At 42.6% G+C, this 288,358-nt stretch overlaps 1 protein-coding gene across 1 annotated transcript; it reads right to left on the reverse strand.

Annotated features, from left to right (window-relative positions):
- Positions 1–4,834: 4,834 nt before the first annotated feature.
- Positions 4,835–222,258, reverse strand: LOC126162085 (putative inorganic phosphate cotransporter). The gene is made up of 11 exons (XM_049918359.1): positions 222,125–222,258; positions 187,914–188,203; positions 165,980–166,057; positions 155,548–155,703; positions 119,245–119,329; positions 98,583–98,803; positions 94,396–94,542; positions 67,645–67,777; positions 55,756–55,911; positions 34,241–34,326; positions 4,835–7,900 (listed from the first exon to the last, which is right to left on the reverse strand). The coding sequence occupies exons 1-11, from the start codon at positions 222,126–222,128 to the stop codon at positions 7,697–7,699; spliced, it is 1,560 nt and encodes a 519-aa protein (XP_049774316.1). The 5' UTR covers positions 222,129–222,258; the 3' UTR covers positions 4,835–7,696.
- Between the last annotated feature and the right edge of the window lie 66,100 nt (positions 222,259–288,358).

Consider the following 288,358-nt stretch of genomic DNA (forward strand, 5'->3'; position numbering starts at 1 on the left):
ATCAGTATTCCAGAATCAGATCTCGTATACGATCATTGTGAGAAAAGTTACTATTTTCGTCAAAGTGGTGACAATGTTTAGAATCTAAAAATTTGAATGCCTCTTTGTTCTTCAGAGAGGAATCTTGATTTTAAAAAATCGCTCACTGAGCATCAGGCGACACAAGACATCTCTTGGGGCGCCACAATTGTAAGATTTCTACGATTATACGGGGAGTAATACATCTAGCAGCGATCGCTGTGGGCGCAAAGCTAAGATTGCCGCCCAAGTGCAACATTTGTATACAGTTCGTATCACAGTTAGCAGCGAAATCTGACACGGGGGAAATTGTACGACGGTAAAAGGCGAGGAGAGGATAGAAAAACCGCTTTTTCTCGAAAATGTTTGAGAACCTGCCCTACCTGCCGTCAGTGGCACCAAGGCAGTATCGGAAGTCTCTGAAGAACAAAGACATTTTCTCTTTCTACATCCCAATAGCAGAACTTTGCCAATGACGTTCTCAGCAAAATGGAAGGAGACCTACTTTTAAGGCCATAAGCTTACAGAGGAGCTGTCACTTTACCAAAAAACTCTGGAGCATGGCCACTTCATCCCACTTTCTCTTCAGACAGTATCTGCAGTTTGATTGTGCCCACAAAAGGCGCCAATGAATATCGCTTTGGCACTTGCTATCTAGAGTCCCAGTCCTCACCCCACGTCCCACTCCACCCCACACCTCTCTACCCCATTCTTCGCCTCGATCACCATTCTGTCATGTGTTCAGTTATCGCTATTGTTTACCTCGAAATCATTCCCCAGCAATAGTACAAGTGCAGAGGTACAATTTAGCGTTCATATTACCCGCCACATTGTAACTACCTGCTGCTAATATCAACAATGCTTGTTCTTCACGTGTTTTATAAGTGTTGTACTTGTCACTTTCTGCTGTGATTTCTTTGTTCTCTCAGTACATTGTGCAGACTGCTTTCAGCAAGGTGTAATATCCTAACTTTCAGTTGATGAACTTTTTAACGTTAACCTCTTTCTTTCTATACTGTAATCTCTGTCTATCCCCTCTGCCTATTAACTAATCTATTTGGAGGCCCCTGCAAGTAGGGCTGAATTCGATATACGATCAAGATTGAGATTTAAATTGACTGTTTGCTAATGGACAGCGTAAGATGTGAAGGTTCTATCCTTCCCCCGCACCACGAAGATCATAAGTTCCCTTTTCCATGTCAGAGAGAAAATAATTACTTCATCCAACCACGTTACAATGTGCTCTTGCAAAGGAGCTCAAATCACTTTAACTCGTGAAGGCTCGACAGCTAGATGGTGTACCTCCCACGTTTTGTATGAACTTTGCAGTGGATTAGCTTCAGCCTTAACCTTAGTTAACTGGAGATACGTCACGCGGAAAACTGGACCTACCAGCTGAAAGAGAACACAGACTCAAAAGACATACAAAAAAGGTAGAAGTAAAAAAATTGTAGAACGTATCCTCGAATGAGACAATGACTTATCTGGAATAAAAAATTTCCATGTATTCTGAAGTGGCATATAATTCAAAGCCCTAGTTATGTTCTTTACACATAATATGTAAGAGATACGGCTATAGGCCATTTGGTTAATTCGTTGTTTCTGCACCTTGGACGACTTTTTTGTTCTTTATGGCAGTTGGCAAACGAATTACTTTCATACAGACAAGAAGCTAGAATTGCAACTGGATCAGCACTTCTTAACAGTGTGACTTTGCTGTCGCATATCGCTATGTGAGATTGATTCATTTTTGGCACCATTTTGTGGTTCATTTTATTTAGAGAATACTGGGCACCTCTGTTAGGAGGAAAGATTTGAGTTTTTCTCACTGGGGAGGTGTTCTCTCAGCATGGTCTCTGGATCCTCTTTGTCGTCAGGAGGCAGTCGGTGAATCTCATTACGAAGGCCAAAGGTCCCCTGTCAGTTTTCTCAGAAGGAAAGTGTGCTTCGTACTTTTCTCTGTAGAGCCAGCACCTCTCCCAGTGCTGAGTGAAGGGGCTGTGCTGCCACCACTACCATCTTCAGAGAATAACTGAGCAATCCATTTTTGTCTGTTCTGTTCAGACATCAAAGGACGAAACACCGAGACATCACCAAGTCAGTGTGGAAGGGTCCATCGCTTTCACTCCGAACTTTGGCGTACCCAGTTGAACTCAGTCTCCCTGCCAGGGTGCTTGGTGCGAAGAAGCTGACCAATCGATGGGACACTGCTGTATCTCAGTACCAACCTCTTACAAGATAAGGTACATTTTGTATACCAAAGGTGGGAAGTTTCTGCAGTTTTCCTCGATTTTTCATGAAATAAGCGATATTGTAATCTGATACATTGGCAACGGCTCTGAGTTCTCCCCGCCAAATAGTTTTTTTTTTAATGTTCACAGTTATGGAGGGAGATCTATGTTTTGTAGTCAGTCGACCACTGCCCACCGTAGGGGTCCCTCATTTCTGTGTCATTGATTGGTGCTGATGGGCCTGTGGAATGTTGATTTTTCAGGAAATCTGTCATAATTTTAGCGGTGCGATCCATATTCTGAGCATCTCATTACTTGCTTGCTTTCTCACCCAACTAACCTTACTTATTTTGTTTATAATTTGTGGCATATTGTTGTATTGTGAACTTTGATTTGGCGAGCTGCCTAGATGAGCAGATCTTGTTGCATTTTCTCCATACACTCTTTTGCTATTGTTGGTACCTGCCACAGTGTGTAACGCCGGAAACAACATATCCTCCCATTTCCATCTATTGTACTATAAATTTGTTTTCCTTATTTTTGTTACCTGAATATATAACATTTCTGTGTCTTCGTATATTGTAATTGTTTTACTATTTGTATATATATATATTTATGCATTTATGTCGATGTATAATTGGTTTGTTTCGTAAATATTATTTGTATTTTTACGCTGGGTCTTCCCTAGGGAAAACTGCTATCGAACGATTACATCGATAGGTCGGGTGAAGAATCAAAGTGTGTAGGATCTTTGGTAGGGTTAACTCTGCCGCGTGGAGCGCGGGCAGAGGGAGTCTGGCTGGAGTAGCGAGTGGAGCAGGTGTGTTGTGTGAAGCTCCCGCGAGTTGCCGCGCTTTCGGGGTTTGGCAGCATGTAATTGCGCTCGACTTGCGATGATAGTTTCTGACATGGTGTCGCGGACGGGAAGCATTAGCTGGCGCACATCAAGAGCCCGTTTCGCCTGGTGCCCGTGTCGAGAAGAAGGCGCGCCAACATCCAGCTTCTGCAACAGCGACGGCCGACAATGAGTGACTGTCGCCACCTCCTCGATCGACGGCTTCAAACCTTCAATCAACCAACAAGGAAGACTGGAAGCACGTAAAGTTTTAGAACTGTATGGCAGACCTCAGCTTTTCAAACTTTTAAAATTGTTGCATAACAAAATTACAGCAACTTAGCATGAACGTTTGTTGCTCAATTGTCCCAATTGCATTACCAAGCAGGGTCCCTTCCTTTTCCGGAATGAACCCGAGTGTCGTTGAAATTCAAATTCGATTTCACTGCTTTAATTTCAAAGTTCAGTTAAAGTATTCATAGCTGGCTACAATATTTAGATTACACAAGCACAAATTGAGAGTTCGAGTTTTGTTACCGTATTTTAGCTTACCTGTGACTGCAGCTCAGCTTGGTACGTACTAAATTTTACTATTGTTAATTGTTCAGAATCATTTAATTCAAGTTCAAAGTTAAATCTCTTATTTTTAAATGGCGTAGATTCAAGTAGCTTTTGAAATGATTGTTGAGGTAGTCCAAGACTAACCGTATTTTACTGAATTTCGATGTGCTTCAGAAAGAAAGCTCACTATTAACTTTAGTCACTAAATTAACTTTCGATTTTCCGGTTTTATTAATTCTTTTGCTAAATTAAGTCAGAGTGTAGCGAAATTTATTACTTCTGACAAACTTTTAGTTTTCACACTACACGTGTCAACCTTCAGTTGCCACGCTTATAGTGCTAATTATATGTGTAATAACCTTTCTTTTTCAGTTACTATAGTAATTGTCCTTAGGACTGGCGACCATAATTTCCCCCAAATCTCAAATATCTAATTACCGCTAGTTAATTGTTAACGTAACGACCGCACATTTACTGTCTTTATTAACTTTACCCCTTTTCAAAATTAATTTCCACCAGTTTCATCAGCATTTTTTCTTTCATTTAGATGTAACCCTTTCCTCTCTCTTTACCGACAAATTAACCTCGGTGACGATTGCTTTTCCCAAATTTCCATTAGGTACACGCGGTTTAAATTTTCACTGTCATTAAGGTCGATAAGTGAGGGGGGAGGTTACAAGTGTTAGCATTGTTTTACAATTTCAGAAAATTTTGTTCTCTATTAATTTATATTGTGATTTTTCTCAATCATTAAAGCAAATAAAAATCTGTTAATCTGTCTTCACTCAGATTGCAAGATCCTTTACATTGTCCTACAAATCCTCCATGGTTAGGCAGCCCTTTAAAAATCAATATATTCTGGTGCATTTCACTGTGATGGCGTTATCATCGTGCAGTGACCAAACTCAACAGCCAGTTACATTAAGAATTCAGAGAAAAGAAATAGCATTGCACTCGATTTTCCTGTGTGATCAAACATTTGTTTTATAACGAGCTCTGCACTTATTATGCTCCTCGATTCTTATCCAGAAGCAGTACACGGCTTTCAGTAGAAAGAACATTGTCCTGGGCCTAGAGACTCTCCATGAATTGTAAGTAAACATATATCTCAAGATGTACCCACAGTAACTAAATGAACATACAATGTAATAACAAGTATTTGTGAGGAAAGACAATTTTTATCTGTACTTTCTGTATTCAAATACATCCATGTTTGCATTTATTAATCATCAATAAATTAAGGTATACCTTTCTCAGTACTGTTTTTACTTAATAAGGAACTCCATGTTTCCACTATTCAAGAAGTAAGACAGTGTTCACATTAACTTCTTATGTTGTCATCTCTTCTCTCTAGGTTAGCAGAAATGGAACTGAGTTCTCATTAGCACATTTTACATACACTATTCGGTGAATTATTAGAAAAACTATCTACAGCCAGTTGATTTAAAATGTGAAAAGTTTCAAAATATTTGCATTTTGAGTATGTATGATTCATCAAATCAAGATTTTTAGCACTTGAAAATTAACGAAACGCTTTTCACAGAATGTAGTGGATTACACTTTTAGCAAATCTCTCATTATAATAGATAAAATACACTGTGTGACAGGTTAACTACAACTTCTGTAGAACAGAAGCCTGACTGCAGTTCAAAGTTTAGGAGGACATGAAAGGCAAGTACAGGTTGAGAATGATGTGCGACATGGATGTAATATGTTCTGCACTTTACTCAGTCTGTACACAGAGCAAACAGTAAATGAATCAAATAAGAAATGCGATATGTGAACTGATTTTCAGAGAAAAAGCTTTAATGTTTGTTGAGGGCATTCTAATTCTGCCGGTTATGGAAAAAGATTTGGATAGTCAAACATTGATGAAAGTAAGACAAGGTTAATGAAATGTAGTCGAATTAAATCATGTAATCCTGACAGAACTAGACTGAGAAGCAAGACGCTGAAAGCAATAGGCAGGTTCTGCTATTTAGACAGAAAATATCTGAGAATGACAGAAGTAAAGAGTGTATAAAATGCAAACTGGAAATAGCAAGGAAACAATTTTTGAAAAAGAGAAATATGTTAAAACTGAATATCAATTTAAGTTTTAAGTCTTCTCTCAAAGTATTTGTTTTTTAAGTCTAGCCTAATACAGAAGTGAAACATGCACAATAAACCATACAACAACAAGAGAATAGGTTCTGAAATCTTTTAGTACAAACGAATGCTTAAGATTAGATGGGTAAATAGAATAACTTATAAAGAGATACTGATCGGAATCAGAGTGAAAAGATTTTTGTTGGAGTCAGGGGAAGTGGGAGAAGGAAGGTTAAAAACTGCAGTGGGAGACCAAGGCATGAAAAGAGTAAAAAGGTTCAGCTGGATGTAGGGGCAGAGATAAAGAGACTTGTGTGGGATGAAGTAGTGTGGATACTGTTTGAAACCAGTCTTCAGGCTGATGACCACAACAACATTGGTGCAGATGCACTGGAGTACTGGATTGAAGATCAACAGGAAATGATAAGATGGTTGCTATCAAGTCTATAGGAAATGTAAGACAATTTTACAAGTTGTTTAGAAGATTTGTATTTGGAATGATAAGTGGTTTATTTATAAGTTATTTGCATTTCCCCAACTAGGGAGCCAGGCAGTTGCCAAGTTGTCACTCTTCAATAGTTGCTTTATAAATTTACAACTTTAATCTAAGAGACTGAAGAAGGTAAAATAGCTGAGTTTTATGAGAAGATCATCGTGATATGATGTGCATTTTCTGCTTTGTGAGTGTGGTATGATGGGGTTTTATGGTAAGTATGGGTGAGGACTGAGATGTGGGAAGTATTGGAGTGGGTATTATAAGAAAAATGATGTTGGACTTGTGTATGGGAAGGATGTGATTGGTCAGGTGTAGGTGTTATGATACGAATGGGACACTAGCAGGGCAAGAAAAGGGAAAGATATAGCCTTTTTTTGGAATGGGAAGGATAGGTTATGATTGGAAGAAAGGCTATATTGAAGAGATGAGTTCAAGGCTTGGGAGGGAAATTGACAGAAATTATGTTGGGAAAGAACATGGAACGTTTGGAAACGAAGGGATGGTGAAATGTCATGACAGACATGCGGCAGGAGGCTAGTGTCCTCAGGGATAGGGGAGACTATGGGGTACTGGGACTTATGGAAGATTTAGGAGAGCCGAAGGTGTTCTTAGTGTTTGAGGAGGTGTGAGTATTTGGTGAGCTGGTACAGCATACAAGTGGGAGAAGGGAGTCAGATCCGCCAAGCAACATGGAGCGCATATCATTCCAGGATTACGTGCAAATAATAAAACTGGCAGAAACAGAAGTCCTAGTTACATAATGGTCATGGGGTTTAGTATCCATGTCAACCTGATTACTAGTTTCAGGAGTTTAACCTACTGTGGGCTTTCTTTGAGATTTTTAGTAGGTCAGGGTCCAGGTTAGTTTTTGAATGAATGTTTGTGCAAGAAATATTACTGTTCTGTTTTGTTGGGACAGGCAGTGGTGATATGGATTGTCAGACTAATGGGTGATTTTTCCTATAATTATTGCCTGGGTTTTTGCAAGATTGATGGAAAGGTCTCACCGGTTACTCTACGAGGTGAAGTTGTTGGGATGGAGTTGGAGCGTCCATTGAGGTGAATGAAAGGTAGGATGAGCTGCGGAGACGGCAGTTTCTACAGGATTTCGAAGCATGTACACAAGAGGGAGTTCTTTTGGGTCGTTGACCGAGTATAAGAGATAAAGGAGCGGTGATAGAACGGATCCTTTGGGCACACCTGCAGTTTGATGGATAGTTCGGGAACAGTGTCATTGATTGTCATACAGGATGATAAGTTAGTTAGGAAGACTGCAATAGGCTGGATGTAATTTACTGGAAATGTGTACCGGTGGATTTAAACAGTAGACCAAAATGTTAGACACAGATGTGGTCTTCTTAAAGACTACCAAGATTATATGTACTGACTATGGAAGGTCCCCTATTATGAAACGCTCGTAGAGAGTACAGTGGTATGTAGGGGTGTTTCCTGACAGTAAGTGGCAGCCTAGGTGCACCCCTTGTGGTCGTTGTCCTCCTGGAGGGGCTGTTTCTCGGCTGCGACGCCTTCCCCTGCACCTGCGCCTGGCTGCCCACAGGGTGGGTCCCAGGGCTGCCGCTGCGTCGTTGAGAAGAGTACATACATCAGACCAGGGAACGACACCAGCGCCGCCACCACCAGGAACACCACTCGCCACTGCGCCGGTGTTTGCTGCGCAAAGGGATGCACTCAGTCACATGTCTACTGACAGCCATGGCGCCAGCTCCATCACACGAGACCGGTACGTACAAAATACACACACCAGTCAAGTACACATTACTATCGTAAACAACAGCGAAGTTCAAGTACTATATACACTACTGGCCATTAAAATTGCTACACCACGAAGATGACGTGCTACAGACGCGAAATTTAACCGACAGGAAGAAGATGCTGTGATATGCAAATGATTAGCTTTTTAGAGGATTCACACAACCTACAACGTGCTGACATGAGGAATGTTTCCAACCGATTTCTCATACACGAACAGCAGTTGACAGGCGTTGCCTGGTGAAACGTTGTTGTGATACCTCGTGTAGGGAGGAGAAATGCGTACCATCGCGTTTCCGATTTTGATAAAGGTCGGGTTGTAGCCTATCGCAATTGCGGTTTATCGTATCGCGACATTACTGCTCGGATGGTCGAGATCCAATGACTGTTAGCAGAATATGGAATCGGTGGATTCAGGAGGGTAATACGAAGCACCATGCTGGATCCCAACGGCCTCGTATCACAAGCAGTCGAGATGACAGGCATCTTATCCGCATGGCTGTAACGAATCGTGCAGCCACGTCTCGATCCCTGAGTCAACAAATGGGGACGTTTGCAAGACAACAACCATCTGCACGAACAGTTCGACGGCGTTTGCAGCAGCATGGACTATAAGCTCGGAGACCGTGGATGCGGTTACCCTTGACGCTGTATCACAGACAGGAGCGCCTGCGATGGTGTACTCAACGACGAACCTGGGTGCACGAACGGCAAAACGTCATTTTTTTCGGATGAATCCAGGTTCTGTTTACAGCATCATGATGGTCGCATCCGTGTTTGGCGACATCGCAGTGAACGCACATTGGAAGCATGTATTCGTCATCGCCATACTGGCGTATCACCCGGCGTGATGGTATGGGGTGCCATTGGTTACACGTCTCGGTCACCTCTTGTTCACATTTACGGCACTTTGAACAGTGGACGTTCATTTCAGATGTGTTACGACCCGTGCATCTACCCTTCACTCGATCCCTGCGAAACCCTACATTTCAGCAGGATAATGGACGACCGCATGTTGCAGGTCCTGTACGGGCCTTTCTGGATACAGAAAATGTTCGACTGCTGCCCTGGCCAGCACATTCTCCAGGTCTCTCAAATTAAAAATGTCTGGTCAATGGAGGCCGAGCAACTGGCTCGTCACAATACGTAAGTCACTACTCTTGATTAACTGTGGTATCGTGTTGAAGCTGCATGGGCAGCTGTACCTGTACACGCCATCCAAGCTCTGTTTGACTCAGTGCCCAGGGGTATCAAGGCCGTTATTACGGCCAGATGTGGTTGTTTTGGGTACTGATTTCTCAGGACCTATGCACCCAAATTGCGTGAAAACGTAATCACATGTCATTTCTAGTATAATATATTTGTCCAATGAATACCCGTTTATCATCTGCGTTTCTTCTTGGTGTAGCAATTTTAATGGCCAGTAGTGTAGTTTCTGCTCAGAAACGGGCCATGTCAACTCCAAGGGGCTATTCCAAGAACGGAACTGCGCTGCTGCTATAGTTGCAGATTCGAATCCTGCCTCGGGCATGGATGTGTGTGATGTCCTTAGGTTAGTAAGGTTTAAGTAGTTCTACGTCTAGGGGACTGATGACCTCAGATGTTATGTCCCATAGTTCTTAGAGTCATTATTCCAAGGAATACTGTACAACACAATGTGGAAAAGATTATGTGTCTGTGGTACGCCACTTCAATCTGCTTCCTGTGGTCAACGACTGGTACCTCTCAACAATTTTCCCTCTCAACAATAAATTTCCCTTCATTACCAAATTAACTGTTCATCTCCATAACTGAGTGGTCAGCACTGCAGAATGCCATGTGAGGTGTCACGGTTCGATTCCGGCTGCGTCGGAGATTTTCTTCGCTTAGGGGCTGTGTATTGTGATTGTCCATCAACATTTCAGCCTATCAACATGCTAGTCGCTGAAGTGGTGTCAGCTAAAAAGAATTGCCCCAGGCGACCAGTCTACCCTTACAAGAGGCCGCAGTCACACGTACATTTCATTTCACCAAATTAACTAATCCTTGATACACAGGCTGTGTCAGATCAACCTGTCCCTCAGTAGTTATTCGATCTCCTACTCGATACTAAACATTCTTGTGTAATACTACACATTAAAAACTTCTAACCTCTTTTCGTCCATACCTCTTAGTGCCCACCTTTCACTTCCTCCCTAGATGAATCTGAATATATCAAATAATGTATATGTGGTGGCTGTCCGTTCGGACATGTCAAAAAAGAACAGACACACCACATGTAATTAAGGTCATGATGGTAAATGATTTCTTCAGTGCAGATGCACACAAAAGCCGAATTCTTGCAGAAATCGGCAAAATGCCGCGAGTTGTGAGGTTCATGAGCAAGGACACTATATCAGTAGTGTGTGTTATAAATTGACAATTTGGATCTGATAGGAGGCGTGCTAGGGTAGTCCATGCTGGTGTGGTGACCACTGTGTCCACGTCCAGATGGTGCAGTAATCAGGGCATTTTCCCACCAAGCAGGGGACCTACGGTCGAATATCGATCTGCCACAAAGTTTCAACTTGCACTACTGATCTAATTCAATGCTTACTGGCAGCTAATGTCCTTAATTTCTTTGTATCTTTTGTATAAGCTACTAGACATAGTTCACGTTCAACATACGAAAATTGGAATAAGTTGTGCTATATTTCAAAACTGGCGAGAAGAAGGATTTGAGCGTTCACGATGAAGCAACCAAAAAGGGCTTAAGAGACAAAAGGGTTCCCCAATCTTTATACTCTCATGAGAAATTGAATTACCTACTATCACCCCCCCCCCCCCCAATTATCGTCTGACGACGGTAGCAACGTGTCCTAACATGGATTCAACGAATACCGAATATGCTGAACAGTCTTCCTGATGAATGTGACCTCAATTGTCACCCGCATCTCATGGTACGAGGTCATGTGGTGTGTGGTACCACAGCAGCACCCTCAAATTCGTGGTATTCTCTCTCTCTCCCCCAGAGAGCAATATGGAGTTGGCAATTATTCGCACACCACCAATGGCTTTGAGAGCTTGTAACCCCAGATGCCACCGTGAACATAGCCCTCATCGAATAACATGGGCAACACCTCCGTCACAGTTATGCTCTGCGGCTCAGAGTCAGTACTTAGTTTTCTGTGAAGAAGTACCTTCTTGCCATACTAGTTGTCGCATCCTCGCTGCAGACATGCTATCCTTTGGAATCCACTTTGAGTGTTTGTTTATAACCACAGGCGTCCACTAATGGGCACTTGCCTCCTCCTGGAATCAGAGGTACCTGTGGTAGTACTCGAAGACATGCTCACAGCTGCGAACCACCTGCATCTCTTCATGCTTAATGTCTTCCCTGACGACGATCTCATCTTTCAGCAGTATAATTGTCTGTGCCTCGGAACCAGGACAGTGCTACAGTGGTTTGAGGAGCATTGTAGTGAACTCACTTTGATGTTTCGGCGAGCAAACTCATATGGAACCCATCTCGGTTTCTATTGGGCGCCATCAACGCGTACGCATATCAGCGGCCGACACCCATTCCCATTTCCAGTTCCCACAAGGACATATCCTCCAACTTCCTAACCTATTGCACATCTTAATAACATCAGTATTTTAGCTGTTATTGGTACACTAGCAACGTCTGTGACAACTTGTGGAGAATTTGATATAGCAGAAAGATTGTAGTAGACTGAAGAATATGGACATGTCCTCCTGTATATGAGTTCACCCACTATCATCTATGGACCCGAATATGTCAGTAAGAAAGAGAAAAGACCAGTTTTGCCTTCGAAGAGAGGGAAAAGAAGTGCGGCATTTCGAGATCGAAATTTTACTGTCTCCAGGATTTGGCACTTCCCCTGATCTCTGCTTGTTGCAAGACCCTGAAACTTGCTGTCACAGAGCTACGAATTCTGCAGCCAAGCTGGAAAGACTGTATATTAATAGTTGAATCCCAAACTGTTAAGATTCGATTGTACCTGCGAAACTCAGGGTGGATGTGAGAGGTTTTCCACACATCTAGTCGATTACTGGGCATAGGTGACCTTCGCACAAACAAGCCAAAACACGTTCGTTCTACTTTAATTATGTCAGTCAACTTTCAAGTAACAGATTGTTACACGTACATTACGACCACTGCCCACCGCAACGTTGGACGCCGACTGGTGGCGTTGCAGGCACGTAAGGCAGTAACAGAAATATGTAAGCGGAGCAGACACGGACGGGGGATCACCCAAGCGAAGATAAGGGCTGCAAATGGGGAAATTAATTGAGACAAGCGGCTTAGAAAATTGACAGATCATTATTAAGCGGGGCCTGTGAACAAGTGTATCGAAAACGGCGAAGCTGTTCGAATGTTCATGGGCTACTGTCGTGAGCATCTACAAAAAGAGGTAGGAGGACAGTGACCTCTAGGCGCTAAACGGTTGGACGTTCACGACTTCACACAGAACGTGGGGTTCAGAGGCTTATCTGTTCTGTAAAGCAGGATAGATGGTGATCTGTGGTATCTTTGCCGAAGGAGTACAATGCTGGTGCATGCACAAGTGTTTCGGAGCACACCATTCGTCGTATAATGTTGAACAGGGAGCTCTGCAGTAGATCTCCCCTACGTGTTCACATGTTAACGCAATGACTGTAGTGACCACGGGACCACCGGGATTCGACCATCGATTAGCGGAAAAGTGTCGGCTTTTCGTGTGCATCACATTTTTGTTACACTAGGTCGATGGCTGTCTCCACAAACGCCGTCATCGACGTGAGAGGCGGCTCGAAATGTGCAGCGCGGCAGGTGGGAGCAGTATTATCCTATGGGAGACATTCTCCTACGCTTGTATGGGACACATGGTAGTAATCGAAGACATGCTGACACCTGCCAACCACATGCATCCCTTCAGGCTTGAGGTCTTCCCTGACGGCGATGTCATCTTTCGGCAGTATAAATGTCCTTGTCTCGGAGCGAGAACAGTGCAACAGTGGTTTCAGTAGCATTATAGTGAACTTATGTTGATGTCTGGGCAATCAAATTCGCCTGATGCAAATCCTGTAAAACCCATCTGGGTCGCTATCGGGCACCATCACCGCGCACACAAATCAGTGGCCCGTTATTTACGCGAATTACATGACCCGTGCATAGACATGCTACATACCTCCACAAACCTATCAACGAACTGTCGGATCCCTGATACTCACAATCAATTATGCATTTCGTTCCAAAGCCGGACAAACAAGCTGTTACGTAGTTAATCATAACGTTTTGGCTCATCAAGTGTAAAATTACAGGGTCAGTCACCAACACGATCAGATGTGGAGGTTTGTGGGTGAAGTGTTACAAATAGCATCAAAAGTGAAAGATTTTTAAATCTGATCAATTTTTCCCACTTCAACGAGTATTAATCAATGAAGTTTTTACTGGTTACTTTTGTCGACATCCTTCAGGAAGTTTTCAACAATTCTGATTTTTCGTGTTCCTGATTTTTAACTTTTAATGTCAACCTAACATTATTATATGACTGAAATTTTTTGTGAAAATTTTGTAGTTTTCTTTTCTAGTTCATTCGATGCTATGAATTTAATTATATGACGAATCAGTCTCAATCATAAACTCAAAGAGTTGACAGCCATATTTGTATTAATAATATAAAAACATATGCTTTATATATGCTAGTTAACTGCTGTCGGGATTGGCTAGCACTTTGACGGATCACCGTCCGGGTCTGCCGAGTGCTGTTGCCCTTCTGAGGCCAACTACGGAGCTACTTGAGTGAAAAGTAGCGGCACCGGTCACGAATACTGACAACGACCAGGAGAGCGGAGTGCTGACCACATCTGGTAACGCCTAAGGGCTGAGGATGACACGGCGGCCGGTCGGTACAGTTCAGCCTTCAAGTCCTGTTAGGACGGTATTTGTCTGTTTACAGAAGCGAATGCTTTTTGGGCTGCAAAGTAATCCACATGCAACGAATATTTAGTGGCTTCAGATGCAATACGTTTTGTGTAGTTTGTGTCAGATCTAATGGCGTGACACTTTCTCAAGCTCCAAGAGGGGTAATATTCTAAAATTACCAATTTTCATGTTTATGTAAACCCCTCTTGGATAAATTTCTCCGGATGCCCTCGCTTGTGACCCTGTTACTCTAACTTTTGCCAAGGACTGGTCTCTCTTGGAACGCTCCTACACCAGTTTTTCCTTTAGCCTACGACAGCGTCGCTGTAGGCTTTACGTTTTTTGTGTCTGTATTCGATTTCCTGCAGCTTCTACAGTGCTACTGTAATAAACTTGTGTTAGTGCAAACTACGTCTGCTATTTCCCGTGTGGAATTACAGGCCTTCATTATGCTTGTAACTGCAAAGATAAAACTACAGTGTAAAAGTATTTCACAAGCTGATCACAACGTAACGTAGTTCCACTAGACCTAATGCACGCATTACACTTCCCAGAACTGTGAAAACGATTTACAGTAACATAGCTAACAGATTTTTACTACAGAGGAAAGTGTCTTTATTTGTTTACTGCCTTCTGTAGATCGTTCGTAATAACAAAGAGATCGCGGTAGAAGAGATGTGTTTCACAGTAGCGAAGAAAATCTAGTGTTCGTAGCTGTTAAGGTTACATTTTAGAGCTCATATTTACTGGACTTTTTCCTGGTTTTGGTCCATAGTTCTACTTCTCAGTATATGGAATACTTTTTTACACCTTGTCTATGTACAAGCATCAGCTATTTTACAAAACTTCCACCCAATCTTACGAAATAACGACGCATTCTGTAAGTAAAGAAATCAGCTCTGTCAAGTTATTGCTTCTGCCTTAGGGAGATGTTATTAGAAAGTAAGACACGTTCGGATTGGAGAAAAATTGAGAAAGAAATTTCTCTTGTCTTTTCCAAAGGACTTTTCTCGACATTTGTCTTAAAGTACTTAAGGAAACCGTAGAAAACTATGTAAATCTGTTTTGCGGTCAGTGTTTTCAGTGCTTGTCCTTTTGAACATGGGTCCAGTGTCATACCTGGGCCACACTGCGTCTGCTATTAGAAGACGCTAATGTAACATCTTTGGCCTCCAGAGGTACTTTGAGATGGGACAGACGTATGAAAGCTATTGTTTACACCGCTTATGGCGCTAACGGAATAGCAAAGACGATATAGATGAACTGATCAGAAAGACATTCTACATACCAAGATACTGTAACTAGATATTTAAGCTCGGATTTAAAACGTTTGTAATTTAACTCGTAATGATTTGTGAATTTGGTTTATAATACCTGATTCGGATTGCAGGGTTGTTTGAAGAAGAAGGAGGAATCATAATCTCGAAAAGTATCATGATCTGTCGCATCCGCTCCAGGATGCCAGAAATGGCGCACCCATTAGGTGCTGCACTAATTCTACAAGGGTTTTTCATCGAAACTACGACAGATACAGAAAGCTTATAACGCAGTGAAATACAACAAGATATCAACTACAGACTGTCATTTTTTCTCTGTAAGTACTAGGGAGCCTAGGTAACGTTAGTACTTTCCGAGACTCGAATAAGGGAAAATCATCAGGTCTCCTTGCCTTGATAGAGAAGGGGGCAACGTCTGTACAGATATTGTACAAACGGCCAGCGTGGCAGGGACCGAATATCCACACAAAAAGGAGACCCGTTCGGTTCAAATGCAAACAACCTCTTCAAGTGTGGGTGATAAGGAGGAAACTTGGGCATTCTCATGACCAAGGAACATGAAACCATTCCTACAGGTGGATGAACCTACTATGGTCAACGGCATAGGACGCGGAAGGCGCCAAGTTGTAGGCCCTAGTGGTGTTCCTTTTCAGACTGGACGAAACTAGAGTGGAGAGCCGCCAGTCTATAGCTTCCGTAAGACAGGAGATAGAACAGAAAAGTGTAATTTTTCCCACAGGGTCACCGCCATTCGCTACACAATTTTGACAATGATGAAAAAGTGCCGGCATGCCGTGCCCGTAAAAACCGGAACCAGCTCAGGCTACCCTCTGCCTTAAAGGCTTGATAATGTCACGTCATCGAATATGTTGGCCTCGGAGTCCATCTTTCATGGGCCCAAAGAGACGTAAATCTGAAAGTGCTAAATCAGGATTGTACGGTAGATATTGAAGGGCACTCGAGACGAATTTGGCAGTGAGTTCCATGGGCTTAAAACTGTTGTAGCACCTGCCGTTATCGTGTTACTAGTGGAAGTTTCTCTTCTGCTTTGGCATGACTCTCGAATTCAATCTAGTGAGTGTTGTCTTGTAGCGTACTGAAATGACAGATGCTCGGGATCCAAGATATCCTAAAGAACCATACCCTTCTGGTTCCGGAGGGTTGTACACATCACTTTGCCTGCAGATGGCAAACTTCTTTGTTCTAGAATTCGCATCTCAAGTCCAAGGACTGTTTTTTGGATTCTGGCTCATACTGTTGACACCGAGTCTCGTCTCCGGAGTTAGAAAATCAGTTAGAAAATCGACGCTTTCAGTCTCATATTGATCGAATCAATTTTTTTGTTATCATGTGTAATAATTTGCAGGATTCATCTTTCACACACGTTGCAATAACGAAAGCTGCATAACACCTTATAAATAATTGCTATTAAAAACAGTCTTGATCACGATTTATTTAACAAGGTGACCGGTTTCGACCACTACTGTGGTCATCTTCAGACCATTGAGTAGGAACCTCTTTCTGTTGGAGACAAACCGTGATCAAGACTGTTTTTAATAGTAATTATTTATAAGACATTGATCACTGCTGTTCCCGTAATGCATTCAAAAGTAATGCATAACACCTTGTCTAAGGCATTGCAGACAACATTCATTTGTGGTTCAAATGGCTCTGAGCACTATGGGACATAACATCTGAGGTCATCAGTCCCCTACACTACTTAAACCTAACCAACCTACGGACATCACACACATCCATGCCCGAGGCAGGATTTGAACCTGCGACCGTAGCGGTCGCTCGGTTCCAGACTGAAGCGCCTAGAACCGCTCGGCCACACCGGCCGGCATTCAGTTGTGTACACAAGTTCTTGGACGTAATCTGCCGATCGTCACGGATGGGTTGCTTGAGACACTGTTCATTATGAGAGATTGCCGGTGAGAGGTGTCGACCATGGAGTGGATTTCCGTTGGCACAATTTCTTCAGCAGTGAGGAATCCAACAATCTAGCGACTCATCTCTGTTTTATATGCTCTCCGATGTCAGACGCCCCACACACACACACACACACACAAACTCTAAGTTAAGTTTTCTGTAAAGTTAGTTATAGTTTTTATGCAAAAGATGAAACAAGATAAAAATATTTTAAAGATTTCTGTTTGAATACATACGATAACAGAGGGGTCAGGTATACCTTTACTCAGCTTACAACATTTAACGTTTACAGAGAAAGCTTTCATTGCACACAATACACGATAGTTCAAACATTCATGAAACAGGATGGGCATCAGGAACGTGCAATTTTATTGCATGATAGTCTCGGGATTCATGACCAACAGGTACGCCCCAGTGAAAATGTTAACCTTATTACAGACTTCTGTATTCAGATCACCGAGTCCTCGAAAATACTGTACCGAAACTATGGCCGTTGACTCGTCTTCCAACAACCTGACGGCTAAGTGGTGGTAAGCATCTTAGGCCGCAACAGACCGTCGCAGGGTAGCCTAGCTACTGGACGCTGAATGAGTGGTAAACTTAAGACCGCGGCAGACATTAAGGAAATAACGTGTTTCCATAAATACCACTTGAAGTACGGCTTTAATACTGAATAGTTTAGATGTACAAGCGTCAGCTATTTTACAACACTGTAAAACAAAACGTTAACCTTACCTGAGAGTTAATTAGCCTTCGGCAGAACGCTTTTTGACCATGCTTTTATCTGCTTTTGGAAAAACTGGTTTGGCACGTCGGCAACTTAAGTACTACAACTACAAGGCCAGTAATGAAAAAGACAGTTAAATGAGTTGTAACGCAGAAGTATGCAACCTGAAAGACTGCCACCCACCTGCGTTGTGAGTTCAGTCTCCCAAGTTATTGCAATTCGAGTTATTGGAGTTTTCATAAATTCTTTAGTAATTCTTACCGTGTTATCCTGTAATTTGTGTCACTGTCTGATTTCATTACCGAAATATTTTATGAATTTTACACTATATAAAGGGCACTATCACTCATCACAGCTAACAAGTGACTGCAGATGATAACTGTGTTCTAATAGGACATAAGAGATTGTATTGTTAACAAATAACCTACGCTAAATAAGGTTTATGTACAATTGTTCATGAATGTATGGCTATGCAAACTGAATTAAATGTAAATTTCTGAGCGAGCTTCCTCTCAAACAATGCGCAGGTGAAACGGCCATCAGTCAGTCAGCACAAGATCCTATTTTCAAAATCATCTGTATAATTTTTAACAGAACCTGTTCTTCGATTAAGCGAAATAGAGCAGAAATAATTTTTAACGTTTCAAAGTGAGTGAATATTTCGAAATAAGATAAAATTAAGTATGTAGTCCTCACAATACACAACTGTGCTTCTACACCAAGTGCTTTAGCAATAATATACTCCCCAGTCACATTAATGTGACTGCCAAAAGGCTGAATAACCACGTTTAGTAGCGCAGATTTCTGTGAAACGTGCAGAAAGAGAGTTAATGAGGTTCTGGACGGTACCGACAGGGATGTGCAGCCATGCAAACTCCCGTGGCATGGCCAGCTGCATTAGGTCTCTCGATTGAGGATGCATGGCACAAACAGCGCGACCGAGGTGGTCCCATAGATTCTCGAATGGGTTTAAATCCGGAGAGTTTGGTTGCCAGATAAGCAATGCTCTTTGAACCACGCATCGTATGCTGCGTGCTTTGTGACACATTGCATTATCCTGCATGGTAGATGCCATTGTGTCGAGGAAAAACAAACTGCATGGAGGGATGGACATGATCCCCAAGAATACACTCCTGGAAATTGAAATAAGAACACCGTGAATTCATTGTCCCAGGAAGGGGAAACTTTATTGACACATTCCTGGGGTCAGATACATCACATGATCACACTGACAGAACCACAGGCACATAGACACAGGCAACAGAGCATGCACAATGTCGGCACTAGTACAGTGTATATCCACCTTTCGCAGCAATGCAGGCTGCTATTCTCCCATGGAGACGATCGTAGAGATGCTGGATGTAGTCCTGTGGAACGGCTTGCCATGCCATTTCCACCTGGCGCCTCAGTTGGACCAGCGTTCGTGCTGGATGTGCAGACCGCGTGAGACGACGCTTCATCCAGTCCCAAACATGCTCAGTGGGGGACAGATCCGGAGATCTTGCTGGCCAGGGTAGTTGACTTACACCTTCTAGAGCACGTTGGGTGGCACGGGATACATGCGGACGTGCATTGTCCTGTTGCAACAGCAAGTTCCCTTGCCGGTCTAGGAATGGTAGAACGATGGGTTCGATGACGGTTTGGATGTACCGTGCACTATTCAGTGTCCCCTCGACGATCACCAGTGGTGTACGGCCAGTGTAGGAGATCGCTCCCCACACCATGATGCCGGGTGTTGGCCCTGTGTGCCTCGGTCGTATGCAGTCCTGATTGTGGCGCTCACCTGCACGGCGCCAAACACGCATACGACCATCATTGGCACCAAGGCAGAAGCGACTCTCATCGCTGAAGACGACACGTCTCCATTCGTCCCACCATTCACGCCTGTCGCGACACCACTGGAGGCGGGCTGCACGATGTTGGGGCGTGAGCGGAAGACGGCCTAACGGTGTGCGGGACCGTAGCCCAGCTTCATGGAGACGGTTGAGAATGGTCCTCGCCGATACCCCAGGAGCAACAGTGTCCCTAATTTGCTGGGAAGTGGCGGTGCGGTCCCCTACGGCACTGCGTAGGATCCTACGGTCTTGGCGTGCATCCGTGCGTCGCTGCGGTCCGGTTCCAGGTCGACGAGCACGTGCACCTTCCGCCGACCACTGGCGACAACATCGATGTACTGTGGAGACCTCACGCCCCACGTGTTGAGCAATTCGGCGGTACGTCCACCCGGCCTCCCGCATGCCCACTATACGCCCTCGCTCAGAGTCCGTCAACTGCATATACGGTTCACGTCCACGCTGTCGCGGCATGCTACCAGTGTTAAAGACTGCGATGGAGCTCCGTATGCCACGGCAAACTGGCTGACACTGACGGCGGCGGTGCACAAATGCTGCGCAGCTAGCGCCATTCGACGGCCAACACCGCGGTTCCTGGTGTGTCCGCTGTGCCGTGCGTGTGATCATTGCTTGTACAGCCCTCTCGCAGTGTCCGGAGCAAGTATGGTGGGTCTGACACACCGGTGTCAATGTGTTCTTTTTTCCATTTCCAGGAGTGTAGATACATTCTTATTTTAATCTATTGTGCCTTCCACAACGGCATGTTCGCCCAGGAAATGCCACGAAAACATACCCCAGGCCAGGGGCGGGCAAACGTTGCACGCGGCTCATGAACACACAGCGCTACACGTGTGCTGCTCGCGTGCAATCGTCGAACGGGACAGTGCCGACAGCCTGCAGGTTGCGGCAGTGTAGTACCAGGCTAAGCTGCGGACGTTGAAGCGAAGCGACCACTACATAGTGAACGTTGTATTTCAATAACCGGAAAATGCAGAGTGAATCAAGGAAACGGAGAATTGGAGATCTGCTATCTTTTAAAAAGGAATGGGAGGATCATTTGTTCTCTGTGGAAAAAACGTGAAAATTGGAAATGTATAATATGTGACACTATTCTCGCTGGTGAGCGGAAGTTTAATATTGAACGCCTTATAATAAATTTCAGTATGTTGCCGTTCTTAGTGCAATAAAAGAGGAATTTCTCAAGCGATTTGGGGATATATCTTACTTATCCCAAGGTTTTGAATAGTTCTCGAGAGAATCTGGTTTCTGTAGATGATATTCATCTCAGTTTGCAAATGGAATTAATAGATCTACAGTGTAATTCTCGTCTGAGAGACAAGTTCCTTTTGGCAAGACGTGTAATAGATTTTTATCACGACTTTCCACAGCAAGAGTTTCCTCGTCTCCATCGTGAAGCCATGAAGATAGTCAATGTTGGGCTCGACATACTTTTGTGAGAGATTTTTTTCTGTTATGAAAATTAATAAGTCTCGGTTAAGAGCAAACATCAGTAATGAAAATTTACGTAACTGTTTGCGTTTGTCTGTATGTAGAAATTTTGTTCCAGACGTTAAACGTATTGTAAACTCCACCTGTGATAATTAAATAAAACGTATCGTAGGTAATAGGTGCTCTTTCAAACCATGATTACTTTCAAGCACTCCTACTAACCTTATTCCTTCATTTAATAAAGCAGGCCAGGAAACAAAACGCATTACAGGGAAGAAACGGAGAGACGGTATGGTGGGGAGGGATGAGAAGCGGGTGGCCAGCTTGCCCCTGTGTGCACGCAGAACACCTGTTAACTGCACACGTGCATGTGCACCGCACACGTGCAGAATTCCTGCCCGCCCCTGCCCCAGGCCATAATGCTGCCTCCTCCGGCCTGGAGTTTTCCGACGACTGTTGCAGGGTGTCTGCTTGCAGACGTTTCACAACGTTGGAGCATGAAACGTGATTCATCTGAATACACGTGTCGCCACTCATTGGATGTCCAGTTACGATAAAAGTGATTGACAACAGCCAGCAGTAGTTCATGAACGCAACAACGTTCGCTGAACGATTGTTGAGGAGGCACTGTTGCTAGCACATGGTTCATCTGGGCGGTCAGTTGCTCAACAGTTGCACTTCTGTTCGTGCGTGCACATTTCCAAAGGCGTCGTCCACCCGTGTCCTCTATGACCAGTGGTGCGCCACAGTTTCCTTGGCGCCTGTTTTGGATAGCGCAGTTTTGCCATGCACGGTAAACTTTAATGACGGCGGCACGCGAACAGTTTACAGACTTAACTGTGTCGGAAATGCTACCACGCTTGGGCCGAAAGCCAATGATGATGCCCTTTTGGACGTCAGATAACTCGCTCGATTTCCGCATTGCAACGATGTTTGCAATTTTTCTCGCATCCCGTGGACACCCTTACTGCACGTTCATGGCGGACATAGGCGGTGGTCACGTTAATGTGATTGGACCGTGTAATTATTATGATTCTCAATTATAGGCGTATTTTTTCCTCATTTCTGTGGCTGAATCATTAATGGAATTTGTAAGTTATCAGTTACCGACTGGATCGCGGTTTATGTTACAAAAGGAGCAGGAGCACAGTTTCACATGCTATGATATACCTGTAACCTGAATGCGAAAGCTCATCTGGACTGTTTAATTCATGCACAATATTTAATTTGTAAGGATATAGATCTACGTGATTTTTGACAGTGTTTTCTTCACGACCATCTCATAACTACTAGATGTACAGATAAACGGCATTGACATTTCATAAGACTTTGTTCCAGGCTTTACTTCATTTGAGCAACGTTTTCTGGTATTCGAACTCTTTTCGAGTCGTTACGGTTTTTGCTCGTTACAGAGCCCATTTCGGCTATTTTAACGCTACGTTTTGCATTGAAGACTTTGCTTGAGGTTTTGCCGAAACACTTCCAGTCTTGAACAGTCATGCAAAACGTTCCTCACACTTTTTCCATGAACTGTGCTTTGCTTAACACTCTGAAATGGGAACGTGTTGTTTCAGCACGAGCATCATTTTGTGTTGCATTCAACTGGTCACTAAACACGTCTGCTCATTTAACTCACTCTAACATAATGACACAACGATGAACTCGGGACAGAGCATGCAGGAGGAGCGCATGCGCAGACATGTAAAGCCAACCGACTGGCGCGACGAAATAACGGTTTCCAAATATTCTGCGCTGGGCAGTTCTCCTGTTCATTAGGAAGCGTCATTTCCGCGTCAGTCTTATAAACACACTCTAAGAAAAAAATAAGACGCAACACGAAGGAATTATCCGGATGGGACAGAAATCAGTAGATGTGACGTACATGTACAAATAAATAAATGAATAAAATTTCAGAAAAACTGAATCATTTATTCAAGAGAAAGAGCTTCACAAATTGAGCAAGCCAGTATTGTGTTGCTCCACCTCTGGACCTTATGCAAGTAGTTATTCGGCTTGCCACTGATTGATAGAGTTTTTGGATGTCCTCCCAGGAAGAATCTGTTAATTACTGTTCAACTGGCGCGTTAAAACGACAAAATCCAGAACTGGTTGGGGGCCACTGCCCGTAACGCTCCCAACGTTCTTAATTGAGGAAAGATCTGGCGACCTTGCTGGCCAAGGTAGGGTTTTGCAAGAACAAAGACAAGCTTCCTTGGGTTCAGGTCGAAGCGGGACTCATCACTGAAGACAATTATACTCCAGTCAATGAGATTCGAGGCCGAAAACGTGTCTGCAGCGACCCGGAGAGCAGTAAGATACCAACACGACTATCACCTACCGTACTGCCAGACAACCACGAGTGACAGCCAGGGGTGCCATTTCTATTCACAGCAGCACATATTTTGTTGTCATCCGTGGAACCCTTACAGCACAACGGTATGTCGACGACATTCTACGCCCTGTTTTATTGCCCTTGATGGCAAGCCATGCTAGGCTTACATTTCAGCAAGATAATGCCCGCCTTCATGTGGTAAGAGTTTCTACTGCTAGTGTTCGTGCAAATCAAACCCTACCCTGGCCAACAAGGTCGCCAGTTCTCTCCCCAATTGAGAACGTTTAGAGAGCATTATGGGCAGGGCCCTCCAATCATCTCAGTATTTTATCGATCTGACACACCAGTTGGACAGAATTTGGCACCATATCCCTCAGCCGGACATCCAACAACTCTGTCAATCAGTTCAAAGTAAAATAACTGCTTGAAAAAGCTCCAGAGTTGGACACACACATTATTGACTGGTTTAATTTATTAAGCTCTTTCTACTGAATGAATTATCTATTATTTCTGATATTGTAATTATTTGTCTGTATGTTTATGTACGTCATATCTACCGATTTCCGCCCAATTCGTATAACTGATTTTGCCCACCTAGTAGAACTATCCGTTTGTGGATGCAAGTGACTGTAGCAAATTAATGTGGTAACTGGTGCTGGAGAAAGCAGAGCAATATGACTACAGTGAACATAGTAGAAGACATGACCATACTCATTTTCTGACTGACAGCAGTTTTGAGAACTGTTAATTACATTGTAATGAGAACATGTGTTAGAAATATGTGGCTTTCCTGCGACATTACTACTTGTGAGACTGATCGAATGCTAAGAGCTGTGGGGTATTGGGGCAAAGAGATTTCTGTGGCACATCATTTGTGCGGGTTACATACAATCAGGGGTAAGCAAAGATTCAGGATCAAATTAGCCCCTTCCTTAACCTAATTTTATGCTAATGGATTCGTGACCCCCTGAGGGTTGATTTATGACCACCTGGGGATAATCCATCCTCCTGAGAAACTCTTCATCTGTCCCCCTCCTCACCCCTGTGGGAAATTGTCAAACACTTCCCCTCACCCAAACTAGTACACCTTTGATATCAAATTAATAGCCTAACTAGCTAAACTGATCGTTTAGTTACTCCTTCCCTTCCTGGGCAATCCATCAGCCATTCTCATCTGAGAATTGGCAGGAAAAAGACTCAGTCTGTGCTGGAGATGGAGGATCTAATGACACAAAATTCAAGTCAGTCGACATAATAATGAATTGTTCAATTCAGTTAGTGTTTTCTTTATTTAATTATTCTGTAGGAGATAGGGCTCCACTTTTCCCCCTCCCCCATGAACTGGCTGGAAAAAGACTTAGTCTGTGTTGAGCTGCTGGAGAGGGAGGTACTCTCAATGTGTTCAATTATCATACTCCTGGATTGTCCTACAGGTGCCTCCACATTCTGCTGCCCTCTCTCCGCACTTTCAGCCCCACCTCTCCCCCACCTTTTACGATCATATGTTCGCCTCGAAGTTTGCAAACTGACTATGGTGCTCAAAACTACCCTACAGTCGCACCCACCTGCCCCTACAATTTCTCCCGGCCCCGAGCCCTTACTTTTTCCAATCGCATTTGTATATGTTCACCACGACATGGCTTTTGGAATAAATAGATCTCTGTTCGACAGAGACGCTAGATCAATTTTTGGTGGGGAAAATGCAAAGGAATTGGAATTACTCAACGTTACACTTTCCCCAATTTCCTGATTTAAGTATACAACTGTCACTTCTTGCAATGTAAGAAAGATCATTTTGTGCATTAAATAATGTCCTGGCAGACAAATGCGTGAATCTAAATGAGAATTTAGAGTATTATTCTTCATATGGCTTTTAGTGACTGGAGCCTCCAAAGAGATGCTCGGCTTGCCTTCGATGTAGCTCTGTTCCTTTAAGCAGAGGGGCTGCGTCTTTAAGGGGATTGGAACCCCTCACTAAAGAGAGGCATTCGGAAGGAATTGGTTGTGGCCTATGGTAAGAGACCGAAACCGGCATTTGCGTAACTTGAAAATGGGAAGCCACTGAAGACCATTTTCAAGATTCCCTGCAGATGTATGCAAGACATTTCGCCACCCGAATCCAGGTGTTGCTACTTCATCGGTTCAACACGCAGATTTATCCCAAGTCGGTGGAGAATTTAGAAAAAAAATGTTTGTTGTACATTGTTTTAAAATGAAATGAAATAAAATCCATCACAACAAAAGACTACACTCTGACATTGCATGTTTTTCCTTTAATTCTGCGTGTTTAGTCATTTGACAGTGAAGGAATGCAGGCATATTTTAGGATCTGATTGTGCATATAAATGCTCGTTTCAGTTATTGCAGTATTACAAGAGCATAAAGAGATTTTTACGAAAGGGAGAGGGAGGTATGCATGGTGCAGTCGACTCGGACGAATTCAAGCAACCCACTGATAAAATCTCGAAGAAACAAACGTACTACAGAATGTACCATCATCACTTATTCCTTCCAGTCTCCACAAACCTGTTCCCTTCGTTCTTGGTTTTCATAACTGAGTATATCTCGGGTGACCAAATCGAGCGATATTTTGCCATTTGGGCTACTAATGATGAAATATTGAGAAATTTTTGTAAGAAAATGCAACCATCGCCATTAGAACGACATTTTTCTTAATCAACGTGATTTCCGTGCGACTCAGACAAATCCGAATGTATTTTTATGCTCTAATTTCAATTTAATGTTATCTGTAACGATATTTACCGCACCGCTATCTTGTGAAATAGTGAAATATTACAACCCTAAAGTTCTGCCAACCTCCAAATAACGACCCCTGTGATGGTACAGGTAGATAGAAAGATGGTGGATACATATTTCCAGCTTACCACCACGTTAGCGCACGAATCAAAATCGGTTTTTCTCTTTTTTCTTCTTACAAATTTACCCATAATTAGAAACTATCACAGCAGCACACAGCACAACAATTATAAACGGTAGCACTTAACACTAAATTCAACTGAAAGTAAAAACCAAGTTGATTAACAAAATAACAACTCAAGCGAGACCAACAATTGATTTTGGCTAAAATCAGGATGGACAGTAGTCTACAGTGTTATGGATGTATAGACGGTCTACATCTATTGTGGGCCTTGCTGACTATCGATAAAGTGCAACCCTTTTTCGTCATGTGATGGAAAATCAAAATATGTTTTAATTCCACAACAAGGCAACTACGTCGTGAGTAATTTCATTTAGGCGATAGGGGGAGGGGTGCCTGAATCTCCTGCCCCCCCTCCCTCCATTTGGCTACCCCCTTGCAGTTGGCACTGTGGTAGTACAGTTTGGAATTGTTTTGTGTAAAACAAACACATGAATAAGAATATGAAGTAATTGTTAGTATGCTAATTGGAAAAGGAGCTTTAAAAACCGGTAATTATATGCAAAGCGTATTCTAAATCAGAAATCATAATGATCTTAAAACAAGATGGAGGATATTACGTGAATCTATAGAGTGTAAGGTATGTTGCTTTTTTAAGTGTAAGGCCATTTAATTTTGTACATTGTTATACTTGATTTTTAAATCTATTACCATACCAACTTGGTTCTATCCACTGCGGATACGAAATTAGTGACGTAGTCTAGCCAAAATCGGTTACCGAAATAAATGCTGTACCAGTGATCTTGGCTTTACGATGTTTTCTTCTGAATTCATTTTCTCATTGTCTTTGACAACTTCGAAAAGTGCCCATAGTTAACAGCAGAAAGTGATATAATTGAAGTAAAAAATTTTAAAAAAATTTCTGTCGCAGCAGGATGACTCATGACACTTTTTTTTCCTTTTCTTGTTTTTAACAACAGCATCGTGTTAAAATTTCTTCACAGTTTGCCCTTGTAAGTATACAGGGTGCAAGTGAAATGTATTAACAAACCTTGAAGATCGATTTCTCATTTGAAAACAAGAAAAAAAGTCGATGTAAACGTTCGGCCAAAAATCCTTCGTATTTCGGTTGTTAGGGAAAATTTATGTTGAACGCGTTTAGAGATGCAATCCATCGACATAAGTTTGTAACCCACACTGAAAATTCATTTTGATAGATAATAAATGATGGTAAGTGAAGCTGTCAGCAATCCGAAGATTGTTTTGAACGCCACACTGCTCCACTAGGCATGGTCGTGTTGAGGTGGTACACATTTTTTTGGGGGGGGGGGATGGGGGTTGACTATTGCTGTGCCGACACATGACTTTCCTGAAAGTCTAGTGTTGACACCTTCACTCAGTCTTTAGGGTTCCGCACCTCAATCGCTAGAAACGGAACCATCATAGCATCACTTTGTTGCCCGTCTGTCTGTCTGTTCGCACCACTGTTCAAAACTATTAATGTACCAAGCTGCAATTTACGTCACATACTAAGGTCTGTGTGGTCCCTTGGCGACATAATAAACGTTAGCTTCTAAGTCAATGTAGTCAAAAGATACAGCCATTTATGTCACATATATTGATACTGCCAAACTCAATCATCAAAGCCTGTAGGATTCTTCCCTTTGACCTATAATCATGAAATGTGGCAAGAAACAAAGTTTCACAGTACAAGTGTACGAAAAATTCCAAAACTGTTAATTTGTAATTATATCACCCCAAAAATTTTTTTGTCATTTGTTATCAGTCTGTCTGCCTGTTTGTCCGCCCGTCCATCCGTACGTTACGAGCCCTTTTTCTCAGGAACAGGTAGACATGTCCAGCTGAAATCTGTCGCACATACTAAGGTCTATGGTCCCTTCGAGGCATAATAAACGTTAGCTTCTAAGTGAGTTCAAACAAAAGATACAACCATTTATGCCACAGATTTTCATACTCTGAAGCTCACTTATCAAAACCTATACGGTACTTCCCGTTGACTTAGAATCATGAAATTTCGCAAAGAGAAAGGTTTCACATTAGAAGGAAAGTGAAAAGATCAGAAAATGATTAATTTGTGATTATATCACAAGGAAAAAAATTTCTTTTATCATTTGTTATACGGCTTCGGACTGGAAACTAAAACATTCTCAAAAGTCTTGGAATCTCTGCGACCGATAGGTTGTCAGTATCAATGTCGATAACAGACAGACATGATGGAACTTGCGAGGAGTAAAAGAAAATGTTTAATTATTACTCTGAAAAAAAAAACACCGTCAGAACAGGCCTTGAAGGCCCAACAGTACCGACCAGCCGCCGTGTCATCCTCAACCCTTAGGCGTCACCAGATGCGGATACGGAGGTGCATGTGCTCAGCATACCACTCTCGCGGCCGTAGTCCGTTTCATGACCGGTGGGTGCCACTGCTCTTCAGTCAAGCAGCTCCTCAATTGGCCTCGGGCTGAGTGAACCGCGCTTGGCAACAGCAGTCGGCAAGCCCGGACGGTGAGCCATCCAACTCCTAGTCAAGCCCAACGGCGCTTGACTTCAGTGATCTGACGGGAACCGTTGTTACCACTGCGGCAAGGCCATTGGCTTGAGAAAAAAAGTTATGTAATTAATGTACAGATCGTTGGTAGACACTTGTCTGCAAGTGTGGTGCACACTGAAATCCCCGCGCCACAGAACCAAAGCACGCCGCCTCAGGGGACAAAGCAAAATGGTTCTGCCCACTTATGGAGTGCCGTACCAATACGTTTTAGGCGGCAGAGGAAATATTGTAGCTGTGACATGCCGGTCTGGATGATTTGCTTAGACGTCTATATAACTACCCCTTATAGATGTCATCTTCAACGAGTACGTCGTCCTTCACCGGCCAGAGAGGACTTTTGTCCATTGTTTGTTACACTGACTGCCAACCTCTTATTTCTTCCGCCTTGTTTGCAGCTGAGGCTGCATTGTAACGACACGATACAGCAAATTTTCACAACCATCGTTTGTGTGAAGATGAAGATCCTGAGGTGTCAGTTAACGTGTTGGAGGTTAATATATGGGTTCGGGTTGTAGGTGAGAGTCTGGCAGGTTCGTACACTCATCCAGCTTGTCTAACAAGTGCCATCATCAAAGATTTTCGCAGATCTGCTACAGGATGTAAGCCTACAGATAAGAAGAAACATGTGGTTAATGCGTGATGGGCCACGACCACGTTTTACGTAACACTGGTGGAGTTGCACTGGATGATACTACCAAACAGATGGATAGTTTGGAGGGGTGTGGGAGGAGGGTCGCACCACATTTTCGCAGTTGGTATCAAGTGACTGGGGCGAGACACGCAAGGTTCAAATGTTCATGCAGGCAAACAAATTAAATCCTATGGAGCAAATCTTGATGTATGATGGGAACTGCTAGTTTTGTTCGAAGTCGCAGTTCCTCGACGTGTCCAAGAAGCGGATGAACGAACACTCTGTCTTTGACCCAATACTCAGAAGTTCATTGGGGTTAAATCGGGTGGTCATGGTGGCCAAGATTTTGTTCCACCATGTCCAGTCCAAGTCGGCACATTCCTACGGAGATACGCGACAGCTACATGATGATAATGTGGTGGCGCGTCATCTTGTTGGAAAATAAATTCTGTACCCATATGCTGTTGTACTTGAGGCATTAGATAATGGTCAAACATGTCGAGGTACGGTATAGCTGTTACAGTTGACTCAGCAAGAAAGAAAGTACTGTAAATCTTGCTACAACTTACGGCGCAAAAACATTTACCTTAGGCGAGTCCCGTACATGTTGCAAACAATTGTACCAATGAATAACAGCTTGTCTCCGAGGTGGTACCTTGCGATACTTAGTCTCTGAAACGTATTAGCGGATTTGGATTCACTGCGTACGCTCTGCACCGTTATACGACTGCATGCTTACTGTAGAAATAACCCATTCACGCATACCACTTAGCGGAATCGTCGGGAACTAACACCGTTAGGCGCGAATAATATTTGAAGACATTCTGCATTCTGTGCTCTATCAAACATTTCTGTAAGTTATTTATCCTTTTCCCAATCGAAGGTTTATTTTGCATAACTAATTTATAAACACCAAGTATACACTATCGGGCTCCTCGCATCAGAAAGCGGCTCAGTATTCAACCGTTCCGACTACCCACCTTTACAAACAGCCTGCATTCAATGAGATTTCGTCCCCTTCTGCCTTGCAGTGACTAATGGTAAATGGCTGGTCTTTTCAGGACTATGTGGCCAATACAGTTTTATTCACTGTTGTCGGTAAGAACACTTCTTAGTGTTTGGCAGCATGGGACGTATCTCCCAACTACCCCTTCTCTGCCCTCACGTATAAGTTGATCCTCTCTCTCTCTGACCTCGTTGTCGACGGGACGTTAAACACCAATATCCTCCTCCTCCTTCCTCTCTCTCTCTCTCTCTCTCTCTCTCTCTCTCTCTCTCTCTCTCTTGGCCTGATGCCTTCCGAGATGACCACACTACACAGAGATAACAAATGTCATTGGACAATGATATGCACACATACAGATAGCGGTAGTATTACGTACACAAGGTATACAAAGCTAGTGCATTGGCGGAGCTGTCATTTGTAGCCAGGTGATTCATGTGAAAAGGTTCCGACATGATTATGGCCAGAGGACGGGAATTAACGGACTCTGAACGTGGAATGATAGTTGGAGTTACATGCATGCGACTTTCCATTTAGGAAATCGTTAGGGAATTCAACATTCCGAGATCCACAGTGACAAGGATGTACAGAGAATACCAAATTTCAGGCATACATCTCACCACGAACAACGCAACGGCCGCCGATGTTCACAAACGACAGAGAGCAGTGGCGTTTGGGTAGAGTTGTCAGTGGTAACAGACAAGCAACACTGCTTGAAGTAACCGCATAAATCAATCTCGGACGTACGACGAACATTTCAGTTAGGATAGTGCGCGAAATTTGGAGTTAATGGCCTGTGGCAGCAGACGATGGACGGGGTTATCTTTGCTAACAGCAGGACATCGCCTGCAGCACCTCTCCTCTAGACGACTGGAAAACGGTGGTCTGGTCAGATGAGACCCGATTTCATTTGGTAAGAGCTGATTGTAGGGTTCGAGTGTGGCGTAGACCCCGTGAAGCCATGCACCCAAGTTGTCAAGACACTGCGTGAGCTTGTGGCGGCTCCATAATGGTGATGGCTGTGTTTACATGGTACAACTGAATCGATTATTGACTGGAAATGATTACGTTCGGCTACTTGGAGACCAACTGCAGCCATTCACAGACTTCGTATTCCCATGAAAATGCGCCTTTTCGTCAGGCCGCAGTTGTTCGAGATTGGTTCGAAGAACATTCTGGACAAATCGAGCGAATAATTTGGCCACTGGCATCGCTCGACACGAATCCCATTGATCGTTTATGAGACATAATCGTGCACACCGGCAACGCTACCACAATTATGGACGGCTTTAGAGGGAGCATAGCTCAATATTTCTGTAGGGGACTTTCAACGACTTGTTGAGTCCATGACACGTCGAGTTGCTGCACTACGCCCGACAAAACTAAGTCCAACACGATATTGGGTGGTATGCCGTCACTCTTGTCACCACACTGTATATAAAGGGTGTTTCAACATTCGTATCACAGGTTCTCCATCTACATCTACATTTATACTCCGAAAGCCACCCAACGGTGTGTGGCGGAGGGCACTTTACGTGCCACTGTCATTACCTCCCTTTCCTGTTCCAGTCGCGTATGGTTCGCGGGAAGAACGACTGCCGGAAAGCCTCCGTGCGCGCTCGAATCTCTTTAATTTTACATTCGTGATCTCCTCGGGTGGTTTAAGTAGGGGGAAGCAATATATTCGATACCTCATCCAGAAACGCACCCTCTCGAAACCTGGCGAGCAAGCTACACAGCGATGCAGAGCGCCTCTCTTGCAGAGTCTGCCACTTGAGTTTGTTAAACATCTCCGTAACGCTATCACGGTTACCAAATAACCCTGTGACGAAACGCGCCGCTCTTCTTTTGATCTTATCTATCTCCTCCGTCAACTCGATCTGGTACGGATCCCACACTGATGAGCAATACTCAAGTATAGGTCGAACGAGTGTTTTGTAAGCCGCCTCCTTTGTTGATGGACTACATTTACTAAGGTCTCTCCCAGTGAATCTCAACCTGGTACCCGCCTTACCAACAATTAATTTTATATTATCATTCCACTTCAAATCGTTCCGCATGCATATTTTATAGAAGTAACTGCTACCAGTGTTTGTTCCGCTATCATATAATCATACAATAAAAGACCCTTCTTTCTATGTATTCGCAATACATTACATTTGTCTATGTTAAGGGTCAGTTGCCACTCCCTGCACCAAGTGCCTATCCGCTGCAGATCTTCCTGCATTTCGCTACAATTTTCTAATGCTGCAACCTCTCTGTATACTACAGCATTATCCGCGAAAAGCCGCATGGAACTTCCGACACTATCTACTAGGTCATTTATATATATTGTGAAAAGCAATGGTCCCATAACACTCCCCTGTGGCACGCCAAAGGTTACTTTAACGTCTGTAGACGTCTCTCCATTGAGAACAACAAGCTGTGTTCTTCAATCTAGCCACACAGCGGTCCGATATTCCTTAGGCTCTTACTTTGTTTATCAGGCGACAGTGCGGAACTGTATCGAACGCCTTCCGGAAGTCAAGGAAAATAGCATCTACCTGAGAGCCTGTATCTAATATTTCCTGGGTCTCATGAACAAATAAAGCGAGTTGGGTCTCACACGATCGCTGTTTGCGGAATCCATGTTGATTCCTACAGAGTAGATTCTGGGTTTCCAGAAATGACATGATACGCGAGCAAAAAACATGTTCTAAAATTCTACAACAGATCGACGTCAGAGATATAGATCTATAGTTTTGCGCATCTGCTCGACGACCCTTCTTGAAGACCGGGCCTACCTATGCTCTTTTCCAATCATTTGGAACTTTCCGTTCCTCTAGAGACTTGCGGTACACGGCTGTTAGAAGGGGGGCCACTCAGGACACTTAGTAGATAAAGTTTTGATAACTAATCAACGTCGAGAAACATGCTGTCTGGACATAAAATAAATTTGAGGATAGGTTCATTCTCAGATCTCTCACTTCACGGTACGCCGACAAACTGAGAAGACGGTGCCGCCGTCAGTCACTGTTGTGATCCTGACATCACACACCGTTTTCATCATACTATAACAACGCTGCGAGAAACTGGTACGTTGCAACTACGAGGGCTGAGTACAAGAGAACCCGACGTCGAGTATTCGAAACGTTGTCTCTGCCATGGGGTGCTGTTGGTCAAACAAATTAAAGTTCGTTGTCTCCGCTGTGTGCGTACCGTGAAGTGGGAGATTTGAAAGTGATCCGATGTTCTAACGTATTTTACAGCCAAACAAGACTTTTTTGGACAAGGGCTCCTTATCAAAACTTCGTATACTAACTCCCCTCTACAGTTCCTAGCACTCTGTAATAGGAATTGTTTAACACCCTAAATAATTATACACTACATAAAATAATGGAACGCTGTCCATCATTTAGCCTTAGTATTCTAGAATAAATGAACTATTCAGCGATAAAAAATCTTTGATCTCTTATCTTGTGACCTGAAACGCCTAACATATAATAAATATAAGTTCAAACATCTTAAATCGTATCTACTTGTCCATTCTTCCTGCCACCAAAGAAGAATTGCGGAAAGTGAGAGACATCGCAGTTAGGATCCACGGAACATGCAAACAGTTGTCGACATTGTGAAGTGCAAGACCTCCCGTTCGATGTAAAAAGATACGCTCGAGGCCCTAAATTTGCAGATTTCAATTACAGAATAAATACAGTAATCTGTTCTTACAACCAATTGTACTTACATCCTGGTACGTAAGATGGCCCACCATGATTGGCGAGATGAAACCCGGTGTCACACATATCATGTTCGTGAGAGCCAGCAGGATTCCTGCAACACAACGCCAAGGGTGAACTGACTAAAGAAAAAAATCTTAATTCACAATGAAGCAAAGTGACAGTTTTGTAATTGTATACAGGGTGACTTTTCCATCGTCTTCAAACTATAGATATTGGTGGATGAGAGGATACGGAACAGAAAAGGTGTAATGAACTTATGTCAGGAAATACATGGTTTCCATGTTCGAGACCATTTATTCAATCATACATTGTTACAGAGGCTGTGGTCTAATACCCCCTCCTAGGGGGTGGTACTGTGCCTCATACGTCAAGCCCTAGCGCCCTATCCTGCCATAGTAATTGGTAATGTTGTGTCTGAATCACTACTCTTGCTAATTCACCTTGTAGTCGACGTGATACGGTGTTGTACACAATGGTTCCATATTCGAATCGAGAGTTTGCTGACATGGTGCTTACTTACGGAAAGGCAAATGGCAACGGGCGACGGCAGCAAGGTTGTATCAGGAGACCTATTCCAGCCGACAACAACCACAGCATTCAATGTTTGCAACAGTGTTTCACCTTTTATCAGACGGGGTCGTTTCAGGAATCAGGAAATCATGAAGGACGTAACGGAAATGTTCGGACATCAGACTTTGAGGAAAATGTGATTAACACCGCCGTGTCGGTTCAAATGGCTCTGAGCGCTATGGGACTTAACTTCTAAGGTCATCAGTCCCCTAGAACTTAGAACTACTTAAACCTAACTAACCTAAGGACATCACACACATCCATTCCCGAGGCAGGATTCGAAACTGCGACCGTAGCGGTCGCGCGGTTCCAGACTGTAGCGCCTAGAACCGCTCGGCCACCCCGACAGCGGCGCCGTGTCGGTACCAGGCAGTTTGCCCACCAGTACAGGGTAAGCCAGACGACCGTGTGGAACATTTTCCATGACAATTGTTACTATTGTTATCACTTACAGCGTGTGCAGGGCTTATTAACGGCAGACCTTCCACGTCGGGGACAGTTTTGTCACTGGTTTCTTCACCAGGCAACCACAATTCCGGGATTTGTGTAATCCATCCCGCTAATCGATGAGGGCATCTTCACACAAAATGGTATCTTCAACTTTCATAACAATCTGTGCGATAGTATACAGAAACCGCACGGTATGGTGATAGTGAATCACCAGCATTGGTGCAGCCGGAACGTGTGTGCCAAAATAATGGACGACGGTATTTTGGGACCAGTCTTCCTTCCACGTTGCATAACATGCGGAACTATTGGTGTTTCTTGCGGATGAGTTTGCCTCCCCTACTGGAAGAAGAGCCACTGATGATTCGAACGGTTATGTGGCTGCTACACGATGGTGTCCCAGCCCACTTCGCCGTTAACGTCCGGTTGCATCTCAGTGGTGTCTTCGCTGGTCGATGGATCGGATGAGGGGGCCTAGTTTCATGGCCTGCTCGTTCACCGGATCTCAACCCGTGCGATTTCTGGTTATGAGGCCATCTCAAGAGTATCGTGTACGCAGAGCCCATTCCAGATGTGCAGCCACTGTAGCAGTGTATTCATGCTGCCTTGGACACTGTTTGGATGCAGCCTGTCCGATGTGAACGTTTGAACAGAAATGCTACGACGCGTACACGCTTGCGTAGAGGCACATGGAAACCATTTTTAACGCCTACTGTAACTGTGACGGCATGGTACAGCGCAAAGTACGATTGAATAAATGATCTCTAGCATGGAAACCATGCATTTCCGGATAAAGTTCATTAGACTTTTTTGGTCCGTGTCCTCTCATCGATCAATCCCTAGAGTTTGTACACGGTGGAAAAAAATCACCCTGTATAATGTATGTCATTTACTTTCTGCTGTATTTTTATAAAATTCAGTTCCAGTATGTCATTTTATTCACTGTGTATGAAATATGTAATATTATATCTTATATAAAAAGGGCCATATTATTTTTCGAACAGTCTAAGTTATTTGTCATTCTGTTAATGCTAGCCACGCACTACTATACAAACTAGATAAATATTCCTGTTAGTTGCTAATAATCTCCAAAGTTACCTAGCGTTATTTATTACATTGCAGACATTGCATATTAAGCAAGGAACATGATACCATGCAATTTTTTGTCATGCAGAGTCACGTATGAAGTGTTATATGTGTATAATCAGAGCTGGAATCAGAAGTAGTTTTGGAAAGCATAAGAAAATTGTAACTTATTTTTTTTAATAATTTCCGATACAGACGAATGGACGAGTCGGCCGCATGGCGAATGCTGCCTACATCACTTGATCAATGAAGGTGAAAATGTGTGTGTTATGCATATAAATGCGAAATAGAAGCCATGTGTTACAGAAAAAATAAGTTCACTTAAATATTAATTAAACATATATCTACAGCTCGCCAAATAGGGTAACAAAACGTTTTGTCATTTTGCACGGGGCTGCTGCAGTGTTCAAAATCCAGTGGACAAAAACGTTGTATTACTAAAGACAAAAAAATTAGAAATATGTGACGTCAGTTTAAGAAAGCCCAAAATGTCTTGGCACAAATAAAAATGCACAAAAAGTATCTGGTTGCTGTATTTCTTCAAGCAATTTAATTCACAACTGCAGAACTCACGACGATTATCATGGATAACTAAATTTTCAGTGCTCACTCTCTCGTGGCATAATGTCTTTTGTAAGCGTTTCTACTGGACATCAATACTGCGTATTGTGTGTCTGACATGACTTGTCTAACTTACAAAGAGGCACACTATGAATGCGTATTAGCCGTATTGTCACGTTTGTGTTGTTGACGGCGATGGTAGCGAAGGATGATGGTATCAGCACATGCCTGCTTCTCTCCAATAGGGGTCGTCGAATTTAACGCTTGCATTCGAAGGACGGACAGGCACACGGGTCGGGTGGTGAACTGGAAAGAACCTGGACTCTTATTCTGGAGAACGGTGCTTCAAATCTCAGTCCAGCCACCTACATCTAGGTTTTCTATGATTCTCCCGAATAGCTTAAGGCAAATATCTGGATCGTTCGTTTGAAAGGCAGTCGTCAATTCCCGTTCGCACCTTCCATCGATTCGTATACGTGCTCCATCCTTAATAACATCGTTTACGCAGGGACTTTAAACCCACATCTTTGTTCTTTCTTCGAATTAACATATACACCTGCCCTCACTACACTAAACACTGCAGGCAGATTTGGAATTTGTATGTCTAGAGATCAGTAACTTAACAGCACCATCTTCCTCCCACGTTAGCCAAATACTGACAATAAAAATTACTCCCAGCAACGAGATTAGAAATTTCTGTCTTGGGTCGACCAACACAGTAAACGCGTTAGTGACCTCGGCTAAAAAAGTCGATGGTTTTTTTTTTCCATCCATGTCCACGATTATATAATACATATTCGAAATAATGGCAATTTATACGGTATCAGGCATACTTCTCATGCCCGAGAGAACCATTGCATATCATCAAACCACAAACATATTCGCCAAGTTTTTCGCCTTGTCTGGAAATTTTAGTTTCGTAAGAAAAATGATATGTTTCAGCAATTCTCTTGGCTTAGTCTGAGTCCTTTTACTAACTTCCTACATGTCAATTATGTTACAGCTGCTCTGTCCCATACAAATCACTTTTATACCGAACTATACGCTAGCATTTTACATGGGTGTAAAACGATTTCTAAAGCACACACTGATAATGAGTTGGGTTTATATGGTAACAGGTGCCGTGTAACAGAACGGGATGTATACTCTCGCGGAAATCAACTCTGGTCAGCTTTAGATGCAATTACATCAGGTTTTTTTGTATTCAATTAGACACTGAATATTTGCACCCATATGAAAACCCTTCTTGTATGCAGGTGTGACCACTCATTACTTACATCTCCTGCACAGGATTATTTGTGATATTTAACCATTCAAATGGGAGCTAATTCAGCTGTATAAAATATGTTTTATGCTGTAGATGCATTGTGAATCCTGCGTTCGGACGCAGGTGAGTTGGTTACCCTTTGCTCACAGTTCCATGTGGTTTTGTCTTCGGTCACGCAGATTGAGGCATCACTGGGAGGGGGGGATCCAAGGTACGTTTAGCACGTCTCACATGTTCCTCGATTGGTCCACTAATGTGGTCAGCCCAGTTACGGTCCACTCTGAAGTTGACCCCTCACCTGTGCTCGAGTGGAAGGTCTTTTAAAACTGTGTCAGGCAGCAAAAGAAATTCAAGGGGACTAACTGAAAGGACTTTCTGACGAACAGGTTTGAGGCGCTGTCTGAGGCTGATAAAAGATCTTGAGCCAGATTCAGTCGCTTCAGCAGTAGTCTCTTGTTCTGCAAACTCGAGGCACTCACAGAGGACGGGATTATTGGTCATTGGGAGCTCCAATGTTAGGTGCATAGGGCTTCCTAGGCCATTGGATGCAAAGGAGGGGAAGAACCGCAGTGTGCACTCTGTATACACACAGGGGGGAGTCATCCTAGATGTGAAACGGGTCCTATCTGATGCCATGAAGACCATAGGGTGCAGGGAACTGGAGGTGGTAGCTCATTTTTGTATTAAAGATGTGTGTCACTTTGGAACAGAAGATATTTCCTCTTCCTGCAGCTGTCTGAAAAGCTACAGACAGTTGGTCTTGCTTGCAAGATGAAGGGGGACATCACCATAACGTAGCAACACTGACAGGAATGAAGGCTCATACCGCTCTGCAACTGGGTTTGCTGCAGATCCCTTGACTTGCGTTGTAGGCTGCAGGGGTGTCTGAATCTGCTTCGTAGATCAGGAGTCGACTACACAGATGAGATGGCTATGTGGGTAGCAGATAGTGGGCGAAATGGACTGGGCTGTCTTTTAGGTTAGAGGGTTGCAGAAGTGTAAAAACGTTCAGTCTCAAAGGCTTCAGGTCAAATGCTGCAGGAAGGTAGACCTAGGAAACATTGGTATTATATTTTTAAATTGTCGTGGGTGTGTTGACAAAGAATCAGAGTTCCAAGCGCTTATAGGAAGGACTAAAGCAGTACTCGTTATGGACAATGACATCTGGAAGCCAGAGGTAAGTTCGGACAAAATTTTTACCAAGAACCTAGAGGTATTCAGAAATTAAACTCTGTCTGGACAGGCCTTGAAGGCTCAACGGCACCAAACGACCGCCATGTCATTCTCAGCCCATAGGCGTCACTGTACGCTGATACGGAGTGGCATGTGGTCAGCACACCGCTCTTCCAGCTGTTGTCAGTTTAAGAAACCCGAGTGGCTGCTTGTCGATTAAGTAGCTCCTCAATTTGGCCCACGAGGTTGAGTGCATCCCGCTTGGCATCAGCGCTCGGCAGACCTGGACAGTCTCCCGTCCAAGTGTTAACCAAGCCCGACATCGTTTAACCTGACGGAAACGATATTGTCACTGGGGCAAGGCCGCTGGCCAAAGGTGTTCAGAAAGGATAGAGTAAATTCACATGGTGGTACCGTCTTCGTTGCTGTTAGAAATGGTTCAACTTTTAGTAAAAATTGAAGTAGATATTTGCTGCCGGGCATTATAGCTAGACGTTATACCTGGCAACCAGAAAAATTAATAATTAGTTCTTTTTATCGACCCCGACATTCATATGATGCAGTTGCTGTAAGGTTCAAGGAAAATCTAAGTCATTTCGAATAGGTATCTGTCTCATAAAATTAAATTTGGAGGTGACTTCACTCTGTCCCCGACATGCTGTCGAAAATACTTCAATAAAGTCGATGGCAGACATAAAACATCGTCCAAAATTGTACTAAACGCTTTCTCCAAAATTGTGAGCTATTAGCTCAGGAAACCACTTTAAGTGTAAATGGTTACTGTAACACACTAGACCTCTTGGCAATCAACAGCTCACAGCAAACAGACCGTCATGATGAATACAGGGGTTAGTGATCACAGAATCATTGTAGCGAGACTGAATACCGCCTCTCACCCAAATCCATTACAAATAAACGCAAAATACCTGTATACCTAAATGCTATGTAAGCGTAGACCACATGTGGTTTAAATTCAAAGAAACGTTTTTGGTGGCATCTGAGTGTTTCATACCAAGTAAATTAATAAGAGACGAAACAGAAACCCTTGGTACACAGAACAGGCCAGGACACAGTTGCAGAAACAACGAAAAAGCACGCGAAAACAAAAAGAAAGTCTCAAAGCGCTCAAGTTTGACAGAAGCACGAAATCTAACTCCAATTTCAATGAGGGATGCTTTTAATAGTTTCCACAACGAAATTCTGTTCCGAAATCTGGCAGACAATCCGAAAAGATTCTGGTACACCAGCGGCACCACACAATCAATACCTTCACTGTGCGATAGCAATGGTAATGTTACTGATGACAGCAGCTCTAAAGTGGAGTTACTAAATGTGGTTTTCGGAAATACCTTCAGCAAAGAGGATGCAGTAAATATTCCAGAACTGAAATCAGTAACAGCTGTCAACATGAGTAACTTAGAAATAGATACCCTGGGTGTAGCGACAAAACTTACATCACTTAATACAGGCAACTCTTCCTGTCCAGACTGTGTATTAAGCACATTTATTTCGGAGTATGCTGATGTAATAGCTCCATATTTAATTATCATATACAACAGCTTGCTCGACGTAATGTCCTTACCTACAAATGCCGCATCAATTCACAAGAAAGGACACACGATTAGAGGACTGCTCTGAATTACAGAAACACAGGAGTCACATCAGTTTGCAGTAATATTCTGGAACATATGTCGATTTATAGCATTATGAAATATATCGAAGAAAACGATATGAATGGCAAAATGCTTTCTTATGGGAATGAAGATGCACTGAACTAGCGGGCACAGTTTGATCTGTATTAGCGGCTTTTCGAAAAATGCCGAAAGAAAGTCTGTAGTTGTCCACAGCAATACTGAGGTCCAAGTAAACTGACGGTCATTATTTTCTAAACCACAAGTGCCGCCGACTTTTTCATGAAGACAGCGAATTATATCAGTGATTTGTTCGTCAGAAATATCTGTTTTAATAGTACGTAAGACATCGCTTTTTATCAATGTAATTTTACGCAAGTAACCGTTGTACGTCATGAAAATTGTCTTCTTGGTTTGTGTGTGTTTTTGTCATACCTAATTTTCTATGTATTATTTTACAGGATTTAGCAAAATTTCATTGTGATGAATACACGCCTAACAGATGTCGAAACCTAGGTCAACGTACCTACTAGTTATGTGCAACCGGATGGCTGTATAATTCTATGTTGAGAATGTTGTGAAGCACAACTCGCCCTATGTTCACACGGAGTAATGAGTGCTATTGACAGCAAACCCCAAGCTGATTCCAAATTTTCAGGCTTCCAGAAGGCTTTTGACACCGTTCTTGAAAGGCGGCTTCTAGTCGAATTGCGTGCCTATGGAGTATCTCCCCAATTGTGCCACTGGATTTCTTCTCAGAAAGGACACATTTCGTAGTAACTTATGGGATGTCATCGGGTGAAACGGAAGTGATATCTTGAGTTCCCAAAGGAAGTGTTAGACATAGTCTGCTGTTTCTAATCTATATAAACGATTCTGGAGGTAATGTGAATAGCTGTGTTAGATTGTCGGCACGTTATACTGTCGTTTACCGTCTAGTAAATTCGTCAGCATATCAATACGAACTGCTAAATCATTTACACAAGGTAGCTGTATGGTGCAAAAAGTGACAATTTACCCTGAACAATAAAAAACGTGGCACCCTCCTTAAGAGTACTAAAAGAAAAACCGTTAAATTTCTGTTGCACAATAAATAACAGATGTAAAGCTTGTCGATTCAACTAGATACCTAGGGATCACAATAATGAGCAACTTAAAACTGCAATCCTCAATCAGAAAATATTGTGAGGAACACGAACTAAAGACTGTCTCTTACTGGCAGAACGCTTAGAAGATTCAACAGATCTACTAAAAAGACTATCTGCACTACGCTTGTCCGTCCTGCGCTAGAGTATTTTTGCACGGTATGAAATCCGTACCGTGTAGGATTGATGGAGGACATCGAAAAAGTTCAAAGAATGGTGGGTCTTTTCTGTTGTCACGATATAGTATGTGACTTGAAATGTGAGAAATTTTTCAAAATGTCCATATGCTCGCACCTATGGGAGCCATGGCATTTTAATGTAAGGTGTAGGCGTATTTCATGTCAAAACGCCAATAAGCTAAACCCACATTTTGTTTATTACGTTGACTTGCTTAATAATTGTTTTGTTGAGACTATAAGAGACTGGAGCTTCTTTATTTTAATGTTTTCCAATTCGTATACCACTGTACAAGCGTTGGGATTGGGTGGCCTTGCGTGTGGGTACTGCCGTGTGCAAAGAGCCCAACGAAGGCGGACACACGAAACAGCGGATTGATGGGAGAGAGTCGTTATGGTAGACGCAAGCGTGTGAACACGAGTGAGATACATTCTGGTGAAAATGTTAAATGGTCCTTCATAAATGTGAGTGGTATCGAGGCAGAAGATACTTGGGCTGGACAACAGGAAAAGTATACTTATATGGATATGGTGTCCGAAAGAACAGACACCATCCATATAAGTATATAGTTCTGTCAATACCGGCCATGACCTCCTTCTTCTGTGCGGTTGCACACATATTCCCCGAACTCTTACGGGACTTGGTAAGAATGTCTTCCACGAGTAATGAGTGTGTTGGTGTGGGACACTACGAATGTAGTGTGTGGACATAAAGGGTGAGAATGTGGGTCTCGCGGGAGGCGTGAGCGAAATACTCCCTGCAGTCGAGCTATCCTCTGTGCCCTCGGTGGCTCAGATGGATAGAGCGTCTGTCATGTAAGCAGGAGATCCCGGGTTCGAGTCGCGATCGGGGCACACATTTTCACCTGTCCCCGTTGATATATAGCAACGCCCGTCAGCAGCTGAAAGCATTAATATAATCCTAACAGGAAAAGTAGTTTAAATAACGCAAATAGCTGGAGTGCAAGAATTACCGACCACTTTGATGGCAAATGTGGCGTGTACCTATCCAGGACTTAATGGCGTCGAAATGTACAAAGGCGTACATCTAACGATGGCTATCAGTACGCAGACGTGAAGACATCTTCCAGCCGTCTGTCCAGCTCAACTACAGCATCTCAGATCATGTCGATAAAAGGCAAGGCAGAAAACTGTTGTTTAATAACTTTCAGACAGGTTCAGAGAATCACTAGTCAGTAATTTCAATTTATGATCATATTAGCAACAATAGACAAACTCACTGAAATTCTAGTAAAGCTATTTTACTTTAAACAGCATTCCTCTTTCCTAAAGTAAATCCAATTTAAATATCAGTATAAATAACCAAGTAAATTATTAGCACAGTATAAGGAAAAAATCTTGTTATTTTAAACACAGTAATATTCTATGTTATACGCTCCTTCAGAGCAGGTTTATCAGTGAAAAGACAATATTATCGCTTTTTATAGGTCAATTATTTTTTAAAATTACCTTTCCTTTAATGAAAAACCTATCTAAAAGAATTATTGATAGTTAACACAAATTCAGTATATTCTTGGTCACTGTACATAACAGTAGCACTGCATCAATAGCAAGTGCGCCATGAGCAATAAAAGTTCATTTTACTTTTCCATCTTTTGTTAAAATTAAATTTCAGGTTAAAATTTCGCTATTTTCATGTTTCCTTCAGAGCTGGCGACGTGACAGTTTATGGTAAGTGATCACTGTTCTCGTCGGATCTGGCTGAGAATGTCTGCTGTTACGACCGCTGAATGGAATCCAAAACGCAGAGTAGAGTGCGTAATGTAGGCTGTGCAACTGTGTATGAGAAATGTCGCGTTGCAAGGGGAGGGAGTGTCACGGATATGATACAAGAGTTGGGGTGGTGGTCATTAAAACAAAGACGTTTTTCGTTGCGGCGTGATTTTTTTCGCAGAATGTCAATCAGTAGCTTTCTTCTGCGAATGCGAAAATATTTGTTTGACCCCGACTTACATAGGGAGAAGTGACCATTTTAATAAGTGTTCATATTTCCTACGTGCTTCTTGGGAGTGGAATGGTCAAGAAATTGTTTGAAAGTCATATTTCTTCCGAGCACTTGCATGTGAATTGTAGAATAGTGATGTACATATGGAATGACGAGACATAGAGGTTTACAGAAACAAATGCCTGGGTCATTTCGTGGAACTTGGTGTTAGTACGTTTCACATAATAAATCATTACACGTCGCATTTTTTCCCTAATGAATTATTCACATTCTAATTTTACAAGTGATAATTTAAATAAGAAAATCAGTCAACAGAAATAATAGTCTGTAACGACGCAAGGCACTGCTTATCATAACAGACATAGGTAATGGCCAACAAACTGAAGTTAGACATAGCATTGCATTACACACATATCACACTTGGACAAAATAACAAGGTACGGAACAGTAATAAGCGGACGAAAGCACGCAGTAATTTTTCCATATCTCAGTGTGCAAGCGACATAGAACTACTGACAATAGACAGAGACCTGCGTAATATACACAGTTTCAGATGCGTGTTAGGCAATTACCCTACCTGACTGACAAGATCGATGGCAGGTGATTCATCAGTAGCTGTATTAATTATTCTTGACAGTAAGTTAAGCGCATGCAAAAGAGATAATCAGCTAAATGAAGCAGGTTGCTAAACGCTAAGTCTAGTCTATTCCGTAACGTAACGTAGTACCACTACAAATAGATAACTTCCTACACTGAGACAGATAGCCGCTGAAGATCGATACAGAGGTAAATGCTCAGTAGTTAAAATAATTCAGATATGAAGATATCTACTGGCGGTGGCAGAGATTGGTTTTCGGGGGAAGGGGGGAAGCACTGATCCCAGCTAGCACTCTCAAAACTTTTACAGATGAGAATTATACGAGGGTTGGAACTTTAACAGTCGCAACTTTTTCTTTACAGCTCGTACAAAATAGACCCGTGTTTCAAAGCTTTACTGACCTTCAAAGTAGTCACCAGCGTTGTGTATAAACCGTTGCCAACGATGTGGAAGTCGTAGGATACTCTTAACAGTGCCAGTTGTGTTGACAGTTCGAGTGGTGCCGTCTAATGCCCGACGAATCTGTAGCAGTCCTGAAGCCGTGAAGTGTTTCCTTCAGTTTAGAGGTAGAGTTGAGCTCGCGAGGGCTTAAGTCAGGGAGGTACAGTAAGTTGTATAGCACTTAGCAGCCCTATCAGTCAAACACACCAGTAAGAGCTTTGCTTGAGCATTGTCCTGCAAAATGATGGTCAGGTCCTGCAGAAATTGTCATTACTTCTGTCTCTAAGCTGGTCGTAGGTTGTGTTCCAAAAATGAACAGCATAGAGACAGAAGTGATGACACTTTTTGCAAGACCTGCCCATCATTCTGCAGGACAATGCTCAAGCACGTACAGTGCAACATTTTACTGATTTGTTTGACTGATTGGGCTGGTAAGTGCTATACCACCTACTGCACCCCCCTGTCTAAAGCCATCGTGAGTTCAACTCGATTTCTAAACTGAAGGAAACACTTCACGGCATTCGCTTCCGAACTGCTACAAATTCATCGGGAAATAGACCGCGGCGCTCGAACTGCCAACACGACTGGCACTGCTAAGAGAATCCTACGACTTCCACATAGCTGGCAACGGATTATACACAATAATGGTGACTACTCTGAAGGTCAGTAAAACTTTGAAACACGTATCTATTTTGTACGAGCTGTAAATAAATAGTTGCCATTATTAAAGTTCCAACCCTCTTAATATATATATATATATATATATATATATATATATATATGTGTGTGTGTGTGTGTGTGTGTGTGTGTGTGTGTGTGTGTGTGCGTGTGTGTGTGTGTGTGTGTGTTTTCAGCAATAAAAGAAGTGTAATAGCAATGAGTTACAAAGAAAACTAAATCACTTACAGGAAACGGAGTGTTAAAATAATAAATGTTAGTAGTTAAGATGAAAATAATAGAAAGATAGGAAAGAGATTAGCTGCAAATTTTCTTTTAGAGTTAAAGTAAAATGTAACATATAAATTCTGGTTCATGTTGTTGCTATTCCTGGTGGAAGGACCTCGGCAGAAACGTCGAACCTGTCGCACCTGATGTAGAATACAACATTATGTCTTCTTATTTTGCTATGCACGACTGTGTGTATTTGTTTCAGCTATCTAAGAAGTATTACTATTTATTACATCTTTTAATTGCTGCTGTAGGGCATGCCCATTGCACTATTTGTGATAGTATATCTACACGTAATTCTATATGTTTGTACATGTGATTTTATGTTGTATGATTGTGCGCATGATGCTGTTTCCCCTCACTAATGCCACAGGCGTGAGGGAAGCCTCGGAACTTACACTTCGAGCCTCACGTCCCCGTACGGCGTATTCCTTAGAAGTAATGAGTGTCTCTATTCCTATATTAGTCATTTTCTTTTAGATTCTTTTTCAAGAGAAGCTTAGATACACGAACCAATCGCATGCTATGTCTGCTTTGCTTATAATTATCTTATTTATGTACTTTAGGTGTCGTACTGTTGTGTGTGGCGCAGTGGTTAGCACACTGGACTCGCATTCGGAAGGGCGACGGTTAAAAAAAAAAAAAAAAAAAAATGTTCAAATGTGTGTGAAATCTTATGGGACTTAACTGCTAAGGTCAACAGTCCCTAAGCTTACACACTACTTAAGCTAAATTATCCTAAGGACAAACACACACACCCATGCCCGAGGGAGGACTCGAACCTCCGCCGGGACCAGCCGCACAGCCCATGACTGGCGACGGTTCAATCCCGCGTCCGGCCATCCTCATTTAGGTTTCCCGTGATTTCCCTAAATCGCTTCAGGCAAATGCCAGAAGGGTTCCTTTGACAGGGCACGGCCGACTTCCTTCGCCATCCTACCCGAATCCGATGAGACCGATGACCTCGCTGTTTTGTCTGCTCCCCCAAATCAATCCAATCCAACTCAACTCCTTGTGTTATGAGTATGTATCAAATGTTGTCGTCGTTGTTGTGTTTATGTCGTTTTCTGTATCTGCATCTACATTAGTTTCTGTGACGGTGTCTCGATCCTGTTGTCGTCTAACTGTTTCAGATCTGCCGTATGGATTACCCGTCTGAAGACGTCATGCAGTGTTCTTGAAATCATATCAGAGATTCTACCTAGAGCACACCGTTTGTCTATGTCTTTGATGTCACTATATTCTGTCTCAGGTCGTACGTTTGTAAGTGTGCTGCAGTGTAATGCCGCGCGTTCAGGAGACCCATGTCTCACATGTGCATGTAGCGCTCTGGCTAAGGCCCATGCGGTTCAAATGTGCTGCGTACGGGCCGTGGCCGATCAAACAGTGGACCATGCAGCAGCTTGGATCCGGATGCTTCAGCTTCAGCCGTTCCCATGCACTGGAGAAGGAGAAAACGCGACGGTCTTTGTCGGTCGTTCCCCAGTCCCTTTGCCATATGTTAAGGCGCTAGCTGTTTAATTGACACATGTATGTGATATTTCCCCCTGTTCCCATTGTCGTGCCACCCCTCTTCAGCCAGTAAGCCGCTTCTATGTGGCGGACAGCGACGTCAATGAGGCAAGTCCCCAGAACCACCAAAGGCTTTTATTGATGTGGTGCCAAAAGCACACTACATTCTCAGTAGTATGGTCATCTGGCTTCTGCTCTGTTTCTATAGGTCCCAAGACACACACAGTACGCCTACGCACTTTCTGCAAAGCATACTATACCTTCATAGAGAGCTGTGTGATACGTTCGTAGCGTCCTCAAACGTAGTCTGTATTTTGTGACTTTAGCCTTGCAAGCTGGTGCGTTAGTTTCACCACTTCGTCAACTCTCAGTCTGATATGCACATTGAAAGTAAGTCGTTCGTTATTATGTATTCCTAAATATCGCGTTATTTGTTTCATTTTTATTTTAACGCTATCCAGTTTAATAATTGTGTTCCGTTTCAGTGCCCCTTTGAGTAACATATATTGTTTTGTATGCAGCTATTCTGAGTTTGTTGCGTCTACACCAATTTCTTATACTTATGAGAAGTTATGTAGTTTTGTTTTCTAGATGTATTGATGAGTTTGCTGATATAACAACTAATAAATCTTCTGAATAAGCGACTACCCCATTCATTCCGTCATCCGCATCCAAGCTGTTTAAGCCTGGCTCGACAGCAATGTCTCAAAATACTGGTCCACAGGTTGAGCCTTGCGTGTATTTTCTTGACTAATTTCTGGTGGCAATAATCTAGTAAGCTGTTATACGTACAGGGCAGTTGGTAATTGCATCTCCCTCAACCTAACGAACAACGCAGACCACCAAAAGTGTGATGTCGATTAAAGTTGCAACTGCATATTTATCGTTTTCGTTTTCGTTTGTATTGTTTCTAATGCGCGGTTGACTGCCTCAGCTATTGATCTTTTTGCCGTAAAACAATACTAGTGTGGCCTTAGGCCAAAGAGCTGCCTGTGTGATCGTAGTCGATTACAAAGATGCCGCTCTTTTATGTTAGCCCCAATGTTCTTAGGAGGCAGACTGGTCTGTATGTTTTGGGGTCGGTTGGGACACTGTCCTCTGACTTCTTAACAATGACCACGTTGTCTGTTTACCAAAAAGCAGGGAGTCTTACCTGTTGTAAGGCGTCGTTTGGCATGTTCATCACAAACTGAGTGAACTGTGTGAAAGTATTTTTAAGAGCTCCCGAAAGGATTTCGTGTGGGCTGAGCGCTTTTCTATTTTTTTTAGTCAGTCTATCGCTAGTCCTACTTCACGGGCGAAAGGGATGGTAACACTAACACTTTCGTAAACATTGCTCATCTGGTCACTTTAAGGCCACATGGTGGTGTTGATCGTGTGTTTCTTCGTCATCAGGAAGCAGCTAGCTGAGCAGAAACTCTGCCGAGCATCTCCAGCCCTATGACGTCAGACCGACTGCCTTTTTTAATGTTGACAGTAATTTTGGGGTCTTCATTCTTTCTGTCTGTAACTTAAACGCCCCCCCCCCCCCCCATACGCTGTCCTCTATTTGTGTTTTAACAAAGTAGTCGCAATGGTTGTGTCTTGTTATGTTTAGTTCTTTTTTGTATTTTTGTTTCTCTTCACTGTACAGCTAAAGTCAGAATTTTCGCACTTTTGCTGTATCGGCTCTTTGGTAGTATCTTCTTTTATCATGTGAATCTTCCGTAGTCTTGTCAAGTCTGCAGACCATGGTAGTTTATGTTCCGTCCAGCTTTTGCTCGCGGAATGGCTCCTGACTGCGCGCTCTCTCTTTATTTTTTATTTTTTGGTAAGTCTGTTAGAACATGCGTTTTGTAGTCTATGCTACTTCGGATATCGTGTAGTGGAAAATCTTCTCTGTGACTCTGATTTTCTGCCAGTTTTCCCTACCTAGAAGTAATCCCTGATGTTGTGAGGTCGTGGTGTGTGTGTCCACGTACGTGTCTGTATTTTGTTTCGTCCAGTACTTCCCATTTTGTTAAGTGTGCTAGTGAGTTTTTGTTTGCTAGTCATTCATTACTGACTCCTCCAGCGTTGCTACAATATGTTGGTGCTTGTACTTGCCTAGTAATACAAAGAGGTTGCACTCATTTATGATGTCAACTATTACATGTTCTCTAGTATTTATTCTATCAGCATAGCAGAGCGTAGAGCGGACGTTAATGTCTGTGAGTATTAGTAGACTTCTACCTACGGAAAATTTTGCATCTTCTCTGCTTAGGTCTGCAAACGGTTCGATGTCATACGAATTCTGTGCGTGCACTGAAGTGTCGCGACCGTTTGGCTGTGGCTTTGTGCTACTAAAAGTGCTGTGTAATCTTTGTTATCGTGAAGGTCGTGTTTGTTACTGCTATTTCAGCCTTTGCGTGTTTTGCCCTTGTGACGGTGGACGGTCGTGTAATGTTTTGGCAGCCCTGTAATTTTTCCACCACACATGTATTGTTGCCGGAGACAGAGTATATCCGCTCCTGCTTCGTCCACGAACCTACCAAGTTCGATGCCTACTAATGAATTCCTCATACAGTTTAACTGTATAATCTTGAGAATGGAGATTTCGTGTTAGAGAAACACTGAAGTGTAGTCTCCTTGGCGTTGAGGTATACGCATTTATGTGCTCTTACAAAGTAATTTTGGACTTCCTCTTAGTTCAAGCTCTCTCCCATCCGTGTACATGTTACTCCCAAGAGATCACAGAGTTCATGTTTGTCTGTTGGGATGTTTACATTCCGGAGGATCGTGAGACGTGTAACTAAGCTCAGTGCCGTTTGAAATCTATCTCTGTTATCGAGCCTACAGACACGTAGGTTTTTCACACGTAGGTTTTGCTTGGTCTCGTCATAATGAATTACTCTGGTTTTGTCACGTCCATGTTTCTGATCTGCATCTGGTGATACGTCCTCATGATTGTCCTTATTAGTTACCAGTGGGCCTGCAGAATCTGTATCTGTTTATTTGTTTGGGATACTCTGCATCTGCTGATAATATACGTAACACAGATGACTATAAAATGGTTCAAATGGCTCTAAGCACTATGGGACTTACCATATGAGGTCATCAGTCGCCTAGACTTAAAACTACTTACACCTAACTAACCTAAGGACATCACATACATCCATGCCCGAGGCAGGATTCGAACCTGCGAGCGTAGCAGCAGCGCGGCTCCGGACTGAAGCGCCTAGAACCGCTCGGCCACAACGGCCGGTAGAGATGGCTGCAGATTGTCTCTGTTTGCATCGTTTGTATTTTTATGTATTTATATGTCTGTGTGTATCTCGTGGCTGCATGTGTGTGGCATCTACACTGCTGTTACCTTCGTTCCAGCTAACAGTTGCTGGCGTTTTATTAACCTTTGATTTGTTTGTATACTGCTCGCATGTTACTGATATTTCTATTACAGGTACCTGAATGTGTTGAATATCTGTAGATCCTCCGTACGCAAAGCGAACTGGCTTTATGTGAGGTCTACATTTATATATACTTATTATACTTTATTATATTATTTATATATACTTATAAGAAGTCAAAAGGCATAAGATTGCATGATCTGGCAGGCCATTCCTCGTTGCACGCAAATGGATAATTTTTTGAGGGAACTTTTCATTCAGCACAGCAATCGTTTCACGAGATGTCTGACATTCCGCACCATCCTTTTGAAACCAAAAATCGTCATTTTCATCAATAAGAGGGAAAAACCCGATCAGAAAGCACGTCTCAGTAACGGTCGCTGTTCTCATCATTTTCAAAAGTGTACGAGCCGTTTACTCTTCCTGCCCGGAGCCCACACCACACACCACACACTCGTGGGTTCTGGTTGCATCTCATCTTCCACAGTCACTCGCAGATTTTCGTTACCCCAATTTCTACTGTTCTGCTTATGGACGTACCCACTGAGGTGGAAGTGTGCCTCATCTGAGAAAATTATTCTTTTTGCGAACTTCTCGTTTTCCGATTGTCGAACCAAGACCCATTGAGGAAACTGATGTCTCTTTCCATGACCTGCAGGCTTCAACTCTTGTGTAAGTTGGATCTTGTACGTATACATTTTCAGATCTTTTGAAAGGATTTCATGCAGTGAACTTGGTGATAAATATAATTGTTGAGCTCGTCAGCGAACCGATTTTCTGGGGCTTACGGTCACATTGTCACGCACGACACCAATGTTTCCTTGGGTTCGAACAGAACGCTGTCGTCCTGTTTTCTTAACGTTTGAAGCCCGTGGTCTGCAACTTCCGGATCAAGTTCCGAAATCATGGTCCGGTTGGACGAGCATTACGTCCGAGTGTCGCAAGCAAATCACGAACAGTTGCGGCGGGGTTTCACTGTTTTCATAATACCTTTTTCTCATCTGAATACGTTGCTCAGTTCATCTGCTGCAAAACGAAAATAGACATCAAACAATAATGCTCACCAGACAAAAGCTATCAGGACACTAATGGGAAGGATCGCAGATAACAAACGAAAAAACCACGGCTGCCAACGGTCATATGACAAAATGGCCCACGCGACTGCTACGGTCGCGGGTTCGAATCCTGCCCCGGGCATGGATGTGTGCGATGTCCTTAGGTTAGTTAGGTTTAAGTAGTTCTAAGTTCTAGGGGACTGATGACCATAGATGTTAAGTGCCATAGTGCTCGGAGCCATTTGAACCATTTTTTTTAACAAAATGGCGTACAATTCAAATTAGTTCTTACTTGCCGGACACCCGTTATTTAAGTAGAGTTGCGCTGTCCCCTCCTGTCCTTAATTCTAAGCATGCTTCTCCACCACGACTGTCATTAAGGGGGAAGCCGAGGCGAACTAAGGCTGCAGTAGAAACAGAGACTGACTTTAGGCAAAGGTTAGCATACCGAACTGGGTCACAGGGCTACTCGTTCTAAGCCACTGAATACAAGTCCAGTATCTGCGAGGATGCTGTTCATAAACGGCCATTTTTCATCCGCTAAAAGATGAGTGTGAGCCGTGGGGGAAACGCTGGCGCCAATGATTCTCTATCAAGTCGGGACATCAATCCAGGTCGTTCTGGCATGCGTGTTTTCTCTTTGGTTTTCCTCCTCTGGCCACTACTTAAGCGCGGCGCTTCCGGCAATGTGAGTCTTGGTTTTCCGCTCCGGGGCGCTAGAGGTCGTGCTTGCCCGTGGTATGGGCATAGGTTATGTTGTGGAGTCTCGCAGTGACCGTTACGTGGGGCGTTGGTTTCTCGCGGCGCTGTGTTACGATTTGAGAAGTGTGTCGGCGCCTGACTGGTGGTGATGGACTCTAATGTACTACCAAGAGTGTATATAGTACAACTTGATATTGGATGCCTATGACCGCTATGTGGAGTCTCGTCGCTTGCTGCTACTAACGATGGGCACCCACTATTTTCTTTGAAGTGGCATTAGTGATCAATCTGGCCGTAATTTGTGTTCACAACCGGAAACAGTGTGTGACTGTTCCGCTGAGGCGGAAATAAGGAACCCACTCTTAGTTCTGGTAAAAATATATACTGAATAGCGGTGTTCAGAGCATAAAACACTGCCCAGTGACGAGAGTACAAAGCGTGAGTAGTGTGAAACCTGCACGAGTCATTCCAGCACAGTGCGCAGGCCACGTTTTGTATTAAGACAGTGGGTTTCTAAAGTACTTAAGCATCTTGTGATTTATACTGTGGTCTCCATTTGAAGGGGCCGTCACCCTTGTGTCTTGTATTATACTTCTAATGTTCTTGATTTGGCAGGCCGTTAACTTCTCCTGACTTCATGCTCGTAAATGGGAGAGCTGCCTGTAAAGATTTCGAATTATAAACTGTAAGGAGTGAATAATTTTCCAAGTCATTTATTTGAGGTTTTCTGTTAAGGGCGTTAAATTTAAAGGGGTCATAACCCTGGAATTAGAGTGTTTTGTGTTGCCTCTTTGGTTTGTTTATCTGTCCTTGTGTTTTTTTTTAATGTTCCAGTCTACAACTAACGACGGGCACAACCATTTCCGGACTGACCAATAGAGGGGGCGGGGCCTTCGGCGAAATGTGTTCGGACGCCATCAGCTCGGCCAGCTACGTTTTGGTGACGCTCTACACTACTTGGCTGTATCCTGTCAATGTCGCTGCTCGCCCCAGTGGTTAAGAGAAGTTGAGCATTTTTGGCTCGCTATTATTTGGGGATTTCACCCATTAGGGTGTTCGAGTTGCCCCAAGGTGCGTCCCCTGTTCCGAGTAACTGGTTTCTCTTGCATTTGTGTGGGTCATCCGCCGGGGTGTGTATGCTGTTGCATGGAATTTAAAGTGAGTATTAAAATATCTGTTTTGCACATATTTGGTGTTATATTTGGAAGGAATTCCACGAGTAGTTCCGTGAAATAGCTTTATTTTATTAGTGGAATTCCGTTGATCTATTTAATGGGCCAGCCGGAGAGGCTGAGCGGTTCTAGGCGCTACAGTCAGGAACCGTGCGACCGCTACGGTCACAGGTTCGAATCCTGTCTCGGGCATGGATGTGTGTGATGTCCTTAGGTTAGTTAGGTTTAAGTAGTTCTAAGTTCTAGGGGACTGATGACCTGAGAAGTTAAGTCCCATAGTGCTAAGAGCCATTTGAACCATTTTCTATTGAATGGACTAAGCGTCCCATTGCTGAAATTGCTCTTTAACAGGTTGTTATTAAATTTTCTGTACTGTTGCTTAATGCACCTGCGAGTATTTGTGGGGAATTAGGATCTTCACTCATATTCATTGAGATCCATTTGCTTGTTTAATTAAAAAGGAAGGATCTTTACTTAACTTGTTTCATTCTATGTACTCATGTAAAGATTGCATAAGGGCTTTGATTATCCTTGATATTGGTGCCTATTGGAAAGCTGGTTTTGTAAAAGATTTTGTAAGACTGTTTTGGGGACATGTGTAATAAATCTTTGTGGACTAAAAGCCTGTGTTTACGTTTTCTGCTGAGCTCTTGGTGACTGTTGAAGAATTGTAAATTTCGCGTCCCAGAATGCCTCTTCAAAAGTTCCTAATATGTATGAAGATAGTAACTGTTCCGAAAGAACAGATACCAATGATGACCATGCAGCTTCTCTAGAAATAAATGATAAATAATCGAAACCCTAAGCTGTCAACAGGTGTTGTTGATATACATCAATGGGGACAGCTGAAAATGTGTGCCGGGACTCGAACCCGGTATCTTCCGCTTACATGGCAGACGCTCTATCCATCTGAGCCACCGAGGGCACAGAGGATAGCGCGACTGCAGGAACTTATCCCTTGCACGTTTCCCGTGAGACCCACATTCCTAACTGTCCACAACCTATATTCGTAATGTTCCTAAAGGATATTTGCCCATTCACTCATTACTCGCGCCAAGTAAGGTGACGACACCGGTTGGCAGCTGAGGGCTTTGATTAATTATCATTTCTTTCTACAGAAACTGCATGGTCATCATTGGTATCTGTTCTTTCGGAACAGTTACTATCTTTATATAGTTAAAGGCTACCCGGGAATTGACCTTCTCCTGTGCGAATGCGCACACTTTGCCCGAACTCTTATGGGAATCATCACCTTACTTGGCGCGAGTAATGAGTGAATGGGCAAATATCCTTTAGGAACATTACGAATATAGTCTGTGAACAGTTGGGAATGTGGGTCTCACGGGAAACTTCAAGGGATAAATAAGTTCCTGCAGTCGCGCTATCCTCTGTGCCCTCGCTGGGATAGAGCGTCTGCCATGTAAGCATGAGATCCAGGGTTCAATTCCCAGTCGGGGCACACACTTTCAGCTGTCCTCATTGAGGTATATCAACAACACCTGTTGGCAGCTGAGGGTTTCGATTCATTTCATTTCTTCCTAATACGTTGCACGATTGCGCTTGATGTCTATCATACATCAGATCATTACGTAGATGGTTTCGTTAGTAATGAACCTGCGACTCTGGCGAGAAATTCAGTTCGCTTTACACCCACTTCAGGCAGCAGCGGTGGCTGCCCCCCTGGTGGTACCTGGTGGGTACATACCGCAGTAGCTGGGGCTGAGGTCTATCGAGGCGGCCAGGGGCCCCGTGGAGATAGCGCCGCTGACGGCGGCGGCGGCCGTGATGCAGACGGCGGCGGCCACGCCACTGCAGCCGGAGCAAGCCACGCCCACCAGCAGCGCCCCCTGCCCCAGCAGGTCTGCAACAACAGCACCGCGCGCTGCTGCTATATAGTCGGCTGCCGGGGGGGGGGGGGGGGGGGGGGGCGAAGCAATGCTCCAGACTGCCGTCCGGCTCTTGTCAGTTACGAAGCAGTGCTGAAAAGTGATGTCTACGAACTGTTTATTCTGTTCTCAACATCAGGCGAGGTACTGCATGTCATGCATGTTATTCAGTCGACTTTCCCGTTTCGCTGACGCAAGTTGCAACCATCTGCCGCAAGACGGCTTCGAATTGCCGAGTGTTTCATGGCGGTGTGTGACGTAACTATGTTGGGTGGTTGTTTCAGCTGTTTACTAATACGCATTGATAACCTTGCACTAACTGAGAGTCGGAAAGAATTGCAGGACGCACTGAACGGAATGAACAGTGTAATGAGCACAGAATATGGACTGAGGCGAAAATAATGAGGAGAAGAAGAAATCACACAAGCGATAAACTTAACACCAAATTTGGTACCACTGTAATGGATGACGTGAAGGAATTCTGCTTCTTTGGAAGCAAAACAGTCCATGACGAACGAAGCAAGGAGCATTTAAGGAGCAGACTAGCCCAGACAAAGGACAAAGAGGACATTCTCGGCCAAGAGAAGTCTAGTATTGACAAAAAAACGGCCTTTATTTGAGGAAGACATTTCTGAGAACGTACAACTGGAGGACACTATTTTATGAAGGTGAATCGTCTGTTTGATAAACCGAAAAAGAATAGTTTTTTTATTGTCTTCCACAGCTCTGACAAATATTAGCAACGGCATACAGGGACTGGACAAATATGTGGAAATATCACAACCAGAACGCATTCCCGTGCCTAACACGGTATAGGAAACCTTTTGAGACTCAAAACAGCTCCCATTCGTCTCGGAAGGGATAAATTTAAGTCTTGTATGGTTTTTTCCTGCAAAACAGCGGCACGTTCTGGTAACAATGATGAAGGTGGATGGTGACCACGCGCCATTCTCTCCAAAGTAGACCACAAAGGGACAATAATACGGAGATCTGGTGACCATGGCGCCAGTGCGAGATGCGGCAGTTCTTCGTCGTGCTTACAAAGCCAGTCCTGGACCAAACCAGTTCTGTGAACAGGGGTCCTGTAGTCTTGGAACACACCATCGCCATTGGGGTAACAAACTTTGAAACATGGCACGAACCTCATGAGCCAAAATGGTCACATAATCGTTGGCAGTAATGCAACCTTGCAAAATAACCTTGGGGCCCATAGAATACCACGTTATTGCTGTCCAGGCCATCAGCAAACAACCGACATGTTTCACTCTTGTAACAAAAACGCGGCCAGAAGTCTTAAACAATGTGAAACGAGCCTTCCCGACATTGCTCCACAGTTCATGTTTTATGCCTTCGTCACCACGTTTACCCGTTGCGGGTATTCGTATAGTTGATGACTGGTTCTGGAATATCAACTTGCCCTGTAATTTCCTGCCTACGGAGCTCCGTTCGTATTGTTTTGGTGCTAAGAGGTCTCGCGAGTGCGGCATGCAGTACTGCAGTGACTTTTGCAGCTGTCGTCCTCTTACTTTTCATCAAAATGACCGTCTGTCACGATCATTGAACACACACTTTCGTCTGCCATGTGGCTTATCAGATATCCTTCCTCTGCTTTTCGTGTGTGCGGTATAAATCTTCGATATGGTGCCTAAACACCAAATAGTCCGTCTCCCTCCGTTGCGGAATCACCGACCGTACGAGCAGCAACGATTTGCCCACGTTCGAGTCCCGACATGATGCACTCACAACCACACAGATAACTGTTCTGACTGCGACTAACACTTACAAGGTGTCGAGAACGTTGTGCAGATGTCAATGGTGGTCAAACACAACAGCGCAACCTGCAGGCATCACTAGCGTCTGCATTTATGTTCAAGCACACATTTCTGGCGATGTTTCCGTACGAGAGCTATTCGGAAAGTAAGGTCCCATAGGTCGAGGAATGAAAATCACTGTGAAAATAATCAAAAATGTTTGATTTGCAGCAGTTAGCGACACGTCCCAACTATTTCTCCAACTTAGACGTTAATTGTCGCGTTGTACCTACGAGTACTTTCCAATACCCTCGACACTGAAGCCACGCGCGCCGCGCAGCATGGCCGCGCGGTTTCAGGCGCCCTGTCACGGATGGCGCGGCCCCTCCTGTCGGAGGTTCGAGTCCTCCCTCCGGCATGGGTGTGTTTGTTATCCTTAGCGTAAGTTATTTGTAAGTTAGATTAAGTAGTCTGCAAGCCTTGGGACCGATGACCTCAGCAGTTTGGTCCCATAGGAACTTACCACACATTTCCAATTTCCTAGGCATCTACACGTACTCACTCTGTGGTCAAACCTGAAAAGAGCGACGTGACGAGACCAACGGGCGTGCTATAGACACTGCCAAACGCATCTGACTTTTCACTGTGGTTTCCATTTCGCCCCAGATTGCACCTTACTTTTCGAATAGCCCTCGCACATTTTGTCCAACCCCTACGTTGTAGTAAGTGAAACAGCTCTATAATTTTTCTACGTTATTTTAATATCAACTTGACTTTTGGAATATGCCGTTCCTACGCAAAAGAAAAGAATCGAAGCGTCTGAGATATCGTGGTACAGAATAGTCTCAAAATAAAATCAGGAGGTTATCCGTAGAATCGGCGAATGAGAAAAGGAATATGGCAAAAACTCTGACTATAAGGAGTGGTAGAATGATAGGACATGTGTTAAGACATCAGGGAATAACCTCCATGGTACTAGAGGAGACACAGAGGGCAAAAACTGCTGAGTTTGACAAACATTGGAATACTAGTATGTCCAACTAATAGTCACGGACGTGGACTGTAAGTGCTACTGTGAGGTGAAGACCTTGACATAGGAAGGGACTTCAAAAAATAAAAAAACAAAAAAAAAAAACAGTGAAAGAACCTTGCACCTTGCTTCCTTCCAACGTCTGTCATAAACAATATGCTGTGTAACTACAGATAGTTGGGAGAATATACACGCCATACTTCCGCTTACACAGAACGTGAATACATTATGTTACGTCATCTCATGGAGGGGTTGTTTTCCGCTTTGACCTCGGGTCCAATTATGGTCAATTTTCTACAGGAAAGACGTACCTGATGCGAATTGTCCGCGGTGCTGATAGTGCTTATCGGAATTTAAATGTTTTAGTGAAAACTACATGTTGAGGATACAAATTCGTTTAAAACAAAATTTTTGGACTCAAGAGGCAGCTTAGTGCTTGTTTGTATCAATAACAGAAATAACAGGAGGAGGAGAAGGGAAGAAAAGAAAGGAAAGGGAGGGGATCGCCGCTGTCAGCTGCACATTACGTGGAATCAGCGGCGACGAATGAGAATGTGTACAAGACCGGGATTCGAACCCGGGATCTCTTGCTTACTAGGCAGGAACTAGGCTACCGTTAATAAGGATACATAAATAATGAAGAGTAATCGGAGCAGCGAAGACGTCCGCGGTGAAATTTAATTATCTGAAAGAACAGTCGCCATGCATTCATATAATATCAAAGGCGCTAATACCACAGACATCGTTACTAAGGATACATAAAGAATTAAGAGTAATCGAACCAGTAGAGTCGTCCGCGGTTAAATCTAATCATCTGAACACCTTAATTCCTGTTGGCACAGGAATGCTTTTTGTGCTGATGTGAAATATGCTCGTGAGTTTAGCGGTGGCGATTGGAGAGGGGGGAACGCGTGCTGCCTGCTGATGAAGTGCGTCTGTTCTGCACTTAACAATGGATAGAAAAGCAGTTTGTGCCTGTTTTATTCACAAATTATAGGAGAGGGGTAAGTAAAATATACCGTCCTGTAACAAGGCGGTAGAAATTCGAGTTGCCTCAAGCAACAAAAATCGAACCACCAACGGCTGTCAACAATTGCTGGTTCATAAACTGCCTATGTAGAACTGAGATTTTATCCATTATGGATGTGGAACATTGCGACTGTGACGAATAAAGCTTATCAGAAATGACTGCAGCCAATCGCCTATTGTTATGGCAGAGACAGCTATCGGTTTCGAGTCGCCGGCCGCGGTGGCCGAACGGTTCTAGGCGCTTCAGTCCTGAACCGCGCGAATGCTAAGGTCACAGGTTGGAATCCTCCTTCGGGCACGGATGTGTGTGATCTCCTTAGGTTTGTTAGGTTTAAGTAGTTCTAAGATGTAGGGGACTGATGACCTCAGATGTTAAGTCCCATAGTGCTCAGAGCCATTTGAACCATTTTTGATTTCAAGTCAACAGCGATTCATCATCAGATGGTATACAGGCCTTAAAGTTCGTTTGTAGTAGTGAAGGGGTCGTGGTCTGACCTTATTTGCAGCCATGGAGTTAACCTTGGTGCACAAGTCGCTTTCCAAAACATACTATGCAGTGATGTGTAATTACCATAACTGGAAAACAATCTATGTTTCCATAGTTACTTGTGCACCAAAATTGTCCCCATCGGTGCAAATAGCTCTACACATCAACCTCCACAATGCTAGAAATATGGCACAGATGCAGAAACTGCAATAGTGCAATAAAAACAATGACAGCTACAAGCGAATATGACATCATTTGAAAAATTTATAAAAGCTTTGGCACGTAGTACAAGAAATTAATAATTTCATTTAATGCGACAGATTTATAGCACTGATAGATTTACACATGTACTGTTACTAATGAAAATCTGTTGGCGTTGGGGCCACATGACGCGGTAAGAGATGTATATGAGCGGAGCAGAGACGAATGGGATATCATTCTAGCGACGAACGACAAGTGACGCAAATGCGAAAATCCACCGACTTAAGCGACTTTGACAAAAGCCAGATTCTTCTGGCCCAGTGATTCGGAGCGAGCACCTCGGAAACGGTGAAGCTGGTTGGCTGTTTGTGTGCTAATGTTGTGAGTATCTATGCAAAGTGGTTGAAGAATGCTGAAACCACGTGTAGGAGACAAGAATTTAGACGTCCATACCTCAGAACATAGGGATCGGAAGCTTGCCCGCTCTCCAACGCAGTATAGGCGACAATCCGTGGCAGATTTGACGAGAAAGTACAGGGTAGGCGCAAGCAAAACTTTTTTGGAGCACACCGTTCAGCGCACAGAATTGAACATGGTGTTCTGCAGCAGAGGACCGCCACGTGTTCACTCGTTGACCCAAAAACATAGTCAGTTATGATTACAGTAGGCATTGGATCATCGTGATTGGACCACAGATCAATGGAATCGTGTCAGCTGGTCGGATGAATCCCATTTATTGTTAAACCAGGTTGATGGTCGTGTCCAGAGAAGTCGTCATATAGGCGAACGGCTGCTTGAAACATGCAGTGCACCACGGACACACGCCGATGGCAGCAGTCTTAGGTTATGGGGGACATTCACCTGGGCTTCCATGGGACCTGGACTAATCGAAGGCACCATGACAGTAGTGGACTATGTGAACGTGTAACCCCTTATGCTTGATTCCTTCCCCAATAGCGATGGCGTCTTCCAGCAGGATAACTGTTCGCCTCAGAAGGCCAGAATCGTGCTGCAATGGTCTGAGGAGCATGATGGTGAAGTCACGTTGATGTCTTTGCCATCAGATTTGGCTTATCTAAATGTGATGAAACCCAACTGGGATGCTGTCAGGTGCCAGTTAAGTGCCCACAAACCAACTGCCCGTAAATTATGGAATGTAAGCATCTGGTTCCACAAACCTCTGGAAACCTATCAAGTACTTGTCAAATCCATGGCATGCAGAACCACTGCTGAATTGCGTTCCAGAGGTGGACCAACAAGCTTTTAAGTAGGTGGTCGTCAGGTTTTGGCTCGTCAGTGTAGGGGGGGGGGGGGGGAGGATAATCAGTGAGAAATAATTTCTCGAGTTTCCGCAGATGAATCATAGGTTGACTGCGGTCTTGATGGGGTTCCTGAATAACAGTGTCTCAGTGGTGCTGTTGGATGCTTGAAGTTTAGATGTGTCTTCTGTTTTGATGAGGAGTCAGAAGAGCAGGGAGCTGTTGATTTAACAATGTCATTTCTGTTTCTTTATGCAGTTTGGTAAAACGATAACACATATCACTTGAAACGCTTCTATGAGTAGGCAACATGGTTAGCTTATGTCCTGTGGCTTAAAAAATGTGGAAAAATTAAATTACTTACCATAAAGATACACTTTTTAAATAGTAAAAACTTAAAATGAGAACAAATGTTTTCTGTAATGTGTAAATGCACTAATACATACGTAAAATTTAGTAGTATAATATACGTGTAGTTATATCCACAGCGAGCTGAACTTGAATGGTGAGTGTTGACTGAAAGATTCAAGTGGAACACCAAGATGAATTCGTGAACGTGCTAAGAATGCTATGAGCCGAATGTAGTGAGTGAACCAACAATGAAATGATCAAGGCGACCTCTGACTTGCTCCACTTGCTCCACAAGAGCCATGAGTGGCTGCTGGGAGCCCCAATGAACCAAGACCACAGTAACTCGTTCGTCATCTAGATCCAAATCAGTGAGTAAGCCAAGAGTGCCATATCTCATGAGCCATCTGTGATCTACTAAATGGTGAGTCGGGAGTAGTAGGGGAGCCAAGTACTTTCATTTAGCAGAGCATCTGTCATGGTGAAAGGCCAAATGAGCCAACACAGCACCTTCATCCCAGCTGTCGTTTCAAATCAAAAGCAAAAATAAGGGTGGAAAGGTGTTTTCTGCATTAATGCAGTGCTCTAAGACCTTTCTGTTTTCAGCAGTAAGGTAAATAAACCCATACATAACTCTTCGAATGTACTGTATTTTCCTGCACCACAGTCTATGTCATGGTGACTAAAGAGCTGCCACTCCTCTTTTCTGAGTCAATGATCACTCAATCTTTTTTTTTTTTTTTTTTTTTTGGTCCACAGTCTACTGACTGGTTTGATGCGGCCCACCACGAATTCCTTTCCTGTGCTAGCCTCTTCATGTCAGAGTAGCACTTGCAACCTACGTCCTCAATTATTTGCTTGACGTATTCCAGTCTCTGTCTTCCTGTACAGTTTTTGCCCTCTACAGCTCCCTCTAGTACCATGGAAGTCATTCCCTCATGTCTTAGCAGATGTCCTATCATCCTGTGCCTTCTCCTTATCAGTGTTTTCCACATATTCCTTTCCTCTCCGATTCTGCGTAGAACCTCCTCATTCCTTACCTTATCAGTCCACCTAATTTTCAACATTCGTCTATAGCACCACATCTCAAATGCTTCGATTCTCTTCTGTTCCGGTTTTCCCACAGTCCATGTTTCACTACCATACAAAACTGTACTCCAGACGTACATCCTCAGAAATTTCTTCCTCGAATTAAGGCCAGTATTTGATAGTAGTAGACTTCTCTTGGCCAGAAATGCCTTTTTTGCCGTAGAGAGTCTGCTTTTGATGTCCTTCTTGCTCCGTCCGTCATTGGTTATTTTACTGCCTAGGTATCAGAATTCCTTAACTTCATTGACTTCGTGACCATCAATCCTGATGTTATGTTTCTCGCTGTTCTCATTTCTACTACTTCTCATTACCTTCGTCTTTCTCCGATTTACTCTCAAACCATACTGTGTACTCATTAGACTGTTCATTCCGTTCAACAGATCGTTTAATTCTTCTTCACTTTCACTCACGATAGCAATGTCATCAGCGAATCGTATCATTGATATCCTTTCACCTTGTATTTTAATTCCACTCCTGAACCTTTCTTTTATTTCCATCATTGCTTCCTCGATGTACAGATTGAAGAGCAGGGGCGAAAGGCTACAGCCTTGTCTTACACCCTTCTTAACACGAGCACTTCGTTCTTGATCGTCCACTCTTATTATTCCCCCTTGGTTGTTCTACATATTGTATATGACCCGTCTCTCCCTATAGCTTACCCCTACTTTTTTCAGAATCTCGAACAGCTTGCACCATTTTATATTGTCAAACGCTTTTTCCAGATCGACAAATCCTATGAAAGTGTCTTGATTTTTCTTTAGCCTTGCTTCCATTATTAGCCGTAACGTCAGAATTGCCTCTCTCGTCCCTTTACTTTTCCTAAAGCCAAACTGATCGTCACCTATCGCATTCTCAATTTTCTTTTCCATTCTTCTGTATATTATTCTTGTAAGCAGCTTCAATGCATGAGCTGTTAAGCTGATTGTGCGATAATTCTCGCACTTGTCAGCCCTTGCCGTCTTCGGAATTGTGTGGATGATGCTTTTCCGAAAGTCAGATGGTATATCGCCAGACTCATACATTCTACATACCAACGTGAATAGTCGTTTTGTTGCCACTTCCCCCAATGATTTTAGAAATTCTGATGGAACGTTATCTATCCTTTCTGCCTCCAAAGCTCTTTTAAATTCCGATTCTAATACTGGATCCCCTATCTCTTCTAAATCGACTCCTGTTTCTTCTTCTATCACATCAGACAAATCTTCACCCTCGTAGAGGCCTTCAATGTATTCTTTCCACCTATCTGCTCCCTCCTCTGCATTTAACAGTGGAATTCCCGTTGCACTCTTAATGTTACCACCGTTGCTTTTAATGTCACCAAAGGTTGTTTTGACTTTCCTGTATGCTGTGTCTGTCCTTCCGACAATCATATCGTTTTCGATGTCTCCACATTTTTCCTGCAGCCATTTCGTCTTAGCTTCCCTGCACTTCCTATTTATTTCATTCCTCAGCGACTTGTATTTCTGTATTCCTGATTTTCCCGGAACGTGTTTGTACTTCCTCCTTTCATCAATCAACTGAAGTATTTCTTCTGTTACCCATGGTTTCTTCGCAGCTACCTTCTTTGTACCTATGTTTTCCTTCCCAACTTCTGTGATGGCCCTTTTTAGAGATGTCCATTCCTCTTCAACTGTACTGCCTACTGCGCTATTCCTTAATGCTGTATCTATAGCCTTAGAGAACTTCAAACGTATCTCGTCATTCCTTAGTACTTCTGTATTGATTATTCCTGACTAATGTCTTGAACTTCAGCCTACTCTTCATCACTACTATATTGTGATCTGAGTCTATATCTGCTCCTGGGTACGCCTTACAATCCAGTATCTGATTTCGGAATCTCTGTCTGACCATGATGTAATCTAATTGAAATCTTCCCGTATCTCCCGGCCTTTTCCAAGTATACCTCCTCCTCTTGTGAGTCTTGAACAGGGTATTCGCTTATTACTAGCTGAAACTTGTTACAGAACTCAATTAGTCTTTCTCCTCTTTCATTCCTTGTCCCAAGCCCATATTCTCCTGTAACCTTTTCTTCTACTCCTTCCCCTATAACTGCATTCCAGTCGCCCATGACTATTAGATTTTCGTCCCCCTTTACATACTGCATTACCCTTTCAATATCCTCATACACTTTCTCTATCTGTTCATCTTCAGCTTGCGACGTCGGCATGTATACCTGAACTATCGTTGTCGGTGTTGGTCTGCTGTCGATTCTGATCAGAACAACCCGGTCACTGAACTGTTCACAGTAACACACCCTCTGCCCTACCTTCCTATTCATAACGAATCCTACACCTGTTATACCATTTTCTGCTGCTGTTGATACTACCCGATACTCATCTGACCAGAAATCCTTGCCTTCCTTCCACTTCACTTCACTGACCCCTACTATATCTAGATTGAGCCTTTGCATTTCCCTTTTCAGATTTTCTAGTTTCCCTATCACGTTCAAGCCTCTGACATTCCACGCCCCGACTCGTAGAACGTTATCCTTTCGTTGATTATTCAATCTTTTTCTCATGGTAACCTCCCCCTTGGCAATCATCCTAGAAGGGAATAAGTTCAGAACTGGATGCCTAGTGCAGGCTTATGGTGCAGGCTGCACAATTTGTTTCCATGTTATTTGGTGAGGTATGTGTCACCGTCAAACACTGGAACACGAGAAAAGGGGTTTGATATCTCGGTGTCTGGAAATAACATATAATATATTAAAGAGGTCAGAGTCAGTGCGAGATCTTTTATGCAGAAATACGGTGGGTTTGTTCCTGTCAAGAAGTTAAGACGTATTGTGGGCTGAGATGGGTAAGTAATAAGCGTGAGTGTCCTGCAGGTATAAAGACGTCAGCCAAGCATCGTGTGCACCATGATCAACAAGGAATTTCATGACGGTTTACACGACAGGTAAAACAATCGTCCATCATCCACAGGCACCGCTCTAGTACGTTACTTATGACGACTGTGGTTTACTAATCAGTAAACACTGACTAAGAGCGTGACAGTGTTGATGACAGATCGTAACTGATGTTTGACGCGACAGTCACGTTCCTCCATCATCGTAAATCTCAGTGTTGACCGCACAATCACGTTCATCCAATATCGTAAATCTCAGTGTGTTACGAATAACATCGCTACAAAGGATCAATCACAAAGCCAAGGGAAAGGCCGCACTATGAGGACAAATGTGACATAGTCCTCACAGTTTGTGAATGTTTTCTATAGAACCAGCAGCGTGCTCGTAAATTGGCCCTAAATTGTTGTTACTACGATAATGAGGAAGACTCTTTGGGAATTATTTGAATGAAAACTGCAATCCGATGACAAACCGACGAGTTGTGCCCACTTGTGTATTTTACGGCTGTCGACAAATCGAAAAAGCATTCTTTGTACCACAGAGATTCCCGAAGTGAAATTTCAGTTACCTGAAAATGCCAGCGTGATGATTCGAGATACCCTGCATTTTTACTGAGATCGAAAACTACTGTCCAAAAGTGTCATACTGTTTCTAAACGTCGTTAGCACACTGGACTCGCATGCGGGAGGACGACGGTTCAATCCCGCGTCCGGCCATCCTGATTTAGGTTTTCCATGATTTCCCTAGATCACTTAAGGCAAATGCCAGGATGGTTCCTTCGAAAGGGCACGGCCGATTTCCTTCCCTAATCCGAGCTTGTGCTCCGTCTCTAGTGACCTCGTTGTCGACGGGACGTTAAACGCTAATTTCTCCTCCTCCTCCTCCTCTAAACGTCGTGTATTGTCAATATGTTTTTGTTAGCTTAACAAGGGCAACATGCAACAAGTTAGTATACAAAGTACTTAAATCTCTTGCTGGATACGCTGTTGATACGATGTTCTTATTTAGAGGCAACTGTGGCACTCACTTGCGAGAAATGAACACTATGTCGTTATATCAGCTTTCATGAAATCTCAAAGAAAATAAAAACTCTGAAGGATGACTGCCAAATTTTCACAACCAAAATGAAAACATTTCCGATGACTACGATCCTTCATCTCACTTAAAAGTATCTCAGACCTGCTTAGTACAGTGCAACAAATTTTGTAATTACTCTGGTTTAAGTCGAATATATTCTTATGATGTAGCACGGTTTTCAAAATATGCTACTGGTATTTAAATGATGCATTTGATGGGTACTGCTTTATGACAACACAGCCTAATGGAAATTAAGAGTGAATTCGTAAAATAAAACTTAAAACAGAATGCTGACTCCTTCCTAATGATAAATAACTACTTTAAGGCATACTCACATTGAGGATTTATCAGTTGGCTTTCTCAGTTACTAGCAGTTTCTACCCGATATCCTAACCTAACAACACCAAAGAAAACACGACAACTGCACGCGTTTGAATTGTACTCGTAAGAGTTTGCATAACGTTTTGTCATGTTACGTTAACACGATGTTCGAAAAGGAATTACGTTACTTACCATTTTGCAGGTTGAAGACTGACTGACGGAATACACGAAAAACCAACAGCCACAAAACAGATGAATGAGGACTTACATATAACGGCGGCAGACTTCCTGAGATTAGTCCTGGATAAGAGGCCCCGCTTGAGCAGGCAGTCCCCAACAGAGGACACAACCAGCGACAACAGCGTCCTGCAGACGTGAGGCAGCCCTGACAGAAGACCGATCTGTGGAAAGTGAACACACGAAATGTGTCTACAAAAATGATAAAATTAACAGTGAAGTAAAGGCAGATGACTGACGTGTGCTAACGTCTACGAGCAAAGAATTAGCCACAAGATCAGGACGAACAGATTATTAAGCTGATGAAAAAGATTTTATGTAAATTAGTAACACATTGTAGCGGACAGCTCTAAATTACCCAAAGGAACTCCCATGGAGAATAAAACGGGTATGCCAAAGGTACTCTTTAAACATGGATTTGAAAATTTGAAGTTTATCTCTCACATTTTTTTCAGCTCTTCTTGAAACCTGTTGCAAATGGAACGTGTACACATATAATTTTTTTTTGCATCACCTCGGTTCCGAGAGTTTCGAAAGCTATACAGAAAATTGGGATAGAGATCAACATAAACATCATTTCCGCCCTTTTCATTGCTCATGGAAACCTCACATTGCATATTGTACCATCATACAGCGAGACATTCAGAGGTGGCGGTGATCGCTGTACACGTAGTACCTCTAATATGCAGTAACACGTCCTCTTGCATTGATGCATGCCTGTATTCGTCGTGGCATACTATCCACAAGTTCATCAAGGCACTGTTGGTCCAGATTGTTCACACTTCAACGGCGATTCTGCTTAGATCCCTCAGAGTGGTTGGTGGGTCACGTCGTCCATAAACAGCCCTTCTCAATCTATCCCAGGTATGTTCGGCAGGGTTCATGTCAAGAGAACATGCTGGCCACTCTAGTCGAGCGATGTCGTTATCCTGAAGGAAGTCATTCACGATATGTGCCTGATGGGGGCGCGAATTGTCATCCGTGAACACGACTGCCTCGCCAATATCCTGCCAATATGGTTGCACTATCGGTCGGAGGATGGTACCACGTATCGTACAGCCGTTAGGGCGTCTTCCATGACCACCAGCGGAATACGTCGGCCCACATAATGACACCCCAAAACAGTAGGAAACCTCCACCTTGCTGCACTCGCTGGGCAGTGTGTCTAAGGCGTTCAGCCTGACCGGGTTGCCTCCAAACACGTCTCTGACGATTGTCTGGTCGAAGGCACATACGACACTCATCGGTGAAGAGAACGTGATGCCAATCCTGAGCATGTTGCATGGTGTCGTGATTGCACAGATGGACCTCGCCATGCTCTGAGCGGTCATCCACTGCAGTAGTAGCCCTTGGGCGGCCTGAGCGAGGCATGTTATCGACAGTTCCTGTCTCTCTGTATCTCCTCCATCTACGAACAACACTCCGAGACGCCTGGACACTTCCCTTGTTGAGAGCCCTTCCTGGCACAAAGTAACAATGCGGACGCGATCGAACCGCGGTATTGACCGTCTAGGCATAGTTGAACTACAGACAACACGAGCCTTGTGCCTCCTTCCTGGTGGAATGACTGGAACTGATCGGCTGTCGGACCACCTCCGTCTAATAGGCGCTGCTCATGCATCGTTGTTTACATCTTTGGGCGGGTTTAGTGACATCTCTGAACAGTCAAAGGGACTGTGTCTGTGATACAATATCCACAGTCAACGTCTATCTTCACGATTTATGGGAACCCCGTTGATGAAAAACTTCTTGTGATGCGTGTAGAATCCTGCACACTTACCTACAAAATTGTTAATAAAGCGTTTGCTCTGGCGTAACCACAAGCGCCGAAACGAGGAAGAAGAACGCAAAAGAAGAGAAGGCGGTGAAACGACGTTGGCCAATGGTGCACTGCACCACGACAGGAGCGGCCTCTACAAGAGGAGAATATAAGCGCCGCTTCGGCCAGCCTTGGCCGCTCAGATTGGCTCAGTATCCGGACAGTATTCGCACAGGCCTAGCAGAGAGTACTACAAACAGTTGTTAGTAACCCATATCCTTTGTTATAGCGAAGATCATTACTGTTTGCACGTTGCCCATCGCTTGTGACACCACTGTTATTTCAAAGTTAAGTATTGTCAATCTGCTTTATCGAAATAAAGCTACTAATGTTATTTTTTTAAATTGTTGTATAGTATTCCGAGAACGTAGCATCCCTTAGGAACCCTATACGAGACGAGTGGGCAAGACCCTACAGTTTTATTCAGGTGAAAAAGATTTTCTGTGTACTGTCCACTGACTGAATACTGCAGGTCCATTTGAATGAATCGTATTATTAACTGCAAACTGGTAACGTAGTATATGCAGTGTTGGCAGAGCTACATTTCCGAGGAGCTTAAATATCTGCACATACGGTGTTAACGAGCTAACACCGCAGTTTGTACCCTGTCGCAAAGTACGTCTTGAACAATGATCTATCTGTAGATGGTGCTTCAACACTTACAGCTTGCAGCGTATCTGAAAGATGTTTTTTATCACGTCTTTCTGATCGCTTGATAGCTCGCGGTTCAGTTTAAAAGTTCTGGCAGCAAAAATAAAGATAATATTGCCGGCTCGTCTGCACTTGATCGCAGCACAAGAATTGAGAAAGACAAGAAAGCGGCCTCCATAAGACACTACGAGCTGGAAGCGAGATACTATAGTACCCTGCTTTAATTTTGAATTTTGGTGCAACATTATTTGTTAATAAAATATAATTCTCCTTTTAATAATTTTATATTTCTGTGTTAGAATGAAAACTAATACGTTCATCTCTTACATCATAATTATATACTGTACGCCAACTCAGTATGTCAGTAATCAATGTTCCTTTGTACTTTTGTCCAGTCTTTTTAACACCTAATTTTAGACTGTCGTTAGAGTTATGCTACTATATGTAACGGTATGAAGACTGCATGCCCGTTGTTCATTTGTTTGGTGTTACTCTGCTTCCGTCCATATTATTGAAACTACGAATTAACGGCAATGTTTTAAGAAAAGAAGCGTATGTTTTAGAGTGGGTAAGGAAGGAATTATACAACGGCAACGAAAGTCGTCATTAAATTATTCGATTGACATGGTGAAGCATTTAAAAAGCCAATCCCTGTATGTATACTGAAGAGCCAACGAAACTGTATTCAAATACAGATATGTAACACTCAGAATACGGCGCTTGGGTCGGCAACGCCTATTAAGACAACAAGCGTCTGGCGCTGTTGTTAGATCGGTTGCTGCTGCTACAATGGCTGGTTATCAAGATTTAAGTGAGTTTGAAGGTGGTGTTATAGTCGATGCACGAGCGATGGGACACAGCATCTCTAAGGTAGCGGTGAAGTGGGGATTTTCCCGTACGACCATTTCGCGAGTGTACCGTCAATATCAGGAATCCAGTTAAACATCAAAGCTCCGACATCGCTACGGCCGGAAAAAGGTTCTGCAAGAACGGGACCAGTGACGACTGAAGAGAATCTTTCAACGTGACAGAAGTGCAACTCTTCCAAAAATTGCTGCAGATTTTGACGCTGGGCGACCAACAAGTGTCAGCGCGCGAACCATTCAACGAAACATCATCGAAATGGGCTGCATGTTACAAAGCTTTACGCCTGGGCCCGTCAACACCGACATTGGACTGTTCATGACTGTAAACATGTTTCCTGGTCGGACGATTCTCGTTTCAAATTGTATCGATTGGACAGTCATGTCAGTAGGGGACTGTTCATGTGATGGAGGCTTTGTAATGGTGTGAGGTCGGGGCGTACAGTTGGAGTCATATGGGATCCCTGATACGCCTAGATACGACACTGACAGGTGACACGTACGTAAACATCCTGTCTGATCACCTGCATCCATTCATGCCCATTGCGGATTCCGACGGACTTGGGCAATTCCATCACGACAATGCGACACCCCACACGTCCAAAATTGCTAGAGAGTGATTCCAGGAACGCTCTTCTGAGTTCAAACACTTCCGCTGGCCACCAAACTCCCCACACATGAGCATTATTGAGCTTCTCTGGGATGCCTCGTAGCGAGCTGTTCAGAAGAAATCTCCACCCTCTCATGTTCTTACGGTTTTATGGACAGCCCTGCAGGATTCATGGTATCAGTTCCCTCCAGTACTACTTCAGACATTAGTCGAGTCCATGCTACGTCGTGTTGCGGCACTTCTGCGTGCTCGCGGGGGCCCTACACGATACTAGGCAGGTTTACCAGTTTCTTTGGCTCTTCAGTGTAAAAGGCAATGTTCTGACTGACTGTCTAACTGGTTATCTCATCATCGCCCAGCACGAACCGCTAAGGATGGAAACTTCAGGGTTGGAGAAGGCGTCATTTAAGAAAGGATTGTTCGAAATTCCAACTCTAAGAGAATGAAACAGAGGATGAAGTGTTTATTGAAAAATGTCGCTATTAAGGCAGTTTTGAAGCTAGATCTACGGAAATTTGTATTTGGTTCCTCCATCAGAAATAAAGGTATAAATATGTCAGCAATTTGATGGTGAAATAGTGAGTGAAAGATTTTTTGAAAATATTCAGTATTAAAGAACTACTACATTATTTTTAAAGCTACATCTATGAACATTGGTATTTGACTTCTCAGTTACAAATAAAAATTACGGGTTTCAGTATTTCTGGAAATTCAATAGGAGATGGAAATTTTTACCAAAATATTTCTTTACATTCCAAACATTTAAAAGTTTATTTTTATGAGAATTGCTATTTCACTTCTCGGTTAGATATAAAGAAATAACTGTTAGGGAATTAAAGATACTATGGAAATATCTCCGCAAGAACGCAAGAGGCATTATCAACAAAAACTTTGGACTCTAGCTTCCAGAATCGCTTTTTGGTCAGAAACGCATTCGGAAAAGACCATGCTTATATGGCCTTAATTAGCGTGAAAAGTTTAGAAGGTGTTGCAATTTGCGGACAACATAAAAATTCGATTAAATAAAAAAGAAATCTCTGCAGTCCATACAGTCTATGTGAGCGAAGCAGCAGGCACTAAGATATAAGGACACACCAGAGTAAATTTTGCAGGAAGCTACCAGAGACATCATCCTCGTGTAGTGGACTGCTTGCTAAGGTTTATGTGAGATGCTTCATCTGGTAGGAGCTCCCTCAAGCCATGGCCATCATTTCAGTCATTACCCTTAGCACTGGGTGTCCTGTCTGGCCAGGGTCGTAGCCACACAAGTAACAATTACCGACAGGAAATGTTGCCTGTCCATTCATATATGCATGTGTCTGTCAATGCCACACACTGTTGACTCTAAGCCAAGTATTAAAATGCACTACAACACACAAATAACCATCCCTCTACCACTGTTCCATTTGTCTCCAAGTAATAACTAACATCCAGGTAAGTGGCGTAACGGAACAATTAATGCAGTGGGAACGTTATTGCCTTGTTTTTAATCACAGTGTGTGAAGAACAAATATTGTTCCAGAAAAAAGTTTGTAAATGGTAGCTAAAATCATTCTAGTCAGACAAAATGGAATATTTATGGAAATAAAAGAAACTGTAATATAGTTTAATTACATTCCTCAGCTGGTGCAAGTAATCCTTTTAGTTGTGCCTTTGAATTAGCAGTTCACACCAGAGGGAACGGGTGTCAGTAAGCTGGCGGATGCAACGCCACCTCGAGGTTTGTTCTTGCAGTGCGGGACAGATAAAAGTAGTGGGAAGTATGGAACTGGAGTGGCAACTTGTCCTGAAAGCCTGTGCCTGGCCACTGAAAGCAGTGGCTGATAAGTATCAGTGTGGCAGTGCGGCGCTAGGGGCCTAGCAGCTTGTTTTACATCAGTGTGGTTAGCCCATGAAGTTGCTGCAGTGAATACATTTTGGTGTATAAGAGTTGCACGACTGGAACAATATTGGCCAGATTTTCTGGGAGCCAGCATAGAGTGGCCGTGAGAAGCGGTTGACAAGTGTGTGGTGCATCACCGGGGCCAGGCATTGGCACAAAAGGTTAGCTTCTTTGTTGTCGATGTGGGTGGCTCAGGATGTGCTGTGCTCTGTGCCCTTATGTGTAAATGAGGGCAGGTGATCACTGATCGACCAGAGGCAGCCACTGTGGAACACGTTGGAATCTCTTGGCGAAAGTGAACTCATCTGGGAGGAAGCTCAAGAATGCCACATGGAGTCTGAGCAGATGGGACAGACGCAGCAAGGCAGTGAGGTTGCAGACCGACAACACTGGATGCGACCTGCTGTTACCTTGAGGAATAATTTTGCTGGAGCAGCAGACGGTGTTTTGCCTCTATACACCAGGAACATACGGCAGCTGGGAGCCAGGACGTGTTTCCTGAAGAAAGATTTCCATTGCAAAGAGTGGCAGGCTGTGCGTAGTCTGTTTGTGGTAATTTTTGAGACTGTGGTGGCATCGGTATAGAACCAAGATTTTAAATTGGCAAAACAATGGGACCACTGTGGGACCTGTAATTTGAGTAGCAGTGTCATGCATAAATGCGCTGTATTTCGATGAAATGTGGTGAGGTCATGTGGGCATGGATATTCTAAACCAGTGAATTAGGTGAGAACCTGTGTTTTAGTGATAAGCTATTAGCGATTCAAGCTGTTTTTCTATGTGCCTTTATAACTAATCTACATACAGTTATTGTGTGACTGAAGATTGTACTGGGTGGCCCAAAAAGGATGGTCGGATTTGAACTGCGTAGTACCATTGAAAGGTGAGGAGGGGGGACCACTGCCGGCCGTCTGCAAGTCGGCCATTACACCCAGTTTGCCATGAGATGGCGCAGTGGACGGTCGAGCATCGTGTTTTTGCTGTGGAACAGTTTTTCAGAAATGATGAATCGTTTATTACTGTGCAACGATTGTTTCGACAACGTTTTGGTGTCGTGCGTGATGGACCCATTCCAGATCGCAGATCCATATCACGTTGGGTGACTGCATTCCGGACAACAGGGTCTGTCAAAAGTGGTAAATCTACAGGGCGTACACGTACGGCAGTTACTCCACAGAACATTGATGATGTTAGAGCGTCAGTGCTGCAAAGCCCGCGTCGTTCCACTAGGCGTCGTGCTCAAACTTTAGGCCTCAGCCGTAGTTCGTTGCAGCGTATTTTAAGCCGTGAGTTACAGTTTCACCCATACAAAATTATGATCACGCAAAAGCTGTATGATCGTGATTTTGAGCAGCGAAGACGATTTTGTGAATCAATGCTTGACATTTTGTACTCTAATAATAATGTTGTGCTTCTTATGTCAGATGAAGCCCATTTCCATTTAGACGGCTATGTCAATAAACAAAACTGCCGGTATTGGGCAGCAGATAATCCCAGAGAATTGCACCAAAAGCCTCTTCATAGTGCTAAGGTAACAGTCTGGTGTGGAATTTCAAGATTGGGGATTGTTGGTCCTTATTTTTTTGAGGAGAACAACGCTACAGTCACAGTGAACTCGAAACGTTACGTTAACATGCTACGTAGCTTTTTGGTGCCGAAACTGCGAGAGTTACATGTAAATCGAGATCGAATTTGGTTTCAACAGGACGGGGCCACGGCCCACACAGCCAATGACTCCATGTGTGTTTTAAGGCGGATGTTCCCCCACCACATCATCTCGCGTTTTGGAGATGTCCACTGCCCCGCGAGATCACCTGACCTCTCAGCCTGTGATTTTTTTCTTTGGGGATACCTAAAGTCAAAAGTCTACGTACAGAAGCCCCGAAACTTAATTGATCTGAAGGAGGCAATCAGTGCGGAAATTATGGCAATTCAAGAAGAAACAGTAGTGAAAGTGATGGAAAATTTCGAGGAAAGACTTGTGGAATGCATCACCGAGGAAGAACACCATCTTCCGGAAGTCATTTTCCGTACATGATTTTTTGTGGTTAGTGCTTGTAATTGGGTGCCTGGGAGCATTTAGTTACGTAATTGAATAAAATTAATTTGTAAAACTGATGGAGTTATAGTTATTTAAAATGTGACCATCCTTTTTGGGCCACCCTGTATATGTTTTCTGTGTTATCCACCTGTTTCTGCGTAAGGGTTGGTTCTAGTGGGCGTCCATATGCTATTTTCTTGATAAATTTGTGTTATTCAGATTATATTAGGTGTCCTGTCCGTGAATCTGATCTCTGTGGGATGAAGCATTTGTATTGGATAATATATTTTTATTAGATTAAAATTTTTGTGATTGTATATTCATTTGTCTCCCACTAAAGTTTATATCATTACTGCAAAGCTCTATCTTATTTTCCTGATTTTTATATTATACATATTATAAATATTTTGACGGAAAGTAAACCAGAAGTGGCTTATGATGTTACTCGAGGTAGTGCATAGGCCCTCTGCTGTTCCTTATTTATATAAACGATATAGGAGACAATCTGAGCAGCCGTCTTAGATTGTTTGGAGATGACTGCCATTTATCATCTAGTAAATTTTGGAGGAAAAACCCATGTTAGAAAAATACAGCCCTGAAAACTTGTACAACCCAGATGAGACGGGATTGTTTTATCAACTGATGCCAGAGAAGACGATTGCGTTTAGAGTACAAAAACGTAAAGAAGGGAAGCAGTCTAAAGTACGCCTAATTCTTCTTCTCTGTACCAACGCGTCAGGGGCGCATAAATTGACACCACTGGTGATCGGACGATCAGCAAACCCACGATGTTTCAAAAATGTAAGAAGCTTACCAGGTAAGAGGGTACATACATTTTATTTTACCTTCCTTCAATTCATAAGTTAATTCAGTACAGTATAGCTTCATCTGTAATGTTTTGCTACATCCGCATTGTAAATGTGATTTCTTTTATTGCAGTCGATTACAAGGCAAATCGAAAAGCATGGATATCGTCTACTCTTTTCAGTGAGTGGCTGCTTTGGCTTGGTAAAGAGACGTCAATGAAGAATAAGAAAAGTGCATTGCTGCTGGATAATTGTAGTGTGCATAACAACATGCCATCATTGAAGAACGTTGAACTATGCTACTTCCCCCTGAACTGTTCTTCGATTCTTCAGCCGATAGATATGGGGATAATTAAGAACTTTAACACAAAATACCGTGATCGTTTAGTTCAACACGTGATCGCAAACATTGAAAGAAATATGAGAAATCCCTACAGTTTCAGTATGAAGCAGGCTTGTGACATGACTACAGTTCCAGGAACAGTGTACAGCCAAATGTGATTGTGAACTGTTGGAAAAATGTCTTCCGAAAGTGAAGGTGTTGGTGCGAATGTTGTGATGCATGAAATAACGCAGGTTGACATTCAAAGTGATCTGGAGATTTATTCAGGAGTTACTGATAAGACCGTAGATGCTTCATTAGTTGAATACTTGTCAGTGGATGATGAGACGTTAGTGTTTGAAGCATATACCGACGAATCTATCATCGAGGAGTTAAAGGGTAATTTGCCTGTTGAAGATTCTAACGATGGCAGTGATGTGATAAGTGCGAATCCCCCTCCTCTGGTGGAGCTAATAGGTCAGTTGGAAACCATTCAGCAAGTAGCATCTTCAACCCCCAGTGTTTCAGCGCAGCAATTGATTGGGTTAGAAGGATAAAGATAATATTCACAAGAGAATCTTTAAGGAAAAAGAAACAAATGAAAATAAGGGAATTTTTCTGTACACAAATGTAAGATATTCTACAGCTACAGTATACACTACTGGCCATTAAAATTGCTACAGCAAGAAGAAATGCAGACGATAAACAGGCATTCATTGGACAAATATATTATACTAGCCCTGACAAGTGATTACATTTTCACGCAATTTGGGTGCATAGATCCTGAGAAATCAGTACCCGGAACAACCACCTCTGGCCGTAATAGCGGCCTTGATACGCCTGGGCATTGAGTCAAACAGAGCTTGGATGGCGTGTACAGGTACAGCTGCCCATGTAGCTTCAACACGATACCACAGTTCATCAAGAGTAGTTCAAAAATGGTTCAAATCGCTCTGAGACACTATGGGACTTAACTGCTGTGGTCATCAGTACCCTAGAACTTAGAACTACTTAAACCTAGCTAACCTAAGGACATCACAGACATCCATGCCCGAGGCAGGATTCGAACCTGCGACCGTAGCGGTCACGCGGCTCCAGACTGCAGCGCCCAGAACCGCACGGCCACTCCGGCCGGCATCAAGAGCAGTGACTGGCGTATTGTGACGATCCAGTTGCTCGGCCACCATTGACCAGACGTTTTCAATTGGTGAGAGATCTGGAGAGTGTGCTGGCCAGGGCAGCAGTCGAACATTTTCTGTATCCAGGAAGCCCCGTACAGGACCTGCAACATGCGGTCGTGTATTATCCTGCTGAAATGTAGGGTTTCGCGGGGATTGAATGAATGGTAGAGCCACGGATCGTAACACATCTGAAATGTAACGTCCACTGTCCAAAGTGCCGTCAATGCGAACAAGAGGTGACCGAAACGTGTAAACAGTGGAACCCCATACCATCACGCCGGGTGAAACGACAGTATGGCGGTGACGAATATACGCTTCCAATGTGCGTTCACCGCGATGTCGCCAAACACGGATGCGACCATCATGATGCTGTAAACAGAACCTGGATTCATCCGAAAGAATGACGTTTTGCCATTCGTGCAGCCAGATTCGTCGTTGAGTACACCATCGCAGGCGCTCCTGTCTGTGATACAGCGTCAAGGGTAACCGCATCCATCGTCTCCGAGCTGATAGTCCATGCTGCTACAAACGTCGTCGAACTGTTCGTAGAGATGGTTGTTGTCTTGCAAACGTCCCCATCTGTTGACTCAGGGATCGAGACGTGGCTGCACGATCCGTTACAGCCATGCGGACAAGATGCCTGTCATCTCGACTGCTAGTGATACGAGGCTGTTGGGATCCAGCACGGAGTTCCGCATTACCCTCCTGAACCCACCGATTCCACATTCTGCTAACAGCCATAGGATCTTGACCAACGCGAGCAGCAATGTCGCGATACGATAAACCGCAATCGCGATAGGCTACAATCCGACCTTTATCAAAGTCGGATACGTGATGGTGTACATTTCTCCTACTTACACGAAGCATCACAACAACGTTTCAGCAGGCAACGCCGGTCAACTGCTGTTTGTGTATGAGAAATCGGTTGGAAACTTTCGTCATGTCAGCAAGTTGTAGGTGTCGCCACCGGCGCCATCCTTGTGTGAATGCTCTCAAAAGCTAATCATTTGCATATCACAGCATCTTCTTCCTGTCGGTTAAATTTCGCGTCTGTAGCACGTCATCTTCGTGGTGTAGCAATTTTAATGGCCAGTAGTGTAAGTAAATGAAGTGAACAAAATGTTTTTCATTATATGTCTTATATTGTTATTTTTCATCAGAAAAGTACTACAGTAATGTCTCAGTCACGAAAACATGGCTCCTTGCTCCGAGTCACGATAACGAAACCTCATTGTAACAATAACCCTGGTACAACAATTTAATTTTCATGGTCTCGCGAAATTCGTTATATCAAGGTTTGATTGTATTGAAACTTCTGCACTCTAATGCAAATTTCACTGATAATAAATGTAGTAAATAAAAGTTAGCTGATCAAACTCCATTGCATAACAAATCCATCAGTGTTAATTTAATTCCAAATTGACTCTTAGCAAAGTGTATACTACAGACTGGGTGTCTTTTTCTATGATTCTGGATAAATACTGCCTGCTGGAGAGACGCTACGGATTACAATTTCCTCCAAACATAGTTACTGTGAAAGAACATATCAAGGATGTGTTTGACTTTTTGTCGAGGGTGTATAACACTCACACGGCACACACATTTACTGCTAAGTCGATTTTTCTGTGCCTTACACAGAATTGAGTTGTTTCCTGATTAATTATGAAACAAACTCTACATCTACATGATTACTCTGCAATTCACATTTAAGTGCTTGGCAGAGGGTTCATCGAACCACAGTCATACTATCTCCCTACCATTCCACTCCCCAACAGCGCGCGGGAAAAACGAACACCTAAACTTTTCTGTTCGAGTTCTGATTACTCTTATTTTATTTTGATGATCATTCCTACTTATGTAGGTTGGGCTCAACAAAATATTTTCGCATTTGGAAGAGAAATTTGGTGACTGAAATTTCGTAAATAGATCTCGCCGCGACAAAAAACGTCTTTGCTTTAATGACTTCCATCCCAACTCGCGTATCATATCTGCCACACTCTCTCCACTATTACGTGATAATACAAAACGAGCTGCCCTTTTTTGCACCCTTTCGATGTCCTCCGTCAATCCCACCTGGTAAGGATCCCACACCGCGCAGCAATATTCTAACAGGGGACGAACGAGTGTAGTGTAAGCCGTCTCTTTAGTGGACTTGTTGCATCTTCTAAGTGTCCTGCCAATGAAACGCAACCTTTGGCTCGCCTTCCCCAAAATATTATCTATGTGGTTTTTTCAACTGAAGTTGTTCGTGATTTTAACACACAGATACTTAGTTGAATTGACAGCCTTGAGAATTGTACTATTTATCGAGTAATCGAATTCCAACGGATTTCTTTTGGAACTCATGTGGATCACCTCACACTTTTCGTTATTTAGCGTCAACTGCCAGCTGCCTCACCATATAGCAATCTTTTCTAAATCGCTTTGCAACTGATACTGGTCTTCGGATGACCTTACTAGACGGTAAATTACAGCATCATCTGCGAACAACCTAAGAGAACTGCTCAGATTGTCACCCAGGTCATTTATATAGATCAGGAACAGCAGAGGTCCCAGGACGCTTCCCTGGGGAACACCTGATATCACTTCAGTTTTACTCGATGATTTGCCGCCTATTACTACGAACTGCGACCTTCCTGACAGGAAATCACGAATCCAGTCGCACAACTGAGACGATACCCCATAGGCCCGCAGCTTGATTAGAAGTCCCTTGTGAGGAACAGTGTCAAAAGCTTTCCGGAAATCTAGAAATACGGAATCAACTTGAGATCCCCTGTCGATAGCGGCCATTACTTCGTGCGAATAAAGAGCTAGCTGCGTTGCACAAGAACGATGTTTTCTGAAACCAAGCTGATTACGTATCAAAAAATGGTTCAAATGGCTCTGAGCACTATGGGACTCAACATCTTAGGTCATAAGTCCCATAGAACTTAGAACTACTTAAACCTAACTAACCTAAGGACATCACACACACCCATGCCCGAGGCAGGATTCGAACCTGCGACCGTAGCAGCCCCGCGGTTCCGGACTGCAGCGCCAGAACCGCACGGCCACCGCGGCCGGCGATTACGTATCAACAGATCGTTCCCTTCGAGGTGTTTCGTAATGTTTAAATACAGTATATGCTCCAAAACCCTACTGCAAACCGACGTCAATGATATAGGTCTGTAGTTCGATGGATTACTCCTACTACCCTTCTTAAACACTGGTGCAACCTGTGCCATTTTCCAATCTGCAGGTACAGATCTATCGCTGAGTGAGCGGTTGTATATGATTGCTAAGTAGGGAGCTATTGTATCAGCGTAATCTGAAAGGAACCTAATAGGTATACAATCTGGACCTGAAGACTTGCCCGTATCAAGCGATTTGAGTTGCTTCGCAACCCCTAACGTATCTACTTCTAAGAAACTCATGCTGGCAGCTGTTCGTGTTTCAAATTCTGGAATATTCCATTCGTCTTGCCTGGTGAAGGAATTTCGGAAAACTGCGTTCAATAACTCCGCTATAGCGGCATAGTCGTCGGCAACAGTACCATCGGCAGTGCGCAGCGAAGGTATTGACTGCGTCTTGCCGCTTGTGTACTTTACATACGACCAGAATTTCTTCGGATTTTCTACCAAATTTCGAGACAATGTTTCGTTGTGGAGCCTATTAAAAGCATCTCGCATTAAAGTCCGTGCCAAATTTCGTGCGTCTGTAAATTTTAGCCAATCTTCGGGATTTCGCGTTCTTCTGAACTTCGCATGCTTTTTCCGTTGCCTCTCCAATAGTGTTCGGACCTGTTTTGTGTACCATGGGGGATCAATTCCATCTCTTACCAATTTATGAGGTATGAATCTCTCAATTGCTGTTGCTACTATGTCTTTGAATTTGAGCCACATCTCGTCTACATTTGCATAGTCAGTTCGGAAGGAATGGAGATTGTCTCTTAGGAAGGCTTCTAGTGACACTTTATCCGCTTTTTTAAATAAAATTATTTTGCGTTTGTTTTTGGTGGATTCGGAAGAAACGACCTTGTGATCACTAATCCCTGTATCAGTCATGATGCTTTCTATTAGCTTTGGATTGTTTTTGGCTAAGAGGTCAAGTGTGTTTTCGCAACCATTTACAATTCGCGTGGGTTCGTGGGCTAACTGCTCGAAATAATTTTCGGAGAAAGCATTTAGGACAATCTCGGAAGATGTTTTCTGCCTACCACCGATTTTGAACAAGTATTTTTGCCAACATATCGAGGGAAGGTTGAAGTCCCCACCAACTATAACCGTATGAGTGGGGTATTTATTTCTTACGAGACTCAAATTTTCTCTGAACTTTTCAGCAACTATATCATCGGAGTCTGGGGGTCGGTAGAAGGAGCCAATTATTAACTTAGTTCGGCTGTTAAGTATAACCTCCACCCATACCAATTCGCACGGAGTATCTACTTCGACTTCACTACAAGATAAACCACTACTGACAGACACAAACTCTCCACCACCAATTCTGCCTAATCTATCTTTCCTGAACACCGTCTGAGACTTTGTAAAAATTTCCGCAGAACTTATTTCAGGCTTTAGCCAGTTTTCTGTACCTATAACGATTTCAGCTTCTGTGATTTCTATTAGCGCTTGAAGCTCAGGGACTTTCTCAGCACAACTACAACAATTTACAACTACAATCCCGACTGTTCCTTGATCCAAGCACGTCCTGTATCTGCCATGCAGCCTTTGAGATTGCAGCCCACCCCGTACTTTGCCGAGGCCTTCTAACCTAAAAAACCACCCAGTCCATGCCACACAGCCTCCGCTACCCGTGTAACCGCCAGCTGAGTGTAGTGAACTCCTGACTTATTCAGCGGAACCCGAAACCCCACCACCCTATGGCGCAAGTCAAGGAATCTGCAGCCAACACGGTCGCAAAACCGTCTGAGCCTCTGATTCAGACCCTCCACCTGGCTCTGCACCAAAGGTCCGCAGTCGGTTCTGTCAACGATGCTTCAGATGGTGAGCTCTGCCTTCATCTCGTAAGCAAGACCGGCAGCCTTCACCAAATCAGATAGCCGCTGGAATCCAGAGAGAATTTCCTCAGATTCAAAGCGACACACGTCATTAGTGCCGACATGTGCCACCACCTGCAGCTGGTTGCACCCTGTGCTCTTCATGGCATCCGGAAGGACCCTTTCCACATCAGGAATGACTCCACCCGGAATACACACGTAGTGCACACTGGATTTCTTCCCCTCCTTAGCCGCCATATCCCTAAGGGGCCCCATTACGCGCCTGACATTGGAGCTCCCAACTACCAATAAGCCCACCCTCTGCGATTGCCCGGACCTTGAAGGCTGGGAATCATCCTCTGATACAGGGCAGGCTGCTGCATCTGGCTCAGCCAGAGACAGTATCTGAAACCTGTTTGTCAGATGCACCAGGGAGGCTTTCTGATCAGCCTCCGGGGACGTCTTTCGCTGCCTGCCATGCCTTGGAACGATCTCCCAATCAACCACAGGCGAGGGCTCAGCCCCACTGCGGGCAGCAACTGGGGCAACCACAGCGGCAGACCGATCTGGGGACAGATAGGACGAGATTGACATCCCCGTGATACCGAAGTCCGGCCCCCCACAGTGGTGCCCATTGGCAACAGCCTCAAGCTGCACGACCGAAGTCAGCGCCGCCTGCAGCTGTGAGCGAAGGGATGCCAACTCAGCCCTCATCCGAACACAGCAATAACAGTCCCTGTCCATTCTAATCGCTGTTGAACAACAGTTACTGAAACACGAGTCCGTGCCTAGATAACACAAGGGAAACACGCAAAGAATGTTTGAACTAATGTGTACAAATGCCTAACGACTGCGCTACAATCTGCCTGAATTTACGATTACAGTAACTAAAACTCGAAATTACACCTCCTATACAAAACTATGTAACAAGTAAGTGAGCTAGGAGTATACGACTTGCTGCTGGCAGCTGCTTATCCAACGGCGGCAGGAAGCACACTGGCTGTGACCAACCGGCACTGGCCGTTCAAAACAAAAACAGAAGACAAACGACTACGCGAATTTACACTATTCAGGTACTAAAGCGCGATGCTACAACTCTCAAATACTATAATACGCCAGAAATTTATGAATTAAACAATGCAGGTACCCAAAAACACCCAAAGAAATTAAGAATTAAACTATGTAACAAATAAGTGAGTTAGAAGTATATGATTTCCTGCTGGCAGCTGCTTATCCAATAGCGGCAGGAAGCACACTCTACTGTTAAATGTTTCAGTTAGCACAGTGATTTAGACACCTTTCCTCTGAGTTGATATCACTGAGTAATGGCCGCATATTCTTCAGTAGCGGGCTTCAAATCCTCGATCAGACCCACTGGTGGTTTCTGTAAATCACTCAGAACGAATGTTGGGGTAGGTCTGTAAAACAATCCTCAAATGTTTGCTCCATTAACCACTCACCATAACAAACCATTGTTTCCCCAGCTACTTTCTACTCCATTACACGACATTTAGGTGCCAAAGCAGCATTCCACCCCCACCCCCTCCCTCCATAATGCCAATGGCTTCGCTGCGAACTACAGAAACCATGAAATAATTGTTTAAATCATCTGCTAAATAATTACTAGCAGTTTTGATGGAAACAAAGATCCCATGAGCGTTAAATTTAGTTCAGTTTGTTCAACAAAGCTCAGTATGGCGTACCAAAATTTTCATTTATTGTGTGATTATTATTTTGCCTTATCTGCTAATATCAGTAAATATTTAAAAACTGACTGTACTTGAAACACATGTTCCATGAACTGAGCAATATTTCACAACCACAAACACTGAGGATCAAATTTTTGACCAGACCAGTTTCAGGCGAGCTGCACTTCTGTTTTCAAGAGCTCTACAGTATGGTTTAGTGGTATTTATGCTACTTTAACGCAGACCTTACAGCTTCAGTATGTCAGTAGCTATTATGAACATTGGCCACAAAGGATAATACCCATATACATGGTATTACTTTCTGAATACTTCGTTAGCAATCTTCAAACCTGTGTAAATCATTGTTATTCACATTGTGTGATGCAGCTTTTCATGAAGAGGTGCTAACTCTATTACTATTAGTGCATTATATATATATATATATATATAAAGCATATGTGTGCATTTGTGGGATCTCTTCCCAAACCCCTGGATCGATTTCAACAAAATTTTGTATAGACACAGTAGGCCTCACGAGTATCAGAATTGTACGAGTTATAACCTCCTAGCTGCAATATGAGCAGAGATATGGGCCAAATCGTGTTTCTTCCAGCGCCTGCATGACAGGCATGTTGTGTGAGAGTGACATTGGTCTGCCAAATAAATATGCTTTGCAGGCCAACCTACATGTCAGGGACAAGAAATTGTTGTCCAGGGCCAGACATGTAGGATGCCCCACACAACACGCATATTGTGTTGTAGTATCAGACTTCTTCATCGATGGCTTTTCATGGCAGCCTGTATGTCAGGGGCAAATATTATTCTCAGACCCACGAAGTGTAGCCTGCCCTGCATGACAAGCATGTTGTGGGAATAGTATAGGCCTACTTTATTGAACTATATTGCAGGGGCTACACATGACAGTGAATATGACAGGGGACAGATTAAGATGTATAAAGGAGGGGGACGGACAGTGTGAGTAGGTGCAGGATATGAACAGAGGGAGAACAGGAGGGGAAGATTCATGTGGCATTTGGAAGAGTAGAGGAGTAGTGAACACGTGGTAAAGGAAGAGGGGGAGGCAGGAGAGAGAGGGGGAGGGGAGATACAGTCAGAGGGGAGAGGGGGTTGTAAGATATAGATAAAAGAGGGGAAGAAAGAGGCAGAGAAAATGCAGAGCACAAAATAGACCGATAGAAGTGGAAGGACAGGTTGGGGAGACAGAGGGAGGAAGATGTAAACACAGAGAGGGAAGGAGGAGGTGTGTTCATTGTATATATAAAACAGACTATGTATGTAATTATGTATGTCCAGGACCTCCTCCCAAACTCTTGAATCGATTTCAACCAAATTTGGCTAACTAATTGCAAATTTCATGAGAATCAGCACTGTAAGATAACTGTAAGCTCCAATTTCATCAGACAAACTATCAGTCAATTTTTTTCCCCTTTTATTTTTTCAGCTACTAACTTATAGGCTGATCTACATGACAGATGTGTTGTGTGGGAACAGTATCGATCCGCAATATTACTGTGCACCACAGCCTACACACCAGGAGCAAAGAAACTGTTTCCAAGCCTCCACTGTGTACAGCGTTTCCCCCCCCCCCCCCCCCCCCCAAAGACCATGGACCTTGCCGTTGGTGAGGAGGCTTGCGTGCCTCAGCGATACAGATGGCCGTACCGTAGGTACAACCACAACGGAGGGGTTATCTGTTGAGAGGCCAGAAAAGGGACAGCAGCCTTTTCAGTAGTTGCAGGGCAACAGTCTGGATGATTGACGGGTCTGGCCCTGTAACACTAACCAAAACGGCCTTGCTGTGTTGGTACTGCGAACGGCTGAAAGCAAGGGGAAACTACAGCCGTAATTTTTCCTGAGGGCATACAGCTTTACGGTATGGTTAAATGATGATGGCGTCCTCTTGGGTAAAATATTCCGGAGGTAAAATAGTCCCTCATTCGGATCTCCGGGCGGGGACTACTCAGAAGGACGTCGTTATCAGGAGAAAGGAAACGGGCGTTCTACGGATCGGAGCGTGGAATGTCAGATCCCTTAATCGAGCAGGTAGGTTAGAAAATTTAAAAAGGAAATGGATAGGTTAAAGTTAGATATAGTAGGAATTAGTGAAGTTCGGTGGCAGGAGGAACAAGACTTTTGGTTAGGCGAATACAGGGTTATAAATATAAAATCAAATAGGGGTAATGCAAGAGTCGGTTTAATAATGAATAAAAAAAATAGGAGTGCTGGTAAACTACTACAAACAGCATAGTGAACGCCTTATTGTGGCCAAGATAGACACGAGGCCCACGCCTACTACAGTAGTACAAGTTTATATGCCAACTAGCTCTGCAGATGACGAAGAAATTGAAGAAATGTATGATGAGATAGAAGAAATTATTCAGATAGTGAAGGGGGACGAAAATTTAATAGTAATGGGTGACTGGAATTCGGTAGTAGTTTAATATTTTTTTGTGGGATCTAAAATTTAAAAACCTCTCTCACACCGGGCTGATTTAGCATCACTGATCAGGATAGTAAAAACATGCGTATATTAAGGGAATTTTCATTCACAAAGCAGGCTTATCACATTCACACAGTTCAATACTGTTCTATCCTGATTAAATTGAGCTTAACTTAAATTCCATAAGGCAGTGACGCAATTTCGAAGTCTCGGTGCTACGACAATTGTCAGTCGATCTCCTGAAAACATTTGTAATAATTATTAACTTTCGGTGATCACATGGGGAAGACCGGAGATCTGCTGGTAAGACCGTGTTAGCCTATTTATTTGAAGTAACTGGATATCTTAAGTATACAAAACGGCAGGTTCGTCCAGCGTACATCAGACGTTCCCCACTGATCCCGTGCAACACAGCGTAGTAAGCAGACACTGTCAATAATAATCAGTTAAATAATACGCAAACACACTTACTTTAGTTTAGTTCATGTACTAAATTCCTTCTCATACAGAATCTCATCAGGATGGCGACTAGCTCAACAATACATACATATACATCCTCGTTCTTTCACGGCTAATCGGCAGGCATTGCCTCATTCTTTTCATAAGAGAAAACAGATAGCAGAGAAGCTATTCCATGGAGTAAATGGACGCTCCAAGGAATAATAGGGCTTGAAACTACTTTGCATTGATAATCACCATATATTAAAGTTTAGGAATCGGTAAGATAAGAAAAGATATTTCGAGATATGTACTGAGTTATATAATTTATCAAATTTCTGATAATATCGCGGAGAGACCGCTGCAAGAGAGATTACAGTAGGAAAAGGGAGAGAAGGAAACGTAGTAGGTGAATATGGACTGGGGCTAAGAAATGAAAGAGGAAGCTGCCTGGTAGAATTTTGCATACAGCACAACTTAATCATAGCTAACACTTGGTTCAAGAAACATAAAAGAAGGTTGTATACATGGAACAAGCCTGGTGATACTGACACGTTTCAAATAGATTATATAACGGTAAGATAGAGATTTAGGAACCAGGTTTTAAATTGTAAGACATTTCCAGGGGCAGATAACAATCTATTGGTTATGAACTGTAGATTAAAACTGAAGAAATTGCAAAAAGGTGGGAATTTAAGGATAAGAAATACAGTAGAAGAGGAATGGGTAGCTTTGAGAGATGAAGTAGTGAAGGCAGCAGAGGATCAGGTAGGTAAAAAGACGAGGGGTAGTAGAAATCCTTGGGTAACAGAAGAAATATTGAATTTAATTGATGAATGGAGAAAATATAAAAATGCAATAAATGCAGCAGGCAAAAAGGAGTACAAACGTCTCAAAAGTGAGATTGACAGGAAGAGCAAAATGGCTAAGCAGGGATGGCTAGAGGACAAATGTAAGGATGTAGAGGCTTATCTCACGAGGGGTAAGATAGATACTGCCTACAGGAAAATTAGAGAGACCTTTGGAGAAAAGAGAACCACTTGTATAAATATCAAGAGCTCAGATGGAAACCCAGTTCTAAGCAAAGAAGGGAAAGCAGAAAGGTGGAAGGAGTATATAGAGGGTCTATACAAGGGGGATGTACATGAGGACAATCTTATGGAAATGGAAGAGAATGTAGATGAAGATGAAATGGGAGATATGATACTGCGTGAAGAGTTTGACAGAGCACTGCAAGACCTAAGTCGAAACAAGGCCCCGGGAGTAGACAACATTCCATTAGAACTACTGACAGCCTTGGGAGAGCCAGTCCTGACAACACTCTACCATCTGGTGAGCAAGATGTATGAGACAGGCGAAATACCCTCAGACTTCAAGAAGAATATAATAATTCCAATCCCAAAGAAAGCAGGTGCTGACAGATGTGAAAATTACCGAACAGTCAGTTTAATAAGTCACGGATGCAAAATACTAACGCGAATTCTTTACAGACGAATGGAAAAACTGGTAGAAGCCGACCTCGGGGAAGATCAGTTTGGATTCCGTAGAAATATTGGAACACGTGAGGCAATACTGACCCTGCCACTTATCTTAGAAGCTAGATTAACGAAAGGCAAACCTACGTTTCTAGCATTTGTAGACTTAGAGAAAGCTATTGACAATGTTGACTGGAATACTCTCTTTCAAATTCTGAAGGTGGCAAGGGTAAAATACAGGGAGCGAAAGGCTATTTACAATTTGTACAGAAACCAGATGGCAGTTATAAGAGTCGAGGGACATGAAAGGGAAGCAGTGGTTGGGAAGGGAGTGAGACAGGGTTGTAGCCTCTCCCTGATGTTATTCAATCTGTATATTGAGCAAGTAGTGAAGGAAACAAACGAAAAATTCGGAGTAGGTATTAAAATCCATGGAGCAGAAATAAAAACATTGAGTTTCACCGATGACATAATTCTGTCAGAGACAGCAACGGACTTGGAAGAGAAGTTGAACGGAATGGATAGTGTCTTGAAAGGAGTATATAAGATGAACACCAACAAAAGCAAAACGAGAATAATGGAATGTAGTCGAATTAAGTCGGGTGATGCTGAGGGAATTAGAGTAGGAAACGAGACGCTTAAAGTAGTAAATAAGTTTTGCTATTTGGGGAGCAAAATAACTGATGATAATAATATGGTCGAAGTAGAGAGGATATAAAATGTAGACTGGCAATGGCAAGGAAAGCGTTTCTGAAGAAGAGAAATTTGTTAACATTGAGTATAGATTTAAGTGTCAGGAAGTCATTTCTGAAAGTGTTTGTATGGAGTGTAGCCATGTATGGAAGTGAAACATGGACGATAACTAGTTTGTACAAGAAGAGAATAGAAGCTTTCGAAATGTGGTGCTACAGAAGAATGCTGAAGATTAGATGGGTAGATCACATAACTAATGAGGAGGTATTGAATAGGATTGGGGAGAAGTTTGTGGCACAACTTAACTAGAAGAAGGGATTGGTTGGTAGGACATGTTCTGAGGCATCAAGGGATCACAAATTTAGTATTGGAGGCCACCGTGGAGGGTAAAAATCGTAGAGGGAGACCAAGGGATGAATACACTAACACATACAGAAGGATGTAGGTTGCAGTAGATACTGGGAGATGAAGAAGCTTGCACAGGATAGAGTAGCATGGAGAGCTGCATCAAACCAGTCTCAGGACTGAAGACCACAACAACAACAACAACATGTGCGGCCTTATCAAAGAGGGCAGAGAGGTGGACAGAGGTTCACAGCACTCTCCTCCAATTCTGCCCTTGGGGCGGGAAACTGTCCCTAAAGGCGGAAGAGTCACCAGTGATCAATGGCATAATGATGCACAAGGCAATGGAAACCACTGCATTAAAGAAACATAACGTGTATCGACAGGGATGTCGCCTGTAACTGAAAAAGTGTCATGATGGTCTTTCCATTGGCAAAAGATTCTGGACTAGTCCCCTGTTCAGATCTCTGGGAGGGGACTACCATGGGGTAAGTGATCATGAGAAAAAAATTTTAATAACCGACGAAAGGGTAACATTCACCTAGTCAGGGTGCGGAATCTCAGAAGTTTGAATGCGGTAGGGAAGCTATAAAATCTGAAAAGGGAAATACTATTTTGGGTGCAAATGAAGTGAAATGGAAAGGAGCAAGGATTTCTGGTCGGATGACTATAGGGTAATATCATAGCAGCAGAAAATGGTGTAACAGGTGTAGGTTTCTTTAGGAATAGGAAGGTAGGGCAGAGAGTAAGTTACTGTGAGCAGTTCAGTGATAGGATTTTTCTCATCAGAATTGACAGTAAACCACCACTGACAATGAAAGTTCAGGTATATATGCCAACATCCCAAGCTGAACATTAAGAAACAGGCAAATTATATGAGGATATTAAACAGGTAATTCAGCACATAAAGGGAGAAGATGAAAATCTAACAGGCATTAGAGATTGGAATTAAGTTGTAGAGGAAGGTAGGGGAAGGAGTACAAGAAAGGGTTACAGGAGAATATGGGTTTTGCACTAGAAATGAGAGAGGAGAAAGAATTGAGTTCTGAAGTAAATTTCAGGTAGTAACAGCGGTTACTTTGTTCAAGAATCACAAGAGGAGGGGTATACTTGGAAAAGGCTGGGACATACAAGAAGATTTCAGTTAGATTACATCATTGTTAGGCAGAGATTCCGAAATCAGATACTGGATTGTAAGGCATACCCAGCAGCTGATATAGACTCACAATTTAGCAGTGATGAAGAATAGGCTGAAGTTTAAGAGACTATTAAGAAGGAAGCAATGCACAAAGAAGTGGAATACAGTACTAAGGAATGAAGAGAAACACTTGACATTCTCTGAGGATATAGATACTACGATAAGGAACAGCTCAGTAGCCAGTACAGTTGAAGTGGAATGGACATCTCTAAAAAGGGTAGTCACATGAGTTGGAAAGAAAAATATAAGTACAAAGATCATAGCTGTGAAAAAACTGAGGATAACAGAAGAAATACTTTAGTTGACTGATGAAAGAGGGAAGTACAAACATGTTCAGGAAAATTCAGGCATTCAGAAATACAATTCACTTAGGAGTGAGACAAACAGGAAGTGCAGGGAAGCTAAGACGAAATGGCTGCATGAGAAATGTGAAGAAATTCAAAAAGAAATGATTGTCGGAAGGCCTGGTTCAGTATGCAGAAAAGTGAAAATAAACTTCAGTGATATTAAAAGCAAGGGTGACACCAATAGAATGCAATGAGAATTCCACTGTTAAATGCAAGGGACAGAGCATATAGGTGGAAAGAGTATAGTGAAGGCCTCTATGATGGGGAAGACTAATCCGATGACGTGATAGAAAAAGGAAGAGGAGTCGATATAGAAGAGATAGGGGATTCAGTATTAGAATCATAATTTTAAAAGGCTTTGGAAGACTTTAAATCGAATAGGGCAGAAGAGATGAATAATAGTCCGCCAGAATTTCTAAAATCATTGGAGGAAGTGGCAACAATCCAACTACTCACATTGGTATGTAGAATGTATGAATGTGGCGATATACCATCTGACTATCGGAAAAATATGATCCACACAATTCCGAAGATTGCAAGAGCATGCAAGTGTGAGAATTATCGCACAATTAGCTTAAAACCTTATGCATTACGTTGCTGACAGAAGAATGAAAAAGAAAATTGAGGATATGTTAGCTAACGATCAGTTTGGCTTTGGGAAAGATAAAGACATCACAGAGGCAGTTCTGATGTGTTTCATACTGGAAGCAAGACTACAGAAAAATCAAAACACTTTCATAGGTTTTGTCGACCTGGAAAAAGTGTTCAACAATGTCAAATGGTTCAAGATGTACGAAATTCTGAGAAAATTAGGGATCTACCACAGAGAAATAAGGGTAACATACAATATGTGCAAGAGCCAAGAGGGAACGATCAGACTGGAAGACGAAGAACGGACTGCTCGGACTGAAAAGAACGTATGACAGGGATGTAATCTTTTGCCTCTTCTGTTCAATCTGTACATCGAAGAAGCGATTACGGAAATAAAAGAAAGGTTGAAGCGTGGAATTAAAATTCAAGGTGAAAGGACTCAGTGATAAGATTCGCTAATGAAATTTTTATTCTCAGTGAAAGTGAAGAAGAATTACAGGCTGTGTTGAATAGAATGAACAGTGTAATGAGTGCAGAATGTGGATTGAGAATAAATAGAAGAAAGACGAAAGTAATGAGAAGCACCAAGAATGAGAACAACGAGAAACTTAACATCTGGATTGGTCATCACAAAATCCGTGAAGGAATTCTGCTACCTAAACAGGAAAGTAACAGATGATGGGTGGAGCAAGGACATAAAAAAACAGGCTAGCACTGGCAAAAAGGGCATTCCTGGCCAAAACTAGTGTCGGACATACGCCTTAATTTGAGGAAAAAATTTCTAGGATTGTACGCTTTGGTGTACAGCATTGTATGGTAGTGAAACACAGACGGTGGGAAAACCGGAACAGAAGCGAATCGAAGCATTTCAGATGTGATGCTACAGAAGAATGTTGAAAACTAGGTGGAGTGATAAGTCAAGTAATAAGGGGGTTCTCCACAGAATTGGCGAGGAAAGGAATGTATGGAGAACACTGACAAGTTGAAGGAACAGGATGATAGAAAATCTGTTAAGACATCAGGGAATTACTTCTATGGTTTTAGACGGAGCTGTACAAGGTAAAAACTGCAGAGGAAGACAGAGTTGGAATACAACCAGCAAATAATTGAGTATATTGGTTGCAAATGCATCTATGAGATGAGGTTGGCATAGGAGAGGAATTCTTGGTAGGCCACATGAAACTAGTCAGAAGACTGATGACTAAAAAAAAAAGTGTGAATGGATATGGCAGGGCAAGTCTGAGATGTACTGAGGAGAGGACAGAGCAGGAGCAGCAGGATAGGAAGGGAGGTGGGGACAGGAGTGGATGGTGAGAGAGGTAAGATGGAGAGGAGGTATAGGGAGAGGAGGCAGGAGGAGGGGCAGAGACAGGAGGAGGAGAAGAGATATGTGGAGGTGGAGACATAGACATCGATGGGGTTAGTGAAAAGGAGGAAATGAATACAGTCTTGTGGTGAGAAAGAGGTGTAATGAGAAGAGACAGGAAGAGTTGGAGAGAGAGAGAGATGGGGGCAGGAGAAGATATACACAAGTTGAGGGGAGGGACTAAGAGAGGGAGGGGAGGAAGAGATGAACAGGAACTGGGGTGGATGAAAAGAACGGAGGGAGAACTGGGAAGAGGAGACTGACAGAGAGAAGTAGGGGGGGAGTGGATGGATAGAGAGGAGAGGGAAGAGGAGATAGACAGAGAGGGGGAAGAGTAGAATGAGGGGAACAGGAGGGGACAGGTAGAGAGAGGGGACAAGAGGGGTTTGGCAAAGGGAAGGGACAGGAAGGGATTGGTAGCGATCGAGGGGAGGAGTAGATGGGCAAAAGTAGGGGAACAGGAAATGGGAAGAGAAGTGGGGAGGAAGAGAAAGGCACAGAAAGAGGAGAAGAGGAGAAGGGCAGAGAGGGGGATGAGGAGGAAATGGACATACAGAGGGCAAAGAGGAAATGAGTCAGTGGGTGGGGGAGCGAGGAGATAGTTGACAGATGGGGGAAAAGGATGTTGACAGAGAGGTGGGTAAAGGAGGAGATTGTCAAAGAGGAGGAAGGAGGAGATGGGTAGAGTGGAGGACGACGAGATGGACCAAGTGTGGGGGGAGGAGGTCATGTGCAATATATGTGACAAATACACATGTGTGCGAAGCCACGGGGAAAAGGCTAATATTATAATAAACTGATGAGACCTCTCATAGTATATCTCACAAAAGCTCGCAGATGCCCATTTATTTCACATTCGACATATGAAATGACATTCCCCAACATTTTTATGCGAATCTGCAGCAAATCCGTGTGTCAGGGTAGGGGTTTTCAGAAAATGGCTGGTGAGAAACAGAGAGCCAGTAAAGCAGCAATGTGCTTCGTTACAAGAATCCGCCAGTGGTGGACAACAAGCAGAGAGCAGCCTCACCATGCCGATACCCCAGCCGTGGATGTTCCTCATGTAGGTGGGCGCCTGCGTCAGTACCGTGAACAGCCCCCAGCAGCCTCCCCACTGCGCGAAGACGATCAGCCACACTTGTGGTGAGGTCAGGATGTGCTTCCAAGGCGTAGCTGGCTGCAACAACACCAGCACTCTCCTCACGTAAATGCTCAAACGGACAGCAAAAGTCATTATTCATATTTAAATAGATCTTAAAATATACGCTGAAGTTAGACCATCGTCACACGTGGTGGTAGTCTGAAGGCAAACAGACAATGAAACCAAGCGCTACAAAGATGGGGATTCCTAGCTCAGTCCCTGAAGTTCACATCCCCATCCGATCGCCTCAGAAGTCAGTGTAACAGAACAAAAACATTCACTGGTTCTAAGAGCTGGTAGTGAATCCGTGTTACCCAACTGAGGACAAGACCTGAGTGCTAGCTGGAGAAACATCTGCATACTTTTTCACACTTCTTCCTCGTGTAAGACATTGTCACATAAACAGTAATTTAAGGTAATAATAATAATAATACATAGTCAGCGTTTACAGAATTACTGCAATGCTGTAAACATATATAACAGAAAATAATCCATTTAATCACATTAACGTATGATACACAGGACATAAAATCCCGTTTGAGTCAATTGAACATCTCATGACTTTATTGATTGTACAGCATTGGTTGCCAATTATTAATACATTAACACAGACTTAGCTTACTCGTAATTTAAATATTACCTTAAGACATAGTTATAGTTAATTAATGTTGGGATGTCATCCGTAACGTATTGAGTAGAATAGGCGAAAAGATACAACTAAAATTATAATAACATATGTAACACGACCTACGTTAATATTGAGACAGCAGGAAAATGTCACTGGCAGAAATAAATAAATAAATAAATAATGTATTTCTTCCTTTTACATGGTCACTGATATCGTCCTTATGGCTCAGACAATATGTTTCGTGATTCCCTGCAATAACAGGAAAAAAAGGTAAGCCAGTATCACCCTCCTTCATTATAATATTCCTCACATTGTTTTTACTAGTGACTTAAGTCTTGCTTTCATCATTTAAATGGAGTTATTACCAAACCAAAGAAGAGAACAACGATTCGTTACGCGAGCACTGAATCAGAATATGAAAGGACCGAGCATATCATTCTCTATATCTAATCTGTGGAGCTAGGAAATGATGATTTCGCTAAATACTGAATGTTGCATTATAATCCATCGATTGTTGTTACCATTCATACGCCCTCTGGTTCTGATGATCGTTCTCGGATTTCTAGAGAGAAGAGTTTCAGAATCACATTTAATAGCAAGATAGTCATTGCGTCTGTAAAGGAAACATGTAACTCTACACAGTAATATCGTTTTAAGTGACCTAGTGAAATCTGTTCCCTGAACAAAAGCTTGGCCTTGATGGCCCTTTGCAATACTACTTACGATAAGGCTAACGCTGAAAAGATGTCTACATTTCAGTTCTAGTTTTTCGGTGGCTCTTTCCACATTCGCCACATACAACAGGAATCGAAACTGTGACTTCTTGTACTTTCTCACACTCATCCCGATACTCGTCCCGGCCCTCTGTAAATTGTGACACTCGGAATGCTGTGCAGTCCTCCTCCAACAGAGCGCCCGTCCTATACAGTGCACTTCACAAACCAAGTGAGATAACCTGGTGGTAAGACACTGGATTAATCTTAGGAGGGACGGCAGTTGATACCCCTATCCTGTCCTCTAGATAGGTGTTCCATTGTTTTCCTAAGTCGCTTAAACTTTCCATTACCACTGGACGGAATGCGTTCCTCGAGAGATCATCAGAGAACCAGTGGGAATTTTCTGCATGTTGCTAATATGTATCAGTGTCCTATTGGTAAAAGATATCCTGCTCTTGGTTTGCAGAATTCTTCTAATTATGGCTTGCACCCGTACATTCCGCTGTCTTCAAGTTTTATTTTTAATCCTCTGCAGGTAGGCAGCCTAATCGTGTCAATTAATGGCGCACAGATTTACGTTTGCTGCGTCAAAAACAGTGTCCATACTGAACACCTATAATGTGAGTCTTGGAGAGACTCTGCGTCCAGTGATACGTATCTTTTTTCCGAACGCCTTGTAGTTTTTGCGCAGTCCTCTTCCGAGACTCCGAAGGTACTCATGAATAACCACGTGTGCCCCACTCCTCCCGTCATTGGAAAACGAAATGGCGGGAAATGTTTCTTCACACTGTACTTCTACCTACGACAGTAAATAAAATATACATACAATAATGTCTTCATCCTAGAAAAAAATCGGTAGTGAAGAGGTTAAGTTGAATGGTACTTCCGATTATCCTTCCCCTATCCGAGCTTGTGTACCATCTCCAATACCATTGTCGTCGATAGGACGTTAAACCCTAATGGTTCTTCTTTTTGTACTTCACAAGGCCCTGCGCCTGATTCCTCCTATCTCGTGCCCAGTCAGCTTCCCACAACTGATCAGCACAGCGCCGTGTTTATAGATTAATCGGCTTCAGTCGTGAATATTCTCTTTAGTACTTGTTTTGTAAACAAAACCGCCTTTTCTTGCTGCAACTTAATTTATTTTTCCCAGATGCGTTTTTCTTGCTCAAAGCATCTTCAGTGGGATAGTTTTCTGTGATCTGGGTTTCCTCTTATCTGGTCTGGAAGTCGCACTATCCCTTTATTTCCGAAACATAAGCACAATTTTGTATTCCGAACTTTTTCACACTGTTTACCATGTTTCTCCTTTTTGTGGTGTGCTATTATTCTTTTGCCATTAGATATAGCTATTTGTTCGAACACTGTGGTTGTTAAAAGCACTCAAGAAAACCAGCTACTTCAGAACATATCATGCAAAAAATTTAATAGATATGTATTGGTAGAACAAAACAGCGTTATTTACATAACTATTTTTATTCACCAAACGTGTTTTGACGACGTTAGCCGTTATCAGTAGATGCCCTTTTATGTACACATACGAAATTTTGTTCCAGTGTGGTTAGTGAGGCAAAAGCCGAAATGTTTGCACAGAACTAAAATTTTATTATTTTTTTAAACATATATGAGTTTCAGTTGGCACCTCCAATAACTGACAGGTTCTGCGTACTGGCTGTACACAGATTTCTTAGCATTACGCCATGCCATCTTGAGGTAAGTCACTTTTGTAGATTTTTGGCCTAAATTCCATTTTGCACTGGTAATGGAAACTAAAAATCATGAGAAGATTTGCCCTAATTACGAGCACGTTGATTTTGTAGGAAATTTCATGACTGTATAATGCTCTCAATGAAACTGCACAAAAAATACTTTTCTAGCAATTACGTTTGAATTTTCGGATACTCTCAATTCAAAAGGTATTGTCAATTCAAAAGGTATTATTTGCTACGGAGTGTGCTTGTGCCAAAGTTTATTTCTCCGGTTACCAATTTGCTGTCACTAGAGAAGTACTCGACAAAAATTTACATACTTCTCGACGCGGTCGACCTAGGTTGTCGATCTTCTATTATTTCGCCGTCTCTCTCTCTCTATCTCTCTCTCTCTCTCTCTCTCTCTCTCTCTCTCTCTCGCTCGCTCTCTCGCTCTTTCTCTGTGTGTGTGTGTTTTGTGACTTTTTATTTTTCATCTACTAATTAAGATGAGTTATTAGTAGAGTAATAATGTCGTTAATACTAGATTTTCGACGAATAGTTTCCTATTCACCATCTCGAAGAGTAGAAAGACTGTCGATACTTTGCCTCAACACAATGGTATTCCTTAGTTAGTTAGCAGAAAATATTTTATGACTGGCATTCGACAAGAATAGTTGCATTCATGGTACATTTATGTTTGTTACTTATTTTATTGTATACCGCCTTTATTATTTAAGAATTACTTACAGTAGCAGTAGGTTAACTGATAAATGCCTTATATGTTGCATTTTTCAGCAGATGCTTCTGTTAGTGGATATTTCTTCGATAGCGAACTGTTTGTTGTTGTTCTTCATACTATATTAAATAGAAGTTTTTAGTAGTCATTATGTCTAACATTCTCCAATGGACAATCTTGGTCTTCCGCCTTCTGAGTCCATGTATACGGTATCAGTTAGTTGTCTCGGAATTCTCTACATAAAAACTGATCGCTTTAAACGTTGACATGTAACACAGAACGTATAAAGAATACTGGCAGACTACCTTATAGACAGCAGTATCTTCTCCCAAACTGGCGTGGAGGTTTGCTAGCTCGGAGGTCGAGATACGGGGATGCTTGTGCGGGTGGTCGAAGATGAGGAGCCACCAGGCGAAGAACCAGACGGCCGCAGCCAATGCGGTGGCGTAGAAGACGGCGGGCCACCCCAGCCAGCCAATCAGGAGGCCCGAAACAAGGAACGTCAGCGCTGCGCCCATGCTGCTGCCTGCAGCACGTGTTATCTTTGCAGTATTCTTTTGACAGGTTTCACATCGACGCTGTTAAAAGCAGAGACTTAGACAGAGGAGGCAGTTTTAACAGCTGAAGGATGCGTAGCACTCGCCTGAGCGCATCACTCGCCAGGAGGTAGCAACTTGGCGTTGTCTGCAAACCCCAGCAAACGGTAACTTCAGATCCTACTATTGGCGGAAGAGAGAGACCACGTAGTAACATGTCTAGCAGAAAACAGCAGGTAGCGTGATGCGTTACTAGGTTTAGTTACTGCCGTTGGGAAAACCCAGATGATCGACGGTTGCAGGAAGCCGGCTGGGTGAGATACCACTACGGCACGAACTGAGCCGCTGAAAATTCGTTTTATGGCAGCAAAATAAAAAAAAAACTGAACCAATGCACTGTGTCCCAGGAGATGGTCAATATTCAGGGAAAAAACTGAAACAAGAAAAACTTCATACAGGCATATGCCCTATACTGAATGGTTTCCGAAATAGAACACATTTGACCCCAGATTACTAAACTATCGTAAAATTTACGACTGCTATAAGCGTAGGGTATAAAACACGACATTTTGTTATTAATTTGGTATTTAACATACCCTTGGAGATTCAATAACTGTAATTAACTAAAGCATAACTTATACTTTATGACTTCCTTTGAATAACATGTCGTGTAGTAAACTTTTCGGTAACATTTTCCCCCCTTTAGTGTTCTAGGGTTAATGTACATTTGTTTTTGGGCTAGTGGCGCGATTGCCCTAGTCACTTAATTAGTCGTGACAGTACGATAAAATGACCACCAAAATCGCTAGACCATGCGCCGTTAGACGTTTTTTACGAGATTGGATGAAGTCTGAGGTGTACAACAGAAACGTGAATTCGCGAGGTGAACTGCTTGGCATCATGGTCGCTGCTGCCCTCATCAGGGAACGTCCAGAGGCCGTCAATCGTATTCTCCCAAGGGTGCTCAAATGCACTGATGCTGACAATGGTATATTCCAGCATTTATTGTGAACTGCACAAAAGCTGTACTGTGAAACGTACGACGATGTTTAGAGATGAATGTGTTAAAAATACGTAATTTTCCATTTATTGTTTGTAAAACGCATGTCGTAATGTTGACTAACTCTTATACATGTGTGTATCTGTAAACACGACAATATAGTAACAAACAGAAGAAAAGAAAGACGTACATTAAATATGTTATATCTCGGAAACCATTCGGAATAGGGTATATGTCCAAATGAAGTTTTATTTCAAATGACTGTTTCTATCATATCCGTGATTATCCATCATTCGTCTAGTGGCACCCAAAGTTACGCGAGTATACGGAATTAAAGAGAAAACCGAGACGACAATGCACAGCCATAGGCGCTCTCAATACACCTACCAGAAATTAAATTATTCAAGATGAAAGATTTGTAAACACATATGAATTTAGAAAATTAAGAACCCCAAAATGCCATTAGCGGTTCTGAACATCCAATAGCATAATTTTGATACGTACAATATGTTTATATAATATAGCGAAACTGAGCGTTAAGGAGAGCAATGAGAGAAGCGTTCAATGGTTTTGAAAGTAAGACGTTGTCAACCGACCTGAGTAAAAACCCTAAGAGATTTTGGTCGTACGTAAAATCAGTAAGTGGGGCAAAATCATCTACTCATTCTCTCGGCGATCACACCGGCGCCGAAACGAAAGATAACAGAGAGAAGGCCGAAATACTGAATTCAGTCTTCCGAAGTTATTTCACCGCGGAAGATCGTAACAGCGTCCCTCCTTTCAGTCGTCGTACGAACATCGAAATGGCAGATATTGAGATAATCGATCGCGGAAAGACTTCAGGACCTGATGAGATACCTATAAGTTTCTATAAAAATATCCGAAAGAACTTGCTCCCCTTCTAGCAGTAATTTATTGTAGATCGCTTGAGCAACGAAAGGTACTTAACTACTGGAAAAAAGGCGCCGGTCATTCCCGTTTTTAAGAAAGGCCTTAAGACAGATCCACGCAATTATAGACCCATATCGTTGACGTCAATCTTTCGTAGGATTTTGGAACATGTTTTATGTTCAAGAATTATGACGTTTTTGGAAAAAGAACATCTCCTCAAAAATCAACATGGATTCCGCAAACAGAGATCCTGCGAAACTCAGCTCGCTCTGTACCTCCATGAGATCCACAGCCCAGTGGACAACGGCGCTCAGGTTGATGCCGAGTTCCTTGATTTCAGTAAGGCATTTAACACCGGCCGGCATTGCCGTTCAATGACAAAAAATACGAGATTACGGAGTATCAGAGCAGACCTGCGATTGGTTTCAAGACTTTCTTGCAGACAGAACTCAACTCGTCGCTCTTACCGGAACTAAATCGACAGATGTAAAGGTAATACCCGGAGTACCACAGGGATGTTTGATAGGACAGTTGTTGAGTTGCTGTTCACGTATATATATATACGATCTAGTAGAAAGCGTCGGATGCTCTTTAAGGCTATTCGCAGGTGATGCAGTTGTCTATACCAAAGTAGCAACGCCAGAAGATAGTAAGAATTTGCTGAACGACCTGCAGAGAACTGATGAATGGTGAAGGCTCTGGCAACTGACCCTGAACGTAAATAAATGTAACATATTGCGCATACACAGGAAACGAAATCCGCTACCGTACAGCTACACTATTGACGAAAAACAGCTGGAGACAGCATCTAGCGTAAAATATCTAGGCGCAACTATCCAGAGCGACCTTAAGTGGAATGACCATACAAAACAGATAGTGGGGAAAGCAGACACTAAACACAGATTCCTTGGAAGATTCTTAAGGAAATATAACTCATCCACGAAAGAAGTGGCTTATAAGGCGCTTGTTCGCCCGATTCTTGAGCACTGTTCATCTATCTGGGATCCCTACCACGTAGGACCGATAGAGGAGATAGAGAAGATCCAACGAAGAGCGGCGCGTTTCGTCACAGAATCGTTTAGCTGGCGAGAGAAAGTTATGGAGCTGCTAAACAAACGTTACAAGAGAGGCGTTGTGCATCACGGAGAGATTTACTATTGAAATTTCGGGACAGTACTTTTCAAGAGGCGTCGGACAACATTACTTCTGCCCACATACATCTCACATATTGACCACGAGGAGAAAATTCGAGAAAATAGAGCCAATAGAGAGGCTTGCCGACAATCATTCTTCCCACGTACTACTTGCGATTGGTACAGGCTTGGAGGGATCTGATAGTGGCACCGAAAGTCTCCTCCGCCACACACCATTAGGTGGCTTGCGGAGTATGATGAAGATGTCGATATAGATTTTGATTTATAAGCCAGAATGCTCATTCCGATAATTAAAAACAAAATTTCAAATGAAATATATTGTAAATTTTAAAAGAAGAGGCATTAAGATAAGACTACAGTAGCTATCTGCAGATTTCACAAGATCTAAGAATAATTAATAGCAAATTAGTGTACATAAACTAACCCACCTTTTAGATTGCAAATATCGTAAAATTACGAAAGCCGGTCAAAATATAAGGGCACTATTGGAGAGGTGGTAAAATTCTGGTCTGTGCTGGTATGTCATACGTATTCTACCAGTAAGAGGAATGTATAGCTGAGAATTTACATGACGAGATGGTGATGCTATAAATAGGTAGTGACCATGTTAGCTCGGGACAGTTCAGTTTGAGACTTGATCGAGGTAGGATCTATGTTTCCACGATCGGCGAGGGGACTACGACTTGAAGGTGATCTACATTTTTGAGAAGTCAGCTTTCGAGGACTTTTAACACTTTTAGGAGGCATACCGAGAACTTAGAAATTTTTCGGTCAACATGTCCGTGAACTTGTAAAATTCCGTGCTGCAATCGCATGATACTAAGAAAAGTTGCTTTAGTCACTGTTGGCCTTTGAACAAAATTGCATGACTTTTAATATTATACGCCAGTTGCTAAAGAACTTTAACATTTGAGGATAGGTGCTAAACTTGAAAAATTTTCTATAGATAGGCAAATACACTCACTATTCAACATCAACGTGGCATGCCGCATGTAGGGTTTTTTCTTAAGCAACTAAATCTGTTGTGCTGCTTCACAAACTTAAATGATCCAATAAACTTTCTTTAATTTAAAACTAAACTAGTGAATGTTTAGAGCATTATTATTTCCACCACTGTCCACAATCCTGCCTGCAATTATTAATTTATGAAGAAGTCAGTAGAACTATTTATTGGATGATGCAATAGGTGTGCGACCATTCCCTAGATTAAAACGCAGCCAAGAAACATTAAAATCGGTCACGTGTCTGATAAACCCTTACCTTGATAGGACTTCGACAGGTGGCAAGTACACCGCACTGTGCTGTGGAGAACAGTCTCTACGACAAAGGCTAGTTCACTTGTAAAGAGCTGGACAGGGATGGTATTGCGAGATTTTAAAAAAAATGTTTATTTTACGACATGAAAACAATATTTGATAAAGGAAAGAACATCAGCCTTCAATCGTAAATGTGGATTTTATTTAAAGCACGATGCATTTTGAACGCAGAAAGTCAATCTTAAGTTGCTTCGCATTTTGTTCCAACATTCTTACACGAAAATACCCACTGGCCGTATTAAATAGATGCATTTCAGATTGAAGAAGAAATAAATGTGACTAAAATAAAACGCTTGCCACATATAGCTTAGTTATTCCGTTACCACTCGTGCTGACTTGCAGTACACATGAATTATATTCGATTTCAGTTCACACTTTCATATTTTCAGTATCTATGCAGGTTACAAAAACATAAGCATGTTTATATTTTTTAAATACATTGCCCGTCATGTTTCGCTAAATAGGAAGGCGAGGTAATGACAGAGTACGCTCCTGTATTGTTACAAGTGGAGGGCTGTTAGTCACGCGATACATGTCTATATGCCAATCCTCTGCACTACACAACAATTAAACAATGGCCGGTACTTTCATTTGACAATACTCCTCGCACACTATGGCTGTGAAACACTCATTCACAATGCAGATGAGTCAAGAACTGATCGCTTTAATTCTCTTGCTTCGTTTCTTCGTAAAAATTAAATTCAGTATGTCACTACATCGTCTCGTTCCCGCATGACGATCCGTTTATTCTCACACCTTATAACACCGCTATCAGTCGACAGATCACTTTTCGCAGAGTTTCCTAGGCAGCCTTGAGGTCCCATTTGTCTGCGACAAAGCTGTGAAGTTTCCCAGAGCTAGTATGTCAACGGTCGTGCCGACGTGGATACACTGCTTCTCAGAAGATCAGCCTCATTCGTCAGCTCCATGATTAACTGCCTATCATTTCGTTAACGGTCACAGTTATTGTAGTACTTCAATAGCAACTAAGGTACTGTGCCAAGTTGGAATAGTTTGCAGTAAAAATTGTGATCTTTATGAATTCGCGTTTGATGCTTGTTAAGCCACATACCGCTATGTATAAAATGGAGATAACATATTGAATTTATCTTAAATTTGAGACGTGGCCTGCGTATATCGCTAATCTCAAGAAAAAGGGTTTATGTAGGGCACTCACTTTTGAATGGGTGCAAAAATGCTAGAGTGGAAGTGAAATATTCATAACATCAATCATGTGCCATAAACGTTTCGAAATACAGAAATGAATTTTTGGCGAAGGATAGCATGGGAAGTGGAATATTTTGTCATATATATATATATATATATATATATATATATATATATATATATATATATATATATATAACGTGCGAAACTTTCTGATCTGTTGCTATATACCACTGACTACAGATTTTTTCAGTGAAATAGTGTAATTGGTTATCACTGTTAGCATTCAACCACGATTCTTACACACACATATTTTAACAACGCGTTTCAAAACACAATTCCCCCCTTCATCAGGTTGTAAAATCTATGTCATGAAATTAAACGGACTAAAAAGACAAAATACCATCACAAATAGTTGGGAAGTCCATAGAATAAAACAGAATTAAAAGTATATTGGACTGTGGGTCCTCGTCTTACATTGAAGTTGTTGACACCAGTCGATGGCCGTCCCATAGCTACCAAATATGCTGTCGCACTGTGCCGGCTCGGGAGCTGTTGTGGACTGACGTGCCTAGGTGTTGTGGCGTGGATACAGCCGTGTGCTTGACGGTAACGCTTTGCTATTGGGTGCCTGATTTCCTTATTGCATTGGTCTGCTATTGTTAGCCTCTCGCCACTCCGTCAATGACATGCTACAAGTTTAAAGTCGCATACCTACCCTAAAATAATTCTAAAAACCCGCTAAAAAATCTCATTTCTTTAAAATTATCTTGTGCATTTAGAATATTGCTTTGTTTCTTTTCATGGATAGCTATCTCGAATTCCTTTAGTAAATCAAGTTTCCTCCCTTTCTTTTCTACATGCAATGTTTCTACGTTGTCTTCTATGCTCTTAGGGGGTGGCCTGTTTCATATATATGGATCGCAACAGCTGATTTGTCATAATTTCCTAACCTGAGCGCATCTTTATGTTCTTTATACCGGATCGCGAATGATCTTCCTATCTGCCCTATATATTTTGCATCACAAGTTCTGCACTGAATCTTATAAACTCCCGATCTTTCAAACTTATTTCTCTTGTCGCCAATATCGTGCTTAAGGCTATACCTCACTAGGTTATTAGTCTGAAAAGCTATTTCCGTAATACTATTTTCGACAAAAAACGCTAAGGTCTTGTCGAAAATAGTATTACGGAAATTCCGAAAGACATAACAGCCAATTTCCAAACTAAACTAAAAAATGTTCTTAAACGCACACACTTCCTGCTGACAGAAGCCGACAAAAGAAGATGTCTTATCATGAATCCAACGGCCCCGAAATTAAGATCACAGGTGCAGATACATAAAGATCTGCATCCGGTTCGTCCGATTGTTAACGGTCGAAATAGTCCAGCATATAAAATAACGAAATTGTTGGACCAAATTCTGAAAAAGACTTACGTGTATAAAATTAACTATTCGGTGCGTGGTAGTATGACCATGCTAGGTGGAATTAAAGATACGCCAGTCACTGACACTTCCCGTTTGGTTTCGTTGGATGTTAAGAACTTATACTCCAGTGTTCCGGTTAACGAAACTATAGACATCATTAAGAGAAATTTCATTAAATACGGTAAAATTTCAACGCAAGAGACAATTGAATTTATTGAACTCCTACAGCTCATTACAAGTTTTAATTATTTTACGTTTAATAACAAATTTTACATTCAGGACGATGGGTTAGCCATGGGGTCCAGTATTTCAGGAACTTTGGCGACATTTTTATCAATGACCTTGAAGATAAAGTTCTAAATTCTGACGATAACATTATGGATAAAATTGTTTATTACAAACGTTATGTAGACGACACTCTGTTACTTGTCGATGGTTCCCGCGAGGACATTGAAGAAATAGTAAAAAAGTTCAACGACGCACATGATAAAATAGAATTTACCGTGGAGTATGAAACTGACAATTGTTTACAGTTCCTGACTTGAATATAAAAAATCAGGGCAACAAACATGCGTTCTCCGTTTATAGAAAACAAACTACGACTGATGCCGTGATCCCGAATGATTCATGCCATCCACAGGCTTATAAAGAAGCTGCTTTCCGTAGTCTCGTACATAGGGCAGTCAATATACCTATGAGCGAAAAAGATAGGGAGACTGAAATTAATACCGTTAAGAGAATAGCGATGAATAACGGTTACAGAATAGATATGGTTAAAAAACTGTTACGGAAAAGTAATAAGCGCAAAAAGAATAAACCTGATGGAGAGAAAGTGAAAATTATCACGATGCCATACTACGGAACAGTCTCACAAATGATAGCAAATACTTTTAAGCCATAAGATGTTAAAATAGCTTTTCAGACTAATAACCTAGTGAGGTATAGCCTTAAGCACGATATTGACGAGAAGAGAAATAAGTTTGAAAGATCGGGAGTTTATAAGATTCAGTTCAGAACTTGTGATGCAAAATATATAGGGCAGATAGGAAGATCATTCGCGATCCGGTATAAAGAACATAAAGATGCGCTCAGGTTAGGAAATTATGACAAATCAGCTGTTGCGATCCATATATATGAAACAGGCCATCCCCTTAAGAGCATAGAAGACAACATAGAAATATTGCATGTAGAAAAGAAAGGGAGGAAACTTGATTTACTAGAGGAATTCGAGATAGCTATACATGAAAAGAAACAAAGCAATATTCTAAATGCACAAGATAATTTTTAAGAAATGATATTTTTTAGCGGGTTTTTAGAATTATTTTAGGGTAGGTATGCGACTTTAAACTTGTAGCATGTCATTGACGGAGTGGCGAGAGGCTAACAATAGCAGACCAATGCAATAAGGAAATCAGGCGCCCAATAGCAAAGCGTTACCGTCAAGCACACGGCTGTAACCACGCCACAACACCTAGGCACGTCAGTCCACAACAGCTCCCGAGCCGGCACAGTGCGACAGCATATTTTGTATCTATGGGACGGCCATCGACTGGTGTCAACAACTTCAATGTAAGACGAGGACCCACAGTCCAATATACTTTTAATTCTGTTTTATTCTATGGACTTCCCAACTATTTGTGATGGTATTTTGTCTTTTTAGTCCGTTTAATTTCATGACATAGATTTTACAACCTGATGATGGGAGCATTGTCTCTTGAAACGCGTTGTTAAAATATATGTATAAGAATCGCGGTTGAATGCTAACAGCGATAACCAGTATAACGACAACTGCTACCTCGACTCCATAATGGATTATATTAAATAGTGTAATTATTTTAAGGACCTTCGATAACCTGCCAGGGTAGCCAAGAGCGCTAATGCGCTGCTTCCTGGACTCGGGCAGGAGCGCCAGCCCGTGACCGAAACCGCCCGACGGATTAACGACAAGGGCCGGTATGCCGGCCAGCCTGGATGTAGTTTTTAGGCAATTTTCAGCATCCAGCTAGGTGAATACTGGGCTGGTCCCCAGGTTACGCCTCGCAGACAGCTGGAGTACACTAATTCCGTCCCAGTGGGTTTGGGGTGACGGCACGAAAGGGCATCTGGCCACCCTCTGCAACTAACACTGCCAAATAACAGTAACAGGCCGACCGCGCGTTGAAGTGGTACACAGGACCCACAAAAGGAGAAAGAAGAAGAATATCTTAAAGACGTCGATAACTCATGAAATATGAATTAATAGGTGTTTGTAAAAATATAACTGAAGGAATCACTCTTTTGTTTTTATACTGAGCATGAGCTTTTCATAAGCTATTGACCTTTCTTACCTCACATGTCCTCAATTGTTTGATTAATAATAGACTGCTTCAGAATTCTATCGCAATTGCAACTGCATTAACATGTCACTGAGGTGAAATTGTGTAAACATCGCTGTGCTTTGGGAAAATATGCTAATTTTAACATAGCAGCAAGAGGAACAATAAACGACGCACAAGACAGGCGAAAATAAATCACTCCCTCTATTTCAGCATGATCCTAAACCCATTGTGTTCTCAGTAATAAACGGTTGACTTGTCGAATTACTGGTCGTACTAGCATGACCTGTTAAAACGATCATTTGTAGGCTCGCTGGTTGTAACTTAAAAGCTCTGCAAGTCAGGCGTTAGCGAGAAGGTTTCAGCTGTAGAACTACATCACCCCTGCATGCTGTCCCGTCTGCAAGGGAGCCCACACCACTACCGTTCCTCCCTGCCCCACTACGCCTTCTGTGCAGCTGGGAGCCATGTAGAATTATATGCACTCTACCTGCAAGGATATTTCCCGCTGTTGTTGTTGTGGTCTTCAGTCCTGAGACTGGTTTGATCCAGTTCTCCATGCTACTCTATCCTGTGCAAGCTTCTTCATCTCCCAGTAACTACTGCAACCTACATCCTTCTGAATCTGCTTAGTGTATTCATCTCTTGGTCTCCCTCTACGACTTTAACCCTCAACGCTGCCCTCCAATGCTAAATTGGTGATCCCTTGATGTCTCAGAACATGTCCTACCAACCGATCCTTTCTTCTAGTCAATTTGTGCCACAGACTTCTCCCCAATTCTATTCAATACCTCCTCATTAGTTACGTGATATACCCATCTAATCTTCAGCATTCTTCTGTAGCACCACACTTCGAAAGCTTCTATTCTCTTCTTGTCCAAACTATTTATCGTCCATATTTCCCTTCCATACATGGCTACACTCCATACAAATACTTTCGGAAACGACTTCCTGACACTTAAATCTATACTCGATGTTAACAAATTTCTCTTCTTCAGAAACGCTTTCCGTGCCATTGCCAGTCTACATTTTATATCCTCTCTACTTCGACCATCATCAGTTATTTTGCTCCCCAAATAGCAAAACTCCTTTACTACTTTAAGTGTCTCATTTCCTAATCTAATTCCCTCAGCATCACCCGACTTAATTCGACTACTTTCCATTATCCTCGTTTTGCTTTTGTTGGTGTTCATCTTATATCCTCCTTTTAAGACACTGTCCATGCCGTTCAACTGCTCTTCCAAGTCCGTTGCTGTCTCTGACAGAATTACAATGTCATCGGCGGGACTCAAAGTTTTTGTTTCTTCTGTATGGATTTTAATACCTAATCCGAATTGTTCTTTTGTTTCCTTTACTGCTTGGTCAATATACAGATTGAATAACATCGGGGAGAGGCTACAACCCTGTCTCACTCCCTTCCCAACCACTGCTTGCCTTTCGTGTCCCTCCACTCTTATAACTGCCATCTGGTTTCTGTACAAATTGTAAATAGTCTTTCGCTCCCTGTAATTTACCCCTGCCACCTTCAGAATTTCAAAGAGAGTATTCCAGTCAACATTGTCAACAGCTTTCTCTAAGTCTACAAATGCCAGAAATGTAGGTTTGCCTTTCCTTAATCTAGCTTCTAAGATAAGTCGTAGGGTCAGTATTACCTCGCGTGTTCCAACATTTCTACGGAATCCAAAATGATCTTCCCCGACGTCGGCTTCTACCAGTTATTCCATTCGTCTGTAAAAAATTCGCTTTAGTATTTTGCAGCTGTGACTTATTAAACAGATAGTTCGGTTAATTTCGCATCTGTCTACACCTGCTTTCTTTGGGATTGGAATTATTATATTCTTCTTGAAGTCTGAGGGTGTTTCTCCTGTCTCATATATCTTGCTCACCAGATGATAAAGTTTTGAATGATATGGTTTTATCAGGACTGGCTCTCCCAAGGCTGTTAGTAGTTCTAATGGAATGTTGTCTACTCCCGGGGCCTTGTTTCGACTTAGATCTTTCAGTGCTTTGTCAACCTCTTCACGCAGTATCATATCTCCCATTTCATCTTCATCTACATCCTCTTCCATTTCCATTATATTGTCCTCAAGTATATCGCCCTTGTATAGACCCTCTATATACTAGTTCCACCTTTCTGCTTTCCCTTCTTTGCTTAAAACTGGGTTTCCATCTGAGTTCTTGATATTGATGCAAGTTTTCTCCTTTCTCCAAAGGTCTCTTTAATTTTCCTGTAGGCAGTATCTATATTACCCCTCGTGAGATAAGCCTCTACATCCTTTCATTTGTCCTCAACCCATCCCTGCTTATCCATTCTGCACTTCCTGTCGATCTCATTTTTGAGACGTTTGTATTCCTTTTTTGCCTGCTTCACTTACTGCATTTTTGTATTTTCTCCTTTCATCAATTAAATTTAGTATCTCTTCTGTTACCCAAGGATTTCTACTAGTCCTCATCTTTTTACCTACTTGATCCTCTGCTGCCTTCACTATTTCATCCCTCAAAGCTACCCATTCTTCTTCTACTGTATTTCTTTCCCCCATTCCTGTCAATTGTTCCCTTATGCTCTCCCTCAAACTCTCTACAACCTCTGGTTTAGTCAGTTTATCAGGTCCCATCTCCTTAAATTCCCACCTTTTTGCAGCTTCTTCACTTTTAATCTACAGTTCATAACCAATAGATTGTGGTCAGAGTCCACATCTGCCCCTGGAAATGTCTTACAATTTAAAACCTGGTTCCTAAATCTCTGTCTTACCATTATATAATCTATCTGAAACCTGTCAGTATCTCCAGGGTTCTTCCATGTATACAACCTTCTTTTATGATTCTTGAACCAAGTGTTAGCTATGATTAAGTTGTGCTCTGTGCAAAATTCTACCAGGCGGCTTCTTCTTTCATTTCTTACCCCAAATCCATATTCACCTACTATGTTTCCTTCTCTCCCTTTTCCTACTCTCGAATTCCAGTCACCGATGACTATTAAATTTTCGTCTCCCTTCACTATCTGAATGATTTCTTTTATTTCATCATACATTTCTTCAATTTCTTCGTCATCTGCAGAGCTAGTTGGCATATAAACTTGTACTACTGTAGTAGGCGTGGGCTTCGTGTCTATCTTGGCCACAATAATGCGTTCACTATGCTGTTTGTAGTACCTTACCCGCACTCCTATTTTTTATTCATTATTAAACCTACTCCTGCATTACCCCTATTTAATTTTGTATTTATAACCCTGTATTCGCCTGACCAAAAGTCTTGTTCCTCCTGCCACCGAACTTCACTAATTCCCACTATATCTAACTTTAACCTACCCATTTCCGTTTTTAAATTTTCTAACCTACCTGCCTGATTAAGGGATCTGACATTCCACGCTCCGATCCGTAGAACGACAGTTTCCTTTCTCCTGATAACGACGTCCTCTTGAGTAGTCCCCGCCCGGAGATCCGAATGGGGGACTATTTTACCTCCGGAATATTTTACCCAAGAGGATGCCATCATCATTTAACCATACAGTAAAGCTGCATGCGCGCTGTCACTTCTCATTCATGCACTGCGAAGAAACACCACACGACAGTTTGAAGGTTGGACTGAAATATGAAAGTATTAGCTCACGTTCCCAGTTTATTTACCACTAGGCCCGGGACTATGGTTCACTTTGTCGAGTAATACACATGTACCGATCGTTATAATTAAAGTTCAGCTACCCTCAGAGGTCCTGTGTGGGCTGTAAGCGGAACCGATTTATGCTGGAAAAACTTAGTTCTACTTTTGGCCGCCAGGTGCAAGTCTAGCGCTGTGAATGCAAGAAAGACGTATATAAATATTTCCACATGCAATGGGTTAGGAATTGGACGTGGACAGAAAATGTCAACAAGTGAGAAAGACATAAATGTTGATTTTATTATTAACCACAGCTTTCACAATTTGTTCAGTATGAGCACTAGAGGGGTCTACGGGATGCTTAATGTGCAAAATGACATGATCACCAGTTGCTTACACAAATTCATTGGAATCTGAGCACTGTGTTCCTGTTTATTAGCCTTGAGATCAGGTATAGACCGAAAGTGTCTGTGGTAAATGCATTGTTTTAGGTATCCCGAAATATAAAGTCACATGGATCAGCCCACACATCTGGAAAACCTCTGAAGATAACGCTTTCATTGAAGTACGCAGTAAACTGATCTTTCAGTGGATGAGAGACATGAGGTGTTGCCCAAATCGCATGACAGCAGTGATTTCCACACAGTCGTGCTTCTCCAAAGCAGAAATCACAAGGAGGTTACGATAACATGCTGACATCACGGTATGCCTGACATGCCCGACATGCCCTTTGGGTGTATTCTCGTCAAAGAAGAATGGACCGAGAACGAAGCTCATTGGGTATCCACAGCAAACAGTCACATACGGAGAGAGCAATGGCTCTTCGTTTGCAACACACGGTTTAACACTACCCCAATCTCGACGGTTCTCTGTGCTAACTGCACCCTGTAGTGTGAATTGTGCCTTGTCACTCCATAGAATATTGCCTGGTCGCGTCATCAGTTTCGATCCGTCCCAGAAACCGAAGAGGAAATTCAGAATGCTGCTGTAGACCATGAGGTTTCAGTTGTTGCACGATCTGGGTCTTGTACGGGTACCGGTGTAAAATAGACCACAAAATTTCTGTACTGTGGGCGAAGGGATGCACAATTTTCGCGACACTGCATGAGCAGTAGCACTACCCGGAATAAATGTTGCATGGTCAGTTACAGCAACAGCAAACTCATCAATAACTTCCTCCAGGATAGAACGCCTTCCTCTTCCAGGCGTCATATCAAGCTCACTTCTGTTTTAAAACGTCATTATCATCTTCTTTAATCCATCTGAACACTGGACCTCTCCTCGGAACTTCCAGGTGACAATAATCTCTCAATTCAGTACTTTAATTGCTGCCATTCACATGAAACGATTTCACTAACAGCACACGGTCTCTCTTTCCGACAGCTATACTCGTTACTCGCGTTATGGCTTGTCAAATACCAGTGTGTCTACCATACCTCCACATAGTGACAGCGCTAGACATGCACCTGGTGGCCACAATTGTAACTCATTTTTTTCCAGCGTAAATTGGTTCCACAATGACGCAGTCCCCCCATGAACCATGGACCTTGCCGTTGGTGGGGAAGCTTGCGTGTCTCAGCGATACAGATGGCCGTACCGTAGGTGCAACCACAACGGATGGGTATCTGTTGAGAGCCCAGACAAACGTGTGGTTCCTGAAGACGGGCAGCAGCCTTTTCAGTAGTTGCAGGGGCAACAGTCTGGATGATTGACTGATCTGGCTTTGTAACAATAACCAAAACGGCCTTGCTGTGCTGGTACTGCGAACGGCTGAAAGCAAGGGGAAACTACAGCCGTAATTTTTCCCGAGGACATGCAGCTCTACTGTATGATTAAATGATGATGGCGTCCTCTTGGGTAAAATATTCCGGAGGTAAAATTGTCCCCCATTCGGATCTCCGGACGGGGACTACTCAGGAGGACGTCGTTATCAGGAGAAACGAAACTGGCGTTCTACGGATCGGAGCTTGGAATATCAGATCCCTTAATCGGGCAGGCAGGTTAGAAAATTTAAAAAGGGAAATGGATAGGTTAAAATTAGATATAGTGGGAATTAGTGAAGTTCGGTGGCAGGAGGAACAAGACTTTTGGTCAGGTGAATACAGGTTTACGAATACAAAATCAAATAGGGGTAATGCAGGAGTAGGTTTAATAATGAACAAAAAAAATAGGAGTGAGGGTAAGCATAGTGAACGCATTATTGTGGCCAAGATAGACACGACGCCCACGCCTACTACAGTAGTACAAGTTTATGTGCCAACTAGCTCTGCAGATGAAGAAGAAATTGATGAATTGTATGATGACATAAAAGAAATTATTCAGGTAGTGAAGAGAGACGAAAATTTAATAGTCATGGGTGACTGGAATTCGAGAGTAGGAAAAGGGAGAGAAGGAAACATAGTAGGTGAATATGGATTTGGGGTAAGGAATGAAAGAGGAAGCCGTCTGGTAGAATTTTGTACGGAACATAAATTAATCATAGCTAACACTTGGTTCAAGAATCATAAAAGAAGGTTGTATACATGGAAGAACCCTGGACATACTGAAAGGTCTCAGATAGATTATATAATGGTAAGACAGAGATTTAGGAACCAGGTTTTAAATTGTAAGACATTTCCAGGGGCAGATGTGGACTCTGACCACAGTCTATTGGATATGATATGTAGATTAAAAGTTAAGAAGCTGCAAAAAGGTGGGAAATTAAGGAGATGGGACCTTGATAAGCTGACTAAACCAGAGGTTGTAGAGAGTTTGAGGGAGAGCATAAGGGAACAATTGTCAGGAATGGGGGAAAGAAATACAGTAGAAGAAGAATGGGTAGCTCTGAGGGATGAAGTAGTGAAGGCAGCAGTTGATCAAGTAGGTAAAAAGACGAGGGCTAGTAGAAATCCTTGGGTAACAGAAGAAATATTGAATTTAACTGATGAAAGGAGAAAATATAAAAATGCAGTAAATGAAGCAGGCAAAAAGGAATACAAACGTCTCAAAAATGAGATCGACAGGAAGTGCAAAATGGCTAAGCAGGGATGGCTAGAGGACAAATGTAAGGATGTAGAGGCTTATCTCACTAGGGGTAAGATAGATACTGCCTACAGGAATATTAAAGAGACTTTGGAGAAAAGAGTACCACTTGTATGAATATCAAGAGCTCAGATGGAAACCCAGTTTTAAGCAAAGGTGAAAGTGGTATATAAAGGGTCTATACAAGGGCAATGTACTTGAGGACAATATTATGTAAATGGAAGAGGATGTAGATGAAGATGAAATGGGAGATATGATACTGCGTGAAGAGTTTGACAGAGCACTGAAACACCTGAGTCGAAAGAAGGCCCCGGGAGTCGATAACATTCCATTAGAACTACTGACGGCTATGGGAGAGCCAGTCCTGACAAAACTCTACCACCTGGTGAGCATGATGTATGAGACAGGCGAAATACCCTCAGACTTCTAGAAGAATATAATAATTCCAATCCCAAAGAAGGCAAGTGTTGACAGATGTGAAAATTACCGAACTATCAGTTTAATAAGTCACAGCTGCAAAATACTAACGCGAATTGTTTACAGACGAATGGAAAAACTGGTAGAAGCCGGCTTCTGGGAAGATCAGTTTGGATTCCGTAGAAATGTTGGAATACGTGAGGCAATACTGACCTTACGCCTTATCTTAGAAGCTAGATTAAGGAAAGGCAAACCTACGTTTCTTGCAATTGTAGACTTAGAGAAAGCTTTTGACAATGTTGACTGGAATACTCTCTTTCAAATTCTAAACGTGGCAGGGGTAAAATACAGGGAGCGAAAGGCTATTTACAATTTGTACAGAAACCAGATGGCAGTTATAAGAGTCGAGGGGCATGAAAGGGAAGCAGTGGTGGGGAAGGGAGTGAGACAGGGTTTTAGCCTCTCCCCGATGTTATTCAATCTGTATATTGAGCAAGCAGTAAAGGAAACAAAAGAAAAATTTGGAGTAGGTATTAAAATCTTGAGGTTCGCTGATGATATTGTAATTCTGTCAGAGACAGCAAAGGACTTGGAAGAGCAGTTGAACGGAATGGACAGTGTCTTGAAAGAAGGATATAAGATGAACACCAACAAAAGCAAAACAAGGATAGTGGAATGTAGTCGAATTAAGTCGGGTGATGCTGAGGGAATTAGATTAGGAAATGAGACACTTAAAGTAGTAAAGGAGTTTTGCTATTTGGGGAGCAAAATAACTGATGATGGTCGAAGTAGAGAGGATATAAAGTGTAGACTGGCAATGGCACGGAAAGCGTTTCTGAAGAAGAGAAATTTGTTAACATCGAGTATAGATTTAAGTGTCAGGAAGTCGTTTCCGAAAGTATTTGTATGGAGTGTAGCCATGTATGGAAGGGAAATATGGACGATAAATAGTTTGGACAAGAAGAGAATAGAAGCTTTCGAAATGTGGTGCTACAGAAGAATGCTGAAGATTAGATGGGTATATCACGTAACTAATGAGGAGGTATTGAATAGAATTGAGGAGAAGAGGAGTTTGTGGCACAACTTGACAAGAAGAAGGGAGCGGTTGGTAGGGCATGTTCTGAGACATCAAGGGATCACAAATTTAGCACTGGAGGGCAGCGTAGAGGGTAAAAATCGTAGAGGGAGACCAAGAGATGAATACACTAAGCACATTCAGAAGGATGTAGGTTGCAGTAAGTACTGGGAGATGATGAAGCTTGCACAGGATAGAGTAGCATGGAGAGCTGCATCAAACCAGTCTCAGGACTGAAGACCACAACAACAACAAATTGACGCAGTAGCATATCCACCAAGTTTCGCTGCCATACGACAAATACAGTGCACACTGGATCTCCGTGAGCATCTGCACACTAATTAATTATAACCACTTCGTACACAACATGTTACTGCAGCGTACAGCTGACGTCTGAAGATACAGCTACACGCCACACAACAAAATCTTGCGGGTTGCCGCCCTGTGAGACGCCTGCTTGCGATGCAGCTCCACTTCACTGCGGCATTGGCTGCCGTAATGAGGTCGCCACGGTGACGGACATAGCCGGTACTACCTTGCATTCGCTAGCTACGCGATACGGGCCAAATTCCTGGTATTAATGCGCCGAGTGGAACATATAGGGCCGCTGGTTGCGGCTCTTGACCAGTGCGAATCCGGCCTCTGTTACCAGGAATCTCCGTACCCAGACAACAATAGTGCAACAGATTCCGACCCAGCATAGGGCAGTGACACCAACTGTGACAGATAGAGTGCTCTCTCTCTCACACACACACACCTAATTCTAATGTATGAGTGATTTTTATTTTAATAGATCAGGACGATTTTTACGTTATTTTCAATGTGAAACTGTTCTGTTGTTCATGTTCTTGTGTGTTTCTTTGTATAAATAAAGTTCTAACTTTCGGTACTACCTGGGCACCCTTCTTGCTTTCTGCGTGCACCATCGCACAACAGGATAATTTGCTTACCCATGTCTATATTAGGATAGGACTTCTGACCCTTGCATGCATTCCACATTAAATAAAAATCTTGTTTGTAATTGAAGACTGACGTTCATTCCTTTGTATTTTATGAATACATATCACTCACAATAGCTACTGTGGGTAAAATTATGAGCCCAAGATTCTTTTTCTAGTAGAACATAGTACAGTACACAGGATAGAGAACGTTGAAGTGCCAACATATTAGAACTACAAAGGTTCTCAAGACACACATATAAACAATTTATCTGACAGACTCAGCTCTATTGATGCGACACTTAACTGGTATTCGAGAAGAACATGGTTCAAATCTTCATTCGCCGAGTTTGATTTACATTTTCCATTTCCCCTAAATCACTTCTAATGAACCCTGGAGATTACTCAAACAGAGTATTATCTCCTCTGAACTTTCTCTTCAGTAACGTTGATTTTGAGATAATAATTTCAAACCTTGCTTCCCTTTCACATTAGTTTTATTTGTCGATTACAATTCAAAATTTCAATCATTTGTTATTTTGTAGTGGCTAAAAACGTTTTTTGAGAAACTACAATTGTAAGCAGCGTGAGGAATATTTCAGTTGTATTCCAATAACTCATTATACATAGTAGTCCACTGATGGTGACAAACCACTTGGTAACGTTCAGCACTGTATCTGGTTATCTCTGGTAAGTGTTCTGCAACATTCACCACTGGCTGTTCTCTTGAACTAAACAACTAAATCATTTTAAATCAAAACTATTTTACAACGTTACGTGCTTTAATGGAAAATTACAGCACGGCGTAGCAAAGTGCATGTCAGACGACAACATAGTGATTTTGTGTGTGTGTGTGTGTGTGTGTGTGTGTAAAATAGATACGGAAAAGAGAGAGGAAGACGTACAGTAACTGGTTGTAGCGGACGCGCTTCAACACTACACAGTTTGAAAATGCACCACTCATGCTCCAAGAACATACTTGAATTGCTCATGCTGCACAGCATATTTTTCTTTTTACTTTGTAATGGAAAGAAAATATATACAATCGAAATGAAAATTTCTGACTTACCCCTTTGTTTACAACAGCACATACATTTTCAGTTAATATTGAGACTGCTGTTCATATTACGAAAGCAAAGAAAAGAACCAATATAGAAAGCGCCATTGCATTGGAACAGAAGCCTGTAAATCTTACAATGATGCATTTTCCAAATGTTTTCAAGTGGTAATTGTGCTCATATACATTCCATTGTCTTCACATATACTGTTGTAAAACAACTGTCCTCTCAATTTTTTGCAAATATCCGTAGTCCTGGTTTACAAAGTAAGCCAAAAAGAAACGAGATTGCTCGCATTATTAACAAAACACAATGATATTAGTGTGTGAGGTTTTTCGATGTTTACTGACTTTACCCTGTGCCACAGTTCATCAAAATGGTCCGTCTCAGCGACAATGTACATGCAGTTTGCTATAAAACAAATTCCAAGAAAACTGCATGCAGAAATCCTTCGAGCAGTCAAAGGAGGTAATGCAGAATGTGGACTCAGCTGGGTGCTACTTCGAAGAAGGTCATCGCTAATAGAACATATTTGCTATATACACATATTTACAGCCTTCGTTGTGGCCGAGTGGTTCTAGGCGCTTCACTCTGGAACCGCGCGACCGCTACGGTCGCAGGTTCGAATCCTGCCTCGGGCATGGATGTGGGTGATGTCCTTAGGTTATTTAGGTTTAAGTAGTTCTAAGTTCTAGGGGACTGATGACCTCAGATGTTAAGTCCCATAGTGCTCAGAGCCATTTGAACCATTTTGAACAGCCATCGTGTCGCTTGTTTCGTCCCAGACACGGCACAAGACATTTTCCGGCAGTGCGTAAAAACTGTCTTACAGTAAACTGCTCGTAAATTGCCTCTGAGTTCGTCGATAACGCTGACACTTGACACTGATTGACTAAGTTTAATGTTGTTTTGCGTGCACTCACACTTTGTAATGCGAGCACAATTTTTGGGAATTTGAATACAGCACATTTCTGTAAAGCATGTCTGGGAACGTGCGAAACGCTTAAAGGTAGAGACCTGGAAGAAAATCTAGAATAAAGTTCCGACACTCACCCAGGTAGGCGCTGACGAACTTACTCCTGTCGTTGGGAGGCACCCACCGAGCTATCAGGAAGTGCATCGCCGGCCACGCCATACCCTTTAACAGACGTCGTGTTCGACAACATACAATTATTTACCACTAGACTTGCTTTTAAATTTAATTTCATTGCCTTTTTGCCAGAAACAATGCACACATTAGAACCGCTTACTAAGTTTAGTAAAGACAATTAGAGTTTTAAAATAACACAATACATGCACAGCATATACAATCGCGATTTATTAAGCAAACTCTGCGAAGCAAGCATACAATAGGAATATGTAAGGAGTGAGCGTTCAGATGTGTAAAACAGGATTTTCTTCATCAATATTTTTTTGCCTCCCAAATCACGTGGCTCATGTATGACGTAAGGTTTGTCCGCATTGTTTAAACTTAACGTAGTTTCCCTCACGTCTAACGGGTCAGGCTCACGGAACACGAAACAATTTTTAACGACTGGCGGTTTTTTTTTTTTTTACAGAAATTGTTAAGTTCTTTCCTACTGAAAAATCCGCCTTCAGTTACACGTTCATTGATCATGGCTCACTGTTCGCTCAGACCGACGATACTTGGATTGTCGAGTCTCTCTGAACGTAAGTTAAATTAGCTTTCAGTTTTTAGTGTGTTCGTTGCGTTATGTCTTAAAAATCTCTAAAGAACAATGCAACCAAAAGTTTCGCAGCGAATTCTTGGAATCATTTCAGAGTATAAATTTTGTCGGTGTAGCTATAACAAATATTCAGTTTTAAAAGATCAGATAATTCCAGTGAAGCACATTGAGAACTGGAAATTGTTAGAGCCAACGCGCCGAAATGTTAATGATTCGCCAAAAACAAACCAAGTGAAAACGAAATCATGTGAAGCATAAACCTCCCTTTTTCTTGCTGAGCACTGCAGCCTGTTAACTGAGGATCATTTAGGACAGTTCTTAAAAACAGTGAGTGGCGATTCCGAAGGGGCTAAAGACGTGCAACTGTATCGGACTAAATGTTGCATGATTATAAAAAAAAATATTTAGACATCGAATTTGGAGATGGATAATTCAGTCTATTGACATTAGCGTATCGAAGTTTCTTGGCATTGTGATAACGTATATTAAAGAAAGGAAACACCTCATTTTTAAATCTCGCACCCTTAAGTGAAAGCACTGCAAACCGTATTGTTTGTGCAGCTACAGACATCTTAGAGGAATTTGATTTGGACCATAAAAATATTATTGGCATCGAAGCAGACAATACTTGTGTTATGATGGAAGTAAATAATGGTGTACATGCAAAACTAAAAAAAAAGACATTCCAGGACTTGATCTTGCTCGATGCATGTTTCCTCAGAAGCGACTTGGCCCAGAAATCTATAATTTATGGTTTCCGAGATATATAATTAGTTCGCTCAATCATCGGTTCGCCAGACTGAGTATAAAGAACTTTACGGAACGATTAATGAAGGTCGTGATCCATTAAAAATCGTTAGGAGCTTGTGCAACTGTGGCGATGGTGTATTCGGCTATAGAAAGGATATTAAACCAGTGGAGTGAGCTGAGAAACGTTTTGAAATTATAATAGTGAATTATTATATAACACGTACGAAGATGAAAGCATTATTTTAACTTATATGCCTTATATTAGAAGAGTTGTAAGTGTAACAAAAACTTTGAAGCTAATGCTGATTCATATAAATCGTTCATGTATTTATGGACATTAATTGTGTTCTTGGTCTCTATAGTGGTCATCGCGTCCGAACATTTATCCCGTAACTATAAGGGTTCAAAATTAGTAGGACCCAGAACTCTCCCTTGGTTTCGGATTCGAATCATCATAACATATTACTGACTTATTTTCAGCGTTAAGCTATTAACTGCAATATATTTTTTCTCTTTTTTCCATATTACCTGGTAATGCTGAAGTTCATCGTTACTGTCTTATAGAAACAGACTGAAAGCTCACAAAAGATCTTTAATTTCCCTGTTGTCCAATTTGCAACATTTAGACTTAAAGAAATATGGCTTATAGGAATGCAATGGCAAGCTATAAACCTTACGATGTGGAAACAAAGTAGAGAACGCTTTAGAAATCTGGTCAGAGGTTAAACAGTATGAAGATGCAACTGCCAAAAATCGATTCGAGTAATTGCGTGATTTTGCTTTTTCGATTTTGTTGTTACCTTATTCGAATGCTTAAGTCAAATGGGTTTTTACAGACATGAACGTTCTAAAATCTAAACGAAGAAAGAAAATTAACATAAATACGTAAATGCAATTTTAAATATACGATGAGTGCTAAAATGGAGTGGAAAAACTTGTTATTCACACGAATTGCCTCAAAATAACAAATAAGGTTGGAAAACTGCAAAAGTACTACTACAGCTCCTACTGTAAATCAATATTCCAGTACTGAATGTGACGATGATTTAGATTTAGTTTCACGATAAATTTAAAGTATTAGATGTGACTAAAAGTATATAAAATCCCTGCAAAAATTTGTACCTATTATATTTATATTCTGACGGATTTAACTGACGCAAAAGAAATATTCTGATTTTTTATGGAAACTTCCAACATGATTAACGAAATGGTAAAATTTGCAAACTTCCTACTTTCAGTCGTAATCAAGACTTTACGGCAGCACTCTGTTATTAATGGCACGCGTCCGAAAAAATGCAAGTACGCGGTCTTGCGTTCGGCTAATTCGGAATGCAGGCACTTCCTTATGAACTTCTGAAACCCTAGTGGATCCCAGTGTGCTGATGGACCCATGTGCTGGTCTGCCAAACCAATTTGATTCCGTGCCATGATTGCACATGACAGAATATGTCAAATGTTTAGACGGCCGACTCAAACCAAATAAGTACACCCACTCATCACTCGTGTGTGTGTGATGCTAGAAGAAGTACCTCTGACAGTTCAGATGGTGACTGGCACAGGCTCTAAGTGGCACATTAGAAAAGGGCACAAGTGTCACCATTTAAGGAAAAGACCGGCAGTCCATTACTAGCGAAGTGCCAGTACACGAGACCTCATCTCTTTATCTCTGCTTTCCTCGCCATCTCGGTAGCCTAGCACATTTACATCTTACAACGGGAAGGCCTCAGACACGGCCAACCGATTCGGCTCAAATTTGGCAGGTCGCTTGTGTACAACCTAAAACGAAGGGCTCTAAGATGTTTTGGGTCAACACCCCCGCGTTTTTGAGAAAATCACCCCTAAGGGTTATGACGAGTAATCGACTCTAAATTGGCGGGATCGATAGGTAATTGTAAAAAGAGCATTTTTCATTACCAGGTATGGGGTCCTAAAACGCATACTTTTCCAGAAATCGAGGTAAGAAACTTTTACAACTGCCGTTCTGTAACCACATGGTAAACGCTTCCCGCCGACAGCACCGATATCGCCGGCACGGTAGCTCAGCGTGTTCGGTCAGAGAGCCGGTTGGCCTCTGCAATAAAAAAAAAAAAACAGAGTGGAAAGATCAACAAACGAACTTGAACGGATGTCATTGTGACATCCGCAACGACCAAACACAACGATCAACAACGAACAAAATAAAGAAGAAAAAGAAAAAAAAAGCGTGTTCGCTCAGAGGGTTAGCTGCCCTCTGTAATAAAAAAAACTGAGTTAATCGATCAACAACGAACTTAAACGGATGTTTTATGACGTCCGCCCCTAGCAGATGCAACGAACGAAAGCGAACAAAATGAGATTAAAGAAAAAAGATAGCGCAACGGCCAAGGTAAGTGGCTGGGAATCTGAGAAGGCGCGCTCAAATCTCTAAGAAATCTAGCGGATGTTCTTCTTTTCGTTTGTATTTTTCCATATCTCAATTGATAGGGATAGGAGGGTTAATAAGGTAAGTAAATCAATAAGGAATGATAATAATAAGGTAGGCAAATAAATTTCTCATTCCTCTTGGGATAGTCAACAACTAAAATGTTTCTCCAGATCACTTTACAATGGCTCTTCCAGTCACTGTTATGTGTCCTCAGTTTTCTTCGATCAATTAGATGGATGGTACTTGTCATATAAACATTCGAAACAAATATACTCACGGAACCAAGAACATCTTATGAATGCAATCTTTCGACAGCTACACAGTTCCTTCCGAAGAGTCGGCGAAAAGCGTTTACCATGTGGGTACAGAAGCGGCAGTTGTAAAAGTTTCTTTCCTCGATTTCTGGAAAAGTTTGCGTTTGCAGGCCCCATACCTGTTGATGAAAAATGGGCTATTTACAATTATCTATCGATCCCTCCAATTTTGAGTCGATTGATCGTCATAACCTATATGGGTGATTTTCTCAAAAACGCGGGGGTGTTGACCCAAAATATCTTAGAGTCCTTCGTTTTAGGTTGTACACAAGCGACCTGCCAAATTTGAGCCGAATCGGTTGGTCGTATCTGAGGCCTTCCCCTTGTTAGACTATTCCCACTTTAGCCCAAGCCAATCACGAGCTGGAGCGCAGCACTCGAAGCTGGGAGACTGCCCCTTGCTCTACATACACAGGTTGGACCAATCAGTACCTTTAAAAATTAATTGGGAGAAAAATAAAAAAGATTCAGCTTCATGGCCTCTTTCCCACATGTTTACGCCATGTCTTTTGCTAATAGCATGACCTGGATGGAACCACAGCCCTCCACAAAAAGATCGTTATCTCCCTGTTGCGTCTATTTCGAACTTTCCAAAGAACGGCCATAAACCCCCTGAAAGCCTCGTGCTTTCACAAATATGTTTTGTACCGGACTCTGTACATCTGGGCATCACTGATCTGTCCCACGGAAATTCGTAGAAAGACACAGACGGCTCATCGGCTCCCTGCCTAACAAGGGCCCATATTCTGCTTTATTGCCAGTCACCAATGTTCTGGCCATAGCACAACGACTCCTCAGCGCTGGTCAGCCTACCTGGACGCGGCTGCCGACCGATCGCCACCGTCCAACGTGGCTGCACAATGAGACCGAGGAACTCGGCAGTCCGCAACGTTTTCACCCAGGTTCCGCAGAAAAAAGGCTCCCCTCGGACCTCAGCCGCCATGCAGTCATTTAAATCGGTACCCTCTTCCTTTGAACGCAGCTAAGGTTACCGCTATTCCTTCACTAGAGCACACAAGCAAGAGCGTTAACTACTGCCAACCATTTCACCATATGAATGAAGTCACATCGTATCCAGGTATAGCAACCAAGTAATAAAAATCAACTTCCCTAACAAGGGAACATCCCCATCGCACCCCCCTCAGATTTAGTTATAATTTGGCACAATGTATAGGTCTTGAAAAACTAAACACAGATCGATCGAGAAAACAGGAAGAAGTTGTGTGGAACTATGAAAAAATAAGCAAAATATACAAACTGGGTCGTCCATGCGTAAGATAGGCAATATTAAGTGCAATGTGAGGCGAGGAGCGCCGTGGTCCCGTGGTTAGCGTGAACAGCTGCGGAACGAGAGGTTCTTGGGTCAAATCTGCCCTCAACTGAAAATTTTGCTTTCTTTATTTTTGCAAAGTTATGATCTGTCCGTTCGTTCATTGACGTCTCTGTTCACTGTAATAAGTTTAGTGTCTATGTTTTGCGACCGCACCGCAAAACCGTGTGATTAGTTGACGAAAGGACGTGCCTCTCCAATGGGAACCGAAAACATTTGATCGCAAGGTCATAGGTCAACCGATTCCTCCACAGGAAAACACGTCTGATATTTCGTATACGACACTGGTGACAGCATGTGCGTCACATGACAGGAATATGTTGTCGACCCACCTAACTAGTACACTTGGCGAATGGGTGAAAAGTTTCTTCTACCTTGTCCGATTTAGGTTTTCTTGTGGATGTAATAATCACTCCAAAAAAGTGATGAAAACATAAGAGTTTTTCACATAAACTGAAAATAAAAAGTTAAAATTTTCGGTCGAGGGAAGGCTTGAACCAGGGACCTCTCGTTCCGCAGCTGTTCACGCTAACCACGGGACCACGTAGCTCCTCGCCTCACATTGCCCTCAATATTGCCTATCTTACACATGGACGACCCAGTTTGTATATTTTGCTTATTTTTTCATAGTTCCACACAACTTCTTCCTGTTTTCTCGATCGATCTGTGTTCAGTTTTTCAAGGCCTATCCACTGTGCCAACTTATAACTAAATCTGAGGGGGGTGCGATGGGGATGTTCCCTTGTAAGAACATTATGTTAAGGTTGGCAGGAAAGCCAACACCGTGTTACTAGAAGAGGCCGAAAGGCACGCGTTTTAGCTCACGCAGGCTGGCGTGAGGTCTGGAACAGGACAAGGAAATTGAATTTAGAAAAAACGGACGTAGCTGGTGGAATACTTAACTTTAATCCATTAATAGTGAACGTCGCTCTTGACGGTACATGATTCTCAATATCAATAGTAACTGGTACTGGCGCTTTGATAGGTCGTAGCAAATGACGTAGCCGAAGGCTATGCTAACTATCGTCTCGGCAAATGAGAGCGTATTTTGTCAGTGAAACATCGCTAGCAAAGTCGGTTGTACAACTGGGGCGAGTGCTAGGAAGTCTCTCTAGAGCTGCCGTGTGGCGGCGCTCGGTCTGCAATCACTGATAGTGGCGACACGGGGGTCCGACGTATACTAACGGACCGCGGCCGATTTAAAGGCTACCACCTAGCAAGTGTGGTGTCTGGCGGTGACACCACAAATTACACAGCATAACACCATATCAGAAGTGAGAATGTCCTGCAATGTCTCAAATTACCATGTTTGTTCGTAAGCTCTCTGCTAATTTTGAATGTCACTACTCGTCACGTTACAGCATTAGTACAGGCAGATTCTGTTTAGGAGTACTGTGTATTTGGTACACAAGTTTCACACGCAGTTTAACAATTTGCTCCTGTATGTAAAAGGAGCTGGTGTAAGGCTTCAAAGTGAAAAATGCAGTGTTTGTGGGACGTGTCACAGGTCAGATTTCGCTATTTTTTTACTACCGGAATACAATGAATATTATTTATTTCATGTACTACACTTCATTGTATAGCTGGGTATCGGTTTTTATAAATTATGCTGTGGCAGACCCGTGAAATTGTTTCCTAATACTCCAAACAGGAAATATCCCAAAAAACATTGAACTTTGAGTTATGGCATGCAGTAATTTTACTACACAAGCCTACAATAACACAGTATTCTGCATATTACCGTATTTATTTGGCACATTAATTGAGAAAATCCAAGGAACTGAATAAGTTTTAAACATGGCTATTTTTCAGCAACCGCATGTTAGTTTCATCATAGGATTATACAGCCAACCGGTTGCAAATAACTGTTTGGTACACTGACTTATGTTTCGACACTTCCCAAAGGCTTGACTTGTTTTTACTTATTGGTTGGCTTGAGCACATCTGCTCTTAATTCTGACCATCGCTTTCCCACAATGTAATTTTACGGTTTCTCAAAACTTCATTCTGACGAAGACTTCATCAGAGGTACCAGAATCTACGTCAATGTACCAAACAGTTATTTGCAACCGGTTGGCTGTATAATCCTATGCTGAAATTGAATAAATGTACTACAATGCCGCCGGCCGCGGTGGTCTAGCGGTTCTGGCGCTGCAGTCCGGAACCGCGGGACTGCTACGGTCGCAGGTTCGAATCCTGCCTCGGGCATGGGTGTGTGTGATGTCCTTAGGTTAGTTAGGTTTAAGTAGTTCTAAGTTCTAGGGGACTTATGACCTAAGATGTTGAGTCCCATAGTGTTCAGAGCCATTTGAACCATTTACTACAATGCCGCGCGTGGTAACCGCGTGGTCTGAGGCCGCTTGCCACAGTTCGTGAGGCTTCCCCCGTCAGAGGTTCGAGTCCTCCCTTGGGATGATGGGTGTGTGTGTTGTCCTTAGTGTAAGTTAGTTTAAGTTAGATTAAGTAGTGTGTAAGCCTAGTGACCGTCGACCTCAGCAGTTTGGTCCCATACGAACTTACAACAAATTTGCAAATTTACTACAATGCCAAATAACATTTGTACATACACACACACACACACACACACACACACACAAACACACGCCAATTTCTCCCTACGAAACATCCTTCTCTAAAGTGCACAAGGTGATAAGTCACAAGACACCTCGCGTGTCGGACCTCCTTTGGCAGTTTTAGTACAGGAACTCGACGTGGCATGGACTCCACAACTCGTTGGAAGTCCCATGCAGAAATATCGAGCCATGTTACCTCTACAGCCGTCCATAATTGCCAAAGTGTTGCCGATGCAGGATTTTGTCCACGAAGTGACCTCTCGATTACATTTCAGATATGTTCGATGGGATTCATGTGATCTGGAAGGCCAAAACATTCACTCGAATTGTCCAGAATATTAAACCAAACGCGGACAATTGTGGCTCATTGGCGTAGCGTACTGTCATCCATAAAAATCGATCGTAGTTTGGGAATATAAGGTCCATGAATGGCTGCAAATGGTCTCCAAGTAGCCCAACCTAAACATTTACAGTCAATGCACGGCTCAATTGGATCAGAGGACCCTGTCCATTTCAAGTTAAGTCAGCCCACACAACTATGTAGCCATCACGAGCTTGCACAGTGCCTTGTTGACAACTTAGGTTCATGGCTTCTTGGGATCTGCGCCACACTCTAACCGTAGCAACAGTGCTTACCAAATGAAATCGAGAGTCATTCGACATGTCAAGGTTTTCCAGTCGTCTAGGATCCAACCGTTATGGTCAGCAGCCCAGGAGAGACGCTACAGACGATGTCGTGCTGTTAGCAAAGGCACTCGCTTCGGTCGTCTGCTGCCACAGTCCATTAACGCCAAATTTAGCGGCACTGGCCTAACGGATACGTTCGTCGAACGGCCCACATTGATTTCTGCGGCTATTTCACGCAGCCTTGCTTGTCTGTTAACAATGATAAATCTACGCAAACGCCACTGCTTTCGCTCGTTAAGTGAAGGCAATTTGCCTCTGCGTTGTCCGTGGTGAAGGGTAATGCCTGGAATTTTGTGTTCCGGCACATTCTTGACACTGTGGATCCCTGAATACTGAATTCGCTAAACATTTTCCGAAATGGAATATCGTGCTGCCATAATCACGTCGTAAACCTTTTTACATGAATCACCCGAGAGCAAATGACAGCTCCACGAATGCACAGCCCTTTTATACCTTGCGTACACGATACCACAGTCATCTGTATATGTGCATATCACTATCACATGACTTTTCGCACCTTAGTTTTTTATGAACACTGAAATATTTTTACGTGCGATATTCTTCCATTTTTACTTTCTGGTACCATGTAAGAGACGTGTACTTAAGTGGTATTTATGAAATGAGTGGAGCTCTGAGCTATATCCAGATGGCTAAAAGAGCCACACGCAAGTGGAAATGCTATCTGACATTAAAAGCTAAGTAAAAGATTGGGTCGCCACCAACTCCAGCCACACCACTAGTAAGAGGTTCGACTGAGTTGGAAAGTTAATTAATTTAGTAATAAGAAAAAACTCGTCAAAGAACATTCATTGTAATGTCACTCATAAAGAATGTGATGTAATTATAAATAATCCAGGGATTGTCCACATGAATCAAATATTAATATAAAGTAAAAAGTGCGTGAACACTGTGCATGAGAGCAGCTTGCACCAACATTCTTGGAAACAAGATCTACTCTAAAGAATTTGTTTTAAATAAAAAAGGAACACTAATTATTGGAGCTGTGAGGATGAAAACGCTATGAATGGGCTAGCAAGGAAACTACAAGGTGAATGACGTAGGTAAAGAAGACGCAACATCGGTCACTGTATAAGACTTGAAACAAAATTATTTACTTCATAAGACATTGATATAAGACATCTATATAACTGCTGTTGCCTGGTAACTACGTACGATTGCTTGTGAAACACCGTACCATTCATAACAGAATCTCTTAATACGTTCTTCATACGGACCAAAGTCTGCATTAGGAATCAAACTGAAAGTCTGCAAAAGTCTTACATTCCTTGCTGCGACCCAGCAAAACAATTTTTATAAGACGAAACGCGAGGCCAAAATCTAAAAGCTCCCCTCTCCCTATCAGACAACGCGACACGCGGTTAAATCAACTCAGCCTCCTTCGAAGAGACCTCGGCTGCAGACCCTCGGAGAGCTGGAAGCAGACACTAGAACTTCCCCCACACGACCCCGTGGCCAGGAAAACCCAGAGATGAGGCTTCGGGCCGGCCGAAGTGGCCGTGCGGTTAAAGGCGCTGCAGTCTAGAACCGCAAGACCGCTACGCTCGCAGGTTCGAATCCTGCCTCGGGCATGGATGTTTGTGATGTCCTTAGGTTAGTTACGTTTAACTAGTTCTAAGTTCTAGGGGACTAATGACCTCAGCAGTTGAGTCCCATAGTGCTCAGAGCCATTTGAACCATTTTTAGATGAGGCTTCCACCACCAACCTAACACCGGTAGCTTTGATACAAAGGGCACAAACCTCTTTGCCTACCTGAAAACTACAAAGGGTGGGTCATTCTGTAAGACTACTGCTGATTCTCTGCAGCAGACTAAACCCCCGTACAGCAAAATGAAACACACCCACATTCATTCACTCACGCATTCCAGAGAGTTTTGGAATAGGAGAACAAGGGATAAACATTTTATAGAATCATAGTGTGAGTTAGGTTATATATAAAATATGGAAGACTTATAATGGCGTTTTAGACCCATTTGTATGTCTGAAAAGAACCAATATAACAACCATATGATGTTTGCAAATCGTAGAAATAAATAGGCTATGGCTACATTGAATCAGAGCTCAGTCTTCTCTGGTACGAAAATTAGCAACGAAAACACCCGAATTGTTTTGTAGGATTCAAAGTGCACTGGAAAGCAAATAAAATGATAATGAAAGGGCACTATAGGACCCTTTCAACCATATCTCTTATTTTCGATCATTCTTAGCGATACTAAAATATTAATCGTACATAATAATTTTCCACGTCATATGTAATAGTAGTATATCTTCTTTAACTACTTTAAAATAATGACAATAGTTTAGAAATCTATATCACTCAGTCTGTTGCCAGCGGCCTTGCTGCAGTGGTAGCATCGGTTCCCGTCAGACCACCGAAGTTAAGCACTGCCGAGCTAGGCTAGCACTTGGACGGGTGACCATCCAGTCTGCCGAGCGCTGTCGGCAAGCGGGGTGCACTCAGCCCTTGTGAGGCAAATTGAGGAGATACTTGACTGAGAAGTAGCTGCTCCGGTCTCGTAAACTGACAAAACGGCAGGGAGAGCTGTGTGATGATCACATGCCCCTCCATGCGTAATAAGTCCGCTGTTTTGTACGATTTACATAAACGATCTGGTTAATGGTGTTGACAGCGGCATTAGAATGTTTGCCGATGATGCTGTAGTCTACAGGAAAGTAGTATCATACGAAAGTCGTGAACAAATCAATGAGGATTTGCAGAAAATAGATGTCTAGTGTAATGACTGGCAGTTATCTCTCAATATTAGTAAATGTAACCTACTGCGTATAACAAAGCGAAAATCCCCATTAATATACGAGTACAAAATAAATGCCCAGCCTTTGGAAGCGGTAACATCCGTCAAGTATCTGGGTGAGACTATTCGAAATGATCTCAAATGGAATGATCAGATTACACAAGTAACGGGTAGGGCGAACTCTAGATTGCGGTTTATTGGTAGAATCCGGAAGTGATGCAGTCCTTCAACAAAGGAGATTGCTTACAATACTTTAGTTCGTCCAGTCTTAGAGTATTGTTCGTCTGTATGGGATCCTTACCAGTTGCTTACAATACTTTAGTTCGTCCAGTCTTAGAGTATTGTTCGTCTGTATGGGATCCTTACCAGTTGGGTCTGATTCAAGAGATTGAGAAGGTCCAAAGAAGAGCGGCAAGATTCGTGACTGGTACTTTTAGCGATAGCGAGAGCGTTACAAATCTCATAGAAAGTTTGAAGTGGGACACACGTGCAGACAGACGACTCGCTAAACGGAAGGGGCTGCTCAGTAAATTGCAAAATCAGATCTTCGACGAGGATCTAGAACATATATTACACCACCAACTTTCAAATCGCACAATGATCACTATTCAAAGTTAAGGGAAATTAGAGCTCGTCCTGAGGCGTTCACACAGTCGTTTTTCCTTCGCCTCCGCCAGAGCATATATGTAGATGTAGATGTAGATATCCGTATCCTTTGACGCCTGTGGTCGGAGGACGACATGGCGGCCGGTCGGTACCGTTGGGCCTTCATGGCCTGTTCTGGCGGAGTTTAGTTTTTATCATCTCAGTCTGTTATACTGTATATGAAACGTATTCGGAGACTGAGTTTTCTTCTTACATTCAACGGATCGACTGGTAGCACACTCAGACATTACTAAAACACTTGCCTTCTAAAAATATGGTCATAAAGCAACACAAATGATTCCTACTACATTGACTCTTTATTGCAGCGTGTCTGGATGTTTCTCAACTAATAGAGCACCTCTTACTGAAGGAAGTGTCTCATTTGTTCAAATGGTTCAAATGGCTCTGAGCACTATGGGACTCAACTGCTGAGATCATTAGTCACCTAGAACTTAGAACTACTTAAACCTAACTAACCTAAGGACATCACACACATCCATGCCCGAGGCAGGATTCGAACCTGCGACCGTTGCGGTCTCACGGTTCCAGACTGACGCGTCTAGAACCGCACGGCCACACCGGCCGGCTGTTTCATTTGTATCTGTGGCAGCAACAGTTATTCGTCATTGCCGTTACTAATAAATAAAAGAGCAAAAACAGAGTAAATAAATTAACAGATTAAGGTTTCGGCCTTAAAAGCAAATATAACGCATGTGTAAAAAATTATGTCCTAATTCCCATTTCCTGTTGGCGACTCCATACATATACTTCATGAGCGTCCGAATGGAGCGAGGGTTCATTTTTTGTTGGCTACTCCATAGATATACCTCACAGGCATCCACAGGGGAGAGGTATGTCCCTTGGTCATCAATACAGACTTTCAATCTACTGCGGATTTCTGGCGCATTCGGAGAAATGCTTCTTGCTCTTCTGTTAAATGGCAGATTCAACATTGCTGAATCCTTTACAAATTGCTATATAACCTGCGTGACCATTTTGCCCAAACTGTCCCATTGCTAATGTAAAATCAGGAATAATAAGATAAAATAATAATAAAATGTGTATCAGTACCAGTGATTGCCAGTACTTAACTAATGTTGATAACATTTGCATACTGAATGGTATGTTCATGTTGTGTTAGCAGAAGAGCCAACACCGTGTTACTAGAGGAGGCCGAACGTTTTAGCTCACGCAGGCTGGCCTGAGGAAGGAAGAACTATACTGACGTGAGGTCTGGAACATGACAAGGAATGAGAATTCAGAAAGCGGACGTAATTAGTTTGATACTTAACTTTAATCCATTAATGATGAACGTCGCTCTTGACGGTACATGGGTCACAATATTATCTGTTCAGAAGACATAGTAACTGAATATGGCGCCTTGCTAGGTCGTAGCAAACGACGTAGCTGAAGGCTATGCTAAACTGTCGTCTCGGCTAATGTGAACGGATGTAGTCAGTGAACCATCGCTAGCAAAGTCGGCTGTACAACTGGGGCGAGTGCTAGGAAGTCTATCTAGACTAGACCTGCCGTGTGGCGGCGCTCGGTCTGCAATCACTGATAGTGGCGACACGCGGGTCCGACGTGGACCGTGGCCGATTTAAAGGCTACCACCTAGCAAGTGTGGTGTCTGGCGGTGACACCACAGCTTACTCAAATAAGAAGCCTTCATGAAAGCAAGTTGTCCTTAGCTGCGAGCGAGCAGGCACGCTGTAGGTCATAAAATCCGCTGAGGGAAGCAGCCCTCGGTCGAATTCGCAGGAGGCTCACGGACGGGTGTCCTCCCCAGGTGACCAGACTGGCCGGTGCTTTGAAGAGCTGTTCTGGGCACCGGACACTAAAGGTCACAACAGAGATAGCTTCTCCCGTGGTGCCAGAACACCGGAGTCTGCTTTTAATGAGCGCTGTGTGGCAGAAGCGGAACTTGCCATTTCGGCGAACACCTAGGAGTACGCTTTTGCGAACAGTATGGTAGAAAGCAGGACTTCTTCGAAATATACACACCACTGGCTACAACACCCATGAATGGAGCGGGAACACAGACGCCGCCACTGCGCTCAGACACTGCAAAACAAAATGTTTAACACAATATAAAAACAGCTTCGATCGGGTAACGTAAGCAATTTAAAAATTGGAGAGAAAAATACGGCTGTGCTACAGATGTCCATCCTCATTGGCCATAGACAGACACACAGACAGGGAACAGGACACAGTTTCTCAGCACCACCTGTTAGTAGGCGTGTTACTGGTTAAATGCCTCAAGTGAGAGTAAGAGAAGGAGGCCAGCTTCTTTTAAGACAAGTTTTCACTCTTATGGCGCTCATAGCGTATACCACTCAGCAAATCAAAATGATACTATTTGTAGTGTTTGTGTTCAATTATGACTTGCATAAACAGGGAAATCCAGACTTACACATTTTTCCCTATAATTTGAACTTAGATGCATATGCAAGTTGTTGGTACGAAGTCAATAGCTGAACCTGCACTCACTTCAGCCTCCTCTTGTAGATAGCATGGTGAGATCGAGCCGCATCAGCGAGACGAATTGTAGGGGCAGTCGACACAGTTTCACTGAGACTGAGTAATTTCAGCCTTCATTCTGAGGACTTGCTTCCAGTTTGCCGTTCAATATGCTTTCAACCCCGGCCACAGATGCAAATGCACACCTTCCCATAGAGCTTTCACTTTTTAAAAACACTAACCCTTCGGCAATCTCGGTAAAACTTCCGCGTATATAATTATTTTATTCTGGGATGCGTTTACCTGAATCATGTTCCACATTCCTTGTCCAGGGTACCAAGACATTAGCTTATCACTGTCAACGTTTGTCAAACCATTTATCATGCACTTTAATGTAATACACTGTGTTAGTTGTGATTCTTGTTTAATTCTGTAGATAACGAATCGTTGATCACTATTTTGGAGGGCCATAAGCAAACGAAGTTTACTAAGCAAACGGAGTTTGACATAAAAGTTGAGCAAGCGTTTTAGAAAAGTTTAAGTTATGTTTCATCGTATTCCAAGAGTAAGCCGGCCGCGATGGCCGTGCGGTTCTGGCGCTGCAGTCCGAAACCGCGGGACTGCTACGGTCGCAGGTTCGAATCCTGCCTCGGGCATGGGTGTGTGTGATGTCCTTAGGTTCGTTAGGTTTAAGTAGTTCTAAGTTCTAGGGGACTTATGACCTAAGATGTTGAGCCCCATAGTGCTCAGAGCCATTTGAACCATTCCAAGAGTAATAATGAATGGAAGTTTTTGTCAGTTATTTTAGACGGTATGGTTCAAGATGCGCACATTTTCAACTTTATTTCCTAGCTCGTTCGGAAAACTGGATGTAGTGATGTGCGGGTTGTAATGGTACTTCAATTAGGTAACCATTACGGCACCTCACCTGAACCTCTCGATACCAGTAATATTCTACTGTGTTTCTGTGAAGTAGTTAACATATTTCTGAGACAACATTCAGATTTGATTTCATTTGTGATACATCGATATGTTTATATTGCAATGATATTATTCTTATGTGTATTCTTTCTTTTGTCACTATGATCTTTGACGTACTTGTAATTCTGATTTTTGGGCGCGTAAGCGATTATTATTATTGCCCGCGAAAGGCAAAGGTCCCGAGTTCGAGTCTCGGTCGGGCAAACAGTTTTAATCTGCCAGGAAGTTTCATATCAGCGCACACTCCGCTGCAGAGTGAAAATCTCATTCTGTAAGCGATTATTAGTTAGTTGTTAGAGAGTCGGACCTTGAGACGGCCATGTCTTGGACGTCATGTTGGAAAGACGCATATTGTAGTCAGCTTATAAAATGTGAACTTTAACAGTGACTGTGAGGAAGATGTTTTCAAGTATGTTTTGTATTGTGAAGTGTTGTTCGTGTGTCACGTGATATTGCAATAAAAGCAATTAAAAGGAAGTGTAACTTAAATTCGGAGTGCTGATTATTTTTTTTACATCACTATTGTGCTAACTTTGAAAGGTTTAATCTCCAAGAATGGTTTGTGAAGCGCATCTACAAAACTTTTGAATAGCAGAGTAAAACCTAGGCCTCTTTGCATCCGAGCTTGGAATCATCACTACCTAGATTTTCGACGATTGAGCCATGATTTTACGACGAGACCAGCGTGGGAAACACGAAAAGATGAGTGCCTAGTTTTTTTTTTCATTATTACATGAAATGGCTTTATTAACTGTGCTCTAATAACACCTGGCACATAATAACTTAGTTGTTGCCCGAAAATGCAGTATTTAGCAGCGTGAGCAACACCACAATCGTTATTAAATTCTGACCTTTGTTGTGGTAGGGTTGTTAGAACGTGGGTGTTCTAGCCGGGATAGGCAGCACTAAATATTCAAAAATTAACTGTAGATGTGTTTCAGGAAAAGTACGCAGTGAATCTGTTATGAAAAATATCGACAAAAACCTGGCAATCAAATATTAAGGAGACAACCACAGAACGAAAAATGGACGCAAAAACAATGGGACGACAAAGGATTTAAATATTCTAGTGGTTCATTTTCTGTTAACAGTTAATAATGGATAAAATTAATGCAGGGGAAGAAATAGTCGGGGGGGGGGGATCCAAAAATTGATAGTTTAGAATTAATTATGCAGCTCTTGAGGAAGCAGAATGAAAACATAAATAATTTAAGATCTGAAATGAGGGCTGAAATTGACGAAAGGTTAGGGGAGAATTTGAATAAGCAATTAAATGTAATAAAAACTGAGTTAAGTGAGGTCAAAAATACACTGGAAGGTAACTTAAAGGTGATAGAATCGAGGGTAGACAATGTGGAGAAAAAAGTAATTGTTTTTGAAAATTAATTCATTGCTGAAAATAGTAATAGAGCTAGGGAAATTCAGGAACTTCAAAATGAAAATGAATCACTAGATGAAAAATTGAATGACTTGAAAGTAAACAGTGTTAATGCAGTCGGTAGTGTTAAGAAAAGGTTGACAGTTTAGAATCAAATCTTACCAATAAATTAGACACATTAAAAACTAAAATAAATCAAGTTGAAGAATACGTTAAAAAGAATTTGTACAGTCATGGATCAGCATGGTCGAACCTGTTAGTGAAAAGTTTTCCTTGTGATAATCTGCAGCCAGCTGATTTTTTGCAACTTTGCAAGGACAATTTTGTGCCAGGAATGTCTGATAATTCAAAAATTAAATTTGTCAAAAAATTTCTTGAAGGGGAGTCGCTATCCTGGGCTAACCAAAATTTCGATCAGTGGGAAACCTTTGCAAATTTTGAGAAAAGCTTCTTAAACAAATTTTGGTCAGAATCTGAACAGGGGAGGATTAAATCTGAATGTATAAATGGACCTATTTTCAGAGGGAGAGTGGGCACCATGAAAGCATTTTGTAAAGATCAATTGAGAAAATTAATACATTTAGATAAACCTTTTGATGAAATGACACGAATAGATGTGCTGAAAAGAAGGCTACCTGAAAAATTGAAATGGGATTTAGTTCATGGGTCTGATGATTCCTTGGAAGAATTTTTAAAATATGTGGATAAATTGGATAGGGCTTTAGAAAGAGGGTATATTCAAAATTTTGACAGTGGTGAACACCAACAGGAGGGGGCAGGGTGGTATTCAAACAGGTATGGAGAGAGGAGAGACTACAGAGACAATAGATACGAACAACAAAGGGGAAACAATAGGGTTCATAATGGTAATGACAGAGACAGGGATAGAAATTTTGGAAATAGAAACAGATGGGGTGACAGAAACAGGGGAGAACAAAATGGAGAGAAAACAGAGAAAACAGGCAAAAAAGCTCCAGACGGCCTCAATGAGGGTCTGCAGTTTTGGGGCGAGAAAATTTAATCACAATAGGACCTACAACAACAACTGGGAATTTACAGATAGAGGAAGAAGGAGAAATGTAACTTATTATTATAACAAAACCAGTGGAAGACAATACAAATACACACCACAAATAACAGACACTCATGTTCAACACCAAATTAATACTTTAAATTTTGATCAGAAATTTTGGTATACAATAAGAGAAAATAATCATGTTGAAAGCAATAAGGTAACTACTTCAGAGAAGAAGCCAAATGAGGATATTGCAATTGTGCCAGAATCTTATAATTGGGTAGAGAATAATAATCTATGTAATTCTGAAGTATCTGACAAACATTACAGTTCTGATTTGAATAAGTTATTTAATGAAAATGAAAAGTTATGTGAAGAGAGAGAGATGGAACTTAATGTGACTGTGGGTAGGATGCATATAAGGAAAGTTTTGATTTTGATGAAAATATGGAAGCTAATGATGTTGTTGAGAGTTGTACAGAGGTAAGTAATGGTGAAATTAATGCTGTGGGTGAGTATCAAGTATTCGTCAAGATTATTTCAAGTGAAGTAGTGAAGCTATGTGATAATGAAGTTGATAATTGTGAGCAATATGATGAGGTAAGTGTGGTTAGTAATGAGGAAGAGGACACTCATGCATCTGAAGAACACGTAAAGTTACGTCAGTGTAACCAATTTAATGTTGCAGAGGACTGTAATGTTGTGCCAGCTAATAGTATGAAGTATTTAAACCCACATACAAGTTCTGAAGGAAAAGGTGAAAATTTTTTAAAAATATTATAGAACAGTCCAATTACAAAACACATAGGGAATAGTTGTGGAACCATTCAGCTAAAATTTGTAGAAGGTTATATCCTCACTGGTGGCAAAGTGTAAAATGTAATGAATATCTGATGTATGCTCAATCTGTTGTATCCGTAGATGATGTTAATGAAAGTGTCAATATGTGTGTGAAGCTATTAAAAACTGATCAGGAAAATAATGAGGGTAATTTTAGAGAAATTGAAAATGACCTGTTACATGAACAATTAAAAGAAAAAGTAGAAGAATGTGAATTAGGATGTCCATACATTAAAGTAAAAAATTGGGAGGGTAAATGTCTCATTGATACAGGGGGTCCTATTTCAGCTATTTCAGAAAAATTCAGAAATAAAATTAAAGACTATGTTGATTTTGTTGAGGCCCCAGTTATGGGAGTAAAGATAAGAGGAGCTACAGGCAAACACAGTAAAGTCATCAAAATTCAAGTATTTTTATCATTTGAAATAGAAGATGTAAAATTTGAGCAGGGTTGTCTTGTTATTCCAAGTTTAGAAGAGAACCTATTGTTTGGCATGGACTGGGTGTTAAAGGTAAGTGTTGCATTTAGCTGGAGTGAGATGAAGTTAACTGTGTGTGAACCCAAAAGCAATATTATTGTGTGTACACAACTGTTTATTATACACTGTGGAGAAGGTTGCAATCATGTCAGGAAAATCATAGACTATGAAGAGAATTTGTACTGTTTTGATAACAAATCTGAGCTAATTTTTTCTAGTCAAAATTATGAAAACCTAGTTAAAAGCAAAGTAGAGGAAGCAATTAATTTGGACAGTGATCAAAACAGACAGTTGGAAAATTTATTGTGGGAATGTCAAGATGTTTTCACAGGGTGTATACGGCCCGGGACATCCGGGAGATCCGGGAAAAACCCGGGAATTTTTTCATCCGGGACAAATTCGGGAAAAACCCGGGAATTTTTTAGAATTCCGGGATTTTTCAATGTTTTAGATTTCGGTTAAAGTTTTGTAGGTTTGACGTGTAAGATCTGATACGCTGCCAGAGAACTTTAGTCCACTACTGCTGAATAATACTGCAGCAATGAAACAGAAATCAGAGAATAACACCAAAATAAAAGTTTAGTTGTATAGAAATGGGTAATTTACACAATGCACATACCAGTTTGCCGACACCGAAAAGTTTCAAAGGCTTTAGGCCGAAGATTATGCAGTATGTCCGTAACAATTAATGTGCATTCGATGTGCGTCACGTCACAATTGTTTACATTTCTAACAGATCACCAGAAAATATTACGAATAGTGGCTTGAGATGCGTTACTTACAAAGTAAATTTCCGCGCAAGATGATTTATGTTACTTGTGAGAATGTGCAGACAGTGCAGTGAATTTCTCAAATCACTGGGCGTTATAACTCTCATTCAAAACGTAACACTTTGAGGATCAGCCACTTGAAAAATGTTGGGCCCAGAAGATAAGTCATTTATGCCACTATTTAAAATTTTACCGGGACATTTGTATCTGATATGACTTAACGTGTAACACACACTAAAAAAAGACCGAGCTTCAAGTTAGTTTTCATATTTAATGTTGTTCTTTCATAGATAAAAAATTATGCAGTCGATGGCAAAAAGTGTAATTGACCTTCAAAAAAATGTGCATAATGTGTTACTGAGCAATGTCACAAGTCTCTTCATGCCAGAACACCTCGACTTTTCTACGCAACTGATAATATTTTGGCACGATTTTAATTGCCAAATTAGAGCCCGTTAGTAGGCCTACGTACTTCCTATCATTTTAGGGCTAATAACAGTGGATGCCAATAGATGATGCAATTCTCGTTCGTACATACACATCTGCTTACGAGTTAACCGGTGTAGAAACGCACTTTGCTGATTTGAGCGAGCTCGGCCTACCTTCGTAACGTACGCGCCGCGGCCTGTCTTTCTCGTAGGCCTCCTGCTCTGAATAACTGCAGTCATTCGCTAGCGAGATCACGTGACACGAGCTATGACTGGCTGACAAAAGTGCATCGCTCAACGCAATCTCTATTTTAGAGTTTCGGAACCTACCGTGCTGTAATTTGTGGAATTTGTGTATATACTTTCGCAATACGAAAATAAACTTTGTGCATATTGTCTCGCATCAAACAACTTTCCAAACGCAATGTTTTTCCTGGATTTCGTTTCCTAAAGTGCTGGGACGTCCTTTACGATTCAAAGGAATGATAGGTTTTACAGCTCCAAGGGAAAGCATACTGTTACTTAACACGGATGTATTTTCACCCGCTTTATACGTAATTTCATCCGGGAGAAATTGTGTTTTTAACCGGGAAATCCGGGAAAAATCCGGGAATTTTTTTTTCTTGTCCACGTAGACACCCTGTTTCAATGAAAAACCTCGATGAGTCAGGAATTATCAATACACTTTACACCTTAAAAATCATGAACCTTTTTTCTTCAAGCCTTATAGTATTCCTTTTGCAAAAAGAAAAGAAGTAGAGAGTGAGATACAAAAACTGGAAGCATGGGGTATAATCGAAGAAGTAACAGTGATTATAATAATCCTTTGGTGGTGGTTTCCAAACATGGAGGTGGTGTTAGACTTCTACTTGATTCTAGGCACCTTAACAAATTTTTGAAATGAGAAAATGATCATCCAGAAACATAGATGAACTGTTACATAAATTTGAATGTGTGAAATTCATGAGCAGCTTAGACTTAACTTCAGGCTTTCACCAAATTTCTTTAGAAATAAATTCTAGAAAATACACTGCATTCTTATATGGGGTAAAAAGTTATCATTACTGTGTTCTACCATTTGGACTAACTGTTTCTGTTGCTGAATTTATTAGAGCATTAGATCTTGTTTTGGGGGTGAACTACTGTCTAAACTTACTGTATATGTAGATGATATTTTGATTTCTGGAAAAACGTGGGAAGAACATTTTGAATTGCTAACACAGGTGTGTACAAAATTAAGGGAAGGGGGTATGACCTTAAAGTTAGAAAAATGTAAATTAGGAGTAAGTGAATTGAAATTTTTGGGACACATTATTTTGGAAAAGGGGATTAAAACTGACAGAGAAAAAATTGAAGCTATAGAGAATTTTCCTGTTCCTAAAAATAAAAAACAATTAAAATCTTTTTTTGGTCTTGCTGGATTTTACAAAAAGTATGTCAGTTCTCAAGCTATGAATATTCTCAAGCTATGAATACTTCTTGTTTATGTGATCTGTTAAAGAAAAATACTGTCTGGGATTGGTCATCTGATTGTCAAAAAGCATTTGATGAGATAAAGAAACAACTTTCACAGAGCAGAATTCTATATAGGCCTGACATGTCTTTACCCTTCTGTTTAATGATGGACAGCAGTGATATAGGATTAGGAGCACACTTATTTCAGGAAAAAGTTGTAAGAGATCATATTGAACACCAATCCATTGCATTTGCTAGTAGAGTATTAGAAAAGTATGAAACAACTTACACTGTGACTGAAAAAGAACTTTTGGCTATACATTGGGCTTTCAACAAATTTAAAAATTATCTTCTTGGACACAAAGTAATTGTTTACTCTGACCACAAAGCACTAAGTTACTTACAGGAGTGTAGGCTTTATCATAGTAGAATCACCAGATGGGCATTATTTTTACAACAATTTGATTATGAAATTAAATATATTAAGGGGAAGGAAAATGTTGTTGCTGATGCACTTTCTAGGTCACCTATTGGGCTAAATTTTTATATTGAAACAGGCATTGATGACAAAAAATTCAAAATCATGTATTTGAAGGGGATGAAAGAGGAAGAGAAATTTTAAAAATTTGTAATGACATAAGGAGACACCAAAATCATGATGAAAATTGGAAATTCGTAAAAAGTTATTTGGGAGCTAAGCAAAAGGTAGATGATTATTATAAGGTACACAAAGGGATTCTGTTCAGAAGATTAAGACCTGATTTGGATGACTGGAAATTATGTTGGCCTGAGCAGCACATAGACACAATAGTTAAGTATATACATGAGAGCTTTGGACATTATGGTTTTGTCAAATGCATACAAAAGATTCAGGAAAACGTCTACTTTTATAATATTGCCAGAAGAGTGAAGAAAAAATTAGCAGCCTGTGACAGAAACCAAAGAATAAGGTGAGTAATCAAACATGCATACGGATGATGCAAAATATTTTGCCCAGCAAAAATTTAGAGCTGACAGCTTGCGACATTTATGGACGCCTCCCCAAGTCAAAAGGAGGTTACAGTTTTATCTTTGTGATTGTTGATATATTCTCGAAATTCATCAAATTGTATCCATTAAGGAAAGCCACAAGTAAACAGATTACATCTAAATTAACCAGTGATTATTTCAACAAGGTAGGTACTCCACAAGCAATCTTGTCAGACAATGGCTCACAATTTACATCAAAAGTATAGAAAGATTTTGTTGAAAATGCAAACATAAAGCATATTTTGATTTCAGTTTATCACCCATCTAGTAATCCAGCAGGGAGGTACATGAGAGAGATAGGGAGGTTCTGCAGAACATATTGTAGTAAGAACCAAGTAAATTGGTTTCAATATGTAAATGATTTCAAAGACATAACGAACAGTTTGCAACATACATCCACTGGCTTTTCACCATTCGAAATTATGTTTAACAAAAGACCCACTAGCTTTATTTCTGAACACATAGATTTTCCAGTTTGCCAAATTTTGTCACCTCAGGAGAGAGAACAAATTGTAAAAGACACCATGACAAAACAAGCAAATTACAGAAAGAGAAGACACGATGCAAAAGGCAGGTTTTCACACTTTAATATTGATGATTTGGTTTTGGTTAAAATGAAAGAAAAATCTAAAATTATGATTTCAGAATTAAATAAAATTTTTGACATTTATATAGGACCATTATTGGTGCAAGAAAATCCTCACCGAAATGCTTACAGATTGATCTATCTAAAATGTAGGAAATTATTTGGTTTCAGGAATGTAACTGAATTGAAACCTTATAAGTCTGATACCTAGAACGAAATTTGCAAATCTCAATAACCTGGAATACAAGGAAAATTTTTCATATTATATATTGTTTATGAAGTTTGTTTCCTATCATGTGATATGGAAACTGTATATGGTACTAAAGCTTACTTATTGCTGAAAGGAAGTGTAAAATGATTTTGCTTGATGAACCATGTACACATGTAATATACATACTATTCATTGAATATATGCCTAGATATAAGAAAATATTTTGATGGTTGCTTCTGCATTTTATTTTCTTTGTGTGGTAGGACATGTGCTATTTTAGTTGTAGTTTACTCATGTTAGTTATTAGACATTTCGACATTCATATTTTGTGCTTACTACTATTTTCTTCATGTGCTGATGTCATTTATGCTGAAAATACTTTATTGCTGTTATTATATTTTCTGAATTTATATGTTGGAAAAGACTGAAATTGGAATATTATGAACAGGCTTTGCCTGCTTATTTGCCTACTTGACAGTTGGGATGTATGAAATTGAGGACTTTCCACACTGTGGAATGAAATCATTCTTTTGTGTATTATTGGTGAACCATTCTGTCTGCCTATGGAGGCGACACACAGATACTAACAACTGTCATTTTTCTTAATTTTGTCTTTCTATATAACATGTTTAGGATTAGTGTGATACCTTTTGTTATTTTGCATATTATGTTGATGAAATTAAGAGGATGCTTGTTGTAAAATCCAACCTCTAATTTTGTCATTTTGATAATATTCCTTCTGTTATTGTAAGATTCAGTGTAGCCCTGAGCACTTTTCTTCCTTTGTACATGTCATATTGTAGGTTTTTATGTTACAGTTAGATTGGATCTGTATTTGAGGGGGGGGGGGTGAATATTGGGATAGACAATATATATCAGTGATGGGTTTCTTAAGCTACTGTAGGGGGATTATAACAGTCGTCCGTTCTGCCATGTATGTGTTGTATTTTATATTGGTGGGCGGATGTTGATATTCTGCTCTCAGTTATATTTTTTGAGCCCTCCCCTTTTATTTCTTATCCTACTGCCTGATTCTATTCTATTTTTCTTCTTCTGCTGATGAGAGGGGGCTAGGCTGAACTCTCCAGTAGTACCTACTTCTATCTTTCTTTTCCATCCACATATTTTGAGGTATCGCTCCTCCCTTGTTGCAGTGTCTATAATTGTACCATGCCCTCATGCTCTTCAATACAGATCAACAAGCAATTGTTTTCTTAATTGCTGTCTGGTAATACTTTTCTTTGTCACAAATTTCTATGTTAATGTAGTAAACTGTATCTGGTCGAATAAATTTGAAATTAATTTCCAAATTTATTTATATACTATCATACCATATTAAAGTAGAGTAAAAATTCCAGTTACTTTCACATCAGAATGTTGTAGGCCTATGGATAATAAAAGTCTTGTATAATAAAAGTCTTGTTAATGACATGTCATAAGTGACATGTCATAAACAAGAATTTTTTTTTAACGTAATGTTAGAAAATGAAAGTTTTTATATGTGTTGTAATATTTAGGATTTTTATTGAATATGAATAATTATTAGACTATTATAATCTTTCATATTGTTTCTTTCATGTCACTCTACTAGTGTTTGATCATTCTTGGTGACACAATATAACACTGAATATTTGTGTAGGAACTTATACTGAAGTGAAGAATAAAGCCTATGTAATAATTTATCTACACTACCTGTGTATATAAAGAACCCACCAGCTAAGAGGAACTATGTAAAGGGAATACCTATGGACCTGCTATTAGAAGAAAAACTTAACTAGGAGAACAGGAACTACAGTGGTGAAATGGACAGTGAGTTGGACTTTTGTTTGAAAAAATTTTAATACTTTTCTTATTATATCGCCAGGAGACATATTCAGTGCTCATGTACATAGTTGTAACTAAATTTCAAAAATTTAATGAGTTTTTCTATGCATACAATATGTTACAGATTACATTTTGATATTTATGTGTACTGTTGTAAAGAGAGTGAAGGGAGGCCTGTTGTAAAATTTAGTAAGTTTTGCAAGTTTGAAAAGATATGACTAAAGCAACTTTTAATCTGTTACATTACATTTCTTTAATATTATACCATGACGATCAGTAATCTCTATGTACTGTTTCAAAGATACTATTATTTTATATAATGATTACTGTAACTTACTACCTTGTTATCTTGCTGTTTGGGACACCCGATCCCATGCAGCTTGTGCATGGAATTGTATGTGTGTGTGTGTGTGTGGGGGGGGGGGGGGTTGTAATGGTACTTGAATTACGTAACCATTACAGCACCTCACCTGAACCTCTCGATACCAGTAATATTCTACTGTGTTTCTGTGAAGTAGTTAACATATTTCTGAGACAACATTCAGATTTGATTTCATTTGTGACACATTGATATGTTTATATTGCAATGATATTATTCTTATGTGTATTCTTTCTTTTGTCACTATGATCTTTGACGTACTTGTAATTCTGATTTTTGGGCGCGTAAGTGATTATTATTATTGCCCGCGAAAGGCAAAGGTCCCGAGTTCGAGTCTCGGCCCGGCAAACAGTTTTAATCTGCCAGGAAGTTTCATATCAGCACACACTCCGCTGCAGAGTGAAAATCTCATTCTGTAAGCGATTATTAGTTAGTTGTTAGAGAGTCGGACCTTGAGACGGCCATGTCTTGGACGTCATGTTGGAAAGACGCATATTGTAGTCAGCTTATAAAATGTGAACTTTAACAGTGACTGTGAGGAAGATGTTTTCAAGTATGTTTTGTATTGTGAAGTGATGTTCGTGTGTCACGTGATATTGCAATAAAAGCAATTAAAAGGAAGTGTAACTTAAATTCGGAGTGCTGATTATTTTTTTTTACATCACTATTGCGCTAACTTTGAAAGGTTTAATCTCCAAGAATGGTTTGTGAAGCGCATCTACAAAACTTTTGAATAGCAGAATAAAACCTAGGCCTCTTTGCATCCGAGCTTGGAATCATCACTACCTAGATTTTCGACGATTGAGCCATGATTTTACGACGAGACCAGCAAGGGAAACACGAAAAGATGAGTGCCTAGTTTTTTTTTTCATTATTACATGAAATGACTTCATTAACTGTGCTCTAATAACACCTGGCACATAATAACTTAGTTGTTGCCCGAAAATGCAGTATTTAGCAGCGTGAGCAACACCACAATCGTTATTAAATTCTGACCTTTGTTGTGGTAGGGTTGTTAGAGGGTGGAATTTTTTATGTTTAACTCAAAGAAGTGGTTTCCATAATCTTATTTATAACACAAAAAAATGCAAACATAACTGTAAACACCACTCATGCATTAAGCCTTAGGCCTTTTTCGACAGGATGATTGTTGGTTGCTGCCTACAAAGCAGTAAGAGGAGTGATTTGCGATTGCTGAATATGTGACCAGTATGTCGCCAATCCCTCCAGCAGTTATGACCAGTAGATGAATGTTGATGATACTGCTGCTTTTTTTTTTTTATCCAAGCAGCTCCTCATTTGGCCACGGCAGGCTGAGTGAGTCCTGTTCCAAACCTTTCTATTTCAGAAAAATCCGAGGAGATACCAAGAATCGAACCTGGGTCCTTTGGCACCAAGGCGGCGACTCTGTCATCAGACAGATATGCTTCGTATATACTAATGAAATACGTTTCAAGTATGATAGTAATCTAACTGTAAATATATTCTGAATGGATCACAATTCGTGGTGATTCCACTTACGGTGGCTCTGGATAATTACTCCTAGATATTTGACGGTAGATATGTTTCAAGCAATTTGTCGTCAAGAGCGTAGCTATACAGTAGTGTCTTTGACATGAGAGTCTTAATCTATGAGAATACAAGCGCGATTGCTGGTATTAACCATGTATTAACTGTGACTGTGTTTACTAAAGTTTATCATGGCGGTAGTATTCTTTTTATTGAGGCTCGAGTCACTTGCGCCCCAGTAAACCACGCGACATCGGAAAAACCACCAAATTTTGAGACGATGGGAGAAGCTGACAGAACAAGAGTACATGCCGCTTACAACTCACTCGTTTACTTAAGGAAGAAACTAATCACCACACTAAACTTAATGCATTCATTTGACAGTTAACTTTCAAGGATAACTTTGTAGTTATTTCACATCCTACGGAAACAGTAGTCACGTCGACCAACCCACGGGAATAGTGATTTTTTTTCCCCCTGGAGTAAAAGAAGCTTATGTGTCAATTCAGGGTATAGGCTAATTCCATTCCAGAGTTCATCCAAGGGGTAACAACCGTAGCAATTCGACTAGGAAAGAAAATAAACAATTTCTAAATTTCTAGTTCGTTGCAACGCAAATTTTATAATATTTGTGGGTCCAACAACATCATCCGCTCTCATGTGTGGGCCTGTTACCACCAGATACGCTCGCATATTATAACCAAATCCTGTCTCACTAAAAGCCTTCGACGTTCTACATACAAAGGCACATCTTTCTGTATTATACCATTTAAATATGATACCGCAATTGAGAGTCCTCAAGGTCTCATAACATATACTGGTAAGTGGGATGAGAAGTTCCGCCTTTTGCAATACACCTTATTTCTTTTGTTTCACCCATACATGTTTCAGCACTTTTGTGCTATCATCAGTTGGTTCTATTTATTTTTAACTGTAAATTTGTTGTTAACATATTAATATTTTCGTCGTTTACAACATTATGTAAAAGTTGCATTTATAACTTAATTGGCGAAAAGTAACATACCTTACATTATATTATTGTCCTCTTGTTTTGGTAGCTGTTATGCTACACAATATACAACATGTCATCTGCAAACAGCAAAACGTAATTTATTTTCTATTTGTTATGTATTTACGAACAGAAATAAGACTGTATCACGTTTTCTTTCTGTAACTTACAGTTTTGAAGTTGTGGTAGGTTTTCCTGTTTCGTTGGCGAAGTAAATGGGCTTACTTCTTTGCCTGTGTTCGTGTGGCAATGCAGTTTATCGATTATTCAAAACACAGGCGGAGTTTCCGCTGCCATTACGTGCTGTTGTGGTTGTGTGGCATTCATTTGTTTCGTAGCGTGTTCTGTTGGCTGAGGCGCGCGAGTTTGAGTTGTATTTGGTGTCAGTTGTGTGTGGTTTATGTGGGTTTGTCTGTGTGTGATGAGTACTGGGGCCGAGAGGGAGTGTGTGTGTGTGTGTGTGTGTGTGTGTGTGTGTGTGTGTGAGTGTGTGTGTGTGTGTGTGTTAGAGAGAGAGAGAGAGAGAGAGAGAGAGAGAGAGAGAGAGAGAGAGAAGGAGAGAGAAAGAAAGAAAGAAAGAAAAGAGAGGATTTGTGTGTGTGTGTGTGTGCGTGTGTGTGTGTGTGTGTGTGTGTGTTTTACTTGTACAGTTCTTCTATTGTGGTGAAGAGAGTTTTGTTGCACAGTGATGTGTATTCATTGAGTACTTTCTTTCCTTGGGCTATTGATTTTTGGATGTGGTAGTTTTCTTCTATAGTTAATTTTTGGTGTAGGCTGCTGCTGGTTTTTAGGATGTGAAGGTCAGTTTCAATGTTTGTTGTGTGGTGGTTGTGTGCTACCAGGTGGTCTGCAAATGTTGAGTGTGTGCTATTGCTTTTCAGTGCTCTGAGGTGTTCATTATATCTGGTTCTGAAGGTCCTGCATGTTTGGCCCACATATACAGATTGACAGCAGTTGCAAGTAAGTTGGTAGATGCCAGACTGGCTGTATTTGTCAGTGTTGGTGGTAATTCTTCCAAATCTGCTCTGTATTGTGTTGTTGGTTCTGTATGCTATGTTGAGTCCTTGTTTCTTTAGTATATTAGCCACCCTGTGTGTGACTTTGTTGTTGTAAGTCATTATGTGCCATTTGTTGCTTACTGTCTGCCGATTTGTTGTGTGATGAGTTGTGTTTGTATGTATGTGTGTTTCATGGTTATGTGCTGTTTGTTTTTGTATTTTGTGGTTTATTTTGTCTATTCTCTTTGCATCATATCCATTCTCCTGTGCAATTTGTTTTATTGTGTTCAGTTCTTGTGTGTAGTCATGCTTATTCATGGGTATTTTGTTCAGCCTGTGAAGTAAATATCTGAAGCTGGCTTCTTTGTGGGTTATGGGGTGATTGGATTGGTTATGAATAATGGTGCTGGTGAGTGTGGGTTTTCTGTAGATTGTGAATTCATGTTTGTTGTTTCTCTTGTGTATAGTGAGATCTAAGAAGTTAAGTTTTTCATCTGTTTGTGTTTCTATGGTGAATTGTATTTGTGGGTGGATGGTGTTTATGTTATCATGAAGTTCTTTTATGCGGGACAGTGGTTCATCTATGAAGCAAATTATGTCATCTACGTATCTGTACCAATATATTATTTTGTACTGTTTTGGTATTACTATTTTGTCAAAGATTTGTTTTTCTATTTGGTTGAGGAAAATGTCAGCTAGGAGGCCACTGATTGGGGATCCCATGGGTAGTCCATCTTGTTGAGAGTAAAATCTGTTGTTGAATGTGAAGTAGTTCTGTTCTGTGATGAGCCTGAGTATGGCTAATATTTCTTGTATGTTTGTTGTGGGTATGTTTCCTTGCAGTTGGAGGTTTCTTTCTATTATGTTGATGGTTTCTTCTGTTGGGATGTGTGTGTACATTGAAATTATATCAAATGAAACCAATGTTGCTGTGTTTGGTATGTTTTCATTTTTTATTTTTTCTATTAAGTCACTTGAGTTCTTTAGACTTCTGTTGTCAGTGTATTTGTATATTGTCTGTAGCAGAGTGTGTGTGTGTTTGGCTAAGTGGTATGTTGGTGCTTTGGTGAAGTTAATTAATGGACGTATGGGTATTCCGGGTTTGTGAACTTTAGGCAATGATTTTAGGGTGGGGGCCTTGGGATTTTTCTGTATCATTTTTTTAATCTGTGTTTCTGTGAAAATTGTTTCTATGTTTCTCAGGGTTTTCTGTAACTTGCTTTGGTATCGGTTTGTTGGGTCACTTGTTAATTCTGTGATGTTGTTGCTTTGGATGAATTCTAATGTTTTGTGAATGTATTCCTGTTTGTTTATGACTACTATTGAATTACCTTTGTCAGATTTTGTGATGATGGCATTTTCTTGTGTTAATTTATTCTGTAGTTTTCTGTAGGTTTTTTCTTCAGGAGTCCTAGTGTTTTCTTTTATGGTGGTTTTGTTCTCTTTGATTATATTTCTTATTTCCTCAGCAACTAGTTCTCTTGTTAGGTTTGCATTAAATTCAGGTGTGTTTAGTGTTTCTTGTTGCTTTATGATGTTTTCAGTTTCTCTTATGATATTTTCTACTGTCCTATGTGACACCAATGTGTTAATGTTATGTTTGGGACCCTTTTCAAGTAGGCTGCTTTCTTGTTCAGATAATTTTATGTCTGTTAGATTAATCACTCTTTTGTGAAAGGTGTGTTGGTCGTATTGGTGGTGGGATTGGTGGGTGTTTGTGTGATTTAACATTTTTGTGAGTTTCTTTTGTTGGATTGTCTGTTTTCTTCCTATTATGGTCTCAGTGTATGTTCTAACCCTGTATATTAGTTCGTAAAAAATGGTGGGTATGTTATGTGGTTGGCTAATTCTAAATGCAATATGTATAATTCAATATTCAGAGTCTGTTTTTTGGAATACAAAGACCGGATTTCTTGCTTTATCCACATGGTTGCTGCCTTACGTTTTGTCTGCTGAGCTGCTAGTGACATGTTGTTTACAGTTATTGTTACATAGTTAGGTACAATTTTATATGCCAAACATAGTTTATTGAACTTAATGTTGAGAATGGTTTTATGAAGTCTGATGGTTGTGTCTGATATTTGTTGAAGAGCTGCGATGGAAATACCTGGCTTGGTGTAGAAATACTCATCTTGTGGTGCAGTTCTTCTTGTTGTCTCCGTGCTTGCTAAGAAAATGGGATGAGAAGTTCCGCCTTTTGCAATACACCTTATTTCTTTTGTTTCACCCATACATGTTTCAGCACTTTTGTGCTATCAGTGGGTTCTATTTGTTTTTAACTGTAAATTTGTTGTTAACATATTAATATTTTCGTCGTTTACAACATTATGTAAAAGTTGCATTTATAACTTAATTGGCGAAAAGTAACATACATTACATTATATTATTGTCCTCTTGTTTTGGTAGCTGTTATGCTACACAATATACAACATGTCATCTGCAAACAGCAAAACGTAATTTATTTTCTATTTGTTATGTATTTACGAACGGAAATAAGACTGTATCACGTTTTCTTTCTGTAACTTACAGTTTTGAAGTTGTGGTAGGTTTTCCTGTTTTGTTGGCGAAGTAAATGGGCTTACTTCTTTGCCTGTGTTCGTGTGGCAATGCAGTTTATCGATTATTCAAAACATAGGCGGAGTTTTCGCTGCCATTACGTGTTGTTGTGGTTGTGTGGCGTTCATTTGTTTCGTAGCGTGTTCTGTTGGCTGAGGCGCGCGAGTTTGAGTTGTATTTGGTGTCAGTTGTGTGTGGTTTATGTGGGTTTGTCTGTGTGTGATGAGTACTGGGGCAGAGAGGGAGAAAATAAATTACGTTTTGCTGTTTGCAGATGACATGTTGTATATTGTGTAGCATAACAGCTACCAAAACAAGAGGACAATAATATAATGTAAGGTATGTTACTTTTCGCCAATTAAGTTATAAATGCAACTTTTACATAATGTTGTAAACGACGAAAATATTAATATGTTAACAACAAATTTACAGTTAAAAATAAATAGAACCCACTGATAGCACAAAAGTGCTGAAACATGTATGGGTGAAACAAAAGAAATAAGGTGTATTGCAAAAGGCGGAACTTCTCATCCCATTTTCTTAGCAAGCACGGAGACAACAAGAAGAACTGCACCACAAGATGATTATACTGGTAAGATACGCCACACGCTCAGCGGCTTGCTTCGAAGTATGGATTAAACACTTTGAGGATTGTATAAGCATTGTCTTCATTGCGTTGAATCGTATTATGTAGGACGTATTAAACAATAAAAGCAGTTTCACAAATACGATACAGTTCGAAAGTCAAAGAGTAAATAGCTTCTTCGAAGAGTAATTATTGTTCCACATCTCGCGCTATGTTCTTCATATCAATAAATATCTTGTACTACACAGTTTTAAAAGTAGCCTAAGTGTTAATTTAAGGTACAAGCTAATTCCATTCCAAATTTCATACAAATCAGTCCAGCTGTTTCAGCGTGAAGGAGTAACAAACATGCTCACATACAACTTTCGCATTTAGAATACGTATATGTTGGATTCGCGTTTATTCTTTGGAGACCAGTTGTATGCTGGGTGCTTCGCAATTCCTATTACAGGCTGCTAGGGCTTGTAGAGGGGACTTAGTACATGAAGTTCGGATAAGGGGCCCCGGGCAGGAAATAAAGCGGGAGATTTAAAAGCGAGTTCATCTTCAAACTTATTTTGCAAGCAAACGGTACATTTCCCGACTGCGTTCCCTGTCAAAACTTTATCTGCTAAGTCCCCTCTAAAACCCTTAGAAGCCTGTAATAGGAATAGTGGAACACCTTGTACATTTTAATTTTTCCAAAATTTTATATTATCTCACATATTATTTGTCAGAAAAGTGGGAAAGGTGAATGCTTTACAGCATTAGCAATAATTAATGCTGTATTATAAATTCGATTAATATGATTTTATTGTATGACCACTCCATATACTTACAGTCGTTATGAACGCAGGCACATGAGCATATTTGGTATCAGTGACAATAATTATTGGTGTATCGATAGGAATACTGGATTAAGTTGATTATTAATTATTTAAAACTCAACAGTAGCCAATGTTATGAGCTCCAAACAATCTGATCGTTCATATGCGTTTGCTATAGTTCATGTCATTATCAAAACCTGATAGTAAAACCTCTGACGGCCGTTCTGCAATATCTTCAACAACATAACAATGAAATAAAATTATGGCTCGTGATAATCTTTTATACCCTCGCTACGTACTCACTCCGCAAGCTACTGAACTGCATGTCAGTGCAGTCACAATAGATTCCTCTGGAGTGTTAAGACATATATGGTGACTAAGGCTGTAAACAACGGTAAGTAACAGCCGATGAAAAACACGACTGTTGCTTGTAAAACATGCTTTATTCACATAAGCTGGTACGTCAACGACAAACCGAAAAATGACAGCTCTGATTTCAAATTCTCGCTAAAGATAAATTTTTGATGGTGTGAATATGCAAACAATGGTAAGTACTAAAACATGGCTGACACTAGTAGTAACACGAGCGGCGCACGTGTCAAGAAAATGATTTTCAGAAACTATTTGTACAAATTCGAAGATGATATAACTACAGCCCAAATAAAGATCAGAATTCGTTCCTGAACCCAAATGCGCTTCCAAAGCTGTTGATAATCACGTAAATGTGAACAATTATTTACGCAAGTTAAGCAGATGAACGATGTTAAGCTGTGTCCCTTACCATAGTTTGCGTCAATTAACGTGACACTGTAATGGCTTAAATATTAAGGGCCATCGCTATCATTGTTTATGTGCTGTAGTAAGACGACAGTAAATTTTTATATTGTGCTGAATCATAAAATAATGTTTGAAGTTTTAATACTTCATTGTTGTAAAAATCGGTAATGCAAATTTTAGTATCATTAACTGAAACAATTTGTAACTTTGGAACTTGTACTTTGGAGAGGTTTCACAGTAATATTTGATTAACTCGCCCAGCAAGTTTGCTTATAACGTCCGACATCTGTTATGGGGGGTGGCCGCCCAACTCCATGGCGTGTGGACTTTTCAGCTTGGTTTCGCCATGCATTGTAAACACTCACAATACGGCTAATTGAAAAAGGGAGGCAGGGAGAGAGGGTTATATATACGTGCGTATTATAAACTCACTCCCTCGAAAATTTCTCTCCTTCATATCTCCTCTGTTTTACCACAGATGACGTGTCACTGATCTCACTTGCTCTAAGATTGCAGCACGCGAGCTGCCTATTTGATTCCACCGCCCTGAATGAAATGCATAACTTCTAATAAATGTTGACCAACCTGGACTTCTTGTCCCCTGCCCAGAAAACAGCATAGAGGTCTGGGATCCATTATCTTGAGGCTGTAACAAACTCTTATCGAGGAACTGGTATTATGTGAAAAATTAAATTTCTAATTAGGTTGAATATATGGGATACCACTCGTTTTTTATTGGCAAAACACGAGAAACTGCACAATTACATTACACTTTAGAGTCACTAATAATTTCCGTTCTTCAAGAAAATAACGAACTACGCATTTCCGTAAATACTATCACACTGTTCTCAACTACATGTCAATATAACCATACATTGCTAATAAAGTCTTAACCTGATGCCGAGCGCAGCAGACAACTTGTGTGTCCTCCGAGACTGCCGAACCAGCTCTGATCTTAAAGCCGCTCCACTTCGTCCGCCATCCGAGTCAGGCGCTATCCGACGATCACCGAAGTGCTTTGTCTGCCTTTTCGTTTTGCTACTGTTTATTATTCTGCCGGTTGTTAGTACTTGTGAAACAATGGAATGATAGCACACTACTGAGAGATGCTTTAATATTAAACGCAAGTAAATACGCTGTTTAGTTCTACTAATTTTAATAATAGAAGTTTATTATTTTCGCGCGCAACTACCAAACGCAGCAACCAATTGCGGAGAAGGACTACAATTTAAGCGGTCTTTCTCACAAAACCCGCACAGAAAAAAACTGTGTCATAGGTACCTCGCACCACATTACGTCATATTGCCACTGTTGCTTTCTGAACTGCTCCAAGGAGAGCTTCTTGCATCTGAATATGATGGCTGCAAAGACAGAAATTTTACGACAACAGCACTTCTCGAACACCCGAAAATTCGTGCAGTTTCCGAAATGCTTGTGCCGAGCCTCTGGATCGTCACAATTGCTCTCTGACAAACTCAGATACATCGCGAGGCTTTTCCATTCTACACACGAACAGCACGCTCACTGATAACTGCATGCGCCGTGCATGTGTCTGACTAGCAGTCATTCCTCGCCAGGTGAGGCTGCTATCGCCTGGACGAGATTATATCGATAGTAGCTCGGTGGCCGTAATGTTCTGGCTGATCAGTGTATGTGCCTGGGCGGAGTTCCCTTCCGCCCCTGAATTACGTTAAGTCTCTCAAGGGGTGATGCGTAAAATGCGCATATGGTACAGACGATTCAGAACGAGCTCCTCATTGTTGTTTGTGGCAATCGTCTCTCGCGCAGGAGGAGCTCGAAGTGCTGGAACGTCATTTGAGATTACACAGTTGCAGGATTCGCTGCCTACTCTATGACAGTGAAATACGCTAGTCTTGTTGGAAGAGATTTTGTTTTGTGTCCGCTTATGCTAACTTTATCTTGCTTGCTCCAATATTAAATTTCATCGGACCAAGGAAAAGAAATCGAAGAAAAATGATAGCTGGTTCCCGATTTGTTTTGATATGTCATTTGTATAACAAAGCCGAGGGCCTGGACTCAAAATCGTCTCCAAAACCCTTCACTGTCTTCGTAAAGCGGCGTGCCCCATTGCGTTTAACAAAGTGAAAGTAACTTACCGCAACGATGCCCTGAAAGACCCTGACTGCGATGAGGGCTCGATAGTCGACGCTGGCAGCCAATGGGATGAGAACGGCGAGCAGGCAAGCTACCAGGTTACTCAGACCGAACACCAGCTTCGGGCTGAAACGCCTCGCCAGTATGCCGCCTGGGATCTGCAATAATTTCATATCTCACTAGCTAAGTAACTAATTCTTTCGTTTGTACACAAAACTAAATATATTTCATACTGACATACGCTACTATGGCTGTTCATGTAAAATTTTATGGGTCTGTGAGCGTGTTGTCTTCTCTCAACACTGGTCAATGTTTCGACCACGTTGATGGTTCAAATGGCTCTGAGCACTATGGGACTTCCCCTACAACTTAGAACTACTTAAACCTAACTAATCTAAGGACATCACACACAGCCATGCCCGAGGCAGGATTCGAACCTGCGACCGTAGCGATCGCGCGGTTCCAGACTGAAGCGCTTAGAACCGCTCGGCCACAGCGGCCGGCCGCCCACGTTGAGAATGACATTCATCAGCATGGTATTTCACTACTGTAACAGTGCCATCTGAGTTCTTATATAAGGACGTTTCATTCTGTCCCAATTATCACTTGACAATTACTTGTGGCAGTTATGAAATGTTAATTATCATCTAGAAAAGTTGAAGGTATATCATTAATTGTTGTTTCTTGCGTGGAGAGGGACGGAACGCCAACGGCAGGCTTTAGCCCACTTCTGGAATCTGGCGGTATGGCCCGCTCACTACAAAATTCTTACGCCTTACTAGTAATCACTGCGGTTTTCATGAGAGCGTATTTAGCATTTTCCAGCGGTAACCGTAAATACTGTGACAACATTTTCAACATTTGTAGTCCTGTCGCCCTCAGTTGCGTAAAATATCGTGGTATGCTGATAATTGGAGGGTTCAGATGCCAATCAGTGTAAGTCAGTCTACAATGAAACTGAAGATAATTAGATGTTTTCAAAAAGTAACACAGAGAAATACAGGTGATTTATACAATGATAAGACTTTTTTTTGTTATTGAAAGCCAATACAACAACTCACCTATTGTGAGAATACCGAAGAAAGTAACTTACGTAATTTACTACAAAAGTACAATTTTCCAAAAAACTGTAACTTATGGTCACTGCCCACTGCACTTTTTGATGAATTTAATCTATATATTCATCATTGTCGCTGCCATACTCAGTAGGATTTTTGATTTCTTTTGTCTTTGAGGATGATACACGTGTGCTTTGGTTTATTGAAGATAACCATCGATAAAATGAGTGGTAATGTCGAGGAATATATTTCAAAAGTTCCAACATATGCTTTTTTCAGCTTTTTAACAAGTCGACGATCTGTATACAGGGGATCTTGAACAATATTGATCAAATGAGGACACCTTCATTTTGAATTTTATGGAATGTTGATCTCATGAAATATAATATCTTCCAGCCCTGTTTCTTTGTAGGAAACAGAATTTTCTTGGTCTCTGCAGTATCTTGGCCATTTCATTTTCAATCAGTTTACTTTACCCCTCCAGTATTGGTTTTTCTATTGGAAACTGAATCTCGCAAGTTTTTGGTTGAAAGAAACTCTTCTCTCTTCATCTCTGTTAGCAGAAATGGATTTTTGCGTTTGGCAATTGTTACCAAATCAGGCCAATCTCTTGAACCAAAAATAAATTCTTTCTTTTTTTTTCTTTGGATTCGATAACGTCAAAATCTGCATCATTTGGGAGGTAAATGTGTCCTGATACCATAAATCTGTGGTCAATGTAATCAGCTGCCATCCCTGGATCTTGCGAAAGTTTATGCAACTATAAGCTTAGTTTGATATTCCTGTTTTGACCTGTGCAAGAATCTGAATACAGGATAATACGACGATGAGATGAGGCATGTTGTTTAAGATGTTTAACATGACACGCTCCAATTTCGTGTGACCCTCGAGATCCTTCTGTCTCATTCCACATGTACATGTAACCTTTAGAAAAATGGTTCAAATGGCTCTGAGCACTATGGGACTTAAGATCTGAGGTCATCAGTCCCCTAGAACTTAGAACTACTTAAACCTAACTGACCTAAGGACATCACACACATCCATGCCCAAGGCAGGATTCGAACCTGCGACCGTAGTGGTCGCGCGGTGCCAGACTGAAGCCCCTAGAACCGCTCGGCCACACTGGCCGGCTAACCTTTAGAGCCATTAAAACTGTGCACGCATAGGTTATATACATACATATTTAGTTTGTAATAGGCAAAAGATGTGGGAAGTTTCGTGGAAGGTAAAGCTTTTTCTAGATCAAAAGTAAAAACGTAAACATCCTCTCCTGCAAGCAACTTGTCTGAATTCAAAGAATCTCTTGCTTGTTGTGCTCGCCGAAGATGAAGTTCTTTTGTAATCTTTGCCTCGTACTTTTCTGCATCATCATTCTCAAAAGTAAGAATGTTCTGCAGCGAATCGCATAGCTAGCATGTATCTTTGGACGGGGGTTTAAAAAGTAAATTGAAATTAGTAGAAAACACGTGATAATTCATCTTTTCTTTGACAGGTTCGGTACCATCCTGCCCACATTTCTCGATGTAAAGGTTGTACATCTTTCTGATATTCAGATCAGACTGCAAATATCTCCTATTTGGCGCATCAGAGAGGGTATAATTACTTTTATAAGAGGGAAACGATTCGATGTGTTCTTTCACTTTTGTCACATCGATTTTATTTGTTGACGGCCTCTGGCCTCTTTTATCAATACATGCGGATTGTTCTGTACTACCCGATATTTTATAAAGACGAGCATCACTAACTTGAAATGTGTCCATAAAAAACTTTTTACACAATTTAAAAAAGAATTCGAACAACGATTACCGTTCTGTGGGATTTACTAAATCGAAACACTTTCGTTAACATTTACAGTTCACATTTTTAAAGGATTTTGCAGGCATATTTCTCCCATTTCTATCCACATAAGCTTTCCCAGAACATCTTTTGGCAGAACTGACTACCCTTTTCCATTAATATTGCTTCATTTCTTTTTTCTTGCTTTCGTGTATCATCATATTTTCGTTTTCATTGCTTTTATCTTGGTTGCCTAAATGGCGATCATCTTCTTCAGTGAATCTACAAATAAATAAAATATTCAGGAAGTCATTCAATGTAACTCACCACACAGTTCACAATTCAAAAAAATTATTCCAAAACACGTGTTCAGCAATACTTGTAATGTAACGTTCCCGTTGGAAGGTTTCAATATCAATGACGAGATAAACAGTACACCAGTTTTGGGAAAGAACCCTTTCCTGAGTGGTCACATGAAATTACGACACATTTTAGAGGTTAGAAAGTACATACCTGAATCGGACGAATTATTATCATTGTCTGGTACATATTCAGAACCGCTATCTGAAAAAGGAGTATTTTCAGCGAGTGGAGAGGGCATCCTGATCGAAAAATCACGTATTGTCTAACAACAGCAGATTACTTTGTCTAGCAGTACGCCAAGACAAACAAACCGGTGTTGCAAACTGACTTCGGAATATTTCGGCTCAATTACACCGTGGTCAGTACATTTGCTGCCATCTAGCGTAAGAAATGTCAAATTGTGACTTACTCGTCACGGCAACTGAAAGATTGGATATTCAGGAATCTGTTACGACATATAAGTCACTTGCAGAAAAACGATGACTTAACACTGATTGGCTTCTGAGCCCTCCAATTATTACTTTGAGACCATCCAATCACAACTGAATAAAACATCATTTGTGCCGTACGCGATGCTCCTTTATTCTTTGCAAGGCATGTACACTGGCCTGGAATGTATACATATTTTAGTTTATACTATTTGGTTTGCATTTAGGATGTTTTATATACAAGTTATGAACAGTTCTAACGCTTTTTGCTTTTATACACTGAAGAGCCAAAGAAACTGATACACCTGCCTAGTATCGTGTAGGGCCCCTGCGAGCACGCAGAAGTGCCGCAACACGACGTGGCATGGTCTCGACTAATGTCTGAAGTAGCGCTGGAGGGAACTGACACCATGAATCTTGCAGGGTTATCCATAAGAGTACGAGAGGGTGCAGACCTCTTCTGAGCAGCACGTTGTAAGGCATCCCAGAAATGCTCAATAATGCTCATGTCTGGGGAGTTTGGTGGCCAGCGGAAGTGTTTAAACTCAGAAGAGTGTTCCTGGAGCCACTCTGTAGCAGTTATCAATTTCAGACGTGAAGGGTGTTGCATTGTACTGCTGGAATTGCCCACGTCCGTCGGAATGCACTATGCACATGAATGGTTGCAGGTGATCAAACAAGATGTAACGTACGTGTCTCCTGTAAGAGTCGTATCTAGACGTATCAGGGGCCCCACATCACTCCGACTGCACACGCCCCACACCATTACAGAGCCTCCACCATGCACGGTCCATGGATTCATGAGGTTGTCTCCGTACCTGTACAAGTACATTCGCTCGATACAATTTGAAACGAGACTCGTCCGACCAGGCAACATGTTACCAGTCATCAACAGTCCACTGTCGGTGTAGACAGGCCCAGGCGTGGTGTAAAGCTTTGGGTCGTGCGGTCATCAAGGGTACACGAGTGGAACTACGGCTACGAAAGCCCATGTCGATCATATTTCGTTGAATGGTTCGCACGCTGACACTTGTTTATGGCCCAGGATTGAAATCTGCTGCAACTTGAGGAAGGATGCACATCCGTCACGATGAATGATTCTCTTCAGTCGTCGTTGATCCCGTTCTTGCAGGATCTTTTTCCGACCGAAGCGATGTCGGAGATTCGAAGTTTTACCAGATTCCTGATATTCACGGTACACACGTGAAATGGGCGCGTGGGAAAATCACCACTTCATCGCTACCTCGGAGATACTATGTCCCATCGTTCGTGTGCCGACTATAATACCACGTTCAAACTCACTTAAATCTTTAAAACCTGTCATTGTAGCAGCAGTAACCGATCTAACAACTGCACAAGGCACTTGTTGTCTTTTATAGGCGTTGCCGACCGCAGCGCCGTCTTCTGCCTGTTTACATATATCTCTATTGTTATACACACACCTATACCAGTTTCTTTGGCGCTGCAGTATGCGATGTAGTAATGATTTAAAATTGTACTTGCAGGTTTCGTGTATCTTAATCTACATGTTGTATTCTTTTTCCTTTGTTACAGCTGTTCTTCTTCTGATAAATGCTATCTGAAATTTCTTTTTCACTCTTCACAACACCAGGAACTGAATACTCCGATGTTATGTTTTGGGTGGTGTTGCGAGCTATCGAATGTAAATGCAGGTATTGAATGTGTTTTCTGGGTATCGGTGATCTATTTGTGTGTGTGTGTTCCACTACCCGTGAAAAACAGTTCCAGGAGTCCCGCAGCGTTCTTTATTAGGAATAAAAGTAGCTTTCTCCAAAAACAACTAACTACAACAGAAATTAGTCCACACCTTAAACAATAAAAAACAGAAATTCTCAGACTCAGGGACATGCAAAATCACGTGTAAAACTTGATGAAGCTACTACGTAGGACAAACTGGCACGAACTTTCAAATTAGATACACTGAATACACCAACAGCTGTTACACACATAAATTCAGCAACAGAAACACACATAAATAAAACACTGGGCACCCATTCGAAAACAGAACAAAATCTTAGGATACTAAACCTCCTCCCGAAAATCACATGCAATTTATTTAATGGAGGAGCTCGAATTTTTGTACACACAAAAAAAGAAAGCAAGATGAAAAAATTCTCAATGACAAACTAGCTAGCGATCCAGTAAATTTTTTCAAATGTTTCTCCTGCATATGATAAACGAAATAACTGTCATAAATACACTCCTGGAAATTGAAATAAGAACACCGTGAATTCATTGTCCGAGGAAGGGGAAACTTTATTGACACATTCCTGGGGTCAGATACATCACATGATCACACTGACAGAACCACAGGCACATAGACACAGGCAACAGAGCATGCACAATGTCGGCACTAGTACAGTGTATATCCACCTTTCGCAGCAATGCAGGCTGCTATTCTCCCGTGGAGACGATCGTAGAGATGCTGGATGTAGTCCTGTGGAACGGCTTGCCATGCCATTTCCACCTGGCGCCTCAGTTGGACCAGCGTTCGTGCTGGACGTGCAGACCGCGTGAGACGACGCTTCATCCAGTCCCAAACATGCTCAATGGGGGACAGATCCGGAGATCTTGCTGGCCAGGATAGTTGACTTACACCTTCTAGAGCACGTTGGGTGGCACGGGATACATGCGGACATGCATTGTCCTGTTGGAACAGCAAGTTCCCTTGCCGGTCTAGGAATGGTAGAACGATGGGTTCGATGACGGTTTGGATGTACCGTGCACTATTCAGTGTCCCCTCGACGATCACCAGTGGTGTACGGCCAGTGTAGGAGATCGCTCCCCACACCATGATGCCGGGTGTTGGCCCTGTGTGCCTCGGTCGTATGCAGTCCTGATTGTGGCGCTCACCTGCACGGCGCCAAACACGCATACGACCATCATTGGCACCAAGGCAGAAGCGACTCTCATCGCTGAAGACGACACGTCTCCATTCGTCCCTCCATTCACGCCTGTCGCGACACCACTGGAGGCGGGCTGCACGATGTTGGGGCGTGAGCGGAAGACGGCCTAACGGTGTGCGGGACCGTAGCCCAGCTTCATGGAGACGGTTGCGAATGGTCCTCGCCGATACCCCAGGAGCAACAGTGTCCCTAATTTGCTGGGAAGTGGCGGTGCGGTCCCCTACGGCACTGCGTAGGATCCTACGGTCTTGGCGTGCATCCGTGCGTCGCTGCGGTCCGGTCCCAGGTCGACGGGCACGTGCACCTTCCGCCGACCACTGGCGACAACATCGATGTACTGTGGAGACCTCACGCCCCACGTGTTGAGCAATTCGGCGGTACGTCCACCCGGCCTCCCGCATGCCCACTATACGCCCTCGCTCAAAGTCCGTCAACTGCACATACGGTTCACGTCCACGCTGTCGCGGCATGCTACCAGTGTTAAAGACTGCGATGGAGCTCCATATGCCACGGCAAACTGGCTGACACTGACGGCGGCGGTGCACAAATGCTGCGCAGCTAGCGCCATTCGACGGCCAATACCGCGGTTCCTGGTGTGTCCGCTGTGCCGTGCGTGTGATCATTGCTTGTACAGCCCTCTCGCAGTGTCCGGAGCAAGTATGGTGGGTCTGACACACCGGTGTCAATGTGTTCTTTTTTCCATTTCCAGGAGTGTATAAACATTTCCTCATAGAGAGAGAGAGAGCAATCGACAATTCAATAGTCACTAATGGTAAAATAAATTTTATAAGGGAACTTTGTTACATCATGTGGTCCACAGGAAATGTAACACCTCTGACAGTGTACAAACTCTTTGTGAAACAATAGTGTTGTTATATTTTTGTCACATGTTTTGATTACAACAGCAAACAGCGTTGAAAATGAAATGTGTGTGAATTCCTAATGGACCACACTGCTGAGGTCATCGGTCCCTAGTGTTACACACTACTTAAACTAACTTATGCTAAGAACAACACACACACACACATGCCCGAGGGAGGATTCGAACCTCCGGCGGGAGTGACCTCGCAGTTCGTGACGTGACGCCTCAAATTGAGCGGCCATTCCGTGCGGCCAGCAAACAGTGTTAAAGTGATAATTTGCCTGTGTGTGATATTCTGTGTTGTGGAGGAGGCACAGTACTTATAAGCAGACAAACCAAAATGCTATCTCTAATATTGGCATATAAAAATATTTCAAGATTCATTTTGTCCGCTTTTCCGATTACAGTATAACCTCAAAACGACAAATACAATTGAAGAGAGGCAGAAAATCACACATGCAAAGGTCACAAAAGATACTTATGTTAGCAGATGCACTTAAAAGTGAGAATAAATTCTTGAAACGCGTTGTGCTAAGCATGAAAAATAAGTAAATGGTGCACTTTTTCGTTATTTAAATCATCAACGTAACCAGAGGTTCGTATAACATTCGGAAGACTTAGTGCAGAATGTACTGATTGTTGAGAGGCGAGTTACTTCGAAAGAAGAATCACGCCACATCCTACTTTAATATTTTTTTTTGTGGGATCTTAAGTTTAAAAACCTCTCTCACACCGGCCTGATTTAGCTTCTAATTGCTCCTGGACTTTACTTGATTGGCTGCTAATTATTCATTCATTTCCCTTTTAGTCTCTATTTGCGCTTTAGTTAAGTCTGTTACGTTTTTGGCTAACAGTGTTAACTGCTGCATGATTACAGTCAATGGGTTTATTTCGTCCTGCTCAGATGACATCGAAACACTTAACCTTTGTTGTGGGGCCTGACTAATGCTGCCGCTAGGCACTACTTCAGTTAAGCTAGCGTCTAATGTTTCACTAACCTCAGAAACAGCTGAGGGCTGTTGTGATTCGCTCTGCTGTTGCATTGCCATTTTATAAGCCGCCCTAGTAAGAACCATTAATACACAGAACAACAAATATATAAAGTCACTCGCATCTGAGTTAATAATGTCACTGACCTAAACTTTGCATAATACTCACTTATAATAAACACTTCCTATCTAAAGTATAACCCAACAGTCACTCAATCAATCTGATTCAAACCGATAGACATTTAAATAGTTATTCTAATTTTCTATCTACAAAAATTTAATTGTATATTGTCTGGCCTGAACGACGTTCTCGTAGGTTGTGGCGAAATTGTGACTTCTGGAACAGGCCTCGTTTTCTTTTCTCTCGTGCACTTTAGTTTAGTTCATGTATTAAATTCCTTCTCATACAGAATCTCATCAAGATGGCGACTAGCTCAACAATACATACATATACATCCTCCTTCTTTCACGACTAATCGGCAAGCATTCCTTCATTCTTTTCATAAGAGAAAACATAGATAGCAGAGGAGCTATTCCATGGAGTAAATGGACTCTCCAAGGAATAATTGGGCTTGAAACTACTTTGCATTGAAAATCGGTAAGATAAGAAGAGATATTTCGAGATATGTACTGAGTTATATAATTTATAAAATTTCTGAAAATATCGCGGAGAGACCGCTGCAAGGGACATTACACTAGCACTGTTTTATATGCGTCTACCATTTCCTTCTTCGCGCAGAGTATATTGCTTTGTTTATTAATTTTCGAATTACTTGTCTTCCAGAAGTGTTGATTGATAACATTGTAAAAAATTTTTTTTCGTAAAATCAGTTAACTCAGACCATAGTAATTATTTTCTCTCTGTTTTGCACGACACTCTTTAACAGCAGAGTTAATCACTTCGAGCGACGAAAATTTCTTCTCTCGAAGCCATGTTTAGGTTAAATGAAAAAGTGTCGTGGCCTTATATTTCACAAATACGGAGTTGGAGAACTCAAAACCACAATTTGTGTTATTTTGGCACTACAATAGGCAACGTTCGAGAACACGAATTATACCGCGCTAGTCTTCGTCATTTTGTTTCAGTGTCCTACGCAAACGATTCCATGGTGTTGCGTAATAAGACCCAATAGTTACCGCATTATTCTTTCCTAAATAATAATTACCTGTCACCTGTCAGAACAAGAAATGAGACGCCATCGCCTTTCCTGGATTTTGTCAGTGCTCTTCATTTTCGGGAACCCAATCTTTTGATTGCAGTTAAGCTGTGACGTGCAAAGGTACATGGACTCTCGACGAGCTTAAATTCATTATCCCGTAATCAGTGACGACAGTTGGTGCACTACTTCAATTACTTCTCCCTTTCCACTTTTTGTCTGGCTAGTAGCCCATCTTTTCAAACGATATTTGTCTTTATTACCGTTTTAAAGGACAGTATGGCCCTCATTACGTAAGATAGTAGTTAGTAAATAACAACAAGAGCATCTACTTATTGAACAGAACCATTACAGTGAACATACCTGTTAATAGTGTAGCTTACCAATGTTGACAGCTAACTCGTAGAAATTACCGCATTTATCAGTCTACTCCAGTACAATTGTCGAATTTTAAACGGCATGATGCTTTGAAAACGCGAAGTCCTCTGTCTGTGTTACCATGCAGTATCGCGCAACTCACTGTTTTATTGTTAACCTGCATGACTTATAATTAATATTTGCCGTGTTTTACACTATTCTAATGTGTATTTACTGCAAAACTTCTTTGTAGCGAAGCTTCAGCTATGGACGCTTTTCTGTTGTTCTGCATGAAGCTGAATCTGGACATCTTTTCATGGTGACGTATAAGTGGTCGCTAACGATTGAGTTTCCTGTGTATTGGATAATCAGTAGAGCAGCTCAACTTAGGCATATGTTACAAAGGTCAGTATCTGCTGCAGAGTGGATCTGTAATCACGCCTAAACCACAGACGTGCATCAAGCCCGTCTGATAGCCCTTCAGCAGTTGCCTACGTAACACCAGCCGACAGCTTACCTGTGTGGACCAGTGCAGCCAGAAGAAGGAGCCCAACACCAGACCCTGCTGCTTTTCATCCCAGTCAAAGAGGCCATCCTGCAACAGGGCGTAAGTTGAATCGGGGTCCAGGTGTGCCTTATGGTGCAAGCAGGCATCGGATTATTGAACCATACTAGAAACATTTCATACGAGTGACATTCATCGAGAATGTCAATACGTTAAATATTACAATTAAACATTATAAGTACGAGGGCAGTTCAATAAGTAATGCAACACATTTTTTTTCTCGGCCAATTTTGGTTGAAAAAACCGGAAATTTCTTGTGGAATATTTTCAAACATTCCCGCTTCGTCTCGTATAGTTTCATTGACTTCCGACAGGTGGCAGCGCTGTACGGAGCTGTTAAAATGGCGTCTGTAACGGATGTGCGTTGCAAACAACAGGCAGTGATCGAGTTTCTTTTGGCGGAAAACCAGGGCATCTCAGATATTCATAGGCGCTTGCAGAATGTCTACGGTGATCTGGCAGTGGACAAAAGCACGGTGAGTCGTTGGGCAAAGCGTGTGTCATCATCGCCGCAAGGTCAAGCAAGACTGTCTGATCTCCCGCGTGCGGGCCGGCCGTGCACAGCTGTGACTCCTGCAATGGCGGAGCGTGCGAACACACTCGTTCGAGATGATCGACGGATCACCATCAAACAACTCAGTGCTCAACTTGACATCTCTGTTGGTAGTGCTGTGACCAGTTGGGATATTCAAAGGTTTGTTCCCGCTGGGTCACTCGTTGTCCAACCGAACACCATAAAGAGCAAAGGAGAACCATCTGTGCGGAATTGCTTGCTCGTCATGTGGCTGAGGGTGACAATTTCTTGTCAAAGATTGTTACAGGCGATGAAACATGGGTTCATCACTTCGAACCTGAAACAAAACGGCAATCAATGGAGTGGCGCCACACCCACTCCCCTACCAAGAAAAAGTTTAAAGCCATACCCTCAGCCGATAAAGTCACGGTTACAGTCTTCTGGGACGCTGAAGGGGTTATTCTGTTCGATGTCCTTCCCCATGGTCAAACGATCAACTCTGAAGTGTATTGTGCTACTCTTCAGAAATTGAAGAAACGACTTCAGCGTGTTTGTAGGCACAAAAATCTGAACGAACTTCTCCTTCTTCATGACAACGCAAGACCTCACACAAGTCTTCGCACCCGAGAGGAGCTCACAAAACTTCAGTGGACTGTTCTTCCTCATGCACCCTACAGCCCCGATCTCGCACCGTCGGATTTCCATATGTTTGGCCCAATGAAGGACGCAATCCGTGGGAGGCACTACACGGATGATGAAGAAGTTATTGATGCAGTACGACGTTGGCTCCGACATCGACCAGTGGAATGGTACCGTGCAGGCATAGAGGCCCTCATTTCAAGGTGGCGTAAGGCCGTAGCATTGAATGGAGATTACGTTGAAAAATAGTGTTGTGTAGCTAAAAGATTGGGGAATAACCTGGTGTATTTCAATGCTGAATAAAGCAACCCCTGTTTCAGAAAAAAAATGTGTTGCATTACTTATTGAACTGCCCTCGTATTTATATGTTGATACGTATTTATTATTGGAACGTAAGTCCTTTGCGGATGCCTCATGTTTGCCATCATAAAGGGCTGTACAGACTTGCTGAACATTAATAAAACCGACAAACGGCAGGGAATGATTCCTGACTAGATATGAAGGAAAGAAGTTCCTATGAACATATGTCCGGCAATGTATCGTTGCCACGGTAGATGATGCTGACTAATGAAGTTCCTCTAAACGCGTTCCGTCTGTTCGTTGCGTGTTGCAGGCTGTTTGATTGACGGAGCGTACTTTAAGCAGCAGAATTGTCCGGTATTCGTGCCAGGAACAACCAGAGATGGTGTCTACTGGCCCTTTCAGATAGACGAACGTGCAGGGAGTCAGCGGACTGTGCGAACACCAGATTTGTAGCACAGCGTTCTACATGATTAATAGACGAATCCTAGCACATGCTCCAGGCAAGTGGCCCGCCAACATGCTGTAAGCCAAAGTACGACAATCCATGATGTGACGTGTGAACGCGTTCATTGCATCCCACGGACGCCACTTTGAACATCTATTGTGACATACAGCGCTCTACTTCCAGCCAGGAATCCGTCCCTGCAGTCTATCGTTTTATTAATGTTCACCCGGTATGTATACTAGTTGACGACACTTGTTCCACAAATATTCACTTTATTTAACACCGATGATTGCGGAAATGGGTTTTTAGACAAACACTATTTACGCAGTTTAATCTGAAACATGATACTCGCTTGATTTGACAGTTGCTTTGCTGTTTGGCTCTATTTTTGTCAATTTCCACGAACAAACGGTTAGAGGCGGGCCGCCATCAGATCAGCGAGACAGGCCGCATGCGGCCCGCTGGCCGCGGTCTGTGCATCTCTGCCTTAAGGTCTTGATCAAATTAATATATGATATACACTATGTGAACAAAAGTATCCGGACACCTGGCTGAAAATGACTTACAATTTCGTGGCGCCCTCCATCGGTAATGCTGGAATTCAATATGGTGTTGGCCCACCCTTAGCCTCGATGACAGCTTTCACTCTCGCAGGCATATGTTCAATCAGGAGCTGGAAGGTTTCTTGGGGAATGGAAGCCCATTCTTCACGGACTGCTGCAGTGAGGAGGGGTGTCGATGTCTGTCCGCGAGGCCTGGCACGAAGTCGGCGCTCCAAAACATCCCAAAGGTGTTCTATAGGATTCAGGTCAGGACTCGGTGCAGGACAGTCCATTACCGGGATGTTACTGTCGTGTAACCACTGCGCCACAAGCCGTGCGTTATGAACAGCTGCTCCCCGAATTGTTCTTCAACAGTGGGAAACAAGAACGTGCTTAAAACATCAATGTAGGCCTGTACTGTGATTGTGCCACGCAAAACAACATGAAAAACAGAACCACACCATAACAACACCGCCTCCGAACTTTAGTGTTGGCTCTACACACGCTGACAGATGACGTTCACCGGACATTCGCCATACCCGCACCCTGCCATCGGATCGCCACATTGTGTACCGTGATTCGTCACTCCAAACATCGTTTTTCCACTGTTCAATCGTCCAATGTTTACGCTCCTTACACCAAGGGAGACGTTGTTTGGCATTTACCGGCGTGATGTGTGGCTTATGAGCAGCCGCTCGATCATGAAATCCAAGTTTTCTGACCTCCCACCTAACTGCCATAGAACTTGCAGTGGATCCTGATGCAGTTTGGAATTCCTGTGTGATGGTCTGGTTAGATGTCTGCCTATTACACATTACGAACCTCTTCAACTGTCGGCGGTCTCTGTCAGTCAACAGACGAGGTCGGCCTGTACGCTTTTGTGGTGTACGTGTCCCTTCACGTTTCCACTTCACTATCACATCGGAAACAGTTGACCTATGGATGTTTAGGAGTGTGGAAATCTCGCGTACAGACGTATGACTCAAGTGACACCCAATCACCTGACCACGTTCTAAGTCCGTGAGTTTCGCGGAGCGCCCCACTCTGCTGTCTCACGATGCCTAATGACTACTGAGGTCGCTGATATGGAGTACCTGGCAGTAGATGGCAGCACGATGCACCTAATATGAAAAACGTATGTTTTTGGGGGTGTCCGGATACTTTTTATCACATAGTCTATAATGTGTATGAAGTCCTTTAACAGCTGGACGTCATAAAATGCGAGTAACGAAAGGGCTGACTATTGTGGAAACTGAACATGTGATCATTGTGAAATACACAGCCATCTTCTCATTGTTCCCATACAGGGAAAACTTAAAATACAAGGTGTCCCTAAACGAATGTCCCAGTTTCAGTCGTATAACAGTCAATTTACTCTGCTTACTGCAAATCATACATCAAATAGAAGACAAGGTAACCTAGTTTTTCCTACAAATGTTCAGTATGTGCACGTTCATTTATACGGCAACCATTCAACCTAAAATATAAATTTTGCCACACTTTGGCTAATATGTATGTAGTAGTGGAAACAATTAATTCTGTTTCTCACCTTTGGAAAATCATTAGGTAGTGGCAGATCATGACACCATCTTTTATAAAGCCCCAAAGGAAAAAATCGCATAATGTGAAGTCAAGTGAACGTGCAGGCGACGCAGAAAAGAGTTTTGTCATATTAATTATTACGACAAATCCAACGGTCACGAACCTCCACATTCAACCCCTCTCATACCAAGAGGTACCAATGGGGAGGGGCTCCATCTTTTTGCTAAATAAATTTTTTGGTTTCACCTTCTATGGGGCAAAGAGCCATTCTTGCAACATACTCAGATAAGCCACCCATGTTAGGGTAACTTCATCAAGACAAAAAGAAAAAATGGTTCATACGTTTGACGTCGGGCTCAGAACAGAAACATTTCATTTTGAGAAACTCTTTAATTTTGTACAAGTTCGTAAGGATGTTCTAATTCCCAGATACGAATATTACGGATATATACCTGCCAACCTAGATCAAAAGTTGCCCCATCACTGAACATCACATGATCAAGAGAGTCATCTCCCTATTGCAACACTTCATTTGAAAAATTGCAACGTACACAGTAGTCATCCGGCTCTAAAACATGTACCAACTGTAATCGGTATAGACGTATATGTAAATGTTTCCCTAAAAACCTTTCACACTGTCGTCTTTGGCAACTGATGTTCAAGACTTGCTTCCTCTACGAAGGTAAGATGTTGTGACACCGTCAACAACACTTTTGGTGGTTCTGTCCTTTCCACTTTACACTCACATCTGGTCGTTTCGAAATGACTGCATTGTCGGCGGATCTTTTCCCACATGGAAGATCACTGTTAAACTTTAAACGAAACGAACGTCCAACTGGAATTATAGATTCACTCCTACCAAACTGCGGAACACAAAACGCTTTAAGATCAGAGGTCGGCAGTTTGCTTATATGGCATAAGTTACACCACAAGCGGGAAACAACAGAGCAGTACTCAGGCATACGCTTATCTGAAAGTGTTGTAGTTACTCTTTAATTGTTACCTTGAAACAACACTCTAAAACAGTAACAGTTGACGCTATTAAAATTTATAACTGGTACCTACTTTATGGACAACCTGTATTTTCAGGCTACAGAAACATATGTGTATGTGAGAAAAAATTGTCACAAGAGAGGACATCGTGGCGGACCGCATCAAATCACTCAGGAGACCGATGCAGATTGGCTACTTCGTTTTTTCACGATGAATTAGGAAGTAGCAATTAGCGTCGATTCCGAAAGCAATGACAGTACACAACTGACTTGTGCTCGTCGTCCATGATATCCATCGAGCAAAGGACAAGGGTAACCAAGTGTATTCAACATTTCTAGGTTTTCAGAAAGCCTTCGATTCATTACCATACCGACGCGTAAGAAAGGAAAGACACTAACATTTGGAAAAATTGTAATACCGAAAAAGAAGGGCTCCACTGAAACGAAAGATGTGTAGAACAGTGTACCAGCAAAACGTGATTAAAGCTTCACAGATATGGCGTACAAATGAGCCCAACAGCGCCCTTTGTTTGTGTGACCAAAAAGGTCAGCACTTTGATGCCAAGCTCATTCAGTGAGGAGCCATCAAACAAACTGGAAACGTGACACAAAATGGCAGTATAGCTCTTCAGCGTAACACGTTATCCAGTGACGAATGCCTAACTTAACTACAAAACTATTACCACAGCCATTTTGTCTGCGTGGCAATAACGACCGTCCACTTCCGTCCACAGTGAGAACTCCAAGCTGGAGCATTGAATCCCCTTGCATCGACGACAAGCTGGACTGGTTACACGCATGCCATTTCGTTGACTTCCTTTCTTCAAATATCACAAGCGCCTCTCGTTGCAACAGATAAAGTGTAGTCCTTGGAACAAATACAACTCTAACCGGTTCGACAACCACAGTTGGACAAATTTCAGACAATACCGCAATGACCTTGTGTTGCCGAGGGGCATTGGATACATAATGTAATCTCGGCTGCTACTTTTTGAGGGCATTCTGAAAGAGGAAGGAAGGTCAATTAGAGTTTAACGACCCACCGAAAGCGCGGGCATTGGAGACAAACCACCAGCTCGGATTACGAAAGGACGGAGAAGGAAACTGGCCGCGTCCTTTTCAAAGGAACCAAGCCGGGAGCGATTTAGCCAAATCAGGAGAAACCTCAGCCTAGATGGCCGTGCGGGGCTTTGAACCGTGGCCCTCTCGAATGTGAGTGCAGTCTGCTAACCACTGCGCCACCTCGCTCGATGAATGGCTTCCGAACTGCAGCTGCTAACTATGGAAGATTTTAGAACGCTATGCACTGACCCTTTTCAGATTTCTTCTGGTGCCATAATTCCATGTCACAGCATGCGTTGGCGACGTTGTACATGTCTTCGTCTAAGACGATTCCGTGGGTAGAAGCTGAGAAGATGGAGATAGAATAGGAGGATAGAGGTAATTCAGGAATCAGTGACCGTGAATGTCAATAGAAAGCCCGTTTGCACATTCCACCAATTATCTCGAGACACCAATTAAACCTGGGAGTAGTAAATCAAACATTGTAGAGAGAGGGCAGCAAGACATGTTTTTGACGATATTAGAAAAGATTGATGCCACCAATCGGAAAATGGAGGAACCCAATCAGAAAATGGAGGAAACCAATCAGAAAAGTGAGGAAACCAACAAAACAACCCAAGAAAAGATTAAAGCCAGAATTGAAGCCAGCAATCAGAAAATCGAGGAAGCCAATAGAAGAACCCAAGAAAAGATTGACGCCATCAGTGAGAAAATACAGGTGACATTACAAGGAAAAGAAAATTTGGAAAGAGAATTACAGGATTATAAGGAAGAGGTGAGGAAAGTCTGCGAGGAGAGAGAAGGCAGATTCCAGAAGAACATAAACTTGCTCTGAGGAGAGGAGATAAACGAGAAAGCCCAAGAAGTTCAACAAGTTAAGGAATAATTAGGGGGAAGGAGCGAAGAGATAAGGCAGAAGCAACAACAATATGAAGTAGCTATTAAGGGATTAGGCAACAAACAGACTGAATTAGCTCGAAATATACAAAACGCAATAGCAGTGCAGAGGGGAGAAGATAATAGGAGGATTTCAAAGGATATGCAATCGAAGAAATAAGGCAGAAGCAACAACAATGTGAAGTAACTATCGAGGGATTAGGCAACAAACAGACTGAATTAGCTCGAAATATACAAAACTCAATAGCAGTACAGAAGGGAGAAGATAATAGGAGGATTACACAGGATATGAAACATTTACAAGTCGAAATCCCAAAATTAGAAACGACAACTGAGGAGACTAACAGAGAGATTGGTAATGCAACACTAGCTATAAGGGAAGGTAAGGTGATAACATTAATGAGTGGTGATAACAGGCATCCACAAGGTCATGTGGGACAAAAATATAAGCTAAAGAGATCACTGCACCCTATGATTTTCATGAAATGGCTGAGAGGCATTTTTACAACACATTTTCAAGACAAACACGAAATTCAATTTGCGACAGATAGAACGGAAGGTGAAGCTTTTACGTGGGGAGAGAAGAAGAAAGACGAATTTCGTAATTATGGCCAGTATGAAGGAGAGTTTTTAAAGAAGCACTGATCAGAGAGCCATCAGTGTGCAACATTGGAAAACCTGCTCCATCAAAAGTTTGTTAATAATTGGAGAGGTACCTTGAGAAAATTTGCTGAGCATTTACGAGAACTGAAAGAAACTTCAGAGCAACCCTTAAATAATGAGATAATGATTTCTGCTATTAAGAGAAGATTAAGTCAGAGGATGCAAGAAACCTTGTCTGGAAGTCTGATTAAAGATAGAGAGCAATTACAATACACACGTGGGCGAGAGAATAGTCAAGCAGGTGAGCAGGGCCAAACAGAAGACAACTACCAACGGAATCAGTTTAATAACCAATCGTTCAACTGGGAAAGAGGAGACTATCATGGGAGTAGGGGCTGTGGAAATGGATGTTGGTTCCAAAGCGATTCCAGAAGAGATGAAAAACAAGAGAATATAAGAGAGAAGGTGGCAGGCAAAGAAATGGTGAGGCCCCAGATAAGGAGGAAAGGAGTTCGGTAAATTGATTAGGTCCAGTCGGGAGTGCGACAAATGAGGACCCATATAAATCTCATTAGGGATGATGATGGTGATCTGAGAGAAGACCTCATGAGGGAAAAGGAACAGAGTTCCAAAGAACCGAGATTACCTGTAGTCAGGATAAAGATGCGTCGGGCCAGCCGGAGTGGCCGTGCGGTTCTGGACGCTACAGTCTGGAGCCGAGCGACCGCTACCGTCACAGGTTCGAATCCTGCCTCGGGCATGGATGTGTGTGATGTCCTTAGGTTAGTTAGGTTTAATTAGTTCAAAGTTCTAGGCAACTGAAGACCTCAGAAGTTAAGTCGCATAGTGCTCAGAGCCAAAGATGCGTGGAATAAATGTTGATGCCCTAGTTGACACCAGGAGGGAAGTGTGTGCTATATCTCAGAAGCTATATGAACAGATACTGAATACCAACGCCAGCTTATCTGTCTCCCTGTAAATAGTGTCCAAGTTGTAAATGCTATAGGTGCCAAAAGTAAGCCAATTAAGTAACAAGCATTGATTGGATTAGGAGTAGAGGGAGAAGTATATGAAGCGACGTTTTTGTTGGTACCAGGTCTTAACATGGCAGTTATTTTGGGAACTGACTGGCTGAACAAAGTAGAAGCAATCATGAATTTCGATGAAGGCACAATGAGTGTAAAAGGACAATGAATGCACAATGAGTGTAAAAGGATGCGAGGGAGAAAGGAGAGAATTGACCCTGGTAGAAAGTAAGAATTCATATGAGGAATAAGAGTTCCGACAGGTGAATTTGTGTTATGTGGAGGGGCCTACAGAAGAACAACCGGAAGATGAGAAGTATTGATACTCTACGAGAGATTAGCACAAGTGTATCAACTTATTGAAGATGCTATAGGCAAGAAACTAGAAGATATGACACATTTGAATGAAGAGATTTGGAAGAGGTTAACAGAGATCTTACATAAGCACAGCAACGACTTCTCTCAGCAGTCAGGAATCATGAAAGGGGTACAATGTAAATTTAAAATTCAGAAACAGAAGCCTTTTAGTGTTAAACAATACTCCATCCCTGAGGCTAAAAGACAAGTGGTAGAAGAGGAAATACAAAGAATGATTGACCTTGGGTTTATTGAGAGATCCAATATAATAGACCATTATTTGTGGTAGACAAGGAAGATGGGAAGGTGAGAATAGTTTTGGATGCACATACGATAAATAAAATCATTGAACACGAGCCAGACAAGCCAGAAACGACAGAAAAATTAATTCAAAGGTTTCAGGGTGTGAAGATACTTCGTAGCATTGACCTGACTGACGGCTATTGGCAAATACCTCTGGCCCCTGACTCACGTCTGTATACTGCCTTCACATATGGTGGCAGAAGTGATCATTTTAGACTCTTGCCATTTGGGCTTAACATGTCAGTCTTGAAATTCATTAGAGCATTGGACAAGATTTTGGATGAAGAATTACTTAAGAAGGTTACTATTTACATGGATGATATATTAATTGCAAGTGAGACTTGGGAGAACATTTAGAGAAACTCAAGAGAGCCTTTGAGGAATCTGGGGTGACAGCAAACTTGGATAAGTCAGAATTTGGTGAATCTCAGATAAAATTCTTGGGCTTCATAATTACAAAAGAGAGTATTTACCCTTACCCAAGTAAGTTCAAGACAATTAGGCAATTTCCAGTTCCTTGTAACAAAAGGCAACTGAAAGCATTCTTTGGCGTCTGTGAGTTCTATCGAAAATTCCTGAAGGAACCTGTGCTCACTGCCCCCAAACTGATAACACTTACTAAAGCCAAAATAACCTTGCACTGGAATGGCGAATGTCAGGAAGAATTTGAAAGGATTAAAGAAGCATTGTGTAATGCAGATACATTATGCCATCCTGATTTCTCTAGAGATTTTTATTTGGGAGCAGATAGCTCAGATTATGGACTAGGCATACATTTATACCAGATCGAGAAAGAAGGAGATACCGAGGTGATAAAGACCACATCCTTTGGTAGCAGAAACTTCAATGCACAGGACAGGAGATACAGCATTACTGAAAAAGAGGCACTGGCTATCGTGTGGGGTTTTGAGTGATTTCGTTATTATCTAGCAGGACGATATGTAAAGGTAGTCACGGACCATAACGCCCTAACATTCTTAACTACAAGTAAACTGAGACACAGCCGCTTGATGAGATGGGCATTGGCGTTGCAAGATTATGACTTCGAAGAGATATACAAGCCTGGTAAATCACACACCATACCTTATGTGTTATCAAGGCTGCCACTCGATTCATGGGGAACGGTCATGAGGGGATCGGAAGGGGGAGAAGTTTGGATAAATTTAATGGAGTATAGCAGGAAGATTTTGTGAAGAGGTTCTTGAGAAGCAGAACTAGGACGAAAAACTAAAATTAATCAAGACTAAGTATAGATGTGCTGGTGAAGAAATGATTAGGAAACACTATTATATCCACCAGGGAATACAGTACAAGAGAAGAAGAGAGGGTGAAGAGAGCTGGAGATTACGTATACCAGAGCATATAACAGACAAGTTAATCTGGTACACATTATAGCAATGCCATTATGGACCTAAGAAATGCCTTGAGAAACTGGAATTGGACTGCGCCTTCAACAACATTGGAAGGCTTATATGCAACTTGCTGAGTACCTGTGATACCTGTCAGAAAACTAAAACTATCAGTGTTCAACATAAAGGTTACCTGCATCTGGTCATACCAGAATCAATTAGAGACGTCGTGGCAGTGGACTTATTCGGCCCTCTTGCCAGTGGCCAAAGGAAATTACGCCCAAATCATAGTTGCAGAAAAATTAATATCTAAATTTGTGGAGTTTTATCCATTAAAGAAAGCGACCAGCAAGGCCATTATTAATAAGTTAGAAAAAGATTACTTCAGCAATGTGTGTAAACCGAAACAAATCCTAAGTGATAATGGATCCTAGTTCCGGTCCAAGGAGTGGAGGGAAATGTCGAATAGGCATCAAATAGAACAGATTGACATCTGTATATACAGACCAGCCTCGAACCCGGCTGAACGGATGATGGAGTTAAATCGTTTGTGTCGGACCTAGTGTGACAAGAAACACGGTACTTGGAAGGAATACCTGGAAAATTCGAGAGTACTAAGAACCACCTACGGCATGATTCAACAGGATTTGCACCATGCGAAATCTCACTTAATCAGAAACCTAAGAGTGTTTTTCGTGAGTTGATCGAATATGAACAAGGAGAGAAGGTAACTTGGGAGAGGAAACTCGAACTAGTACAAATGAACATGAGGGAGAAGGCGAAAAGGAGACAGGAAAGGAATGATAAATTGGTGAAACTTATAACGTACACTGTAGGAGACCTAGTGTTGGTGAAAGTGCACGCTAAGTCGAAGAAGATAAATTCTGAAATACATAAATTTAACCATGTATACAAGGGACCACATAGAATTATCAAGATCGAACACCCCAATACTGTGGAGCTGGAATATGCTCAAACCAATCGAGTGCATGGCAAGGAACATGTTGAGAATATAAAGAGATACTATCCGCATGAAGATCGGGGCAACCCTGAGGAGAAAAGTAATCAGGACGATGAAGTAGGGCCTAGCCAGGCATAAACATAAATGTGTATGGGTGTTTTTTGGTTATTATGTGTATTTGGAGAATAAAGGTCATGTGAACTGGTGTTCAAGTGTCAGCCATTGTCTTTTATTAACTACATTTGTATCTATTCAGGATTATGGGTTTTCATGATGAGAAAACATTTGACCATATTTAAGGGACGAATTGCATATAAGGACTGAGATATAGCCATCCTTTATAGTGTGAGAAGTTTTAGTATTTAGAATATTGTAGTGTTTATTAATAGGGACCCAGATACGGACAATTCTGTGAACTATGTTAATAATAGACGCTCAAAAGCAGGAAAGACAATTAGTAACCAACAAGAAAGACTTTTCTTTAGAGATTGATTTTTTAATGACCACACTGAAAGTGGATTCATATATGCATTATTCAGCAGAGAATAAATTATTGTCATTTATCTGCATTTGTAATAAGTATTATTTGTTATGTACTATGTTTTTGGTCACTGATGTGGTCGGTTAGTCCCTCAGCCGTTAGGGGTAAAACCCAATGGGACTCGGGGCAAGTAAGGCTAGCAACCTGCTTCCCTGGTACTTTAAATATGATGCTGGCAATAATCAGAGCAAAATGCCTCGGACCTTTGGAGGTGACAGAGTCCCACCTCTAACTGACAAACCAGGGACTCCTAAGATACGACTTGGCAAACAAATGGTAATGAGATGGGGAGCTATTAATATCAATGGGGGCTACTCTGGGAAGAAGGTAGAGCTGGCAGAGGCTGCAAGTAAGATGAGGCTGGACGTTTTAGCTGTTAGTGACATTCGGGTAAGGGGTGAGAAAGAAGAGGAAGTGGGAGAATACAAGGTCTACCTGTCAGGAGTCAAAGCAGGAATAGCACAATGGGGTGTAGGGCTTTACATCAGGAAAGAAATGGAACCCAGCGTAGTTGCAATAAGATATGTAAACGAACGACTGATGTGGATAGATTTGACAGTGTCTAGCAAGAAAATTAGGATTGTGTCAGTATATTCGCATTGTGAAGGGACAGATCAAGATAAGATGGATAGTTTTTATGAGGCACTCAGTGATGTAGTTGTTGGAGTAAAGGACAAGGACAATGTTCTGCTCATGGGTGATTTTAACGCCAGAATTGGAAATCGAACAGAAGGGTATGAAAAGGTTATGGGTAAATTTGGAGAGGATATGGAGGCCAACAGGAACGGGAAACAACTCTTGGATTTCTGTGCCAGTATGGGCTTAGTAATCACAAACTCCTTTTTTAAACATAAGAACATTCACCGGTATACTTGGAAAGGCAGGGGAACCAGATCTGTCATTGACTATATAACAACAGATCAGGAATTCAGGAAGGCTGTGAGGGACACACGTGTATTCAGGGGATTCTTTGATGTCACTCATCATTATTTAATCTGCAGTGAAATTGGGATTGTGAGGCCGAAAGTGTAGGAGGTCAGGTCCATATGTAGGAGGATAAGAGTGGAGAAACTTCAGGATAAGGAAATCAGGCACAAGTACATAACAGCGATCTCAGAAAGGTACCAGTTAGTTGAATGTAGTCAATTACAGTCATTGGAAAAGGAATGGACAAGGTACAGGGACACAGTACTAGAAGTGGCTAAAGAATGTCTTGGAACAGTAGTGTGTAAAAGTAGGATGAAGCAAACAGCTTGGTGGAATGATACAGTCAAGGCAGCCTGTAAAAGGAAAAAGAAGGCGTATCAAAAATGGCTACATACCAGAACCCAGGTAGACAGAGAAAGTTATGTTGAAGAAAGAAACAAAGCCAAACAGATAATTGCAGCATCCAAGAAGAAATCGTGGGAAGACTTTGGAAACAGGTTGGAGACTATGGGTCAAGCTGCTGGAAAACCATTCTGGAGTGTAATTAGCAGTCTTCGAAAGGGAGGTAAGAAGGAAATGACAAGTACTTTGGACAGGTCAGGAAAACTGCTGGTGAACCCTGTGGATGCCTTGGGCAGATGGAGGGAATATTTTGAAGAGTTGCTCAATGTAGGTGAAAATGCGATCAGTAATGTTTCAGATTTCGAGGTAGAATGGGATAGGAATGATGATGGAAATAGGATCACATTTGAGGAAGTGGAAAAAATGGTCAATAGATTGCAGTGCAATAAAGCGGCTGGGGTGGATGAAATTAAGTCGGAACTCATCAAATACAGTGGAATGTCAGGTCTTAAATGGTTACATAGGATAATTGAAATGGCCTGGGAGTCGGGACAGGTTCCATCAGACTGGACAAAAGCAGTAATCACACCAATCTTTAAACATGGAAACAGAAAAGATTGTAACAACTACAGAGGTATCTCTTTAATCAGCGTTGTGGGTAAAATCTTCTCAGGTATTGTTGAAAGGAAAGTGCGAGTATTAGTTGAGGACCAATTAGATGAAAATCAGTGTGGGTTTAGGCCTCTTAGAGGTTGTCAGGACCAGATCTTTAGTCTACGGCAAATAATGGAGAAGTGTTATGAGTGGAACAGGGAATTGTATCTATGCTTTATAGATCTAGAAAAGGCATATGACGGGGTTCCTAGGAGGAAGTTATTGTCTGTTCTACAAGATTATGGAATAGGAGGCAAACTTTTGCAAGCAATTAAAGGTCTTTACATGGATAGTCAGGCAGCAGTTAGAGTTGATGGTAAATTGAGTTCATGGTTCAGAGTAGTTTCAGGGGTAAGACAAGGCTGCAACCTGTCTCCACTGTTGTTCATATTATTTATGGATCATATGTTGAAAACAATAGACTGGCTGGGTGAGATTAAGATATGTGAACACAAAATAAGCAGTCTTGCATATGCGGATGACTTAGTTGTGATGGCAGATTCGATTGAAAGTTTGCAAAGTAATATTTCAGAGCTAGATCAGAAATGTAAGGACTATGGTATGAGGATTAGCATCTCCAAAACGAAAGTAATGTCAGTGGGAAAGAAATATAAACGGATTGAGTGCCAAATAGGAGGAACAAAGTTAGAACAGGTGGACGGTTTCAAGTACTTAGGATGCATATTCTCACAGGATGGCAACATACTGAAAGAACTGGAAGCGAGGTGTAGCAAAGCTAATGCAGTGAGCGCTCAGCTACGATCTACTCTCTTCTGCAAGAAGGAAGTCAGTACCAAGACTAAGTTATCTGTGCACCGTTCAATCTATCGACCAACTTTGTTGTATGGGAGCGAAAGCTGGGTGGATTCAGGTTACCTTATCAACAAGGTTGAGGTTACGGATATGAAAGTAGCTAGGATGATTGCAGGTACTAGTAGATGGGAACAATGGCAGGAGGGTGTCCACAATGAGGAAATCAAAGAAAAACTGGGAATGAACTCTATAGATGTAGCGAACAGGCTTAGATGGTGGGGTCATGTTACACGCATGGGAGAAGCAAGGTTACCCAAGAGACTCATGGATTCAGCAGTAGAGGGTAGGAGGAGTAGGGGCAGACCGAGGAGAATGTACCTGGATTCGGTTAAGAATGATTTTGAAGTAATAGGTTTAACATCAGAAGAGGTACCAATGTTAGCACTGAATAGGGGATCATGGAGGAACTGTATAAGGGGGGCTATGCTCCAGACTGAACGCTGAAAGGCATAATCAGTCTTAAATGATGATGATGATGATGTATTGGGTTAAGTAGATATTAGTCTAATTAGAGATAGTTATTTCCTGTAATGTGTGGTGCTAATACAGTAGGATTTTGGTTGTGTCCTGGACGCAAACCTCGCTGAGACGAACCGAAATGGAAATAGTTGTTTTACACTATGATTCAATAGATATCCGACGTTGTATAGTTTATCAATTGCGGTAGAAAGGAGTTTTGTTATAATTTATATGTGATAGTATTGTTTCAATAAACTACAATTTTGAGTTGTGTCATAAGGATAGATTGTAATTTAGATATAATAAGTGTTGTAGAGGCAGTTTACGTACGGAGTCAGAGAATTTACCATTCAATTTGTAAATTTCATTGTACTTGCATTTATATGTGTATTCTCTTTCTGTCACTGTGAACTCTGTCTATATTCCTTTCCACCTCCGGTTTCAAAGCAGTCCTTTCGGGGGAAGGGGGGGATGTAAGGGGTCAAGTGTCCCTTACGTATTGAGAACAATATATCTTTGCCTCACGCAGGTCGCAGTAGGTACTATCGATAGGCGAGCGCCGAGTGCGTCAGAAAGTAGTCAGTGTTGAGACTCTGAGCAAGTGAGTTGTTGGCTGCTGATAGGGCAGGGCGGGTTTCGGCAGGGCGGCCGACCTCGTTTCCAGTTGTTTAACGGCCTTGTGTGTCACCAAAAGTCGTGGGACTGACCTCCAGCAAACACGTAAATGGTGTTAACTGAGTGATTTGTTTGATGTGTCTAAGTGTTCAATTGTGCACCGCGATTACGCGACAACCGCGCCGGACACCCACGATTTGGATTGCATTTGAGGATTGTGCATTCAGTGGCACATGAAGAATACTGGCATGTGATGACCTATGATGAGTTAACTGTTATTAGTGTCTCAGACGAAGGAGTAACTGCCTTACTTGTGCTGTTTAGACAATAGATATAGAACATCAACAACAAAGAATGTACCGATTATTGCTGCCTGACCTCCTAATTAGATTTGTTGGATTTGATACGGAAGAACTCCCGTGCAAATATTAACCGATCAGCCTTTATCAGTTGCACTAGTCAATAACGGTGGGTTAATAGGAAGTATTTCAGAATGCCAATTTAGTGACCTCAAAACAGCTTCACGAAATTACTTAACAATCAGCCCTATCAGCCAGTCATAGTCAAGAACAGAATGTAGGCGATTTCATTGGCCATATGCTGTTCCCGCTAATGACGCTTCTGCAAGGTGCTGCTTCCTGCCAGGACTTTCAGAACTACCTTTCCAAGCCGGTGTTGGAAAACACCGGTCTGCATGCCAAAATTACTCGTTTTCATCTCAGCCATGCATCATCCGACCACTATCTATTTACGAAGATTCGGAAAAGACCGACTCATCGCTTCCATACAGTAGAAACCTCCTTCCCCCAGATACGAGCGCTGGCGTACACAACAGCCACAACAGGAGCATACAGATGTGGCCAAGAAATTACAGTGAGATCACAAAAGTCATATGATAGAGTTTTGCAATTATAGAGACCGCGGTAGTATCGCCTGCACGAGGTATAAAAGAGCAGTGCACTGGCGAAGCCGTCATTTGTATTCAGGTGATCCACGTGAAGAGGTTTCAGGCGTGATTATGCCCTCACGACGGGAATTAACAGACTCTGAACGTGGACTGGCAGTTTGAGCTAGACGCAAGGGACATTCCAGTTCAGAGATCGTTAGGGAATTCAGTATTCCGAGATCCACAGCATCCAGAGTACCGAGAATATCAAATTTCAAGCTTTACTTCTCACTACGGGACAACGCAGTGGCCGATAGCTTTCACTTAACGACAGAGAACGCAGGTGTTTGCGTAGAGTTGTCAGCACTAACGGAAATGGAAATAACCGCAGAAATCAAAGTGGGACGTACGACGAACGTATCTGTTAGAACTGTGGGGCGAAATCTGGTGCTAATGCACTGTGGCAGGAGACGACCGACGCGAGAGCCTTTGCCAACAGCACGACATCGCCTGCAACACCTATACTGGGCTCGTGACCATATCGGCTGGACCTTGGACGACCGGAAAACCTTAGTCTGGTCAGATGAGTCCCGATTTCAGTTGATGGTTGGGTTCGATTGAGGCGCAGGCACCACGAAGCTATGGACCCAAGTTGTCATCAAGGCAGTGTGCAAATTGGTGGTGGCTCCATAATTGTGTAGGCTGTGTTAACATGAATCACTGACTGAAAATGGCAATGGAATATCTAATCAAAACACCTTTAAGCCGTCTAAGTTTCCAGTTGTTATTTTATTGAGCATCCAATTTCGGCGATATATATTCGTCATCTTCAGTTCCCCTGACCGACATGTAGGAAGATTCCCACCAGTCAAAATATGGGCTAACATTCAGTGACTGATGTATCTGTAGATTTCTACTTGACACAGCGATCCCTTCGATCATGTTCGTCTAATTAAGGACCATTTGCAGCCATTCATGGACTTCATGTTCCCAAACAACGGTAGACTTTCTATGAACGATAATACGCCATGTCAAGAGACCACAATTGTTCGCACTTGGTTTTCAAGAATATTTTGGACAATTCAAGCGAATGATTTGGCCACTCAGATTGCCCGACATGAATCCCATCGAATATTAGTGGGACTTAATTGAAAGGTCAGTTCGTGTGAAAAATCCTGCACTGGCAACACATTTGCAATTATGGATGTCTATATAGGCAGCATGGCTCAGTATTTTTGCAGGGGAGTTCCAACGACTTGCTGATCCATGCCACGTCGAGTTCCTGCAGCACACCCAGCAAAGGGAGGCCCGACACGATTTTAGGGGTATCCCATAACTTTTGTCAGCTCAGTATATGCGGGTATAAGGGCAGATATTTTTGTATGTTGTACCTTAATATCTACACACATGAGTGTGTTGGTTGTTTCTTCTCTGCATCGAGCAGTCTTCCCACAAACATGTCACATAATTTGCTACCTGGTGTTTTCTCCATGGTCGTAACCGCACCACTAATTAGACTACGCCTGTCAGTATGCACTAACCGTTTTGAATCCACGCATCTATACTTCGACACCTTACCTGCTGTCCAGGAGAAAATAAGCAGTAATGGCTTGCTCATCCCACATATACTTGGAGGTACTACACTACCTAGAAACATATGACTTGTAATAGCTATAATTATCAGTCTACAAAATTACGCAAATACTGATGTAATGTTGTTCAGTACACCGTCCTCAGTCACAAACAGAAATATCCGCACGTATGTATGTTACGAACCTACTATCTGAAACTCTGGAAAACCTCCCACATCATAACTTTCCTTCCGACCAGGTAGATTCACTTAAGTGTTCAGGTTAATATCTTCGAATTCATGCTCCCCCAACAGATCTAGACACACTAAACCTTCTCCCTATTAAGTGGGATTGCTGTTGTCTCAACTTTTTTCTGATGATCGACTTCTGTACCTCACCCATCTCCTGTCCCATTAACTTAACTAAAAATCCGCTATATTGCTTCCTTCAGCGTAGTGTAGAGCATTCACCAGTCTCCTGTTCAGGCTGTAGACAAACGCACTTCCAGTTAACTGTATCCAACCTGTTTTACACACTTCATATCACATCTCATACCGTTTGTCACATTTAACGATACCTGTTGCCGAACCTTCCATTACACTGCAGGGATGGGCAAACTCGTTCATTCTTGGGAAACTAGTTCAACGGTGATCGCTCTTTTTTGAGAACCGTTCATTTTTACTCGTTCATCATTTATATGTGCATGGCATATGGTTCTTATGAAAAACTGAAAATTAGTGGCATAGGTGACTGAAGATGAAAGGCGCCAAGGTACTTGCCTCCCCCCTCGAGTACAGAGTTTTTATTCATTACAGGATTTTCACACACGTGTAGAAGTAATTTTCGTGATTCGGCAAAACCTCTCGTTTAGTCAATTGTAGCGTTCTGCGTCTAATCGCAGTGAAACAATATAAGGTGGCACACGAAAAACGGCTCCGAGTACAGACTGCTCGCCAATTACGCACGATTTGTTGCCGATATGAGCAGAATCGATAAACATGTAATAATTAAGCAAAATAACCTAATGCAAACAACAACTTCGAAACAATAGATGACGATTGGTGGGCGACAATGAGCAGTCTAGTACTCGCGGCCGATTTTTCGTGCACCACCGTGTACCACTGAAACAATGTTGTAGAACTTTTCGTATTCTCTTTACAAAATGTGACACCAGACACTCGATTATGGAGCGCGGGCTTCATTCGGTTATAAGTCGACCTGCCTTCCATAACAATAGACATCCCGTTATACCTTGGATCAAAAAAAAGATGGAAAATGGCCACTCGTGTGTGCCGTGCCGACTTCCTTTGCATGTGTAATAACAAAAAATCTTGCCTTTTTATAAGTATGCCTTCTGCTGTTTATCGAAATAGTGAAGTACGCTGATACGCCCTTTTGTTACCTGAAGAGATGTATGTGTTACATACCACTTATTTTTTATGTAATTTACATAATTATAAAATACATTTTAATTGCCGATCGTGGACGCTGAATAAATACGAAAAGAACCAGAAGTCCAGAGTTCAAAAAAGGTTTGAAACAGACTTAAAAGGGTGTGCACAGCGAACGAAAAGAACAACTCGATACTGAAGTAATTAGGAGCAGGCGGCAAAGGAACCGCGACGAGTGGTCACACGAAGAAGGACGAGTCCGGCCGAGGGAGACCGAGACCGAGAAAGACGGGAACGGGACCGAGGCTGGAACGAGATCGGCCGACGTGCCGTTGCGGGAACGAGCCCGCCATTTCCCGTTCCCAGGAACTACAAGTAGAAAGGCGCGACCGAAGTGAACTATGAAAGACCGTTGCTTAGAATTCGTTCATCACTCTTCCGTTCATCTTTGTGCACAGTTCCTTTGGAACCATTAGTTCGCTTACGACCAATCTCTAATGATCTCCTTCTCACATTCTCCAGTACACCGTCGACGCAGGTTTCGTAGCTTTTTCAGATATCCCAACTGTCCCTCCATCTCCGAGAGTTTACCTCCTGTTGCGAAAAATGACTTCCCAAGCCAATAATCAAGGGACACATGAACGGAATGAATTTAAGGTACAACAAATTAATCCAGCTCTAGTTTCCAAAATATGAAACAACAAGAAGAGCGTAGCGTTCCAAAGGATTGGAAAAGGGCACAGGTCATCCCCGTTTTCAAGAAGGGACGTCGAACAGAAGTGCAGCACTATAGACCTATATCTCTAACGTCGATCAGTTGTAGAATTTTGGAACACGTATTATGTTCGAGTACAATGACTTTTCTAGAGACTAGAAATCTACTCTGTAGGATTCAGCATGGGTTTCGAAAAAGACGGTCGTGTGAAACCCAGCTCGCCCTATTCGTCCACGAGACTCAGGGGGCCATAGACACGGGTTCACAGGTAGATGCCGTGTTTCTTGACATCCGCAAGGCGTTCGATACAGTTCCCCACAGTCGTTTAATGAACAAAGTAAGAGCATTAGGACTATCAGACCAATTGTGTGATTGGATTGAAGAGTTCCTAGATAACAGAACGCAGCATGTCATTCTCAGTGGAGAGAAGTCTTTCAAAGTAAGAGTGATTTCAGGTGTGCCGCAGGGGAGTGTCACAGGACCGTTGCTATTCACAATATACATAAATGACCTCGTGGATGACATCGGAAGTTCACTGAGGCTTTTTGCAGATCATGCTGTGGTGTATCGAGAGGTTGTAACAATGGAAAATTGTACTGAAATGCAGGAGGATCTGCAACGAATTGACGCATGGTGCAGGGAATGGCAATTGAATCTCAATGTATACAAGTGTAATGTGCTGCGAATACATAGAAAGATAGATCCCTTATCATTTGGCTACAAAATAGCAGGTCAGCAACTGGAAGCAGTTAATTCTATAAATTATCTGGGAGTACGCATTAGGAGTGATTTAAAATTGAATGATCATACGTATAAAGTTGATCGTCGGTAAAGCAGATGCCAGACTGAGATTCATTGGAAGAATGCTAAGAAAATGCAATCCGAAAACAAAGGAAGTAGGTTACAGTACGCTAGTTCGCCCACTGCTTGAATACTGCTCAGCAGTGTGGGATCCGTACCAGATAGGGTTGATAGAAGGGATAGAGAAGATCCAACGGAGAGCAGCGCGCTTCGTTACAGGATCATTTAGTAATCGCGAAAGCGTTACGGAGATAATAGATAAACTCCAGTGGAAGACTCTGCAGGAGAGACGCTCAGTAGCTCGGTACGGGCTTTTGTTAAAGTTTCGAGAACATACCTTCACCGAAGAGTCAAGCAGTATATTGCTCCCTCCTACGTATATCTCGCGAAGAGACCATGAGGATAAAATCAGAGAGATTAGAGCCCACACAGAAGCATACCGACAATCCTTCTTTCCACGAACAATACGAGACTGGAATAGAAGGGAGAACCGATAGAGGTACTCAGGGTACCCTCCGCCAGACACCGTCAGGTGGCTTGCGGAGTATGGATGTAGATGTAGATGTAGATGTACTGATAAAGAATTGTCACAATACTAGCAGTAAATAATCCGTTTCACGTAAACGGATTTCACAACCTGCAGGTTGGTACTGCCAATCTCCAATGACGTGTTGAAGCTGGTACTGTTTGCGCCAGTGACGACGTTCCAGAGGCTGCCTTGATCGCTGGTGATGCTAACGTCGGAGGTATTTTGAAAAATAGCTCCGGACTGCGTGCAGTATCCGACGTCCTCGGCCTCTCTAGCAAGCGACGCGCTGCCGTTCACCATGGCCACGATGGCGATGTTGAGGTTGACTCGAACAGAATAATTGATAGCGAAGCCGCAGAACGCCAGTAGCCACAGCACATCGCGAGCTAGCAGCCAGCCTGAAATATTAAACTCTGAAGTACTCGTCTGAAAGTAAATCCCACTTAATCATACGAGCAGCCAGTCCCCTTTACACTTGAGTGAATGACAGCGAACTCAAGCGATTGTGCATTCTCAGACAGTTCACCAAGTTCACCACCATTCGCTTGTATCTCTGAACAAGCTTTCACACTACAGGAACAGAAGAGAACACGACATAACCAACACAGACTACGAATGCTGCGTTATTTTTTATGAAGAAGTTTAAAATATTTTTACACAATATTTTAATAGTCAGGATAGCATATAAAAACATGTTAGATGATTATTAGTTTCGGCTGTTCGTTGCAGCATCTTCAGATCTGGAACAATAAGCACAACAGTAAATTTCTTTAATGTAACAATCACTAAAAGAAATTGCTGGAAATATTTTAAGCAGAATTATGCAATTAAATCACTGCCGCATCATTCATAAAACCAAGCGTAGTTTCAGCTGGTAAAATGAGGTTCGGACACGTCTGAACATCGCAATACATGCTCATATAAGAGTCTATCTCAATACAGTTTTGGCTATACCAATAAGGTAAACGTTCAAGACCGAAGAAAATGAATAACCGACCTATTAACAAAAATAAACCAATATCACACTTCAATATACAGAGTGTTAGGGGTATAAGTGCAAATACTTTTATTACAGGACTTCAGCCGCCTTACAGGCACTGAAATAAGTCAGTGGTGAATGTTGAAAATTTTTGTTAGACAAGGACTCGAAACCGAACGCCCCGTTTCTATATATTGGTTGCTTACCTTCTCCGCCATCTGAACACGCTTCGCGACCGACGCAAATTTTCAACACATCAAGCCCAAATAGCGGATTGATGTAGATGTTCGTTTTCGTCCGCATGCCCTTCGAGAGGAGGTTGGATGAACCCTCTGCCAGGCATGTAAGTTTGATTTGCAGATTAGCCATGTAGATGTAGAAAGAAGATAAAGTCAATAAAATATGATTAATGAAACGTGAAATATACGTATAACTTGTACAAAGACTACTTGATAAAATCCGCAGTACAGTAGGTTAGAGAGCAGACAGTGTGATTCCCAATACATTACAGTTACAGATATCATGAACGTAAGCAGCAAGAGTGATCACGTCTTTCGTACATCTTTAATATTCGCCGACATGAGCGACCACCTGCAGATGGGTGCACCCTGTACCCTTCATGGCATCCGGAAGAACCCTTTCCACATCTGGAATGACTCCCCCCGGTATGCACACGGAGTGCACATTGGTTTCTTCCCCTCTCTTGCTGCCATATCCCTAAGGGGCCCCATTACGCGCCTGACGTTGGAGCTCCCAACTACCTGTAAGCCCACCCTCTGCGACCGCCCGGATCTTGCTAACTGAGGGGCAACCTCTGGAACAGGACAAGCTACCATGTCAGGCCGAAGATCAGTATCAGCCTGAGACAGAGCCTGAAACCGGTTCGTCAGACAAACTGGAGAGGCCTTCCGTTCAGCCCTCCGGAATGTCTTTCGCCCCCTGCCACACCTTGAGACGACCTCCTACTCTACCACAGGTGAGGGATCAGCCTCAAGTCGTAGTCCGATCGGGGGATGCGTGGGACGAGCTGGCCGTCCCCAACAAACCCCCATCCGGACCCCCACAGTGATGCCCATTGGCAACAGCCTCAAGCTGTGTGACCGAAGCCAACACTGCCTGAAGCTGGGAGCGAAGGGATGCCAACTCAGCCTGCATCCGAACACAGCAGTTGCAGTCCCTATCCATGCTAAAAACTGTTTAGCAAAGAACGTCTGAACTAATCTACAGAGAGCGCAAACGAATCGACACAAAATTTAAACGGTTATTAAAATACAAGATTGCCTAGTAAATGCAGTAATGCTGCTACTTGCGCACTGCTGACACACTGCTCGGCGGCGGAACGAGACTACGAGATTTTACACTATTCAGGTACTAAAACGCGATGCTACAACTCTCAAATACTATAATACGCCCGAAATTTATGAATTAAACAATGCAAGTACCAAAAACACGCAAAGAAATTAAGAATTAAACTATGTAACAAATGAGTGATAGGAGTATACGACTTGGTGCTGCAGCTGCTTATCCAACGGCGGCAGGGAGCACATTCTCTGCTTAACAGATATGCGCTTTCCCTTCTTAATAAAAAGAATTACAAACCTTGAGCTCATTCACTCAGCTCCTACCTGATGCAAGCGCCCAATGTATTTATCGTCTTTCTCATTCCCACAGCTGGATACTGGACCTTTCAGTGCTTCGGCAGTTTTCTACCAGCCATATTTCTTTTTCTTCTGCATTTGTGCTGTGGATCTCTTGGACCCCAGATGGTTCAAATGGCTCTGAGCACTATGGGACTTAACTGCTGGGGTCATCAGTCCCCTAGAACTTATAACTACTTAAACCTAACTAACCTAAGGACATAACACACATCCATGCCCGAGGCAGGATTCGAACCTGCGACCGTAGCAGTGGCACGGTTCCGGACTGAGCGCCTAGAACCGCGAGACCACCGCGGCCGGCTGTGCCCACATGACGTCCTTGGGTGAACACCACTAATTATTCTCACTGCTCTCTTTTGTGCAATCAGTAGTTTATTACCCCAGAAAACTATTCCATAAGACATTATTGAGTGGAAATATGCAAAGTACGTTAGGAGGTTGATCTGTTTATTACCCAGAACGATATAAAGAGCGAAAGAAGCTGAACGTAATTGTTTGATAAGCTCAGTAATATGTTTCTTCCAGTTCAAGTTGTCATCAATGTGAACACCCAAAAATTTGGAGAAATCTACCCTGTTAACTGAGCCCTGTTCATATGCTACATCAATAGTCTGTATGACTATATTCGGTGTACTGAATTGGATATAGCGAGTTTTTCAAAATTAAGGGAGAGTCTATTTTCTGAGAACCACTTCATAATTCTTTGAAAGACATCCTTAACAATATCTTCAGCTGCTTTTTCTGGAATGAGATTTATTATAAAACTCGTGTCATCTGCAAAAAGTACTAGTTCTGCTTGCTGAACGTTAAGTGAGATGTCATTCACATGGATAACGAACAGCAGAGTACCCAAAATTGAACCCTGTGGGACTCCCTTTGTGATAACTCCCCATTCGCTAGAATTTACCACCTTCCTAACATTATTTGTGTTATTCAGCACAACTTTTTGCTTTCTGTTCGTTAAGTATGATTCAAACCAGCTGTGTGTGTATAGCCTTCAGTTCCATAAAACCTGAGTTTTTCTAAGAGTGTGACATGATTCATGCAGTCAAATGCCTTAGAAAGATCACAAAAAATACCAACTGGCGATAATTTGTTATTTAAGACTTGTACTATTTGATGAGTAAATGTGTAGATAGCATTCTGAGTCGAATAATCCATCTGGAATCTGAACGGTGACATGTTGAGTGAATTATTTTCACTTAAATGTGAGACTACTCTTGAATACATAATTTTTTCGAATATTTTAGAAAATTAAGTCAGCAATGAGATTGGTCTATAATTATTTAAGTCACTCTTGTCCCCTTTCTTATGAAGAGGTTTGACAATCGCGTATTTCAATCTGTCTGGAAAAATTCCCTGTGTCAGCGAAGCATTACATATATCACTAAGGACTCCACTTATTAAATTAGCACAACACTTCAAAATTCTGTTAGAGACTCCATCAATACCACATGAGCTCTTGTTTTTCAGTATATTTATAATTCCCTCAATTTCAGTGGGAGATGTTGGTGCTATTTCTAAAGGCCTAAAGTCCTGGGAATTACATTTTTGACTTATTTTTTGCTTCTTCAACTGAACCCTTTAACCCTTTTTTTGCTGCTACATTCAGAAACTGATTGTTAAAAATACAAGCAACATGTGAATTATCAGTCACAACATCATCATTTAGCTTTATTGCCAGGGTATGCTGTGCACTGTTAGGCTGTCCTGTCTCCTGTTTGACAATATTCCATATAGCTTTAATTTTATTATGTGCAGTACAATTTCTGTCAGAACACATAAGCTTCTCGACTTCATAATGACTTTCCTTAAAATATTACAGAATCTTCTGTAGTAAGCAAGTAATGTCGGATCCTGACTTATTCTGGCCTGTCCATATATTTCCCACTTCCTCTTACACGATATGTTAATTTCCTTAGTAATCCATGGCTTACTTGACTTTGCAATGGCTTTTTTGAATAACATTTCAGAAAAGCAACTCTCAAATATTGAGACAAATTTACAGTGGAATAAACTGAATTTGGCATCATCATCATTCTCTGTGTATACTTCATCCCATTCTACCTCTTCTAGGCTGCTCTTAAGACTCCGTACCCTGTTCGCATCAATAAGCCTCCCTGCCTTGTATGAACCTGCCTGAAGCCTGTAAGGTGCTATATGTGTTATTTCCATTAACACATGATCAGATAGCCCATTATCAACTGGGTGCACATTAATTGTTTCTGCCTGAGCACTGTCTATGAAAATGTTATCGATAAGTGACCTACTATCCTGCTGCACACGAGTTGGAAAATTTACAACAAATACTAGATTGAAACAACCAAACAAAGATTCTAGCTCATTTTCCTATCCATATCTTTTAAGAAATCTACATTAAAATCACCACAAACCACTAACTGTTTGTTTTTGTCCGACAGGTAGCTCAAAAATGCCTCTAGATTTTTCATGAATAGCTGAAAGTTACCTTGAGGGGATCTGTAGATTGTTACAATTACTATAGAAGTATATTGCAGTAGCAACTCACAAGCACATGCTTCACGGATCTGATTTACACAAAAACTATTTGTTTCAATTATTTTTGTTTTATTGCGTGCAACAACATGACAGTCATTAAACACGGTAAGTCAACTGCTGTGCTCGCTCCTGCTGTTGCAGTTCTGCTTTTATTTTCTACCAATGATCATTATGGCCAATTGGATGTGATCATGCTGATTTTGATGTGGGGTATCAAATGTAAGTATAGACCGAGTTCCGTGGCATCCAGTAATACAACATCTTAAAAGACCCATGTGGCTGCTGAGTGAATTATATTACTACGTTCACAACTGGGATTAGCTTGATTGAGAAAACAACCAAATGCAATCGGTATCCGACAGCGGTCTTAAACCCACTTAGAGGGGTATATCCGTCTGACCGCTATCTGGCTGGATTCGGCCGTGCGAAGTACGATTTTGCAATTTGTTTGTAATAAATCGTATCACAGGATTTTGAGGCCAACGTATCTCTAGAAAAATAATTGCTTTTATCAGAGCTGCGTTGCATTATTTAGTAACACCGGAATTCCTCTCCAAAACCTTAGTTCTAAGTATTTACTAAGTCCAAAATCCATACAGTAGGAAATAACGTACGAGCGGCTGACCTGCAAGTAAGATTACAGGTCGAGAAAGGGCGGAGGCTGACTACGCTGCCATCGCGCAGGTAAGTCACAAAGAGGACCTGCCACGCACCCCTGTAAATCTACCACTTACTATATCAGGCAGTTATAAGTTAGGGTTTGTCATTCCGCAGAGGGGATGTTACAAGGTGGTACATTGGCCTAGGGAATGATACAAGTTTACTATATGATGTGGGGACCACTGCTTTCTAGGAAAGACATGGGTGCTAGGACTTCGTTACGATTCTCTGTCTTCACTTTAGCTTGGTAGAATGTTATCTTCTTTCATAAATTATTAGCAATCTGCCTGTTACGTCCACTGATCGGTGTCTCCCTTGTCTTTACCTGGTTGCTATTTGATAACCCCACGTCTTTCTTGGTCAGTCTCTTGATATCTTCCCTGATGGTTGATAATTCATCATTATTTTAGGAACTGTATTTTCATTCATTCTTACTGCATGATCTCCCTATTTCTTTCTGTATTCCGTGATCTGTTCGTTTAAGGTTTTAACTCCCAGTTCTTGTCCGATTGTTGTACTCCTTATCACATCAACAGTCTATAGCCAGCTGCTCTTCTTAAAAACCAAACCTCATTTCCGGAGCTTCTATTCTTCCATCGTTTCTAGCTGTTAGTGTACAAGTCTCACTGTCTTAAAGTATTAACGGTACTGCTGTTGTTTTGGAGCACTGTAGTAAGTTGTCTTGCCTCATTTTTTGGTGTGTCTTTTTCGCTTGTGAAGGAGAGGTTCTCCCCAAGAATTTTAATTACTCACTCTCACTATTTTCCGCTCGTTTATTAAATATTTGCTTGAGATCGTGTCTGAAACTTTAAAATCAATGACTTTTGATTTTTTGTGTCGACATTGTCACGTTTTAGCTCTTGGCAGTAGTATTAAATTTATAATTGAATTTTCGAAGGGTGTTCTCGCTGTTAGCTATAAGAAGTTGGTCGTCAGCAAATAGTATCATTAAATAATTCCATTGGTTAATATTATTGGTACAAAAGTCATTTGTTTTAGCCATTATCTCAACATATCATCAACATACACAATTAAAATGTATTCGACAAGCAGCATCCTTGTCGTAAGCCTAAATTTGTTGTTATGTTAATCTTATCTCTTCCGGCAATGGCCATTTTCGAGTCTTGGTGCATATGTTTGATTACTCATAGTAAGAGGTGTGGTATGCCTCCCCTGTGTAGTGCTTCCCACAACGTTCTCCTGCTTAGGTTACCAATGACTTTCGCGTAGTCAAGAAATAGTAGATTTGTCTCTCTGCTAAATTCTATAAGCTTGTGTTATTTGAACATGACCTACACTCTTTCTGGACCCAGGTTCCTCTTCTAACAAGAATATATATATATTGTATGAGTGTTCCAGCTCTTCGGAATTTCCTTCATTGGCCAGCACTTTTTATGAAGATTTCGTAGTTGACCAATTCGGTGGTTACGTTGTCACTTCCTTGTCTTCTTGGTTTTAATTTTTCTTACTACATCCTCTAATTCTGTCATTTCTGTTTTGTCTACACTTAAGTGCTCCTTCTCTCTCTTCTCTTTAACCATTACAACTTGCACTTCTAATTTCCCAATGGCTTCATACTCTTTTCCTAAAATTTCTTCCTTTGTTGTAGTAATTGGTTTATCTGATGTTGGGTTTGTACTGTGGATATTGGATTTTCACTTAACACAAAATCCACGACGTGCATTCCATACATACTCTACCACCCGAGCGTAACGTTTCCGGTGTGAAATGCAGCCTTGACCTATTCAGGGTGGCTTTCCAAGTGTTCACTGTTAGCGAAGGTCAAGAGACAGGAAATCAGTTCGTCACAAAACCGACGAAGTCCAAACAAAAGACACTACAATCGTCACCAGACCAGAGAACCCGGACTATTCCTTGTGTAATGGGCAGTGTGACAAATTGCGAAAACTTCCTGGAGGTTGGTCAGCGTCCCAGGTCACTGGAAATCGTAAGAGATGATGCGGAAGTGGAGGGTTTTTGCTTAGCTGCTGTGTCGGCTGGGGCGTTGTCCGTGAGCAGCCAATGCCCGAGTCCCAGCATTCTGTCCATGGCTCTAGCAATATCTATCTCGTTACACTGGGAACGACGCTGCAAATCGAAAATTGATAGGTGCGCTGTGACTACACGAGGGAGGCTGGTTATCTTTACCACATCCACCAGCCTTTGGAGAGAAGTGATACTGGTTCTGACCCAGGCAACAGACATATTTGGTGTCGACGTGAGTGACGATCTGCAGCTGACTGCAATGTCTTCTCAATTGAGCTCAACTGAAAAGACCGATACCAATATGGAAAGCTTAACATGGATGCCAATAGAGAAAACGAAAGTACATGTAACAAAAAAGTCTCGAATGTTATCGAAACACGGTATGAAAAACATAACTTGAGCCATACAGCTCAACTGAAACGACCGGTACCAATACAGAGAACCAAAATCTCCGAAATTAATTATAGTTGATATTACTTTGGTACAACTTTAACACACTTCATAAACAGCATGGAAGAAAAATCACGGATTCTTTAATTGACTGTTAAGTTGGTTCTTCGTAGAATATTTTATACAACAACCACTGACACTTCCAATTACCATATTCAAAATCATAACTTATAAAACAAAGAGACTTAAAAAAACACTAACTAAGGAACGAAACGATAAAAAAAACTGTGAAACGTAACAAACAAGACAATTTAACAATCAATTTAAAAAACCAAAATAATGAAAAAACTAAGTAAAAAAACCAATGCCATACATGAAACAAACCCTTCCTGCCCAACCTCTTATCGGAACTAACCGAATGTGATAATGTACATTTATATCTACACCCATGCTCATAAATTAAGGGCAATGCTGATACATGGTGAAACAACGCTCTGGCTGGCGGTTTGCGGGTTTAAATCACCTCGGGGTATGACCACGCGGTGCATTTGACCTGCGGTCGTCGCACGGTGGCGCTGGCAGCTGTCCACATACGCAGAGGTGTGTTGGTGCGTGTCAGAGTATGGTGCAGCGGGTAAGTGTGCAGACGTTTTCAGACGTGCTAATGGTGACTGTGTGTTGAAAGTGGCTGAAAGAACACATATTGATGACATTATGAGAGGTAGAATACTAGGGTAACAGGAGGAAGGTCAAACACAGCAAGTCGTAGCACGTGCCCTCCGTGCGCCACAAATTGTCATCTCAAGATTACGGCAACGATTCCAGCAGACACGAAACGTGTCCAGGCGCTACAGTACGGTACGTCCACAGTGTACAACATCACAAGAAGACCGATATCTCACCATCAGTACCCGCAGACGGCCAAGAATTACTGCAGGTAGCCTTGCTCGGAACCTTACCGCAGCTACTGGAACAGTTATCTCCAGACACACAGTCTACAGACGACTGAACATACATGGTTTATTCGCCCGGAGACCTGCAAGGTGCATACCACTGACCCCTGGTCACAGGAGAGCCCGTAAAGCCTCGATCAAGAACACAGTACATGGTCATTGGAACAGTGGTCCCAGGTTATGTTCACGGACGAGTCCAGGTGTAGTCTGAACAGTGATTCTCGCCGGATTTTCATCTGGCGTGAACCAGGAACCAGATACCAACCTCTTAAAATCCTTAAAAGGGACCTGTATGGAGGTCGTGGTTTGATGGTGCGGGGAGGAATTATGATTGGTGCACGTTCACCCCTGCATGTCTTTGACAGGGGTACTGTAACAGGTCAGGTGCAACGTGACGTCATTTTGCAACAGTATGTCCGCCTTTTCAGGGGTGCAGTGGGTCCCACTTTCCTCCTGGTGGATGATAACGCACGGACCCACCGAGCTGCCTTCGTGGAGGAGTACGTACAAGATATCAGGCGGATGGAGTGGTCTGCCTGTTCTCCAGACCTAAACCCCATCGATCGCTGCACGTCGTCAAGCCCCTACGACACTTCAGGAGCTCCGACAAGCACTGGTGCAAGAATGGGAGGCTATTCCCAGCATCTGCTTGACCACCTGATCCAGTGTATGCCAATCCGTTGTGCGGCCTGTGTATGTCATGCTGATCATATCCCATATTGATGTCGGTGTACATGCGCAGGAAACAGTGGCGTTTTATAGCATATGTGTTTCGGGACGGTTTTCTCAACTTATCACCAATACCGTGGACTTACAGATGTGTTCCCTATGTGCCCATGCTATTAGCGCCAGTTTTGTGTAGTGCCACGTTGTGTGGCACCACATTCTGCAATTATCCTTAATTTATGAGCATGAGTGTACATCAATAGTCTGCAATACAATGTACGGCGAGTAGCGGAGCGTACCCCATACCACTATTGGTTATTCCCTTTCCTGTTCCACTTGAAAGTAGAACGACGGATAAGCAACTGTCTGTATGCCTATGCATGAGCGCTGATTTCTCGTCTCTTATCTTCGCGGTTCTTACGCACAATGTACACTCCTGGAAATTGAAATAAGAACACCGTGAATTCATTGTCCCAGGAAGGGGAAACTTCATTGACACATTCCTGGGGTCAGATACATCACATGATCACACTGATAGAACCTCAGGCACATAGACACAGGCAACAGAGCATGCACAATGTCGGCACTAGTACAGTGTATATCCACCTTTCGCAGCAATGCAGGCTGCTATTCTCCCATGGAGACGATCGTAGAGATGCTCGATGTAGTCCTGTGGAACGGCTTGCCATGCCATTTCCACCTGGCGCCTCAGTTGGACCAGCGTTCGTGCTGGACGTGCAGACCGCGTGAGACGACGCTTCATCCAGTCCCAAACATGCTCAATGGGGGACAGATCCGGAGATCTTGCTGGCCAGGGTAGTTGACTTACACCTACTAGAGCACGTTGGGTGGCACGGGATACATGCGGACGTGCATTATCCTGTTGGAACAGCAAGTTCCCTTGCCGGTCTAGGAATGGTAGAACGATGGGTTCGATGAAGGTTTGGATGTACCGTGCACTATTCAGTGTCCCCTCGACGATCACCAGTGGTGTACGGCCAGTGTAGGAGATCGCTCCCCACACCATGATGCCGGGTGTTGGCCCTGTGTGCCTCGGTCGTATGCAGTCCTGATTGTGGCGCTCACCTGCACGGCGCCAAACATGCATACGACCATCATTGGCACCAAGGCAGAAGCGACTCTCATCGCTGAAGACGACACGTCTCCATTCGTCCCTCCATTCACGCCTGTCGCGACACCACTGGAGGCGGGCTGCACGATGTTGGGGCGTGAGCGGAAGACGGCCTAACGGTGTGCGGGACCGTAGCCCAGCTTCATGGAGACGGTTGCGAATGGTCCTCACCTATACCCCAGGAGCAACAGTGTCCCTAATTTGCTGGGAAGTGGCGGTGCGGTCCCCTACGGCACTGCGTAGGATCCTACGGTCTTGGCGTGCATCCGTGCGTCGCTACGGTCCGGTCCCAGGTCGACGGGCACGTGCACCTTCCGCCGACCACTGGCGACAACATCGATGTACTGTGGAGACCTCACGCCCCACGTGTTGAGCAATTCGGCGGTACGTCCACCCGGCCTCCCGCATGCCCACTATACGCCCTCGCTCAAGGTCCGTCAACTGCACATACGGTTCACGTCCACGCTGTCGCGGCATGCTACCAGTGTTAAAGACTGCGATGGAGCTCCGTATGCCACAGCAAACTGGCTGACACTGACGGCGGCGGTGCACAAATGCTGCGCAGCTAGCGCCATTCGACGGCCAACACCGCGGTTCCTGGTGTGTCCGCTGTGCCGTGCGTCTGATCATTGCTTGTACAGCCCTCTCGCAGTGTCCGGAGCAAGTATGGTGGGTCTGACACACCGGTGTCAATGTGTTCTTTTTTCCATTTCCAGGAGTGTAGTTTGAAGGCAGTAGAATCGTTCTGTATGCAGCTTCAAATGCAGGTTCTCTAAATTTGCTCAACAGTGTGTCTGGAAAAGAAGGTCGCCTTCCCTTCTGAAATTCCCATTTGAGTTCCCGAACCATCTCTGTAACACTTGCGTGTTGTTCAAACCTACCAGTAACACATATCAGCAGCTAGCTTCTGAATTGCGTCAAAGTCCTCCTGTAATCCAACATTGTACGGACCCCAGACACTCGAACAATACTCAAGATTAGTTTACAATAGCGTCCTATATGCGGTCTCCTTTACAGAGTAACCACTCTTTCCCAAAATTCTCCCAATACAACAAAGTCGACCATTCGCCTTCCCTACCTCAACCCTCACATGTTCATTCCATTTCATATCGCTTTGCAGCGTTACGCCTAGATATTTAAACGACATGATTGTGTCAAGCTCGGGACACTACTAATGCTGTATCAGAACATTACGGGTTTGCTCCTACTCGCATGCATCAGCTTACATTTTTCTGCATTTATAGCTAGCTGCCATTCGTCACACAAACCAGAAATTTTGTCTAAAGTCATCTTCTATCCTCCTACAGTCACTCAACTTTGACGCCTCACCGTACATCACATCATCAGCAAACGACCGTAGATTGCTTCCCAACCTACCCACCGAATCATTTATGTATATTGAAAATAATAGCGGTTCTATCTCAGTTCCCTGTGACACTCCAGGCGATTCCTTTGTCTCTGCTGAACTCTCGCCGTCGAGGAATGTACTGGCTTTTATAACTTAAGAAGTCTTCAAACCACTCACATGTCTCTGAACTTATTCCACATGCTCGTACATTCGTTTACAGCCTGCAGTGGGGCTCCGTCTTAAATGCTTTCCGGAAGTCTAGAAATACGGAATCTGCCCGTTGCTCTTCATAAAGAGTTCGCAGTATATCATGTGAGAAAAGGACAAGCTGAGTTTCGCACGAGCGACGCTTACTAAAACCCTGGTGATTCGTGCTCATAAACTTCTCTCTCTCTGAAAAATTAAATATATTTGAACTGGGAATATGCTAATGGATTCTGCAGCAAACCGATGTTAGGGATGTTGATTCTGAAATTTGCGGTTCCGTTCTTTTACCCTTCTTATATCCAGGAATCATCTTCGCTTTTTAGCAGCAGCTTGAGCCATCGTGTTGGGCGAGAGTTACGATAAATAAAAGCTAGGTAAGGGGCCAAGGCAGTAGAGGACTCTTTCAAAAACCGAAAGGCGATACCATACAGATCTTGTTACTTATTTGTTTTCAGCTGTTTCCCTACGTCAGGGATCCCTAATACTACGTGGTCCATACTGGAGTCTGTTCCATGGTCTAACGACGGTATGTTTGTACGATTCTCCTGCGCGAACGATTTCTTGAAACTGAAATTTAAAACTTCGGCTGTCGTTTTGCTGTCTTCTACTGCCACACCGGACTGGTAAACTAGTGACTGGATGGAAGCTTTTTTCTCTGCCTCGTGATGACTGGGTGTTGTGTGATGTCCTTAGGTTAGTTAGGTTTAAGTAGTTCTAAGTTCTAGGGGACTGATGACCATAGATGTTAAGTCCCATAGTGCTCAGAGCCATTTGAACCATTTGATGGAAGCTTTAGACCCATGTAGCGATTTAACATAGCACCCGAATTTTCTCGGTTTCTCTGCCAGGTCTTTTGCAAAGTTATCACTGTGGGAGCAGTTGTATGCTTCGCGTATAGATCTTTTCACATACGCACGAATCTCTACTAACCTTTGCTTGTTGTCGTTTGTACGTTCTCTTTTGAATCGAGAGTGCAACAGCTCTGGCTTCCTTAGCGTTTTCCGAATCTCGTTATCAAACATAGTGGGTCTATTACGTCCTTAGTCCACTTACTAGGCACGTAATTCTCCTCTACGTCCACCTTACTGGAGCTAGATCAATTCACAAGTGAGATGCTAACAACTGCCGGCCGCGGTGACCGACCGGTTCTAGGCGCTTCAGTCCGGAACCACGCGGCTGCTACGGTCGCAGGTTCGAATCCTGCCTCGGGCATGGATGTGTGTGATGTCCTTAGGTTAGTTAGGTTTAAGTAGTTCTAAGTCTAGGGGACTGATGACCTCAGATGTTTAGTCCCACAGTGCTTAGAGCCATTTGAACCATTTACTAACAACTATTTATCTGCTAAGCATCGTACAGCCTCGGAACACATTCTTCTATATGTGGAACCGAAACCCGCTTAGCAAGATTTTCCACCATCCAAATACAACATTCGAAGAATCTCTACCCGAAATAACAGCCTCCCAAACACAAAGACCCACAACATCATGCCTTCTCCGTCCCTTATTCAAAACGTGATCCATCAGTTTCCACTATCACACGACGCCTCCACTGCCACCAGCCCCCACCCCCATATATTTAATAAATTCACTGCACACATCCCCACAGAAATAAAATAAATCTATTATCGTTCGTTCATAATCACCGGTTTAGTGCATGGTGTATCTTACAGTGGACACGTAAGAAAAATAGCAAGTTAACTCCACTTTAAGAGAGAGACTGAGTCTTTATTACTCAACCGTGCCTGACTGACTGCCAGAAATTATCACGACGACACCTCCACATGTAACTGTCGGATGGCTGTTCAGACAAAATCTTCGTCAAACGAATGTGAACACGACGTACATGACATCTACAATATTCTCCGATTACACTTACACTTTTACTAAAATGTAATAGTCTACTCCTAACTTTTCATATCCCGCCACAACGTTAGACTATTAAATATTACGGACGGATACATTTTGCAAAAATACTGCTCGAGGTCAAGGATCAGTGAAACAAAATACTGAAACAAAGGAGTAAAACAAACAAATAAAACAAAACATTGATATGTTACATCACTATAACACACAAATTCAGACTAGATCTCTCATAGGATAAATATTTTGTATTCGAAAGGAAAATTTGTTCATAAATAATTCAAAGTTCACGAAAATTGTAATCATTCGTCAGTAGGACAACCAAAGATAATGTTTTATCTGTGAGCAATTAAGAATGTAAGTTCCATGGTCAGATCCCATGGTTAGTTCTTTATCACATACCCACGGTCAGTTCGTTAACGAATGATGTCACCTCGTAACAGTGTCGATGGGAGGTATCGAGAGCTCAAGTTGACCCATTTCTACAGTCAATTTAGCTCTTATAAATACTAAAGTAAGTTAGGAGTTTGAGTTAAATGCTAGTTGTTGCCTACTTCGAGCAGAATAATTGAAAACATTGAACCCAACACACTGAAACGAACTTTAAACTGTGATTACTCCAGTTGGCACTCCTAATTAGTGCTCACGCCTCAAGAACCTTGGCCAACACAGCTTGGAATTCAACACCACCAACAGATTACCACTTAGTACAAATTCTACAATGCCATCCATTTTGCCTAATCTCTGTACCCATCTTCCCTGTCCCACACTTATCCTCCACCACCTCCTCAGTTCTTCGAACATTTTCACGAATGCTGCACATCCCGTAAGGCTGACGAGTAAAAATCTGTTGTACTACCTGTAGTAACGTATACCTGACACCGCCTGTCTCCATATTTCATCCCAACCTCAGCAGACTACCTGTCCATAACTCGGAAATACGCGCTCACGTTTAACCATTTTGCTCATTCCTAGCCCCAGTATCCTCTCTTCGGATAAAGGCAAGAATGTCTCTCCTGACCACAATCAGAACCTTGTTCCACATTGTTGCAGCCCCAACTTAGCAATGGTGCAAATGGCTCTGAGCACTATGGGACTTAACTTCTGAGGTTATCAGCCCCCTAGAACTTAGAACTACTTATACCTAACTAACCTAAAGACATCACACACATCCATGCCCGAGGCACGATTCGAACCTGCGACCATAGCGGCCGCATGGTTCCAGACTGTAGCGCCTAGAACCGCTCGGCTACCCCGGCGAGCCCCAACTTAGCGATCAGACATGTTCCAATCCATTCCCCCTCTCAGACATATTGCCTCTCGCCCATCCGGTCTCACTTTTTACCCTTACGACTCTTTGGGGACGTGATTGCCAGAAAAAGCATCGTCATCTACATCACAGCATCTGATACACCATCATCATCTGCATTTTTGTGATAATTCCATCAAAATTAATAATAATGTATTGTATTTTAATCCTACAGTGTTATCCATTTTAATTATAAAATATTGTTGTCCATTTTTTTAAGACCATTAGGCTGAAGAACAGCAGTATGGGTGCCTCCAGCTCGCACCTACATCCCCTCCCTCGTCCCAGGTGTGAGGAATGAGATGACCAGTAAAGAAGAACCCTAAACCATAATGCAGAAATTCCAGGAGTAACCAATTCTAAGAAACTGAGTGGATAACAGCAGCTACTTTAATATAGTGCCTGACAAAAAAGTGGAGCACCCAGAATACATTGTCAGATGTCAAAGTAATTGTGTACGTGTACACGCCAATGGAGGGTATGTACATGATTAGATCTATGTGGTTAGTGTTCTTTACACCATTTTTATCCTGCAGCCTTACATGATTATGATCCGAAAGAAACGATGCCATTACCTGCTAGTGGGCACTGAAATACATCAATTGGGACTCGTACACGGATTTTTCCATTTCTCAGGAAGAACTGGCTTGCCCACCCTGACCATCCATCTCAGCCCACGATCGACCCAAAATCTTCAGATTCTTAGGAGGCGACCTGTACCTCGGTAGACAGATGAGTGCTGTGCAGCAATCTGAGACAGGCGTGCAGCTATTCGACGGTTTAAATGCTGCCCAACAGTAGACAATCTGACAGCCTTTCGAGTCACGAGAGCCAAGGCTCGACGCGTAATTAAGTAGAGCACGAAACGGTTATGGCAAGTGTTCCCGGATCCATCAACAGCTCCACCTGTTCTACAAAAGTATGGGAAACCACCCAGAGGATTTCTTGTAAACACTTTCGTCTACCAATAGCAGTAGTGTTGAAATGTGGTGTATCCAAACAACGCCCAGAAACACCGCTCAGACGGTGGCAGAGCATTTTGTGCCGACTGCTGCCGATGACAGCCAGGATCCGGCATTTCACCGCCATGGTGCGACTGCACAGAGGGGCAAGTTGGACTTCAAATTCCACAATTCTGAGTCTTACAACTGACCTTTCTCCATGTGCGAACTGGAGCTGGCACTGAGACTCGTGATGCTGCCCAGTCACTACCAAATCCAGTAATCCATGCTTCGATATTTGCCAGCAGCGTCAACGGAAACCCTCCTTGAATGTTTTAATCTTATATGGCAGACAGGCAACTTTCCCAGCTCGTAGAGAGAGGCAATTCTGATAACTCTCTCCAAACCAGGAAAGGACCGCACATGTCTCAGTAGTTACCTGAGCGTCGCCTCAACGAGCTATGTAGAAAAGACCCCAGAGCGAATGGTTAACCGTCGTCTGGTGAGGTTGTTGGAGACCAGCCAACTCCTCAGCCGCTCTCAGTGTAAATTCCGGAGATTTCGGACCGCTGTCAACAACTTGACCCTACTAGGGGCAGCTATTCGGCAGGCTTTTCTACGTAAACATCACTGTCTCGGTATGTTCTTTGATATTAACAAGGTATACGACACTACTTGGAGATACAGTATTCTCGAGTAACTCCACCAATGGAGCTTTCGTGGCCACCTCGCCATCTTCAAACGGTTCTTCCTGTCTAAGCGCTTCTTTAGAACCCGAGTTGGTGACGTGCTGTCTGACTGTTTTGAGTAGCAGAATGGTGTTCCTCAGGGCAATGTTTTATGTGTTACCCTCTTTGCCTTAGCCATAAACAATATCACTTCTACGATAAGGAGTCCTGTACAGTGCTCCTTATTTGTGAATCATTTTGCAGTTTTTTGTTCCTGCTCCAGTGTTGCAACAGCGACTCGTCACTTACAGCTTAAAGTGCGGGATTAGAGGAGTGGGCTGTTAAGACGGGTTCTCAATTTTCTGCGGATAATTGTGTGTGTGTTTATTTTAATCGTTCTCGTCGTATTTTTAATTTAACTGAGTTGCATATGAAGAACACTACTCTCAGTTTTAAAGCCTCAGTTCAAATCACTCTGATCACTATGGGACTAAACACTGAGGTCATCAGTCCCCTAAACTTAGAACTACTTAAACCTAAGGACATCACACACATCCGTGCCCGAGGCAGGATTCGAATCTGCGACCGTAGCAGCAGCGCGGTTCCGGACTGAAGCGCACATGTGTGCGATGTCCTTAGGTTAGTTAGGTTTAAGTAGTTCTAAGTCTAGAGGACTCATGACCTCAGATGTTAAGTCCCATAGTGCTGAGATCCATTTGAACCATTTGAAATGAGCACCACGATTTTACAGCTGTCTTTCTGGATGGGTCGAAACAGGGGGGACTCTGTTGGTTGCTCTGTTGTTTTCCTTGATCGTGTCCTCAAGGTCTGACTCCCTCGAGACTTTACTGTAGTGACAGACGATACGTACTTCGACTGCTAAATTCCTTGTCTGTTCCGTTGCTCTGAGTATCCTTCACTCTCTACAACGTTTGTACCCGGAAGATAAAATAGTCCAGAGTGTGCTTCCTGCCGCCGTTGGATAAGCAGCTGCCAGCAGCAAGTCGTATACTTTTAGCTCCCTTATTTGTTACATAGTTTAATTCTTAATTTCTTTGCGTGTTTTTGGGTACTTGCATTGTTTAATTCATAAATTTCGTTCGTATTATAGTATTTGAGAGTTGTAGCATCGCGCTTTAGTACCTGAATAGTCTAAATTCGCGTAGTCGTTTGTCTTCTGTTTTTGTTTTGAATGGACAGTGTCGGTTGGTCACAGCCAGTGTGCTCCCTGCCGCCGTTGGATAAGCAGCTGCCAGCAGCAAGTCGTATACTCCTAGCTCACTTATTTGTTACATAGTTTCGTATAGGAGGTGTAATTTCGAGTTTTAGATACTTTAATCGTAAATTCAGGCAGATTGTAGCACACTCGTTAGGCATTTGTACACATTAGTTCACACATTCTTTGCGTGTTTGCCTTGTGTTATCTAGGCACAGACTCGTGTTTCAGTAACTGTTGTTCACCAGCGATTAGAATGGGCAGGGACTGTGATTGCTTTGTTCGGATGAGGGCTGAGTTGGCATTCCTTCGCTCACAGCTGCAGGCGGCGCTGACTTCGGTTGCGCAGCTTGAGGCTGTTGCAATGGGCACCACTGTGGGAAGCCGGACTTGGGTATCACGAGGATGTCAACCTCGTCCCGTCTGTCCCCAGATCGGTCTGTCGCTGTGGTTGCCCCGGTTGCTGCCCACAGTGGGGCTGATCCCTCGCCTGTGGTTGACTGGGAGGTCGATCCAAGCCGTGGCAGGCAGCGAAAGACGTCCCCGGAGGCTGATCAGAAAGCCTCCCCGGTGCGTCTGACAAACAGGTTTCAGGTGCTGTCTCTGGCTGAGCCAGATGCAGCAGCCTGCCCTCTTTCAGAGGATGATTCTCAGCCTTCAAGGTCTGGGAAATCGCAGAGGGTGGGCTTATTGGTAGTTGGGAGCTCCAATGTCAGGCGCGTAATGGGGCCCCTTAGGGATATGGCGGCTAAGGAGGGGAAGAAATCCTGTGTGCACTCCGTGTGCATTCCGGGTGGAGTCATTCCTGATGTGGAAAGGGTCCTTACGGATGCCATGAAGAGCACAGGGTGCAGCCAGCTGCAGATGGTGGCGCATGTCGGCACTAATGACGTGTGTCGCTTTGGATCTGAGGAAATTCTCTCTGGATTCCAGCGGCTATCTGATTTGGTGAAGGCTGCAGGTCTTGCTTACGAGATGAAGGCAGAGCTCACCATCTGCAGCACCGTTGACAGAACTGACTGCGGACCTTTGGTGCAGAGCCGGGTGGAGGGTCTGGATCAGAGGCTCAGACAGTTGTGCGACCGTGTTGGCTGCAGATTCCTTGACTTGCGCCATAGGGTGGTGGGGTTTCAGGTTCCGCTGAATAGTTCAGGAGTTCACTGCACTCAGCTGGCGGCTACACTGGTAGCGGAGGCTGTGTGGCGTGGACTGGGCGGTTTTTTTGGGTTAGAAGGCCTCAGGAAAGTATGGGGTGGGCTGCAATCTCAAAGGGTGCATGGCAAATACAGGACGTGCTTGGATCAAGGAACAGTCGGAATTGTAGTTGTAAACTGTTGTAGTTGTGCTGGGAAAGTCCCTGAGTTTCAAGCGCTAATAGAAAGCACAGAAGCTGAAATCGTTATAGGTACAGAAAGCTGTCTAAAGCCTGAAATAAGTTCTGCAGATATTTTTACGAAGTCTCAGACGGTGTTCAGCAAAGACAGATTAGGCAGAATTGGTGGTGGAGTGTTTGTGTCTATCAGTAGTCATTTATCTTGTAGTGAAGTCGAAGTAGATACTCCGTGCGAATTGGTATGGGTGGAGGTTATGCTTAACAGCCGAACTAAGTTAATAATTGGCTCCTTCTACCTACCCCCAGAATCCGACGATATAGTTGCTGAACAGTTCAGAGAAAATTTGAGTCTCGTAACAAATAAATACCACACTCATACGGTTATAGTTGGTGGGGACTTCAACCTTCCCTCGATATGTTGGCAAAAATACTTGTTCAAAACCGGTGGTAGGCAGAAAACATCTTCCGAGATTGTCCTAAATGCTTTCTCCGAAAATTATTTCGAGCAGTTAGTCCACGAACCCACGCGAATTGTAAATAGTTGCGAAAACACACATGACCTCTTAGCCACAAACAATCCAGAGCTAATAGAGAGCATGATGACTAATACAGGGATTAGTGATCACAAGGTCGTTATAGCTAGGCTCAACAAACGCAAAATAATTTTATTTAAAAAAGCGGATAAAGTGTCACTAGAAGCCTTCCTAAGAGACAATCTCCATTCCTTCCGAACTGACTATGAAAATGTAGACGAGATGTGGTTCAAATTCAAAGATATAATAGCAACAGCAATTGAGAGATTCATACCTCATAAATTGGTAAGAGATGGAATTGATCCCCCATGGTACACAAAACAGGTCCGAACGCTGTTGCAGAGGCAACGGAAAAAGCATGCTAAGTTCAGAAGAACGCGAAATCCCGAAGATTGGCTAAAATTTACAGACGCACGAAATTTGGCACGGACTTTAATGCGAGATGCTTTTAATAGGCTCCACAACGAAACATTGTCTCGAAATTTGGTAGAAAATCCGAAGAAATTCTGGTCGTATGTAAAGTACACAAGCGGCAAGACGCAGTCAATACCTTCGCTGCGCACTGCCGATGGTACTGTTGCCGACGACTATGCCGCTAAAGCGGAGTTATTGAACGCAGTTTTCCGAAATTCCTTCACCAGGGAAGACGAATGGAATACTCAAGAATTTGAAACACGAACAGCTGCTAGCATGAGTTTCTTAGAAGTAGATACCTTAGGGGTTGCGAAGCAACTCAAATCGCTTGATACGGGCAAGTCTTCAGGTCCAGATTGTATACCGATTAGGTTCCTTTCAGATTACGCTGATACAATAGCTCCCTACTTAGTAATCATATACAACCGCTCGCTCACCGATAGATCTGTACCTGCAGACTGGAAAATTGCGCAGGTCGCACCAATGTTTAAGAAATGGTTCAAATGGCTCTGAGCACTATGGGACTCAACATCTAAGGTCATAAGTCCCCTAGAACTTAGAACTACTTAAACCTAACTAACCTTAAGGACATCACACACACCCATGCCCGAGGCAGGATTCGAACCTGCGACCGTAGCAGTCCCGCGGTTCCGGAGTGCAGCGCCAGAACCGCTAGACCACCGCGGCCGGCAGTGTTTAAGAAGGGTAGTAGGAGTAATCCATCGAACTACAGACCTATATCATTGACGTCGGTTTGCAGTAGGGTTTTGGAGCATATACTGTATTCAAACATTATGAATCACCTCGAAGGGAACGATCTATTGATACGTAATCAGCATGGTTCCAGAAAACATCGTTCTTGTGCAACGCAGCTAGCTCTTTATTCGCACGAAGTAATGGCCGCTATCGACAGGGGATCTCAAGTTGATTCCGTATTTCTAGATTTCCGGAAAGCTTTTGACACCGTTCCTCACAAGGGACTTCTAATCAATCTGTGGGCCTATGGGCTATCGTCTCAGTTGTGCGACTGGATTCGTGATTTCCTGTCAGGAAGGTCGCAGTTCGTAGTAATAGATGGCAAATCATCGAGTAAAACTGAAGTGATATCAGGTGTTCCCCAGGGAAGCGTCCTGGGACCTCTGCTGTTCCTGATCTATATAAATGACCTGGGTGACAATCTGAGCAGTTCTCTTAGGTTGTGCGCAGATGATGCTGTAATTTACCGTCTAGTAAGGTCATCCGAAGACCAGTATCAGTTGCAAAGCGATTTAGAAGAGATTGCTGTATGGTGTGGCAGATGGCAGTTGACGCTAAATAACGAAAAGAGTGAGGTGATCCACATGAGTTCCAAAAGAAATCCGTTGGAATTCGATTACTCGATAAATAGTACAAATCTCAAGGCTAGCAATTCAACTAAGTACCTGGGTGTAAATATTACGAACAACTTCAGTTGGAAAGACCACATAGATAATATTGTGGGGAAGGGGAGCCAAAGGTTGCGTTTCATTGGCAGGACACTTACAAGATGCAACAAGTCCACTAAAGAGACAGCTTACACGACACACGTTCGTCCTCTGTTAGAATATTGCTGCGCGGTGTGGGATCCCTACCAGGTGGGATTGACGGAGGACATCGAAAGGATGCAAAAAAGGGCAGCTCGTTTTGTATTATCACGTAATAGGGGAGAGAGTGTGGCAGATATGATATGCGAGTTGGGATGGAAGTCATTAACGCAAAGACGGTTTTCGTCGCGGCGAGATCTATTTACGAAATTTCAGTCACCAACTTTCTCTTCCGAATGCGAAAATATTTTGTTGAGCCCAACCTACATAGGTAGGAATGATCATCAAAATAAATAAGAGAAATCAGAACTCGAACAGAAAGGTTTAGGTGTTCGTTTTTCCCGCGCGCTGTTCGGGAGTGGAATGGTAGGGAGATAGTATGATTGTGGTTCGATGAACCCTCTGTCAAGCACTTAAATGTGAATTGCAGAGTAATCATGTAGATGTAGATGTAGATACCCTGGGCGTTATCCTCCAGCTACAACTCCTGGGGAAGGAGACGTCTTTCTACTGGATACCACGGCACATGGGTTTTGCAGGATACACAAGGCCGGATGTAGCAGCCCAGGAGGTGTGGACCGCACCTCAGTTATTTCATTGTGCTATTCCGTTGCATGCAACACCTCGCTGTTGAGGTGAGGTACAGAGTCATGTGTCGATGGGAAGACGAGTGGCTGGAAGTGACTGATAACAAGCTGCGTCTAGCAAAGCCCACCACGCGTCCATGGTGTGCTTCCTTTCAGCCACGAAGACGGAATGAGGTCCTCCTTACTCGTCTTCGCACAGCCCACAGCCCAATGACGCATTGTTCCTTGCTCGGGCGAGAGGAACCATCGTGTATGACTTCAAGTCACGGCTGGTAGCGATTGAGAGAACTCTGACGGCAAAACGCTTGTCAAGGACTTCATGCATCCTCATGTGTTAGCTCACGTGAGACAGTATTGCGTTGCCATTTTTCAAAATGACATTTCTCATCCACAAATGGCTCAAGTCTCTACGGACTGCCTATTTGATGAGAAAGTACTCCCAGGGCCAGCAACATCCCCATGTCCGTCCGTGATAGAACATGTGTGGGGCCAGCTTGAACATCAAAACCGTTCTGGTGCCAGTATTCTGGATATGAAGTACCAGTTTCAACAGTTGGGGGCCATTTTGCAACAGGGGAGGATATAATGGCTTTATGACACGTCTGCCACCTTTCCCAAAAATGCATATATGTCCCAGGGGGTGCAACATCATACTGATAAGTGGACTCACATTGTCAATTTTGTAGAAAATTTGGCTAGACTTTGTCGCCACCGAAACAACAAAACATGCCCTCTCAACCCGTGATATTTCATTTCGTTACCCCGTCCCATTCCGGGAGGTTCATTTTTTTGACAGACATTATATTCTCATCTGAGACGCTGTAGCAGCTTATTACTAAACCTGACACACACACATGCATTAGCAGTTGTTTCGTTATTTGTACCCTTGACAATCACTACAGTACTGAATATAGTGCCTTACATTACCTGAAACTGAAGTAGTTTCAGTGCGTTCAAACATTGGCCTTAACTGCTTTTGGGAAACAATGGCGTACCTTAATATGGATGGTCGAATGAGGGAGTGAAACCCAGACCTCCTGAATGCAATTCTAATGCCTTAACAACTGTGCTCACTTGCTCGATCCAAAAAGCGGGTTCAAGTCTACAAAATACCAAATCCAGCCGAGCTGACTCCAAACAGTGCTTTCACTAGCCTCTGTGCGTGACAAATGGTCTGCCAATTGAGCCATCCAACTACTGACTTAGTTCAACTAACCATCAACAGAGACATTATTGTGATCGAGTTCTGGTCTGACACACACTTTCAACAAGTCAGAAACGTACACTGCTGGTCATTAAAACTGCAGCATCATGAAAACAGCATCCAACAAACGTAAAATTGGCTAGTATGGATATGCAAAACGATAGCATTTCAGGACAATCGCACAAACATGACGCCAGCTACATTTTGCATATAAGAAAAGATTACGGATTGGGTTTCTCATTCAGAAACTGAATGTTGTTGGTGAGAAGCTCGTGTTCCGCCTTGAATAAGAAGGATAAACCTGTATGCGCACGTGTCAGAATCCGACAGCGGCCATGATCACAGCCTATCGATACTGCGATCTATCGTTTCACAGTATTACTGCTCATGTTGGTCGGGATCCTTAGACTGAAATGCAAATTTGGAAACGATGGGTTGAGGAGGCCCATACTCAACGATCAGGCAGTATCTCAACGGTTCGACAACATTAGAGGCCAAACTGTTTGCCCAGCGCTATAGGATCGTACTACTGTGGGCACATTCCCTGAGTCAGGGTATGGGCTTGTTTGCAGGGAGACAAGTATGCTCAATGAGAGTGCGACGAATTCTGCAGCACCAGAGACTGTCAACACGGCGACCGATGTCGTGGCTTCCCTTGATGTGACAGCAGAAAAAGGCGCCCGACGACCAAAATGAACAGACGAACGTTACCAGACTGCTTTCGTACTTGTCATAAAGTCTCATTAGCTGGCACCATGGTATGTGGTATCAAGTGCATATGAGACGATGACCTTAGCCGGTAATATGGACAGCAGCCGTTATATTTCGGACGCATTCAGGCCAGTGGCTGTGCCCTATCTTCGATGTTGCCATCACGTTATCTTTCAACGTCTATGTGACGCTATACATGGTCCAGTCACATTAATGCAGCCACTGCATATGTTCAACGTCAGCATGCGATAACCAATCACAGATGGCACATGGCAGGACCAGCAGTATAAAGTGTGTGTGTGTGTGTGTGTGTGTGTGTGGGATGCTAAAACCAGTGCAGCTGCCATAATATGGAAACTGACCGATTTGTCTAAAGTCCTTGAGGACTGATCATTGCCTTTCGGGACAAGGATGGAAACATTTTCGAAAAGGTTAAGTTTGTAAACTGTTCACGTGGCTCCATGGTTAAAGTACACCAAGCTGAGCAAAATGGCGTTATCCAAACGCAGCGCCTTGGTAGTTGTTGTACACCATGGGTCTTAGACGGTAGGAGAGGATGACGGTTGTTGAGATGTGTACAGGCCAACAGATATGTAAGTGTTGAGCAACTGACCATCTGGACGAACCAAGGGGCTACCAGCAGCGTCTCCTCAATGACCACTCAGCGAACATTGTTGCATATGCTGTCTGCTGCTCATTGCGACGAAGGCTGGAATATTGCAGTTGGACATCCATTGAGTGGCGACAGGTGACCTTTTGACACGAATCACGTTTAGTGCTCCAACGGCGTGAAATGTTTGAAAGTAAATACCCTGCAACAATCGTCGGTCGGGAGGGAAGAGGAGGGAACTTTATGGTCTGGGGAATGTTTCTGTGGCATTCCATGGGTGTCCTCATTCTGGAAGGCACACTGGATCAACACACGTATGCATCTATCCTTGGGGACCATGTCGACCCCTACATCAAGGACAAAGGAACATGTCACACAGCTCACAGTGTATGCGCGTGGTTCGAAGAGCACGAGGAAGAGCTTACCTACTGCAACCACTGGCCACCAAACCCCACCCCCCCTCCTCCCTCCCGGAGGATTTAAATCCAACCGAGAATGTGTGGGACCTCCTCGATCAGGCTGTTCACGCCATGGATCATCAACCGAGAGACCTAGCACAGCTTCCTGTGGCACTTGAGTGGCATGGCTCCACATCCCTGTCAGTACCATCCAGAGCCCCACTGACTCTCTTCCTGCACATCTCGCAGTGGTCCGCACTGCAAAAAATGGTTATCCATGCTTTTGAGAGGTGGCCCCATAAATATGACTGCACAGTGTATTTCAACAAGATAACACAAGACAGCATGTTGCTTGTTGTGTTCTGAGCTACACCGACACTGTTGGCGTTTAGCTACAGTCAGGCAACGCCACTTGACTGTGTATTATTATATTTATCTTTTGTATTATCCGGATTTCGCCTTGTATGCCATTTTCAAGTACAATGTTAAAAGTTGTTAGACCATTTTTAAGTCATAGTTGTTAAGGCAGTCCAAAGCTGGTAAACAAGGCTAACATGTGTTAGTCTTGTTCACCTGCAATAAACTGGGACATAGTGCTTAGAATCCCCAGTTCCTTAAACAGCCCTCTGCAGGACTTCCTTGAGTTCACAACAAAATAATTGGTATTGCACGTTTTTGGGCTCAGAAAACTACAGTTTGGCTCGATGAATTACGCCAGAAAATAATTCCATATGACATTACAGAATGAAAGTAAGCATAGTAAGCTACCTTCTTACTTTTATATCACCTATATCTGACAACATTCGCATAGTAAATAGAGATTTGTTTAGGTGCTTCAGCATTTCTGTGGTATGCTTCTTCCACTTACATTTATTATCAAGCTGTACTTTCAAGAATTTAACGCTGTCGTCTTTTCTTATCTGCTTGTCGTCACATTTCAGGCAGGAAATTTTACAAGTTCTGAACTGCATATCGTATGTTTTTTCAGAGTTTAGTGACACGGAATTGGCTAGGACCCCTTTATTAATGTCCACGAAAATTTCCTTAGCCGACCTTTCTAAGGCTATACTTGATTTTGTATGTATTGCAGTGTTTGTATCATCTCAAACAAAAAGAACTTGGCATCTGGTAATATTACTGATGAAAAGTCATCGATATACCCAAGAAAAAGTAAGGGCCCTAAGATAGAACCTTGTATGACACCACATGTTACTGTTCCCAGTTGGATGATGCATGATAGCTTAGTACATGTCTTCCTGTTACACCGTAATATTCTAATTCATACATAGTCAAATGCCTTTGACAATCACAAAATATACCTGTACCCTATAATTTATTGTTTAATGAATTACGTACAAAGTCACTTCGTGTGTAGATAGCCTTCTAGATACTGAAACACTTTAAAATTCCGAATTGTAACTTCGATAATATTTTATTTGTAATCAGATGGTTAAGAAGATGACTGCCTATTAATTTTTTTATAATTTTTGAGAATGATGAGGGGGGGGGGGGCAAAAGTGAACCTGGACAGCAGTTTGTTGGCATTTCATTATCTCCTTTCCTATACGAAGGGTTAATGTCAGCACATTTCAACCATTCAGAAAATGTGCCACTGATAAAAGACTAGTTACACAAAATAACTTAAAATGTCACTAAATTCAGAGGCACAACTTTGTTGATACTTTATCATAGCCACTAGACTATTTTTTTTATTTTAAAGATTTTGTGGTGGACATTACTTCTGCTAGTGTTGTGATGATGATGATGGGGGTGATGATGATGATGATGCTGATGATGATGTTTGGTTTGCGGGGCGCTCAACTGCGCGGTCATTAACGCCTGTACGAAGTCAAAATATTTACACAGTCCAATTTTTAACTCAATCCAATCTAGCAACTGTCACAAATGACGATGATGATGAAATGATGAGGACAACATACACACCCAGTCCCCAGGCAGAGAAAATCCTCAACCCGGCCATAAATTAAACCTGGGACCCCGTGATCCAGAGGTAGCAACACTAACCACTAGACCACGAGCTATGTACTAGTGATGGTCATACTCATATTATTGTAGTTATTTTTAGTGACTGGTGTGAGATATTCCAAGGCAGCATCTACTAAAACTGACAAACTCATCTTTTCAGTAACAGTTATGCAGTGGTTATTGAAAAGTTCAGCAACAATGCACACATCTCTTACCTTTGTATCGTTTACTCTTAATGCTATGCGCTCCTCTTCATCTCTGGTTCTACCAGTCCCTTCCGTCTCTAAATCCCATGTTGTTTTTGTTTTGTTATCTGAGGAGGAGGAGGAGGATATTAGTGTTTAACGTCCCGTCGACAACGAGGTCATTAGAGACGGAGCGCAAGCTCGGGTGAGGAAAGAATGGGGAAGGAAATCGGCCGTGCCCTTTCAAAGGAACCATCCCGGCATTTGCCTGAAGCGATTTAGGGAAATCACGGAAAACCTAAATCAGGATGGCCGGAGACGGGATTGAACCGTCGTCCTCCCGAATGCGAGTCCAGTGTGCTACCACTGCGCCACCTCGCTCGGTTGTTATCTGATGTGACTAACATTTTCTGATCATGAATTTTCTTTGATATCCAGATTACTATCTTCAACGTTTTGCAGTATGTATTGTAATGATCTACAAGAGAGCTGTTTCTGACTGATTGATATAGTTTCCTTTTTGCCTTACAGGGTACCTTTACTCCTTGAGTAATCCATAGCTTTTTTATAGGCTTTGGTGTAATCTGGCTTAGTTTTGAGGGAAAACAGTTTTCATGTATGCTGATGACATTATTAATAAAAGTGTTGTATTTCTCAATAATTCTATGAGCATTATACACATCAATCCAAATTACATCTCAGAGGAATTTCCTAAAACAATTCATTTTTTGTTTACTGACTACCCTCATGAACTCAGATTTAGCAGATTTTATATCCTGATCAGTATAAACATTTAGCAAAAGGAACTGCATATCATGGTCTGAGAGGCTATGTATTACTGGTTTTATAATATAATTTTCTTCATGAGATCTATAAATATATTTTCAATGGCCATCTTTGAGCCTTTAGCTACAGCAGTTGTAAAGTTAACAGTATAAATGAAGTTGATTGGCAATGCTACTCGCTAAAATAAGTTCTTACTGAAACAATTTTCAAGAAAATCTGCGTTTAAATCACCAGCAACCACTAAGTCTTTCTTTTGTGTTGTTGCATAGCCCAAAGCAGTTTATGAAAAGATTAAAATTACCTGCTAGTACTCAGTATACATTTACTATTATGAGTGACTTATTTTCAATTTCTACTTCTGTTCCACATACTTCTATACGCGGTTATAGCCAAAATTTATGAATATCTGTGTTAATAAATTTATGGCAATTCGTGACGAATGTGGTAACTCCTCCAACCTCCGTTTCTACCCAACGAAAGTGAGAAGCTAACCTAAGTCCTGCAACACTTAACACATCTATAACCAGTGATCACACGATGTTCAGAGAAGTAGATTATGTCAACTGGATTCGATGGCTCTGATTCATCAATGTAGACAATTGTATTGTATTGTACGAGTATTGTATGGAACTGGAGACCTAGAATCGATGGACAGGCTTCGTCCCTGCCGTAGCCCGCAGTGATACACAACCCCACAACAAGCTACAGCAGTCCACCCGACCTACCGCACCGAATCCAGGGGTATTGTACGGTTCGGACCCAGTGGAACCCCCCCTTCCCCCCCTCCCCGCCCCCCCCCCCCTCAGGAACACACCCTCACACCAGACGAGCGTAACCCCAATGTTTGCGTGGTAGAGTAATTAAGGTGTACACGTACGTGGAGAAAGTGTTCGCGCAACACTCGCCGACATAGTGTAGTTAGAGGTGCAAAGTTGTCTGACGAAGTTCTAAGCCTGTTACTTCTGTTACCTGTTGTCACTTTCCACCTCTTTTCACCCTTCTCCTTCGTTAATCTGTCCACATCTTCCCTGGCCTGATCTAACTAAGCCCGTAGAGCAGCAATTTTTCCCACCTGTTCCATTATCTTCCTCTCTCTACTACATATCTTTAAGAACCACTAATGGGTCTTGATTCACTTCCCAAATTCCCACGCCACTACAGTCACCCAAATGGAAAAATTACTGCATCCACCACACCAAACTCCGGAGCTAACAATTCTACGTCAAGTCAGGCACTTTTCATTCATGGCAAAAATAGTATTTTAGATTGAGATTTTCACTCTGCAGCGGAGTGTGCGCTGATATGAAACTTCCTGGCCGATTAAAACTGTGTGCCCGACCGAGACTCGAACTCGGGACCTTTGCCTTTCGCGGGCAAGTGCTCTACCATCTGAGCTACCGAAGCACGACTCACGCCCCGTACTCACAGCTTTACTTCTGCCAGTATCTCGTCTCCTACCTTTCAAACTTTACAGAAGCTCTCCTGCGAACCTTGCAGAACTAGCACTCCTGAAAGAAAGGATATTGCGGAGACACGTCTCCGCGAAAGGCACAAGGTCCCGAGTTCGAGTCTCGGTCGGGCACACAGTTTTAATCTGCCAGGAAATTTCATAGTATTTTAGTAAGAATAAGTCAATTAAATTACCGAAAAACAAGAAAACACGTTTAAGAAAAGCAGACCTCGCAATTCTATGTAAACAAAAGATGTTATGTGCAAAGTTTCTAGATCCAGCAAATTAAAATTTACGCTGCATTTCGCAAATGAGAATTAAAACAATGAAGCGATATGCTGTACTTAAGTTACTGGAAAGAAGAAAGAACTATTAAAACGTAAACTAAATACGCCTATAACCCTACTTTATGATCTCTTTGCCTTATCTGGAATATAACGCAAAAGAAGAGTCAAACTTTTTTAGGTAAGCTTGAAAATCACGCTAATACACGTGCGAGGTCTTCCAAATACATCCGGAACTTCGTCCACAAAATTTTTCTACGCTTACCATTTACTTACTTCTTCGAAATACTGTCCTCCACAACTGATACACCGCTCGCAATGCCGTTTCCATTTCCGGAAGCAATCTTGGTACGCATCTTGCTGGATCGCGAGAAGCGCCGTCTACGGATTTCCTTTTATCTCGTATTCGTTGGAAATCTTCGTCCTTTCAACGAGGTTTCCAATTTTGAAATAAAAAAGCAAGGGCCAGTTCCGGAGAGTACGGAAGATGAGGCAGCAGTGATTTCGCTTTTTGTGCAGTATTCAAGCGGCAACAGGGATGAATTGTCTCCCCACATTTCAGACCATTTCCTTCTCAAATTTTCTCGCAGGCTTCGCAACAAGTTCCGATAGTATCATCGATTAACAGTTTTCCCCTGCGGTACGAATTCATGATGAACTAATCCTTCACAGTCAAAGAGAACTATCGGCATGGCTTTGACATTTGACTTGACCAGACGATCTTTTTTTGGTCTTGGTGAACCTTTCCCTACTCATTGTAAAGACTGAACCTTGGTCTCAACATCATAACCGTAGGCCCACGTCTTATGACCAGATATGTATGATTCCCTCAAGAAACATCTCGCTCTCATTTGCACGATACAAAATCTCTTCACAGACTGCGAGGCGAAGGGCTTTTGGTGTTGAATCACGAGCCGTGGGGCAAACTTGGCGCAACACGATGCATTTCAAGATCCTGTGTCAGGATTTCATAACATGGTACAACTGAAACGTTACATTCTTTTGCAATCTCTCGGAGAGTCAGTCTTCGATTGGCACGTATAATTTCATTGACGTTCCTGAGATGAGCGTCGTCGGTAGACGTCGAAGGGCGTCCTGAACGAGGGTCATCTTTAACTTCCGTCTGGCCATTGTTAAACCGTGTGAATCATTCGTAACACCGAGTACGGCTTAAGCACTCATCACCGTAGACTTTCTGCATCATTTGGTGTGTCCCTCTAAAGGTTTTCTTGAGTTTTACGCAAAATTTAATGTAGACGCACTGCTCCTCTAACTCTGCCATTTCGAAATTTGCAAACTGTGCGACACAACGTCCCACACAATACAGCACAGACCAATAACTAACAAACGCACGAGGCGTGTTTTTAAGTAAGTGCCGTTTTGAAATTTAAAAAAGACGTGCTAAGATATCTCAATTTTACTTTTACATGAAATCCTGTACCTTAATCTACGCACTGACGCCATTACAGTCTGATTCTTTTTGGTTTACGTTGTGTATTGAGTGTTTAAGATGCCTCTGATAATCGTGAGTCCCGCCGACTGTCAGGTACGGGCTGTATAAGATTTCTTAGTGCTAAAGGCCAAAAAGCGATCGATATTCATCGTGACATCTGTGAAGTTCACGGAGAAAACATTATGAGTGATGGAATGGTAAGAAAGTGGGTGAGAGCATTCAAAGGTGGCCGCACAAATGTGCATGATGAACAACCCAGTGGGCGTCCTTCGGTCGTTAATGAAAGTTTGTGCAGGAAGTGGACAATAAGGTGAGAGAAAACAGACGCTTTACGATTTACTCCTTGCGGGATGGCTTTCCTAATGTTTCTCGTAGTGTTTCGTATGGCATTGTGATCGAGCACTTGAATTGCCGAAAACTGTGCGCACGTTGGGTACCGAAAATGTTGACGGATGTGAACAAAAGCAAACGTTTAGACAGTGCATTGACTTTCCTTGAGCGGTACCACAAAGACGGTGATGATTTCTTAAGCCAAATTGTTACGGGCGATGGAACATGGGTGGCCTACGTCACACCAGAATCAAAGCAACAGTCCATGGAAGTTGAGCAAGGGCATCGTTTTGCTGCAAGACAATGCCCGTCCGCATGTGGCGAATCAGACCAAAGATCTATCACATCTTTTCGATGGGAAACTCTAGATTATCCTCCGTACAGCCCCGATCTTGCGCCCAGTGCCTACCATCTGTTCCTACACTTGAAGAAACACCTGGGCGGTCAGCGTCTTCAAGACGATGACAAAGTCAAAACATTGGTGATGCAGTGGTTAACAAGTCAGGCGGCACACTTCTATGAGGAGGGTATTCAAAAACTGGTACAACGTTATGACAAGTGCCTCAATATTGACCGAAATTATGTAGAAAAGTAGATTAAGGTACAGGCTTTCATGTAGAAATAAAATTTTTGAGGTATCTTAGCACGTCTTTTTTTAATTTCAAAACGGTACTTACTTAAAAAACACGACTCGTACAGCAATGGAACTTCCAGCAATTACGCACTAAACACAAGTGTGTGTGCAGGGATCCCAACCGCATTTCGCTCCAGCACACCATTGGGGTGAAATTACGAATGTTCCGGAATTTTTTGAACAAAGCCCGTATTTAACAAGTTTGTTTGCGTGGCCATCCTCCGCAGCGAGCATAGAAATATTTCCTTTGAAAATAAAAACCACCTTAGTGCACTGCAATTTATTTCTCCCAGACTCGTTTCACCCTGTTTTAGTCTAAGGCATCTTCAGTGCGATCAAAATTGTATCGTTCTAGATCCCACTGAAGATATCTTAGAGTAAATAAAAAGGTGAAACGCATCTGGAAGAAATAAATTACAGTACAGAATGAAAAGGCGGTTTTTATTTACAAAACAAAAACCTCGTATTTAATTAGTTACCGGTATTAAACTAAGTTTTATTTCAGTCTAAATCACGTATCTGCACGTGAGCACAATACTTGTGCGTCTCGCCTAGCGCAGGGCTACCAACTCCTCAACTGCTGAACAAACTATGTTCATCTTGGATAAGCAGCTACAACTACAAATAAAATGAAAACTTCTTGACAGTCAGAATACAGCACACTATCTTAAATGGTGAGCTATCGTCGAGCACGGAAGCAATTTTGAGTGTGCTCCAGCGATTTGATAGGACCATTAATGCCTATGTTACGTATTAATGACTTAACAGTAATAGTAAATGAAAGCTCAGAGTTTTCCATGAGGAAATTCTATCAGCAGTATATTCTAAAGCCATAACTTGACAAAATATGAGCCGAGTGCAAAGAGTAACTACTGGCCATTAACCTAGAGAAATCTGAAGCTGTACATTCCACGGCAAAACCTACTCGTATAGGTCGACGTGCGCGCCAATTCTAGCATCCTACCAGAGAGACTGTCGCCAAACGTGTTCTTCGTTTGGTTTACTCAAACCGGACAAACGTAGCTTTTTCTCACCTACCTTAAATTTATCACTTCCGAAAAAGGCAAATTTTTGTTAAATGGTAATCAGCATTTCAATACGTGGTATCTCACATACCCATCGATGTCTGCAATACCGCGATTTTAGCGCTTGCAAATGTTTTAAATTGTGCGTACAATGACTTGATTGGCCAATTTCAACGCTTAATTACTCGGAAACGGCGCAACTCATAGAATTTTATTCTTAAAAATTACTTCGCAGCACAACTTCCCCTGCCACACCCTTTACAAGCTTTTCAGACTGTTTCTGAACACTCTGTATAATAACCCGACCGCACAAAGTCTGGACTTTGGAAGTCGTTCCAAGCTTACCCATGATCTGAGGGCGCCAACACTTTCGAGGGGTCCACGTGTTTACCGAAGTAGCCTTTTGCGCACTGCCGCCGCTTTACCTGGAGGTGACCAGTCCGAGCTACAGCCAGTTGCACCCAGCCTGTATGTTTGAGCTGTAGCCCGATAACATACCGCGCCTGCGCTGCTTGTAAACGCAGTCCCACTAATTTGCGCCCAGTTGAAACAGGAAGGACACATTTTCAGCCTTATCTCGTGCGCTCCCACAAAAGACATCGCTTTTGTTAATGTCAAGATAACCACAATCTGTAATTGCATCGTTCATGAGCCCAAGAGTGTGAACAAACGACGGTGCTCAGTTCGAATGTCACGGAGTAGTGTTGTGCTAACGCGTCTCTAAATTTTTTCCGGCGGAGATCCTTCACATAAATCGAAACGAACGCCGTCTTGATTCCGTCCATTTCGTTGCTCTCGGTTTCTGGGTTCCTCATCGATTTTACTTTCTGGCTTACAAAGAGTCAGGAAACTAATTCACTTTTCGTTTTCAACCCAAATCATCAACCGATTTCATATGAAAAACAAATCACATCCAATGCTGTGACTTTAGTGAGCATCAGGCGGAACGAACAGTGTTTACGTCATACCCAACATACCACCACGACACAGATTACACATCATGCAAATAGTACGTGATATTCAAATCGCCAGTGTGTCTACACCTACATGCATATTCTCAAACCACCACACGGTGCACTTCGGAGGCTACCTTGTACCACTACTGGTCATTCCTTTTTCTGTCCCACTAGCAAATGGAGTGAGTTATGACTACAATTAAGCATGCCAATTACTTGGAGACAGTTCTTATATATATTTAAGTGCATTTGTGAGTTACTGAATACTGATTCAGCCAAATTCCAGGGAACTGTGAGCAGGCTGTTGCGGTTCCAACCAAGGAAAGCCTCATATCAACCTTAGCCGGAACTGGGGCATTAAAGCTGTTTGACTTTTTCTCATTTCTCGAATCACATATTCTATAACAAAAATTATGCCTAGTGTGTGCATGTATATGAATATGTTGATGTTAACAGAGTATAGTCAATCACCTTGACTTACAAATCAGTGTGCATCCAATTCTTCATTCACAAAGTTTTTTTTCTCTTCATTTGTAGTCCAGGGATGGCAGGGAAGGAGAGGAGAGATGGTTTCATATCCAGCACTTCGCAGAGCTCGTTTTCTTTTCCAGTCAGATCCCAGAGATGTGGGTGTGGTGCAACAGGATACTAACGGGGAATATACGGCGGAGGGGAATTTTCATCTCCGACATGTGTCCGATAAACAAGGAGAACTTATTACATAGACCTTGGGTGTGTGCCTCGATTGTAACAGTTTTTTTTTCATTTTTTACTAATGACTGAGCAAGAACTAGGCACATAAATTTGCTGTAAAATGGTTCAAATGGCTCTGAGCACTATGGGACTTAACTTCTAAGGTCATCAGTCCCCTAGAACTTAGAACTACTTAAACCTAACTAACCTAAGGACATTACACACACCCATGCCCGAGGCAGGATTCGAACCTGCGACCGTAGCGGCCGCGCGGTTCCAGACTGTAGCGCCTTTAACCGCTTGGCCACCACGGCCGGCTAAATTTGCTGTAACAGCAGAGCTAAAACTATTGGTTTTTTTTTTAAACGAATAGTGTTTATTGGTAAAATTTTGCTCGCTTTGGAATAATGGTTATTATAGAAACTGGGAAAAGCAACCAGCACCACTTTAATAACAACGCCTACAGTTAGAAACTAGTAACTAACATACGACATAAGAATCTGTACAGCACGCTAGGCGCAAAGTGAGACGCGTATAGCGCGTTTGGCGCGGCGCAGCGCAGTGCGCATTTTTGTAACTTCTTCAAAGGTTCAACTGGGACGCGACACGCGCCTATGCCGGGTGGCACGGCGTTGTTGTGGTTGTGGCACAGTTCCTCCCATCGCGCGCCACGCGAGGTCTGCGGGAGGGGTGAGGCGGGGAGTGGAAGACAGTCCTGCAACATACTGACATAGGCATGGCGCATATGGGCAGCGGAAGTATTGCCCACCCGAAAAATACTGCTTTACACTATACTGAATTTCATTGACATTGAGTAGTATTTCGTTTTTCGCCCTTAAAGAGCTCCATCTCTTTTCGTTAGTACATAATAGTTTTCAGTTTCATATATCTGTACTTTTTTGTTTTGTTTATTCTTTTGTCAAGAACAATGCATAGTTCAGTAACTGGTGAGCCATTAGCCACTACAATTATATCTTCTGCATCCACAACGTTTTCAGATCGTAAGAAGGGGCACACGATTCATCGTGAGGATAGTGAATAAGGAAGTACGGAATATTATAAAATAATGTGATCTACAAGCAAGGCAGGAAAGTAAAACGAGGTTATGTACTTGCTGCCTGCTGTCGTATCTCTACGATCTGTTAAAAAAGTCGAAAAGGCGTAATTTCCACAGATATGACCCCTTTGCGTTTCTGGTAAAAAGCGTCCAAGGTATGAAGTACATAAGCTTCACTATTGTTACTTGGGTATGGGTGTAATAAGAGATGTACTGTGTACATGTCGACATCACATTTCCACTGCAAGCTAGAAACAGTCGACAAGCAGTCACAAATAATGTTAAAACATTTCAGTTGTTGCTTACACATTATTAGCATTTATAAATTAATTATACAACAAGCTACACAAATAGAGAAAATGGTCGGTAGTATTACGAAAGTATGAGTATCCTGAAAGAGTGTGGTCATCAGGCATGTTTAATTTGTTGAAATATGTTGCTGACAAAGGCAGACCTACTTTCATGACAATTTTCTAGGCACGACGTGAACTCCGAGTCACAAAGCACACATACATTCCTGTCGCGCGCATTATTCTCAACTTCTGACAACACACTGACCATTGTGTTGTGCGCCACATCAACTGTTTATTTTTCTCAGGAAGAACTATTGTATTCGCGAATCACACATTGTCAGTTTGGCAAGCCGTAGGCGAGTAACCAGCATTTGGCATGTGTCTGTCATTTCGCCTGAAGGGAAAACTCGTCATTATTTTAATACTGCTCAGATCAAAAAAAGGAATAAAATCCTGTGGTAAGTTTTCATTCCAGTCGTTCAGTGTTAAAAACACGATGGATTACGAGGATTCAACCAAAATTCGTACAGAATTGGCACCACACGCGTTACATGAGTCCACATTTGCGGCTAGCGTAAACCCGCACTCACTGCTCTTGTTAAACAGCCGTAATGACACGGCTAACGCGAGTGTGTCGTTGTGTACTTTTTAGCGGACGTCTACATATATTTTTCAAATCTAAATATTTTTCTTTGATTGTATTCCACAGCTTCGATAAATTGAAGAAATGACATTCTGTAACACACGAAGCTTTGCATAACTTCGTATTTTAAATTATACGACCGGTTTTGGTCAGAGAACGTTTTCCAGTCAGGGAGACTGGGACAGGTTGGTCCACGTTTGTTTACAACAAAGTAATTAATGCTATTGACTGCCTGTTCATAAAAAAAAATATTCAGTACAGTAACGCTACTGGGCCAATTTACGCCACCAATGGGGCAAATTGGCCCAAATTTTGGAGCCACGTGGCCATTTGATTTTATAATTTAATTTAGTTACGATAAACGTCATTTATCTAAAATATACCGACTTTAATGCTTAAGATAAACAGGGTGTTACAAAAAGGTACGGCCAAACTTTCATGAAACATTCCTCACACACAAATAAAGAAAAGATGTTATGCGCACATGTGTCCGGAAACGCTTAATTTCCATGTTATAGCTCATTTTAGTTTCGTCAGTATCTACTCCAACGTGATCAAATTGTAAATTTTCATAATCAACATGTGTGGGCTGACGAGAATCCGCACGCAATTGTGCAATCACGTCATCAACACAGATTTTCTGTGAACGTTTGGGCAGGCATTGTTGGTAATGTCTTGATTGGGCCCCATGTTCTTCCACCTACGCTCAATGGAGCACGTTATCATGATTTCACACGGGATACTCTACCTGTGCTGCTAGAACATGTGCCTTTACAAGTACGACACAACATGTGGTTTATGCACGATGGAGCTCCTGCACATTTCAGTAGAAGTGTTCGTACGCTTCTCAACAACAGATTCGGTGACCGATGGATTGGTAGAGGCGGACCAAGCCCATGGCCTCCACGCTCTCCTGACCTCAACCCTCTTGACTTTCATTTATGGGGGCATTTGAAAGCTCTTGTTTACACAACCCCGGAACCAAATATAGAGACTCTTCGTGCTCGTATTGTGGACGGCTGTGATACAATACGCCATTCTCCAGGGCTGCATCAGCGCATCAGGGATTCCATGCGACGGAGGGTGGATGCATGTATCCTCGCTAACGAAGGACATTTTGAAAATTTCCTGTAACAAAGTGTTTGAAATCACGCTGGTACGTTCTGTTGCTGTGTGTTTCCATTCCATGATTAATGTGATTTGAAGAGAAGTAATACAATGAGCTCTAACATGGAAAGTAAGCGTTTCCGGACACATGTCCACATAACATATTTTCTTGCTTTGTGTGTGAGGAATGTTTCCTGAAGGCTTGGCGGTACCTTTTTGGAACACCCTGTATTTTAATACAAATTTCTACAGCTTTATGGCAAAAACTATTATCGTAAATATTGTGTTGTCATTGTTATGGTAATAGTTTGCCAGAAGAGTACGTCCAAAATTTTTATCAGTCTATGTCTGACTGCCCGATAAATTATGATCTTCACAGTTCGAAAATTTAAAAAAGTTACTTACGTTATTTTTAACACATGACACACCAAAGAGGAGGTAACACATTAAGAAGTCACAATATTTACATTGTTAAAAGCACAGTGTCCGAGAAATAGTTATATGGAGTGGCAAAAGAATAATACTACACTACTAAAAAGAATGAGAAACATGGTGAACGGCGTGAAAAAATTTGGAACTCAAAATTGTGTTCACAAGTCGGTAATACAGTGGTAGTGCGACAGCCAACCAGATGAGCGAAAACGCAAATCACAGCAAACTGTAATTACTTTTTTACGTAAAGAATCGCGTCGCCCCTCGGACATGGGTGCGTGTGTGTGTTCTCCTTAGCGTACGTTTAAGTTAGATTAAGTAGGGCATAAGCGTAGGGTCCGATGATATCAGCAGTTTGATCCCATTGCAACTTACCAAAAAAAAATTCGACGTGAACTGTGACATGGCACCACAGGTGTTAGCTGGGATAGATACCGGGCAAAACATCAGACAACGCCCGAATGCCAATACCTTGAACGCGTGGAAGTTGTGGGGAGTACGGGCAGGCACTATTTATCTAATAAAAGTTTTTTTTTACCTTTAAAATTATACATGAAAACTATGGCACGTGACATGGCGTATTCTTTATAGGTCTCTTGAATCGTTCCGAACGTTTCCGTACCGGTCTTGTTCAGTTTTACACAAAATTTGAGCGAACACCGCTTCTCCACGAGGCGCTGCATTTTGGACGCTCCGATTTCTCGACGTGGTTTCGAACACACTCTCCCTGCAATCGCAATGCTTTTCACTCCAGCGTTTCACCGGCGAACGGCGATGCTTGGCTCGCTTAACCAGGTGGTGCAGGTGGTGAGACCGGTCTGCCCGCACCGCTACTCAGGAATAAATCAATTTAAAAAACTTTATTTACACGCCCTGTAGCATACGACGACATATCGCTCTGATTACACCAGAGCAACTGTCGACCATGACGTTTTACGGATGCAGCATGTTGCTGAGTCGGGAGGCCATATTGAACGTACGTTGTAACTTGTGGACATACCCCAATAAACGAGCGAGAACCAAAGCTGCCACGTGTTTCATCCTTCTTCCCCCTTTTCCTGCGCTCACAGCGCATTCTGACTGCTTGTAGAACTGTTACTTTTTTTTCAGGGTTCTCCACGAGCACACCGATTAATGAAGATACCTACAGTGTTTCAGAGTCTTGCGATATATACAGCCCACACTGCAGCACTCAGAATACCGTCAGTTTAGTTATAACCGTCCGGTATTTTACGAAGTGGGAGAGAAATGAAGTACAATGCTCCATTTAATTTAAAAGATTAAAAACGTGAGGAGGCACAACAAACTTGTGACATCATATAAGGAGACAATATTCTCAATTTTCCGTGAAAGAGGAGACAGATTTGATTGATTTACTTACAATTTTCTTGACGTGGTATAAACTGACATAATGACTACTCCCTTAATTTTGTGTTTGCTTCAGCGTGAAAAACTGATGACATCCAAAAGTTACCACGCAGGAACGTCATCAACTTGTGACTTTCGCTCTCGCTGTCGCCACTTCTCTTTCCTTCGCTTTTGCAATCTTTGCTGGAAACATTGACGCCGACTTCTGCAGCGTCCTCAACCCCATACCGATGGTGATCTCCTACTCCTTCATCTTCATTAGGATTTTTCAGTCTTTTTTTTCGAAGTCTATGTTAATTTCTGGAAGTAACAGGAATAAAAAATCTAAAATCGGTTATTACAGTAATCGGTTATTTTGAGCGTTTTTAACTTTCAGGTTAAACTAGAGACGAAAAGAAGTGCTGCAACCGAAAATTGGTTGTTATAGCGATAACCGCCATCCACAGTATGTCTGTATAAGAAAATAAAGTCGATACCTTGTTTCTCATGCAATATAGTGTGCGTATACTCCAAGTGCATTTTGTTTTCAGTCCTTATCATTAGGTATGTTATAATGTTTGAAATTGTCTCAGTCATATTGTGGTGAACACTGAGAATGGTGCAGGGAATGCTGTTTTTAGGGCATTACGGTCCAGATAAAAATGTGTTCCGTGTCACAGCATTAAGTCTGCGGTGTACTCGGCATGTTCTCATTTGAAGTTTCTTTCTCCATCAACTCTCATCAACCCAAAGGGCTGGGCGGACTCTTCGAGATCCGACCTATTGCTGAGCCAAATACGAGATGGTTTTGCAATGGAGCAGAGTGAATATCAATTGCAAATATTTGGGGGGGGGGGGGATTTGTAGTCCCAATATCCGAATTAGAACCAACAGAAATATGGCTAAAGTCTTAACTGGAACTGGAGGCAAGAGGATCCTTTCTTCACTATATCTGAGACAAGACATCCAAGCAAGAATTACACATTTAAATGATACTGAAGCATCTGATAATATGAGTAACCTTATATTCGTTCACTCACTGCGTGCATTTTACAAATTATTCTTTTACACACACGCGCGCGCGCGCGCGCTCGGACGAACTACACGTACATTTCAACAAAAAATGGTTCAAATGGCTCTGAGCACTATGGGACTCAACTGCTGTGGTGATAAGTCCCCTAGAACTTAGAACTACTTAAACCTAACTAACCTAAGGACAGCACACAACACCCAGCCATCACGAGGCAGAGAAAATCCCTGACCCCGCCGGGAATCGAACCCGGGAACCCGGGCGTGGGAAGCGAGAACGCTACCGCACGACCACGAGATGCGGGCTACATTTCAACAGTATTTGATGTCTTCTATAGTCATCGTAAGTATGTTCACTAGTAATTCAACCTTGACTCTTAAGGTTTCTACCTTTACTTCTGTTATTTGCTGCGAGCAGACGACGAACTGCACGAAGTGGTAAAATAGCTTCTTAGTCCCATCTATTCAACGTTGAACAGCCATGCAGTTGAATACATACATTGTTTCATCAAAAATCTTCCGAGCTGTATTAATAATATGGATATCATATTAGATTTATTGCATAAAAAGAAGTGTTCAGCGTTCCATGGCCCCAAGCATGATTTGACAGAATGCTACTTCGCACAATTTCTTTCTTTCTTTCTTTCTGTCTTTCGCTTACGCCACAGTCCATCAGCGATCGCAGGGTCAGCGTGGTTACAACAGATATGGCAATGTTAGTGTTAGGGATGGCCGGATGCCCTTCCTGCCGCCACCCCGTACCCCCTCCCCCCCCCCCCCTCCTCCCAAGGACGGAATCAGTGTACCCCAACTGTCTGCATCTAGTGTAAATCGTGAAATAGTGCGGACGTGTAACTGAGGTGGAACGTGGGGACCAGTAGTCACCTAGCGGGATGTGGAAAATCGCCTAAAAATCAGATCCAGGCTGGACGGCACACCGGCCCTCGTCGTTAATCCGCCGGGCGCATTCGATCCGGGGCTGGCGCGCCTACCCGAGTTCAGTAAGCAGCGCGTTAGCGCTCTGGGCTATCCTGGCGGGTAATGCTACTTCGCACAATAAATTAAATAAATCGAGTGAATAAAAACAGCCGAAATTCAGCGCAAAAGACAAGGGACAAAAAGAGAAGTTAATTTAATACTCACTGATGTACTAGTTACATAACATTCGCAGCCTTGTAATATACACCACGAAGGAATTATCCGAATGGGACGGAAATCGGCAGATATGACGTACATGTACAGACAAACAAGTAATTACATCTTCACAAAAATTACATGGTTTATTCAAGAGACAGGGTCTCAAAAATTTAGCAAGTCAATAACGTGTTGTCCCACCACCCCCCTGACCCTTACACAAGCAGGTATACACTTTGGCGTTGATTGATTGACGGAGTTGTTTGATATCCTCCTGAGGGGTGTCTTGCCAAATCTTTCTAACTGGCACGTTAGATCGTCAAGATCCCTCTCTGGTTGGAGGGCCCGGCCCAGTACTCTAAATGTTCTCAACTGGGGAGAGATGTGGCGACCTTAATAGCCAAGATAAGAGTTTGGCAAGCACGAAGACAGTAGTACAAACTCTCGGCGTTTGTGGAAGGACATTATCTTGCTATAATGTAAGCCCAGGATGGATTGCCATGAAGGACAACAAAACGTGGCGTAGAACATCGTCGACGTATCGCTGTGCTGGAATTGTGCCGCGCGAAGGGAAAGAAGTGGCATCCCAGACCATCTCTCATGGTTGTCGGGCCATATGGCGGGTGACAGTCAGGCTGGTATCCCACTGCTGTCCGGGGCGTCATAAGGTACGTCTTCATTAGTCATCGGGGCTCACTTCGGAGCAGGACCCATCACTGAAGACAATTCGCCTCCTCTCAATAAGATTCTAGGCCCAACTTAAGCCCATTTGACTCCTGGTTATGGGGACATCTGGAAAATCGATACCAACCTCGTTGCTGCTCGTCATACGACCCAACAACCAGGAGTGATGGTCTGGACTGCCATTTCGTTTCACTACCAGACCCCCGAAGATGCGATGACATTTGGAAACTATACACCCTGATTGCAAAGACAAAAATGAAGATTTTTTGCTTATAAGAAAGAAAAAGTATTAAGAAGTAAAAAAAACATGAAGTATGCGGTCCAGCATATGAATGAAAAAGCCAGGAAGCAGCGTATTTGATGAGCTATCGCATTGCACAACCGGACGAAGCGCACACTATCGCTGAGACTTTAATAAAACCATGTGTGACAGACGTAATGCAATCTATGCTCGGTAAAAATTGTACAAAGCATCTTTTTACAGTGCCGCTTTCGAGCGATATTGTTTCGCGTCGAATTAACGGCCACATAGTCTATATCAAACAAGAACTAATCGGCCGCCTTCAATGCCGCAAATTCGTCTTGCAAATGGATGAGTCGGATGATATTTCTGGACTGGCAATCTTGCTGATAATTGTATGATGTACATAGAAACATCGACTCGAAGAGGACTTGCTTCAATGCATATCGCTACAAGCTAACACTAGCGGAAAAGAAATTCTGACCACGATTAACAGTTTTTTTGAACATGAACCATCTCGTTTGGGACGATTGTATCGACGTTTGTATAGATGGGACCAAGACAACGACTGGCACAAAGGGCGCTCAAAACGTTTTGCACAGTCATCTCTAATTTTTTTTATTTTTTGCAGGAGGAGAATGAAATTTTTTGTGAACATACCTGGAACATTTAGCAATACATTGAGCCTACTCAATGTAGCCTCCATCAGCTGTGACGCATCTGGCCTAACGTTCTTTCCATGATGTAAATGCACTTTGGTAAAATTCTGGGGACTGACTCTTACACCATCGTTTGATACAGGAAATAAGATCTTTCTCACTATCAAATGTTTTACCGCGCAGGTGGGCCTTCAGACGACCAAAGAGGTAAAAATCAGACGGAGTCAGGTCCGGACGGTAGGGAGGATGAGAAACAATTTTCCAACCCATTTTCCTGATTTTCTCCTGCATCAGAAGAGCTGTATGGGGTTTGGCATCGTCATGGTGTAGTCTGATGAGCTGACCTTGAAGCTGTGGTCTGTGGGTCTTGATGGCACGTCGTAGCTTGTCCAATGACAAACAGTAACAGTCCCGGTTAACTGTGGAGCCAGGTTCCAAAAATTCAATGAAAATGACACCACACTGGTCCCAGAAGGAGGAGGACAACACATTTCGGCCTGCTGTTGGTGAAAGTTTTGGTTTGTTCTTCCGAGGGGAACCCGGATGACGCCACTCCATTGATTGGGTTTTGCTCTCAGGTTCGGACAAAAACAACCATGTTTCATCCTGGGTAATGACCCCGTCAAAACACTGTTTCCACTCTTCACCAAAGATTTTCATGAGACCCTCGCACACGTTCGTCCTCATCGGTTCATTTCTCTTGTCAATAATCTCGGCACCCAATGTGCACAAATTTTTCCTTACCCTTTTGACTGTGCCAATGATACTACACTACCCAATGACAAACGAGTCATTTCAGCAAGCTGCTGTGTCGTCACACATCTGTCATTTTGGATGATTTGATTAATGGTCTCCTTATTCACATCACTCACTGTCGTCGACGGTCTAACGCATCGTGGATTCTCCAGTAGAGAGAAACCACCTTCTTTAAACCTCTGCAACCACCGTTGGATACTGCTGCGATCCACTGTGTCCTCCCCATAAACAGGGAGCAACTTCCTGTGAATCGATGTGGCAGATTCATTGCCGATCTTGAAGAGAAACTCCATCTCCGGCTGTTGTCGCAACCTAACATCTACTTCACGGTCCATTAAGGCTCTCCTGTGAATAAAGGAGAATAGTTTTATATACCAACTTACAGCTAAATGTTCTAAGTATGTTTAAAAAAAATTTCATTCTCATCCTCCAAAAAATAAAAAACGTTTTGAACGCCCTTTGTAAAACGGCGAGAGCAGTATCATTATTAAAAAGTGAAGCGCCGATCTGTGGTTCCAGCCATTGTTTCCCGCATAGAAAGCGCTCGCGATAAAGACGATGCCACCAGTTCTAAAACTGGTTCTTGATGAATCAGTAAAAACAATTAATTACATTAAACCAGACCCTCTTCAGCGCCGATTGGTTTTTGAGCATTGTGAGATCATTGGAGCAGACATAAAACACTATTGCTCGACAGCGAGGTCAGTCAGTTGTCTCTGGATAATATCTCAACAAGATTATTCTAAGTAAGAGCTGATTTAGAAGCTTTCACGACTGACTTGGTTGAAATGGCTCTAAGCACTATGGGACTTAACATCTGAGGCCATCAGTCCCCTAGACTGAGAACTACTTAAACCTAACTAACTTAAGGACATCACACACATCCATGCCCGAGGCAGAATTCGAACCTGCGACCGTAGCAGCAGCTCGCTTCCGGACTGTAGCGCCTAGAACTGCTCGGCCACAGCGGTCAGCTTACGCCTGACATTTCTCTAAAATAAAAGAGCGTTGAAGCGATGTGACTTGGTTGTTCAGACTACCTTTTTTGGGAGATATACACTGAAGAGCCCAAGAAACGGGTACACCTGTCTAATATCGTGTAGGGCCCCTCGCGCACACAAAATTGCCGCAACACGACGTGGCGTGGACTCGATTAATGTCTGAAGCAGTGCTGGAGGGAATTGACACCATGAATCCTGCAAGGCTGGTCATAAATCAGTAAGAGTACGATGGGGTGGCGATCTCCTCTGAACAGCACGTTGCAAGGCATCCCATATATGCTCAATAATGTTCATGTCTGGGAAGTTTGGTGGCCGGTGGAAGTACTTAAACTCAGGAGAGTGTTCCTGGGACCACTCTGCAGCAGTTCTAGACATGTGGGGTGTCGCATTGCTGCGGTGCTGGAATTGCCCAGTTCCGTCGGAATGCACAATGGACATGAATAGGTGCAGGTGATCAGACAAGATGCTTACGTACGTGTCACCTGTCAGAGTCGTATCTAGACGTATCAGAGATCAAATACCATTCAAACTGCACACGCCCCACACCATTGCAGAGCGTCCATCAGCTTGAACAGTGCCCTCCTTACATTCAGGGTCTATGGATTCATGATGATGTCTCCATATCTGTACACGTCCGTCCGCTTGATAGAATTTGAAACGAGACTCGTCCGACAAGACAACATATTTCCGATCTTCAACAGTCGCATGTTGGTGTTGACGGGCATAGGTGAGGTGTAAAGGTTTGTGTCGTGCAGTCATCAAGAGTACACGAGTGGGGCTTCGCCCCCGAAAGCCCATATCGATGATGTTCCGTTGAATGGTTCGCACGCTGACACATGTTGAAATCTGCAGCAATTTACGGAACGGTTGCACTTCTGGAACGGTTGCACTTCCGTCACGTTGAATGGTTCTCTTCAGTTGTAGTTGGTCCCGCTCTTACAGGATCTTTTCCAGCCGCAGCGATGTCGGAGATTTTATGTTTTACCAGATTCCTGATATTCGTGGTACACTCGTGAAGTGGTCGTACGGGAAAGTCCCCTTTATTCGCTACCTCGGAGATTCTGTGTTACATCGCTCGTACGCCGACGATAGCACCACGTTCAAACTCACTTTAATCTTTACAAACAACATCAGATTCAAGTATGAAATAATTGTTCAAAACAACGTTGCTTGACTCTTGGAGCAGGGTTCGTGGTGAATATCTACAGCTTGCCACGGGGACTGTGATAGTTCTCCCGTATCAGCAACATGCAGCACATGCAGTTACAAGGACAAAACATCAAACAGTTGATCAACAATAAGAAACAACGTCGTACCTGCCATTAAATTAGCAATTTATTGTGGAATCAACGCAGTGTTATTTTGTGTGTTTTATTACTGTTTGTTGTTTTGGATACTGTTGTTGTAGAAGTTAGTAGTGTACAATGTATCCATTTTTGTACGATTTTCATAAAGTTATTATAATTAAAGAATGTACATAAAATCAGGGTTTGCTTGTTTCAGGGCTCCATTAAGTTCCTTCGCTAAAAACTTTTGAGGGCCGCAGATGAAAACGAATGCTATATCTAACATATTAGACTAATAACGGTCTGTTAAGTGGCAGTGAACAGATATAGCATTTGTGGGCAGTATAAAATCTCGATCCTAATGTTGACCGAAGTGCGTAGTGTCTACTAAAATGGCAGTGGGGCTTGACGTGTAGAGGCGACAATACCTTCCAGCGTGCGTCAGTAAAACTGTACTCTGGTCTCGATAGTATTCCAAGTGCCTCGTGAAAAGGCATTTTGTACGCTCGCCTCTCACGGCTAGCAGCTGACCTTTATTGACCTCACAGTCCCCTCTGAGTCTGCGGACTACCCCTTTTATCTCGTGCGGTTATTACCCCCCCCCCCCCCCTCTGAAGTTTACGGCTCCTTACCATGGCGAGCTACATTTATAGATCGTAAACAGGCGGTTCCGAGGCCAGGGTCTTAGATTTAGCTTTCAAACTCGAAGTGCCTGTCTGCCAAAGCCTGCTAATTGTGCTGTTCTCCTAGCACGGAGCTGGCTTCATACTGAGACCGTTACAGATAGAGCACTACTTTTAAGACGGACAATGGTGGAACAAAGGAGGCGAAGCCCTACGCGGCATTCGAACTAATAACCAGCTTAGGGAAGCTATCGTTCATGTATACCGACATTTGAACACACTTCTATGCATCTCTCAACCACTGCATTGTCTCCTTCTTAGTGCGAACATGTCAGAACAGCTTCGTCTCCAGATTACGGCCGTCAGACCTTCTCTTACACATATTGAACGTTCCTACATAGTTCACATTAAGCGTCTATAGAAGAAAAGAAAACACACAGATTAATATTCATTCGTAAAAAATACAAAAATAAGGACAAACTGAAGCCATGTGCATTTAAACTGAGAACACCGGCAGTCGGAGGAGGGAAAAACAAGTGAGGAGGGAGAGGAGGGAAAGAAGAACGTGATAGAACACAAGTAAGGCTACACAGGTGTTTTTAACGCAGCAGTTTTAAGAAAATTACCGCCACATTTTCTTACCGCGTATACCTGGCCACACAATACGTTAAATAACGTAGTGTTTTATGCGGTAAATGACGCAAGTTTGGGTACATGCTGGTTACACGATGTATTGTTAACGTAGTTTCCGTTTCAGCTCAGACCATTGTGAAGTACAGGTTGGGGCAAATAAAAGTGGCCCGGACGAGTTGATACGATTGGCCGTGAGTGTATGCATGCAACCACACTCCGTGATGCGCTCACCACCTGTACTCCCGCCACGTGATTCAGGCCGGTTCAGAGCGTAGTGCGGGTGGTGTCAGTGTGAGTGAAGCAGTGCAAAGAAGATGATGGTGCTCATGGTGGAGCGGCGGGTGTTCGTTGTGGAAAGTTACGTGACAACAAAGTCCTGGAAACGGTGGAGTCAGTCGTTTGCTGAGAAGCTTAATAGTGTCAAAGTGCCATGCAACGCTTAGTCCGAAAATGACGTTAGATAGGATCTGTTTTGAACAAGTCAAAAATCAGTTTGAAACGTGCCTGCACACCAGAAAATGTGGTTGCAGTTCACCGGAAAATGCTTGAGAGTCCTACCAGATCAAGCCAACGCCCGACGCAAGAGACCATTGATCACGCGCAGAAATGCTCCAACTGGACCTGTACATACATCCCTACCGAGTGCCTGTTGTTCATGCATCGCCTCCAGTTTTGTCACTAGCCGTTCACAAATCCAGCAAGAATCTGTTCTTTATGTCTGATGAAGCCTGGTCTCATCTGAGTGGTTATGTCAACCCACAGAATCACAGGTTCTGGGCAGCGGAGAATCCGCGTAACTTCCACGAAACATCGTTGCTTAATCGGAAGGTTGGAGTTTTGTGTGCAATGTCTGCACGCTGCATTATTGGCCCCATCTTCTTTCATAAGACGCTGACTTCAGCGCATTATATTGCCATCATTTTGAAGCCATTTGAGGCAGCATTAACGGAGGAGGAAAAGACCTATCCTTACGTCTGACAGGGTCGAACAACTGCCCATGCAGCCGGCCGAACCGTGGAACACATTTACACAATCTTCACGACTGACACAGTTATTAGTAGAAGTCAGAATGGTCGCGGCCATTGCTGGCCAACCGTATCACCTGGTCTACCAGGGTGCGATTACTTCGTGTGAGGTGCCTTCAAGTTTATGGTACATCGCAACAACCCTCATAGTCTTTAAGAACTGCAGTAGAACATTTCGGACGAGACTGCAGCAAATCCAGCCGTCCAGTTTGAATCCGCCTTCAGTAACTTGCTGACCAGGGCCCGAAAGTGCCAAGAGTGGTCACTTTCAACATATGCTAGAGTCAGGTTAGTACTTTACTTACTTTCCTCTGCCGTGCTTCTTTGTACCCTGGAACTCTGTTCTGCGGTCCACATTTATTTACGCCACTCTGTACAGCCACAGAACTGAGCACAATATCAAAAGCGATTATTTCGTTATTGGTTGTCGTTATAGGTGTAGACAGCGGTAGACATATCCAATAATTGTAGATCGGCCTCGCAAAGGAAAGTTGGTAATCATAGACGAAAGATTGAAAAATTATCCAACCTTGCTTTAGATTATTATCGTATGCCAGTACAATCATTTGAGTATCTGCTCTCTAAAGTACGTGAAAAAATTGCACGCAGAGATACTAACATGCGACATAGTATAGTAACGGAATCTTGTTTCTTATAACTATTTTTATAATCTATGTCGTGAACATCATATAAACATTTGCGCTTTCCAGCCTCGATTATCGTTACTGTCAATAAACTTCATTGTGAATGTCGGGCTACCCACATGTAGTAACGTGAATCTGCAGCAAACCACAGCAATCTTGGCTACCAGTAGCCGTTGGCCACAACATCGCGTTATTTTACGCACGTGTAGGCGCTACCACGCAAGAAAATGGGCCCAGATTCATCCGTCTGTGGTACGACCTTGAGAACGCGTCTGTCCTTCGACAGTGTGCGATAATTTCTGTACCTTGTAGTAGGGCTGTCGTAAAATAGCCATGTTTTTCACATGAAACATCGATATTAACTGGCGATATATGTTCCAAGATAACGATATCTTAATGGTAATATCGAGTGTCGATGTTTTTATTTCATATTATATTTATTTCACAATTTTCGGTAAATATTTGAAATTATTTGTTTGAAATTGTAGTAGGACGCAACTTTGCTTACTCTGTGTGAAGGAGTATTACTTCTTTTTCAGCTTTCATCACGTCCAGCCCTTCTCGTTGACTGTGTGAAGGAAGTACAGGTGGCACAAATAAAGAGTCCGATTGCACTGAGGGATGCCAATGTAAATGGAACAAGAAGTTCTCCGATGTGAAGAAATAGCACACCAGTTGCATTAAAAAACATGTTCTAACGCAACTAGTGTCTTATTTCTTCATGCTGGCATTCTTCAAAAACAGTTGCTGAAAATTATGAACAAAAATCTAGATGACAAGATTGGTCTTGGCTGTGGGCGTAGATGTGTGAGGGTAAATGCTTATATAATCGGGCCCGGCGCTGCCTACAGAAAGAGCGACGTTTAGCTTCGCCACGCAATTTTGGCACTACAACAGCTAGGTCGCTAGCGTTTGCAGAAATGAAAAGAACAATGAAGTCGACATGAAAAGTGTTCCGGACAAATCCGATATGTGATGAAATCGAACGACGGATCCATCGGACACCTTTTATTGTCAGCAAAGTGGTTATCGCCAAGCTTGAACGTGCATCGCTTCCCTTTCACTTCTCGCTCTAAGGGAGACAAGCAGGTTGCTAGCTTGTCGATGTGAAGAATATCTAATAACAGATCAATACTTAAATATACAGCTCTAAAACCGGCAGTGTGTTTACAATGTGCAGCCAATATTTTTATAGGCCGGTGCAGCGATATTATTTCCGACGATATATCGATAAACTTTCTCGATATATTGAAGACCGGTAATGGTATTTTTAATATATATATATATATATATATATATATATATATATATATATATATATATATATTGGGTTCATCGGGTTCAACTGTCCTACCGTGTAGCCAGGCCATATACAGCAACACTGGGTCCATATTTCTTGTGTTATTTATCGCGCAATGTTCTGTTAAAAAAAAAAACTTCGTGTAGCCGTAACCTAAAGAGTGGGGAAACTGAAGTATCCTGACCAGTTGAGTTACAAAAGAAGAAGGAATTAGCTGCGAAAAGATGAGAACATTTTGTGACAGATTACAATAACATAATTTTTTCTTATTTTACAAACAAGTACTTTTTTGACTTACCACGGGCTATACTTACAGTGCAGTATGAGAACTTGAATGGCAGTGAGTTATAGATATTCCGATTTCTACCGTTTTTAATTGTTTTTCCGGTAGAGACATCTAAAACAGTAACGGCCTACAACTTAATGATTTAGCCTATTTCGATAGGAGGTACAGCTTGTTTACTTATGTCAAGAGACTTTTATTATCAAGAAAAAATACTAGGGTTTGTTTCATTGAGTTTTTAATCAGCGGATCATCGGTAGCGACCTTTTTTTCCAAAAAATCGATTACCTTTAATAATTAATATTTATTAAGTTTTCAAAGAAGTACTTTTTTAACTTAAGGCAGGCTGTACTTATAGCATATAGCAGTTATGGGTTCAAATGGTTCAAATGGCTCTGAGCACTATGGGACTTAACATCTGTGGTCATCAGTCCCCTAGAACTTAGAACTACTTAAACCTAACTAACCTAAGGACATCACACACGTCCATGCCCGAGGCAGGATTCGAACCTGCGACCGTAGCGGTCACGAGCAATTATGGGAACTTTAATGTCAATGACTTATAGAGAACCCGATTGCTAACGTTTTTAAACGGTTTTTTATGTCAAAGGTCATAGAATTTTTTTAAGTTCGTGAAAAAATGTCAGTACTTTCTTTCTCTAAAAGCTATTACCATTAAATAAAAATGCAGATGGTTATTTTAAAATACGCATAACAGAAGTGCAAACTTTTCCACATCCATTTGATATTTACAATTAATAAAATCGTAAAAATTATTTAATAGCATGGTAGCACAACTCTTTGTGAAGAAAATAAGCCTTAATTCGTTACTGTAAAGCCGTCCTCCAACAGGATCTAGCCAGTTGTCAGGGGCGAAATTTATCTTGGAAAATAATTTAGATAATATTGTTAGGGAAATTACTAAACTGATAAAAATCCTCTTGACAGTTTCGGTTACTGCAGTAGAGGCAGGGTGCAGCTTTTCAGCGTTGAAAAGAACAAAAAGCTTTATAAGAAACACCATCGATTCCGAAAGACTAAATGCACTTCCAGCGTTATCAATGGATGAAACTTTCCTTGGTTGTCATCCAGGGTCCAAGGAATACTTAGTGATCGTTTTGAACAAATTAAAATAGACAGAATGGATTTCGTTTTTAAATGAATAGTTTGAGCATGAACTGTAATAGTTTAGGTTAGAGTATTTAAAAGAATATTTGATCCTATTCATTTAGGATTTTATAAAGTTCCTGATTAATTTTTTTCTGATTTGTCATATGCGCCCCGTCACAAAGTCCTTTCCTGGGCCATCCTCTTCATCGCAGAGTTGCTACCTCCTCAGTTATTTGCTGGACATATTCCAGTCTCTGTCTTCCTCTACACTTTTTACCCTCTATAGTTCCCTCTAGTACTACGGAGGTCATTCTCTGATGCCTTAACCCATGTCCCATCATACTGTCCCTTCTTCTTGAAAGTGTTTCCCATACGTTCCTTTCTTTGCTGAGTCTGCGGAGAACCTCTTCATTCCTTATCTTATAAGTCCATCTGATTTTCAGCATCCTTCTATCGCATCACATCACATTTCAAATACTTCGATTCGCGCACATTTCGGTTTAGCAGTGTTCATGATTCACTATCTTAAAATGCTGTGCTCCATAGGCACAATCTCAGAAATCTATTCCTTTTACAGAATTTTAAAACAAAAGCTAAAATTTTTCTGGAGAAGCACCACTGCTAATTTTAGCTACGAGCCGCCGTTGTTCAAGATGGATAATGTGAATATTGTAATGTATTAGTGATTCTATTTCAGCCAGCTCACCAACAGGAATCCGACGGGCCGAATTTTCCTACCGGGAGGGGACAGGCCAAACCTGGACCCAGTGGCTTATCCAGAGCGCCAGCAGCAGCAGTCAAAGACTTGCCCACACAGCGTCTCCAGCAGCAGCAAGGCTCTCCAGAGCCGTCTCCTACTGCGAATCGACAGTCGGGTCTGAGCAACTGATCAACGTTCAGGAAGCTTCAGTGCTAACCAGAGGGTTCATCGACACGAAGGTACATGGTCGATGTTCATCTTTCGGGTGTTCAGCACCAGGCCAGACAGCCGTATTTAAATCCCCCTTCCTAGGGCCAGGCAGTCATTGGCACAGCTGGGCAATGTTGTGACACCGTTCGCTACGCCTGCTGCTCTGACGCAGGAATATTATGGGACAGCATCAGACCGCGTTCAGTACGAAAGCGCGCTCAAGCCGAAGAAAATAAATTATGTACACATTGTTTTGCTGCAGCCACCCAGAACGTCCTCCAGGCTCCCTCGCCATCGTCCAAAGCCAGGACGACCCAAGTGAGAGTCGAGCGCCTCCTGACAGAAAGCAAGACTGCTCCCAACACCCACTATAGCTTCGTTTATAACCCACCCGCTACAATAAGGGTAAACTTCACCTTTAATAGGGCTCCCAATCAACAGTAGAACATACTTCATTCAGTACACATCCGTAATAACTTCAACTTGTGGCACATAGTAGAATCCTGCGCTTTTGTTAGCGATCAAAGCATGGTAAACTCAATAGCGATCGCAACACATTACCATACGTAATACGATGTAGGAAAACCGTTGCCGTTCACAACAGATTCCAGCCGTTTCAAAAATGGTTCAAATGGCTCTGAGCACTGTGGGACTTAACATCTGAGGTCATCAGTCCCCTAGACCTTAAAACTACTTAAACCTAACTAACCTAAGGACATCACACACACATCCATGCCCGAGGCAGGATGGCGACTGTAGCGGTCGCGCGGTTCCACACTGTAGCGCCTAGAACCGCTCGGCCACTTCGGCCGGCCCAGCCGTTTCAAATGGTTCAAATGGCTCTGAGCACTATGGGACTTAACATCTGAGGTCATCAGTCTCCTAGACGTTAGAACTACTTAAACCTAACTAACCCAAGGACATCACACACATCCATGCCCGAGGCAAGATTCGAACCTGCGGTCCGTAGCGGTCGCAGTCATGGACTATGCGGCTGGTCGCGGCGGATGTTCGAGTCCTCCCTCGGGCATGGGTGTGTGTCCTTAGGATAATTTAGGTTAAGTAGTGTGTAAGCTTAGGGACTGATGACCTTAGCAGTTAAGTCCCATAAGATTTCACACACATTTGAACATTTTTGTAGCGGTCACGCGGTCCCAGACTGAAGCGGCTAGAACCGCTTGGCCACACCGGCCGGCTCCAGCCGTTTGAAACTGGATGAATACAGGTCTTGTGTGGTATTCAAAGCAATCTTTTGGTGCAAAATAGTGACAATTTCAGGTAACGTACATGGAGACAGATAGTGATCACACCCCCTTCTCTCCAAAGTAGACCATAAAGACTCAATAAAAACTGAGATTTGCTGACTAGTGGGCAGGGGAGATGTGACACCCATCCTCGTGCTCACAAAACCAATCCTTGACGAAGCGAGCTGTGTGAGCAGCTTTGAATACAGAATCACCATTGAGGTACAAACATTGTACCATCGGATGTACCTGAGCAGCCAAAACAGTCACATTATCCTTCACAGTAATGCCACCTTGCACAGTACCCATGGGGCCAATGGTATATCACGATATGGCTGCCGATATCGTTACCGAACCCCTGCCTTGTTTCACTCTTGGAAATTAAACTCGCCAAGGAGTTGGAAACAGTGTGCAACGTGACTCATCCGAAAATATGATTTTCTTGCATTGCTAAAGAGTCCATGTTGTATGGCTTCGGCACCACGTTTTCCTGTTACGGCATTTGGATCACTGATGAGTGATTTTGGAATTACTCCCTCTTATGGAGCTCCCTCCGTGTAGTTTTGGTGCTGACAACGTTCTGCAGTGACTTTTGCAGCTGTCGTCCTCTTTATCTTTCGTCACAGTGCTCCTCAACGACCGTCTGTCACGGTCGCGTTCATCCGCGTTGTGACTTAGTGGATGACATTTTCCCGCTTTCCCTGCATGTGGTACAAATGTCGATACGGTGCCTCTTAAAACACCAAACGCTTCGGCTTCCTTGGCTACAGAAGCACCCACCCATACGAGCACCAACAATTTGCCCACGTTTGAATTCGTTTAGGCCGGCCGCAGTGCCTGAGCGGTTCTAGGCGCTACAGTGTGGAACCGCGCGACCGCTACGGTCGCAGGTTCGAATCCTGCCTCGGGCATGGATGTGTGTGATGTCCTTAGGTTAGTTAGGTTTAAGTAGTTCTAAGTTCTAGCGGACTGATGACTTCAGAAGTTGAGTCCCATAGTGCTCAGAGCCATTTGATTTCGTTTAGTTCCAACATAATCCACTCACGGCTACATAGAATACTGTCCCGACCATGACTGACATTTGCAACGTATTGAGGAAATTTCATAGGCACCGTTCGTGGTCAGATACAACAGCGCAACCTGCTGCTGCATTTATGATCAAGCACAAATTTTTCGTAGTGTTTCAAAATTTTTGTTCTACCCCTGTATGTCCACCTCCCCAACCCCCTCCCCACCACAAAATTATAATTTTTAGCGATAACCGACGTGCGTGAACATATACGATAACAGAACCATAGATATTCTGCTAAAATGAGCCGGTTGCGAGATAACTGCGCAATAGTGGCTACGAGCCTCAGGTGGCCTCAGTATGAAATTTGTCCTTGTTGATTTTGGGGAATGTGGTACAGCAAGTGGAACGTATCCTTGAACAAGTATGCCTGTACAGTAAACCGTAATAGATAACGTGCTGACGCAAATTCTATCACTTGTTAAAGTAGTCCTTGGATGATACTGAAATCAGTGGCGGTTCTTATCACACATAGCAATTATCTCGCTTACGTATGTTTACTGGAAAGTTTTTGCTTCTATTATCGAATACTTACACCAGCGACGCCAACAGCCATGCCGCAGTGGTAGTACTGATTCCCCTCACATTGCCGAAGTTAAGCGCTGCTGGGCTTGGCTAGCACTTGGATGGTGACCGTCTGGTCTGAAGGGCGCCGTTGGCAAGCGGGGTGCACTCAGGTCTAGCGAGGCCAAATGAGGAGCTACTTGGCGGGGAAGTAGAGGCGTCGATCACGAAAACACAACGGCCGGGATAGCGGTGTGCTGAACACATGCTCCTCTTATCCGCATCCAGTGACGCCTGTGAACTGAGGATGACACGGCGGTCGGTCGGTCTCGTTTGACCTTATAGGCCTCTCCGGATGGAGGTTTTTTTTTTTTTTCACCAACGCCAGTTTTCGCTATTAACTATGACACATCGTGTACACCTCGGTGGGGACACAACTAAATGAGGGCTTACTGTTTATAACTAACGTGGTGCGATCCATTCCTCTGCTGTGCTGTTCGTTATTAAGCTCCAACAGTTCCTGCTACAGTTTACACGCCATACAGTATAACAACATTTCCCTCTACCAACCGACGAGCGAGACATTAAACAACGAGGTTCCCACCCGACATTACAACACAACTGCCGCGTACACACCTTCTGTTTGTAGATATTGATACATACAATGCATAATAAGGTTCATAGTCGATGGCCCAGTGAATAAAGCTGTTGAGAGCTCCATAACCATTTTGGAACTACGTCTCCTCAAAACAGACGAAAATAACCCCTGCAGCGCTACTGTAGGGTTATTCTCAGCCATATGTATCTCTTCGGTACTTCCATATTCTGCTCAGCGCCAAATTGCTATGACACCACAGTGCATACAGCTAAATAAAGTCCCTACTATGAGTGATCCGTAGAGAAAACTGGACAATGTAAAACTAGTTGGCTGTTTCACCGTCAATACAGTTTTAGCAAATAGGTGTATCCTATCACAAGCATGAAAATCCAATCTTTGACTCATCTACTCCATAGTCTTCAGGCACAAGATGTCAGTGCATCTCCTGATGGTGCGAAGAACATCCTTCAGCATAGCGGGAGAGGACTGCAGCAAAGAAATGGTTCAAATGGCTCTGAGCACTATGGGACTTAACATCTGAGGTCGTCAGTCCCCTAGAACTTAGAACTACTTAAACCTAACTAACCTAAGGACATCACACACATCCATGCCCGAGGCAGGATTCGAACCTGCGACAGTAGCGGTCGAGCGGTTCCAGACTGAAGCGCCTAGAACCTCTCTGCCACAACGGCCGGAGGATTGCAGCATCTCGACGATTCAGTAATTACAAGGCGCGCAGAGTTTCTAGAGAGATTTACATAACGAGTAGTGAACGTGAAACATATAGCTGAATGTCGGAAGAGGAAACAAGAAGTCAGGGGGTGGTGAACTTTGCTTCCTACAATTTTTACTGCCTTGCGTCAATGCATAAAAAATTAAAATGAAAGTACGCGAAGATCGCAACTGCCATTCTCTTTGTGCGTAGCCGGCCACTGTGGCCGAGCGGTTCTAGGCGCTTCAGTCTGGAACCGTGCGACCGCTTTGTTTTCTAAATTCAATCCAGACAATAATCGGGTAAGCTTTCGGAATTCGGCATTGTGTCATGACAAGACCCAAGTTGCTTTACTGAAAATATGACGCGCTATCTCATCAAAAGCATCCGGAGATCTATTATCGGACATTAACATGAGTTCGTCAACCCTTCGCTTCGGCTTTAACTCTGTCGGGAACACTTTGAATGAGTTGTCTCAATGTCCGTGGAGGAATGGCAGCAATTTCTTCTCAAGGGCAGAAACCAGATAATGTAATGATATTGGACGCTGTGGTCTGGAGCAAAGTCATTAGTCTGATTCATCCCAAAAGTGTTCCATTTGGTTCAGGTCGGGACCCTGGGTAGGTCAGTCCATTTCGAGAATGTTATTCTTCACCAAACCACCGCCTCGGAGATGCTGCTTTATAACAGGATGGACTGTGATGCTAATACAAACAGTCATCGTCTCCGAACTGTTCCTCTACCTATGCTCACCGGTTCTAATCCTGCCTCCGGCATGGATGAGTCTGATGTCCTTAGGTTAGTTAGGTTTAAATAGTTCTAAGTTCTAGGGGACTGATGACCTCAGATGTTAAGTCTCATAGTGCTTAGAGCCATTTGAAGCCATTTCTTCCTCTACTGTACGCAGTACGCTATGGTGTAAAATGTGTTTATAGTCTTCTGTATTTAGCGTTTTATTAAGTGATATAAGGGTATCACAACCTGACCACGAAAAACACCTCCAATCATTAACAACACCTTCTCCGTATTTCACTGTTGGCATTACACACGATGCTCAGTAACGTTCTCCATGCATTCACTAATATCAAACGCATCCATCATACTGGCACAGGGTACAGTGTGATTCGTCACCGTAAAGCACTCGTTTCCAATTATCCGGTGGCATCGCTCTTTACACCTGCTCAAACTTCGCTTAGCACAGACTACAGAAATGGGCTGCTCTTGGGGAGTTACCCGACCACTGTAACCCATTCTTTTTAAGTCCCTACGCACAGACACTTCTGGTAGCACTTCGGAACTTGCGAGTGATTCCTTCCGCTCAATTCGTGCGATTTTTAACAACCATCCTCCACAGTGCTCGACGGTCCCTAGCCATCGGTACATAAGGTCTGCCTAGACATGGTTCAGCTGCCAGTGTTCAAAAATGGTTCACATGGCTCTGACAAGGGAACCTCCCCATCACACCCCCCTCAGATTTAGTTATAAGTTGGCACAGTGGATAGACCTTGAAAAGCTGAACACAGATCAATCGAGAAAACGGGAAGAAGTTGTGTGTAACTATGAAAAAAATAAGCAAAATATACAAACTGAGTAGTCCATGTGCAAGATCTGTAACATCAAGGACAACCTGAGCTCAGGAGCGCCGTGGTCTCGTGGTTAGCGTGAGCAGCTGTGGAGCGAAAGATCCTTGGTTCAGGTCTTCCCTCGAGTGAATATTTAATTCTTTTTTTTTATTTTCAGACAATTATGTGACGCACATGCCGTCACTAGTGTCGTATAGAATATATCAGAAGTGTTTTCCTGTGGAGGAATCGGTTGACCTATGACCTTGCGATCAAATGTTATCGGTTCCCATTAGAGAGGCACGTCCTTTCGTCTACTAATCGCACGGTTTTGCGGTGCGGTCGCAAAACACAGACACTAAACTTATTACAGTGAACAGAGACGTCAATGAACGAACGGACAGATCATAACTTTTTCGAAAAAAAAGAGGTAAATTTTTCACTCGAGCGAAGACTTGAACCAAGGAAGTTTCGTTCCGCAGCTGCTCACGCTAACCACGTGACCACGGCGCTCCTGAGCTCACATTCTCCTTGAAGTTGCTTATCTTGCGCATGGACTACTCAGTTTGTATATTTTGCTTATTTTTTTCATAGTTCGACACAACTTCTTCCTGTTTTCTCGATTAATCGGTGTTCAGTTTGTCAGGGCCTATCCACTGTGCCAACTAAATCTGAAGGGGGTGTGATGGGGAGGTTCCCTTGTGAGCACTATGAGACTTAACTTCTGAGGTCATCAGTCCCCTAGAACTTAGAACTACTTAAACCTAAGTAACCTAAGGACAGCACACACATCTATTCCCGAGGCAAGATTCGAACCTGCGACCATAGCGGTTCCAGACTGTAGCGCCTAGAACCGAGGTGCCAGTGTTCCTTACACCCAAACCTTCAGATGTCAGACATTCCGATTGATACCAAACGTTGTGTTTCGATAGAGTATCAACCAATAAAACGATTTAGTTCGTGCTGTGTGCTGTCATCCAGTAGAAGCTGCGCAAACGTTAAATAAAAGTAACACCAGAACTACGGAGTACAGGAAAGTATATCTGTGAGGTCTGCTGAGAAGACGTCTCTGGTGGCACGGTGGCTCAGAGTTTTCGGTCACACGGTTAACTGCCACGTGTAACAACAACAAGAAAAAACTGAGTGAATGGGTCAACAATGAACTTCAACGAGCGTCGCGGGACATCCGCCCCCAACAAATTCAACGAACAATAATGGACAAAATGAGATGAAAAAAAAGTTGATACAGCGCTGCCTCGTCGTTGCAAAGGTCCTGAGTTCGTAACCGACTGACGGCGATGTTTTTTTCTAACAGTTTGGCGTGAAATTGTTATATGGGAGGACATTTTTCTGGCACCTGAAAGGAAGTTTCGGAGTTTGTAGCAATGTTCTTTTGGCAGTTTTCGCTTCATTAGTTGAAAGTAGCAAACCTATAGCGTACGTTTATATAGATAACACCAAAGCTATATATACAAATGTACCCCATAGATTTCCTGCTTTCAACTAACGAAACGAAATCATACTGCCAAAAGAACATTGCATACAAACTCCGAAACGTCCTTGCATATGTCAGAAACATGTTCTCCCATGCACAGGGGCGCGGTTCCTTCCGTCCCTTTACGACGAACCTGCACCTACCTGCGAACATTGTCTCAGCAGATCATCAGTAGGAAAGCCGAGCGAAACCTACTGTACTTCGACGTGAACCAGGCTGCAATTGAAGTCACTAATCTACGTTTCGGGAGAAGGTTTTCACACGAAATGAAAGGTTGGAAATTTTGTCCTCAATTAACATATTCTGAAACTTAGGTGATGGAAGTATCACTGCCAAGCCCATGCTAGTCTTAACACAGTCACTCACAATCCCTTTCACTCATGTTAGCAAGTTTATGGTGTTGCATTTCCCGAAAACGTTATAGCTACAAAAACACTGATTGTTTTTGATTGATAATGCTCGCCAAATATAAAGTCTGTCGGTACGAAATGCAGTCACAATTTTTAGCCACCGACCTGCTCAATACGCCACGCGGAATATATGTCTTTTCTCGTCACAAAATTCACTTAAAAATTCCGAAATTTCTACACGCCCATCGGAATAATTATGCCGTCACTTTACCACACTTTTGATGTATGAAACACTGCTAGATCGGGCAACTTATCGTTTCCATCGGAACTACTACTACACACGTCCGAACTGTTTCATGGCTCGACTCCCACTCTTCCGTAGAATACTCTGTCTTCTCTATCAGCAGAGAAAGGCGCGCGAAGAATATTGCTTTACCATTGGTCAGTTTTCTCAGCAGCCAAACGCAAAACAACATTCTCCCGCGTCAATCCGCGCTTTTCATCAATAACCAATCGCAAAATAGTAAACCTAACGACTGCACTTTTTACCGACGTAATTATCTAATATGCTGAAGTTTGCTTATGCATAAAGCCATTTACTATTGTTATTTACACCTGAATTAACTTTCCCTTTACCATAAACTTACTTTACAAATCTATTCTACAAAAATCCCCTTTGTCCATATCCATACTTCTTCGAAATGTTGCCACACTAAGTCCTACTACATAACTCGTTAAACAATTATCTTCATATTAAACTTAAACCACACTCACGCATCATTCATACTGCTAAAACACATTTATAACATTTTACATACACAAAAAGAAATAATAGCACTTTATGACAATGCTAGAACAGTTTATGAAAAACATTCTATTACTTTAGTGCACTCTAGTGGACAACCGAAACTAAAATCACAGTCCCCCTATCCAATATTGTCCTCTATCGGCTAATACATAAACTACTTGCGCGTCCAGTCTCGCGTCACCATCTGTCACTATCCAGCTCAGACACGTCTCCCACTTAACCGCCTCCAAGGCAGTATCGGTATACGGCGCCACGCCTCACATGCAACAATTTCACGCGTAAATTGTTTAAAAAATCGCAATCAGCAGCTTTCGAACTCGAGACATTTTATGCGATATCTGACGCTATACCAACTCACCCAGCACAGATCTTCACAGTTACACTTCACAGATACGTTTTCCCCATACTCCGTAGTTCTGGAGATACTTTCAATTACCGCTTACGCCGCTTCTACTGGACGACAGCACACAGCTCGAACTAAATCGGTATTTTGGTTGATGCTCCATCGACATACAACATTTCGTACCTATCTAAGTGTCTGACATGTGGAGGTTTGGGTGTTAGGAGTCACCAAGATCTCCTGTCAGTCCCATTCTGCTATTCCTGCTTCACTACTGACAACACAGCGTTCCCCGCCAGCCGGCCAGAGTGGCCGAGCGCTTCAGTCTGGAACCGCGCGACCGCTACGGTCGCAGGTTGGAATCCTGCCTGGGGCATGGGTGTGTGTGATGTCCCTAGGTTAGATAGTTTTAGATAGTTCTAAGTTCTATGGGACTGATGACCTAAGATGTTAAGTCCCATAGTGCTCAGAGCCATTTGAACCATTTCGTTCCCCGCCTCCTATTATTGTGGCTGGTCCGCCTCTTGTGCCATGTACTGGTCAGTTGCACATTACACAAGGCTGTCTTGATACTTTTGATCAGATAACGTATGTTCGGAGACTGATGTTTACGTTACAAGTAAGTCGATTAGTGAAAACCGTCTTCTGTCATAATATTTATTATTTGTGTGCAAGCGTTTCAGTGTTACGATTCGGTTTTCAAAAAACTGATTGGCATTTTTAGGAGTTTCAGCTGCTTCAGTTTACCAGTTTAGAACAGCGGGTTAGTCACAGACTGCGTATAGTCTGCAGCGAACAACTTTCACATTCCTTCACATTCCCTTCGCTAAATTTGTCATTTTCGTTAACACTTACTTAGTATTTCAGTAGAAGGTGAACTTTTAAATTTGCTAATTATGTTTTGACTCTGTTGTACTATTTGTTAACCTCTTCTTTCTGTTGGGTTTTAGGCGCATTGTAATTCTTCGAAGTTGTCGCTCCTATGGAGTGCATTTCCTGCGGACAGCAGGTAGTCGGTGTTAACAACGGCACTCGCTTTAGTATTGTATGAAGGGAAACGAAGTGAATGTTGGTAACTGCGTACTGCAGATTACTCGGGTCAAATTTAGTGAACCAACGAATCTTTTCCGTCAGGAAACAAAGCGTATGGAACAGCATTCTCGGTGAAGGTTGCGCTGCTAATAACGTAAGCTAGCTCTGGAACATTGTTCTACTAGTATGAGGGGAGCGTACAAAACGAATCACTGCTACTAATTATGTGAGTACTGTTTTCAGTAACCTTAAGAGAGAAGCGAGCGCGCCAGGAGACATTTCGACTTCTAGTAATCGGCTGGTGTCCTTGTGCGAGGTAATCGTCTGTAATATTTTACCCTCTCCAATGACGGTAATTAGTTCTTCCAGTTGCAATGTAAGGCCTGTAAATCATTCTAAAGTACGTGGCAGAAAGTACTTTCTAGTGCAACATTAACTTAGTATATTCTTAGTCCACTCGCCGGCCTTATCGCAGTGGTAACACCAGTTGCCTTCAGATCACCGAGCCTAAGTGACGATGGGTTTGTCTAGCACTTGTGGACGGGTGACCGTCCAGGTCTGCTAAGCCTGTTTGCAAGTCATTGTGAGATCAACTGAAGAGCTATTGATTCAGAAGCAGCGGCTCCGGTCTCAAAAGCTGACAACGGCCCCTCCATATCCGCATCCAACGACTTCTATTGTCTGAGGATGACACGGCCAACGGTCGGTACCGTTGGAGCTACAGAAGCCTGTTCGGATGGAGAGAGAGAGAGTGTTGGTCCTTTCACGCGTGGAGCATGGTTGAATAATTTATCTTCAGGGTGCCTACGAACGTGGTTTAGAAAAGACTTATGAATATTCAAAGATCCCGTTATGAAAAACTGTTCCGGATATTTCTAAAGAGGTTTTTGCCACATACTAGCCGTATTTTTGTTAGTAAATGGCAGATGAATGTTTTATAAGCTCTCTCTTCACAAAACACACTGATCACACTATACAGCATTTCACGGCTAGTATTTACTCCCCTGATGATATCGTCTCCTGTAGTGGAACAAATTATCAGAGGCTAAGTGGCTTCAAATTGCAACATTTTTTAGTATCCGCTGATTACTAATATTTGAGTCATCTATTTAGCTTCTTTAAAGCAAATGACTTTTGGATCGAAGGTGGATCCAAGTGAGGGACCGAATCAAAAAAATGGTTCAAATGGCTCTGAGCACTATGGAACTCAACATCTTAGGTCATAAGTCCCCTAGAACTTAGAACTACTTAAACCTAACCAACCTAATGACATCACACACACCCATGCCCGAGGCAGGATTCGAACCTGCGACCGTAGCAGTCCCGCGGTTCCGGACTGCAGCGCCAGAACCGTTAGACCACCGCGGCCGGCAGGGACCGAATCATTGCTTGTCTTATTAAGAAACCTGAGTCGGCCCCCAGCGTGTTAAACTGTTAACTGCAGTTATAACGAGTAATGTGACACTCTGATAGTGTCCACGACTGAACTTTGGAGTTACTGTTAAGTGTTTGTAGTAATGGAATGATTGGCTGTGGAGCTTTTCAGTCAGACGCTTATGAATCGTGTTAATTGCAATTCACTTCTTATGGTATTTTACGGTTCTACTTGTCGTGGCGAAATTGCCGATAGTATTTTCATAATTTAGCTTGGAACGTCATTCTGTGGTTTGGTGTGGCGCTCCCAGGAGTTTAAAGTCACAAATATTTTCTTACTGCCTTTGCTGAGTTGTCTCTTGCCTACCCCATCGTACTGCTCCTCCGTGTGGTCCGATATACTAGAAGTGCTCAGTAGTACCGTATCTACTACCTCGCCCGTTTTAAGATGTGCGAGCCGCATCCATATCGACGTATAATCCCAGTATGCAATTTGTAGAAGTTGGTTTCGCCCTGTAAACGTTTTGTACATCATGGAAAATCTTTCCCGTGCCGCATGTGATCCTGAAGGACAGCACGGTGCACAACAGTGGAAGACCACGACGAAAGCAAAAGTTGTCGTTGTCGTTGTCGTCGTCGTCAGCCCAGAGACTGGTTTTATGCAGGTCTCCATGCTACTTTATCCTGTGCAACCTTCGTAACCAAATAACTACAGTAACCAGCATCTTTCTGAAACTGCTTAGTGTATACATATCTCTTGGTCTCCCTCTGTGATTTTTACCCTCCACGCTGCCACCCAATACTAAATTTCTGATCTCTTGATGCCTCAGAACATGTTGAAAGATAGTATTGCATATTCTTTTTTTAACGGATGTAGCCACTGAGCTTAAGATTTCATTTGCGTGTTTTTATTTATTTTGAAAGGAAAAGACTTACACACCTGGTTAATAATAACATCTATGCTTAATTATTTGTCATAAATCGTTGAGTGTAGCATGCATCACATGTATGGACTTTTATGGTGTAAAGTGTTTAAGAACAAGGAAAATATTTTGTGATAGGTGCACATCGTAGATGCTAAGGGATTTGAGTGTACATTGATAGTAATCAGACTTTATTGCATTTAAGTTCATGTCTTTATTAAAATTTTGTAATCAACATTTTAATGCCTTTATAGATCTCAGGTGATATCTAGGAAAACTTTCGTATCGCCATGTGGCGTTAGAATCTTTTATTTAACCTTGCATTATGCAATTCGTATTTTTTTCCTTTGTTTAAAAAGGGACTGAGTTTTAAGCGTTGTAAATTAATACTGAGAGCTGTTCTTTGATCTCATATTCAAGAGACTGTTGGTTAAATAATGCCTCAGGAACTTTTATTAAGAGACTATATTGACTATCTTGCTGTTCATAACGACTGTTCACTTACTATTTTAAAACCAAGTTAATAAAGTTGTAACATTTTAAAGGTAAAAGAAAAAAAAACTTATATAATTGGTGCCTGCCAATACTCCCCACTACTTTCACGCGTTCAAGGTATTGGCATTCGGGCATTGATGTTTTCCCCGGTATCTATACCAGCTAACTCCTCCGGGGCCGTGTCACAGTTCACGTAGCGATTTTCTCTCTCTCTCTCTCTCTCTCTCTCTCTCTCTCTCTCTCTCTCTCTCTTTCTCTCTTTGTTTTCCAATGGGACCAAACAGGTGAGGTCATCGGTCTCTAGGCTTACGCCCTACACACACACACACACACACACACACACACACACACACACACACACACACACACACACACACACACGTCCGAGGCACAGCGCGATTCTTTACGTACAAAAGTAATTACTTACAATTTGCTGTGATCTGCGTTTTCTCTCATCTTGCTGGATGTCGCACTACCCCTTTGTTACCGACTTATGAGCACAATTTTGAGTTCCGAATTTTTTCACTCCGTTCACCATGATTCTCCTTTTTAGTGAAGTATTATTCTTTTGCCACTCGATATAACTATTTCCTCTGACACTGTGCTTTTAACAACGTAAACACTGTGACTTCTGAACGTGTTTCCTCCTCTTTGGTGTGCCATGTGTTAAAAATTACGTAATCCGCCTGTGTGGCCGAGCGGTTCTAGGCACTTCAATCTGGAACCGCGCGACCGCTACAGACGCAGGTTCGAATCCTGCCTCGGGCATGGATGTATGTGATGTGCTTAGGTTAGTTAGGTTTAAGTAGTTCTAAGTTCTAGGGGACTGATGACCTCAGATTTTAAGTCCCACAGTGCTCAGAGCCATTTAAACCAAAAATAACGTAAACAACTTTTTTAAATTTTCGAACTGTGAAGATCGTAATTTATCGGGCAGTCAGACAAAGACTGATAAAAATTCTGGACGTACTTTTCTGGCAAACTATTATCATAACAATGACAAAACAATATTGAAGATAATACACTCCTGGAAATGGAAAAAAGAACACATTGACACCGGTGTGTCAGACCCACCATACTTGCTCCGGACACTGCGAGAGGGCTGTACAAGCAATTATCACACGCACGGCACAGCGGACACACCAGGAACCGCGGTGTTGGCCGTCGAATGGCGCTAGCTGCGCAGCATTTGTGCACCGCCGCCGTCAGTGTCAGCCAGTTTGCCGTGGCATACGGAGCTCCATCGCAGTCTTTAACACTGGTAGCATGCCGCGGCAGCGTGGACGTGAACCGTATGTGCAGTTGACAGACTTTGAGCGAGGGCGTATAGTGGGCATGCGGGAGGCCGGGTGGACGTACCGCCGAATTGCTCAACACGTGGGGCGTGAGGTCTCCACAGTACATCGATGTTGTCGCCAGTGGTCGGCGGAAGGTGCACGTGCCCGTCGACCTGGGACCGGACCGCAGCGACGCACGGATGCACGCCAAGACCGTAGGATCCTACGCAGTGCCGTAGGGGACCGCACCGCCACTTCCCAGCAAATTACGGACACTGTTGCTCCTGGGGTATCGGCGAGGACCATTCGCAACCGTCTCCATGAAGCTGGGCTACGGTCCCGCACACCGTTAGGCCGTCTTCCGCTCACGCCCCAACATCGTGCAGCCCGCCTCCAGTGGTGTCGCGACAGGCGTGAATGGAGGGACGGATGGAGACGTCTCGTCTTCAGCGATGAGAGTCGCTTCTGCCTTGGTGCCAATGATGGTCGTATGCGTGTTTGGCGCCGTGCAGGTGAGCGCCACAATCAGGACTGCATACGACCGAGGCACACAGGGCCAACACCCGGCATCATGGTGTGGGGAGCGATCTCCTACACTGGCCGTACACCACTGGTGATCGTCGAGGGGACACTGAATAGTGCACGGTACATCCAAACCGTCATCGAACCCATCGTTCTACCATTCCTAGACCGGCAAGGGAACTTGCTGTTCCAACAGGACAATGCACGCCCGCATGTATCCCGTGCCACCCAACGTGCTCTAGAAGGTGTAAGTCAACTACCCTGGCCAGCAAGATCTCCGGATCTGTCCCCCATTGAGCATGTTTGGGACTAGATGAAGCGTCGTCTCACGCGGTCTGCACGTCCAGCACGAACGCTGGTCCAACTGAGGCGCCAGGTGGAAATGGCATGGCAAGCCGTTCCACAGGACTACATCCAGCATCTCTACGATCGTCTCCATGGGAGAATAGCAGCCTGCATTGCTGCGAAAGGTGGATATACACTGTACTAGTGCCGACATTGTGCATGCTCTGTTGCCTGTGTCTATGTGCCTGTGGTTCTGTTAGTGTGATCATGTGATGTATCTGACCCCAGGAATGTGTCAATAAAGTTTCCCCTTCCTGGGACAATGAATTCACGGTGTTCTTATTTCAATTTCCAGGAGTGTAGTTTTTGCCATAAAGCTATAGGAATTTGTATGAAAATAAATCTTGAGCATTAAAGTCGGTATATTTTAGTTAAATGACATTTATCGTTACTAAATTAAATGGCAGTTGTCAGCACACTGGACTCGCATTCGGGAGGACGACTGTTCAATCCTGTGTACGGCCATCTTGATTTATGTTTTCCGTGATTTCCCTAACTCGCCTCAGGCAGGGGCCAGGACGGATTCTTTGAAAAGGCACAGCCGACTTCCTTCCCCATCCTTCTCTATTCGATGAGACCGATGACCTCGCAGTTTGGTCTCCTAACCCCAACCCAATAGCTTCACTAAATTAAATTATAAAATCATATGGGCCATGTGGGGCCCCAAAATCTGGGCCAATTTGCCCCCTTGGCGGCGTACGTTGGCCAGGCAGTATTACTGTACTAAATATTTTTTTTATGAACAAGCAGTCAGTAGCATTAATTACTTTGTTGTAAACAAAAGTGGATCAACCTAGCCCAGTCTCCCTGACTGGAAAATGTTCTCTGACCGAAACCGGTTGTACAATTTAAAATAAAAAGTTATACAAAGCTTCACGTGTTACAGTGTGTCATTTCTTCGATTTATCGAAGCTGTGGAATACAATCAACGAAGAATATTTAGATTTGAAAAAGACTTGTAGATGTCTGCTAAAAAGTATAGAAGGACACAGTGGAGTTAGCCGTGTCATTACGGCTGTTTAACAAGAGCAATGAGTGCGGGTTTACGCTAGCCGCAAATCGGAACGCGTGTGGCGCCGATTCTGTAGGAATGTTGGTTGAATCCTCGTAAGCCATCGTGTTTTTAACACTGAACGACTGCAATGCAAACTTACCACAGGATTTTATTCCGTTTCTTGATCTGAGCAGTATTAAAATAATGACGAGCGTTCCCTTCAGGCGGAATGAGACACATGCCAAATGCTGGTTACTCACCTACGACTTTCCAAACTGACAGTGAGTGATTCTCGAATAAAATGGTTGTTATTGAGAAAAATAAACAACTGATCTCCAGCACAACACAATGGTCAGTGTATTGTCAGCAGCTGAGAGTAATGCGCGCGACATGTAATACAGAAGCTAGCCATGTCTGCCGGGAGTTCACGTCATGCGAAGAAAATTGTCATGAAAGTAGATCTGCCTTTGTCAGCAATATATTTCAGCAAATTAAATATGTCTAATCACCATACTCTTTCAGGATACTCATACTTTCATAACAATACCGACCATTTTTACCATTTGTATAGCTTGTTGTATAATTAGTTTATTAATGCTGATAATGTATAAGCAACAATTGACATGTTTCTCATCACGATGAGACAATTAAAACATAATTTCTGACTGCTTGTCGACTGCTTCTAGCATGCAGTGGGAATGTGAAATCCACATGTACACTTGACAGCAAAAAAAGTGGGTCACTGCCGAATGCAACCAACATAACACAGCTGCATTGCAGGTCCTCTAAACACCAAAACCCTGTGCGGTACAGTCGTTTGACAACACACAATGGGTACCGCAGGAGACTACTAAGAGACCAAAGGACTTTATGGTAGTCAGTCTAAGCCTCAACTAATATCGTCATACAAAACATACTACAAAACACGTTCTTAGCGATGAGACACACCGTAACACTCATAAACTAACCTTAATTACAACAAGTGACATTCCAAAAGTTCTGAGAAAACGGATTATTTTACATATATCGTACAGTAATCCTTAGTCAAAATTAAATACTTGAGACAATATATGGAGATACAAAGCTGTACGGCAATTGGAAAAAAGTTTTTGCTCTCTAAAAGGTTTTCCATCCACGTGCTGAGGGTCACTCAACGGCGAGTGGCTCTGGAAACTGGATATTGGACAAACCAGTAGAAAAACGCGATTAACGGCACCAGGCACTCTAAGGAAATCTCAACATTAACAGCGAATCACCAGTAATATCATTGTTCTCGTAACACATCAACAGCTACGTGTACACAAATTTCAACTTTAAATGACAGGACCAACGTCGTCGTTCTGGACCTGGATTCAAACCCAGCACCTATAGCCATTGCTAACTAAGCTAAGCTTTGTTTGTGCCTTATTGAGACCGGGTCACTAGGCATAAAGAGACGTGAAATATAGACGTTTGCACCAGTATCAGTTATCAATTCACATCCTGAAAATAAATGAGGAAAATGTTTGTACTGAACTGGGAATCCTGTCATAACAGTTACCGTCCTGGGAAATACCCCCTACGACGTTTAATATGGTGTCATTCACAAGGAGGAAGGTATACTCATGTTTAAAATTGAAATGCCATCATATAAAGCTTGTGACAGGGATTCGAACCCAGCACCTAATCGGATTGTTAACGAAGTACAGTCATGCTCAAAAGTATCCGAACGACCTGGATTGCATTTCGCCTGATTCCCATGCAACCCACATAACGCAGCTGTCTAGCAGGTCCTCTAAACGCTCCTTGGTACAGTCGTTTGACTATTGAAAATGGTTCCAACAAATCACCACTAGAAAACACTGCTCTGTATCGGAATAACTCAAGATGTAAAGTAATACCACGATACTACAAGTATCAGGGAACACCTCATCACAGATAAGACTGTCCTTAAGGCTTGTAAGCTCGCATTTATTGCAATAACTGACATACTTGAAATGTGAGCACTCTCATTATTACATCAGATAGGTAATGCACGTAGTAAGTTCGTCGTAATCATGATTTCCTCTTCAAAGCAACATACCATACTTGTTATTTAACACAAAATGTCATTAAAAATTACGTTATTCACGAGCAGCTAGTTGAGAATATGTATGAACTTCAAATGACACGACGAACCGACTCGTTCTGCATATGGATTCAAACCCAGGTCATGCAAACTAAGATTTCGTTACTGACGGAAATTAACAGTCATTCCTGACAAGGCATAAAGAGAGTGATATACTTCGATTTTAGGCAGTATCAGTTAACAAATATCAACTTTAAATTACATAACGTAAACATTTTTAACGGTCGCGAATTCCTACACAGCATCTATTGTCCCTGTTAACGAACTACGAGAGATGTTAAATACTGCTTCTTCACAAGTAACTTACTTGAAATACAGTGAGGTAAAGCTTTGTGTTGGACAGGGATTCGAACCCAGAAACATATCGGATTGTTATCGAAGCACAATCAACTTTGACATATCGGATTTTCTCGGCAGTAGCTAGATGTATTAACTGAAATGACGAGACGAAACATTTTTTTCCTTCCCAGGACTCCAACCCGGCACGTATCGCTGTTATATTCTAGAGAAAAGAAACGTTAAGTATGGGTTTGTTACACCAGCAGCGACATGTGAGCATTGTTGAACTAGAAATAATATGACAAAGTGTTCAGTGCTGACTGAGAATCGAACCTCAAACATATCTTTCTTCACTACACACGAAGAGACGACACTCACCGAATTTTTCTCCACCAGCAGCTCGGAATAACATCCTTGAACTTACAGTGATCTCGCAAATAGTTCTGTGTCTCACTGGGAGTCAAATACGTCAGATATCGTTAGTGTTGACAATGAATGAAAATGCATTAAAAATAAAAATTATACACCAGCAAATAGGTGTTCTCATGCTAGAGCTTGATAGTACATAGTGAAAAGTTTAGTGGTGGGCCGGGATTCCAACCCATTCATGCGCAATATGTGGAGATGTTGAGGAATCTGCAGTTTTAAACAAACAACAAGTTGTAGTCGAGCTGTATTGTCACGAAGGGATCAAATTACGTGTTAAGGGCGATCTGAGTTGCATTCCCAGTTCAGCACCAATTTTATCGACATACAGAAGCTCAAATAAAAGACGGAATAAGTGTCCTGTGACCATACACAGGGTTTGTTTCGTCACTAGAAATAAAGAACTAGTATAAAAAAGGTTACTGGTGATATTCACAATGTCGCCTCTCCTTACTTTACTGTGGTTCCACCTAACGTCTACTTGGTAGAGAAGGAATATCATGTTTAATGTGATTTTCAGACCACAATACCATTGTACCTTCTTCACTTGGCGTAGCGAGAAGAAAATAGAAACTGCCTCTCCCTATCAAAAAACATCGGTACAAGTTGGAATCGAACCAAGACCATCATCATATGAAACTATCATCAGTCCAACAGCCCACCAAACCCTCTTCTCTATGACTCATTTCTCTATCATAACACCGTTGCGGCACACAAGATGCGAATTCTGACACACAGGCTCCCTGTAGTGGTTTTCAGGATGTTCAGTACATTCATTTACTTGGTTGACCGAATCGCCATGAACCATCGTGCAGTGCAAAAGAAATGCTGTAACAGTATCTCAGAAGTCTAGATACGGCCATATGCATTATCTCACAGCACTGTGGAATTCCGAAATTTTGGAGGAACTGTTGTTCACTTCCTGAGGTGCTGTAGCTACGTCACAGCTAGTAGCGTAATGGTAAGCGTCGCGCACTGTTGATAAGACGTCGCGTGTTCAATTACATTCGCTACTACATTTTCTTAAAACGCAATTCTGCTGTCTGCTGGAGTTATCAATTTAATGGAACTTTGAACATAATTCTCTTCACTTCTCAACCCAAAATAGTCACATGTGGAAAAAGGCAAACTTCTGCGTCATTTTGTTCTTTTCAGGTATAATAGACCGCCAGGCAGCAGATGCGTCTCGAAGCTTTTGTATTATGTATGGGGAGAGTGCATCGTGCCAAAACAGTCAGAAAAGTATTTTCTACATTAGCTGTCGTCTGGTAGTGGCATTTTATTCTTCCTCAAACCTTGTTTGACAGCTTTAACTCAGAACAAGTTTTTTACATGCATGTAATCAATAAACTGCTTGTGCATTGTCAGACTGTTATAGAGAATTCGCGTATATCGTTGATTAATTTCTCTCTCATGTTTAGTATTGTTTTAACAACACTAAAAGAAACCTTACGAAAACTGTGCACTGTATTGTAAGAAATGAAATAAAACTACCCACGATAACCTTAACACGAAAGAAAGTCTGTTTCAACAAAACTGAGTATCTGTACACAAGCGTGCCTCTATCTGCACGAATTAGTAAAATACTACTCACTTAGATTTCGATTGGGTCTGTGTTTAAATGGTATGCTGTGTCATACTCAACAGGTATGCAAATGTGGCATTTCATAAATTAAGTTACGTATTCCTAGAAACCCAAAATTTGCTTGTCAGCAGCGGAAAGAAGCGTTACCTGTTGTGCAGCATTGTACGTTTTTCACCATTGCACTATGAGCTAAAAGTATTTTCTTACGATTTGCTTATCGATGTTTGATCTGACTGTTTGCAGCTCTTACACAGAAGGGATAAAAACGTTACATTCAGCGAGGCTGGAACCGCGAACCATAACAGCCGCGTTTCCACAAGTCAGCACGTCAACAGAGCGCTAGCGGATAGATATGGTTTGCTCCTTCCTCTTACGAGGCCAATAGTGGCTAGTACTCGTAAACCGCTATTTACAGGACGAGATTAGCTGCGATTGCCACGATCAATGACTTTGCTGGGCTGAAAACCCTAAATTTACAATCATCTGTTACACATCAAGCGATAACAACTCAGGTTATTCAATGGAAATGACACGAGAAATCTAGTGAACTTTGAGGCTTAATTCCGTGCACACCAGGAAGTAACTCGTCGATCACAGAGTTGCCAAACATACCTTGCGTTGTTGTCAGATCTCAGTTACATTACCAGCAGGAAGAAGACGAACCGATGTGATCCTACAGCGGGCTGGGAAGTGACCATAGCTCGCGCCTCAAAGACGCGACTGCTACGGCCTGGAATACGTAATGTGTCTGATTCGCATTTCTGTAACTAGGTTTAGGGACTGGAGCTTAGTTACTAATAATACTCAGAACTGACTGTTACTAAGCATCATAAATCAGTAACTCTCATAGTTGTTTTTATATTTCTTTCGTAACTGTATTCAAAACTAAGAAACTCATTTACTGACGTTTTCGTGCCTCGCCGGTAGTCGAGCACAACAAATAAATAAAAATAAGAAGAGAATGTGTGTGTGTGTGTGTGTGTGTGTGTGTGTGTGTGTGAGAGAGAGAGAGAGAGAGAGAGAGAGAGAGAGAGAGAGAGAGAGAGAGAGAGAGAGAGGGAGAGAGAGAGGGAGAGGGAGGGAGAGGGAGAGGGAGGGAGGGTAAAAAATTGTTGTAAAGAAATTGAATACTGGTATGTAAAGAAATCTTTCATTAAAATTATTCGTTCCACATCATTACGAAATGTCGTATTCATGATCTATGAGTCTATTAATCTAATCTAATCATATCATATTGCTGACTATCCATGGAGTCATGAAGTACCGAAATTTTCGCCTATATCAGTAACCAAATCTAAACTTGAAAATAAAAGACGACAGTTTTTGTAATAAACCGGGACTCCTATCATGACCCTTTCATCCCTGTTAACTAACCATGAAAGATGTCTGATATACCTCAATTCAGAAGTAACGAAGTGTGTATGAATTTAAAGATGAAGCGCATGATGTGAAGTTCTGCGACGGAGATACGAACCCAAGATGTAATCGGATTGCTAACTAAGTAAAATCAAATGTTACGTATCGGTTTTTCTTGCCAGCTGCTAGGTGTTTAATCTAAAATAAGGATACAAACTTTTGTGCCTAAGCGACAATCGAACTGCACACCTACTGTGCATCCACGAATATAGCTTAAATATCAGTTACTTACTCACCAAGGGTAAGATGTGTGCGTGTTTGACCAGAAATAACGACACCTATTGCGATTGTTGGCAACACATGAACAGACATTAAAAATGCTCGTTAATTGTCACTAGCAGGCCGGTGTGCCATTTTGAAATTTTCACTAATTCAGGAAATTTCTTAGTTCGAGAAAATCCACTGTGAAGTGTGAAGTTACCGGATAATTCGATTATCACCGTCATTATTACTATCATTTTCTTCATACCGCTGCTGGAACAAATATGCTTGAAGATCATTCAAGTCCTTTTGGTCATTATAGAAGTAGTTGCCCAAGAACAAGTTCTTTCCCTGTCTACGGAATCCTTTTCATGTTAATATCAAACATCAGCAATTAATCGTAGATCACATTAAAACTAAAGTAATTGATGAAGACGTTACTTGATAACTATAACGCGCTGCCTTTCTTCATTTAATTGCGCCTAGAAACGGCTGTCGAATACTGCTAAACCAAAAGCCAAGTGATCTTACTGCCTTCCAATATACGTCGCTGTCGGTTCTTCCATATGATTTGGTCGACGTGACCTGTTTCAAGTTGTGTATGACAAACAATGTTTTAGAAAATCAATTGTTTTCCTTTGCAATAAACAGAAAGGTTTTCATTCTAAGCTATCCAAATCCAAAATTTTCTCAATATTACTTCAAATTTAATATTCGCTTCCATTATGTAAGGAAAGTATTTCACAGTTTCAAAACCCGCATCCGACTCACTGTCCTTACACATAGTCGCTGGCTATAAATTCTAGCTCAAAGCGACGCCAATTTAAGTAACCTAATGTAGCGAAGACTGTTTGCCAGTGCTCTTTCTCACCGGAAAATACGCAATTCACTCATTGGGCTCCATAAATACACTGTAACAGTAATTTCTGTGTGTATGCAATGCATACGGATTGTAGAATTTAGTGGGGGCTCTCTCTTCCTCTTCTGTGTACAATATGCCTGACCTAAACGGGCCCTTTATCATTACAGGCCCTGGGCGGTGCAACATCATATTGACAACAGTAATGTGCTTATACTAACAACCTCATTGTTCGTTTTACCCGATTTTGTAATAATTTAAGTAAAACATGACCTTCGAGTGGGAGACATTTCGTCCACCTTTTCCTTCTGTGAAAGTTGTCAGTAAGCTTTCTGCCTTCGAACCAGCGAAATGCGGCAGAGTACGGCTGGTAAACGATTTACAAACCACGATTTAGTGCCTTTAACACGATTTCTTTAAACATTGGCGTAGCTGAAGGAATTTAGTTTCTCCTATGCAGCACTATGGGACTTAACAGCTATGATCATCAGTCCCCTAGAACTTGGAACTACTTAAACCCAACTAACCTAAGGACATCACACAACACCCATTCGAAATGTATTTCAAATATCAGCTCAGTGACGCCATGTTCGTCTCGTGATGTAAAGCAAGGATAGTTGATAGGTAATATCTCGTTGTACCAGCGATATGTATGGCTACGGGGTTCTTTGTTTTCTCTCTGCAAAAAACTAGAACAGAATTCAGTAACAAAGTGGTAAGAACATCTACTCAGTGCGCCAATTAAACACTCAGCCATTCTTGGTTATTTTGTTAATCGTCTGTAATGCAGTAAAAATCCTTGATTATTGATTTGAAATTACTACCATTGTTATTGTTATTCGTCACACCACAACAGCTTTCCTATCACTCACTGCCGCCGATGCACGTAACGAATGGATCAGGATGAATGGAATGTGGGATGTTTCGTCACGGAGAATATACACATTTATCTCGGCGTCTTGTGTCAGGGTAATATGAAAATCTCAATAACAAAAGACGACAATAACACCCAACTATTTCTGTCCACTTAACACCATGACGACAGACAAATTGGCGTCTCACTGTATTTTGATTATCATTCGTTAGCCTTTTTGCGACCTCATTTTAATACCTCGTGGGAGCAGGCATAATATTTTGCTTTTTGAACGCCGAACAATAACACACAAAGATAGTGGATGGAAGGATACAAAGAAAAAAAATCAGACTCATGGTTGTGGATCCAGTTCATCATAAGAAAACTAAACAAGAGGGAAACATTACGAAAGCAATTAATACGCTGGTTAGTACACATTATTTGTATAGATCTGAAGATGAAAAAGATCAGATCTGCACAGTGCCCGCATCTGCACTTTAGTTTCTGTCTTAATGGGCATAATTTTTAGTTTCTTCTCTTCTGAATTATCAAATGAATTGATTATTACGTGGTACAGTATAATTAGGTAACTGTGTTTCTTACAGCTTCCATTCGCACCAAAAGTTTTCTACATTCTCGTGCAATTCATGAAATTCTACTTGTATGATCACAACACTGCACATAGATGCAATCGATTTCGAGGATCAAACTGTTTCTTATCTTACTTTTCGTGACAGGTTGGCAAAGTTGATTTACAAAGATTTTTTATTGTACTGAAATAATCTTTTGTAACAAAGTAACAAGGTAAGTGTTTTATTCGGATATATTTTGTGGGAAACTGTAATCGTGATGGAAGATTACACACCTGAATGTTTGACACAGCTGGTAGGAGAAAACGCTGCATATTAACCAAACCCCGCGCCTCCTCACCGTATCCTCCTATGACACAAGCGCAGGATTCTCCTCCTATAACGCTACAGGGCTGTTCCTAGCACAGCTGAGAATTGGCAACATCGTCACAAACATTTGGCAACACTGAGAGTGCAATCACTTACGCGTATGGTACTGAACTGACTCGCTAAATTCACTTAATATTCCCTTTCCATTTGAATGACTCGTATATAATCCTCACGTGAACTAAGACAGAAATTTCAATTTTTTGGCTAAAGAAATGCTATTTTTCACGTAAGTGACAACTTTCAATATCTTTCACGATGCGTTATGAGGCTGAGCGACCAATACCATGATGAGAGTGGCGTTCTGGCAGCAGTGTGTCCGTAGCCCCGTAGTACCGCCCGTGTCTCGTACCCCAACAGTTAAGAAAATCGTGTTCTAACCGTGATAGGGGCAGCACGTGCGAGCTTTTTTTGTGCATTACTTCATGGAGCTGCGAATTCACAGAAAAAATTCTGTAACAAAATCAGAAGAAAACCTTTACACATCAAATCCTCTTGGCAGCTCGACGCAGTAAGTTGTGTTAATGGTCGTAGATCTCGGCTTTATGACTGCCAAGCTGCTATACAATACAAGCGTCTCTGAAGAAATTCGAATCGACCGTCAACGATACGAAATTCAATAATGTTCTTCACTTAAGACTCCCATGACAGGGTAATGAGTATAAAGGAAATAAATTGATTAGCAAATCGCAAGAGAATACTTTCAGCTCAAAGTGCAACGGTGAGAAACGTACAATGCTGCACAACAGGTAACGCCTCTTTCCGCTGCTGACTAGTAAATTTTGGGTTTCTAGGAATACGTAACTTTATTTATGAAATGCCACATTTGCATACCTGTTGAGTATGACACAGCATACCATTTAAACACAGACCCAATCGAAATCTAAGTGAGTAGTATTTTACTAATTCGTGCAGATAGAGGCACGCTTGTGTACAGATACTCAGTTTTGTTGAAACAGACTTTCTTTCGTGTTAACGTTATCGTGGGTAGTTTTATTTCATTTCTTACAATACAGTGCACAGTTTTCGTAAGGTTTCTTTTAGTGTTGTTAAAACAATACTAAACATGAGAGAGAAATTAATCAACGATATATGCGAATTCTCTATAACAGTCTGACAATGCTTTTTACATGCACGTAAAAAACTTGTTCTGAGTTAAAGCTGTCAAACAAGGTTTGAAGAAGAATAAAATGCCACGACCAGACGACAGCTAATGTAGAAATTACTTTTCTGACTATTTTGGCACGATGCACTCTCCCCATACATAATACAAAAGCTTCGAGACGCATCTGCTGCCTGGCGGTCTATTAAATCTGAAAAGAACAAAATGACGCAGAAGTTTGCCTTTTTCCACATGTGACTATTTTGGGTTGAGAAGTGAAGAGAATTATGTTCAAAGTTCCATTAAATTGATAACTTCAGCAGACAGCACAATTGCGTTTTAAGAAAATGTAGTAGCGAATGTAATTGAACACGCGACGTCTTATCAACAGTGCGCGACGCTTACCATTACGCTACTAGCTGTGACGTAGCTACAGCACCTCTGGAAGTGAATAACAGTTCCTCCAGAATTTCGGAATTCCACAGTGCTGTGAGATAATGCATATGGCCGTATATAGACTTCTGAGAGACTGTTACAGCATTTCTTTTGCACTGCACGATGGTTTCAACAAACAGATAGCGCAATAGAGTAGCTCAAATGGACAGGAACACTTCCTATTTAAATTTCTGCGTCCTACACTGTTGGCAGTTACGTTATTTTATTTCGGTGATTACAAAATAGTGTCGAAAGATTGCACTTGGTAGCCAAGACAGCTAGTTCATGGCGATTCGGTCAACCAAGTAAATGAATGTACTGAACATCCTGAAAACCACTACAGGGAGCCTGTGTGTCAGAATTCGCATCTTGTGTGCCGCAACGGTGTTATGATAGAGAAATGAGTCATAGAGAGGAGAGTTTGGTGGGCTGTTGGACTGATGATAGTTTCATATGATGGTCTTGGTTCGATTTCAACTTCTACCGATGTTTTTTGATAGGGAGAGGCAGTTTCTATTTTCTTCTCGCTACGCCAAGTGAAGAAGGTACAATGGCATTGTGGTCTGAAAATCACATTAAACATGATATTCCTTCTCTACCAAGTAGACGTTAGGTGGAACCACAATAAATTAAGGAGAGGCAACATTGTGAATATCACCAGTAACCTTTTTTATACTAGTTCTTTATTTCTAGTGACGAAACAAATCCTGTGTATCGTCACAGGACACTTATTCCATCTCTTATTTGAGCTTCTGTATGTCGATAAAATTGGTTCTGAACTGGGAATGCAACTCAGACCGCCCTTAACGCGTATTTTGATCCCTTCGTGACAATATAGCTCGACTACAACTTGTTATTTGTTCAAAACTACAGATTCCTCAACATCTTCACATATTGCACATGAATGTGTTTGAATCCTGGCCCAGCACTAAACTTGTCACTATGTATTATCAAGCTCTAGCATGAGAACATCTATTTGCTGGTGGATAATAATTTTTATTTTTAATGCATTTTCATTCGTTGTCAACACTAAAGATATCTGACGTATTTGACTCCCAGTGAGACACAGAACTATTTGCGAGATCACTGTAAGTTCAAGGATGTTATTCCGAACTGCTGGTGGAGAAAAATTCGGTGAGTGTCGTCTCTTTGTGTGTAGTCAAGAACGATATGTTTGGGATTCGATTCTCAGTCAGCACTGAACACTTCGTCATATTATTTCTAGTTCAAAAATGCTCACGTGTCGCTGCTGGTGTAACAAACCCATACTTAACGTTCCTTTTCTCTAGAATATAACAACGATACGTACCGGGATGGAGTCCTGGGAAGGAAAAATTAATGTATCGTCTCGTCATTACATTTAATACATCTAGCTACTGCCGAGAAAATCCGATATGTCAAAGTTGATTGTGCTTCGATAACAATCCGATATGTTTCTGGGTTCGAATCACTATCCAACACTGCATTTCAAGTAAGTTACTTGTGAAGTAGCAATATTTAACATCTCTCGCAGTTCGTTAACAGGGACAATAGATGCTGGGTAGGAATTCGCGTCCGTTAAAAATGTTACGTTATGTAATGTAAAGTTGATATTTGCTGACTGATACTGTCCATAAATGAGGTATATCACTCTTCTCATGCCTAGTCACGAATGACAATTTCTGTCAGCCACGAAATCTTAGCCTGCATGATTGGTTCAAATGGCTCTGAGCACTATGGGACTCAACATCTGAGGTCATCAGTCCCCTAGAACTTAGAACTACTTAAACCTAACTAACATAAGGACGTAACACACATCCACGCCCAAGGCAGGATTCGAACCTGCGACCGTAGCGGTCACGCGGTTTCAGACTGAAGCGCCTAGAACCGCACGGCCACACTGGCCGGCCAAAAGTTGAATGGAATTCAAACCCCGCACACGTGGTCATGAAGAAACTAACTATCAAATTCTTTTCCAATAATAGCTAGGATTGGCATGTATGTACTTTCAATGGTGTGATGGAAAATACTCTGCTGGCTAGAAGTTGAATCCACAGCATGTCGTCCGTTGGTGATCACAACGAACACACCGAACACACCGTCAAACCCAAATCCGTTTTCACCAATAGAATGGAGAGGAATGTTTGAACTTGAAAAGATGTAAGGAAACTTTTGATCTTTTAATGTTGTGATAGAAAGCTCATCATGTGGCAGTGAGTTGAAACGAACACGTTACAGCTGACAACGCACGAAGAGACGTTGAAAATGCAACTATTTTTCACCAGTAGTTCGGAGTGCACATGCTAGGGCTTGAAATTAAATAATGAATATTTTGTGCTGATCGGGATTCGAAACCAGATAGGTACCTTTCTAGGACACCTAGAAGAGTTTGCAATCTTCGGGAACTCAGTGAAATCGAATTCTAATCCCAGTCCAGCACTACAATTTTCAACGTCTCAGTTTCAAATAAAGTAAGAGCCTTGTGAACTTACATGGCCATTGGTTCATTAAATGAAATACGTTTTCCAGTTTACGACGACTTGCTGGTGACAGAGTCTCTGCCTTACATGGTTTCTCCATGTCACATCTCAAACGAATCCCCAGTCGGCAGCGAAGGAATATTATCTTTACTGCGGATATTGAACTACGGGGCTTACTGGCGTTCTGCACTTGGCATTACAAGGGGTGAAGGAGAGCTACTTGTGTGTGTTAAAAATCTGCGCCTACGTGAGATGTGAACCTACACGTTTTACACATCAATACAAGATTAATCCACCAGACCACAGAACCCCCTGCCAAGCACATAATTATGAACTGCAGAGTATTCATTTAGATGTAGATGCAGATGCCAAGGGACGCGTAACAGGAAGGAGGGCGGGATCTGGGAATGGATAGAAGTGCAGCAGTGCAAAATATAAGCGTGAAATGCTTGCAAAGTATTGCTTACTTAGATGTGTGTCACAGTTCGTTTTATCTTAGGACTGAGAGATAAGGAAGGACTGTTCTCAGAACGAAGAATGGGTTATAGGGAAGGGGAGATCAAAGAATACGGTTTCATAGGTGAGAGGAATGATAGAGAGTAAAGACAGCAGCAATTAAAAGAGAAAATGTAGCGTCATTGGAAACCGCTAGATTTGTTTACAAAGGTTTGGGGGAGTGCAATAGAAGGGCACTTGCGGCGATAGTGTCAAAGAGAGAGAGTGTGAGAGAATAGAAGAGATATTAACAACGAGTAAACATAAATGTTCAAATGTGTGTGAAATCTTATGGGACTTAACTTCTAAGGTCATCAGTCCCTAATCTTACACACTACTTAACCTAAATTATCCTAAGGACAAACATACACACCCATGCCCGAGGAAGGTCTCGAACCTCCACCGGGACCAGCCTCACACTCCATGACTGCAGCACCTTAGACCTCTCGGCTAATCCCGCGCGGCGAGTAAACATAATACGAAATCGTTGGCGTATTGTGTGGAGAAAGGAGGGTGTATTCATGGATGGAAGGAAAGAGAGAGACGTATTTGAAATAACAAAAACTACTGTGACAGAGTCCATCTACGCTGATTAGTTTGTAAGTATGTAGACACGGTATGAATGAAACCAAAATAGAATACTTAACAAACTGTATATTCAAAAGAAACCCACTTGAATTAAAAGGGCAACTCAAAGGAAAGCTAACCCATATTGTATCTTTTCTGTTGCCACGCGATCTTCCACTAGCTCCCAATGAGGAAAAATTACGAAAAAGAAGACATAACAAAACATTTTAAGAACTCTAATATTTTATCCAGAATCCTTCAGTATTTTGCACTTCTATCACGCGTCTTCGCATAGAATGTATAAACCGTCGGACGTAACAGCCTGAAGAAGCAACTTCCTCCCAGGCTTCCAGGACGTAGTCCCAAAGAGCGTCCGCAGTAGTTGGTTGGTTTCGTGGCCAGTTCTCTGTTAATGTTCTGGCGACCTCAGCCCACATGTTTTCCATGCTGAACAAATGCAGACTTATGAATGGGAGAATGGTCCTCTTCCAACGTGACGTCCCCTTCTGCGTACAGCATTCGCACTGACGGAAGCATCACATTTTCCAATATGTGGGCATACTGCGCGCTGTCCAGAGTTCCTTCCATCCTGTGAAGAATTCCCGCCCCTCTCGCAGAATTCCAACCCCAGCCGGTAACAGATAGCCGGCCACTTCTCGACGTGGTTGCATATTCGCGTCGATGGCGAGTCCCTTGCGGCCTGTAAACTATTCGTGGACCGTCATTGATGGAAAACACCTTCTCATCAGTGAAAATGACGTTGTCCCACGACGCCCTCAAATGGAGCTCCGTAATGCTAGCCGGTATAAAACGTTGTCTTCGCTGATCTCTTGTTTCACGGCGGATCGTCGTACATGCAGTCCAGCGTCCCTCAGCCTTCGGCGAATCGTGTCACTGGAGCCGGGGAAGTTGGTCTCCCGCCGCAACTGCTTCGCGTTCAGAAAGGGATTTTCTCTGCTCCTAGACACTAGGTCCCTGTTTCCTGCTGTGAGATCCTGCCTGAGCCAGGGGCCCTGTTGGTAGTGCCTCTTTCAAGACAGATCCTCCACTATCTCGTTGCAGTGGTATGTGGTACGCTATACCGTCTGCCAGCTTCTCTGATGGAACATCCTCCTTCCTCAGTGAGAGCGACGACTCTACCTCGGCCGGCCGGAGTGGCCGAGCGGTTCTAGGCGCTTCAGTCTGGAACCGCGCGACCGCTACGGTCGCAGGGTCAAATCCTGCCTCGGGCATGGGTGTGTGTGATGTCCTTAGGTTAGTTAGGTTTAAGTAGTTCTAAGTTCTAGGGGACTGATGACCTCAGATGTTAAGTTCCATAGTGCTCAGAGCCATTTGAACCATTTTTTGACTCTACCTCGAATAGACCTCTCCCAGTGAGTCATTACGGCAGACAGCCTGATGTGTATTTCTGCTTGCCGCTCTTATACTGATTCCAGGAGAGGAGGTAAACATATTTACGCCGAACGGAGCGGCAGAGGCATGCGGCGCAGCCGTGCTGGCTCGTCCCGGGCTGTTGGCCCACCAACGCCATCGCCAGCTCGCTCACTTGCGTCTCGCCTCGGCCAGCCCGTATCTCGCGAGCCGCGGCTAGTACAGACGCGGGCCGCATGGCCACGATCACCCCTTGAAGGATCAAAAGTTACACCTAACCTACCTAAGTCTGTAGTACAAACTAAAAAGCTACAGCTATTATGCTATAACATGTGCAGGCACACCTACAGTTGACGATTTATTCAAATATTTGACGAACAATACTTTCAAAAATACATTCATTTTAAACATAGCTACCACAAAATATTTCACCTAGCTAGCAATAGCATGATGCAGGAAACTATACTTTCTTGTAAGCGCTGTGCATTAGACGTAGCCTTAAGAAAACCTGTATTCAACCACGACAACTAAGCGGAATGTAAGTAAAAGTAAACAGGTTTGGCGGCAGCTTCTCCAAATAATAGTATATACTTAGTATATAATACACGTTTCGTGCACTTGTAACATGTACTCAGTGTCCCTGAAACAATACGTGCTGCACGACGGAAATTACTTTCTGCTGAGGCACTTCATTTACATCTCAATGATACACGACTACTAGAGAGCATTGCTCTTTACGGCAGTCAATCCACTTGTAAATTAACATCATGATATCGCAGATATTAGGCAACACGTTACTAGGGATGAGTAAGGCCTTAAGGTTTGCAACTAAACATGCTACTCCTAGCTACTACTGAATATGAAGTTGATTATTAACGTGTCTTCATAACCATGTGTGCGGCGTTCGATTCTCAGTCAGCATAGACGCTTTCGTCACCTTATTTCTAGTTAAACGTGTGCACATCTCGCTGATGGTGGACCAACATTGGACATTTCTCGTCTGTTCCTGGTTAGACAACCACGGCGGTAGGCGCCGGGTTCGAATCCCGGTCAGACAATACAACTTCAGTCGTCATTTAAGGTTCCAACCCCACTACTGGTGACAAACTGTGATATCTACATTCTGATTTTACGTACTTACTCAACAATCCGATTAGGTGCTGGGTTCGCATCCTTGTTCCCAGCATTACATGATGGCATTTCCAATTTTAAACAGGTGCATCCTTTATTCCTTGACAATGCAACACCATACAACGTCTTTCGAGGTTAATTACCAAGAAGGTAATTGTCTGTTAGGGTTCCTGCTTTCGTACAAACATTATCGTCATTTACGTTCAAGTTGAGAACTGATAACTGATACTGGTGCAAACGTCAATATTTGACGTCTCTTTCTGCCTAGTGATAGAGTCTCGATAAGGCACAAAGCTTTGCTTGCTTAACAATGGCTTTACGTTCTGGGTTTGCATCCGGATCCAGAACGAACACGTTGGCCATGTCATTTAAAGAACAACTTCGTGTGCAAGTAACGGTTGATGAGTAATGTGAACAATTATATTACTTGTGATTCGCTGTTAATGTTGGGATTTCCGTAGAGTGGTTGCCGCCGTTAATCACGTTTTCTTTTAACTGCTTAGTATTACATAAAGTTGATGCGAAACCACTCCTCGTTGAACGTTGAACGACGTTCAGCATGTGTTGGGTAAACCTTTTAGACAGCAAAGAACTTTTTTCCAGTTGCCATACAACTTTATAAATCGATATACTGTCTCAAATATTTAATTGTGCCTAAGGATTACTGACCGATTTATGTGACAAAACTAGTTGACCCATAACATTTGAAATGTCATTTATTGTAATTAAGTTTAGTTTACAAACGTTAAGGACTGTCTCATCTCTTCTGTACTATCGTGGTGTTACTTTGCATCTGGATGGACTGTCATAAAGACCGGTGTTCTCTAGTAGTCTCTAGTGGTACCCATTAAGTATCTTACAACGACTGTACTGTGCAGGGTTGCGACTATGTGCAACACAGATATGCCATGTTGGTTGCATTCATTCAGGTGCAGCCTACACGTTGGAATTCAGGGATGACCCACTTTTTTTGCTGTCGAGTGTACATAGTACTTGTATCATCACATCCACATCGAAGTAACGATAGTGAAGCTTATGTACTTCATACCTTGGACGCTTTTTACCAGAAGCGCAAAGGGTTCATATCTATGGAAATTACGCCTTTTCGACATTTTTAACGGATCGCAGAGATACGTCATCAGACAGCAAGTACATAACCTCGTTTTACTTTCCTACCTTGCTTCTACATCACATTATTTTATAATATTCCGTACTTCCTAATTCAATATCCTCACGATGAATCATCTGCCCCTTCATACGATCTGAAAACGTGGATGCAGAAGGTATAATTATAGTGGCTAATGGCTCACCAGTTACTGAACTGTGCATTGTTCTTGACAAAAGAACAAAACAAAAAAAGTATACAGATATGAGTAACTGAAAACTCTAGTGTACTAACGAAAAGATATGGAGCGCTTACACGGCGAAAAACGAAACACTTCTCAGTGACAATAAGTCAGTATACCGCAAGGCTGTATTTTTCGGATGGGCAACACTTCCACTACCCACATGCGCCATGCCGAAGTGAGGATATGGCAGGAGTACCTTCCCGCTCCCCGCCTCACCTCTCCCACAGTGCTTGCGTGACGCGAGGCACTCTGTCACAGCCACAACGCACGTGTCGCGTCCTAGTCGCGTCGCGTCGCAATTTGCGCGATCCCATTTGACCCTGTGTAGTTACAAAAAAACGCGCTGCCCTGCGTCATACGCGCCTCAATTTGCGCTGGTTATCTCGCACATAAACATCAGCCAATTACGGAAAATAGATATTGCTGTTGTTGCGTTCACTACCAGGGTTTTCACAATCGTAAGACGTGACAAGTCTTCAAAAGCATTATTTGTATAATAAGTGGCAACAGTTCGTTATGTATGCGCTCCCCAGTTTTCTACAGGGTTGTCACTCGGTAGGGGAACGCTGTTCCAGAACTGTATTCCATTTTTGGCAGCGTCTGTCAGAGCCGAGTGTAATTTTAGACGCACTTTTTCTCCAAATATAAACGAAAAATTCTGGTTCTCTGCACTTGACGCTAGCAATTTACAGATAGTGGTCACTAATACTTTTGTTATGGTTTCCCTTCATATACATTTAACGTAATTCGCTATAAAGAAAGTGAAATATTGATGTAACAAGTTGTGCCAATATCTGCTATATTTTTGTTGCATTCCAATACAACACTGTAATGTGGCTCATGGCATACATGACAGTGTATGATGTAATTCCGTATGCTGATTTATAATGCCAAGAGGGGTGAAATTAACTGACAATATAAGTAAGTGTTTATTCTAAATAAAAACAATCTCATCCAGTAAAATGCTTTCTTTCAAGAAAGTACCTTAATGAAACTTCCTTGCAGATTAAAACTGTGTGCTGGACCGAGACTCGAACTCGGGACCTTTTCCTTTCGGGGGCAAGTGCTCTGCCAACTGAGCTACCTGGGCACGACTCACGGCCCGTCCTCACAGCTTTACTTCTGCCAGTATCTCGTCTCTTACCTTCCAAACTTTACAGAAGCTCTCCTGCGAACCTTGCAAAACTAGCACTGCTGAAAGAAAGGATATTGCGGAGACATGGCTTAGCCACAGCCGAGGGGATGTTTCCAGAATGAGTTTTTCACTCTGCAGCGGAGTGTGCACTGATGTGAAACTTCCTGGCAGATAAAAACTGTGTGCCGGACCGGTAGGAGACGAGATACTGGCAGAAGTAAAGCTGTGAGGACGGGACGTCAGTCGTGCTTGGGTAGCTCAGTTGGTAGAGCACTTGCCCGCGAAAGGCAAAGGTCCCGAGTTCGAGTCTCGGTCTGGCACACAGTTTTAATCTGCCAGGAAGTTTCACATCAGCGCACACTCCACTGCAGAGTGAAAATCTCATTCAAGAACCTTAATGTGTCTGTGGACCTAAGCTTAAAAGACAGTATTGATTCGACTGACTGCAACCTAACGCAGGCATTCCGATGAACCTGGCCAGCTTTGAAACTCTCGCTTAAGATATTCGATGCCATGGCACGTATGCTGTCGTAAAAAAATTAGTTCGTGCTTTGGAAATGTGCCACTCCCGTTATGGTTAACACAGCCTATGCCTCAATCTTCGGGCGCTGAAAGCATCATGCGCATTCATCCCTCACAGTTTCTTGTATTGTCAGTTTATGGAACATCACTGCTGTTATGACGCTGACGAACGAGTCGTCGCCAATGCTAAATAGAAACATGTAAATCACAGCAGATTTGTCAGTAACGTCGATGAGGTGCTGGCTGCATGGTCTGGATGTGCAACGACTAAAATAATTAGAAGTCGTTGGTAAAAAATAATATATATTGTACTTAACTGGTTGCGCGGGATTCTTCTTGGCTGCATACATAAAATTATAAACAGATAGCTATTGAGGCCTCACTTAGGCCATACGTTACTAAGCGTCTTGTTAGGGGTTGCTTACTATCAGCTGAAGGCTGTGCTACCTTACTACTTGACGTCCGGAGCAGGAGTGGGCGAGAGCTCGCTAGAAACTTCTAACAAGACGCGGAGCGGTGCTGGTCGCGACTCGTGGGTCCAGCGATACTAATACCGACCGCGGTCGATAACTGCAACCCCTAACAAGTGTGGTATTGAACGTTGATACCCACAACTGCAACACTGTAACTTTGTGCAGCAAGAAACTATGGTATGGAGTGGAAGTTTATATAGTTCTTAGTTTTCACGTAAGAAATTATATCGTTACACGCTAAACAAAAGGAAATAAGTCCAAGTCATAGACGTGTCCATGGGAATAGCAGATCGCTTCGCCTCACACGTACACCAGCGGCTGAAATCATATTAAAGTATCATAAAACCAGACGTTAGTCTATATCCTACAGCCACATCTATAAGAATATCTAACCCCAAGAGAATACTCTGTTACTGCCTGGTGTCAAACTCGCGCCAAATGAAACACACGTCACAGTAAAAGGTGCCCAAACAACTGCATCGGTACACAGTGTAGCTCCCTATGGCGGCAACGCTGGTAAGTAATCTGGCATGTAAACGATCATAAACGTGTGGCATGTAAACGATCATAGGCGTGCCAAATGGCATCCTGCGATAGCGTGTCCCAAGTATCTTGCGCCTTTGGTTGCAATTCGGCAATGGCTCTTGCAGGCCCTGGAGAACTTTTAAGTTATTGTTTCATGGCCTGGTTAATTGGCAGGAGATCTGGTGATCTTGCTGTTGTACAGCACGAAGAGCACGTTGCGTTGCAGCAGCCGTATGTGCACGTGCACTGTTCCATTAAGAACATCACCTTGCCTGTCCAAAAAATGGGAGTAGGACAGGCATAACAGCCTGTGTAATGTAGGGCGTACTGGTTACTTTACCCCGCAGAAAAACCAATACGTGGTCCCCCACCACACTGCATAACGTGGAATGGGGCCTGTGTGTTGCGGGAAAATCCACTCTTGAACATGCAGCTCATCAGGTCTATGCCATACACACACGCATATAGGCAGGACCTACTCTCATCACTGAAGACAACAGTCCCATTCCACTCTCCAGTCAACTCTTTCACGACACCAGAGTAGCCATGCTTACTGGTGTCCTAGTGTCAGTGGTAGTCAGGCTAGAGGCTCATGTGATCTAAATTCTGCAGCAAGCAGACGGTTCCCAATAGTTCCTGATGACAAAGCAGTTGCAACATGTAACCGGATTTCCTCCCTGGATGACGTTCGGCCGGCCACTGCTGCTCCCACAATACATCTCTTACCGCATGCCAGCACAACACGGACGTCCAGAAACTGGTCTACAAATTTGGTAATGTTCCACAGACCAATGTCGAAAGCGGCGACACACCACACTGAGCCCAATGTGTGCAGCAATCTCTTGATACGTCAATCCAGCTTCCCAAAGGGCCAACAATGTTACCCCATTTAAATGGCTGAAGCTGTTCAACTGGGGTATGTACTTGTCAGTGGGGCATGGTTGTACCCTTGAATGAAAGTTGCCAAGATTGTTCAACTGTAAACTCAGAACAGTTACTGCAAGAGTCAAAACACAGGCTCCTGAGTGCCAATTATGATGAAAAATGAATCACAAATACAACAGCCTCTCAGTATGCACATATCAACGTCAGTGAACACAGTCCTTGAGGGTATTGAAAAATGGCAGGAGATACGAAGCAGTTATGATCTACGTTTCTCTTAACGTTTACCCACAGTAATGAAAATTCTAAAGCCAACTTGAAAGAATTTTTTTTCACTCTCTCATACTCTGCTTCCTCTGTAGTCGTGGATTTTAGGCACAGCCCTTTGTGTGAAAATCTGTATTGCTCCTAATAACGAGGTTCAGAATGATAGACTGTAAACAGATATAGCTCACCATGTAAAATGTAAAAATTCACAAGATCATTCAGGAAACAAGTGGACTCATATCGATTTTCGGAGACAAACCTTATTCTAATGAAAGTAACCAGAACTGGTGGCCAGCACACTTCCCATCTGCTTTCCAGTGACCTCCTTTCCCATTCATACAATGCTGTGCTCCAAGCGTACAGTTTCATAAACAGGTGGAAGTGAGAGGGTGCCTGATCTAATATTTAGGCTGGACGCTCCAACAATTCGCAGTTCAAGTTCCCCAGTTTTCTCATTACGAAATTGCCTATCAGTAAGAAGAACCCTTGTTGTGTCCCAAAAAAGATCTATCGTTCTATTTGACCAGAGCCAGAGGGCAGTAGATTATGGCGCCTAGATTGATGCTGTGTTGCTAGGCTTCCAGAAGGTACAGTTTCACACTTTTGGCTACATACCAAAATACAGAATATTGGAGCAGCTTTCAGTTCAGGACTTTAAAGCAGACAGAAAACAAGTTGATGTTTTCAATGGAGCGAAATCATGAGAAATATCCACAAGGTATGCTGTAGGGCTGTTACTGTCTATGATAAGTATAAGTGACCTGGTGAATAAAGTTGGAAACTCAATGAGACTGTTCGCGTATTACGCTTTTGTACACATAAAAGTGGCATCGCCGGAAGACTGTAGCAGAATGAAAGAAGACCTGCAGAGGATCGATGCTTGATGCAGTGTCTCGCAGTCGCCCAACAGCATTATCTAGTCACTTTATAACGCTGAAAGTTCCGTGAGGCTATTCGGGAATGATGCTGGTATCTAGAGGAAGGTTAGAATGTCAGAAGACTGTAGAGAAATACAGGAAAACATACAGGGGATTGACGATCTTTACAGGGACTGGAAGTTGACCTGAACGTAAATAAATTCAACGCATTGCGCACAAATGGATGAAGACATTTACTACTGGTCAAACTAATGACGACAAATCATTCGAAACAGTACTTACCTTAGAACACCTAGGAGCCACCATTCGGTTCAATCTACACTGAGGTAAAAATAGTCACGGGGATGTACAGTTGGCGGTAAACAAGGTATAAACGGGCAGTGCATTGGCGGAGCTGTCATTTGTTCTCAGGTGATTCATGTGAAAAGGATTTTTGACACGGTTTTGTCCGCACGACAGGAATTAACAGTCTTTGAACGCGCCATGGTAACAGGAGCTAGATGCAAAGGGCATTCCATTTCGGAAATCGTTAGAGAATTCAATATTCCGAGAACCACACAGCCGAGAATACAAAATTTGAGGCATTATCTGTCACTGCGGACACCGCAGTGGCCGTCATTCACTTAATGACCGAGACCAGCGGCGTTTGCCAAGAGTTGTCGGTACTAACAGACAAGCAACATTGCATCAAATAACCGCAGAAATCAATGTGGGACATTTGACGAAAGTATCATTTAGTACAGTGTGGCGAAGTTTGCCGTTAATTGGCTATGGCAGCAGACAACGATTCTCCTGGGCTCATGACCATACCAGTTGGACCCTAACCGACTGGAAAACCTAGGCCTGGTCAAATGAGTCCCGAATTCAAGTTGGCGCAGATCCTCCGAATCCGTGGACCCAAGTTGTCAACAAGGCACAGTGCAAGGTGGTGGCAGCTGCATAATGGTGTGGGTTGTGTTTACGTGGAATCGACAGGGTCTTTGATCCAACTGAACCGAAGTAGAAGTAGTTAAGGAATTCTGCTATGTGATAGACAAAGCGAGGAGAACATTAAGAGCAGATTACAACAGACAAAGAGGAGATTCCAGACAAATCTGGTTTTGTAGGACAGAGCGGATCAGGTTATAGTTGTGGAAACGGGCCAAAATCAATTACTATCAGTTGCACAAAACGTACAACCTTATTTTCCTAAAACACTTAATCATACATGCCCTTAAAAGCATTCAAAAACAATACCACTGAAGCCCCGAACACAAGTTATTAAAATTGGCTTAAGGAATACATACGACTGAAGGTCTTAGTTACAAAATTTTACATAAAAACTCAGCTGAAGGCCACAAACTGGAGATAGAAGAACTGAGGGCTTAAGGCCTGGATAACAAGAATTTCAGATAGAGAAGAGAATTACAAAAGGTTTCAAACACGTGATTTTTCAAATTTTTATTTAAGACAGCTGAAGGCCTTATCTTAAAACATTTCACATGAAGTTCAGGTGAAGGCCACATACTGAACATAGAACAACCCAAGGCTTAAGGCCTGGATAATAATAAGGATTTCCAAAGAGCAAAATTCCCTTTTTTGAAAAAAAATTAGTTTAAGCAAGAATCTTCAAAGTTTTAACTTAAGACAGCTGAGAGCCTTATCTTAAGATTAAAACAAACTAAATTAATAGACGACTGAAGGCCTCACATAGTACTTGAGACTAGAAGAAAATCACATCCTAACACAACAGAACAGTCGTGCTCAGAAGTGCTCCAATGATCGATCTGAGGCGGTAACTCTAACATAAGTTTAGGTGAGACAGGCAGTCAAGCATAACACCAAGTAACCAGATGGCAACCCGACGCAGGGACGGCTGAAAGACCAACCAACGACCTAATCAATTCCATTTTGCCCGACCAACAGCACAACAATGGAAAAAAATCAGTGAGGACGAAGATACCAGCAGTACTATGTCTTGAAAATTGGTGTCTAAATACAGTAAAGACACAATAACCACTGAGAAATATGAACAGCACCAAAGGCTGTCTAACTACACACCATACCAGACAGCATCAATACGGCGAGGAAAAGCACACTGTTGGGAAATTACGCTAACGACCAGGCTAGGTAACATACATAAAAGGCCACAAGGCAGAAGATGCCGCTGGTGCACTTCACTAATAAGTATCAACCAATTCAATAATTAAACACCATACAGGAACAAGGCTGCAAAATTTCGCCGACTCCAACACACCATACATTGCTGCTTGTGGGAACGGTCCAGAAGGCATCAACCGGCACTGAACGAAGAGATGTCACTGCAGTTGAGGTTTCATAACAGGTTCACTGATCACTCAGCTTCAGTGTCCAGGTTCGGTGGGCGACGAACCTTGTAGCTTTCGCAGCTGGCGCCTCAAATCCGAACAATGCTTGCATGCCGCCTGCGGTCCGGCCTTACTTCGCACCGAGGAGAGTTCCTCGCTGCTCTGTCCCAACCGACCAACTGTCACACACACCTCACGGAAATATAGCAGTCACACCAAAGATAGTATAGCAGTATTAGTATTAATAAGCGTTACTACTGCTATTGATGGAGGCAAGTCAGCATCTCGTTATGGCAGTAACTCAGGGAGACTTAAGACGCCACTCGATCGTGACAAATGCCAAAGAACAAGGCATCTATGCGAGCTGGCCACGCCTCAACCTCCCCCCCCCCCCCAACACAAACCTGGTAGGGGGGGGGGTTAACTCAACAATAGGACTATCTAATTTAACTTGGCTAAGATGAACCCAGTACTGCTTACGGGTGCAGTTATCCTTAACCAACAGGTTCACCAGGCCTAAAATACGCATAATGGTGCAAGGACAAAAAAAAAACGGTGAGTGAATTTAGTAAGATTTCTGACATGCACCTACCTACTGGGAAAATTACGGACATAGACCTGATCTCCTGGCCTTCCCCTAAAGGCTCGCCGATTACGATTATAACGTTCAGCTTGTTTATTATGGGACCCGAATATATTATGTCTGGCACGGTTCCAGTTTTCCTTTATGACTGGAGGGGTAATATTCGCCGGAATTAGATCTTGAATTCCCCACAAACTTGAAAGAGAGGAATTAATCGGATAGGCAACGATCAAGGAGGAGGTTGGTTGGTTGGTTTGGGGAAGGAGACCAGACAGCGTGGTCATCGGTCTCATCAGATTAGGGAAGGATTGGGAAGGAAGTCGGCCGTGCCCTTTCAGAGGAACCATCCCGGCATTTGCCTGGAGTGATTTAGGGAAATCACGGAAAACCTAAATCACGATGGCCGGACGCGGGATTGAATCGTCGTCCTCCCGAATGCGAGTCCAGTGTGAAGGAGGAGGGACTAGCTTTTAAGGCCTCATGATTGGTGGTATTGAAAGCAAAACTAAGCCAGGGAAGACTAGAGTCCCACTTACTAGGCGTTTTCTGATATTAAATAATCAGAGCGGATTAAAGATTTCGATTGACCCACTCTGCAAAAAATCCCTGCAGAGAATACGGTGTAGTAGTGATAAGCTTAACACCGTTCTGAAAACAGGAGACCTTGAAGGGAGCCGAAAGGAAGGCGGGCGCATTATCAATAACAATTTGTTTGGAGGTGTCCAGAAACACTGAAAGCATTTGTTAAATGCGAAATAGTGGTGATACCAGTCACGTTACAGCTCGGAAGGAGTCAGATAAATCTCGAAAACGCATCAATGATAACCAATACGTACCAATGACCTCTCTTAGTACGAGGTAAGGGCCCTACATAATCGATATAGAGTTTGTGCATAGGGCAGGATTCGCATTCAGAGCTCAACAGACCCTGTTGAAGAGCGTTCTTGGGTTTGGCTACATTACACAACCGACATCGAGAAACCATCTCTCTCACGTTACAGTCCATGGAGGGCCAAGTCAAATGCTCCTTAATGTTTTACAAGGTCTTATAAGTTCCTAAGTGCCCACCCACCAACGAATCATGAAAGTAACGAAAAACCGGGCGTACAAGAGCTACTGGCAAAGATGCTGAATTGTTTAGCACACCCCACGCTTTTACACAAAATGCCTTTCTTAATAATATACTCATCCGACAGTTCCCAAGCAAAAAGGCATTGCTTAACAGATGCCCAAGTAGGGTCCTGATTCTGATGCTGAGCAGCATCATCAAATAAAAGAGCAATCTCACTTAATACGATACAACTAAGACTGCATCCCTCTGTCTCCCAGGTGCCCTCACTAGGTGTAGATTCAGTGAACATCTGGCTGAGGACATCCTCAAGGACATTTTCAGTGCCTTTCACACGTTTAACTTAAAATTGAAATGCAGAATAACGTACTGCCCACCTGGCAATACGGCCTTTTTTACGTGACCTGGCTAAAACCCAGCTCAATGCATGATTGTCCGGTTTCTAGCTGAAAAAACCCATGCTCAAGGTAGAAGCGGTACTTCTCCAGCGCGAACAAACTGGCCAACGCCTCGCACTTGTAGACGGAATATTTAAGTTTGCCACCAGTTAAGCAACGAGACGCGTATGCTAATGGTTGCCTCTGACCTTCGAACTTCTGGAGGGGGACAGCCGAAATACCGGCATTAGATGCGTCAGTCCGGTACTCCGAGAACAGGAGGGTTGGCTATAGCTGCCTTAATGTGCTCAAAGGCGGCCTCTTGGGCAGGTCCCCATTCAAAATGCACTCCTTTCCAGCAAAATTCATTGAAGTGCGCCGCCAACTGAGCAAAATTAGGGACAAAACGCCTAAAATAGTTCGCCATGCCTATGAAACTAGCAATTCCACGTTTACCAGTAGGCGGAGGCACAGCTCTTAATGCCTTAGTTCAGGGCTTAACAACTGGCCGGTTTTGAGCGCGAGTACTCGCGTCTGCTCAGGCACGTGCACGCGAGCAGGTGCAAGGTCGCGGAGTAGGGAGGGAGGGGAGGGAGGGGAAATGCGCGCGCACGTTTGAACAGGGCCGCAGCGTGCCTATTGAATTCCCGCCGACTGTGTAACGTTTGAAGTACTACTATCAGCTCTAACAGTCACTTCGCAGGTTAAGAATCATGTCAAGTCGCCGTTGTGTAACCCCAACCATGCTTTCGCAGTTCAACCCCCATTGGGAGGAACTGTATCTGTTTACAGTAAAAGATGGTGTTGCAAAATGTTTAGTACGTCACAAAACGCTGAATTCTTTTAGGAAATTTAATTTGCAGCGACATTATATGTCGTACCACGCGAAAAACTACGGAAGTGGAAAATGTGATGGACCAGATCGTGCACAGGAAGTTATTAAACTTAAAAGGAAGCTATCCGAAAAAGATCTGGAGCCGGCCGAAGTGGCCGTGCGGTTCTAGACGCTGCAGTCTGGAACCGCGAGACCGCTACGGTCGCAGGTTCGAATCCTGCCTCGGGCATGGATGTGTGTGACGTCCTTAGGTTAGTTAGGTTTAAGTAGTTCTAAGTTGTAGGGGACTAATGACCTCAGAAGTTGAGTCCCATAGTGCTCAGAGCCATTTTTTGAAGATCTGGACGACGAAGAAAAATCAACTGAGGCAGCTCTCAGAGTGAGTTACAAAATTGCTTTGCTTTTGGCGAAATCCCTGCGCTCCTTCACTGATGGCGATTTAATAAAAGAATGTTTGGTAGTTGCAGCGGAACATTTGTGTCGATCTCTAGTTGAACAGTTTCGGATTGTGCCATTATCTAACATGACCATTATGCGTCGCATACAGGACATGGCAGACGACGTCCAGAGCTAGCGTGCAAATATCTGTAAAGATTTTATGGCGTATTCTCTAGCTCTGGACGAAAGTGTTGATATCACTGGAACAGCTCAGCTTGCCATATTTATTAGAGGTGTTACTAGAGATCTTCAGGTGAGGGACGAGCTCCTCGATGTAGTAGCCATGAACACTACAACCGGAGGTGATATTTTAAGTAGTGTTGAAGAAAGTGTTGAAAATATAGGATTGTCGTGGAATTCTTTAGTTTCAGTGTCTACAGACGGTGCACCAGCGATGACAGGGAAAGAACCATATTTCGTTGAGCTGTTGAAGGAGAAAATGCAAAAACTGACCGTGCCGAATGAAATAAGGGGCGTTCACTGTGTGATCCACCAGGAAAACCTATGTGCAAAGAGTATCACTCTAAAAAATGTGACGAGTGGTGTTGTTCGTACAACCAATTATATAAGGAAGCATGGGCTACAACACAGGCAATTTAAAACCTTTCTTGAGGATATAGAAAGCCAGTATGGTAGCCTGCCTTATTACAGCGAGGTCCGCTGGCTTAGTCGTGGCGAATTATTAAATCGATTTTTTTCCCTATTAGATGAGATAAATATGTTCATGGAAATAAATAACATGTGTGTTCCTGAATTGAAAGAGCCTTCATGGAATGTGATCTCGCGTTCTTAGCAGATTTAACTAGCCATCTGAATGCTTTGAACATTTCACTGCAAGGTAAAGATCTGCTAATTACTCATTTCATAGACAGAATACGAGCTTTTAAAATGAAATTGACACTTTGGGTGAGTCAGCTGGAAACAGGAAATCTAGCTCATTTACCTAAATTATCATCCACGCAAGATGTTCACAAAGACTGAACGTTATTCACATAGTTTAGTTGCCCTTAAGGAAGAATTTGATCAACGCTTTCAAGATCTGACAGCACTAGACAGTGATTTTGATCTGTTCTCTCCATATTCAGCGAATATTGAGGAGATTCGTCCTGAGCTGCAACTAGAAGACCTGCAGTGTGACAGAGAATACAGAGACAAATTTCAGAACAAGAAAAGCATTTTGGAAATCTGCAGACACTACCCTCAAGATAGATTTCCTCGTTTGCACAAACTGGCGGCTACAATAATATCAATGTTCGGTTCCACGTATGTTTGTGAACAACTGTTCTCTGGAATGAATGTAACAAGACGCGCCTGAGAAACGCATTGTCTGATCGAAATTTAAACTGCACGCTGCGCCTACAGTGCACAAGAACAATTACTCCGAACATACACGCAATTGTAAAGGGCAAAAAGTACAAGATAGCCGAGAATCCCACACTTCAGTGACACATTTTATTGTGTAACAGTTCACAAATTAATACGAATGTAGAGACATACACTAAGCTAATAAAATAATGTGGCACGTGTACATTCTCCTTTATTTGTTTCATTTGTCGCAGTAATAATTCGTGAGTGATATCCCTGCAGGTGGCCGCGGATTTACATTGACTGGCGGCAGCTGTTGTGTGCCCCACGTGACTCTCCCCACTCTCCGCTCTGGTCCAGTAGTGGGGGTAGCGTGCTCGCGCTGCTCCGTGCTCGCGCCTGGCTGCTCACAGCTTGCTACACGAGCACGTATGTTGTGAAGCCCTGCCTTAGTTCGTTCTTGGACGATGCGATTACTCAGACCTCACACTAGATGACCTAAGGAGGACACCTGCTACCTGGCTAACGTCATTTTACTGGGTTTGACAGTCAACCTGGCTCCCTGCAATCTCAAAAAAACTTGCTGGATATGATCCAAATGGTCCTGAAACGAAAGGCTAGGTCGTCCAAATAATTATACATACACACTAATTTCAAGTCCCCAAGGATATTATCCAGCAAACGAGTAAGAACTGCTGCACCAGTAGCCAAACCAAAGGGAACCCTGTTAAACTCAGATTCCAATCAGTACAAAGTGCAGTAACATGTTTACATTTTTCAGCTAATGGAATCTGATAATAGGCTTGGTTCAAATCAAGAACAGTAAACCAATTAGCACCAGCAAACCAAGTATAAGAGTTATGAAGATCAGGTAGAGGAACAGACTAGGACAACCTTAGCGTTCAGGCACCGGTTGTCAACAACAGGTCTGAAATATTGCCCCTGATCCTTAGGGACAAGGAATATGGGGGAAGCATAGGCAGGTGTTGAAGGCATAACAACTCCTTGCTCAAGCATTTGGAATATTTTAGCTCTCAGTATCTTCACCTTAGAGGGTGAGAGGCGATATGAGGACTGCCTAACAGGAATATCGTCAGATAGACGGACGTGGTAATTAAGAACATTAGTCACGCCAAACCTATCACAAAGAAGCTCCGGGAACCTCTGTAGCAAATTCTGTAACTGAGAGGTCTGATGTGAGGAGAAATGGACGAGATCGAACTCATTAGGCACAGCCTCAATAGCCACGATGCCGGCATCTAGATGCACAGTACGTTTAGCACACTCACAGAAACCAAACTTCTCCACAGGAGCGAACTTAAGGAAGAAGGTGTGCCCAGAATAATCCAAGACTAACCCAGTTTTATTGATGAAATCACAGCCCAAAATTAAATCGACCAGCAACTTCTTGACCAATGCTAATGACAAAGACCTGGAGAAATTCCAACTGATATACTCCCACGGACTCAACCATACAGAGGCAACACCTGGCCATTGGCCACCCAACATCACTGCACCAGAGAAGGGAACAGCCGAAATTTCGTAAGGTAACCAAATTCAAGAAACCATTCAAAGCTTAATAGTGAAAGTGAGCTACAAGAATCCAAAAGAGCGCAAATTGGTTCTCCACCTACTCAAGAACAAATATATGGCAAGGGTGGTGATGAGGGAGCGACAACACGGGTGCACCAAGGTTTAAAGGCTGGTTAACGAGGTCGCTGGCCAGCCCGGCGTCATTTATTTGCTGTGGGCATGCGAAGTTGAATGCAAGAGCGCACCAAATGCATGTGTGTGTCGAGGCGTGTTCTGTGCTACTGAACGAAATAAAGCGATCATCAGATGGAGATGAACCATTCGCAACAAAGCGAAATCAGACATATGAGATATTAAGCCAGCTTCCAGT

The sequence above is a fragment of the Schistocerca cancellata genome, chromosome 2, assembly GCF_023864275.1.
Source record: "Schistocerca cancellata isolate TAMUIC-IGC-003103 chromosome 2, iqSchCanc2.1, whole genome shotgun sequence".
Taxonomy (NCBI): domain Eukaryota; kingdom Metazoa; phylum Arthropoda; class Insecta; order Orthoptera; family Acrididae; genus Schistocerca; species Schistocerca cancellata.

Excerpts from the sequence above, each read along its gene's own strand:
- LOC126162085 (XM_049918359.1), bottom strand. Across the intron at positions 166,058-187,913 it reads TTGGCAGTACCAACCTGCAG|GATGGCCTCTTTGACTGGGA; the intron begins GTTGTGAAATCC and ends GCCCTGTTGCAG. Across the intron at positions 7,901-34,240 it reads GCCATCTTACGTACCAGGAT|CAAACACCGGCGCAGTGGCG; the intron begins GTAAGTACAATT and ends CCCTTTGCGCAG.